Source organism: Grus americana, chromosome 8 (assembly GCF_028858705.1).
Source record: "Grus americana isolate bGruAme1 chromosome 8, bGruAme1.mat, whole genome shotgun sequence".
Taxonomy (NCBI): Eukaryota; Metazoa; Chordata; class Aves; order Gruiformes; family Gruidae; genus Grus; species Grus americana.
In genome coordinates, this window is record NC_072859.1 from 11,128,023 (window position 1) to 11,416,380 (window position 288,358).

Here is a 288,358-nt window from a genome sequence, read left to right on the forward strand (position 1 = left end):
GGGCTGGGCGAGGGGCGCAAGGGAGGAAGGTCGGGTGGCATCAAGGCCTCTCTCTATATCTAAGAAATGGAAATGATCGTTCAATGGAGAAAAACTTCCAATATAATGCAGTATCACTGCATTACTTTAACCTATATACCTGATAAACATGAAAACGCTATTCAGATCAACCCATCAAACAAGAACCTGCACCACCCGAGGAATTTTGATATTGTTAAGTTTTATTTTATAGTACAGTGTTGGGCACTTTATGGTAATGTGGAGTTCACCAAAAACTTCTACTGATGCCACAAACTTGGAAGAAAAACAAAACAAAACACACCACACATCACAGCTCATTTACTACATTTACACAGTGCACTACTGACAGTAGTCTATAAGGTCTGAATTACAGTTCTTGAGATGACTTTGAACAGTAGTCCAGAGGGTGCAAAAGCATGGAGTAAATTCATAGATTTAGTTCTAGTTTTATTAAAGGTCAGTGACTAACTAAATTTTTAAAACTGTTAGACAATGCTGGTCATTTGCGGGGTTTTTTTTAAATCTCTGAAATCATTAAAATGATCAATAAAACCGCAAAGCATCCTGTACTTCATGCCTTTTCTATAAGTATTAAAGGCTCACATCAAGGACATTATTAGGAATGGTTTTCAAAGGTCACTAAAAAAGCATTCTGAAAAAAAAATTAGAAGCATTGAGATATACAATGTTGCTTTGTTCCATGTTGAGGCATTTCTCATGGTATCTGACACAGATCTAAAAATAACAAACACAAATTGTCAGTTGGCTAAACATGTAAGCATTTTAAATTTCCCTTCCTCCTCAAAAAGCATGAAGTAACAAACGTGATGTGCTTGTGCGTAAACTGCACCAAGACTAGCTGTTCCACAGTGCTTTATTTCCTCATTCAAGTATATTAATTTAAAGAAGTTTTCAAGGGAAAACCAAAGGTTAAAAACAAAATGTACATCAATATACAACTTACAAAAAATTAAAAGGATACTGGCAACATTAGTAGATATTTTAAGTAATGACTTCTTATAATTAAGGATGTCACAAACTGAATTCTTAACACATATAGTCATCACCATGAACTCTCACCTCATTGGTGGTACTGAAAAGCAATGCTTAACTCCTCATCTTTTTATCAATAACAAACAAATGATCAAAGATAAACTAAACATCATAAATTCAAATATTTAACCCTACTTCAATTTAACTGGGTTACAGTTTTAAGAATTACCTACAACTACTGGTACACGAACATTGGCCTAGGCCTTATTATTTCCATAGAATGTGACATCCATAATCATTCCAAGTCATTGGAAATATACATTTGCCTCATTAGAATATATTCTTCATGTTTTTATCATACAACCATATTTCAAAGCTACACGTAAATTTACACATTTTTGAAAAATACCATTTCAAAGATCTGCTTGAAAAGCAGATGTGCACTACTAAATTACTTTGAAACAAGGAGAAATATTGCACAAAATTCATTGAAGATTTGAAAGTCAACACATTTCCCTCCCACAACCAAGTAGCTCCCTTATTTGTAACAGAAATAGAATGTCAATTCACGCAGAACCATAACAAACATCAACATACTTGAATTCAAATTATTTTTCAAATGCTAATACTGTTACTGGACTCTAAATACAAATGTTGTTAGTATTGACCTAAGTAATAGCACAAATTAATTTGAGTACCCTTTACTACAGTAAACCTTGGAGAAACTTCCAACTGTGTTACCTGCTTCATACTCCAACCCAGAAGAAAACGGCAACAGCCCTGCCAACTACACGGATGGTGGATGGCCCTCTAGACGAAGGTGGCTGTGGACTCAAGAAGTTGTTTAGCAGCTTCCAGGAAGGACCTATCAAATACTTTCAGCTGGCCACTGACTAAAACTGCAAAACAGACATTACAAAGCAAATCAAGGAAGGTTTTGCACAATAAAAAACATACCATCCCTTTTCCATTCCTTTATTTTCAACCACCCGAAGATCATGAATTCTAGGCCAGCTGTGGTCCATGCCCTTGGGGTGAGGTTGAGGACACATTCTATTCAGCCCAGATTCTGTTAACAGGTAAACAACGCTTGGCAAAGACATAGACATCTAATAGCAGCAAAGAAGTTACTGAAGACAAGTCACATCGCCATTCATACTGGTTTTGCTGGTGCATTTATTTCTACATTCATTCTCCAACAATTTACGACGATACCACGGGAACAGACAGCCTTCACCATCCTGAGCTTTGCAATAAGAAAGCTGCTTGCCTCAGGAGCAATTTTATTAGCCACATTTATTTAGCCTGAAATTTCAGGCTGTTGGGAACATGCTGGCTGGAGTGTCACAGCACCTGGACTAGAGCCTGGAGCCAAGAGAGAAGATACTAACTCCCTTGGAAATAAAGACCACCCTTGGCCTCTCCCTGCACAGTAAGGGAGGTCAGTGGTTATGGGGCTCCTTTCTGCAGGACGGGGTACTACAGTCAGTATTACACAGGGTTACGTTTGCAAAAGGGCCTCATGCTGGCACTTCGATTATGGCATGAAATGTTTCTTCAATTAATTACATGCATAGAGAAAAGATTTTAGATGCTCCTAGCAATTTCATTAGACAGCTGCACCAATGAGAGATTGTTCTGTAGGACTTAGTATGATTGATTGTAGGTGGAGAAATAGAAGCTGTTTTAAAAACCTGGCTTAACTGTTCTTTTGCCTAGACTTTATATCGTTTACAAGAACACAAGATTGCGAACTAGCTCGTTCTAAAACCTGAAAAGACATCTAAAACAGATTTTTGAGATCTACAACACTCCTCTAATAGATTGGGTGGGATTTTCAAAAGCACCCAGCATGCATCTGAAACTCCAGCTGAAGTCTGTGTTACAATGCCTGAGAGGGGACTTCAGCCAGTGCTGAGAGTTTCTGATGACCCCACCCAAACAGCAGCAGCATCACTGAAATGCTAAATGACAATGAAGGGTTCACTCAACAAGTTCCATGACAACTTCTACAACTACATTTTTCCTTCAGAACAAGTCTATTTTTCAGAGCTACGTGATGCCCAAATACGTAGGATGGAAGAGCAAACCACTGCCTACTCTACACAGACTGCCCTCTGCATGCATAGAGGGCGGGTAGGGATCATCTTTGCATCCACAGTACTGTCCTTCCCTGAATATCTTCACTGTTTTCCACAGGTTGCATCTCTATACACATGGATGGGAAGGTTTGACTGCAACATGTTATCCATTCTGCAAATCCCACAGGGGATTAATTCCATAGGCAATATTACTTTTGCCTACATGGCTGGGTTGGAATCACTACAACTGAGCTAGAACATTAATCGATATCCTGAAATCTGGATTTCCTCACACTTATCATCTCTCCAGAGGACTCTCAGGCTCTGCTTCACTACTTCACTGAACAACCCAGGAATCCATTTCTCTTTCAACTGCCCTCACTTTTTTCCTCCCAAACCAGATGAGCGATACGGCTCATTTCAGGGAGACATCTATGCAAAACAAACTCGAAGATATTAAATTCAAGTCCTAGTTTGACTATCTACATCAGAAATTTGTTCCTAATTGTAAGTAACAGATTACAAATCTCAACCGAATAACCTGATATCTCCCTTAAACAGGAGAAATAGGAAGATCCTGGAAAAAGCGATGCCTCTGAAGAAGACTACAGGAGCTCTGACTAAGCAGAATTCAGTTCTCACCAGTAGCTGGTGATGAATGTTGACGATTTTCAAAGACATTAGAAGGATTTCCACAAATAAAAAGCATACAAGTATAAAACTTGTAAAAAGTACTGGAGCTGGACAATTTATCTTCATATAGAACCCAATGTGGTAATAAAAATACTGTATATATAGCCAATAAACAGTTTTATATTATCACAAGGACAGAAAACAACAGTGTTGAACCAGAAGTATCAGTTTGGACTCATCTATTTGGTAATTGGTAATTCTGTTTAAATAAGGCACAAATATTAGCCTTTTTAAAAGATCACTGATAGTAAGTGGAAAAGATTCTGTAATATTACAGACTTAAAAACGTACCTACAGTTAAATTCCACATAGATATAAGACCGAGTTATTTTTGAACACATACAAGGTTCAAAATGAAAACAGACACACTATTTAATAACTGTAAACACCCTACAGGCTTTATAAATAGTAAGGAAAGAATGCAGCATAAGCACAGTAACTAGCATTTTGATGGCAACTGAAATAAAAATAATTCTAAGTTGAATTTTACCTTCCATCTTGTAGCTTAGCTTACGTCTTTTCAGCCTGCATTTTCACTCAATGAAACAGTGAATTACTACCACAATGCATTGATTTTGAAAGATTCCACTATCAAACTTTCAATTTTATGATCTCTATAATAACTATAAGAATATTAGCAGCCTCACACGGCTTCTGTATTTTCCCACAAAGGTGAGAATGGGACAATCTATGTGATAACAGGAGTTCAGTACCTAACTCTCACGTAAAGCCAGTAAGATTTATTCCATCAGAGAGGCATTTCTGAAAACCACTTTCTGGCAGCATTCCTGGACTTGTATGTTGGATGGTTTTGAAAGTAATGATAGCCATAATTTCAGAATTTTTTCTGTTTTTCCCCTTAAGACATGAATACTGTTTATTATCTTTAACACATGTAGAAAATATAACATTATTTTAGATGGCACCATGGACAGAAACACTATGGTGGATGCAGGGGAAAAGGAAAGGTGAATCTTGAAATTCTCATCAACAAAATGCAAGGACGTAAATGAGAACAAGTGAGAAGCGCTACAGGAACACACAGACCTTTGTGTTGCCTGTCTTCTCTCAGACACACTTAGCAGCACTACGTCTGGGTAATGTTTAGTACCAGCAAAGGAGAAGAATGACCTCTACTGAGTCATTAATACCACCTCTAAACAAGTATGCATGAGATTGCCCTGCAGCTTTCTCATCTGAACAGCAGCTGAGTCACCTGGTCTGACACACCTGGAAAGGTTACAGATAAGATTTTAAATAATTTTTATGATACTTTTGATTTTAATAGCATGAAATATTTTGCCAAATAACATTTTTATGTTATAAAAAAATCTACTTCCAGCTTACACACCATGTTGATACACAACAGGAAACCAACGGATAGATAAATACTTTGGGGTACAGACCTCTGGACACACCACCTCTAACTCTGGAATACCAAGATTCTGCAGCAATGCAGAGTGCAGATGCCCTCAGGAATGTTCATGCTCTAATCATACACAGATATTTCTGTACAATTTGTACTTTTAGAACATTTTACCTTCATTGTACTGATTAAAAAAATAATTTTGGAAGCTCATCCTCAATAACAAGTACTGGCCCTGCCCTTCTCATTCTGGAACAAGCCGAAACTTTTGCATGAACAAAACCAAGGTCTCACTCTACTGCATCTCCTTGGTAAAGCATCAAACATTGCCTCTGTAATGATACAGATCCCTTCCCTTAGGTCAGCTGCCTTGTAATACAGCAGCCAGAAAAACCCTTTTCCATTTGTGTTAGCTACAAGGAAAATTCATTTATGAATGTCAATGTGGCAACTGATATTAAACTTTGCTACAAACTACTAAGATATTAAAGCACAATCTGATCCAAATACTGACCTCATGAACCTGCCCACTCAGGCCTATACTGAGACTTAGACTAACCATTTATTCCAAAGAGGGAAAGAAAGAAAGAAAGAAGGTTTCTGACATGAGTTTAGACGAGCAAGAGAGCATTCTTCTCAGGCACAGTTCATTTTATACCCATGTGTTACTTCTGCCAACTGCATCACAAATACTCTTCAAAGTTGACAAATCCAATCTGCTGAAACTTAATTCACGCCTTTCCTATCCTGAGCTATTGTGGTAGACAATGTATGTATGGTAAGGTGTGGTAAGGTGGAGAGGTAGAAAAAGAAAAGAGGAGGAAAAGAAAATTAAAAAAAAAAAAGGAAAGGAAAGAGCTGCTCCATATAGCAGCAAGAATTTTCAGACTTTAAATGTTCAAATATTTTTCAGGAATACTGCCAGAAGGAGGAGAAATGCTTGTTCTAAATACGATATACATCAAGTCCACTTATTCTCCTTCACTGAATTTGGAGAGATATTTTTGGTTGTTCAACTTGGCTAAAATGAGAGTTTGATATATGTATTCTGAAGCTGAATCTGTAATTTTAGTCTTCTAGTGTTCCAAGTAATTTTCAGTCATGATTCTTTAATAATTGAATTACTGTTACTTAGAAATCATATTTAGTTAAATCTACCTTTCAATCTACCTTCAAAAAGGTAGCTACTAAAAATGGAAAGAAAATAATTCAGAAGAGGCACAAATTAGTTTTCAAACACTATTAAACTGTAGAAAATAAAAAATAATAGAAATCTATCAATTCCACTTACACTTTCTTTTCTGAAAAATTTTAGGTGAAATAGTCTACCTAGGGAAACTGGATAATATGTCTTTAAAGTGTCTTAGTTGTAAACAGAAGTCAATAAATGTCACATTATAATTCAGCACTTCATGTACTTTACAGAAGAGAGAAAAGCATGCGAGCTACCTTTTCGAAGTCTGGAAGACAGGGCCACAGTTTCAGTTTGCAGTAAGTTCCAAGTTATATTCACAAGAAATTCCTTAATCTAAAAAAAGTTTCCTTCCCCCCCCCCCCCCTTTGCTGAAGCAATTTCTTGCCACGGAAAATCATTATTGCTGTTTTGTAGATTTGCATTCATCTTCTAAGATAGTTAGACCTCTTCTCAAAAGATTAAGGCAATTATTATTCATTACAAATATTAACGTTTGTACATTTCAGACAAATCAGATTGCTCGGTTCATTTCATGCTTAATGGGATTAATACAGTACCTTCAAAACCCGGCTACCTGTTAGATGATACCTTTCCTGCTGCTTAGAGGAAGCAAATGCTAGGAAGCACCATACACCTGCTGCATTTTTAACACAGAAACTAACTAGTACCTGATTTAAGAGTGCATTCATATATTTAGTTCCATTTTGTGGACCTAACTACAGCCAACAAATGAACTGGGTAAACATAGAAGCGGATGTCCCAATGGCAGAAAATGCATATTTGACTGAAGAAAATTATTTTTGTAACTGAAGAGCTCTCATTCTTTTTTCATCTTTTGGTTATCATGTTATATGGAGTCCTGAGTAGTCTCCCTTTAACTTCTGATGGGAGTCAAGTTTGTCTTCTCATAGTTTTCTTACGTTTTATTTCCACTACTACTGCTGGATAAGCTATCATTGGAAATATTCAAACCATAGTGAAAAGCAGAACTCAGTTTACATAATGACACCACTTCTTGAAGAAGCCCACCCTCTTCCGGAGTTTCCTTTCCTTTCTTCCTGTCTTTCTCCCAAGGGACCAGAATGGATGGATGTTGAGCAAGACTTGCTGGGAGCTGATCTTCTGAGGTATTGCTTAGTGTTTCATTCCACTCTGCATGCTTATAGGAAGAATAGCCTGCTTCGAAACTTTCTAGAGAAGCAAACGGGGCACTTGATCTTACTGGAGATGTGGATGTCATACTAGTGGTGTCCATCTTGTCAGTAATAATGGTTTTGTCACTACTTTCTTCTTCCAGCCTTGAGAGAGATACTCTACGGCCACCAGAAGAAACTTGCTTCCTTGGTGATGGAGGGAGCTGCTTCCCATGGAGGACACTGTCATCCTGACCGAGGTGCCACTCTGCTTGATCATTAGCACTGCTGCAGAGCAGGGTAAGGTTGCTCTCACTAGGTGCGTTTGACTTGTTCTGAAAGAACGAACATGTGTTCATAGTTAACATCACAAGAAACAGTTAACATCACAAGAAACACTGGCACTTTTGAAACAAAAATACTGTTAGGGAATTTGTGTGTTCCTAAATCATGGACCCCTTTGGGGTTCAATGTCACAAAACAACAATCCCAGAAACAATGTAAGAACAAGTGTTTTTACACTTCCTTGCCAGAACACTGTCTCTTATCTCAAGGATCACCTTTTGTACAGAGGAAGGATTTCTGTCTCCTCTGTCCACTCACAGTCTTTGCACAACCAGCTTTGACAGTGAACAAAGACACACTTTGCTGTTTTGTACGCATAATACGGGAAGGAGCTGGACTAAAACTAAAACCAGATGGCATTTCCTCTTTGCTTCAGTAATTAATTATACCAGCTCTCAATATTAAATTTTTTAGCCCAACAAACAAAAAAAGGCATCTTATTAATGTGACCCCTGTGTGACACTCATAATAGAAAATTTTACAAGCTTTTTAAACATTTGCATCAGAATTTGCTGTTCCAGTAATGAATCTTCTACTATGGGATCCCTTTCAGCAAAAGTAAATGTTGGACAGCTGATATGAGCTGGAATTCAAAAACACTAACATTTTTTTGGCTTACACCACAGCAGTGACTTGGTGAGGGTTTTAAAGTTATGGGCAAGCAGTTTGTTTACACTACAGGTCCTGTGCAACTCTACCTAAAAAGGGATCAAGGAGCCCACTTAGAAAGCTCTGGAGTACTATTTTAGCAGTGTTTCAGGTGCAATTACCACATGAATCCCACGACTTAATCAAGATGGAAACACCACCATATCACTATGACTAGTTTAAGGATGCAAGGTCAAAATAGAAATAAATACCCTCTAAACCACGTTAAAAAAGATCAAAATGAGCTCTGGGAATTGAACATCTAAACATAATATTAAACTATTTAAGTAAATTATTATGTTATTCACAGCTCTATATGTGGTTACTGTTACCAAGGGAAAAATACTGTTCTAAGATGACTTGGTAAACTAGACAAAGGTATAACCAGTCTCTTGGCTGGCAAAATACCATCATGCAGTGGCCAACATGGGTGTACTGTTATGTTGCCCTAGGAAGACACACTAGCAATTCTAAGGACTATGCTGCAGTGTCTGAGCTGCATGTCGTTTATTACACAAGTGCAGAATTCCACTGTAAAGGGATTGGAGTTGTTTTTCAAATGAAAGCAGAAGACAACTAACCGCAGTCTTGTACTCAATGTCATCCATCGACCTAAAGAAATCCAGGCTCTTTGCTCCTACGAGCTTTCCTTGATCTGAACTGTGTGTGCTCAGTGTGTCCAAAATCTCCCCAAGCAAGTCCATTTCTCCTTGATGCTGAGGAGTTATTCCAATTTCACCAGAATCATCACTATCGTAAAAGCAAGCAGAAGTTTCTTCACTGTCTTCTGATGATAACCTGAAAACAAAAACTTTTCCATCAGCTAGGAACATAAAAGCCATTTTATTACAGTCACTTCTGAAAGTAAGTAGCAGAATGCATTCCAAGACTTTTGAAAGGGAACATAACACAGAATTGCTTTCTACTCAAGAATTTTCCTAAACATAGATGTATGATATCTATGGGAGATGCAGTTACCATTAGCCGGTTTTCCTGTCTCCTGGCTCTTTCCCAATCACTCTAACTGTTATTTCAAGTCGCCTTTAATATGACTTCCCAAATCTTCCCTCCAAATTTTAGTTTCCAAAACTGGTTCCTCTTTTCCCTTGTCTACACCTTATATTTAGGTCAGTGTTGCTACACTTCTCCAGCTGATCTAGCCACATATTTTGTTCTAGTGGCAAGACTCTCATACTGCAACTCTTCTGTCATACAACCAGAGTTACTACAGTACTGTCTATCTGTGAGGAGAATTGGTGCTTTTGTCTCTTATTTTCTCTTTCATTCATTGCAATACTTTTACCTCTGACCCCTATACTACCGCAGTCTTTCCCTATCTCTGTCTATCCAGAATACTAATACAAAGGGTATTTCCATGGCTCCTTGTTTTGATGATATCCTTTGAACATTTCAGTAGCTCCCTCTTCCCTACTGCATCATGCTTAAGCTGCTTGACTTTGCTTTCAAGGTCCTTCTTGGTTTATAGATATATGTTCATTATCAAAAATCATCTCCTCAATCAAAGAATGCCTCAATGCAGCTTAAGCCTCATGTTATGATTTTCCTTTAATTCACACATAGTAAGACCTTGACATAAAACTCACAAGGCAGTATTTCTCTTTCAGACCCCTCAGAAAACTTTCCATGGTCATGACCACAACATAAGACTTGAAGGATAGATTAGCTGAGGTCACTGCCCACCATGTTGACGAATACTATTTCACTGCTTCTTTGTGTACACAGTTTATCTTTTTATCATGAGTCTGTGAAGTCTGAGGATTATGTTGAGCTCTTCTGGGCACTAAAAATAATGAAAAGATATAATAGCCTGTCCTCTTTTTAAAAGCAGATTTAATCCTAAACTACTTGACATCATCTAGATCAAGAATCAAGCTAGCAGCCTGGACAGGAGAAAAATGTGTCACTTGAACTCAACTCTGCTGAATAACACTAGTTACCCTGTCTCCCATACATACAGATACATCCAAACAGGCTTCTTACTTGCTTGTTCTCTCCATTTCATCATCATCGTCTTCATCCAAGGTAAAATCCTGGTTACTGAGACGCTGGTTGAAACGAGTCTGGAGGATAAACAAAAAATATAGTGTTAATTTTCTATTTTTTCTATTTCAGCATTACTTATTGGGAGTCTAGCTGCCACTTTACTCATTAAGACTTCCTGAGCACTTGATGAGGAAAAACACATATCGATCAAGTCCTCTAAAGGTTGTTATAAGAGGATGTGAAGTCCTCAAGCATCACCAATTAAAGAGTAAGAGAACCATTTTTCTTCATGGCCTATGGAAGGCCTTATTAGTTATGCAAAGCCTGGAGCGCCTTGTTATTTATGCAAAGCCTTGATTAGCACAAGACTGGCTATTGGAGGAAAAGCATCACTCAAGTCTACTGCCTACCCTTTCTTGTAAGTATATCACAAAAAGCACTGTGGTTTACTATTTTCTGATAGAAATATTTGCCAGGTTTTGGTTGATGTGGTCTACTGAGCATGAAGAAAAATGGATTTTTGAAGTAGCAGACACAAAAGAAGTCAGGAGTCTCTTTACATAGCTATATTTATGTTAGAGCGTTAAGAAGAATTTCAGAGTAAGTAGTATGCCAGCTCGAAAACTGTGCACTAAGAATGCCTTTGGGCAAGATAATTTACTGTAAATTACAGTTAACTCAAAGTTAATCTACACTCAGAGCATCCCATGGGGAGCTTGTGTAGAGTAGCTGGTGTGCTGTAAATTCACATACTACCACACTGAGTACTCACTAACCTATTTTATATATATATCACATTATTATTTAGCACACAGAACCAGGCTAAAGATTTCTACTATACTTGAAAAAAAGTCTCTATCTTGACCAGAACATTTAAGTCAGGAATTTTAGTCACTTGTGCTTCACTAATGACTGTCTTCAGGTCTGTGCATCTCTTATATTTGCTTTGTATCAAAAACCTGCAAAGCTTAACTATGCAGGCAATCAATCCACCGAAGAGATTCTGAAACTTGGAAAACTGGCCATAATTTAAAGACATATGGATAGAATTTGTGCAAAGGGAATACAGTGTTAGCTAACTTTAAAGAAAATCATACACAAGTAAAAAGAAGTGCTACTGTCCACATCTCATCATGCAGTTCAGCAAATGCTGAAGCCTACAAGCAGCCCCTGATGAGGAAGAAATATGGCCTTAACTTCAGGGTACAAGGAGCTTGGAAATCTAGTACTGTGAGCATTTCAGTACATCACCTATTACAGATGTTGTCAGTGTTCTACATGTACCAGGACACTCTCTGTAACTTCCCCCCTCTCCTTATTGTCAGGAACGTCTCAATGTATAGACTGACACATTTTTTCTTGTTCAACAAGAGAGGATTTAATTAAAGCAGCAAGTTTTGATAACACTTTCGATAGTTCTTTGTCCACAAAGAGGAAACACATGATTCTGAATGTGCTAAACTAAGTTATAGTTGCTAAAAAATGAGAGAATTAGAGTGTTAAAAACTGTGAAAGAATTGAAACTAAGCTTCAAAATGAACAAAAATTAAAGGACGGAAGGCAGAGAAACAAAGCCAGACTACTGATATTTTTAACTCTTTCCCAGTTTTGTGAGTTCTTTGTGTCATTCCCATCAGTATTGTAATCAATCATATCCCTGCATGTAACTAAAGGGAAGCTTAACCACTCTGCTTTAATTGATATTGCTGATTGGTTATCTTACTGATCACTGCCATAATGACAGTCACTGTTTTCAGTTTAAAAGTTCCTGCTTTAAGTATTGTTCTTCACTGGGACAATTAAAATACTTTATTTCTGTAACACTGGAAATTCACTGCTTCTCCAAGAAAATTCTGACATGACATTCACTGTAATTAAAGCTCTAATCCTGGATCTGACTCTCAGAGGGCAAAACCCTGTCTCTGTCTCCGTTTCTTGGAATTTGCATTAGAATTAGATGCTGCCATCACATTTACTTCTACTAACATAAAGACAAGATTTTGCAGGAAACAAGGTTCTTCAAAAATGTTGAGAAATTTCAGAAAACAAAACCAAACCAGACTCTTGTTTATCTGTAGATGGATTAACTCCATCCATGTAATAAAGTCTCATAAGACAGCACTCACTGATTTGTCAAAATAATAAATAATGTTTCAAAGAGCATAGATGGCAAGTTTAAAAAAAAAAAAAAAGGAAAAAAGAAAGGTTGCGTCTTTGAGAAACAGAAACTGAATAAAATTAATTAGAATCAGTAAACACTACAACCATAGCACTGGCCCCTCAGAGCATCTACTGAAAGCAAGAATAACATCATATAAAAGAGTATAACAAAGCCTGTGTTGATAAACCTAAAAAAAACCCCCAAAACCCAAAAAAAACCCCACCAAAACAACCAAAAACCTTCTAGTTCCTGATGGTGAGATTCTCCCTTTTGAAAAAAATATTTTTGTTATCAATTTAAATGTTTAGGTGTACAAAATTATACAGTAAGACTTTCAAGAACTAAACCAAATAAAATGGGATTAACATACAAAGATAAAAAGCAAAAAGGGAAGAGAAGGAAAATATCTAGCTGTAAATAACAACATTCTCCAGAGTTTACAGCTCTGTGAGCTAGCCATGGAGACAACAAGCAACACATGGTTTTGAATAGGTGACTTTCCTCTAGGAGCTGTAATAAAAACAACTGCAAGGGAGGGGTATGTCCAGACTACTTTGCAAAGAAAGAGAAAGAAAGAAACTCTTAATAAATTCCAAAAGGAGAACCATAAATCTTTTTCAATGCTCCGCTAGGCAAAGTGACATAGTATGTGCACCTGCAAAAGCTGTCAAAGTCATTTAAGAAGTCCTTCCATTACTGACGTACCCTGCTGTTTGCAGTTATTTAAGCTTTTAATTTCTGTCTTTTCTTCATTTTGAAGTGTGTAACCTTTTTTAAACCTTTTTATGAAAAAAGGACAGACTTCTGTTTCCTTCCTGATCAGCATTCTAATAACAACCAGACCATTTAAATTTATTACCACAAGAAATGATATGGTAACACTCCTTTCTTGCTGCACCAGAACTTTATAAAGTCTTAATAGACTGCTGTCATGGGTTTTTCTATAAAATAAAGCATCAAACTTCTTTAAAGTACTCAGTTGTTTTGCTTCTTCCAACTAGTTCTGCTTACATAATAAATCTATTATTTAATATATCTCCGTTATATCAAAACGTGAACAGGGATTCAACTTCTGCTATTTCAAATTTTTCTCATCTTCAGGCACACTGTACTGCGAGAACCCATCTCTCATCTTGCTCAGAATGTCAGTGAGTTCAACATGAACACAAGAAGCTCACGCTCTCCACAAGACACTGCTAAACCATCAAGCCTGTGCATAAAGTATGACGAAGGAACAACTGCAGCCAGTGTGAGGATGTGTGAGGCATGAGGATATACATCCTTTCTGTATACATCATATACATCCTTCTTTGGTTTCTGCCCCACTTCCAAATCTCATTCTGCAAGTGGCCTGCTACCTATGCAATTGAGGTAAATGCTTATCACTGAAACTAGAAAGAGAAGGTGATGACAGCATAAATACAGGTGGAACCAAACAAAGAGAGACAATAGGTCCTTAAAGTGTTCTCTTCTGCTTGCTGGGAGCCTCACAAAATGTACTATTTTGGAATAAAAATGTAGACAAAATACATGAATGCTAAAGGATTTAAATCTAAGATGGTTACATTCTTGATTGGGCATGAAAATCAATCTTTGAAATGTCAGCTTTTTATTTAATGCTAGACCTTTCAGAAGCACAACTTTCTGGAATGACTGCTTATTGATCGATATTAAGGCAGGAAGTTTAACAAGGCTGCTGCTATTAATTGTCCTCAAAGTGAGAAACAAATATCTTTTGATAAATGGCAGCACATATATAATTTCACATTTACTGGCTACTCAATACATCAACACGTATAAAGTTTCAAGAAAAGAAAAATATCTACTACGGTTTACATCTATGAAGTACTGTTTCTTTTTTCTTAAAAATTTAAGGATTATTCATTCAGTACAAGAAAGCAAAATAAACAGAAGTCCACTATTATTTAGGATTTAGTATTTTATTTTACCTATCGTCCTCTACAAACCAATCACAGACATAATTATGGCTTCACCTCCAGTAGGCAAAAGCAAAAGATCTCTCAATCAAACTTTCTAGTTAAGCATGACCCATTGCCTTCCTTTCTGGTTAAAGACTGCAACGTAAAGCAATGGATAATGAAATCACAGGAAAGTACTTCACATTACAATCCACAAGAGCTGAGACTGATGGGGGAAGAGGGAAAGAACAGAGATGAAAAAAGAAGTACAGTTTCTAACCCTCCTCTTCTTCAATGCCCTTCTTTTTCTGGGACACGGTACAAACAACCACAAGCTTAAAGTAGTGCTAGCGATACCAATTAGCTACATGGACACCAGACCAGGATGGATGCAAGCAATAATTCTAGATTAATTTCTATAAATGATCCCTTCAAAAAATTACTTGCGCGCTTTTACTCCCAGGAAGTAACACAAAGTAATGTCTCACAAAAATAATGCTCTGATATAAGAAAAGTTGTCCTGGATATAAACTATATAGATATTATTTAAGATGCTATATTTGCATTTTAAATGTTTTTAAATTATTATTATAACACAGGACTCATGGATAATTTAAAAGCTATTAATAGTAAATAAAATATCCATTCATCCTTCCTAGGATAGAAACCTTCTCTGCTTTAACAGATTCAGACATATAGATGATGCATTTGAAAGAACACGAAGTAGTTGGAAACATCCACAGCTGTATGCCATGAGACAGAACTGTCATCAATTCTGAGATCTTGTTAATTAAAATGATAGGGAAACAGAGATCCACAAAAAAGTAAGTTCCCAGTGACAGAAAGAAATCCTTTTCTGTGACAATAAAGAGCCTGCAAGAGTAGGAAATTCCCAAAAATATTTTTCAGAAATAGTTATGTTTTTCCTCCAGAACAGCAAATAAACTTCCATTTCCTCTGAAGAATGGCGAACCATGTTTCCCTCGGGAAGCCTGCACCACCTCCGGTGCCTCTGAATCAGAGCAAGCCCCCATGCTGCCCACAGTCAGGGATCACCTCCAACAGTCAGATCTCTCTCACTTGTCTCAATGGCACAGAGGCAATTCTTAGCGAAAACGGCCGTTTTCAGCTGACACACTGTGGCACCATGCCACGCATCATTTGAGCTGCAAAGAGTGCACCATCCGAAGGCAGCCTGGCTCCGCTTTAATTGGCAACAAGCAGAAGTGTTAGTCTTTTAAAACAGGACATGGAGATTTTCAGTGCCATTTGCAACAGCTAAAGCGAGCAGCTCTGTTATAAATAAGTATTCTTTATGGAATTTTTTAGTGGATGGTTTTAAGAAACAGATTCACCAGGCAGAATTTCCAGTTACAATAACTAAGAGAAATATCATGTATTTTCCCTTTTTGATGGTTATTAATGCCCTAGGTTTACTCAATGATTACAGGGAAGGGAAATGACAGAACAGAGGGTTGAGGGGGTCACAGTGGAGAGAGGAGCAAGAAGATAAGGGGGAACACATGTCAGAAAAGAAAAACTAATCAGTGTCCATATGCACAAAGGTGGAAAAGGGAATGTGTTTTTGAAGTAACAGGAAAGTCAAGAGACCTGGAAGTAACTTGGGTGCACAGCGTGTGACTTTAGTGAATCAGAACAGCTGTAAACCCAGTTGTTCTGGCTGGAACATGCTACCTATTTGACATGATTCCTAAGCAGGTAAAATAGAGATTACTGGTTAAATTGATCTTTTGGTTAAAATGTGCATCATATCCTTACATCAGCAGAACTTGTAACTTTTTCAAAGGAAAACTTACCCAAAACACTAAAGTTAAAAAGTATGATGGGGATATGAGCCTAAACACAAACATCATATACCTCCAGACTTCAAGATTTAATGGAAACATCAAATGTCACAGAACTTTAGAGCAGCACTGAACTCTGGAGAGTGGAAAAACATATCTGAGGGGAGTTCTGTATGAAGCTTGAAAACTAATCACATTTGCAATGAAAAAAAGATTGTGCCTTAGAAACAAAAATAGGGACTCCAAGCACATTTCTGTCTAAGGCTCCCGACCAGAAGAATTGGCAAGGAGGTGTCCCTCCTTCTGTTTGACATCAGTAAGAGTTTTCTGCTCAACAGTGAAGGTCTTTCTGTACAAGGTGCTGGGGAACAAAGGTAGCACTCAGATTTCGATGCTATTCACTAATTTCAGATATTTTAGAGCCTAAATTAGACAATAAACAGCAGGAGAGAGGCATCATCAGTATACAATCTAGATTCCAGGTGGGCTGACTTGCCCTTTGGTCATGGCCCTCTCTCTCCACTTATTGTGGAAAGAGCCTAGGGTAGCACTGCGGCTAACTTCAGCATTTCAGTAGTGTCTAAAATTAGATGGGTTGAATCTGGGCTTTCACATTCAGAGACGCTGAGATCCCTGCAGGAAAGGCTTTTCCTGTTTCTTCTACTTCTCCCTCCTTTTGCCCCCAGCCAAACTTTATTCTTTAATTGAACTTCTTTATTCATTTTTTTCACTCTTAGGTACAGGATTAGAGAGAGAAAGAAAAGGTTAGGGAACATACAGTACTAGAGCAGAAGTTTTAGACATAAGGTTGTGCTCCCCAAACTTTCAGGCCAGAAGGCAAAAGCACCGTGGATGTTGGGATACAGGTCCCAACTGCTGGCTGACAGTTCTTCCTTGGCTAGGTGGAGCCAAAATGCCACCCGTGAAAGACAGAAGATACACAGCAAATGAAAGCAGAAGATACCACCATTACATTAAGATATCAATAAATTCTCCTGATGAAAAAAGTAATCCAGTTATTTCAATTAACTACTAAGGACAGAAAGGTTCATCCAGTTTTGAAAGTACTTTGTGAAATAGTATTCTTCTTCCAGATCCTTCAGAAAAGAAACCTTGGTAGACATAGCAGTATGGTTTGTTTGTTTGTAGGAGAAAGACCCTCAGAAAGGCTGCCTTTCTGTTCATTAAAAAAACTAAAATGGGTGGCAATAATAGGCAGAAAAAGCATCTGCAAACTTTTTGCTTGTCTAAATGTCTCAGTAGGATAAATCAGAGGTAGATGTGCTGATGACTTTGCCCTGAAAAATGAAGCATTGCACTAAAAGCCCTATGGGTAACAATTCCAGAGTGATTTCCTGACCATTACCCTATCTTTCCATTCTTTTATTTTTAAATTGTAATCCCGGTAATTAGTGGAGAGATTTCTCAAGTGATATTTACTGCAAATCTCAAAGAACAACAAGCAGCCACAAGCTTTACACTGGTTTACGGTGCAGAACGAACGGCAGAAGTCTGCTGCAGAGACTTGCAACAGTCCTTTGCTTAAAACCATGGTGAGAAGAGATCAGGGCAGAGAAGAGGAAAGAGTCCACACTAATAAAAATACTGAAATAAAAAAAGAGCTCTTACAAACTTACACTGCTTCTTGTTTCTTTAAATGTGTTCACTGACTAAATTAAAATCAGTCATTGTTTAGAGGCTCTATCTACTGTCATCTTGGGGGCAGAGGGAGCTTTGAGCAATCTTGTAATTATACCTCTACTTGGTAGTATATATTCCTGAAAATAAATTTATGCATGATACATGAAAGCATCTAAATGTCTAAGTTGCACAAATTCCAGATAATCTTTCAGTTAAAAATAAATAAAGGAAGTGCCACTTGCTTTCAAAGAGGTCCTCTGTTGTAAAAAGCAAGGTTTATACAAGGCAAAGGATACATGTGTGCCTGTACTACTTCGGAAAGGTATCAGAGCCACGAGAGGGCACTCTCGTAATCTACAATTTGAATTTTTGCTGCCTGGCTTTTTCATTTTTAATTAAAAGGAAATCTGACTGTTTTGCAGAATGAAGAGATCTTACTTGACACACCAAGACAAAAGATTTTTCTCCAAATTAAGGGAAGCTAATGATATCTACAATGTTTTCAAATTACATCACATTAGCTAAAGAAATAGAATTTACTAATTGACCAAAGCTTACTTCAAAACTGTATTTTACAGAAATAAAATGTGATTTACCATAAAAACTAGCTGTTACTGTTTATGACATCTGTCAATTTGTAATATTTTAGTCAACGAGAGTAGAAGATACCTCCGGCTATATAACCAGGATGATCTGTGGATGCTAGGTGTAAGATGTGATCTCAAGCACATCACCTGAATCCAGATACAGGTAAAGGCCCTTAATCAGATCTTTTATGTTTCTGAAATTATTGTGGGGTTGTCTGTAGGACTATTTTTTTTTCCTCTTAATGGGGTTCAGTCTCCTTATACAGAATATGTATATTCAGCACTGCATTATCACAAGCATTTCCTCTCCTCTTTTATGTTCCCAGGGGGAAAAAAAAACAAGTCTTCAGAATAGCCCAGTCTCACCACATTTTTCAGGATCAGGTACTGGAAGCCCTTTGTAGCTAATGATTATGTCATTTATTCTACTGGCCATTGTAGGGGTATTGATAAATGGGGCACTCCTGAAGGTAAGGTTATTCTGAACACATCCTCCTGCCTGACACTTGCTATCTTTGTTGAACAGAAGCCGAGTATACCTACTGCAAGCTGAAATACATATAGGCTAGTTAGTAGGATATACTGCAAAAAAAGTGTAAAAGCTACAGTTGCAATATGCTTTTAAAAAAGAATAAAAACCTGTAATTCTCTTCTGTTCAGGAATACTAAGATAAAGTTTAGTCTAACTTGACTTTTATTACCTTATGCAAAAGTGTTTGCAAAACCTTCTTAGACACTGTATTTAAATCCTGCAAAGTCATGGGAAGTAGTTCACTTGGTTTCTTCGATCTATGAACATTTATAGTAGTGCTGTCACACAGGCATTCCTGCTAAATCCACACTTAGAATCCAAATGCCCAAGTTTCCATTATGGCTACAAGGTAGCACATGCCTAAAGGTACAGGTATTACATACATTTTCCATAGAGACAACGGGGCATTACTAGCTTACTAATTATGAAGTGAACTGGTAGTTCTTACTTGGTATTCTGCAAGTCTTCAAGAATGTTTTATTAGGCACTAAATACGTTAGGACTATTGACATCCTGAAGTACTCCATTTTTAATAAGCTACCCTATCACCTGATGTAACAATAAAATTACAAAGATCATATTCATGAAATCAAACAGATTTTTCTGGCATTCTATCCAGGCTCATAATAAATGCGGTCTCTTTTTAATTATATATTAATATGGAACAATTTTATAGACCTCTCACTGCATTTAGGCCTCTGTCTACCCAGAAATCTGCATTACCTGGGAGCATATAATGGAACAGAATTAAAATAGACTATGCAAAAACTGAATGCACAGTAGTCTAGTGCATGCACTGCCGTACCCCCCTCATCAATAGTTAAAGGAACTCAGCAATATTGCTGGCAAAATACTGCAAACAGTGTTGAAAAAATTAATGCAAGCATGAGATTGCTATTTCAAAAATTTCAGTTGGTAATTTCTTATATCTTCTACATACTTAATTAATGTAGGAGATAAAACATACCAGAGTCATATTATTAGATCTAGGCATGAAACAGTTAACAGCAGCGCACATGCCAAGGTTTTAATAAGGCTTAACAATAAAAAGCTTCAATCCTCCACTTTCACTAGATTTTGTTGTTGTGGTTTTCCCTTGCTTAGGGCAATCCATCTGTTAATGTTGACTTGCAATATAGTTAGCTCGTGCACGTATAAAAAGCCTAGAACAGCTAACCTAAGCAAGAGTAAGCTAAAATGAATATTACAGAGATAGAACAATTCATCTTAGGCAAAGATTAATTGTGTGTGTGCGCGCACGCGCGTGCACACAGGCACGTATGAGCGCACTCCTGTTCTTTTTTTTTTAGGAAAGACTTTCAAAATGTAAATTATAGGAGGGCAAGCCAATCACTACAGTTTGCAATAACACATTTAATTATTTATCCTCCGATTAGGTTTTGACAGCTATTTTACATGCTATAATTTGTTTTGATTTACTGTTAATTTTTTTTAAGCCTATTGCCGATCTGGAAAAAAAATATAATAAAACCACTGTGACAGCAGTGATAAAGCTTAGTAAATATTCATTGTTAAAAATGGCTCTGCACTGTGACCAGTGCTGGTATTCTCCCTGGGCCAAACTGGCCTTGTTTTCAATAAAACCAGAGAAGTATCCTTTCCCTTGAGCCCTGTTAGGCTGAGGCTGCAGTTGGAACTGTCATCTTCACACAAAAGCAAAGGGGTTGGGTTTTACAAACGCAAAGCCTAATTGGGAGATCTTCATGGCTGTACCCTTGACATTTATTAAAGACTCATCAACAAAACAGGAAATAACCATACTAATTAGCAGACCCACATACAAACTACTATTTGTTGGGGTAAAAGCACATTCACTTCCTATTGCAAAGGAAACATCCTCCCAGAACCCCAAAATCCTGTTATGAACCAATTATTAAAATGATCTTTTACAGTGAAGGAAACTTGCATATCATACATAATGTTTCAAAGTCAATATGTTTCAAGCATCTCAGGTAACTATTAGTTAGTATTTAACTGTCTCCAAGAAGTGGAGAATGAAAAGCTCAATGCACACATCTAACATGACATAAAATATAACACCAAATTCTTTATATTTACAAGTGTTGAAATGTTTCAGTATGGAAGAGATAGTAATAAAGTGCAGAGGTGTCTGTTTGGAAGCAAGATGACTGTTAAAAGCAATCTCTCCCTTTTGTTTGTTGTTTATTTAGGTTTTGGGAGGATATTCAAATACACCAACACTGCAACTTAATATCTGGTCCTTACTTTAAATATACATCAAAATGCATGACCTGCGCAATAGTACTCTCCTTATACTGCTACAGACACTCAAGGGCACCATTTCAGAAATCTGGATGGAAAGGTTCATCTGCAGGATAAAGAGTTACAGAAAAAACCTGACAACAATAGCAATCTGTGAAATTCACTTCTTTTAAATGGCAGATTCAGTAGCAGATCAAACATAGTATCTCTTATACGCAGGCACTTGTGAATATAAATATATATTTTTATTTGGACATAAAGTCTAAAATCAGCACTTATTCATAAAGAACTTGCATTTATATTATCTTATTCAAAGACTTACCAAGAAGAAAAATAAAAAACAAAAGTAGCAACAGTAGACTTATTTTTTAGAAATATTTTGGTTTGTTTGCTTTTGGGGAGAAGGAAAAAGTGGGAATAACGTGAGTAAGAGGTGAAGGAAACTACGTGAGACCGCAGCTCTTGGCGAGCGATCACCATTTGCTTCTTCCTGCCCACTGGGCTCAAGTGATGTTTGGGACAAGAGCTGAGGAGAAGACACGGGACCTTCTGTTTGCAGCAGGGCAAAACTGCGGGGCTATTAGTCGCAAGCTTCGCTAGTAAACAAACCCTAGCTTTGTACGTGTATATGTACGTGTGTGTATACATACATAAACTTACGTGTGTATATATATCTGCAAACAAAACTATGGACTGACATGCACTCTTAGTTTTGAAAACTAAAAGACGATGGGTAGAAACAGCAACAGTGATATTAAAGGATTTAGCAGTATACAGCTGTACGAACACAAAAACATGCAGAAGTTAAATTGTTCTGTCCAAACACTGGCCTTCAAAAGAAATGTTTAATTGTACCAAGGTACATTATATGCTTTTGCATCCCTAGACTCCTGTACCTAACAGAAGGCAGCACTACCATATCAGTAAATTACTGTAGATTTCTTTAATAAAAGCAGCCTATAAAAATTCACTAACTCTATGGGTACATTTGTGTTATGTATTTACACAGATAGATACAATTGTAGATTTAGCTACACTAATCTGTGAATGTTGGCTTATAATGCATTAAAAGCTTTTTAGTAATTCATATTATCAAATTATTTGGGGGGGGGGAAGTTGCTATATACTAAAATGACAATTATCTGTTACAAACAAATATTTTAAGAACCATTCATGTCACTAACATTAGATCTCTATACTCATACATTTAGAATTGTGTATCTTCTCCCCCAATACTCAGTGGAAAAAAAAAAAAATCTACTGTACACAAGTTCCTGAAAGAATACAGGCACCACAGTTGCCTGTACATAAAAATACACCGAGGGCACATAGTTTAATACTTTATCACTGGCTTTAAGAGATCACAAAAACATGTACAAAGTAAAACTTGCCTAAATAATTAAAGCAGAAAGTCTGTGTATTATTTATAACCCTACTAAAAATAACGACTTAATACCAATGTACAACTTCAACATCATTTATCAATAATCTGCATCAGTTCTATGTTGAATTTCACAAACTTGATATTTATTATGGATAAAAAGTAATTCAACACAAAATTGATTAAATAGATGATTCAGATTTTTATCATTGCAATATCTAAAGTAAAAAACCAAATGTTGTTAGATCAGCTGAAGTTCTATACTTACTTCTTACCTGAGGAAGATATATGCATTAAAAATCCATATATAAACATTCATTACATATATTGAAAATATACAATAACAATAGAATGCAAAAATAAATACCCACACATTAAAATAGGTACATATGCAGGTATTTATTCCTAGAAAAAAAGTGTTACAAAAACGATGTTATCGATATCTTTGAAATAACACTGTCAAAATGAATCCAAAGATACTAAAACACTTGTCAAAGTTGAGACACTACACCTGTTACTTCAAATCAAGACTAGAAAGGATTAGAGAACAAAAGGACAAGGGATTGGCACCGTATTAACTAGCTGACTTATTAATAAAATAATAAATCATAACTGAGCAAGGTTAAAAGCCATATGGCTGCCAAATTGATTTATTAGAAATGCAAAATTAAAGTGCCCCACTACAAGAAACTATAAAAGATAGTTTAACACAGATCTGTGAATAGACCAGAATGTATTTGCTGTGAGAAGTCTTTATCAAAAACAGTATTTAAGAATTAAATCTCAGATCCATACTTAGAAATCTTATGGTTTTTTCCCCTCTCAACAGGGATGAAATACAAATAATATTTTTCCTCCGTTCAAACAGTATAGTAGTATTTCTACAAACATAGCCTTTTAATCACAGTATCCAAACACAGAGAGTAAAACGATCTTAAACAGATTCACTGATGCATTACTATAAGTGGCAAAAAATTTTCCTCATATGCATGTGAATAAGAGCAGAAGTTTCAGGTGTCTTACCTGTGCCAGTCTTCGTTTTTCTGAGTTTGCTCTTTTCTCATTATACAATGTGTTGACTGGAGCAGGCTGTACTGCACCAGCACTGCAAGTTCCATACTCTTCCTCACTCTCCTACACCAAAACAGATTTAAATTCCTTTATTTATAATCATTATCTGCAAACATACCCTCCATATTATGCATGCAGAACGCATTCAAAATTATCTTGCCACAATCTATTACTGTCATGAAAATACCATCTGTAGTAAGAAAATAAAATTTCACTTTTCAGGAAGCTGAATTATCAACATTGTCATTTAAAAGATGAATTGTTCGAATGTCTAGGAAATATTTTTCAAAGTTTTCTTAAAATAGCACAAAATATATCTAAAAAATGGTTCTTTCTCCCTACAGAAAAATCTTAAGTGGAAACAAAATTTTCAATGAGAAAAGCTGCTGCAAAATGCCTAAAACATCTTTTCTGATATTTCTGCAATGTTGCTTTTGCAAAATGAAACTATTTCTGCATTTTTAAACATTGTCATTGTCCACATATCTCATGAAGCCAAACCAGACAACTACACCTTCTGAAATACATTGCACTGAAAGACTCTCCCATCTCAAATTCTCAGCTTGAAGCAAAGGCTTCAATTGTGATATCAAAGCAATCAACTTTATGAAAACATACATCCTGTTAATGTATCTTTGAAGACCTCTGTTGTTCTATGATAAAATATGCAAACAATAAAGAGATTATTCAGTGGATGCATAGAATGACAGATAGTTGCCAGAGGGCTCGTTATGAAAAATGTATTGTTGAACAAAGGGCTAAGCATATTTCAAAAGTCATTAAAAACACAAATCTCATGTGATTTGTAAAGTATAAGCTTCAAACTGATACAGGAAGCAAGGTAAGAAAATGTGTACTACATACCTTGGGTTTTAACTTACTCTTCACTTCTTTTATTCCTTGCCTTGCCTGATTTTTTGCCTAGAAAAATAAAAGGACTTAAGTAGCTCTGCAAGATGCTAGCTATAGTCATGGAACATGCTTTATGATGCTATACTTATTTTACCTTTGTTTTTTTAGACACCTGGTGATATAAAGAAAGACAGTAACCTTTATCACAAATTTCATCTATGCATTGTCAGTATATTTTGTATATTCATGCTTTGTCCGTATATTTAAAGATTTTTTTCAGTACATGCATGCCAATACTGTGAAAACATACATACTCAAAAATTCTCCAATATTGCTAAGGACAGGCTAAAAATGGTCATATACATCACTCCTTTATTTGAAATGGTCCTTTAAATTTGAAAGGGTATTTTAGCAGTAAGGCATGTTGGAAAAATGTTAAGATTTTTCAAGATGACTGCTACAGTGTTCCAGTCTGGCAACTTGCAGGGCAACATCAATCTTAAGAGAAATGAAGGGATTTCATATGCAGATGGAGATTTTGCCCAGTGTTGCTGAACAGCATAGTGCTGCTATTTAGGGGAGCATTCTGTATGTATTAAAATAGGCAGCCAAAGATCACTGTTGCATAGAAAACAGAGCCAAGAATATTCTTCAATAGAGAAATGAATTATCAATAAAGAATACCATGTACTTATGCTAATGTGGTGGGTTGAGCCTGACTGGGGCCAGGTGCCCACCAGAGCCGCTCTCTCACTCCCCTCATTCACTAAACAGGGGAGAAAAGGCATAACGAAATGCTTGCAGGTCGAGATAAGGACAGGGAGAGATCACTCACTAATTGTTGTCACGAGCAAAACAGACCAAACTTAGAGAGGGAATTCATCTAATTTATTACTAGGCAAAACAGAGTAGAGGAATGAGAAAATAAAATCAACTCTTAAAACACTTCCCCCCACCCCTCCCATCTTCCCGGGCTCAACTTCACTCCCGGCTTCAACCTTCCCCCCTCAGCGGCACAGGGGGACGGGGAATGGGGGTTACGGTCAGTTCATCTCACGGTGTTTCTGCCGCTTCCTCATCCTCAGGGGGAGGACTCCTCTCATCGTTCCCCTGCTCCAGCATGGAGTCCCTCTCACGGGGTGCAGACCTTCAGGAGCAAACTGCTCCAGCGTGGGGTCCCCCACGGGGTCACAAGTCCTGCCAGCAAACCTGCCCTGGCGTGGGCTCCCCTCTTCACGGGTCCACCGGTCCGGCCAGGAACTTGCTCCAGCGTGGGCTTCCCACGGGCCGCAGCCTCCTTCAGGTGCCTCCACCTGCTCCGGCGTGGGGTCCTCCACGGGCTGCAGGTGGAATCGCTACACCCCCTCATCCTTCCTCCATGGGCTGCAGGGGGACAGCCTGCTTCACCATGGCCTTCACCACGGGCTGCAGGGGGATCTCTGCTCTGGCGCCTGGAGCTCCTCCTCCCCCTCCATCTGCACTGACCTTGGTGTCTGCAGAGTTTCTTACATCTTCTCACTCCTCTCTCCGGCTGCAAAAGCTCGCTCTCTAAGTGTTTTTCTTCTTCTTAAATATGTTATCACAGAGGCGCTGATTGGCTTGGCCTTGGCCAGCGGCGGGCCCATCTTAGAGCTGGCTGGCATTGGCTCTATCAGACACAGGGGGAGCTTCTAGCAGCTTCTCACAGAAGCCACCCCTGTAGCCCCCCCGCCACCAAAACCCTGCCACGCAAACCCAACACATTCCACCCCTCGCCTCTGTGAATCACATATTTAAGAATTATTAAAACATACATTCAACAGAAAAACTACACACACACTAATCACATCAACAAGGAAAAAGAAAAAAAATTCCCCCCACCAGAATCAAAGCAACACTATCACAACACTAAACAAGATTAGACAATACACACAGAATCCACCTCCCGTCCCTTCACCGCTATTTCACTCTCAATCTACGTTCAGTCAATGTTTTGCTCGTTACCTCTTCCAATTACTGTCCTTATCTCGATTTTCTCGAGCCCCACGTTGGGCGCCAAAAAGACTGTGGTGGGTTGAGCCTGACTGGGGCCAGGTGCCCACCAGAGCCGCTCTCTCACTCCCCTCATTCACTAAACAGGGGAGAAAAGGCATAACGAAATGCTTGCAGGTCGAGATAAGGACAGGGAGAGATCACTCACTAATTGTTGTCACGAGCAAAACAGACCAAACTTAGAGAGGGAATTCATCTAATTTATTACTAGGCAAAACAGAGTAGAGGAATGAGAAAATAAAATCAACTCTTAAAACACTTCCCCCCACCCCTCCCATCTTCCCGGGCTCAACTTCACTCCCGGCTTCAACCTTCCCCCCCTCAGCGGCACAGGGGGACGGGGAATGGGGGTTACGGTCAGTTCATCTCACGGTGTTTCTGCCGCTTCCTCATCCTCAGGGGGAGGACTCCTCTCATCGTTCCCCTGCTCCAGCATGGAGTCCCTCTCACGGGGTGCAGACCTTCAGGAGCAAACTGCTCCAGCGTGGGGTCCCCCACGGGGTCACAAGTCCTGCCAGCAAACCTGCCCTGGCGTGGGCTCCCCTCTTCACGGGTCCACCGGTCCGGCCAGGAACTTGCTCCAGCGTGGGCTTCCCACGGGCCGCAGCCTCCTTCAGGTGCCTCCACCTGCTCCGGCGTGGGGTCCTCCACGGGCTGCAGGTGGAATCGCTACACCCCCTCATCCTTCCTCCATGGGCTGCAGGGGGACAGCCTGCTTCACCATGGCCTTCACCACGGGCTGCAGGGGGATCTCTGCTCTGGCGCCTGGAGCTCCTCCTCCCCCTCCATCTGCACTGACCTTGGTGTCTGCAGAGTTTCTTACATCTTCTCACTCCTCTCTCCGGCTGCAAAAGCTCGCTCTCTAAGTGTTTTTCTTCTTCTTAAATATGTTATCACAGAGGCGCTGATTGGCTTGGCCTTGGCCAGCGGCGGGCCCATCTTAGAGCTGGCTGGCATTGGCTCTATCAGACACAGGGGGAGCTTCTAGCAGCTTCTCACAGAAGCCACCCCTGTAGCCCCCCCGCCACCAAAACCCTGCCACGCAAACCCAACACAGCTAAAAAAAAAAAAATAGAAAAAAAGAAAAAAGAGAAATAAGGAGAGGGAGTAGAAAAAAAAAAGAAGGGAGGGGGGGAAGAAGGGGGACCAAAAACCCTAATAAAAGAAAGGGTATTTTTCTTACATGAATATAGGAAAAAACTACAAAAGTTTTCAAGGTTGTCTTGAAAATAGGACTTGAAAAATATATTTAAGGGCATAAATATTTGGAATCCACCTGTTTTTCTATGTTTTGCTATACATGGAAATTCAGAAAAAGACAATCATTTTCTTGAATTGAGAGGTCAGAGGGTCTTTTTGATCCTTAAATCATACATCTATAAGCTCAATAACAGCACAATGGGGTGCCATGTAGCAGATGCTAACCTGAGAGCCACTTTCAACTTTCCAGATCGTGCTCACAGCATTTGGATGAATTTTGGAGTGCTTTGTTCTAACTCTGAGGGCTGGTACCAAGCCTCAAGACTACCAATCAGTTATCTAGCAATTAAGAAATGCATCTTTTATTTCTTTAGTAGCAGGCTCCATAAAGGGCAACAGAGTAAGAAATTAAATGGGGTATAAACAGGAATAACTTATACACACAGATCCTCACAGAATTTACCAGTGTTTCCTGAACAGAAATTCACTTTGAAGAACCTTTGTTATCAAGGACATAATTATCAAAATTGAAGGCTGGGAGAAGATCATGTAACTAAGCTACTGCAAACTGAAGAATAATAATTTGCAGATAACCTGTTAATGAACCATTTTTTAAATTATAAATTATAAATGAGTTCATGAATACGAAGTATATTTAATTTATTTACCTGTTTCTCTCCATGACTGCTGTGTTTTTCAACTGATGTAAAATTAAAAATTCTGTTTGAAAACTTTACTTAAAATACACTAGCTTAGACTGATGTACTGATTTATTCAGGACTACTTATTATATATCCAACTAGTGAAACATTTGGAAAAGCAAAAAGGAAGCCAAAAGTCTTTTCCCATATATTAAAAATGCAACCTTAAAATACTTCCCACTTCATTTTACACTATGGCTGTTTTTTCATACTGCACAATACTGTGTAATTTCACATGCTTTATTGGTTAGGTAGTCTTTTAAAACAAGATCTATTAAGCTCAAAAGTATAAGTATTAAATCCAGTTAAACATGAGTATTCTAGTGTCATCTTTAAAAGGACTGATGATAGAAAAGACTTGCTGCATACATTACTGATGCTTTACCACATCTTCTCCATAGTGCAGCACTTGGTGCCAAAATGAAATTGCATCCGTGTAAGCCAGGACGCCATTTGTCTAGCATGACAGTAGCTAGTTCTGAATAGAGAAGTTCTCTACATCATGTTAACACTATATACTATGCAACTATATACTATAACACTGTATTTATATTACATATAAATGTAACATTTACAAAATATTTTGCACCCATATTAACTTTGCAATGCCTGTGTTGTGTTACAGGACCTTAGTGTAAATGTGAATTTCTCTTTTCAGAGTCCATATTTTAATAATGTTGTCACCAGGATAGGAAGAGTTTACAGCTGTGTATCAAATATCTAAATGATATTCAAATTAGCTTCTAGCATGTATTATGACTGAAACAAAACCAGCTCACTGATGCTTTGAAAATGCCTGTTGTTACATACAAGCTATCTGGAAGACTCTGAATCAACTCTAAATCCTAGTGCTATAGGAGAAAACAAATGAAGTTAAAAATGTTCTACAGGCTGAAGTGTTTTTCTGCAATACATTTATAAAATGCTTAGGTTTTTAAGTATTCAGGAAGAATGTGAGGTTGTAGGAAGTTGCGGTATTTTGATGTATTATTTATTTGAAAGAGATGATCTTACAAATTTATATGCTGTTTTCACAGCCGGAGTGGCTTTGGTCATTGCTGTGTTGATCAGTGCACCGCCTTTCTGAAATACACAAAAAAACATATTTTAGTAACGTTTAAACACAAGTCAAACCTTAGGACAACAGCAAGGCAAAATAAACAGTGTGCTGTAAAGAAATAACGAACTTCCCTTTAAATCAGTCAGAATAACCACAGCTGTGTTTCCTCCCCAACCTGCTGTCCGCAGCTACACAAGGGTTACAGTACGTCATTATCGTAGCTGACACATTTATCAATGCATTCTAACAGAATGATGTATTTTCATTCTTCAGTCATTGTTACCATTTCAAAATCAATTCAGAAATTATGGCTACTCTTCATGTGTTCCTATCATATTTATTATGCAACTTTAAAATACTTTGACCCAACAGAAAGAATTCTCTCATTTAATCACACAAGAATTCTCTTAATCTAAAATAACATTTTAGTAATCCTGCAGAACAACAAGGTTATACCAAGGGTCTTCTGCTAGCCAAACTGCACAAATCCATATTAACGAAATCGCTATTTACTAGAAGTGACAAACTTCATATCTAATTCACAGTTATGGAACGTATCATGATACAGAAAGCAGTGAAATCCCTGACTATACAGACAGAAAAACCTTGTGCATTTGTTTTGTGTATGGGACTTTTTTTTTTTAAATATTCAAGAAAAAAATCCACAAAATTATTGCATATACCATAAACTTGTTATTTATTATAGAATGTACTTATATTTATTTTCCTTGCAAATGAACAAACTTTAACCATTACATATATGTAAGGAAAAGGACAAAGACTTAAACAACAGGATGGTCAGTATAATTACTTAACCAAGTTTATACCTTCACTGTATGCATCCACTGCTGATAAGATCTTGAATTTCCTGAAATAGAAATGTAAAATGTAACACAATCAAACACACATTCAACATTTTAAATGTTTCAACCCTCCTCACAATCTGCATAAAAAAATTCCCCTAGAGGATTATTCATTAATTTCATTCTTCCCAGATAGACAAGGAATGTAAAGATAGGAATATGTGTACCCTAAGAAAAAACCCTAGGTATCTCTTATTTCCTGTTACATATTTTCTTTGTAAAAGCATATCTTTTCACCACACAGAGTTTTTAATTCCAATTGAGATAGAAAGGGAAATTAAAACTAGGCTAAGGTAAGATTCTGCTAAAAAGTCTAAAAACACCAACTCGAAGGAAAGAATAATATATAATGAAATGCATTCAAGCATAATGATCCCACTGGGCAAACTTTCAAGTACAAAAATGACATGGACTGCAGATGGTACCATCCCAAGGAAGAAGAATGAGAAAAAAGTCTAAGGATTATGGCACAACTATATACTCCTGTGCAGGGAAAATCCTTTTAAATTATTAACTGTATCTGCTTTCTTTCACAAAGGAAAACCTCTAAAAGGCAAGTGAGAGCTACCAGATTCTGTAGGACTACCGCAGACTATTGTGCCACTAAGCTGGCCATGAAGGACAGGGGTAAATCCTACTGAGCACTTGGTGAAGAAATGAATACTATTTCCCAAAGGTGCTTCAGCTGAACACCAAAGATTGGGTCCCCGATCCCTGAGAAAGCTTTAGATGACATCAGTCACTTGAACACTCTGGTACTGGGAGCTGTTACTAATGCCAGACAAGACATTCACGTTGACAAGAACATTGAAGTTTCAAACAGAGAGTTTATCCATTTTGAAAGGACCATACTGATATATCCTTGATGTTATAGACTTTTAACAGGAGTTCTCAAAACTTCTTAAGCTTTGCAATAATCAATTAACCAAGGCCTGGGTGGAATTATTCCATTGGCTAGCGGAAAGCCAAAACATTCTCCTAGAACACGGCTGAGAAATAACTGGATCGTTCTAAAAGGTATTCCCAAGTTTCTCAATGAGGTGAAAAAACTGAGCTGTTTATACTCCTATCAGGCACTTTCACCCATTCCGTTAAATTCTTTACAAGCAATTTTGATGCTGCCAAACTCTCAGGAATGATGGCATAAGTGAAAGCAATGCTTGCTTAGAAAGGAGAGAACCTGATGATCATTATGACCCTATCTCCAGTAAGAACATCAAAGAGCAACCTGAAGCAAAAATGACTCATTTTTTACTACTTCAATCTGGCTCCCTGGAACCATCAGAGAAGGTAGCATGCAAATAACATGTAATAAGGTGAAATTTAACCACTGCTAGTGTGTTAATGAAATTTTGATGAACCATAAGTACTTTCTCTAACGTGACATTTCATAACTTCATATTCTTATCAACAATATTCACATATCATCTGGGTTGTGGTGTCCTCAACAGTGACACTTTCCACATGTGAGCTTTCTCTGTCAGAGCCTACGACTTAAGTGATTACTACAGACAGTAAATGAGATCACAGAAAATCACCACTAACTGTCTTCTAGCTGTGTAGAGAGACTTCAGGGAAAGCAAAAAAAGAAAACAGATAAATACTAATCTACAGAAAAGGCCACGTTAACGCTGCATACCCTCAGCTAGAGTCGAGCCTCCTGAAACTCTAGCAAGGAAATGCTGACTCCTTAAAATAAATTATTATTAGAAGAGAGGTTTTAACTTTTTTAGTTTTCCTTATACTACCACCACTGGTATTAGACCAACTAAAATTACTGCTGAAGTAAAATTCATGTAATTACAAATTACTTTAATGGATATATTCTACAAGTGCTAAGCCAATCAATCATAACTATGTTGTTGTCTTGAAAGTTACATAAAGCTCTTGAGATCTAATACTCCCACAAAATAATACATGTAACAGAAAATAAAATTTTAAGTATAAAGTGCAAACTGTACTGAAGATGGCTGACAAATTTCTTTTCACATATAGTCACAGGAAAATAAAAGTTTTGACCAATTTACTGGAAAAAAATCATAAAAATAATGAAACCTAAGTTCTCCAATTTCCAGTTTAATTTTCTGTGCTGGTTTAGTTATGCTCACATATGTGTAAAAATGAAAATTAAAAGAGAGATTACTGAAAGAAACACTTCCCATTTGATCCAGGAATTTCTAAATTATACTCTGTATAGCTCAGAATATGTTCACCTGTCCTTTTAAGAGCTTATAGCTCACACTAACTTTCTGTGACTTTTCTGAAGGCTGGGTTTCACCTGTTTTTTTAAGACCTTGGGCTCCCTGATAAAGTTGATGGGAGTTAACTCTGCAAAAAGATCATAGTTCTACCCCATTAGCGTCACAAAATGTCACCTTCAATTGCATACATATTGTTAGCCCTGCACTTCATAACGATAATGAGACAGCAGTTATGTAAATACTGAATATGTGCCCTAAGCAATTTGTCCACAACCTGGCAATATACAGCTTGTCTGACTTGAAAAGTAAGCACGCAGCGCAATCTAACTGGGAACTGCTAGTGGAGCTGAGCATTCTCTGCCGAGCAGAGCCAGGTGAGACATGGTTCACAGGCTGCCAGCTTACAGCCGAGAAAGAAGCTTTATCTAGTTTCTGTTGCAGTTTTATTGCAGCCTCCTGAACCCCTCACTGCAGTCAGCGAACAAACTTTGAATACTGACACCACCTATCTGAATAATGGATGCTCAGTGCCTAAAATCTGTTTATAGAGCAGCATAAGTTACCCTAAAAAGGTAGAAAAGACGTAAATCTCTGTATAACTAACCACACTTTAATCAAGAAAAAAATAATTATGTGCTAGATCATAGCACAAGACAGAGGGGGCAGGAAAAGGCAGTGAAAATCTTGAACAAAAGGATTTATGTACTCAGCATAAAAAAAAAGGTATTTTACAGAAGGTGAAGATGGCTCTGCACCACTCAATGATTTCTCTGTGGGGGCCAAATCCTCTCCTCCATAAATAGGCCCATTTAAGGTTAGTCTTGCAAAGGAAGACGGTCTAAAGCTGCCATATGCAACTCGGAAGATTTGCTCAAATCACATAACTCCCATTTACTGAGAAAGCTTCTACACCACTTTAAAGACCATAAAACAGTATTTGTGCTGTGGCACACACATTTTGATCCAATATTTTGAAAGCAAATGTGATACCTCAAATAATAATATAGCTGTAATAGCTGTCTAACAGGAAATCAATCAATAAACCTGTCATATTCAGCAGTCACTCTTCTGTATAGGTTAACTTTGTAAAGCTAGTTAATGTGAAAAGTGTTAAAACAATTGTCAGTGAACGTACCTGAGGGAAACAACACGAGGAATAATATTTTTATTTATGAAAGTAAAGTTTCAACGTTCCTTCTGAGATGATATACAAATGTTAATTTTTTCCCTCTTTTTTAGAGTAATACATTTGATGGAGAAACTATTTCTCTAAAAATTTGGGAAATCACTCTGATTTCCGCACTGCAGAAATAATTAGATGTGAAAAAAGTTAAAAATGTTTATGCAAAACATAACTATCTAGAAAAAGTTCAGCAGCTCAAATTTCAAAATTATTATTAAAATACAGTTTATATATAATGTATCACATTATGTAAACATGCAGTTAAAAATGTAAACAATATAGTGATATTTCATCATATATTGAAATCTAAGTATTATTTTACTGGATTAAATCAATGTATCTTCATTTAATATACTGACATAACTAGATATGTAACAGTGTCTGTCCCAGCAGTGACTTGTTAAAGGCTGAAACCTTTCCCAGAATGAATGGATACAATGACTTCCAAAATTTACAGGACATCCTGACATCATCATCATCGTGCTGAAGAAGCATCATCAGTGAGTACACTCAAATTAATTCTGTACCTCCACAAAAGCCTCCTGCTATGATTTCTTCTTCAAAAACATCAGAGAATCCTCTTCCTGCATTTAATTTTGATAGCCGACCATCAATAAACTGAAAAAAAAAAGTCACAGTTTGTTGGTCCTTCTCTTACTATGCAGTGTTATAGTTTGCAGTGCGTACATTATAATGGAATAAGGATGTTCAAGACCATATACGGCTTACGGATAATATATCACTTTTAGATGGATTTTGCAAAAGCAGTTGCAACTATGAGCAGCAGAGATACCAGAGTATTTTATATATATCAAGTAAATTATATGTATTATGCAAAATTTACAAATAGAGTTGTAAAATTTTATAGTAAATGAAATTACACATCAGTTTGCTCAGAAATATTTTAAATGCTTTTCAAGCTTTTCTTGCTTTTCTAATGGCATAAAAATATATTATTCCCTTACAAATGGTAACTTTGGATTTGCCATCATAAACAAATAAAAATCACTGAGAGGCTCCCTGATGTTCTGTTTTTAAATCATAAGTTTACTTCGTATCACCAACAAAAGAACATAAACAAACCTCCCTATGGTATCCCTTTCTGGGTATGCATCAACGGGTCCAAAGCAGAACTGCTTGTGCACAGAAAGTACCTTTAGAACAACTGGAAACACTTCACCACACCCAGTTCAAAGAGACGATAGGCTACAACATCTACTTGAGGTCCACTGAAAGCGTATGTGTTGTACATGAAAAATGACCCTGTAAGGACAGTATGTGAAGGGGAAATAGTAGCAAAACCATCCACCCAGAAACAGCAGAGGAAGGCTGTGGCTTGGTTTCAGAAATGGTGGTAGCACCAGATTGGATTTGACTGGCAGCGTGCAAACAGGCTCAAAAGAGATTTCACTGAAGCGTATGGGAAGATGATGCGTGAAGTCCCAAACCAAAGTGAGGTACAATGGCAAGGAAGAGCCCTAAAACCCTCTCCACCTGACCGAGCACAGTTCAGGGTTGACACCACAGTATTTTTAAGTTCCAACACATCTGTTTGCCCTTTTTTTAACCACTAACACTTATTTAGGTGCACCTACAGATGCAGATTGCAATAGTTGTCCTTACGCGGAGCTTACAGCTGCATGAGCACATGAATTTCTGGATGCCCCATCCCTGGAAGTGTTTCAGACCAGGTTGCACGAGGCTTTGGGCAACCTGGTCTAGTGGAGGGTGTCCCTGCCCACAGCAGGGGGGTTGGAACTAGATGATCTTTAAGGTCCCTTCCAACCCAAACCATTCTATGATTCTATGATTTGCATCCACATGTAAGTGTACATGGAAAGACAGAAATTATTCAAATACATCAGAAAAAGTCAAAGATAATAAATGATTAAACCTTTCAGAAGGAATTAATACATTCTTTTAAAGAATTAACAGGCTTCAAAGTAGTACAATGAGCACATTCTTAAAGGTTTAAGATTCTTTCAAGAAGCAACCCCTCTCTTCTTGTTTTGAAAAGGCTAACTCAAGTCCGAGAGATAAGAGTGCAAACGCAGTTTTCCAGTTGTACACAGTTCATCTTCTAACAAGAATGGTGAGTTATTCACTGGTACTAAGCAGTACATAGAACTAACCAAAAGTAATTATTTGGCTATATCACATTTTACCACAGATCATCCAAACACTGTCAGTGACAATCTGATGCTTGTCAATGAACAGACTAGTGACATGAAACAAATTACTTTATCAGAGTACAAAAATTCCAGTAGCAAGAATAAGGCAAGCACAAAGATAACCATTTCTTTCTCTTTCTTGTCTAAATTCCTTCCTATTTTTTCATTTTACTTCAAGCTGGCTTTTTCCCAAATAGGTTGGTTCATGGTCAGACCACTATGGGATCACTGGATTATTTCACAGTAAGAAAAAGAGATAAGAGCATCTTTAGCTACTGCTGTGGAAAAAAACCCAAACAAACCCCAACCAAAAAAACCCCACAACACCTCCCCTTGCCCAATCCCCAGCCTTTGAACTGTAAGACGTTATCTCTTTTGAGAAAGTTATGAATTCATTCCATACTATAAACTAACATAAGATGTATGGCCATACTCATCATTTGGTAAAATTCTATCAACAGAAGTCTGAGATACTGACTGATTTTTAGTTTTCAGAGGATCACTCCAACTGAGTATTTAATGTAAATACTGACAAACAGAACTGTTAGCAAAAAGATAGTGGAGACATTATTTAAAGGAAATGATAAGCGTTAGTAGTGGTAGTAGTAGTTATTGCTTTTGAGCAATTTACTGTTAATGGTTGCGCTTCAATTGCTACATGGAAAGAAGAGCACATGGAAGCACACATACACTTTATGGTTTTCTCCTCCCATTTTTCAAACCCACGCTCTCTTGAAAAAACTGGGCCTGCTATTTCAAGAAATGCATTCATTTTGAGATCCAGAGGGCCCTTGGCTGACTATGGCCTTCAATGAAAAACTAGTAATTCCAGTGCTACTCTTGGACTTTAAGCTGACTAAAGAGAGAACTACTATAATCCTTAAATAATTTTGAATTCTAAAACCAAAATATAGACCGTACCCCCTTCGGAAGATCTTGTTGCACACGTGATAAAGGGTGGGGGATGAGAGATGATGTTTGTGAGCTAAACTCAATCATTTATTTAAGCAGGAGTAAAAATTCCAAGTCAATGCACTCAATGTTAAAAAAAAAAAAGCTGGTAGAAGCAAAGAAAACATCATAAATATGATTTCCACACAATAACAGCTTCATAGCTTGCAAGAAGAGAGCTCAACTCATAAAGCTTGTAAATGAAATTTGAAATTACTAGTAATTTTCAAAGACTTATGATTCTTCAAGTCCTAATCCTGCATTCATTATTTATTTTTCTAGTTGCACTTTCTAGCATTTTAGGAACAAATACCAATAAATGTTGCAGATTACTTATACAATTACAGTATTTATCGATAGTCTAGCTAGTCGTAAGAATGAAATAATATTTTCCCTGGACTCTCATCAGAACTATTTGACATGCAAGATGCAACTATTAATTGCTTATGTTTGTAGCTTGCAATAAAGATCAACTACCTTCCATGTTACCCTAATTAAAGGGGAGCCTTTCTAAGGCTCAGAAAAAGCTAACAAATAGATAGCATACATCATAATAATACAAATATCAAAGATGTGGAAAAAAAAACCCAGTGAGAAAAGTATACAGTGTAAGAGAACAAACATTTAATCTGAAGAAACACTGTCATATACAGCATATTTAAGCAGGAAATAAGAATATTTAATATATAAATAATAGTTATTTTCTTTTTAAGAAAACTATTTTTATGTAATTAAATACCCTAATCATTTAAGAATAATGACAACTGGGGTTTTTAAAATTAAATCTATTCAGGATGGAAGACAGCTTTAGAAAACTAAAGCCAGCAAATTGCAGCAAATTGAACTTCACACATCCCTATAGTTGTGATCGATGTATTTATCATAAATTATTTTTACGAATTCCTGGAAAATGTATGTTTTGCATAAACAGTTTGGTGTTTTCTGTTTCAGAACAATACAAACAGTCCTTTCAAATTCCAAAACCGTGAAGTCATCAACCTGATTTAAGAGACATCTCCATAATTTAGTAGTCCAAGAGAATGGTTTGAGGCTAAAAGATAATTTAGGCATGGTCCCTGCCAAAAATATCCTGTCTCAATTTTCAGTAAAGACTACGATGCTGAATTAGGGAACAAAAATTCAAGCGTTAATGAAAAGGAGAGACAGAAATGGACATTATAATACCTGAGGAATAAAACTTGAGTCAAAACCCCCCTAGATTCACCTCTGTTACATGATTCTAAGGAAACTATCACATATATTTGGAAGCAAAATTTTTTTTTAGTCTATCAAGGTAAAGGAAACACAGTTGACATGAAAAATAACAGTACCATTACTTAAAAAACAAAGGTTGTGAGAAGCGCTGGTCTGTCAGTTTGCCCTTAATTTGATGAGGCTTATAAATAGATTTTTGGGGGGGAAAATAGTAAGCGAGTAAATAGAAAGATATAACATATGAGTTATCAAAACACTGTTTCTCACGGATTCTTTGACAATTAATTTTCTAGCTAAGGGAAATGCAATTTATCCATGCCAAAGAAAAGCCTCTTGCATATGCCTTAAAATACTAGTTTAGGTGAAATAAAAGCAGAGTACCTGAACAGTACACCTGAACTTGAGGTTGGATGAGGACTGGCCCCAAAGGGAGATGACAGCTTGTAATGAAAAGTGTCACCGGTCAGGGTATTTAAGAGTAAGTGTTGGGACTGATCTTATTTAGAGGTTAGTTAATGACTTTGGTACAAAAGACTGGTATGTGCCAATACATTTGGGGATATCATTAACAGAAAACACACCAAAATGCAATACAAAGTAAAACCAGATGATGTTGAAGATGAAAATACTCTGAATGAGAGTAACACAAAGAATTCCGCAATTTATTCCAATGGTGATTTCCTGATACTTTGGTGAAAAGATACTATAACTTCCAAAATTAAAAGAGTGGGTAAAATAGAGGAATTAACATGTTTTAATGTAGGAGAAAGGTGGAGAAGATTAAAAACCTACAAAGAAAGAAGGACAGAGGGAGAATTTTATAAAATGACACAAATAAAGCTTACTTGTCAGTTATGGCAAAAAGGAGTGCCTTTAAAGTACCTATTTGCTGCTTGGGCTAGGTGTAAGGCTGCTTCTAACGACCATTTTCTGCTTAAAAGATTTTCCAGAACAGAATAAAATATGGTTTAGTCTTTTTGAACACAAAAAACTTTGAAAACAGCTCATTTGTCAGTAGGAAAAACTGGAGAAGATGCAGCTGGGGCTGAGGATTATCTGAAAAAGTAGGAGTAACCTTCACAACAGAAACTAGAGGAATGAAAAAAAAAAACCCACTACTACTACTATTAAACCACACACATCATCAAAATTGTTACTATTTCCTAGTCCTCTAAAATATATTATTTCCTTTAGTTGAAATAAAATTAAAACAAGCTATAAACAAACTGTAAACTGATTCTGTTTAATTGAACACATATTAAAATGTAATGGGTAAGTACAGAGCCACACTGACAAGCCCATTCATTTCAGTGGAGTTAAACCTTTTCTTTACAGCTGAAGATGTTGCTTTAGTAGCACTAGTGTGAAAACAATTTAGAAAAATTGCTTGTAGGCAGCTTTCTATGAAGAAAGTTTCATGCTAGCTTATCACACTGAGATACGCAAAATGTAAACAACAGTGTTTACTCTGTTACTTCTTTCCATTTCAATAATATGTGCTGGATATCTCAAAAGGTTTCAGATTTCTTATTGGTTTATGGTTTTATTTACATTTTGTTATTGTATAAAATAAAACACAGTAAAATTAAAGGATCCCATCTATGATCAGTATTTCCTTAACTTTTATACAACTGGAAGAAATATATTTTCACAGGACTTCTACAAACTATCATCCTTGCATAAATCTTTACTTTAGACACTAGCCTCTGATTAACACCAAATGTTTTTTGAAAATTAGAAGATTCTGTATATAATGAATTTCCCTTATCTATCATGGTAGTATATCTTCAAAGAAGTCCACCAGATTATTTAAACATGAACTCCCATGCCTCAATCATTCCAGATATTTGCAGGCAAATATATACTTTTACGGGGCGTCTCATTTCATTCAGATTTTCCTTGATTTTCCTAAAAATCTAGTAACGAGTTTCTTAAAACTCTTTTGATGCCATGGGGTCATGTGATGAAAGGGGATAGAGGAGTTACAGAATAAATTCAAAGAAAAAAATTAATTTCAAAGACTGTAATAAAACTATTACTGAGTTGTGCCAGACATTCAACAATTTGTTCTGACTTCAAAATCTGTATTAACAGATCAGCTAGAATATTCTTCAGGCCACCCCTATGGCTTGGGTTTGTAACATTCTCTGCATGCACACTTCAAAAAGCCTAGCAATGAAAACTGCAATTACAGTATGAATCCAGTTTTTAAATAAAACGCTATTGAAGTCCAATTTAAGTAAGCACTATGTTGTTCAGGTTCTTTGGTCATGAGCCAAGACAGCTGAAAATGAAGTCCAACCATCGAGCTGGAAGATCCGAAATTTTTCTTGTTTAGATGAGTTGCTGACTGGCTCTGGAGAGATGCTGCACTGGCTCTGCACCCTGGGGTTCTTTTTTGTTGTTTCCCCACCACCACTCTTTTTAACTACAACTGAAGATTTAAAAATACAATGAAACTAGGACATTCTGTACACAAAGTACTTGTACTTATATTTTATCCCAGAGTTTCATAAGCTGACAGAAAGGAAAATGTATTTAAATATGGATATATTTTAAAAGAAAATCATTAAACATGGGTCATTTACCCTCTCATACCTGTTTAAACAGTTGAAGATTAATGGCGGTTTCCAGAAACTGCTTAGTGGTACTGGAACGATGCTTCACAAAACTATTCTCACAGAAAGTTATAGGCTCTCCCTAAAAAATTTAAACAGAAGTAGTTAGATGATAACTAGAGTTTACAAATAAGCCGATTTACTTAAAATTCTCCACTACAAATTTATTTCTTAATAGTCAAAACATTACAGATTATTCCCTTTCAAGCAATCTCTATAAACATGCATCCAATTAAATAGACATAGACAACAACAAATAAGCCTAAAATCTTCATACACTATTTAAATAGTTCTCAAAATACATGTTGCAATTGAACCCCTGCTTTATGAAGTCAGTTTATAAAATACACATTGCAAGGAAAAAGTGGTTTACAGTTAGTTCATGTTATCTTTACAGAACTCTTCATTAAAAATTCCAAAGAAGTGGTTCAAATTTTGAGGAAGAACAGGTCCACTGCTTCAAAGAACTCAACATGCATTATTGTTCAGGATTACTCTGATTCATTGGCATGCTAAACCAGCAATACTAGTAAACCAAAACTCTGATTCAGCCCAAAAACGTGTATCTGGACCAAACTATTTTTATATTTATTCTACCAAAGCATGGGAAAATTGAAAAATTTAACAAGAAATTATTGAAATACACTTCTATTTTATTTGTACACAAAATAAAAGCTGCAAACTTTTTGCAACATTGTTAGGGAGAAAGTCTGAACAGCTAAGATTAACATTTAATACAATAAAATGTATTTCCCGAACATGGGAAAAGCACATAGCCTATAGTTACCAAAAACCTTGCATGAAAACACTTTGATGATGAAAGAAGATAAACAAGTATTCATTGAAAATGAAGTGTTTCTTGAAAAAATTATTACTGAAAACAGCACTCATTTAAAAATAAAAGATTTCAATAAGATTTTTTTATAAACAATCAAATTGACTCCTATGTTATTCCCTAATTTCATTGAAAATTTGCTATCTTCAGTGTGCACAGACTACTGGACATTTCTGATGTGCATCCTCTCCAATTCTGTTACTCTTGTCAAAACTTTGTGACAAATAGCTGAAGCTGTTTGACTGAACTGGATAAATAATAGGTACATCAAAGTTTGTGTAGTGATCAAGGAACATGAACTGATTTCATCATAAAGCCAACAAGCCCCTCACCCAAGTTTACAAAACAAAAATAATTACCAGGTTAGAAACAATTACCAAAAGTCTCAAAGACAGAAAATTTGGAATCCAACAAGATGCCACACCTAAATCTATCACAGAATATTTCACTACCCAAAAGCTACACGTACAGCGCATAAATCAACAGAATAAAAGACACCTCAGCCATTCAAAAGAAAAAGATCAGAGACAGCTGCTATATTGATCTTCACAATAGCTCCAACTGCTAGCCACTTTAAAGACAAATTTATTCATGCCCGTGATCGCCACAGCTTTCTGCTCCTAACCCTATTTAACTGCACATGCTACTTCATGCATTTGCCTATCATTCTGGCTGACTGTGCAGTTATGTGCTTCCAGAACACCACAAAGCATTTTTCTGAGTTTGGTGGAGCAGCTCTAAACCATTTTCAACTGCTCCTTGCACTTTGTTTTGAAATGGTTCAAGTACGATCCAAGGAAACGTTGCAGTAAAAATGCTGTGATACCATTTTAAAATCATATTCTTATTCTATCAAAAGCTTCCCTCTTTTTAAGTCTCTCTTTTAAGAGGTCTAATCCTACTCAGCAAAGTACTTATGTTCATGTTTAACTTGTTTTTACCTTTTACTTCCTTACCTCTTTATGGAACCTCTGATTTTAGAAAAGAAGTCTCACCAGAAGAGCTGCAGCCTATACATTTACCTACCGTAACCCTTCCCCTTTCACAGGGCAGCTGGAATGCTGTGATACGCAAACCCATCTCAGTACAATATGTAGCACTGTGTTGATCAGGAGAAGCACCCAAGTTACTCCACCTACTACTTATCCTGGGAGATAACTGGCAAACACTGTACACAAGCAGGACATGGCTGGATATGCCAAATAGCTTGAAATGCTTGTGGTACTTTAAATAGCACTGCCTTCCTGACCCACTTTGCATTAGCTATTCTTGAGGTCCTAAAGACTCTTGTCTTAAGAAGATGACCCCAAGCTACTTAGCAAATTCAAAGTGCATCAAAACAAATGGAATAGTCTCCAGTGAGACATGGTGGTACAAGACACAGTGTTCCTGAGGGCAGACTCTCTTCTCAGCTCTATCGTTATCCCCAAAAAAATTCAAGGCAGCAAATTATAAGAACTCCTTATTTATAGATATATTTTGTTGTTGCTGCTGTTACACAAAGAAATGATTTCTGGAAATACAGAGGCTTTGTGGGAGCGTGGAACTGACTAGATGATAGCTCATGACATACTATGAAACATTACATTTAGGACCAAAGAGAGAAAGTAGTATTTTCAAAATATACTATTTAGAAAAATAAAAACTAAGCTATGCCTCCACTGCCACTTTCCCAATTCTCTTGGGAAAGATGAAAGAGAAAAAGGGGAGGTTATCTCCCAGCAGAAGATGAAACAGGCCTGCTCGCTCTCCCTTTCACATCAGCCTGGGAAGTGAGAGCAGTCAGATAGTTTTACCTGATGGCACTTCTCCCGCCCGAGCCATGTAACAGAACACCAGGAAATGGTAGTTCGACGCACATTTTTAGTGCATGGCTGTAATATTTTCCCAAACACTTTCCTTTAATCGCTGGATGCTTTGGATACTTAGTAAGCACTCATGCATTGGTGCATCTGTTCCCTTATCAGTACAGTTCAGAGACAGAATAACCAGAGCTATTCCTTAGCTGAAAATTTATTTAGATCTATAAAGAGTTCACATCCAAAAGCTATCTATGTTATTTGAACCTACTGATAGCAAGGTTGCTTTAAACATCTGAGTAGATTTAAAGCTCCTACCTGTTCAGTACATGAAAATGAGAAAATCCGTTGAAACCTGTAGAAATTCCACACGGAAGTTTTCTCAGGGTATCTGCTGTAACTTTACTGAAATTGCATTAAATAGAACAATTAACTCCTAGCTCTTTTATTTGTTCAAGGCTCTGAACAACAAAACTGTTTTCCAAAAAAAAAAAACCTTTTACAAATTTTCAAGATTATTACTGTAAACACAAAGCCTTTTGAAGTGCTATTTAAAAAATAAATAACTGAATCAATATAAAGAAAAATAGCAGTAGAAGTTTTCATACATAAAGCTTATAACATTCTCATTTCTGCAAATACAATCAGGTACCTTTAGAAACTGAGTTTTGGAGGAATGCTTCACTGATATTTAACTACTAGACCATCAAATGGCCCCTGTCGTATTGATCTACAACGTAGTTTCAAAACAAGTTCGATCAAAACCCAGTGGGGACTCTATACTGAAAAGTAGACAGCTAATACTCAGACCAAACAATCTATGCCCAAACAAGATCTCTGTCCTTTTAACAACAGTTGCTATAGAATTTTCTTCCCCTTTCATAGCTTGCCACACACAGCAGGAATTTCTTACTCTAAGCTACATTCACATTTTAAGTAAGCTATTTATGCAGACCTCAATGGAATGTGAAAACAGTGAGCTAAAACAGCGTGATCATTTTAAAACAAAAAATAATCTAGATTAGGAGGTATGCTTGTGCTTTCTAAAACTAGTTCTATTTAACTTCAACAAGAATTACAAACATTTTAATTCTTTATTTCAGAAAACATTCCTATCTCTCTACCATGAGATGACTCATATCAACTATTTGTACTATTGCTATAATTAATAATGTTTCATATGGTAGCTCTCGCTTCTTACACAAAGACTATAGGGTAGATAGGCATGGGCACAGCTTCTTCAGCTTTGTATAATTCATTAAAAAAATTAAAGCCCATTTTGGTTTTGATATTAAAATTCCTCTTTTTAAAATCAAGGAAGTACGAAGCTGGAATTTCGTCTGCTGTCGTGACATTCAGAGATAAAGGCCAGGGGATAAGTGAGTATGACCTATGATTCTACTCAGGAAGGCATCATTTAAAATTACAAATTCTTGCAAAATTTGCACATTTCTTGCAATCCACCCAAAAAAAGGGTTCAGATGTGCTGATATTTCTTATAGTCACAATTAAACCCTACAACAACTCCTATTAATGCAATATCTATATTCAATAAAGGACTACTACAGTCCTTAAGACAAATTAACCAATATGGTTTTCAACATGTAAAATAAAATTCTTATGGAAATCACAGTACATAGTCATAACAGATATTTCACAGGGAGGGTTCTGGATTTAAACACAAACTATGTTCTAGCATTTCATTACTCTCTGTTTCTGTACTCTGCTGTACTTTTTATGCCAAACTCTTTGGGGAAAGCTGAACAAGTCAATGCTCATTTCAAGAGATACCTGTCCTCAAAAGGTTTCAGTTTGAAACTCAATTATAAGCACTCATTACTTACACATTCTCAAGTAATTCAGGTGCATTCTGAATATTAAAATATCTTTCTTTCCTAACATAACATTTAATTGTATTATTCTGATTTATTGTATATTGAATACAATACCTGCATCTGTTGGAGAGCCAGTGTCACTACTTAAAATAGTGTCAATATTGGCCCAAAGCACTCCAGTTAGCATTCAATTAAAGTGAGGTCTGACAGGTTGTGCTATCTTCAAGCCGGAACTTATCTCGGCACCCCTGGTGTGCTGATGAGACCATGAACTCCTACTGCTGAGCATTCCAGAGCAAGCCATTAGCCTTTGCTCTTCATCTCTTAATTTCTGATGAGTGATGTTAAAATCATCATAATTTAAAACAAAGCTATCCTGGGTTTATTTCTTTTGTTTTAACATCAAGAGCTTTAAGGACTTTTCTCCCAAAAGAGGTGATTTTTTTTCTTTCAACAACTTCATCTTTTGTTAGCTAATTCTTGAAGAAAAGTTTGTTTTTCAAAGGTAGAAATAAGTTACTGTTGCTTATATTCCATAATCTTTTAACAGATGTGTCATAAGAGTATTTGTTTACTTGCAATACATTTGAAATGTATTTGTCTAACCATGATGAATTACCTTTTTTAAAAAATAAAAATATCATTTTTCTTCCTGTGTTTCATTTTTCCTGTATTTCCTCCTGATGTTTGCTGCTTAGGAGCAAACAACTTTTCTGCTTTGCTTATTTTCCTGAGGATGTTAAAATTAATCTTTATCATGGTGAATACTTTATACTCGTTATTTTTCCACTCCTACCTCATTCTCTTATCTACTTCTCCCTCTCTAGACATAGATTGGGAATATTGCCTGTTTAAGAATTCTTTGCATCATACAGTGTTTTATTAACTGACCATACAGTCTATGATTAATGGAAAAAAAATGTACTAGTCTTTGCTTTCATCTGCAAGGTTTGCACAAGTACATGTGTAAGACCCATTCCCTCTAGCCATCACAGATTTGTTAAAAGGTTTGACTGCTTTGCTCTTGTCTGGTATAAGGAAGGATGCCTAAAAATTACCCATGAAGAATGTGTAAAGTATAGCTAGGAAAAAGCAACATTGCACGTACATTGATTGACCAAATGACACAAACTGTAATCTTTTTATCTAACTCCCACTTATGCATGCAATTCTGAAATATGGAACATGCAATATTATTCCATGAATTCCCACATGCTGGACTACCAAAAGAAGAGAGAGGCAACAAAAGCTCCAAGGCTAAGCTGTGACCACCCAAAGTAAACATAATTTGGATTTGTATATGTATTTACATGACGTAAGAAGCACTTACCTCACTCTGATCATTGCAATGCCTCAGCAGGGTTTGATTCTTGTGATCAAAACTGGTTTTGATCAGTGATGTTGCAGATCGCGCGATGGCTCACACTGCAGCTGCTAGCCGGGTGAGCACAACAATGCACCAACCACTTGCCTTTCTATATTCCAAGGCTCCTTATGGCAAAACAGTTTGAATGACCTCATTGCCACTGCTGGAGACCCCCCCAAGAGTCCATGCGCATTCCCCTGTCGTAGAGCATCTTACTCAAATGTATCAAAATGGACTGCAGTCCTCTAGGTAAATGAGACCATATACACAAACATTATAATTCACCATTCCGCTGATGAAATTTTGTTCTGGATTATTTTTCAGTCATTTATCAAATGACAGTGAAGCAATTTTTTCAAACATCCCCGCCTACCAGGCATGAACTGGATTAAACTAAAGCAGAAAAAGAGCTCCAACTAGTCATGGGTATTCAGTATTCAACACCAGACTAAAATAAGAATTACAATAAAGCTATAAATGCACATTGTGTGGATGTCAGGTCCTTAGTACCAACTGTACTCTTTTGCTTTACAGATCCACTCCTATTTTGCAATATCTGCTAATGTAAAGTGTAGCATGTTACAAAAACACTTTTGGCAGTTATATCAATTTGACCAATTTCTTTAATTCCATATTGTGATTAAATCAGAAAATACCAACTATTTCTACTTCTCTTGTAAACTTTTACCAGATCTAGGGGTTTATTATCATTTATTGCACAAAAAAATATGATCACCTTTTTCTATTACTTGTCATATTTCCTGTCTATATTAGAGTAGTCAAATTTTCCATATGGTCTTTTGGAGTCCCATGAACTCCTTTCAAGACCCCTGAAGCTTCCCATTTTCACTTTCACCAATCATTTTTTTTTTTCAATAATTGCTAGACGTTTGTTCAAGACATATTGCTATACCAAGGAGAATCTGTCCTATGCTGAAAACAAACAGTTGCACAGAACGAGTGTTCAGTGTGATGAACAGCGTTTGGAGTGAAGTGTTGGATGAGTACAGACACTATCAAAGCTGTTCTTTACTCAAAGTGAATATTAATGACAGTTGTTTCATGTTTCAAGTTAAAATCATACAGAACACACTGTTGCAAGGAAAACAGTTCTCAAACATATTTTTCAACTTACAAGCAATCAATAACTATCCAAATACATTATTTTATTTTTCATCAGGATATCTGTGATCCTAAAAATTGTACCCCAAAACCTCTCAGTTCTTGATTCTGAAAATATGACAAGCTTAGTTATAGCAAAAGTATTTGAAATCTATATAGAAAATATTCTCATTTATGTATATCCCCTACAAATTTTCCACATAAATACTACTTGTGCTCCTGAAAGAATGTAAATAAAGTTCATAGCTGTGGTTTGGATTTCCTTATTAGATCTAGCACCACAGACACCAAAACAAAGGGTAGTATTTTCTTTGCAATAACAACTCACAAATTTTGAGAATCCTGACAAATGGTCCTAATACAGTAAAATTTGATTTGATTTTTTTGAACTTCCCAATTCACAACGCATTAAACTGAGTTCAAAAGGCACATGTAAAATGAGCTAAACAATCAGGGGACATCTCCTCTTAGTTTCTACTTATCCAGAGCACATTCAGCTTCTAATAATTTTTTTTCTATCACAACAAAAAGTCTGTAAAATGCTAAATTAGTTAAAACTATGTGAACACAGCTCAAAATAACTTGTACACTTTAAAAAAAAATATATATGCTTTGTCTTTGGACAAGTTGATGCCAATCCAAGATAGGCTGCTATTTGCCAGCAGACTTCTGCCTGTTAAGATATTCTGAAATAACGTATCTTAAAAAAAACCCCATAAACCATGAGGCTACAATGGTTTCATAAATATCTTCTCTTATAGGCAATCAGTGGAGTCAAAAAGAAAAAAAAAAGCAAAAGAAAATAACGCAGAAAGACAGACTGCAAAGGTCACTTTGACAAATGTTTGCCAGTTGAAATGATGCGTAGTGCACTACTTCCAATACAGCGCAAATGTAAATATCTCAGATATGCCAAAAGATAAACTGAAATAAAATAAAAATCAGGTACCTGGAGAGCTCATTTCAACGGAGATGCTAACCAGAACGTTAAAGAACTTGTACATTCAGTTCAACAAACTTACCAAAACAAGGGACTGAATGGAGCCTGTTTCTGATCAGAACAGAAGAACATCAACCAGACTGACATCAGTCTGTTTGCATATATCGAATGTACATGAAGACACTTATTGACATAACAGCTCGTACTGCAAGCTGCTATGAGTCGACACGGACCAGTGTCCTCACCTTTAGACTAAGGGACAAATTAGATAACCCCTCCTGAAGCAATGTCAGGTAATGCCACTATGGAATAAATGCAACTATCTGTTTTGTTGAAATTATCTATTTTAACAAAACTAGTGCTGTGTGGAACTCTAGCAATTTTGAAAACAGGTATAGTCATTTCAATATAGTATGCAAACTGACTTTCCATATCATATGAAAACTATAATGACTGCTAAACACAAATACTTGAGCTAAACATTACTTCATTTCTGCATGGGTTACTTTTCATCTCAGTAACAATGGACGTCAGTAACACAGACAGCTAGTGTGTATAACGCTCACGGCAAAAAAGACTACCTGTAAGAGAACCACTTGAGTAGAAGGAAGACTGTGCCATACTGTATTTTAATGTTTCCTCCAGGAAAAGGCCTCATCTGGAATTAATAACTATCCTATCCATTTCCACCAAGGAATACCACATAGTTCCTTACCCAACAACAGAATGCACCGCCCTCCTCGCCACCAAACATCCATCCAGGCACCCACACACCCACTAGTTTTACAAACTTGATGCCTCAAGCAAGGATGAGTTTCTCCTGTCAAATCTCAATATTTATCTGAATCCACCAGACCACCAAACATCATATCCTCAAGATCTGATTTAGCCATTGTCATCTCAATGCATTTTATCAAATGGAACTACTATCAGTAGTTTGCAAGTATCATACAAAAAGAATCTGGACTGACGGATTAAATGAATCTCTAAGTTGTTTCTGATAAATGATTTTATCTGCCATCCTCATAAACCAGAAAGGATGAAAGCCAATAACACATTAATCTACTGAGTACCAGCAAAACACCAGAAATACAAATTCTGAAGTTCTGATGGGATGAAATGGGTTTTCATTTCTCCTAACTTCTCAGTGGAATTAAGATAAGCGTGTAATAGAAGAGATGCATGTTTGACTCATATCTGGCTTCTGTGAGGAAATAAAAAGCTTCTGGCCTCAAGCACAGCAAATTCTCTAGGTCGGTCCAGTGAAAAATGATGGAGTTTGAAAGGCACAGTCTCTTCAGTTCTTCACCACATTAAACCAGGTGAACTGTATGTAAGTAGTTTCATTAATACAATCTGATTTTATACTAAATAAATTATAAAAGTGATACAAATAAGAAAATAGCCGACTTTGGGTAGGTATTTATTTTTCAGTACAACTCACCGTCAGGAGGTGGTAGTGTCTTCTAAATTGCCAGTGTATCCTTAGTGTAGAGTAAGATTTAAAACATTTTCTTTGAAATGTTTCAGACTGGGATAAAACATTCTATATTTCCCTTGCAAAGAATGAGACTGTGCTCTTATAAATTAAGGAAAAAAAGAAGCAGCCTTACTGGTTTATATCTTAGTGCATCTCTGTAGGATCCAAACAGTGCTGCCTGTGCTCGAAGAAAGGCCTTGGCTACTCCGTCACCCGTAGCTGTAGACTGCTTTTTCAGTTTATTTTTCAAGGCCGAGACCTGCACGACAGAGTGGAACAGTTAAATTAACACCTCAGAAATTGGTACAGCGAGGTATGAACCCAATCAGCAGGCAAACCATGGTGTCTACAGGTCAGCCAAAAATTCATCCTCCTCCTTGATAGCTTATCTTTTTAACTGCAAAGAGCACCTGCTGGTCTGTTAATTGAAATGAAAGCAGGGGATGATGGTAGAGTGCTAATGCAAATTGGTTTATGCTCTCTTTTTTTCCCAAGGCCTCTTGACATAAATAAGCTTAATTATTTTACAGTAAACTGCATGCGAGCCACTTTTCTGCAGATTTTTTTTTCCAATCATAACATGCACCTACTAGTTTTGAATGAAGACAGTTGGACATTTTTTGTTTATGTTATGAAGGCTTATTTTTAAGGACTCTTAGTGGTCACTTACTATTCAGTTTTAGGGATTTTTTTTTTTTTTTTTTTAAGTCAAATTAGTCTCTTATGTCATTTCTCATGCACCATGGGAGTAGCTGCTACTACTGTCAAACAGTTGTGGAAGGTTTGTGTAAATTCAGTGATACATTGTCTTTAGAATTGTCGTAGAAGATAAAACATGTGAAAGGAAAAAAAAAAAAACAAAAACCCACCACTTACAAGACACTTGTAGTTTAAAAAAAATAAATCTTATTTAAGTGCTTGACTTGTTTGTTTGTTTGTTTTAAGGAGGTCTGTCTTATTTTACTTGGCAAACAGCAATCACTGATTACATAGAATTGGAAAAAAATGAGAAATATTCACTTAGATGACCCTTACTTGGAAATATTTTGGAGAAAAATCATATAATTATGGAATTATTACAGTATTCTTTAAAGATACGTAGAATTACACCCTGTTATAGTCTATAGTCTAATTTTCAACATGAGGGATATCTGGAAAAGTAAGTCAACTCCAGTTATGTTGAACACGTTTCGACATCCCTTTGTATTGCAATATACCAAATAAAGCAATATTTAAGTCGCTATACAAAGTAACATTCAGAGTAACTCTTTAAACAGAACACTATAAACACAAACTATCACCAAAAGAGCTTTCATTCTTTTAGAAATATATGCAAGAATGAGTATCTTTTTGTTTCTTTATGCAACCAGTCCTGACTACTCTTGTAGATGATGATTGTAATTGAAGTGTCAACCTAATTAACAACTAAACTTTGAATAATGCTAATGAGAACTGAACATGGCATCAGAGAAAAGACCAGCTCTACAGGTGATAAACCTTCACAGTAGTGACATTTTCCAGTGTAAAGTCACAGTTACTGTGATCTGATCAAAGAGAGAGACCCCCATTGGGTCCAATTATAACTATAGTTTTGAAAAAAAAAATTATTGAGTTATGATGTTCATAATCTATGCAGAAAGGCCTTTACAGTATAGGTCTTTTCCCCATAGCTGTGATCTTTTCAATTTATATCCAGGCTCCATAGATCTAGATAAAAGTTTAGAGCCTGATTCATTTAGCCCATGGAAAGCATACACCAAGGCTCATTTACATTTTTCCTTATACCTTAAAAGGAAAAAAAAAAAGAAAGTACAAGTCTGAGTACAAAAACCAGTTAAGCAGTTCAAGGTTGAAAAAAATAAATGCATGTCTTGGTTTTGGTTTGGGTTTTTTGTTTTGGATTTTTTTTTTTTGTTCTGTACTCTATGATGATTTTAAAGTCATTAAACATAAGGTTTATTTAATTCCGGGGGAAATAAATGTGTATATCCTTTGTATAAGGGAAATCTGCCTATCAACGTTAGCTCAGTTTCACTAAAACAAAAGCAGTAACATGAGGTTAAATAAAAGAATAGTCAACCTTAAAATATTGTCTCTGTCATGACGGTCAAAGCATCTTCTAAATATAAAGGAGGGAAAAGGTAGAAAACTCTCTACATGGTTTTAAATCTACATTTTTCTAAATTATACCTTGTGTGTTTGGGGAAATTATGGCAGATGGTGAGACAGGTTAAGAGAAGAAAGGGGGTAGAAATGATGTAGAGCAGAGGAACTATAGGACAAAGTGGGGGATGTGAAAGAAAATGGCATTTTCTGATTTTCTCAGTTCTGGCAGGCCCTATGTACCTTAACATACATTGATAAAAAGGATACTTTAGGCAAAAACATGTTAAAAAGAACAATACAAAGCAACGAATCTCCCGCTTCATTGTAGTATTGATATGTTATTAGTGCAACAATATTAAGAACATCCCAATGGGCTGGCAGTTGGAAAGTGGGTTCTCCAGCACAAAAGTATGTCAGATACACATTTTATGTTGCCATCCTGGAGGGAGTTCTAGCCTCAAAAAGGCTATGCTGGAGTTCAAAGAAAGTTCCTCCAGCTTCTGCTTCTCTCAGGAGGCAATGCCAAAAGGCAGGAAGAGCTCTATTAGATTTTTCTGCAGAAGTACTAGTAGCACAGTGCTCCTAAGAAAAAGCCTGCAGAGATAGTGTGGGCCACAAACCTGATTTCCCAATCATCACAACTGGAGTCCTGGCTGAAGCACTCCTGAAGCACCCTTGAGACCTGCCTAGGTTTCCTTCAAGCTGAGGTCAGCAAACATGCATGCAGAAGGACAGTGCTTTCTCAGGGCTCATCCCACCACCAAGTGACAGCAAACCCAAGCTGTGCATTTGGGTATGCTGCCAGCAAGTTCTCCCAGTTCCACAGTTTAATCAAAGATAGAGCGATAAAGTAGTTACTACAGTCAATACAGTAGGTACAGATAAGAGCCTGGGTGCTTTGAACTACTTAGAAGGACTTGATGCACAGCAGGAGTGGGATTGCTTAAACCCATGAACCTATAACCAAGGAAGTGTGAGACCCCTTTGGGTGACAACATTAATAGCTTTTAAAATTTCAAACAAAATACACAGTTCTGGGAGCAAGAAAAAAAAATACCAAGCAACATCTTTATCAAAATCTTTTACTCAGACATGCTTTAATCCATCTACAGTTAAGATTGCCAAACTTTTTTTCCCCTTCTTTGCATGTCTTAAGCAGAAATAGCCTTTTACAAAGTTTAAAAATAAAGAACTGCAAACAAACAAACCACAGGGGTTAGAACACTGTTAAAATTTATTTCTGGAAGACACCAGTGATTCTTTTCAGAAACAGTATTACTAACTCACACTAGAAGCAAACTGGTTTTATCTTCCCCTAGCAACGGCTTCTCATAGGAAGGTGACTTCACTGAACTGCTAAACACTACCAATGAAGAGCAATCACAGCTTCAGGAAGGTTTAAATCAATAAAATAGTTTTTCAGAGATTTAGAAAGTCACAAGATTGATATGTGATTTTTCTTTCATTTGTAAGAATATCTAAAATGTAGAAACATATTGTGTTGGTCATTAAAAAAAGCCTTATTTTTTAAAATAGTCACTCTGTCCTTTCTAAGATTCCTAAAATATAACTATCTGATCAAAACCAAAGCATGACTAATATCTTTTCAATATCCATGCGAACAGAAGAATAGAACTGCACATAGAGTTAAAAAATAAGGTAATAAAATCATGTAACTATTAATCAAAGCCTTTGCTCCTGCAAAAACTTAAGCAGGCATATAAATTTAAGCACATATAGAAGTATTCAAAACATTTGTCTCCTGAGAAATGCAGAACCATGCACTGGGGTTCCCAGTGACTACTAGATCTCTGAAAAAAAAAGATAGCCAGGTATTTCTCTGGTATCAGTGACAGTTGTTACGCTTTAAACTGTTTTTTGGTGTTCCCCATCAGATCATGTCGCTATAAAACTAAGCCCACTCTCAGCAGTGAGAAAGTGAAAGAAGATGGCAGAGAAGAAAAGACAAAACAAAAACCTTACAATGAAATGGAATCTGATAGGATTTTCAGTACTGTTAATGAAAGGGCTCCTACATATTTGATATTATCTACACACATAGGATTTAGGCACCTCAGATAGCACTCCAGCATTTCATCACAAATACCAGTTTAGATGAAAACAACTACTTAAATGCAAATTTTTTCAAAACTAGTTGTACTTCTCAATCTCATGTTGTAGCTTCTAAAACTATGTCGAGGTTCAACAGAATCTTAACTCTAGGAATTTAGTCAAAATAAATAGTTGCCTCATAACACTGCAAATGCTGCTGACTGCTCTAAGTTTCTAAATATATTAGTAATATTTTTGGCTATTTTCTGATGGGAAAACATAATCAATTATGATATTTAAATTTTCTAAAAAAACTTTTTAGTTGCGCTGTTACATGTTGACCGTTACTTCTATACAATGCCATTAATCATATTTTCAAAAATAATTTGCACTCCCAGTAATGGTTTTATAAAGTAACTGTTTAATTTTCTACGTGACTTACAGCCTACTTCTCAAATCCTACTTTTAGAACAGTAATGTTCATACGCTCAATTTACGGTGTTAAAATCCTGTGACTTTAGGAATCCCAAAACTAAAACTCTAAATATCCGTTTAGATTCTGTACTGCACCATAGTGTGTAGGCAGCACACGCTGCGAAGGCTACACATCTTTCAACAGCTCTGTAGATTTTACAGTTAACAATATTTAACAACCACAGAAGATGCTAAAAAGCTATGAAGCCTATTGCTTTCTGAAGATCATATTTTAAAAAGTTCTGCTTAATTTATGAAGAAGTCAGTAAGACTTGGTTGCTAAACACAACACCCTCAATTCTCCAAGTTGTTTTTGAAAGTCTTCAAATTTGAGCAAAGGACTAGTCTTTTTGTCAGAGTTAACTGCAAGCACGTATTGCAGGATCAGGCCCAACGTTCATAAATTTATGTCTACAGTCTCCACTAATTTATATACATCACAAATGTTCTTTGTCTACTGTCTTACATTATTAAAGTGGTGATCTAAGTATTATTGTATTAGGAAATTTACTCCCACAGGAGTAGCTACTTATTTTCTTTTTTTTTTTTAATTAAAAAATAATAGACAAATTCACAGTGAAATGATGAAATTTAAAAACAAGTGTTCTCGTCAGAAGAGAGGAAAAAGAGGGGGTTTTCCCCCTCTAAGAAAACAAAGGATTCCTGAAAGTCTTGCACTGATTTATTTTTCCAATTTTAAATACCTTAGGAGTAGCGGAACTGCTACTGGCATGGTAGTATTTCTAACAGTCAATAAATCTAAAATATTATGTGTGAATATTGGAATGAAGCCATTAAGAAGATTACAGCACGCAACGCAGCAGAGGGTCCACATGAAAAAAGGACTGGTAATTCAGGACAACTGTGACCACTGACCTTTGCACAGTCAAGACCACTGGTCAGTCTGACAGAATAATAGAGTTCACATGCATAGAAAGTCATCTAGCCTGTAACTATAATTTAAATGCTTAAGTGAATGATTTAAAAATGCCTTTAAATCTCAGTTAATTTATTATACAGTTTATTAGACAATGCCATATAATAATGTTTTTCAATCTTAAATTTATCAGGAAAAATGCACCATCAGGGCATTTTAATAGACATATTACTTATACATGGGTGAACTATTAAATATCTACACATATTTAACATACAGATTAATATATACAGATTAAATATCTACAGAACATCATCAGGCTTATTGATCATGAAAATAATTACTCAATTTCCTTCGGACAAAGAAACAGTTTTAGAAAACTCTTTCAAAATATTGCATTTTTTTTGTTAGGCTGTTAATCAACCTGGAATCCATTTTTAAAAGGGATAGTAAGACTAGAGCTTCTTTTATATTTTCATTTCTTCATTCTATTTTAACACTCTTCAGAGGTACTCATTATATTTTTCATCGGAAGTTTTACTACCTTTGTACGTATGTTTATGAGGTTTATTTATACAGGTTAAAATGCTTCACATATGTATCTTTGACATTTGCTTTAATGTTTTAAGTCTAACTTACCATTTTAACTCTACACTCCTATGTTTTATACTTTTTAACTGAGACATTAGCAGTTGCACTGCCTCTCATGAATACAAAAGAAGGACAAGCATTTTGTCATTTTATGAGTCAAACATGGACATTGTCTGTGCCTTTTGTTTCCAGGTTTTCCAACTATAAACGTATATGTTTTCCATTAAATTCTTTGAATTAAAGTGCTTTGCAGATTAAAGTAGAGGAAGAGATGGGAATATTCAAATTAAAAGCTTCATTATAAAATCCTCAAATTCTGCAAGTATATTTTTCATAAAACATAGCTGTTCTGTTTTGTTCTGTATTAGTTACAGAATGAAATATTTTAAGTCTACTGTGTAGTCTGTACACTTGGATAACCTTCATTAACATTAGTAATAGTAACATGCATATATCCTGGGGGAGAATATACTTCTAAAAGTATGAAGATCTGTATCCCTATTTTCTTCATGCTAGCCTACTCATTTAGAGATCACTTTGATATGCATCTGTAAAACACATGAGAAGTCCCTCTCATTGTACAAATATCCATTTTTACTGTTCGAAGGACCTCCAGCTACAACTCTCGTATCTTATGGAAGATGCCTAATTCTCAATTCTACATCTAGCTATTATGTGACAAGAGGTATGTACTTCCATGACATTATAACCTCAACCTTACTCACTGTATGCAAGGTCAGTTAAAATTACTGATGCACCAGAAAATTACTCTTTTTCCTTAACTTGTTATACTCTTGAGTTATAGAGTACAGTCAAAATTACTGTATATATATATGTATGTGTTTGTGGGTGTATACTTTTTCATACACCAACGTAAAATCACAAAACATCAGAATAATTTTTATATGGTCTTTTACATTTCTGAACTATAGTTGATACTGAGTCAAAAGAAAGACTGACCAGATGATCTATAAGAAGTCTAGATTTTAACATCATTAAAATCAAAAGGAACTGACATTAATATAATAATCAAGAGTTTGACTTCCATTGTATAAAATATATACGAATTACCAACAAAACCAAAAGATGTAGTATGTCACTACAACACCTTACTTTGATTAAGACAGTTTGTTTTTATGATTTACAATTTCAGGAAATGTAGCTCTTTGATTTCAGATTTTGATATAAAATTCTTTGTGCTGACAACCTTTTGTGATAGCTTGAGTATCTATAACTAAATAATCAAAACAGTGGTTTCACAATGATATCCTTTTAGAGCTCTATTGGGAAAAACAAGGTAAGTGAATTTTGTGACTATTTAAAATGATATACAGAATATGTTCCCCTATAGGCAATAAGGAAAAAAAAAGGGGGGGGACGACACACCCCCTCTGCAAGATCAAAGTCGAGAAACAACTGGCACTTAATTTATCATCCTTTACAGACAAAAGACAGTTTTCGTCATTTCAAAAGGATCAGATGTCTTTCATGACAAACTGGGTTTGCAGTTTAATTTACAAATAGAATTCTAAGTAAGCAGTCTTTGCTGTGCCAAAACAAATGACAAACAGTATAGGTTCTCATTCACGCAGCCCTCAGCAGGATAGAAGAGATTAAAAATAAAACTGAAATAATTTAGAGAAAACAAATAAATGTTTCAGAAAGTTGAAGAAGATCAAAGCCTGAATTTTCTGACCCCAACTGTACAAGCATTTCTTATTATATTGACCAGTGCCATCAGATCATTAATTAAAAGGAAAGCGCTGGCAGGTGGCAGGGAAGCTGAAGCCGATAATTGGCCCCCTTCTTCTTTTTGCCTTCAAAAACTCTCTCGTTCTTTTGCAAGACATGCCACTAGGCAGACAGAAATGCCTACTTTGTAATATAATGATTAAGATGAGATGAAGAGACTCTTGCGTTTAAAGCAGCTATGCCTAATGAATGCAGCTAGCTTTATAATTATGATCCTACTTTTACAATAAGGAATATGATGTTCCATTCAACATCTCCTCAACTGTCAAAAAGGTAAAAATCTCAAATATAGGGGTCTGCACTTGGTGCTTTTCACCCCCTTATTTCTTTTTTATAGCAGTTAGCAAAACCAGGCAAAAATAACTACTAGTAATTCAAGCATCTATATAAAGAAAGAAATAATGAAATATCTGTAAGACTCACCACTTCACCAGGTAGGTTGTTCAGGTCATTAAAAGGGGTTTCTAGAGTGTTTGTGTCAACATTTAGCAAAACCACATCCTCCAGTGATCTATTCTTCACTCTCTGTTGAGAGGGAAAAAAAAAATAATGGCAAAGCATTTTACTATGGCATCCTTCTGAAGTATGTTTTTATTATAACATGCTAGATTAGAAACGATGATTTTATAACAGACAATAATGGCAAAGACAAAATTTTGAGCTTTAGATCTAGGATTTGTGAATTAGACACAGGATTCAGAGCAGCTTTTAAAAACACTTCCTCTTCATCAAACAGTATGGTTATATTAATAATCTCTGAAATACAAGCATATTCAAGAAATCATTTCTTGAAAAGCAAAATTTACACAATGCACAGGTAAATATATTGGAACTATACATACCTTATAGCAACGTTTCATTCTCCCATATTTGTCAGAGATAGGATGTCAATCATATAATCAGATGAAAAACAGAGTAAACTAAGTAATTATTTGCAGATTTATGTAAGTCCCAGGCATGTGATATCTACTGGTATTGTAGAAGAATGGATGAACAATCTTTCATCAATGGACTTGACTAGCAGTTAAGTATTAAACAATTTGTTCCTTTCAGGAAAAAAGGATAGAACTCTTTTCCATATGGTCCTACACTAATACATAATGGTGCAGTCCAGGAAATAATTCCAGAAGGAATTGAGCGACTTTTTCAGACCAAGCCTTTCTAATCATTTTCTGATGGAATAAGGAAAAAGATCCTAGTCAAGATACTACGATCAGTGCATGCAGATCGTAAGAACTTGATTTGAGAGAACAGAAGGCCATGCCTAGAGTTTAGAAGTGTACTTGATGAAGGCTCTTTTTTGGAAACACAAAAGTGCTAGTGGCTCAGACTGGGGGAGAACTCACCTCATCAGCTTTGCAAATGTGAATTGATCCTTAGAAACTGCTTTAGCAGAAGTGTAAATCAAATAAAGTTCCCAAATCAATTATCTACTCTGCATGACAATCAGACTACACACGTAGGCTTAATGGTATCATCAAATGGTTATGGAAAGAGGCAAAGCTATTTATGACCCAGCCATTACTTACCACTTAGTTGAGTTCTATTGTTTTGTTTTATATTTAAATCTACCTCTTGTTTTCTGGCAATACTCATTTCTAAATTAATAGTTATGAATGCTGTGGGATGAATGTTAGACTTTCAGAGGGACAGGAATGTAAATTATTTTGGTAATCAGAATGATGCTGAATTCTGATCGATGGTGACTCCAAAATAAATGTTAACTGTTCTTATTATTGGGAAAATCTGTTGCTGAGCCACTAAAAAAGGCAGAAAAAAAAGCTATCATTGAACTATTAAACAGACACAGAAACAAATTATGATGTAGCTCTTACATGTCTCCATAAAACACTTCAAAAACTAAGATTTCAGAGGGACATTGTTTACTTTGTAAACCATCTGAAGCTTAAATTTTCTAAGTCTGTATGTTAACAAACAGGGATTCTTTCTGAAGCATTGCCACTAAAATTATCATTAATGGCACACAGCCCTCATGCTTACCAGTATGCAGAAGCATAAACTTACCTCTATTAAGCTTAAGTGGACGCCAATTAGATAAGGCATTGGTGCACTGAAGAAAAAAAATGGAAAAGACCAAATTAATTTTTTAAGTACTAACTACCACAACATTTGTGGAGGAAAAATATTTAAAATCTTGGCACATACAGTCCCTAGTTAACATTCGTTGTTTAAACCTGTATTAAGTGTACACAGTTGCTACTGGAATTTTTACTAGACAAGGGATTTTTTTTTTTTTTTACTTTTTTTTTAACTTTTTTTTTTTTTTTTTTACTCTGCAGTAAAGATGACCACAAAACAAAGGGTGCTGTTCCTAACTATGGAAGTATGAGCGAGAAGACATGTAAGGCTTCCTAACTGGCTTGTCGTACCTAGTTTCAATAACCAACCATACTGTATGGCAGAATTAACCTAGAGGATCTTCCAAAAGTGGTCTGTCCTTAGAACTACAATGGTTTTAACCACCATTCTGGAGAATATGGTACCAGTTAGCATCACTCCACTGCAATGCAAACATCGTTAATGCCAGTTTTGGTTCTGAATATGCTTCTGAAACCCTCCCTTGGTGGGTATTTGGAAGCTGTATAATATTCTATTTACCTCAAGACAGTAAACTTCTCATTTCCAATTTGGATCAGATAAGGAACTATATTCTTAAAATAAAAAAATAACCACACAAAGCCTCTGGAGCAAGACCACCTGCAGTACACATGCCAGAAACTGAATTAGTCAGGCTAATTTATCATGGTTTCCTATTATCTTCTGTTTCCTCCTCTGGTGAATGTGTTCTGGCAACATCTGACAAAGAATATACTCAGTATCCAGCGCTGAAGGGAAGAAACATCATCCCATCTTATGGGTACTGCAAGATTACTAAAAACACTCACTGCAGAGAAACAAGCGATAGGCTGGTTTACGCAACTCTGCAAAATAGAATACTAAGGTAGCAGAGAGAAAAACAAAATAAAAATAATCTCTGAACAATAAATGGAGGGTAAGATGACTTATACAAAATTACACAGATAGCTGACATACAATAATTTCTCCCATTGTATTAATTCAATTACGGATCAGAGCCACTGGCACTGACTGATTGGCGACTGACTTCGTGAGGCCCCGGGAGAGCTTTCACTGCATCAGTTCACGTGGCCACATCAATTTGGTCCCAACTCTGGGAGCAAAAGTAGCAATTCTCACCTGCCTGCGACTGCAGCCAGTTTTAGAAAAACCTGCACACACTACGGATTAGCCAATTGCTCTCATTAACAATGTCCCACAGGAGAGGATCGATGCAAAAAAAACCAACCAAACAAAAAAAGCCAACCCACCCAACCAAACAAAAACCCACCCAAAACCCAGACTGAGGCCAAAACAAGCTTTCATCATGCTTATACTATCAAAATAAATGTTTGCTGAGACTGCAAACTGTCAGGGCTTAAGGTTTCTAGGCAATGGGTCTTCCGAAAGGGGAAACAGAGACCCTTATGTCCCCACACATCTTTTTCTTATCCCAATATTGAAAAATTTTAGTACCTCCTGACAACTTCCTCCAGGCTAAGGCCTTATGCCTTTGTGAACTCAACGCCAGTTACATGGAATCATAAATGGGTGTCCCTCCAGAGCAGAAAAGCATTTCTATTCAGTGAGGAATCAGAGAGCTTTAAAATACTCTATAATTTTAAGAACGCTTTATACTACAAAACATATTTAACCAAGCCAATGAGGATGACTATGACTGACATTTAACTGAGGATTCTTCTCCTGAATATGCAGCAAAATAGATCCTCAGGTTCATCGCATCAGAGTTATCTTAGCGTTACAAATAATGTGAACTGGAGAAACTACGGTGAAAACAAGCGCTGTATCATGTATGCAATTTATGCACACTTGTTTTCTTGTACACCGACACTGTTCTGGCAGCTGACTTAAAATAGCTGATGATTTGCTCCATTAATAAATCTGTCATTAAAAAGGGTAGTGTGTAGCTCTCTTCTATAGAACAAAGCAACAGCTACATCATTTCAATTTTCAGAAGTTAACAGAATAAAGGTACAAAGCTAATTAGATAAACACATCTTGAAAATGCATGAAATAAGAACTGCAGGTATAGAAAGTCAATTTGATCATTTTCAGCAAAGAATTAATTTTATTACTGCTGGATTCTGAAGCTTTAACAGCAGAGGTTTGTAACATGTACATGAAATTGCTCACTATGATACTATTGGGAGCTGCTATATAGTTTTTCTCTTGCTTATGCATGTTATTACCAAAAATGTTATTAATCTACAGCATCATTGCCTAAAATAATTACTATGCTATGCAAAACATGGAAGTTAATTGGAAAATAATCGTCCCATTCTCACGAAAACAGGCGTGCGTATGTCCCAATTCAGAAGAGACCAAATCTCATAAAAAGACATGTTGCAATTGTAACTTGACTTTTCTAATTGCATTATATTCTTAGCAGAGCATCGGTAGAACAGATGCTTTATCATCCACAGACAAAACTGTCATACATTCTTTTTTCAGTGACTTAGTTTGCCAAGAAATTATACAGAAATTTGATGAAATTAGCTTTCTCCTTTACAAAAAATAATTTTGTTCAAATATAATTACTGTATCATTGCTCAAACCTAATTTTGTAAAAGCTTTTTTGAAAGCCAACCACCTACTGGGCTGAGCTCAACGATATCTTTTTGCTTACTTAAATGTAGAAAACAAGTAGAATCTTAAAAATATTCAGAAAATTCAATTTTTAGAAACAGCTGAAGTTTTGAAGCTAGTGGATTTGAAGTGTGCATTTCTCTCAAAGTATGTTGGATGATTAACATGCAAAGAAAAGTTGCAGGATCACGGCCTATATTCAAACTAGGAGATTTAAAGGTATTTTATCTTTGTTTAAAAATGGTCTTACTCCCTTGGAACGAACAAAGTTATCAAACTGACCATGTCCTACTTCATTTATTTGAATACCATTTCAGAACAACAGTAAGAAAATGAGAGTTCATGGGAGACATCCCAACAAAGTCCAAGTGAAGGAATAATAATGTGGTTTCTAGGTATGAAAATGCATGTGAAGCTAAAAGAAAAACAGGCAGTTTTAATAAAAGAATTTTGCTCTAACAACATGAAAATATAAAAAAGAATTAGAAAATTATTTTATTAATAATTTGCTCAGTCTGGCCTAGCACAAACTTTGACCTTATGAATTCATCAAGGTTTTTTAACTTGATATATTATATACCTATGAGGAAAATATTTATTCACTGTTAATACACCAAAACATGAAGAAAGCTAAGTATTTTATGTGTTTTTATTACACTATTCCAACCTGTCTCACAAAAGAACCATTCAAGCCAGGCATGAGCAGAGAATGTAAATGAACAAAAATCTGAGTTAAAAGGTCTGAATCATAGTTACTGTGGTAAATTGATCAATCGTGCTTTTCCTTTCATGAACTTTGTGTTTCCATTTGAACATCTCTAAAAGAGGGAAACTTTTTTTCTCCCCCCACTCTATTGTACTACTGTGAAAAAGAAAAAAGGATATAAATGAGTTTTACAAGTTTAAGGAACTCCATGCTTCTTTTTAATGAGTAAAAAAAAATTCTCAGGTCATGCCATAATGACCTAGAATCTCCACTATTATCATCATCACAAGCAGCTGTGTACAGCATCTAACATTATTATTTCTGGAAACATTATCTGTGCTTAGGAGGGGAAATAAAAAAATCTTCTGGTATTCAGGATGCACTCTGCAGGGTACAGCTTGAATAAAGGTGTTGATCTACCTCCTGAGAACAGCATTTGTGGATACTGAAGAAATTACAAAGCTTCTGGCGGTAAGCTGAAGTAATACAAAAACTAAACAAATACATCCAAGCTCTACCTCCATCTTGGTGCATTTTATCAAAGCTAGGAAGAAAAACAATTAGGACAGAGTTTCTTCAAAAGAAAACTATCATTAGAGATGAAAGCCTTAGCTATAGTTGGAAGTAAAGGGAGGAGTGGGAGAAGAATATTTGATTTCTTTTTAAAAATGATAAATAATATACATATGAAGTATAGGAATTATCACAGAAAAAGATATACCATTGGCAAATATTGTAAACTTGAGGAAACACTGTCAAAGAGACTTGAGGAAACTTAATGAGAATTTCTTTGAAAACAAGAAGTTCAATAGACTGGATGGAGTTCAATGGAATATCAATATTTATAGGTTCCAGAGGAAAAAAAGGAAAAAAAAAAAAACCAAACCAAAGCCCAACAAACATACAAGCATAATTTATTTCTGTGAAGAAAAACATTAGTAACAGACACATAGAATTATGTTGGTAGGCATCTGACTTGGACTCAGTTTTTATATGTAATAACAATTCCTGATCTCTAAAATGGCTTTAAACAGTTCATTTTTCCATCACAGATCCATAGGATCTAGTTAAAGTGAAAGTCCCCAGGGATGGATACTCCTGGTTTAGGTGCTTTAAGGGAAACTCTCATCTGGTATCTCTGGCACTACCACAAATAAAAGACAGCAGATCACTTCTTAGCCTGAAATCTTAAAACACAGGCATGTGGAAACATCATCCCTTGAAGGATCAGAAGTAACTCAAAAAGTGATTCTTTCTTGTTCAACTTAAAAATTTGCCAAAGCCATGAAGTCTGTCATGTGAACAGAAACAGGTGAGGAGAAGAATTCTTATAATGAAAATTTTGGCAGTACCAAAAGCACTTTTGGGAAGGTGTTGTGTTGGATAGGATCCTGAACCTGTCTGACTAAAATATAAATATTAAATCATTATATAGACCTAAGGGAAACATTGATGCCTACTGTTTGATTCCAGAAAAACTGATCATTTTATTTCTGAATGCTTCTATCAGTATCATTTATCTCAAGTTAAAATAAATGCCAAATAAAAGAAAAACGTAACACAGCCACATTTAAGTACTGAATGCATTCTCTAACAATAAAACAGGAACAGTTATAAACATGATTCTAAATGCTGCATTGATAGTAATCAGCACTGCAATTCAAGGTACCAATTCAAACACGACGGAAAGGCATGCTGAAATATCTCTATTCAGTCATCACTTAAGCATTGACGTAAGTGCTTTCATAAACCGGATCCTGTGTATTTAGTCACATAAGTAATTAATGTTTTCATCAGTTACTTAGAATTACAAGACAGGTAAGAATCTCAGAAATGGGGATAACAGGTTAGCTGTCTTACCAGCAGTAGTCCAGAAGATGTGGAGGAAGCACTGGGATGTAAATGTGTTGCCAATACATTGGATATAACAATGCAGCTGACGCATGAACACAAGCAGTTAACTAAAAATAAAAATACACACACAGAATTGGCAACAAAAAATATGAATAAAAAGAAAATACAAAATCCTAAATTAACTTTTAGACATGCAAGAATCTTAACCTCCACAAAACACCTATTAGAGTTTTTTTTAATTACTTGTAATTGCTTAACACATCCACGAAGAACTCTGATATACATGTACAAGTACATCATTTGCAAGAAGTCAGACTAACAAGTCCATTAAAAGCCCTGCTGAGTTATTTCTTTGAAAAAAAGAAAATAAACATGCACTACTTGACGTTTATCAAATGCGGGTACTGCCATGAAGACACAGAACTCGAGTGCACCCCTGCCGCACTCAGCTCTGCTGAGCGGGAAAGACTCAGGAGTTTTTTGGTCCACATTTCTGCTATTTGGAACAATTAGAACTGATCTGAACCTGCATGAAGCCACAGAAGAGCATTAAACCCAGAAGCAGGATAAATTTCTGTTTGCGTCACTATCTTGATTTCCAAACTACCTTTAAAAAAGTCTGAAATGAATATTCCCTGTGACAGCAAAGCAACTTTATTACAATTTTCCAAAACTCCCTTCCCAAAGCAGAGACTGGCAAGTCTGGCACTGGCGTCACCAGAAAATGAATGACTCCTTGACCAAGAAAGGAGGTGTTACAATCTGCTTACCATTCAAAGCCTGTTTTTCTAAAACAAACAAGCAACCGAGAAAACACCACAAGAAACCACTCAATGCCCACAAAAATAATCTATGAAATTGATTAGAAATGTCATCTAGTTCACTCCTTGAATGAATAAAATAAAATGCAATACCTAAAAAATTCAAATTTGTTCTATCAAATACCGCTTTGCTATCAGGGAGTCACTCAAATTTATTTTGTTATGCAGCCATAGAGTTACAACAGAATAAGAAAACATCAAGACTGTGTTCAAAATGAAGTAGCCTATATCCAGAAAATAAAACATTACAAACCTCATAAAATAAAGAAAAAAAAATTCACAACAAGGTAATGCCCAATATAGAAGACACTAAGTTTATGGAAAAAGACAAGACTGTCCTAATGTTTTATATCACAACAAAATTACTATCTGAGGTTAACTTGATAATAGTGCTGTTTATTAGACATGTACTTTTACGGTAACAAAATGAAGAGCTAAAAATAAACTGTAAATCCTGTCCATAGAGCAAGTGCTAAAACATTATGGATTTTACAGGGGAAAAACCCCCTCTTTGTGGAACAGATCAGCAGTTAATGCTTTCACACCCTGGCTGTCTTGGATATTTAGACTTGTAAATAAAAATTATATTGCAATTTTGTACATGCATTTTTACACTAAAAATGAAAAAAAAAATGATAAGACCATCGCAGCAGAAATCACGGACAATTACAATTTGTGCAGCATAGTTTGCTCAGCACTCAGATTAATATAACACGATTAAATATGGAAAAGAAGAGGGTCTGAAAGCTCCTGAGGGATATCATTAGGGCAAATTGCCAAAGAATGAAACATGAGCCAGTCAGGAGAGTCTGGAAGCTGCAGTAGTACCAAGGGACTTGAATGTTCGACAGTTGGAGCTTCAGTAATGTGTGAACTGCAGGTTAAGGTATCAGGAGACTCTGTTCGCTGACACACAGAATGTCACTATTGACCAGCGAACTGCCCGAGCCTGACAGCTACACCACAGAAAGCCAAGTATATCATAATTCCGTATTTAAACTCTTCATTTCAGATTAACATCTCGTTTCTTAGCTTTACATCAAACCTCTGCAACTGCTCTCATTTTAGACTTATAATAATGGCTATTTTAATAATTACTGTGTTGGTACTAAGAATTAATTGATTTGGGGGAAGAAATAAATGAGTATCTTATCCCTCTTCTACACAGTAGGATTTATGGGTTTTATTTCCATATTATCTCTCTCTCTAGTAACACTAGTAACACTACTGATAGCATAGTCGAGTATCACGTTTTGTGCTATGTTACTCAAAATGAATATGGCATTAGTATGTCCACAGACTATTTATTGTACATAGTATAGAAATTTCAAACTGCAACTACCTATATAAAAATGAGGATTTCATATATTTCAATCACAGACTGAAATAAAGCTGAGCATACAGTTATACAGGATATCCCCCAATGTATACAGCTTCCTCTTCCTCCTCTTAATAGGCATCCTTAAATTATGAATTAACATGACGATACTATTTGCATGAAGAAATATTTTCCTATCTTATGCCTATGTCTGGGTTACATTTTAGTTCTCACTTTAGCAGAAGAAGTGGATAATTCCTTAAAAACATTTGAAGTTTTATTAACTCTTGCTTTACAATCTATATTTTGATGTGGCACTCAGATTGGCATCTATTTAACATTTGTAATTTAAAAAACCTACTAAATTTTAGCATTTCTAGCAGGAAAGGTAAAGATTTGATTACTTACGCATCAAGGTTTTGCTGTACTGTTCCTTGCTTTTCTATTTAATGACATCTTAATGTAACATCTTATTTAAACATTTCCATCTACGCTGCTGCAGTAGGTTTCCAAACATTTTAGTATGGCACAAACATGTTTTATAATTTCCTGTTGTATACAGCCTGTAATACAAGCAGCTATGGGATTGTGCTGCTCTTCAAACTGTGTGACATTTTAATACTGTGCCAACTCTGCCTTTAAGCAAATACCAATAAGGTAATTACGGATTTCATATTAAAAATTGCACACTTTCTGGCAAATTCTCTTTTTGCCTTTTTTACTGCTTAACAGTGACTGCATTTCCCAAATGCATTGGCTATTTAAATAACTTACCTCTTTAACTGACATATTCATCCTTCTAAATAGAATGGGGACTACTGCAAACCTTGGAATAATGCTGCATGTCTTAAGTAAGCAGACAGTTCAAGAGATGTGCAAAGCATTCGGGGACCAGGCAGAGCCCGACTGCTTACATCAGAACACTGAGGTCTATACAGGCAACACTGGATTTGGAGGGGTGTCTGACAGCATCCGCGCTTGGGAGCGGAGCCAGGCACAGCCCCGGCAGGCACCCTGCTGAATGCTGAAGGAGGAGACGGTAAGGCAGAGAGCGCAGCACAAGCTCCTGGGTGCAGAAATGAGCGTCTGTTGCTTGACCAAGTGGTGAGATCTTTTGCGGAAAACAATTCTTCATACTATTTAGGGAAAAAGGCATTTGTATGGAGCCTGTCGGTTGATTGCTATCTATTCCAAAAGGAATTATCAAGATCTACCTTTTTTAAAAAAACTGCAAGAAGTGTCATAGATCAAAAAATCTCTTTTTCAAGACAGGTAGTCATTATCCTAAATTATCTTGAAGTCATCTTCAAGGCTGTGTACAACCTTACCTATTTTGCCAGTGACAACTGGAGATTACATCAACTGCAAACTGTGATCCCCTTTACAGAAAAGGTTATATATATAAGGTGAAAGCATCTGTCTAATAAAATTTGCTATATATTTACGTATACACACAAATATATCATTGTTCAACTTTGCAGTTTGCTAAAAAACCTCCTAAATTATAGCAGAACAATGCTGCAGAATCTAGTTACTGCAAATCTGATAGTTTATTACATGTTTTGAGGCAACAAATGACGAGACATCCTCCTATAGTGCACTGCACTGGAAAAGACCTACCAGCATTGTGTTTCCATCCACAGTAAAATGAGCACGCAGTTTTCAAGTAAAGTTTTTGTCTGTTGAAATCCATTTGTCAATGTTGAACAGAACTTTTAATATTTCTGCTTCCAACAATTTTGAATTTTTTAGACTGTTTTTCTCCATTTCAAAGAATGTCTTCAAATTTAAACAACTTTTATTTCAAACATAAATATAATTATGGTTTTAAAACTGGTTTAAATAATGTGGTTTTAAATTACATAAACATGAGTCAATTGACTTGAACTAGTTAAAAAACAATTTTTAACAGAAAAATGTCAATGTTCAACCCTCTAAATAGACAAATTTAATTTGGAATCCCTAGCATTTGCACTGGACATGAAAAGAAGTTTACTGTCCCATTCTATCAGCAATGAATTTCCTAACATTACTGAGTACAACTGATAGTTTCAGTCTGTTTCTGACCTCTTCCAATAAGACACTGCAGCCAGCATCACCATATAAGCTTTCACCACCCTGCAAGCAAAGTATGTGGTGTTTTCTCCAGAGTTTTGTAGTGATTCTGGTACAAGAATTTTATCTTTGTCTCCTGAAAAAAAAAATAAAAATGCTGGAACTATGTGGCTGGTGATAACCCAGTCTCTCCAAATAGTGGGAGACCATGTTACAAAGTTCGTTAGCAAAATTCGTTAGCAAAATTCGTTATTGGTGACAGGAAATTGATTACTACCAAATCCCTGCAATACTGAAATAACGCACAAATTCTAAAGAACAATGAATTACTTTCTACCTTATGGCAATCAGCAGCCACTTGGGAAGGCTGTTGTTCAAAAATCTACGCACTGCTGAACAGGAACACTCAGGAAAAGTTTTAGTTCAAGACTTGATCAAAGCAGGTTTACCTGCTCCTGGGAACATGAAGAGTGCAGATCCTCCCTACTCTTCCCGTGAATGCAGTAATTCTGATGTGTGTATCTGCTACCCTGACGCTCACTTCCATCAATGAACCTTTCTACTCTGGATTTCAAAGGGACTGGCCCCCCCTTTTTTTATTTTTCTTTTTTTTTCTAATTTTAGTTTTTGCTAAAACACTGCAACATGTCTAGAGCCTTACTACTTCAGCTAGATTTTCTGCAGACTCACATATTATGCTTATTTGATAGCTATTATTCACATCATTTCAATAAGTAACATGAAAATAAGTATTCTGTATCCTGCACAAAACTTACCTGGCAGTTACTTTCTAGCTATATAAATTATTTTCTTCAAAGCCTTTCCTATAACCAAAGGTAGAGAGGCAGAGCATAGGTGGCAAGATTTGCACATACAGCAACGTACAAACTAGAAAGACAGAAACTGATTAGCAGAATCTTGTCAGAAAGCCAAAAACAGCAACAGAAGTTAGACAAAACGCTAAAGTAAAATTAACCTGTGATACTGTACAACCTTTCAAAATCTACTGTAAGCAACTAAAGAACTACTGTGATAAAACCATTTCCTGAAAAACCCTCAAACACTGTCAATCTCTGTCAACACCATGTCCAGAAATGGGTACTGGTGTGCTCTCTCCCTCCTCCCTCACAGTCCCATTGGGCCAAAGAACTGCTTCCCTCCCACTGCCTTGACCACACATATGTTGAAAGATGCCAAAGATTCTGTTTAGTTATCTCATCTACTTATTAATACCTATAGCAATAAATTGTAGCGGATGGGTCACTGTTTTACTACAGTTCTAGTAGCTACCATCAACGTGGACCAACTCTTATAGCTGTTACCCCAATACTCCCAGTTCACAAGGATTAGTGAGAAACCACTATCTGCTTCCTGAAAGCAGAGCAGTCGTACCAGTGAAAAGAAGCTTCTCCTCTGCATTATTACAACTCTTAAGACTACCAGCTGCATTAGAGAGGCACCCATATCTAAATCTTGTTCGATTGGGAATGAGATCAGGCCCCAAACCCATAACAGATACATACCTTCCCATCCATTTCTTAAATGGACGTGAGGGAGAAAGACTGCTGGGGAGTAAAAGTGGGACGGGAGCCCTTGCTTTTGCCAGTTTACAACAGAGCATAAATCCCTTCCCAGCTCTAAAGAAGAGTCAGACTAAATCATAAACTTAGTCCATTCTGCTGGCATTGGTGAGAAGTCAGAAGTCACTGATGAAAAATAATTTAGCCACAAAAGGGAACAGAATATACTGTCCAAGCCACAATATCCAAAGCTACTTCTTATACATTAATTTAGCTCCTGGCTAACCGTTTCCCATCTGCCATCCCCATAATCTTTAAGAAGAAAAAGAGGGAGGACCTTAAATGGGCCATAATGCATTTTCCTCCTGTTGGCAAGATGAGACCCCCAGCTCTCCTCTCTCACAGAAAGCAGAAAGGGGAAGGGAAATGTATTTCCAGTTCACAGACGAAAATTTTAACTTTTTCCATTGTGAAAATTAAATGTGAAAAAGAAAACACTAATATAAAAAAAAAAAAACCAAAAACAACCTTATTGTCTCCTGGGTTTGGGTTCTTTAGGTTTGGTCATTTGGGTTTTTTTACTATTATTCACTTCCTTTTATCATTATTTCTGGGGGAAGGAGAGGGAAGAGAAGTGTTATTCATGAATTTGACAGCACTTCATATACAATCAATTTCATTCTTTTCTTGCAATTCTTGATTCACAAAGCAGCATTATGGCATCATTCTTGTGCATTAGTTTGGAAGGAAGAAGAAAAGACTGCAGACACTGTTTGTTCCTTGCCTATGACTCCAAGTTTGACATGTTTCCCAATAATGGAAGCTGAGCAGAAAATAAAATTGAAGTGGTAGTAGACAGGTGAGCGCTCAACAAGGAATACCACGGGCATACTGTGCCTATACTAAGAACCTACACACACTTTTATAGATAATCAGAGGTATCTATATAACAAAGCAGGTGTGGGTGGCATAGAAAAAGCCATGTAATTTGATTCAGTCACTCAATTTCTTCACCACACAAAGGTTTTTAGTTTTTTTCATAGGTTGAAAATGAAACTTCTGGAAGTTAATCATCAGCTTTTATCCCTAACACGTTACAGATTAGGTTAACTAACAGGTCTCTTCTGATACTCATTTATCCTATAATAAACTAATTATGCTTCTTTATATCATCTGTTCAATAATTTCAGTTTCCTCATATTTCTTCATTTCATCTCTGTACATTCTTGATTTTTTTTATTCTCATTTTGACACTCATTTATTTCCTAACTTCGTTATCTCTTCCTCTCTCACAAAAACACAGAACACCAAACATATACATTTTTTGTCCCTTTTCCTGACCATCTCCCGACTCCCCCTTTCCTCCCACCTTTATTTTATGACCTGTCTCCATGGAAGAAGGGCTACCCTCCCATAAAATAAGGGAGTTCTGCAAACGTTTCTTGCTTCTGAAAGGAGAGTTTCCAGGAAAATAATTTTTATTAACATTTCCTCCCCCAGAGTAACTCCATGGTATGTTCTCCTGCCATACACTAATTAAGAAGCAGCAGGGAACAGCTTCCTGGTGAATAGCTGACAGACAACTTATTTACTGCAAGCAAGAGCAGAGATAACCACCGACTATGTTATAGTTCATCTCTGCATTGGTGAATTTGGGGGGGGGAGGAAGAGTGATAAAGCAGCAGTGACCGTGAAAAGGGGGAAATGTTGCCATAATAGCACATCAGAACAGAAAACTGGTATTACACTGACACCCTTCAGTAACTCGCCTTCACATCTTGCGCTTCACACAACCATTAATGACTTCAGAAGTACTTTTTTTTAGGACATGAGACAGTTCTGGTCAACAGACTACAGACTCTTTCACTTTCAGTTCCCATGCAGCCCAACCACAACGGACTCAGTACTTAAAGGCTTCTCTTAGATTGCATATGCCCACAGCAGCACCTGCACTGGCTCTACACAGTATTTTGTTCCAGCAGTTTTCACTGAATTGCCAAAGATTACATGAATTGGGGGGGGGGGGGGAAAAAACCAAAACAAACCAAAACACCACACACCACCAAACCAAAAAACAACCGACTTTTGTCCCAGATTGTCTTAATCTTGGATTTGTTCTTTTTTTCCTGAAAGTGTGAAGTAGTGAAAAATTTAATTTTGAAATTAATTTGTAGATCTGTCTTTCTGTCTACATGCTTTTCTTTTACAGTGTGGTTTTTTGTTTGTTTGGGTTTTTTTTAAATAAAACCCAGTGATAGAGTCCTTCATGTTTTAACACAGATGGCAGGTAATAGCAGTCTGCAACTTTTCATTTTTTTCCTGCCTCTCATTAAAAGAAAAATAATTTTAATCATTTGCTGACCACACATTTCAATTTCTTTTCACAAATTCTTTCACAATTATTTCTCCTAAAACTATGCTGTGGCAATGGGAAACATTCTAAACTTCAAGACTGGGATTGCTTTCCAGGTGTGGCTGTATATCCTAACTACATTTTGATTCCATATTGACATCCCGCAGCTTCATTGCTAGAAGTGTCCCACTGGGACCTTAACTGCACCCATAACACACACCTCTGCCCCAGTTTATCTTAGACTGCTCACACCTGAACTATTAAAAAAAAAAATTAAACACCACTCCTCATCTACTCCCAGACAAAAGGGTCTAATTGACCTAATATTCCAAAATGAATTCTAATCATGCTTCTGGGAGCTCAGTGAGTATCAGCGGAATATCTGTTCTGCCTTGCAAGTTAATGATAAATTCCCAACCATTTCTTGTTTTCCAAGAACTGAATTAAGCTCTTGCACATTTCTGCCTGCTATGTACTACATCACAGGAATTTGAGATACAAATCAGATCTTAAATCTATAATTTTTTGAATTATTGGACCAGTATTATTTACAATGGATCTTCCATATACTTCATAAATACATTTTTAGATAAAATCGTGACTGCACAACAGTGCATAATTAAAATAAATGAGATGCTATAGTTCATTTAATCAGACCTGGGAGCATCACCCTAGCATAAGGCAATGTGAGGACATCACTAAGCTGTATGACAGCTCCCAATGCCACTATTTTCTCCGACATGGAAGGCCTGTATGGAGCCAATTGTTCCACTGTCTTGGATCCTTAGTTTACACCAGAGAAGCAGCTCCATAAATAGCCAGCTTTGAACTCAGAAACATAAAAATACAGAAGAGGAGTCTTCTGCCTTTCCAGGCTCCACACCAACACGCACTGTGCTCCAAAACCACATCTCAGCGAGCTGGCCTAGTCACAAAACGCTGCTTGGCAGGTTTTTTAACCATATCCATGAACCTCCAACATGTAAACTGCAGAGAGATTGAAGTGAAGTGAGAGAAAGATAACCACCACAGTTGTTTTCTGATTCAGTCAACAATATTACTGCCTTGGGACATATGGACTTTGGAATAAACTCAAGATCTTGGATTTAGAGTCAGATGCAGGAGGAGCAAAGTGATTCACAAAGACATCATGTTTAGAGTAAGGGGTGTTTCACTTTCTCTAGCGGCTGGTATTACGTTCTCCAAGGAGCCTCCATATCTTCCCACTGCCTGAGTGACCACGGACAGTGTGACCATACCTGAACAAGGCTGACGAGGCAAGGAACATGAAGCCACCGCTCAGTCCAACTCACTATAGCAACTGAGGGCAACTGCACAAAGCTGTCTTTGCCTATGGGCAACATTAAAAGTGATTCCACAAATGTATGTGTGTAAATTAACATTCAGTACTCCTTCACTACAACAACAACAACAAATCAAAACAAAAACAAAACAAACAAAAAAACCCTGGTCTCATTTATTGACACCTACGTTTGTTTTTTTCCCCAAAGAAACCTACAGCCAGCACAAAGCAAAACTTTGTAACCACCATGCTTTCAGACACATCACACTTGTATTACCTGAAACAAATACTGGTCAAAATGGAGATAACGTTTAGACATTTGCTTTAAAGTGTAGCATCCCTTCCACCTGCCAATGTAGGCCGCAGAAGCTACACTCTAGTTAGCATATTACTGACAGGATGATGAGAAAGCTCCTGTCAGACACTGGCCAGCCGGGTGTTTGAGACAAAACGCACAGCCCCAGCTGACTAGTTAGGGAAAGACTGGTGAGGTACAATTACAGAGGCATATGACAAGCTTTCATGCTTGAATGACTTGAGAACCGATGACATGGCTTTAAACAGCAATCCTTCCTACCTCCGGTCACAAAACAGCAATAAGTCAACTGATGCACTGTTGTAAAATCATGATTTATTCCTTTGCTTTGAATACATAAGAGTGTGGTATGATGTTCTGGTAGACTACCACAGCAGGTGCACTTGGGGCCGAAACATCTAGGGCCTGCCTCCAGCATGCATAAAATCAATGCTGTAGTTCAGCCTTCCTGGAAAAGCCAGCCCCAGCACTTTAATAATTTATAGAAAGATTGAATTAAAAAATTATTCACACTGAAACACTCGTACAGCTCCATGCAACTAATAAGAATACATGCAGATGTAGTGACGTGTGAGAAAACGGTGCTGCATAAGAACATACAGGGTGACATTTAGGAAAGGTCTTCCTTTTACAGCTCAAGTGAAACAACTAACAGCCACCTCTGTGAATAGATCAATTCCTTCGTTTCATTCATCCTTCCATTTAATCCAAAGCCATATGATTTGTTTCTCTTTCATAGTTTACTGTTCAAAAGCCAGAAATGGTAATTTTTGCTACAAACAGATCTTACAGAGCATAATCCTCAGGCTAGCTGAATCCATCTCACTCTAACACTAAGCCTGAAGCAAGCTGTGAGGTTGGTGATAATCACATTATTAAAGTGGTTGGAAAGTCAAGCTAATAAAAGAATCAACAGTTAGAACAAATAATGACCCAGAAGCTACAACAGAAAGGAGTGGTGGGAAGTTTCCACTTACATCTCGGTAGTAATTGGTAGGGCAAGTAGACAAAGATCTCCACCAAAGGAGTTTTTAAAGAGAGTAAACCCACAGAAAATTAATTTAAAGAAAGATGCAAAGAATACATAACAATTGCAAAAATCAGAAGATGCATATAAAACAAAGCCCGCTTTGCTGAAATAAAATATAAGCTGACAATTGAAACACACCCTCAGGATAAAATGGTACTTCTCTATTTTTCCTTTAAATTAAAAGCTCTACTCAACAGTTTAAAACAGGCAACCTTCTTCTCTGTCTTTTTTCTTCCAAAGTAAACCTTCTTTTTAAATATAGTATCATTTCCCCCCCCTTTTTCTGTAACAGGACTGATCCTTTATTTCAGTATAATGAAAGCATGAAATTTATCGGGCAGAAATGCTAAACAAAGAATCCCTGTACATAAGTAAGTGTAGTTTTCCATTCCTGGCCCCCCACAAGAAGGGAGAGGAGAAAGTGAGCAAGGCCTTGAATTATGCCTTTTTTTATCAGTCACTGCCCCGAGATAGTGAACCGAAACAGAGCTGATAACTCAAAGGTGACATCACAACCCAGTCTTCATGAACTGACATAAACACTTGATATTCAGTTAACCCCAAAGATAAGGCACAACTCCCTTAACAGAAAGTTGTACTTGATAGCCCTATTTTTGAACAAATAATCTTTTCGAGTATCAAGCTGTAATTTAGGAGTATTAAAATACAACCTTTGCAACACCAAGTAACAGTTTGCTGTGTTTTGTACACAATAGTAAAACAGCACAAAGCTAGCAAATGCTAACGTCCAAATGCATTCCATTCACTTATTTGTATTATATTAAGCAATCCAACATTTTAAAGAAGACATATGCCAAAAAAACCCATTTAATCACTCTTGGCAATTCAATTAAATTCTTACAGGAGATACTGAGTAGTGTTTCATTTACTTTTTTAAACTATATAGCTCTGTAAAGAAGCGAGCCTCGTATCAGTCTTATTCTGTTTATGAAAGAAATTAACAGGTAGCAGCTCTCACTGAAGTTCCTGATAATCCAGGTCTATTTCTTCTGTTTATCAGAACTCAGTAGTGCAAGTGAAAATTAACCCAGTCCTCTATCAAAAGCAGATCAGACATGATGTGGCAGTAATTTCATTTAGCTATGACTCAAGTAATGGTAGTAGACTGAAAAAATAACCAGAAGACAGTGAAATTGATGTGCCATCTCTTTTTGGACTTGACCTGCAATCTACTATTTACATTCACAGTTTGGAGACATTCTTCAGGATGTCCAAATGCCACTACAAATGTCTGCTATTCATACCTAGGAGACTCCAGGAGAGTGACTTAAATTATTTTCAATTGAGATGACTATTACTTCATGACAACGTTTGGAATAAACAGCTGAATTTTGAACAAAGTTTAAGTTTCTCACAACCAGCATATTATGTCTGTTGTTCTGTAATGACTTGCAAAGAGTTTGGAATCTGAACATAGAAATAAGATGGTCTAGATCAGCGCAGTGTGATTCTGATACTTCCTCTTCTCTTGTCATATCACAGCAACAGAGATCAACTGAGATGTTCAGCCTAACAAAAACAAGTCTTAAGAGGACCCAAATGGAGGCTGAGAGTACGATTCTAAACCATGTGAAGCAGACGGGCATGTGCCCACCTACAGAATGAACCTTCCACAGGCACAGAGCTGCCATTTTGATTCTTATCTCCTCTCTACTGGAGCAGTAAAAGAGGTTTGACTGGGGCATCATTGGAGCTGAGGCTTTTTTATGGTGTATTTTTTTTTTTTTTCTTTTTAACATAGCAAGCTGGGTCCCAGCTTGGCAAACTGGCAAAAAAAAAAAAAAAAAGATTCCACATTTTTGCTACATCATGTGAACTTCTACTAAGCCAGGTTCTTTGAAAGGGCTTTCCCTTCATATTCTCTTTGCCCATTTGGGTGGTCTTATTACTGTGTTGTAAGACCCAATTCTTTCACTAGCCATTTTGAGAAGGCGGGGCGGGGGGGGAGCGGAAGTGTGATAGAATATGGAAATTTCCTAAGATAAAGTAGTGGTGGTTAAAAACTATATCCTAGACTAGTAATTCAAAGATTGCTTATATTCATTCACTGTTTATTTTTATGGTTTTCAGTTTTTCATGTGGCGTCTGCTTCCATGACCCCATGTTTCCTTTACTCTCCAATCACCATGGACTGACTTTGCTCCATATTCTGCAAACCATCGGTAAAGTGCTGGCTTTGTGCATTCCCCTAACTGCAGCAGGGATCACAGATTCAGGGGCCCAACACTGTGGTGTTTTAAAAACAATAAGAAGTCAGTTATACAATTGCTACTGCTACCTAGAATTGCAAAACCTGCCAGCCTTTCATGGCAATTCTGAATCTTCTCTATCTTCAATTTACTTTTGACTCAAAAGAGTTTAAAGGGGTTTTTTATCCACTATTTATAATCCAAAATTTCCCACTTCTTACATGCACATGTACATATTGGAAATTTGCATCTGCAAGTCTTTGAAAATATTAACTTTTAGTACTATATCCAACCTTGTACCTATATGTTGAAAATAATGGTTCATTTATGTGGTAGGACAACTAGCAGTGTTCATGAACATAAAGTTGGTTTTCCACCATATTAAACAAAAGCAAAGCCAAAAAAAAAAGCATATTACACAAAAGGTTTTATGCAGTACTGTTGAAAAAAAAAAGGTATTTTCAATGACTGTGCTTAACAGGCTAAAGACTCTGCATAACAAATACACTCTATGATGAAAGTTGGTTATAAAGTGACAGTCTTGTACTAATGCAAAATCAATCTTGGGAATATTTTCAAAACATAGGATATTTTAAAAACTCCTAAGATTCTGTGAAGAGTAAAACAAAATAACATCTGAATATTTAGGTATACTTTCAAAATGAAACAAAATATTCTTTTATTAAGCAGCCTAAGCAGGCATAAAGGGAAAAAATATAATGCGGGCAGTAGCCTAAAACCTTTAATAAAAAAAATGCTATTTTGAGTTGTACATTATTATCCATCTGAAGAGCTGCTCCAAATCAGAGCTATTACAGTATGCACTCCCAAACCACTCTAACAAAGATGAATCTACCTATTACCAGGTTAGGATAGCAGCTATTATTACAGACCCTTGATTTCTTTCAAGTAGCTCCAATGGAATAAGCCACAAGTGAATAATAAAGATCTTATAATAGCCCTTAAGAATTCTTTTTAGGTTAGAAGGCACAGAAATGAACTCAGGAGAGTTAAAGAACTCTCATCTCCTGATAAGAAAAATAATTAACCTGACTTAATGTATCTGAGTAGGTCTTATATAAATCAGACTTTTGTACTTCAAGAGCCAGACTAAAACCATATATCAGAAAAGTATGTAGATATTGTCTTATAAGTACACATGGAACATATCTAAAACCACAAAGGTCTGTAGGTCATTTTGTGAAATGTTCAATATATTCTACTTAAAAGGAGATGTGTGAAGTACTTACAGTGCTTAGTTTGCTAGAGGTAATAATGATTCGTCTCTCATGCAACATACTGGCATAAAGTTGCAGCATGTTGTTCACATCCACAGCAACAAAATATTCAGTGAGGTTTCTCTGTTTAAATAAATAAGATGTTAACAATATAGCAACAGTAGTAGCTAAGTGGAACATTTTATATATTACTTACAAAATTTCTTGTTCAATTAGTAAGTGGGGAAAAAACCAACCCAAAACTATGAAAGAAATCCCCTTGCATTAAAATTTGTATGCTTTAAGAATAATTGATTGGGCTTTAAAGCCAATGAAAAACTAACTTTGATGTAAGTAATTAATATTTTGCTCATTTGATTACACTTGTGAATTTAGATTTGCCTTTTTTTTTTTTTTCAAATTTGAAAAACATTTGAAATTTGGTATTATATCAGTAGCACCATCTGCTATTAAGGTAACCATTACTTAGTACCCAGGAACAGATCTTCCACCACTGCAATAACTGTTCTGTCATAGCTACAATAATGTAACTGTGCTATTTTGCCAGGCTCTCCCAAAGTCAACACATTTCATTCTACTTCATGTACAGCAAAACAGCTTGTTGAAAACCACCAAGCTTTTGCTTGAGCTGTATGCACCAGGACATCAGGTGTCCAGCAGCACCAGTAGAAGGTACTGGGTCCTTCCTGCAGCCACTCTTTTCGCCCCTGTGAGAATCCCACTGCAATCCCCACTCTGGGGTATAACGAAAGGCAAAGTCACCGGCACTTCTTATTTATAGTTCAGACAACACAGAAGTGAGGGAGAAACAGAAAAAGGGCGGGGGGGGAACTTAACACCTGAACTTAACAGTATTTCTGCACGGCACAGTGCCAGAGAAACACAAGTTCTGAATAAGCTAAAATAGTTACCAGCAAAAACGCCTAGGAAAACAGCGAATTTTTGTAAACATTAGAGAGTATGTATTAAAATATACTAATACACCCCACAATATACAAAACATTTAATTTCACACATTCATTATCATATCGTAACCAGAACTCTTGCTCATCTCTTCTCAGGAACCAGACACTACTGAATGTTAATGTAGGAGGTCACCAACTATATGCCCCAGCCCGAGGAAGAAATCTGAACAGTAGAACCATTAGTCCATACTGGCTGAGGCCAACACATGGCAGCAAGGCAGCACCCCTGAAAAACCAGCAAGGGCAAGACAAGTCGTAAAGGCTTCAGAGCAGGGTGACCCCCCTGACTGCCAGGACATGGCACCCGGCCACGGCCTCTCCGGCTCAGGGCCCTCCGCAGCCCACTTTACCTCAGACACCCTCTAACACTGTAGTTGAGAATGGTATGCCCATTCTGTGTTGCAAAAGCTGTGGTAAAAAGAGTTTGCAATCTTGCACAGACCAAAATATCTTTGGGACACAGTCACAGTTATTTCTGCATTACATCTGAAAAGTTACTGCTCCTCAAATATGTGAATCTTACAACAAAGAATAAGAAAATTCTGTTTATTGCTAGTTTACTGTAATTACCTCATCTCCTCACTCCCTGCATGTTCTTAACCCTCCATTACTACCATACTATTTTGATTCAGGCTGGAAGGAGGATACTTTTATAAATGTAGTAAAAAATAATTATAGAAAGGCACCTTGAAAACTACTTTTCCTTTCTGCCACAGAATCAGAAAAATAAATCCACAGTGGTACCACTTCCATCAGCCAAAGGCCCAGAGCAAAGCTTCCCCATATTTTCTTCATGTTGAACACATAACTCACCTTCTAACCTCTAAAGCTGTGTTTTACTACAACCTCAAATAATCAGCTAGAACTAGAGAATTCTTTAAAATAGAGAAATTCAACTCATCGGGTGAAAAAGGTGAAAATAAACATTTAAAAACTAAGCCCTGTCCTGCCCAAAGATCCCTTGCAGCAAGGGTCCTCTCTCTTACTCCCCTACCCAGCAACTCTCCGTAGCTGGCTGGGTCACGACACGGGGCCGCCATCTCCTCGGGCCCCCGGCGCAGACTTCCTCCACCACCGCAGATGTACCCGCAGGCCTCCTCTCCTCTCCTCACCAGCCTAGGCTTCCCCGGCTCCATTGCCTTCCCTCACCCGTCCCACCCTGCAGGCCAGGAGCCGCTGCCCACCCAGGACGTCCCCTCCCAGCCGCAGCGCAGCCGACACAGCGCCACAGAGGCTGGAGCACGCCTCTGTCACACCTTCTGCACAAACACCACAGCACCTACCGAGGGCGAGTTCTGCCATGCTGTGTGATTTTGCACTGTGGTGAACTTCTCAACAGCTTAACTTTCAGAAGGAAGTTACCACTTGAAAACGTAAAAAATGCACATCTGTATGTCCATATTCAATTGCAGATTAAAATGCAAGAGCGGAAAGCAGAAAGTTTCAAAGCTCTTTTATTAGATGTTACCCAGCTAAACACATTATAGAAAATGTGATCTGAGATTTCACATTCGCAATCTACCCACAGCGTCATCAAGGATTCAGCATCTACAGAATGCAAGTCTTCATAAAATCACCACCACCACCACTCCTCCTGGTGCACGGTTACCATCCAGATGTAAGCAGGTACAGCATGTTTTCAGAAAGCCTGAAACGATGCCTTCTTACACAAAAAATAACTGCCTATCTTGATAGCTGAATTTGCAGTGTAGCAATGCTGTATTTAAAGGACAGGTATTCAAATAACACGAGGTGCAGAAGTAGACTATATTTTACATAAATAATCCCAATGAATGCAAACAAGCCAAGTAATTATGAACAAAGGGTGGATATAGCAGTGGTCAAAAATGTCCTGTTAATGCTTTAAAATGGGTTAATGATGAATGCAACAGTAACTACTAGCTAAAGGTTGTAATAATAGACATCAATCATATTCTAAAAACAGTCTTGGGAAAAAAACACATCTCCTATTGATAAAAACAGAGTTCAGCCCTACCCACAGAATGAGGTTGATACTTCTCCTAAATATTTAAAAAAGAAACTGCATACTTACACTTTCAGGGATTGTTGGCAATCCAGTTATATCAGGAGTAATGAAATACGAGTGCTAATGAATGGGGAAAAATAATTAACAATTTATGCACACGGAAACCAAAAATTCTTTTTTTAAAAAATCCAGCACTTAGGTTTTCCAACCCCATCTTTGTTTAAGCAAAGAGCCATTTTTCCAATAGCAGTCTTACCACTACTAGACAAAGAATTAAGCAGATCACGACACAAAATGACAAGCTCTGGTTCAGCACAGCACACAAACCAAGGGAACAAAACGCTGGGCTGCAGTTTTGAAATAACATTGAAATTAAGCCAGCTTTAAATGTTGTCACGAGCCCGAGTGTAGCATTGATTAATTTAAGCATTGATTTAAAAATTGCAACAAAACCAAAAAATGTTAAAGGACAAAATGTAAATTTAGAATGGAAAAGGAAAAATCATTCACATGAGAAAATTAATTAGAATAGAAATATTATTACTTCATATACATTCTCTTCTCTTTCCATACATCTTTGAATCAAAAATGTGCTAACAGAAATGCAAGGTCTGACGGCTTAAGATGCTGCAATCCTTTATGAAATACATTAGCAATTTTATGCATCTTAGTTTGAGGCCCTCTAGGATGTAAATATAAAATAGATTAAACTAAAAACAGATGTAATTTAAATTATTCTCATTAATCCAGTGCTTTTAGTAGTTATCAGACATGGATTTAGCTCAGTAATTTTAAGGCATTTTTGCATAGTAGTCTGAATCTTGAAGGACAAAAAAACCCTTAAATGAATACTAAGTAAATGTGATAATTATTGACTTTTTAGCTTTTATTTGTTTTTAATGGAATTTTGACATTTTTTCGTAGATTTCCTTTGGTTTTAAAGTGCATTTTAAAATTATAATTAACACCACAAAGATACAGTTTCTTTTCAATTCAAACTTGAAAAAGATATACCAAAACATAAAGGAAGTCTATAAGATATTAAATGTGTCTTGTGTTACAGCAAAAAAAAAAAATTATTAATACTATTAACTCTGTGTAGGAGACTTATTAAACCAGCTTGATACATTTAATAGAAAATTTTCCCCACAAATTAGGTCATTTGGCAATAGTTAAAAATTTAAGAAAAAAAATTGGCTTAAAAAAGGCATCCCATAAACATCATAGCACTTGCACAGTAAATATCCCAGGTTATTGTTTTGCATCAACAGAGAACAAAAGCTAAGATTTTTTTTTTCTCGAGTCAAGAACAAGAAAATATTCAGATTAATGGAATGCCTACAGAAGGAGGCAGTGAGAATAGAAAATTCTTCAGAAGTACAGTGAGAACAGAAAATTATTTCTCATATGCAATAAGGTCACAGAATATTTATCAAAAGATTTCTGAGTAATGAAGTTACTAACTTAGAGAAGTAATTATTTATAATTAAGAAAGTAATAATATTTCACTCATTAAACAGAAAAGGAAGTCAGAACTATGAGGAGCAAAGACCCATTACTGCAGTCATTAAGAGTCATAAAGCAGCAAAAATAAGGTGGTATGGAGTCCTTGCACATCTTTGTGAACTTCCTTAGGAAGATGTACGGCCTTGGAAGAGATACTAAATTAATAGTTACTGTCCTGTGCAAAGTTTTCTCTAAAAAGGACACTAGCAAATGCAAGTTATCAATTTAAGGGTATGATTTTGGTTGCGGTTCTTACGGAAGGATTATGACACGCACACACATAGCTCTGACATTAAATTGATTTAAACAGAATAGGTACATTAATATTAGACTGCTCTTTTAGGCTAAAGACAGCAGCAGAATTTCCCAAAGGATGGGTATAAATAAGCCTGAAATCAAAAGAGAGATCCTATAGCAAGTAATTATTTCTTTAATTACAATAAGCTTTAGATAGTGCCTTTTAAACTCACCGATACAAGGCAAGGTTGTTTTTTCAAAACTTGCACACTTGCAAAAATCATCTCTTGGTTCTTATGCAAGATGAGAGAAAGATTGAACAATTTTGTTTTTCAACAAAAAGGCCAAAGTTGACTCTAATGCTTGTAATATTCCATGTTTAAAATATTGGCTGAAAATACATTTTATTCTTTGTATTCCTCCCCCATTTGAATTCAGACTTAACTTAGCTAGCTTTTCCAACAACAAGGGAAAAAAAAAAAAAGAAAAACAAAAAAAAATCACTTTTGTTAGCCCTGTATGGGTAAAATAAAAGTGACCCAAATTATATTTAAACTCAGGTTCCACAGAATGAATGGCCACCCCTCACAAATTTCAGCTGCACAACATCTGTTACCGGGACCGCTAGGTGAGAGTAGAACTTGGTTCCTAACTGGACCTGAATTACTGGGAAACCCCATGTATCCAGATGCTGGGTGTAAGTCACGCGTGATTATATACATGCAGTCCTAAGTACCATTGTGATCTGCCACCTAAATCCCACTTCAACGTCCATAAGCCTTACCCTGCAGCGTACCTGGGGAAATGGCGGGGGGCGGGGGGGGGGGATTTTTTAATTCTGCATCATGAAATTTGAACCAGATTCCTCCTGGCACAATGAAAAGCCACCTCATGATGTCATTTCTACAATTATTTTTCAGACTGTAACTTCTTTTTAAATCTATTATACTGATGGTTCCAGTCTAGCTTATTTACAATATACAAGGAGCAAGAAAGGAACATCAATATAAAAGACCAGGCACACAAAGTTAAAGTTGAAAGTGGCCATAAACGTTTCCCTGCTCCCTGCAGCACTGAGCATTACAAAACCGGAGAATGCCTGTAGGTCCAACAAGCGTTCTGATTCAGGCTAACCTATTCCTTCCTGCTCTGCCCCGTCTGAACCTACAATATTTGCTCAACTCCACCTGCAGCTAAGCATTTGGCAAGAGGCCTGCATTTAGATAATCATTGTTCAGCTAAGGGGATTATAAAATTCTTTGATGTAACAAGCTACTGGGAACAAGAGACAACTGAGAGGAAAAAAAAAATCAAAATTCAGATAGTATTGAAATAAAATCAGCAAGCATCAAACTTTATTGCAAGCAATTTGTCATCCCAGTGTTGCCAGCTGTATTCACCACAACATCGATTTTCAGGTTCATCACCACATTCATTCTGAGGCAGGCAAGTTCTATGCAAGATGAACTGCAACAGTGATAGCAACAGGCAGTAACGCTTTGCAAGAAATGCAAGGAAAAATATCTTTACAATTTCTCTATGTCCCTCTGAAACACAGCAGGATTTTTAAAGGACTTTCTAAAGTGTTTTAGGGTTGCCGAATTAGAATTGGTTATAATACTGCAATTAATGATAGCAAAATATTATCTGATATACAGCAGTATTCTTGGCAAAGGTACTATAAATTGAAAAATAACTTGAAAATATTACTCCGACAACAGAAAGAAAAAACAGCAACAGAAATAATTCCGACTGCAGCCTCAAAACCCAGTACGTTATTCTGGTGAAAAAGAACACACAAGACTGGAAGGACTTCCACATACAGTGGATTAGCACTCCTCAAGGGGAAAAAATACTAAGCCTCTATAGCCTAGTGAAAAAAAGCATAGCAAGGAATCTGAAATATGACAAATTAAAATAAAATAAAAGTAGCAATATGTTAAGCAGCAAGGGTGAGTAACTACTGGAACAGAAGTAGTAGACTCTGCATTTCTGTGTGCCTTCATAATAGGGCCAGATGCTTTTCTAGAGTCTGTGCTTACTTTACTCGAAGTATTGGGTTCAATTCTAAAATAATTGAGTTAAAAATAACAGGAAATGACACAAATAAGGTCAAGATAAATAATCTAATGATCTTTCAGTACATGTATAAGGGAAGTCTTTACAAAACCACTTCTTTCTGTGCCCTGCAAACTGTGATAGTTCAATCAAGAAACAGTCATTTGCACACAGTTAGGCATGCAGCAATCCTACAGATGCTGTGAACATGAACAATGCTGGAGACAGCAGAGACTCTGTATTGGCTTTATGTTTCATGCAGGCTCTACAAATGTATTTAAATGTGCGTCCATATGCTATTTCTGTTAAAAACTTCAGGAACTGTAACACCACCTTGCCATACTATCAATGTCCCGTCCTACATCACAAAAAGTCAGAGCACAAAAGCAAGGTAGGACACGTTCTTTCACCTAGAGGTGCTGGAAGTTTCATGGAATGCAGTGCACTTCCACCATCTTTCCTACAGCATTTTTGCATGATCAAGCAAAACTAGGAAGAAGGGGAAGGAATATGAGAAAGAAACGACTTTGCACATATTTTTGTCCAATCCCGCAAGTCTACCTACTCAGACATAAGAGGCAATAAAACAGAGTTACTGTCTCCTGATTCACAGCAGGAGAAACCAAAAGTATCTACATGAAACAGCTGGAAGCACAAAAAAATAGTTCTAGCACTGCCAGATCCCACTGCAGTTTACTTTCTCACCTATAGAGCAAAATTCAAATTTCTGCTTCTTTATGACTATGACTTTAAGAGAACAACATGAGACAGAGACAAACCCTATTCTGCACAGAGGGGAAAAAAAAAAAAAAAAAAGCTGTCCAAGCCAGTTAATGATGGGAAACAACATAAATATACTCTTTATAAAAAGGGGATTTTTTGTTTGTTTGTTTGTTTCAACCTCATCTACTATTTTATTGTCAGTAATAGGGTGAAGAGTTAAACAGAGAATACTTACCACACTTAAACTGACTAAAGCGTTCGCCTTTGGCACAGGATGGCTATACAATGATTTTAACAAATCATTTGAGTCATTTTCCTATAGGGAATATTTTTAAAAGATAGTTAATTATTGTATAAAAACTAATTACCATTTACTACACATCAAAATATATATCGACAAAGATATATGTATTTTTTTAATGAGAAAGACAATTGCAATTCACGGCGAAGTATTTAAATATTAAGTATAAAATTCAGGCCAGCTTTGTATCTCCGAAAATGATTGTACCTGCAAGTTAAGTCAATCTCTTACTCCATAAATGAAACACATTATTTGCAACTGAAAATAGTGTTAACACGTCTAGGTGGTCTATATATCGTTATCTTCCTAAAACTGTTAGCCATGATATTTGCCTATTCAAAGTTTTATTAAATATGCAGCTACATAGCTCATACGCTGTATTTTTAAATGATTCAGAGCACATTAAAAAATTAATAAGGTTTACTAAAAAGTACATGCAGCTACCAGCTTTAACTAGGATCCCTCACCTTGATTTCATTTACTTGGGGAAGAGATGCAGCTGGAGTTTTTGTTTGGTTTAGGATTTTCATTCAGTTTAGGGTTTTTGTTCACAGAGATTAAATTCTTTTTGTTGTCAAAGTAAAACCAAAATTATCAGTGACAAGCCAGGGCCAGCTTTTAAATATATTGTTTGAGTTTGCAGGAAGCTTCTGCCTCTCCCTGCAAGAATGATGGTGTTACTGGATCTCGTACCAGTGAACGAGACTTTGGGTCTAGCTCTTGGTCAGACGAACAGCGCCTGGGCCAGGCAGGGGCACTGTCCTCTAACAGCCGCCTCAGCAACAGCTATGGCACTACGCGATGCAACAAAATACTTCTGTACTCTGCTACAACTTTCTGACCCACCAAAACAGTTTTCTCAGCACACAGGACAACTTATAACCCAGCAGCTTAAGTTGGCTACAGCAGTAGCTGCAACGCCACAACCAGTGATCAGGAAACAAGGATGGCAATCTCTACCCTTTCTGTCAAACACAACCTTAATATTTACTATTACAGTGAAATCTGGGCCAAAACCAAAGTCTCATTATACCATTTATAAGACGTAAATGTATTCCACACTTTATTTAAACACAGCTAACACCAAACTTTCCTACTGCATTTTCTTTTTACATAAAAAAATCATCATTCTCTGTAGTCTATTTACTATAATGCACAATAATTGCTTATTCTATAGTTCATATATTCTTGAAATGGCAGCTTTTGCAGTCTACAGCATATGGCTGACTATTGATGCTTTTTTTTTCTTTTAATTACAATCTAGTACACTAATATAGTTAAAGCAGAAAGGTATAGCTTTAATGTTCTCAGCAAAGACAGATGCCAGTATTTCCTTTCCTGCATAATCCTGGAATATGTCTAATTGCTCATGAATATGCAAACTAAACTATCATGATTCTTCACCAAATGCTGCAAGTAATTTTGTCTTGCTAGTTGAGATGACAGAATTACGAGAGGTAGTTTTTAGTTACTATGAAGGGTGAAACAGTACATCATATTTTATGCAGTTCTGAAAAAAAGTGTTTGTAACTGATAATCAGATACTTCCAGAGATCTACAGTTTACAATCAATACGTCATACAGATCTCCAGTGATGTGACACTTTCCTCACACTTCACCCAGGACTTGTTTATGCTCAGACTGACACTTTATAAAGGTATATTCTCAGCAGCCTTTTGAGACTACTGTGGGATTCAAGTGACAGTGGCAGCTGTATGTTCAGATTCTTTGAATTTCAGTATGATGAACATAAAAACTTACTTCTAAACTCTACTAAAATTTTAAACTTTTAAACGGTATATAATCACTTTACAGCACGTCAAATGGTGACCATTATTTGAAGGAAAATATTTTACACAATCAGAATATTTAAAATTACCTGTTCTTTAGCCAAATAATCTGCCAGGGTATTTAGGAGTTTGTAGTATACCTCAAACCATGGTAGGTAACTAAAACAGGAGGGGAAAAAGCATTTTAATAAAATATCCGTGTGTTTTTTCCAGTGCTTATAAAATACTACTGCGATTAATCTGACTTGCACATATTTATAATACTTCTACAGACAAATAAAATGCATATAAAACCTTTCCGCACAAATTTAATGGTACATCACAGATAGATAGTAGCAAAGATACAATTCTTTGTGTTGGACACCTGCTTGAAGTTCCATTAAGCATGTATTAGCTCATAATACTTCCACTTTTCATTATTTTAAAGGCACCAAAAAAATCATTTTAAACATTGCCAAATGACATTCCCATTATCTTTAATTGTTATGTCTTTCAGTAGTTACGCTGTTTGCAATACTGAGACTCTGTGTCCTGTTGTACCTCGTGGACTGCCAGAACTGCTGCTTCCCTGGAGAATGAAAAACGATTTTACCTGGGCAGACCAGGTACCCCGTGTTTGAGAAGTGGGGCAATGCTATGCAATAACATAGATGTGTAAGAATATCGGTCTCCCTATAAAGTCATTTCTAGAGCTAGAATGAGCTTCTAAAAATATGAGAGCATTCACAAATATTGTAAACACACAGCACATTAAGACATGAATACTTTAATAGACTTTTAACACAAGTCTGCAGCCCATATGCGTGCAACACTCTCAGTGAGTTAAACAGAATCCAAGATAAATAAGACATAACTGAAGAGCATGAGAAAAACTCAAACACAGTGGCATCAGGTCCATTTTTTGTCGTCTATTTACAGAACAGTTACCTTCACTAGTGACATCATCAGTGACCACATGCTACAGAATTTTCCATAATCACTATTTAAGTCTATGCTACAGATGTAGTAAGTCCGGTAAACTAAACAGTACCAGCATAAATTACTCCTTATTTACAAATTACACACCTTCTCATGTCTGTTAGAATTTTATCACAGAGAACATTACTAAAATGGTCCTGATATAGGTTAATGTTAGTTGTTTGAGGTTAAAAGGGGGGTTCGAAGGAAATAAAGCCTGAGGTGTTTTTACTGCATTTCATACCCATACGTAACAATACCACACGCTTTGTTATTCTGTGCAGTGTAAATCCACGGACATACTTTCAATGCATTTCTTAAAAGCTTTAGCGCATGTTACGGACAGACCTTAAAATCTGAAATTTATGTTTTTCAGGAAACACGCAACTGCAACTGTAAAAGCCCAGTATGCAGAACCTAACTGTTTTCCCTGATAGGAAAAGGAAACCTGTTAGGGGAAACCCTGGCTGGCAGAGGAGCCAAGTCTACGTTTGTGCAGTGAGTCCAGTGAAGGGTCATGTTTTCTTTGTAACACCTCTGTTCGCAGTACGCAGCTGGCAAGGCTTTAAAAACAGATCCTAATTCTTAGGGCAAAGAAAGAGAACAGCAGAAATCTGAACATACAGTTACACATTTTCTAGTAATCTTATTTACAAATACTTATAAATGCTTAACTGCTGGTTCTTAGGGAAAAAAAAAAAAACAACCCAAACAAAACTACCACAAAAACACCACACAAAAAACCATGATGCATTTACATTTGCCAAGCCAAAGCGACACAGAGGTAATGATTTCTTTTAGACCTACTGTATTAATGCCTTTATCACACTTTACCATAGATTGCACTGGCTATTAATCAGAACTACATCAACCTCTTAATGCTCACAGACATTTTTAATGCTTGGTATTGTTGACAGTAGTTAAGGTGTGACATTATTGCATTTGCTTTTCAATATATTCTTATATAATCATAAAATTTACTTCATTGCACCTGCGTAAGGCCACTCTGCTTACAGGCGTGAACGCTGCACGCCCTTGTAAAACACCCATCACAACAGCACCTAAAACATCTAATCTTTGAGGTTTCTTCCACCTAGGACTCCTGCTCTATTATCTTTTGAAATCGTGTTAAGCTGGTTTTACACGTCGCTGAAACGCAGCGTAGATAGGCAAACAAATCGTTCACCACAGCGTTCAGAGTACCTGCAAATGTCAGAGCTATCGCACAGTTTTACAGCAGGGACCGGAGCACTGTTCTAGCATTTTGTCCAAGTCAAGGTACGAGGTAGGTATAAATCACATAGCATTTTTATGACACTGGACACGCAAATGGGTTAAATTACCTAAAAGCTTTTCAGTCTCTTGCTATCACCTCTGCATTAGTAGTGTACATCACCACAGCATATTTTGCTGTAGAATACTCTAAAATCTTATCTGATCATTCATTTTTCATAATGCACACTAATGAACAGCATTCTATAAAAATAAAGGTTCCTACTTCAATAAAATATTAACGATATTTCTTTCTTGTATTTATGATCTCAATTTGCCTCTTACTGTGAAAAGAAAAATTAAATGCAATTTTTAAGTCCATGCATAAAAAGGTCAAATTCATTATTTGAAATTAATAAATCCTAACAGAAAGTCAAGGGAGATTTTTCTTTCATATGGCAAGGCATGCTGACCAGAGTACTCATACAAAAATTTCTTCCATTATCAAAATCAGGTTGATGATAACACTTCCATGTCTTCATGTAACAAAACTGCAAAGACAAACATTGCAAAAACAGACTACTTGAACATAGTTTAAAAATGCCAGTTTCCTTTCTGAGCTGAAAGACTGGAAAAGGAATTGCTTTAACCACAGACACAAGGTTAATACAATTTCAACATGCTGCTTAAACCTGAAAAATTAAGGAAATCGAAACAAGTGCTCCATTACGTTATATGGCATGAAACCAAAGGCCACTAAGACCCATCCTGTTTATTTTCCACATAATCTTCAGTTCTTCAAAAGCATGGTTTAATTGCAAAAGCTTTTCTTGATATTTTCAACTATACTGTTCTTACTGCAACAAAATATTACAAAGATCTGTTGGAAAGCAAAAAAGTTCCCTTTATATTTGTATGTATTTGTTAATTGTTATTAATTCAGTGTAATAAAGAATTGTTACGTCTGTTGCTTTCATAAACAATAATGAGCATTTGTGTGTGTGCATATACAATGCATCTCTGCATTCAAAAATAAACATAAACACAGGTTGTGTTTGTTCATAACAAAGACAGCTATCAGGTGGTATTTTCAATTCTCAATTCAAAGAGCAGGTATAAGCTCTTTCTATTTTGTAACATCCTCAAGGCTGTCAAGCAACATTTTTGTCGTCTTATATCACAGGCTAATTTTGCAAGCATGTGTGTGAACAACCCTATTAATTTATTTGGACTACTCTAGTAAATAGATTTATTCATAGATGGACACTCCCATGACATAGGCTTTACATCTTTCTCCAGTACATCGTATTGGAAAAAGCACTATGTCTGACACTTGCATGTGTGATCGCTAAAAACCAGGAACATTACAGGTAAAAGAATCTTCTTAGCTTGTCTTGTTAGCAAATTTTGCAAAATTATTTAATCTTTATTTAGCACAGAAGAACTAATCTGTGTACAGAAAAGTCATCAAGCACACAAATGGCCATCGACATCTGTTAGGCTGGGTGACAATTTTTTTTCAAGCCAGGACAGAAATGCACTGTCTGCAAAAAATAGTTTTGAAATGGCTGAATTTAACAGAGGAGACCTGTAATATATTACTCCTAACTCAAAACTGTCACACTAATATGTACCTTAACAACAGATAAAATCAAAATTAAAGTTCACTACTAGAAAGACCTTACCATCATACTTGTATTCATAAAATTATTTATGAGCCATGTACTTCATAATTAATTAGCTGTCTTACAAAAACGTCAAAAGGTTATCAATGAAGCCCCTTCACAGTAGATAAAAGAGAGGAAAAACAGGACTTTAACTTTCAACTTTAATGTATTTAGAAGCCTAAACTTCAAATAAAAATAATTGAGGTTCTTAAACTACAAAATCATTATTGGTTTCTTGTTTATTTTTCTCTAATTGTACGTATTGTCTTTGCATTCCTCATATAACAATCAAAAACTGTTTGAGAAACAAACATACAAGACAAACATACAACAACCTCCAATAACATACAACAATTCCTCTAAAGTTGCCACAAAACACTTCTCCCACAATAAAGAAAAACATCAAAACATACGCAATATTGTTTTAATAGATACGTATTATTCCCTGGTTGAGAATACAGTGGTCTTTATTTAAAAGTAGAGGCACTGCCTGTCACGAAAGCAAGCGCCCGAGATATTTCATGGTTAATTAAAAACGTACTTAGCATTTTCTTTTAATCCAAATGAGCCACAAGGCAGGAGCTCAGACTTTTATTCAAAGTCATGCATAACCCTTGTTGCCGTAAGTAGACTTCCACCTCACTGGTGCTTCTACTACAGCTCTGATAAAACTTTTACATTCACGAGTCAAAGGTTAAATAAAGGAGAGGAAATGTTTTCTGTCAAATAGTCAGGTAACCACTAACAGTCCTGAACTATCAGCAGGAATCTAACTTCTAGTAATCAAATAAAACTAAGGAAACTGCCTTTCCGTAGCTAAATGTCTAATGTCTAGGGGCTACTTTTCTGTCTGGAAAATTGACACAAAATGTGTAAAATTGAAACATTCTGCTTCTAAGGGATTTGCCTAAAGGAAGAGCGAGAAAGCTTCAAGCGTGGTCTGAACTGAAGAACTACAAAGGCTTACCACATAAACCTGTCTTCCTTATTAGAGCATTTCATTTGGAAACGTAGGTGACAATTTTACAGTCATAAAATTAATGAAATCTAAGACTGAGCATTTTAATGATGCATTTTGCGTTCCTCTGGATACATAAGGTCAAGCTCAGAGTCCATCAACAGTTTCAAGATTTTTAACAAAACAAATTCCAGTCAAATTATTTGCACTTTGTACTAAAACCACTCAGGTAATTCAAACACAATTTCACGTAAACTCAGAAAGTATTATTCCTACTGCAAACAGCGGGGATATTTAGAAACAATATCCAGAAGAATTAAGTCTCCTTCTATTCTTTGAAAGTGAACAGTGAAGTTTCTGCTGTGCCACTTTAAATTTCAACTGGCAAAATTACTTCTTTAATTAAAAACTGAAAAGTAAAACTAGAAGAAAAGATCCCGCATGGTATATGAGCACAACAAGGTATGTGACAATATCCCTACTGTGGTATCCCTCATTCTTACGGGGCTGCAGGAGCTCAACAGTTTGTGGAGAGGGAGGAGGTCACACAGCAGGATTCGCTCAGAAAGTTTCACCGAGCAGCCATGCAGTTTAAAGAAAACAGAACAAAACAAAAACCAAAAACTTGCAAAGGAATCACAGGAAACTTCTGGAGAATAATCCAAGATTTATTTTCTCATCTTACTACGATTTTGCACTTACGGGCACTTTGAATTTGGCGACTGCAGCCAAGCTCTGCATATTCATTTTAGCCAATTTTGTATCACAATTAAGTTCTTCAAACAAAAATGCCTGAAATAGCTACCTTGGGGGATTTGTATTTCACTGTATAAACATACAGAGAACTTGAACAAAACATTCTGATTTGGGAGAAAATTCTTTTTACACAATTCACATACGCGTGTATATAAAATGTTAAAAAATGTAAAACTTATAGCAGAATTTTTAGATGTACAAGTATGTTTTCTGTCTCAAACTATCCAGTTTAAACCAGGACCATGTGGTTGAAAATTCAGAGATGATTTCCTTTAATTAGTGTTTCAGATGAAGAATGAATTAGAGAGAGAAATCCCATAAACTACAAGGCTTTAATCTTAGAAGCAGCTTTAGGTTGTTGGTGTAAAACCTGAGGACAAGCAGCCTTTTCCTCAGTTTTTGGTTAAGAATCCCCTTCAGCAGTTCACATCCTGTCTCTTCAGCTGCCCCGGCACAGGTTAACCTTCCACAAGAGAAAAGCTGCATCCTGTTCCCCACCCATCAGCCCACCCAAATTTCTAGAGTATTTCCTTCTCATCGCTTTGACTGGCTTATTCCCACTCGTCTTTTCAGAGATTGTTACTTAAATTTTAGTTACTTATGACCATTTCATTTAGTTAGTTAATTTTTCTGCATTTGACTGTCTCTAGTTGTTGTTGTTAAAGCCCCAGTCAGCAATCTTAATGTATTACTCGTTTGAGGCGATATACGTGTATGTGCATATGTAGGCGGGCAGTTAGACATGGTATTTATGTGTTTAAATAACAGTCTATGACTGTTGTGTACATTGTCTGTGACAGACAAGGAGTCTGAATTGCTCATACAGCTGAGTCATTATGTGTGTATATACACAAAGCGAAAATAAATTTATACTACTTTGATATATGGAAGAGAGCAAGTGTGAACATGCATACACACTCTTGATATATAAAGACAGCATTCATTTGTTAAGATGTCTTTGATTTTGGTTAAGATCGACAAGCATGTACAAGGGAAAGCCAGATAAAATGCCAAAAGAAATCTGCTAGTGAGTCTTCTTTCACTTGGTCACTTCTAATGAATCTTGGAGCCAGAGCAGAAACACATCAGATGGAAATACTGATGCATTCCTTCTGTCTGAGCTAAACACAACACACACAAACTGGAGAGAAACGGACTACCAAGCTGTAAGTACAATGTTAGTGCTGTTACACATTCAGCTATGCATTGCGAATTTGAAATTGTCACAATAAAAGGAATAAAGGCAATGCTTTGATTATGGTTTGGTGAAAAATTATAGCTTGCCACTTGTCATTGCCCTAGTTATTTTTACCAAGTAACAGACCACTGACTAACCTTTAACTGATGCATGTCTGTGGGGAAACCTTAAAAGAAATACTCAGGTTTACACCAGCTGAGAATTTGCATCCTTTGCTATGCGGCACCACATACAGCATCTAAATGTGTGCACTTGGGTGTGTGTAACTGATTAAGCATTTGTTACTGTAGCCTTAGAAGTCAGCCAGACAATGTTAGCAGTACAAGTAAAAAATTTTGTTTCTAGCTTGATGAGTTGAAAAAATTAACTCCAAGAAAAGAGCTAAAATCATGCACATACGTTCTCTCTCTGGGCCTTAACAAGCTATATCAACAAAAGGTATCACAGAGAAAAGGGTTAAGTATTATACGCTCCAAAATCCTAAGAATTAAATCTTTCCAAAGTATTATTAAAGAAGTATTGTCAGGATCACAGAAAGTCAATTAATTTGCAGAATAAAATCTTTTTCTTTTGCTATTTTCATTATATGGTAGTAATTTTTTTTTTTGGCAATATTTATAGCAAATACTTATTTTTACATTACTTGCCTAAAAACATCCAGTGTACCAGCTCTCAACATTACTTTGGAATCTGTTTAAAAAGCTCACAAAAGTCTTGATGTGATATTTCCAATAACTTTAAGCACTACTCTACAAGTTTCTATATTGTCTGGTCTTTTTTTCCCCTCTGCGTGTTCTTTTACTGATATTCTTTTACAAGTCGATGTTGGGTTTGTTTCCCTAACTCATGTGGTCTGTCCTGCTAATGACACCTTCCATGACTGCCCGACTGTCATGTTGCCCAAATACCCGATATTCTGCTTTTCTCCATAAGCTTCCTAACTTACTCTCCAAAATTGTCCAAGTCACCTCTCTGCTGCCAGTGGGTTTGGCTCTTTGGCAGCACGTGGCTCCTCTTTCACCTCGTGTTTGGGGATTCTCACTTTGAAGGCAATTATACTTCAACCTTGTTCTTCTCATGTGCTGCTCAACTGGATGTTCACATTTCCTCTATGGACATTACAGGCTGCTAGGCTCTTAATTGAAGTGGCAAATTTGTCTTTTAATTAAAGCACTCTGGCTTTTAATTAATTTAATTAAAAGGGGTTTAGGACAGCAAACCAATTGTTTTTTTTCATTACCAAAACAATTATCTTACGGAAGAAGAAAGAAAAGCAGAGGGAGAAACAAAAGTGTTTCACTGAGGTCAATTTCTCCATCATCAATCTCTCTTCTGCACCAAAGCGGCATGCTCTTTATTGAGAATTATCTGGCTCTGGCGTTTCTTATATTAGATATGTTCTGGCCAAAGAACATGGAAGATGATACCCCCAAAAATCATATTTCCAAGGAAAGTAATACAGAATAGTGCACTTTATTGTTAAATTGACTGGATACTCATCAAAGATCTCATTATAAAGTAAAAATATCCACGTCATATTCAAAGTCTCTAAAGCTGCAGTGTACTGTTCTCTGCTTTTAAGCAGAGATTTCATGTTATTTAAATAGAATTATTTAGCCTCACGCAAGAATACCATCACATGGGGCTTAGGGCTACTTTTCACGTGAAAACAATGGTAACACTGTTGTAGAGAAACGATACCCTGATAGAGAAGTATAAGGCATTATCAGAGGATTTGCAAAAGATAATTTTTTCTTGTATTTTTCTTATATTCACTCCTTGACTCAATTTTTCTTATACTATCTTACCTTAGAATACAGAGGCAGACCTTGCCTCCTGACGTCAAACGGCAAAATCCAAACCTTTGCTTACTTTCAATGTCGGTGAGCACGAAGGTAAAATGCTGTCCTACTTGGTTTTGGGACACCCTGAAAAATTAGATAGAGAGCATAAAACCACTAAATCACATAAAACATGAGCATTTAAGTCATTGGTCCCAAGAATTTTCATGCTTAAGCCTCACCATCCTTCTCTCCCTCCCCACCCTCCAGGCTGCCTCCTGCACCCCAGTCCCTCCCCTCGGCACAGAGGAGCCCGGGTCCTTCCTTGGGCCGTGCCTCCGGCTGCCGTGCTCCGCGGGGTCTGGCGCCCGGTCTGAACGCACGGGCCATTCCATAAGGTCTTTTCCGAAGGAAGGCCCAAGCAGAGCCGGTACAAGCCTGCCACAGCTTGTCGGCTTTGTGCACACCTCCACAGTGGGAAATGGTAACCAAAGCAAAGGTTTGAAATTCTGCAAATAATTAATTGTCATAATACAGGCCTGGCTTCAGACAGCCATTGAAGAACTAGGGCGGGGGTTTTCCCTCCAGAATAGCTTCATTGGTTAAACCTGTCGCCTTCCCATGCACTCACACACATCTTCCTCCCTTTTTTGCACCACACATTGCCCAACAAACAACATTTTTGCTATGCTCATTTTCCAATGCAACCTTGTTCGGTTCTGGAAATGCAAAAGCCAGAAAACAATCAAGAACAAACAGCATGAGAGCTAAAGTAATAAGTAATAATATCTGCAAGACTGTATCAAAACATGCACCCACTTAGAATACGTTTACACTAAATTTCCCTGCCTGATGTTCCAACTGCCCTCACCCCCAAAGTCTGCTCAGGCAGCACGCCCTCAGCAGCGCAGGCTGATCCCTTTGGCTCTCAGGTCCCACCTCCCCTCCAGGGTCACCTCTGACTCCTCGTACTCATCTCCAGGTCCCCGTCCCAACCTCCGTTCCTGACCCCCCACTTCCTGCTTGACAGTATGAACCTCTTCCCAACTTGTATTTAAGAAGAAATGTCATCTTCTCTGCCATGACGTGTCTCTTAGCTGCTTTACGCTCTCAAGCCAGGCGCCTTTCTCTCTTGTGCAATTGGTCAGCTTCAGGCAGAGGATCACTGAGTGCACGGGACGGACCCGCTTTTCGGTGTGGCCAAACTTCAGTGATCTTCATAGAAATTGCAAAATATCTTCAGCGTAAGCATTTCAGAACACCACTAAACTGAAGTTCACTCACAGAAATACATATTGCACTTTTCCAAAATGTCCCAGAGAGAACCAGCTTTAGGCAGACCTGGCATTTGCAGCCAGCAGAGGTAACGTGGGGCATAGAATGAATCATAGAGTGGCTTGGATTGGAAGGGACCTTTAAAGATTTAATTAAAGCCAAATGAAAACAAAGCTGTGACAGGGAGTGCATGGAGATTTGAAAACATAAACGGTAGGCATTCTGCCTGTAATTCTATTGTCCTCTGTTCTTTTCACATTCTTACATGATCATCTACAGCTGAATACCTGAGCACCTGCTAGTAAGCGCTATGATTAACATGTGTCATGTGTGGTTACTTCTTAGATGCCCAGCTGAAAATGAATGCCCACAGAAGCTGAGAACCATCACAGATCTCACCGCTTTCCAGTTTAAGAGCACGAAATATTTGTTAATTTATCCCCTGCAATGTGGGTTGAGTTTTTTGTTGTGTTTTCTTTTTTAAATCTCCAAACTAAAATATAAATTTTTTTTCCCTAGGAAAGAAGAAAGTAGATGATCAAAGGGCAAGAGAAGTTACATGGACACATGTACCTTACACAGCTTAACACGTGTGTGACAAAACCTTAAAGATTTGTTACGTGATACCACTACCCAGACTGCAGAGCCTCCCACTCATCTCAATTTGGTCTAGTCCCTCGCGAACACCCAGTGACCAGCTCAAACAAAAGCCTGCGCTGAGCACATATGACATTACAAGATACTTCTTTAGTTCGGTAATTAAACTCAAATCATTAAGACAAGCATCTTCCTCACTTGTCTTCAACAGACTGGAACAACCTCGTGTGCTCTTTAAACACAGTAAATGCTCAACGGCTTTCACTCAGTCCTTCATTTTTCATGTTCTCTGTAGCTAGCACGTTGCCTGTATGCTATGCCTGATACAATAGAGAGCCATCAATAACAATGCGTTACTACTCCCCTGCCAACGATGCAATCTTCTATTTCACATCTTTGCATTTTCCTCTTTATTCCTGAGAGCAGATCACCACTGAAACCTGCAGCATGGTTTCAATATCCCCGCGCACGCTGTGGCCGGGGGCTTACGCAGTAATTCAGCAGTAGCTGGTCGGCCGGTAGCACAGCGACGTCGGCTGCCTCCTGCTCCCACCCCCTCTCTGCTCTGCCTTGTCCTGCCGTGAGGCTTGGAGCTTTCTGCAGCCACAACTGGCTTTTTCTTGCACTACAAAACACCTGGCATGGTTAGGCTGGGGTCTCTGTGCACCGTCTTAACCCAAAGAGATCATTAATAATTCACAAAAAGCAACACAGACACCCATCTACACAGGCGTTGCTTTTAATGTACCGTGTTCATGTATGTCAGGCAAATGACTACCCAGTTACTGCTTGAACACAACCCCTTAGCCCAGAAAACTCACATCAGTGAGGATCTCTTGCTTTCAGTTATTTCCCTCCTCCCTTCCCAAAACCTGAAAATGGCATGGGAAAATTAAAGCATAGGTAAAAATGTCACTACACGAGACCACTTTAAAAGTGAGATCTAAATTCTGGTATTCTCTATTAAAATAGCCCAGCCAAGTTATGACAGTTCAGCGGGAGGCAATTCCAATGCCATCTCACCACCTCCAACTCAACGTCTTCCCTTTGCTCGAGAGGTAACCCCATGTTTCAACAGTCAGTGTAAAAGTGGCCCAGCTTGAAAACTGCTTCCCACAGAGTTTAGAAGGAGATGTAAGCAGTACGTTACAGATTTTCAAACTGAGAAAAACTCCGGGGCTAAAACTGAATCTCCACAAAGAACCCGAAAGTTTGCATGTAGTACCATTTGCTTCAAAGGAACAGCTGACAGCAGCCAGTGACCATCCATCTGGACCACATTTTCTGATCAGAGTTTAAAATACTGAATTAATTCTAGGTTTCTAATTTGAAAACTCCACTTAAGATCTGGGGGCAGCAAGGATGACTGGTTTTTTAATCCTCTTCAGCAGAATTAAAACTGACTATATGTAAGCCTTACAGAAACAAAGAAATGACGACTGGGGATTTCTCTGTATCAATAGATAACCACAATGTAAGAACCAGACACACAGAACATTCGAAAAGTGCTAGCACTGCAGTTTTAACGCATACATTGATGTACCATCATGTGGACAAACGTTGGCTATGTGCCTTGGGGCTCGTGTGTCTCTGTTTCACTGCAGCTCCGAAGTCAAGCCTCCCCTTCCGAGGCAGGCAGCAGCTCCTGGCACTGCCACCGAGCCACAGCAACCATGCCTCTCGAGTCTTCCTTAATGTGAAAATCAACACAAGTAAAACGCGATTACTACGTACCAGAATTCCCTACACAAAATGTCATCCAGACTTTCTATCGAAGCGCAGGATCAACTGGCCAAGCTTAAAAAAAAAAAACCAACTTTCTGCAAAGCACAGCTCTGGTAGGCTATTTGAAGAGAGCACGAGCTACTCCCTTGTGCGGGGAGAGCAGGCACAAATCGTTCCCAACCATCGCTGACCTTCCACTCATTCCTCTGCCTTGCTTTTGACTTACTTTCAACTCCTGCCCTGCATGTTTACATTTAATCTTAGTTTAACAATAATAAATCACTAATAGCAAAGAATGTGTGTAGCTACTTATTAACCCTGCAGACTACAATAGGCTCTTTCAAGGTTATTACAGTTCACTGTAGGAATAAAAGTAGTTTTAAAAATTTTCTAAGGACATATCTACACAATGCAGAAAAGGCTCTTTGGTACCCATGGAGCAGGTAAAGAGTCATTTTAAAGATTTTTGTTTACACTACAGCTCTTGTTCAGGCCTCATTTTAAGGCTGCCTTGAGAGAGCTGATTAAGGCAGGAATTAAATCTCTTCTTTGAATGAAAACCAGTAGGTCTAATCATTAAATTTATCCCTTGCTCTCAATTATTGTTCTTCCAAATTAATCTGTTTAGGATGCAGATGATGTTTGAAATTATTTTTTCTTCACATTTTAGGAATTTTTAAAGGGTTGTGAATTTCAGAGAGATTTTTCAGAGTTCGCTTTCTTCAGTGAGTTTGAAAAAAGTGTAAGAATTTATGCATGAGAATACAGATTTTGATGACTTATTTTTAAAAGAAAACTCAGTTATTGGCATCATTAATTATAAAAGCATCACGTACACGTACTTGACCAATGTAACTGAAGTCTACAGTTCTGATTAAAGCTTTGACAGCTGCTGTCTAAACCTGAAAATTTCAAATGTATTTCATCTCCCAATCTGATGCTGAAAAGCAAACCCTACCAGTCATCCACCCTAATTGTCGCCAGATCAGAGAATAGATTAGAAACCATTGAAAGCAGGAATTTGAAAAACAGATGTTATGGTAGTGGGACAAGCTGATGGAGAGACTGGGTAACCCTAGGTTGGGCCGTCTCCTGCAACTAATTGCTATCCCCAAATCTAAGTTTCAGGGACTGTGTTCTCCACTTCCAAGCCCACACCATGATCCATGACACCACAGCTCACGCTCCCCGCGTGGATGGCTCCTCTGCTCCAACGGAGCTATCTGACTTGAGCTCTGCTTCCCAGCAACCCCAACTCCTTACACATCAGAAAGAAAAAAACAGGAAGAAAACCACAAAAAAAATACGAAAACGTACAAAGCTGCCGCCAAATAAGGAAATTCCCACAAATAAAAAGCATAGTTAGTTTATAATTGGGGTTATGTTTTCAAAACTGAAACATTAAAAGAAACCACAACTAGTTAGTAAAGAGTCTCACTGGGTGTACTGAAGTCGCGGCACAAGCTTGCTCCGTCCAGGGGCCCTGGCCACCGTACCTGGCCCAGGGTCTATCGGAGCACACCGCGGCTCCCTCGGTGTGCCCAGGTTTCATCTCAGACGGGTCCACTTCTGCACACACACGGACACCAAATAACCCACATCCGAAACCAAGAGTTACACTCTTCCACAGTGTACAGTTCATGCCGCAACCTGTCCATACAAAGGCTTCTCTCTTACACATACATTTGATATTACATATGCACATACCATAATACAAAGAGATAACAGGTGGAAAGAACTCAATTGTATAAAACTGCTCCTGCATTTTTGAGTTCACAACCTGTCCCGCAAACTGACTGGAATGACTGATGTGTACAGGAAATGCTACAATTATTTATCTTCACCTGTACAGCTTGAAGTATGTTCTCAATTTATTTTTCATTCTCAACTATTTACTTGGAAGGCAAAAGTTTTTGTGTAAGGTATCCTATAATTGCCTTTCACAAGATCTGCAAATCCAATGATCTCTCCAGCCATTGTTTTGCACTTGTCTTGATCACAGCTGTGTTTCTGCACACGGACTTTTACCAGAAATACCAACAGGAACAGAAGAGTTAAAATGATGTCACTTCTGCCATCATTACTCATTGACCCTAATAGATTATGAATTAAATAATATGCACAGTAATTCCCACACGAGCAATATTCTACTGCTAATGAGAAATCTTCTACAGTATCAGCAGTAGATGAGAGCCACTTCGTACACCCCAAAATACACTTCCTGCGATCGGGCGAGCACAGTAGGGGAAATTAATGAGGCACCTATCATTGTCTCCGTGCTGATCCTACGGACAGCATCCAAAGTGTCTTAGCTAAAAAGCCACGCAGGCTACACATTCGGCAAAAGAAATGCATCCTGAAAGGGAAAAGATAAGGAATGGAAGGAGAGAGGGGAAGTATTCATGGCAGAGATAAATGATTCAAAGCACAGGTAAAATTGAGGGATCGAGCAGTGATGTAGCACAACTTAGAACTGAATTTAAAATGGGGCCAAAAGGAACAAGAGGAGAAGTTGCATGCTCTCTCATCATCATCCAGCTAAGTAACTGATGGATGTGGAGATCAAGGTGTGGGCTCTCTGCAAAGTTATACCTGAGTTTTGGGTTGAGAGTGAAAATACACAAGACCGATGGAGAAAGAGAAGAAAACCATGCAGAATATGCATAAAGGATTCCAGGAACAAAAGAGAGGACAAGGTGGTTTTTCTGATGTATTAGTATTAGTTTAGCAGACACTAAAAGGAAATTAAAATCTCTACATTCTCAAATGTTAAATCCTCCTATTCTGTATGCAAAGAAACAAAGAAAGGAATCCTGTAGCAGAGAAAAGGGAACTTATTCATAAATATCTACAAGCAAACTGTTAGAACGCTATACAATTGTGCCATTTATTAAACCTAAAATCATTTATTCACAAAAAAAAAAGACACAGGTTCTTGGAGCAAAAGCTCAAGAACTTCTCTGATGCAATTAATTTCCTAACTCATTCAAAATAAAATGTAAGCCATAACCAGTAGTAATGAAACTATGTGCTTGCTTTCAATAAAAATTATATATAAAACTCAAAGTTTAAGTCATGGGCAACACATTACACCATTGTGCCTTTTTTGGCTTGACTTTCAGTTTAAATTTAATGGGAGTTAGCCATAGATTTTTAATCACCATTTGCAGTATATACTTTTGACAACTAGAATGAGCAGTGTACAGCTATTTATAACATCTGCATAAAAGATAAAGTAAGTATGTCCGGTGAGATGATGTACGCAGCATCAAATAGTAAGAACCAAATGTGGATCTCTGTCTATGATCACTGTAGCATAGTGAACAAAACAAAATCAAATACATGTTCTCAGTTCATTCACTTTTCAATTCATTCACTAATTAACACAGGTGAGGTGGAGGAAAACAGGTGACAACGATTTACCAGTGTGCTTTAACAGTGCTTTGATTTTCCTATTTCCATAATTTGAAGATATAGATTTCCTACTTTAATGAGTTTTATTTAGCTAGTTAACAGAAAAGACACTCCATTCCCTTCAACTCTGCTGTACAGTAGGAACTCTGAGGCAAGCTATGGAATAGAGTCACATTTTTTTATTCTAGGTATCTTGATCAGCAGCAGCGGTGGAAGTTATCACTTTTGCACTAGTAATTTCTAGCTCTTACTAGGATCAGATAGTGCTTGAAGTGGTTTATGTATGTATAGTACAAATGATACAGGTTGAGAAACTATGGTCTCTGAAGTACAGTATGCTCAATCAATGAAACAGATACTTTGTGTTTCACTTCAATCAAAGCTTTCTGTACAGGAATTGTCATTGAAACTGCTTATAACGTACTTGGGGATATTAGGTGTATGGTCTGTCATGATCCTCTACACAAGAAGAAAATATATGTATTTTTATATATATATATTTTTATATGTACATATAGATAGATAGATATATTCACCAGACAAGTGAAAGGCATATTTATGGCTAGACAAAAACTAAAATGCTTGTCACATCTTAAATATCCACTGTAAAAAAGCCATATAAAAAGGAGCTACAGCAGCGGTTTTCTCACTACTTCTCTTTATCAGTCTAAATTTCAAAACAAAAAATAAAACTGAGAAAGAACACAACTGAACAGTTTTCTTTAAAAAAAAAAGCGGTAATATACGTCTACACTATCGAAAATGCCTGAAGTGAGTAGTAACTGGTACATACACCACAGAGCCAGTGAGTTGTTCACACCAACAGCTTGCCAGTAAACAGCCACCTGCTTTCTTGAATGAGCTGCCAGTATTTCTGTCCTTTTCCCCACAATAGCTCTGCCCCTCCTCCTCCTCGTCCGTGCTCTTTTACTCTCCCACGATGTCTCACTGCTTTTGGTTCTCCCACCAATCCCCTCAAACTCAGCTCCCAGCTACACAGGAAGCCGCGAGCGCGGCGGCTGATTTTAAAGATGCCGCAGTACAGCCTGAGCAGTCAGCTGGCCAGCCCGAGCACGTCGGGTTTGTTCCCCTCAGCAGTCTATCGCAGCTTCCAAGAACCTCTCCTTCCTCTGCCCGACTGCCAATTTTTATGAAATTTGTAGGAATTTTGCACTTTTGAGAGCACTGTTTTACATTTGAGAATAAGGCCAAGGGTCAAAAAGCATGTCTGGGAGGGGGGCACAGGAGGGTATTAACAGACAAACAACAAACGTCCCATAACTTTTTCTTTTTTTCCTTCATTTCCCCCCTGCTTTGGATACTCAGCTGAAATACATACCTACCTATGCTACAAATTCATGTACTCCCACACTTTATCGATTAAGCTTATCCATCTCATACAAGCAACTACGTGTCTTCTGAATGGTTCAACAGAAATAGTTAACGCAAGACGAGTTATTCGAAAATAATTATTTGCTGCCACTGATTATCTTCTTGCCACTGGATGGCAGCAACAGAACCTCACCTTTTTCTGTTATCCTCAAAATTTTATTTCCATTATTCATCTTCATTACCAATTTTAAACAATTCTGTACATATCTTAAGCACATTAAAGACTTTAATGCTTTAAAGCCAACGCTGAAAACCGTATTAGTTAAGTCATTAAAACAGCTTAAAGGACAGTGAGCTTAACCAGTTCAAAACCCAGACAACTTAATTAAATTCAACTATAAAAGATTAAATGAACCTAGTTTACTTCGGAGAAGTTGTGTTTATGAAGATCTTTACTTTGCCAGTGTGTTTTTCTGCAAAGCCTCTCTTCTTTCCTCTATACCCACACCATCTTGTACTCCACAGATAGTGGCTTCTTGCACCCGATAGATGCTTCTCATCTTTGAGTCTCCATCTGATGCCAATGTTGTTCTGAAACCAGCTCAGCTTGCACACTACCTGGGTGTATCTTTCATTAATTATGCAAATCAAGCTTCTAATTCAACCTTGCTGATTTGGACAATATGAGTTTTCCAAACTGAGTACAATTGATTTAATTAATTACCATTAATTGTTTTGAGAAACCTAAATATGTTAATTAATAAAAACATTTTATAAGAACAATTTAAATGACTGGCAGCATTACATGGAAGCCACACTACAACTGATACCAGAAAGGTAAGGGCTAATTAATTATAAATAATGGTCCTGATTCTTCTCTGAGAAAAATCAATTGCATATTCAGTTACTTCCATGCAATTAAAGTCTTAATTTCTTTGAACTCAAACAACATGTTTTCAGTACCGCTCGGTGCGTTTTTTATACCCTGGTGCACCATAACATTTTTTTTTATGATGCTTGCCATTTGAAGGTAACTATGTTATATCCTTATATTAACACAGATGGTGTTTACAATTATAATGGACAAAACTGGGAGCTGGAAGGTAGCTCTATCTTGAAAGAGATATCCCTAAAATTCTGTAAAGGTTGCATTTTGCTGTGATAATTTCCTGCTAGTGATTTCATACGTACTTGAACACAAAGGACGTGTTCTCATCCGCAGGTGCAAGTTTAGGGAGTACAATATGTTTTCCTTTTCTTTAAATCTTTCCTCACAATTATGCTAAGTATCATTTTCTATTAAATATTTTTAAATATACTATAACTGTAACACATACCTTTCAACGTCAAAAGGAAAGCAGAACTTTGGAACACTGTTCAGCACTTCCTGTAAGTACAAGTAAAAGAAATGAAGTTAGGATTCTGAAGGGGCTTTTATCTGTATTCGCTAGCAACTGCCCTACAGCTTGCTTTTAAAAAACTATCGAAAAATACTCGTAACAAATAATAAATTCAGGGAATATATGATTGCAAAAAATACAGCACACGTTCCTGGACTGAAATAATTGATTATTAAAAAGGAATTAAGTTTGTGCTTTGGCAGATTGCAAAGACAATGCCATAGAAGCCCCAGGAGGGAAAGGCCTGGCCTGAAGGGTATTAACACCCTTCACATCCCCGCTGGGATTCCCTTCAACAAGGCCATATGGATTTTACAAGAAGCACCACACCATATGGGTAAGCCACGTCTGCTGCTACTTGTACCACAGACTAGCCACAGGGACTTCTGACAGATCCTGGCTCAAAAATACAAATGTTGTTTCAATTAAAATGCAGGCAGAGAAAAGGGAATGAAGTTGGCAGCAGAATGAATTACAGAGAGGTATAACAACTCTATACATGTTCCATAGTCAAATGCTGAAAATGATGGAAATCGTCTGCTGGTCCAAAGGAGAAACTATACGATTAACCCTTTGGGTTTCACGAGCAAGCCTCGCTATTAGTAAAGGGAAAGGGGTGGAAATCCACCGGATCTACATTCGTACCATAATATGAAAGGATAACGTCACTCTGTCTTGCAGAATTTTATTTAAGAAGCTGTTTAGTAGCAAATAAAATGTGTTAATTAAAATATAAAAATGCTTTCAAGCTAGTCAACATTTTTCTTTTTTAAAAAAGGGAATTACCAAATCAGGTAGCAGCAAACATTAAACAATGACCTTATAAGATGCCAGAAACCCAGGTTTTATTTCCTTGTTCCCAACTGGGAAAACAAACCCTCAGTGAAATGCTTCAGCTAAGAAGAGACAGACAACATCAACGCAGTCGGTCAGCAAAGCTACAGAACTCCCTTTCCGTGGCAGACCTGCCGCTGTAAGCGCGAGTTATCATCCCACACGGCGTGTGTCTTCAGAACAACGCGTACTGATTGCAAATTTCCAGAGCTGCACATGGGGGTTTAAGAACTTGATCTAAGATGTTAGCGCTCTCCAGCCTGAACTCCCTGTTTACTGCACGTTGAACAGTCAGCTCCCATTAGGGGAAGTTATGTATTTAAATTCCTACACACCACAATGACTATTTACTTCAAACATTTGCCTGGCTCAGTGGCTGGTGCAAAAATGAAGAACCCGTGCAAGTTAATCGGCAAGGGACAAACAGTTCAGGAAAAAGAAGCCTCCGAATACAACATGCATATGCTAGTTGCAACACGACGGGCGCCCCAGTAAATCGTCACACAGTATGAAATTGAAAAGTCACTTTTTCTAGAATTCCTAAGTCGTACAAGAGAGTTCAAGAAATCTTTGGAACTTTTACTTTGTCAGGACAGATAAAGGAGGATATGAAAGCCATATACGGTGTTATGAGAAAGGTTATTAACGTTATTATGAACAATAGCCGTATACATAACATTCAAGAAACTGCTCAAGCGCCATCCTGACTGCTGTGAGTGGCCACTGTGGAAGCCTGAGGAACAAAATACAAATAGAGCAAATAAACATTTTCATTTCTGTAGGCAGGAAACAAGCATACATGACGCTGGTAGTAGTAATAATAAACTCTAACAAAAGAAAGCAAGCAGAACAGGCTCGTCAAAACTTTTAACTCAGAATTTTCCTAAACGTTTCCAGATAGGCTCTTACTTCAGGCTCATAAAGCTTGTTTTTCCCGTTCCAGAAAAATAGTATTTTATACTCTATTTAAATTCTCTTTCCAAATCTGCACCTAGTCTCACACTATAGGAAGTGATTTTCTCCTTACTACCAAGGATTTTAATTGCTGCCTGGTGAGCCTAGCACCAGCTCAGAATTGGGTACGGAAATGTATTCATTTATGTTCCCCGTTGTATTCTCTCAGAATAAATTATCACACAAGAAAAAGAAAACAAAAACAAAAAAACCAAAGGTATTAGCTCAATATTTTGACTAAGCAACCTGAAAATTATGGGTATGTTTTGCAGCGTTTTCCAGGCTGAGCTGCAGGACGGTGCTTCCCCCAGCTCCGCTCCGTCCCTCCCCCAGCCAGCACACGTGTGCACAACTTCTGCGGAGCAGCCTCCGCTCGCTTCCCAACTGGCAGGAGCATCCCTCAGGGGACAAGTCTTTAAACCTCCGCACTCTTTAAAATTCAACCAGCCAGCAGGTCTATAGACTGGTGTATAAACAGTATAGACAAAAAAAAAAAAAAAAAAAAAATCCCCTCTCAGCTTATGTCAGTGACAAAGCAGCTCAGCAGTTGACTGCTGCTCCCCTGACAGCGTAAGCCGGGTTTACACAGATCAATAGATGGAAGTCCTACCTAGCTTCCAGGGCTCAGTTTTCTCCCTTAATTACAGGTGCTATTCAGATTTTTAAAATGGAAGAAAACAAGATGCCCCCAAGAAGCTCCTAGACAAATTTAAAATGCAAATGACATTATATACACATTCACATACGCAGTCACTATTAGTGTACAATTACAGCTGGTACTTCCAGTAACCTCTCTATTGAATAAAATTTGAGCTTTGTCTCCAAATAGGTCATAATTTTCAAGGATCCATTACTCAGTCAGGACTTCCTCTTGAGTCAACATACACACTCTCAGAAGATGAATAACGTATTTATTGTCTTTTATTTTTATAGCTTCATAAAAGTATGTGTTTATTTCTGAAGGTGGTACAAGTCTTCAGAAAGCAAAATATCCTTGATTGACTTGTCCCATGATTATTTCCTCCTCTTTTTCTCACAGCATCAGTGCTTTCAGAAATGGTCACTGTGTCATAAAGGAAAGAAATTGTATGCAGAGGGAAAAGGATAATGATGTCGAAAAAAAAACCAAACCCACAAGTAAAAGAGTATCTATTTGATTTCAAACACCAAATAAACAATTAAACCCAATTGTGCATGCAACTGTAGATGTTAAGTTAAAGGATAACTATCTCATTCCTTGTACAAGCTCCATGAGAAAAAAGAAAATCATAAAATATCATGTGAACTACAGTGTGCCGTTTCAGTCTCAAAAAGTTTAAACAAAACTGGAAATGGTATTTAAGAAAATATTTCCTTTATGCCTATAGCACAGCAGCAGCAACTTGCACTCTCACAGGCTCATGGTCCAGTGGTTTTGTTAATTCACTTTCACCAACTGCTCTACACAACTAGAGCCTGGCCTGGCCATGCTCGCTGGCTCTACATTGAGATGATACGACAGAAGCCTAAAAAGAAAGAATTTAAAATAAGCAACAGTTCCTTGCTTATTTTGATACCCATACAGCTAATTCTGTGTATCATCATTTTATAAAGCAATGTAAAAGACGGTAGAAGATGCTTGTGCACTCATACGCACCAGTTTTCTGAAAAAAAGCTCTTGGTAACTCACAATTTTTCCCTTAAGTGAAATTGTTAGTCATTTTGGTTAGATTCAAGATATATGCCATATTCCTTACTAACAAGAAAACAGATTTTTTTTTTTTTTTAATAACATCACAGTCAGTTGATACAAGCGTATGAAACCTTCATGGCTGTTCAGCACCCATTGTAGAGCACAGTGATTTGGGAAGATACTCATTTCTTTTTCCACTTGAACAAGACACAATGTGATCTCACTACAGATGGAAAAAGGTATAGGAGCTGCTTCTACAGGAAAATTATATCAGATTTTATATATATTACAGAATCAGCTTAGTAATGTACCTCTACACAGATATGAGTGGTTTTTTCACTTTAACATGCATTTCAACAGGTTACCTTTTTCTATGTAGATGAGCCCTGATGACTTGCTGAATTGACAGAAATTAAGTTCATCACTTAATACTACTGAAATATTTAAGTATTGAAGCTTAACCTCATTAATTTCTAAGGTTAGAAGGACGTGGAAACTATTCACCCCAGCATTTTTTTTTTCTTATAGTAACATATTCTGCAGTTTGCATTTAAGTGGGGAGGGAAAAGAACCTGATTTTTCCAAGTGCATCCCTATGAAAGAATTGAAAACTTTCCCTGATAGGAAAATTTTAAGGTATCTAAAATGCTGAACCACTTCATAAATAGTAGTTTAGACACTGTTTTTTAAAAGAGAGTCCTGTTACCTTCCAATTATTTCCGTGCTTATCTGCAGCTTAAGACTGTTCCTCAAGCAAGCAGGCGGGTTCTCCCCCAGCTCCATTCTACACATGGAAAGAGCATCTCTGGGCAAGAAAGGGAACAGCCTGACACTGAGACACAGTCACACTGTGTCCCTTCCAGAGACACATCAGGATACCCACGAAAGAATTAGCCTAAATAAAACAGAGAGTAACCAAGATATTTAAGTTATTTAATTACACAATCCAGACTAGGTTAACAAAATCATTCATATGAACTACTTTAATAAAACAGTCTCCTTTTTTTTTTCCTCCCTTGACAAGAAAAGCTACTTGCTATTCTATTTTAGTATTTCATCTAATTATCCTTCAAAACTCTTATTTTCTTCCTGCTAGAACTTTTTCTCCCTACTAACCCCTCGTTAAATGTCTTCTCTGGAAACACCTGACTGCAGATCTCTCTTTTGGTTCTTCTTATCAGTTTTCCCTACTCCACTCTCCACCTCCAACTCCAATGTCCTTGCTTCTTCACTCTTAACACAACTTGCTCTCTGATCTTTCCTTGAAGAGGACTATTTCACCATTCTGTACCATAGTTTTCAGTCACCTGCACCAGTCCAAACATACAAACAAGAGATCCACTTGAGATTTAAGACTGTTGTGATGGGTATTTCTGACTCAAACCACTGACTTCAGTGGGAATATTTAAATGCTTGAAGTTAAGCACAGATTTAGGTTCATTCTTAAATCAAAGCCAGGCTGCTTAGCATCTTGCAGTGTTGAGCCCTTCATCATTATGGCTCAACGAAGGTGAAATTCTAACGCTGTCACATAAAACAGCTGATGAAAACGCAAGCTCTGTCCTTGCCGCTGACTCTTCCTTTTCCTTCCTCTGAAGCCACGCACACCCACAGCAGGGACTCACGCAAAGCCAGCAGCAGTAGTTATATTTCAAAGACTTAGCTCTTACCTCTGCTAAAAATCTCATCATAAAAATTGTAGCTACAATAAAGAAAAGCCCAACTGGTTTGATTAATAAACAATTTTAATCTTAGATTACGTTCACGGAAATCCAAAGGTCTAAAGTATGGAAGTCGTTATCAGGCCTCCGTAACTATTTTTAACCTCTATGTGCCTCTCTCCAAAGTACATAATACAGTGATTATCTAGTAGTTCTGTAAGGTTAAAAAAAAAAAAAATATTATCAGCTGCTTTCTGAACACTTAAAGCAAAGAAGAATACAGAAATTAAATACAAATGGTTTAGGGTGGAGATGCAAAGCTCTTAATAAATAAATTTTTAAAATGTACCTTAGGGTTACAGAACTTCATTGTTGCAAGAATGAAGCACTAAATTACATGGCTTTTTTTTTTACCTTTTTTAAATCTTTTTTAAAAGTCAGAAATCTCCAGTTTAAAATATTTTAGCTATTATTTCCATATTTGTTAAATAAAGTATATATATAATTTAGAATTTTCAAGAGTTCAAGGCTATTTGTGAAGAAGGGACTGGAAAGCAGAAGCATACAACTACGTGATTCTAACAAGCTCTCTGCAACACAAGCGACAGCTTTCTCCAACCTTTATGAATCATTTGAAACAAAAGAGTTTTCCAGACTCAGCAATAAGTCCCACTTTGTACACTGGAAACAAACACGATCAGTAGTTAACTTTCTGCGTTTTTGCCTTTGGATATTTCAAATTTTCCTCTCAGTTTAAAGGTAAAATATGAAGAATTCTCTGAAACTGTTTCAGGGAAATATATTAATATATAATAGCAATTACGAATTGGCTTACTAGTCATATGTATGAGGTAGTCCCACCAACGTCATGTGCACGTAGCACCATTTGCAGCATGACACCACAGTCATGATGTAAAATGGTGGGGGTAACACAACTGGGTAACACAGGAGTTTCAGTGCCGCGTGGGTGGCAAAACACAGACCCGTAGATGTGCCCTCTAAGCTCTACCTGTTGCAATACTTTCATTCCCAGAAGATAAAAAAGAAAATTTGTGCAGTTGCAGCTCCCTCAAAACAGACCTGCTCTTTTCATGTCACAATTTTCAGAGTAACTTATGGGTAGTGCTGTGTTTTCTGACACCTAATTCTATCCTGATACAGCTGACACATAGGAGTTCAAACATCCCTGACAAACATGTAAAAGGGAAGGTGATTCTGGACCATGTGGCAGAAGTTGTCACTAAGGGATTCAAGAAAGATTAACACTCCACTAAGCTGAGCTATGTGCGCATTCCTACAATCGTAGATTGTTTTGACCCACAGAACACAAATTCTGCTCCACTGCTGAGAGCAATTTTTAATCTTCATTTAGCTGGCTCACATGCAAACTACAACTGGAGAGGCCCTGCAGCCTATGACTGACATTGAGAAGAATCACATTGCTCATAACATTTAAACACCAAGACTTTTAGAATAAGGCTTGCTCTCTAAGTGTGACGTTTTCATCTTTCTAAAGCTTACTCAGAGAAATATTTGTTGTCTAAAATGAATGAGGAGCTGAATACCTGCAAATGAGGAGGAGATTGCTTACAGAATTCCAATTAGAGTTAATTTCTCTTGTTCCTGCTCCCTCTCTCTTCTTTACTTGGCCACCTCCCAGTTACATGGTTCAGGGGAGGATGGAAGGACGAAAAGGTTGGTTCACCTACCTGCTCCTGCCAGACAGGCAGCTGAAGATTTTTGGTAGCTTAGTCTAGCTGCTCTGTGCTCTACAGACCCATAAGAGCACAGTTAAAACATGAAGACAGACAAGGTAGCAGGACAGAAAGACTCTAGACAACGGGGTAACAAGAAGATCTTGAGATCTTGGAGAAACAAAATTGCATAAACAAGTAGGTATCATAGGGGTGGCAGCAGAGACCTGAAGGTCAGCTGTATCTGCTGCTGAACTTATAGATGATTATTGCAATATCACTTAGAACAGTGCGTTAAATACCGACAAAAAATAAACAAAAGAAAATTAATGACTAGAACAGTGAGATGATCAGGGTGCAGCACAGTCCGACTGGGGGCACACTACAGGACGCTCTTGCACTGTACAGCAGACTAAGGCTGGAATCCCAGGCAGGCCACATAAGCTTTAGAGCATCTTTCAAAGGCACCTTACAAGGAGAAAAGAACAAATGTAATAAGTAACCCTGAGTTCTTTAAAAGGCATTGTTAATCTCACTATCCTGCAAGACTAACCAACTACAGAGTAGGTTTAAAATTTCCAATATTTTTACTAAGTTATAAAATGTTGAAGTCTCTATTTGTCTAATTGTACCTGAATCTCATCATGTAACCAGTTAAAGATAAAGCATATTTCAGCCACAGTTGTGTCCAGTGTAGCATACAGGGACCCAAAGTTCACTTTAAAACAACAAGCTCAGTTACAAATAGCAGAATAGTTAAAACCATATGAAGTTCAGCACAGATTAATTTACCTGCTTAAAAAGCCCCTCAACCGTCCTGGAACTCATAAGAAAAACATAAAAATTGACAGTGCTCTTCTTCCCAAAGAAAGTTCCCCTTAGACTAAGCGTAGATTGAAATGTTACCATCTACCCCTAGTTCTGGCAAGGCAAACAGAAAAAAACAAGAGAAATAATACTTCACCATACAGCTCTAGCAAGCATATAATATTTGTATCCCATGCACCAAGAAATAGTTTCCCCTTACTTCCCTGACTCATGTCAGGGAGACCAGTATTCCCTAGGCAATATCAGAGAGCTGGGAAAAACAGGAAATAAGCTCTTCTGTCTCCACTCTTGACATTACTATGTGGGCAATATTTAACTTTTAAGATAGTAGACTATTTATTATCTTGGAGAAAGATCATTGCATTTTGTACAAAGAAAAGACACCAGAGTATGACACACAATCTTCTCTCATCATGCAGTAGGGAAAAAGTGACTCTTTACTAATATACACTTGCGATGACAGCATCTCTAATATTAATCTGGGAAGTCAACAGACAAATCGTCTTAAACTAGAGATAAGGTAGATACCACTTTCAAAATCCAAATCTGTAAGTCTTTGCAGACCAGGTTAAAACCTACGTGTCATCCTGTACAGCTAAGAGGGCAGTGATATTTGTTTCGCTCGAGATGTCTTAAGATTTCCCACTGCTTACACCACCAGTTAAGATGCATCTTTGGCAGCAACACTGAGAACCTTCTGCGCATCCTGTTCAGAGGCTGTTTCTCCAGTGCTGAAAAAATAACCGTCATAAAATAAAGCACATATTAAAATTGGTTCTTATTTGTTTTACCTGTTAGTTTTTTCATTCCACCTTGGAATACTCTGACAGCTCAGGACAGAAATGAGGCTATTTGCAACATACCTAACTCTACCTACTCAATATATTGCTTTAAAGTGAAGTTTGCCATCTCAGAAATGTCTGCAAAACAGTATCAAGGAACATCACAAGTAGAGCGTAATTGACATTCAGGTCAAAAGGCTGCTATTGGTAAGATTTTCTTCTTGGTCATCAAGGAAAGAAATATTTAAAAGGAAAACTAACTATAAAAGAATACTACAAATAATAAATAGCTGCATTTCCATAAAAATAAAATATACTGCAATAAGTCAGAAAATTTCAAGCATGACAAACTCTACTCTTGACGACACTTGATACGTCAGACTCATTTCAACTCCAAGTATATTTTGTTCCAAATATACTCTCTTTTTTTTTTCTCCATAAATTCTAACATTTCACTGGAGACTTCAAACCACACATAGTACTAATTATAAAAGAAACAAACAAAAAAAAAGCAAGTGCTATTTTGATGGAAGTAGTCAAGGCACAAGACCCACAACACGCAGCAACCAGGAAACCAGAATGAAAGGTCAGAGACAAGAAAAGGAGAAGATATTTTTTGAGGCAGAAGGGAGAAACCAGCTAAAAGGATTTACTTTATAAATTAGATAATAGTTTCTATCTGCACATGGCACCATGTTGCCAGACATTTGGATGTACAACCAGCAAACATTTTTGACAACTACTGAAGTTCTTTCAAGTCTCCTCTTAGCATCATCAGTAAAAAGTCTGGATTTTTCCATAAAACAGATTTTTGTAGGCTGACAGGTAAAAAAACCAAACAAAAAAAATCCACCTTGTTTGAAATACCCCTTTACACTTTGACTCCCTCAGTTTTCTAGCCATTACGCTTTCACCCAGGCGTATTTCAGAAGCATAAGTAAGCAAGCAAACATTGTGATTAAAATAGTCAAATTGGGAACAGCAGCCTGAGCATGATATACAAAATTCTTCCTTTTTCTGACGTAAATCCTAAGTATAACTAAGTACTACATTGGTTACCTAAAAGACAAGTCCTAAAACAAAGAGTGTCTGTAAATATCAGGATGTCATTCCTTGCCTAGAAAACTTCTAGCGAACAATTGGTCTGCCCAGTAAATACCCCGCAGTGATGTACACGGAAAGGTCAGCACCAGATCTGCAGATGGCTTCTACGCAAGTTGGCCTGCTCAGGCCGGGGAGTGAAACTGTGTCTTATAATGCCAGGTGATGCTCTTCCAGAATCAGAACTTTCCACTGATTCTATGGTACAGCATATGCCATGTTGAAATCTTGATTCCCCTGGCAACCTAGAAACTTAAAAGTAGTTAATAGGTGAAGTATTATACAAGTTAACGAACAACTTGGGTACCATGCCAAGAGAAAATATCTGTAGAAGAGAGTGACCTATGCAGATAAATAAGGTGAGACAGTCCCAAAGCTGAACCCTTGACTGGGCTGGTCCACCTCTAAATGTGCAGTGCTAGGGGGGAGCGTGCCAGCTTGCATGGCTGCATCAGTAGTAGGGGAAGTTGGGGAACCACACTACGTGGTAAAGGGTAGTGAAACCAATTACATGTGTGAGCTGAGTTTCTTGAGCTAGAAGAATCTATAGCCGAAAGAAAAGGAACCGAGAAAGGACATCAGCTTTTAAGGAACCTGCTAGGATTATCATTTCATAATTACAATTATTTGTAATATTTTTATAAAGGAAACAGTTATTTCTTGTTTTACAGGCAGCATAGGTCAAATTCTGAGCCTTGCTATAACATAGCTCAACAAGAATCTCTTGTAGTAACAGTTTTTCAGTACTAAATTCAGATATTATCAACGGTGTTGAAAAATGGAAAAAAAAGAGATAAAACGACTGCAAGACCAAAGAAGGACAGGGAAGAAGCAAGCAAGCAAACTTTTAAAGCACTAACATATGCTTTGTGTTACCAGATGCAGAACAGGTAGCCATCACAAAAAATAAAAAGCAATGGACATACAATTAGATTTCCCAGGGAAATATGCAATGTACATTCACTTTGCCTATGGCTGAGCCTGTCCAGGCCTTCTGGGTCCCTGCTACGGCATCGTTGCTGGAGAATACTCTGCAACAATTTCAGGCTGGTGTTTCTGCATGTGAGCACCCGTAAGCCACTTCAGCACAAAGTCAATCAGCTTAGCTTAGACCTCTGATATAGCATAAACCAACTTTGACCAGCTAAGAGGAGAGGGAGGCAGGTTCCACCAGCAGGCCAGGCAGCAGAAGCAGCTACAGGCGGGAAGATTTTCAGCTGCTTCACTTTGATCCAGAAGAATGAAATTGCCCATGCTCGGGGAAGACACTCACAAATCCAACCCAAGTATTCACTGCACTTACTGAAAGTTAATAAAAATTCTATTCCTACAGCAGGATTTCTCTATAAATTGAAAGAGGTCTTTCCCTCTTCCTGACTTCAGGCTAAAATTCAAGAACTGATGCACTGAGTCTGCACTGGCCCAATATGTCTTCTCTAACAGCGGCCACTAGTACCTAGTGAAGGACAAAGGACAGAGATAAGTATGCACCATACCTTCAGAGACAGGTTATTTCTCAGCTGTGGACCTTTTGTTACTGATTGTACTTTTATTAATGACTGCAGACAAACTCAGCACCTCTGCTTAGGGAAGAAGCAAGTAAAGTGTGCCAGCCAAGTAGTTCACAATGCTTTGAAAACTTCTACAGAAGTGATGAGTACCAGAAATAATTATATTCTGATGGATTAGTGTATTTCCCTTCCTTATCACCTGCCTCGAGCTGCCTCACCTTCATTTATTCCTTGTCCAAGATCCCAAACCATGCAGTCTGGACCCCTCCAGCTGCTGCCTGCTAAGCACCCCCACCTTGTTCTTGCTGCAGGCAAAGTCCTCTGCCTCTCCAGCTCCTGATCTCAGTCTCATCAAGTCTCTTTCTTTGGCACCACAGCGCCGTGGTTCCTTGATTTCAACATGCTTGGATTATGACATTTGACCCCAGACCATTTCCTAGCATAAGTAACATGTAAGAGAAAGCTATTTTATTTAACAAAATATAAACAAATTATCTGAAGTGACACTTCAAACACCTGTAGCAGTAACAGTGAACCAGCATGCCTCAAATGCTCTCCCAGTTCTGCAGAAAACTATCATCCAGAAAGACAGAGCGAGAGCCAAGAGCCAAACACGGGGTTCAGGAATACTACATCCAGTACCAAATATAAAAAGAGGCTGAGCTAGTTAGATCATTCCCCAAAGAGCAGCAGCAGGCTTGAGACACAAGAGCAACGCTGAAAGTAAAACAGAGGCAACATATTGAACACTAAACTGGATGGAGGGTACTAAGCAACTAGTTGAGAAAGTACAAGGTAGCACGGAATAAGGAATTAGGTGACATTAGACTGGAATATTCTGAGGGCAGTTGAGGTCAATCAACAGCGACATCACACATGACAATTTGGCAGTCTTTCTGGAAGACGTTCCAAATGATTGTCATCACTGTTTCAGCCATCAGTTAATTTTTTCTTCTTTGGTTTGGCACCTCGCTGAAGGCTGTAGGAATAAGCCAAATCACTAACAGTTATTTTTGATAGGCTGATACAGAATAAACAGAGAAAAGAACATTTCTACAAAATGTAGTCCCCCAATATCACAGCTGTATGATTAAAAAAATGGCTAACATATGCATACAGTCTATTAAAATGCACATAATTTATTTGACTCAAAATGAAAACATATCTAACAAGTAATTCCATTCATCTGGCCCTTTTTCACCCAGCCTTAAGATATACAAATGCATGCCTTTTCACCAGAACACAGCAGCTGGGAATGAAAAGGAAAGCATTCAAATGATCATTTTCACATCATATTCCATCGTCTTTTCACCAGCTTCTCCCCAGTCTTTCTTTGAGTCCCATTCTGTTACAAGAGAGCTGCTTTTTAGATCAATTCATATTTCCATAATCCACACTGCTGTTTCTCCCTCTCCTCCCCAGGGTGGACTAACCCCTGCATCCAGAACTATGGCTTACAACTGTCATTAAGACCTACAACAATAACAAGATAACAAAAGAGCTGGTAGAGATGAGGCTAGCCAGGACCATATGCTGATCAAGTTCAACACTTTTCACTTAAAAGCTCTATAAAACAAAACTGCCACAACCCTGAAAACAAGCAGACTTGATGTTGCCACCTGTCCTCAAAATTTCAAGAAAGTGTCAAGTTTTCAGCATTGGGCTTTTATGATTTTAAAAATAAAAGTCTCAAAATAAAGATCTATTCTGGCTCTGTTGGGATTAATTAAAAAAAAAAATTGAGAACACATCTTGGAATATTTACATCCCAAATGATGTAAGGGTCTCGGTGATCCTGGGTGTTCCCAGCATGTCTAGGTGGGCAGTTATTTCACGGAATATTTATCAGGACAGACAGATCTTTTCTGTCCACACAGTGCAGTTAGCAGCTATGAACACACCCCTGAAAGTTTTTCTGCCGATCGACTATCAGCTGTGATTTGCATAGACAGACAGCATTGCTGCCTTACACGCACGGTGCTCTTCAATAAAAACAGTGTGTATCTCAAACACAAAGTGTCAGGAAGTCATAGGAAACCGTCTTAACCTGATAAAGCTTACTTGCAATGCACAAAGTTGCCATGGACTCAGCTGGGTTAATTGTCTTCCTCAAAGTTACACAGGCATTCAAGTTCCAAAATATCCTTAAACTAAACAGTAACGTGTAACTTTTAGACAAAAATACTTTTGAAAATTTGTAATCACATTAGATTATATACTAATCAAACTTACTAATACACAAGTAACAAAATCCCAATATCCTGTTTAAGATTTACTGATAAACACAAAAGCACCAAAGCAAGCACCTATCTAGTTAACATAAACATTTGAACCATGTATTTAATGCCTCATCAGAATAAAAGAACAAAGCCATCAAATGCAGAAAGCTGGTGAGACGCATCCCCTAACAGCATGCCTGCAGCCTTGAAAAGAGTGTAAACAGTCTCGTACCTCCCGGGTTCCTGCTGCTCTCTTAGGAGAGCACGGAGGAACACAAAATCCTCCCAACTGGCTTCCACACGTTATTTTGACCCAGACAACAGGCTTTAGCTTGCTTCTTCAGATTATTTTTTTCTTAAATAAAACTTGTGCTATTATTTATATCTTTAAAAAAAGAATATAATCTCTTTCATATTGACCTCATTTATATAATTGCTGCCACGATGCACGCAATTAAATATTCCACCCTGCAGGAAACTGAGCACTTGGGCTCCAATCAGACATCAATTTAAGCCAGGCTTACCTTTCAATAGTTAATACATACATTGATAGTAAAGTGTGAGATTAGCGCTTTGCTGAGGGATGACTAATGTATTAGAACTTCATAGGATTTATCCCTTAAGCAACTGATGTTTACACACATGCACCTGTATCTATGTATTTTTATATATACAAGTATTTGCACATGAATCTGATCCATTTGCATGTATAATATCAGGCTTTAGCAGCTGGGTCACTACAAGACAAGGAGTAACGTTTATTCACAATTCATTGCGACTTCTGCATAATGTGATACATGAAAAATAAAACCCAGATGTTATAAAATATGAGATGTCAATACAAAAGGTGTTACAGTAACATCATAGAAAACAGTAGAGATTCCTCACATGGGATGTCACATCCCTGCTGGTTACTCACCTGCAGGGTTTGGGAAAAGCCTAACAGGAAAAAGCAGATTTAGTCTGCTTGTCTGAGAAACCAGAGAGTGAAAGAAGATCGGACAACACAACTAACAACCCAATGCAGAGTCTCAATTCTTTATTAATCTTCATCAACATCTTCAGTCAACAGCCCCTGTCATATTTCATACCACTAGAGTGGCTTCCGGTAAGCCCATCTCCTGCCATATTAACTATTTGTATCATCTTTCTGGTGCGATGGTTTTGCACCCGCAGGGAAGTGGCAGACTAAAGAAAGAAATTATGGGATTGGAAGGGAGACGAGTAAAAACTGTCCAATGGATCGGTTTTTCTACACACCATATACCCTGGGACTCACTGCAGATGGAAACCACTTCGGGCCAATAAGCAGTCGGACTAAAAAGCAACTGAATTCTTACACAGCTAAAAATAAGATCCAAAATAGTTATAATTACTAACTTTGTAAGAAATGTTAGACTTCACATGCCTCAAAGGTTAAGACAACACAGAAAGCAGCACTGCCTCCGGCAGAGCCACTAACACCTTCAGGCGCTATCGGGACTGTCCTCTTGTCCTCGCTGGTGCCAAGGCCACTCCTTTCCCCGGAATGCTCCAACCCAGCGGAGTTCCTGGAAGCCTGAGTGTCTTTATCTCCAGAGTAGCTACAGTGCTCAGATTAGTCAGAACTTTTCCAATATTATCAAACTCATGTTTATAGCATCAATGTCAGTACAACAGTAAATTGTAAATCCACGATGTTTCAAATGGATTAGTTCTTTTGGCTTTTGGGGTACTTTTTAATAAAAATTTTCTTTAAAATGGTAGCGTGGTTCTTTGTACTTAGAATTCTACCCAGCATGAGTTCATTGTTTAATTGATAGTTTTGAGAGTCACTAAAAAGTTAATTACTTCCACCATCAAAAAAACCCAATAACCCCCTCACAACAAAAACAACTTTCTGAAATGCTCCTGGCAGAGAGGAGTATTCTTAATTTCCTGCCTTGAAGCATTACTTTTTTTCTTTCCCCATTCTGTGTTTTTCATTTTTCCTTCTTATTCTGGCATCTGAAGAATTACCAGATAGAAAATAAGCGGTTTCCCTGCAGTCTTGGCAGATAAGAAAATCAACAATGAATCTTGAAAATTCCTTTCTGGTACCAAAACTGCGCCTTAATATTTCCTTTACTTAATGGACTGCATGTGAGTAAGTGATTATGACAAATCACTAATCTTTTCTTTTTCCTGATCATCTGTATTTGCAAAACAAGATTTTGGAAAGTTGACATTTTGGGGGGGGGGGAAGAGCGCAAAAGAATACGGCCCAGCGGAAAAGCGAATGGCAGGCCAGAAGAATAAGAGAGGGGATTAGGGATGAGTAAGCATTGGGAAGTTCAGGCATATTGAGAGGACGAATGTGACAAAGAGGAGGAATGTATCAAAATGGCTCAGACAAGGTTTTTTTGCATTATGAAAGCAACAAAAACGTGACATGATAAACTGTAGAAAAATTCAGGAAGAGAGGAAAATATTTTGCCCGCTGTTATCACATCACTGTGCAAACAGACAGCCCTTAGATTTTAGGAAAGATGATTCTTTGGGATACATCCAAAAACGAACTCACACATTTTACATTTAAAATAGAAATGACTGGGAAAAAAGAGGGAGAATATTCCTTTCCTTTTTTTTTTCTTTTTTTTCTTTTTTTTTTAATTAATATTCTCCCCACAAACTTTCACTGAAATTAGCCTCGATAGTTTTAGCGAGATCTCATCTTAAAAAAAAAAAATCTGGTAGATATTCAAGTCTCCATTCCAAACGTAGTGAGTTCAACATGCACACACACATGCGCACAGAAGGCTTCTGCTGATTTCACCTGACTGCTTGGCTCAGGGGTTTGCTACCATAGCTGCTATATATTCTGTTCAAATCCAGTGGTTCTACTCAGAAATTTTCCCTTGCGAGGATGAGGATTAAAAGATACTGTTTTCCTTGAACACAGGTAGTTTACCTGAAACACTAGATTCCCTACACTGCTGAGAAACAATGTGCAAGACGTGGGGTTTTCAGAGCCCAAAGGCAGAGAGCTGCCTGAGGACTCTGGGTTTTATAGATGACTATTGCATCTTTGTATGATTCCCCTCCAGTCTTTAGTGGGCTTCATCTTCTAATCATTTTTCTACACCAGCTGTTCTTTGAATAACCTTCGACTTACTGAATAAGCTCCCATTTTTCTTCATACATAATTTCTCTTTTTTTTTCTTTTTTAAGATCAAGTCTTTCTTAGGGAAAAGAAAAAGAACAAGAACAAAACAAACTAGAAAAAAAGAATTTAAATGACAATGAAGATGATCATTCTGCAGCCAGGAAAATTATCTGGATGTCTAGCTAAGAACTTATAACAGCACACTTTGCTCATGTACCATATATCACTATCTTATAAGCTGCACGTGTTTCTGACTGATGCTATTCCCCAACCAGACATCCTACCTTCTATGTTTGTATATTTATTCCTTTCATCATGAATCATCTTATAGATGTCTTTATAGAATCCTGTATTATTGATTTAAAAAAAAAAAAAATCAACAATTTATCAAGATCTACCGTACAAAAATATTTCCAGATCATCCATTGTGGTGATATTACCAATGAAGAATATGTTTGACTCAGTATCAGTCTAAAAAGAGGAGCAAAGAGAGACACTGAGTCAGAGATATTTATTCTACTTACTAGGCTTTTTATGTATTTTTCCTCGTGAAAATAAAAATATCTCATCTAAAAGTTGCTGAAATAATAAAATTCAGTAGTTTCATTAAATTTTAATATTAGTAACTTTAATAAAACAGTCCGGGGAGAGGGGAAAAGACACAGCACACTAATTAATAGCTTTGCTGTCACTACAAACAGTGAAATAATCCATCAGTCCTGTATGTACAAACTTTCTTTTGAGGATTAATTATAGACAGAAACTAGGATTTTCACACTTTCAAAATCAGTAAGTTTAGATCATTGTCTCTTGTAAGGGTCTGAGGACTTTTTTTTTTCCGCAAGTAACTAACTAGAGTCTCTAAAATATTATTAAGTAAATATATAAAATTTTGCATTGTAAAGGATTAAAGGAACGGGACACGCATGGGTTCTGACATTAAAACAACGTACTTCAAATTTTCATTCTGGTGGTTTTTGTTAACACAATTTATAACATCAATGTTTGGCAAAGTTTTGTTGATAAATTTTCCACATTTTCAATCCTACAACAGATAAAATCCCAACACTTCCAACAGAAATAGCTCATAAAATACTCTGTATTAAAAATGTGATACAGAGAATTAGTATGAAACACAGCGCTCTACCACTACTATTGCATATTCCTGTCACAAACGCATTCTAATCACCAAGCCACCAGTTGGGTGAAGACTTCCTCACCGCCATCATTAGCATCTGCCTCTCTACAGCTGAATAGGAGAGCTTTTTTATTATTATTCTAACATAAAAAAAAAGTTCAATCTCATGTTTCCAACCTGGTCTCCAAAGTCCTCCGGGAACTTCCACAGTACCACCGGATCTGTAAATAATTGACAGACAGCATTAATCAGAGGCAAAGGAACAGAGTATTACAGTCAGAGTACATTAATATTAAAGAGAGGGTCAGCTTAGCGTCAAGCTTTGAGGCAAGTGCAAAAACGTATCTAAAAACTAAGGAAGATACTGGATTATTAAAAAGACATTCATATTTATGAAACTATATGTTTATTGTTTTTACACACAGTAGCAGGTTATAATGTACCAAACTATTATCATATTCAGCTCTTTCTTTTTAACCTCCGAGTTCTTCATTTTTCTAAGCACATGATCAATTTTCACATTTTAATTTAATGAAGAAATAAAGTGATACAAAACCTCTTTCTGTCCAAGGGAAGGAAAAAAAAAAAAAATGTAAAATGGTTAAGAAGGAGAAAACAAAGCTCTCTGTGAGGTAGAAAAGTGCAATTTTTGCAATTTTAAAGATAGGACCAATATAACCAGTACTCTCAAGAAAGAGTTTAGAAGAACTAGCACATTTGAATATTCAAAGCCACTTAAAAATCAGCATTTCAATAATATCTTAAAGCTTTCACTAAGCTATTATAAACTGTTAATTACCAAAATAATCAGTGTTACTTAGGCTATATACAAGCCTACAATTAACATTATTTTGAAGGCATCTAACACAACGACCTGAACCATAACCTTTCAACAAAAACCGAATTACGCTCTTCATCCCCCCGAAGCTTTTAATCTCCTGCGATACAAAACCCTCCCGAGGTGCTACTGTTAAACTATCGCAAACACCCACGAAGCTTCACAGGACTTCTATACAACAGATTAGCAGCTGCATTTGTCCACGTGCTAAAAGTGAAATTACCCGTCTTCCTGCAAGGGAGACGCAGGTCGGTGCCCAAGCCCGGGCTAGAGGGAGAGCTCGTGTCCTAGCCATCGTCAGGCAGATCCTCCCGCCACTGGCCACACGGCCAACGACAGCTCTGGGTGCCGGAGGGCAGCAAAGCCAATGGAGACACCCGCCGGTAAGCGCCAGGGACACTGCCGGGCGAGAATTGCAACCTCTTGGCTACTGCGGGAGCTGCTGGGATTCCTGTCTTCTCAGAAGCCAGGATCTGGGAAATGTACTCTGATTTCCACTGCAGTCTCTAATGCTGCACTGTCTCATAAATCAGAAATTTCCTTCTTACAGCTATGTTTTACATCGGAACCGGAGGGTTCTTCACTTTTGGCAAAGTATGGAGGTTCCCACTCTTCTTCATCCTCCACGTATGTTTGCTGCTGCAAATTGAAGCTTTAATGGAAGGGAAACACCTTTGTTGATATTTTCATTCCCAGTTGCTGATTTCAAATCCTACTATGCAGCACGCAGCTGCTGCGCCCGCTGTTGCCACTGGCACACTCAGGAGGAGCTGGAGGCTGAAGCCAGCACTCCTCCTTCAGCCTGGGCCAGCCGTTAAACCAACGGTGGAACATACATTTTGAACATGTTGCAAAATTTGACTTGTCAATCAACTCAACCTAATCTAGACCTAATTTTCATCTAATTCAAATCCAGTTGAGATTTTAGACAAAAACGTGGCCATTTGACTCTTGTTATTGGACAAGCACTTCTTTGCTCCTAAGAACATCCGGGGAGGATTCTGCAGCTATTATTTATGAAAATGTATGTGTTTTGCACAAGGAATCTTCCTCCATCTACCATGGGGTGCAAGAACTTTTGGAGGCAGACGTGAAACAAGAGGTAAGATGCTATGTTTGTAAAAACATGAGAGCCAATACAGTAACTTAAAACAGAGACCCTTTTTTTCCATCTATTTTGTGTCTATTTAAATCACACACACATCTGTGTAATGACCAGATAGAAGAGGAGCTTGAATATCTCAGTGCCTATACTGTAAGGAATCTCTTATTTTTATTCCAATTTAGTATTATGAAAAAAAAAATATAATTACATATCAACAGTCATCTCTGATAAATTCCAGGAGCAGCAAACATGGTAACAGATATCAAATACTCAATGTTAAGTAATGCATAAATTACTCGCTAAAAATGACTGGAAATTGTGCAGAATCCAAAAAATACCTTAAAAGAGCTTGCAAGTCTAAGGCCATACATCCACAAACATTTCAAGTATAAATTTCTCTGCAAACGAGCAATCCCACTGCACTCCCACCACCAGCTACTTGGTGATCCTGAACCATCAGCTCTCTCCTGCTGGTGCAGACTCTTCCATGGCTACACACTGACCCACGTGAGGGAACTGACCAAGATCAAACCGACAGTCTGGAATTTTTCAGGTCAGCATCAACTAGATCAGTTCCCCAAAACCCTTGGGTTTACACCAGAAAAAAAAGGAAGAAAAACCGGGGAATGGGGAGTTGTGGTGAGAAGAAAGTGGGACTGCTTCACCCGGCGGCAATCTGGCCTTAAGCATTTGCTACACCTCATGAAATACAAGCTGGTTACTAGCTGCGTCTCGTTCCATTTCTTATGACCTCTTTCTTGCTCAGAACTTCCCAAGTCTTGTTGTACCATTTATAGTTGTTTCTGTTGCAAAATTCAAGAGTTACTGTCTGCAAAGGGGTGCACGGACCGTCCTGCAGTAAGGCAGGCTGACGGAGCATCGCCAGGGAGTAGCGGACTTGGCAAGCTCACCTCTTCTGGCAATGAAATCGGGAAGATTATTTTGGCAGATGTGAAATGCAGTTACACGAGAAACATTTAGTATATTGAATGCTTTAGCAACACAGTAACAAAAATCACAGGGTTTTTTTGATACTTTGTAAAATGTTTAATAAGCAAACTTCTAATTGGGAAAGCAATGTAATTTCTTTCTTTCTTTCCCTGTTCTCAGTGGCAGTGTAACCACCAGGCTTCAAAAAAGGAAGCAGATCACGATAGTGAAATCTCCAAGCGTAATTTTAAAAGGTCACAATCAGAGGCAAAGTATAATCTACAATCAAGCAAAACTTGGCTCCAGGTAACTTGGGGGTTGGGGTCACAAAACGGGTACCATCTTCACATTGCAGTGACGTGCAAACAGAGCTGACCACTTCACTGGAGCACCCTTTACCTACTGGCAACGAGGTCAGCAGCTCCAATAACTTCTTTTGGTGCCCTGATATGCTAACAGATGTAAAACCTGCAACTACAATTTAGTGTCCTGCTTAGTTTGCTATCTTCTCATAGTACTTTGGTCTCATTTGAAATAATAAAAACAACTCTAAAGTAAACTCCAGTTCACTGAACTACAGGTATAACAGCATTTATTTTCATAGCATGAAAGGATGCTGATATCATGAGAGAATAATTAAATTCATGTGATCTAAACAGGCAGAATAATGCTCCCTCATGAAAACAAAAAAGAGCCAACATTTAAAAAAATATTCCTAACTCGATTCAAGAAAAACATTCAGCGCTACATTCACCAAAAATTACACGCCTCCAAGACTTGTCCAACTGCTTTGAGCTGGGTTTTGCAGTTGTTATTACTGGCTTTTAACCGGTTATTTTAGTAGGTACTTGCCGTACATTTATTAAGTAAGAAAATCTGATGTGACTTGTGCTTCAAAAAGAAAGGTTACTATACTCCTTCTACGCCTTCACTCTCTGAAACCCAACCCTAACACCTATAAAAAGCCTTGGGATTTTATGATAATTATCCAAGTCAGGGACTGGGCTTTTTTCAAAAGCTTATGTTTGTTTCTGCTTTTGGAGCTAGGCTCAGGCAGCATCTGACACATCTTTGTGGCAACTTCTCACAAGTGCTGCAAAGGAAGAAACAAAAGGGTACTGATTTAGAAATAAAAAGAGAAAGTATAATCCAATTCTGCAACTTTATGCACTTTATCTTCACATTTACAAAGACTGAATTTTCTTTTCCCTGAGGATTACTTTCCAGATACCCCATCTGATCTGGCAATGTTAGGTCAATTTTATGCTGATTTTATGGATGAGAGGATGAGAATCACTCAGAAATAGCTGTTGCTATAGCTGGCTGAGGAACCACTGAGCATCTCCTCGTTTTCTTTTTCTAACAGACTTTTTGGGACAAACGCTTTGCGCTAATTCCAAGTAAACATAATAGTAAGAGGAAATTGTTAAGTGCACACATAAAATAGTTTGCGTCTTGCACGTGTAAATAGATATATGCACATACAAGCATCACTTCTTCCTATACCTACTGAACCCAGGACAGACATTTCTTACAGAAGTACATGGGAAAACACGTCCCCCAGGTGTGAATTTCCCACCGCTGTGAGGCTCCAGCTCATGCACACATTGCTAGATACAACCTGTGACATTTGACTTATTTGACTACTTTTGCATCATTTGTGATCATGTAAGTCTGTCTATACATATTTTAAAAGAAAGCTTTTTATAATAAGATCCAGAAAGAACCAGTTAAGACCTTGAGGACCACAACTGGAAGCAGACGCAACTCTTAGTACAAGTCAGAAGAGACAAGCGTGGAAAGGTTTGTTGAGGGAGCAAAACTTAAAGAGTAGAATATACATGATACAAAGAGAAAAGTGAGCCACATGCAGTGCTTAAAAACAAAAGCACTCAAAATGTTGCAATCTAGAGCTGCTCTACAAGAAAAATGCAAGCAAGTATGATACATACTAAGAGAAGAGGAAAACATATGCATATCCTTAAGGTAATTACTCTCCAAAAATCTATTCCCGTAGAGGTAACTTCATAAAGCATTTATAGGTGGGGGGGGAGAGAGAAAGAGATTTAGGAAAGCCACTTCTAACACATTTTAACTTCTGTAACAAATCTAAGAAGATATAAAAGCACTATTTCTCAAGACAGTGTAGATTAAAAAATAAAATGAAAGCCGAGTGGTAACTTTCCCAAAAATTCAGTAGTTAAATATACTCTAAAAATACTCTTCATAATCATTAAGCTTGCAGATTATAAACGTCGCCCAAAAATACAACAGGATAAGCTAATTAGCACACATTCAATTTGGTAATGGAACAGAAATTACAAGCACATGCTGAGAAACATCATCTCAGGTAATTCTCTTGATAGCAACAGAGAATAATTTCAGACAGAAAAACACAGCTAAGGTAGAATGAAACGGATTAATTAAGTAGTCCAATATTCTGTCTGGAGAGGAGGAATCTTCATCCCTGTGGGTTTTACAGAGCAGGATAGACAAAAAGACTGCCAAGCAGAGTTGGTCATGTCTTGGGACAGAGGAATGGACTAGATGACTACTCGGTATCCCTCCAGCAATATTTTCTCCGATGCTGTAAAGATATTCATTGGAAAAAAGCTGTCAGTGCAGAGGGGAAAGAAGAGACTGGGGCCAGGAGTTATGGGGGTGGGGAAGAAACGCAGAGAGGAAAAGGAAGGCAGCAAAGCAAAGCTTATTGCAGACAGTTCTTCTTTCTGTCTGGAAAAAAAAGAAGCTACAGATTGTTTTTCTTACGTGAACACAAGAATGCAATTAATAAAGCTGAAATGATATATCATTATCTCAGGGAACAGCTTTATAAACACACATTTAAGCAATAAGCAGAATTGATTTTGTTAGAATAAGTAGTTTTCAGCAATAAAAAATTAGTTCTCTAAACCAAGTTTATCATACTGCCAGTGTTCAAAGGCAAAAATCTGCTACATAAAATAATTTGACAGAAACCCACAACAGTAATTATAATGATGCTTTTGTATCAATATAGTATTTTATTACTACAACAGTGATTCAAAAACAAAATAAGAGATGAGCCGCAACGTGCAACCCAAATGTTTTCACAGATGAAATCATCTGATGAAAAAACCAGCATTCACATAAAAACATTACTTCTTGGGAAAGAAAAAAAAAAAAAAAAGACTTCTGTATATCATATTAAAATCTGCTTGTTAACAGTTTCATACATGCAGTGCCAGAGGTGCAGTAGGAATGGGAGGCACTGCTGTCAGGAAAATCTGAGCGCGACAGTGGTCTGCAGCTCCAAGGTTTGGGGGATCAAAGTGGAGCACCCGCCAGCAGCTGGAGGAAGTGTACGATGCCGTGGAAAAGGGGGGGAAGAAGGGAGTTATAGTATTTTCCAAGCATCGGTAATCAAAAGAAAGAACAAGGACAAAATACATTGAAGCAACTTCATAAAAAAAGTGAAACTAAGGAACACTAGCTAACTTCTCTGGCACTTAATACCTGCCAGATTAAAGACACTATGCAAATGACGGTGCCACTGTAGAAAATACTTGAAAGTACCCTTTTATGCAAATCATGTCGTTCACATTTTTCTGCTCATCAAAGGTATACCAAAAGAAACTTCTCCAGGGTCATGAAGTCTGTTCTTACTCTAACCGCTCCACAGAAAGCTTATTGCAGAATGCAACCACACTCTTAGTCTTTTCATAAAAGCAAAAGAAAACGTATTTACAAAATCGTACCAAATCTTCCCAATCCAGCACCTTCAACTTCTTTACTCACACCTTACCCACTAACGTGCCTTCCTAAATTGCCACCACAGTTTCAAACAGTGGCTACTTCAGCAAATAGCAAATGAACACAAGGCAAAAAACTGCTGCGCCCAAACAGGTACGTTCCCCTGGAGAGCTGACTGCTTCCAGCCAAAGACCGGTAACACTGAGCGCTTGGCCACTGACAATTTTAAGAGTTAAACACTGACACTTTATAACCATGTCATTTACAGAAAAACGTTAACGAGTTTCAGGAATCACATTTGCCAACTTTTCCTGCTATATATTAATCCAGTGAGATTTTTCTGGGTCTCCAGGTGCTCGCACCGCAACCTCAGCAGCACATTTGAGCAAGGTGCTGAACCTGGACTCGCCTTTCCAAATCAGCCCCAGCGTGGCTGCAATGCAGGAGCCCGCTGCCTCCTGCCCCCTTTCCCTTCCCCACACCGGTGGCCTCTGCCTTGTCTTCAACTGATTGCAAAGCTCGTAGTCCATCTGGAAAAATTCTTTAGGCAGTGAAGGTACCTGACTCTCACTGGCATTGAAGGAGACATTTGGAATGTGTGACTTTTGACATTTTTCCTTTTAATTTTTCTCACACAAAGTAAAATGTGAACTAAATGACAACAGTGTCAAATGACAAACCCTAAATACTGACCTTTAAGAAACGGAAAAAGGAAAAAAAAAACATTTTAGTAGCCTGCGTCAGTTACAGTCACAGTAGCTGTCGCCCATAAGTCTTCGTGGTTGTACATTTGCAAATCAGAAATGTGATTTTTATATCGGTGCCTTTTCAGTCAGGTTCAGAAACATAATTACAAAGACGGACTCCTCACAGGTAAGATCAAAACATCTTTTTCCCACGAGGAAGATTTTCCTAAGGAAACTGCTTTTAACTGTAACTGAACATAGCTGGGCAGGCTTTCAAGTAAGCTGAAAACTGTATCATAGTTTAAAATAATTTCTGTAGGACTTATGCTTGAAAAATGCCCCAAATTACAAGCAACCCAAATTACTCATGGACTTACCAAGTGGCTCAGAATTTAATTGAATCTTTTCACAGACATACAACTTACTAAATGGCTTCAGGATGCCAATGCTCACACCACATTTGTGGCAATTAAGACTTTTGCTTCTGATATATGGGAAAACAAAGAAACAATCCACAATTGTAAGAGTCGCTCGTCTTTAAGAAAAACCACACACACCACATACTTCTCCACTCCACACAAAGACAACTCACATTTGAAGTCAGTGGGTCCAACTCAGTCGCTACTCACAGCATTACAACGTCATGGCAGCTCCACAGCTTTTATATGCAGGTCAGTACTACCCCATTAAAGTACCGACAGCTCACAATCTGTACCGAAATGTGTGAATCTGACGTGCGTACAGCACACTGTAAAGCCACACAATAGATTTACTGATCGCAAAGTTTACCATAGAATTATTTCCAAGTACTTCTACTTTTAACTTATGTGATAACAGTTCCTCAAAGTACTCAGAAAATCAAGGATGTGAAAACAGCACGTAAATATTGAACTCCAACTAATCACGCACAAGGTTCAGCCTACCACACTGTAGAGATGTGGGGCTTTGTCTGACGGCGCTACAGGTTTGGGACCTGACAGTTCCTCTGATTTTTCCCATTTCCTTGCCTGTAATGCACTCAAACTAGGAATTAAGTACTTTCTTCCTCTTATGAGCAAGTAGATGGTTAAAACTCCTAGCCACAACTTGCCATCTCCTTCAGAGCTACAGGTCAATCCCTTTTTGCCCAAGAATTTGTTACCACTGAAGGACGGAGCAGTAAGTCATTTCAGCTAACTAGGGACAGAAAGAAAGGGTCCTTTTGGCTGCAATGCTATTAGTCATGCTTCAGGATAAAACCTTAATCAGGGTGAGAGTTCATTGCACAGATAGTGCACAGATAAAATGAGTATGTTCAGCCTTCATTTGGTCTCTTTGCAAGATAAGCAGGAGTTTCTTTTACCTGCTAAGTCTTTAGAATGAGCTTGTGAAGTGTGGCAACAGTCGTACGCCTTTTTGGAGCTGCAGCGTTATTTTTAATTTTCTTGTTTTTAACTTGTAATTGTGAGTGAATTACAGCTCACAAAAATGAGGATTTAAGAACCAAGGTAGCAAAAGCACAAGCAAATGAGCACCATACATGCCTTAAGTCATTGTTAATGTTTGAGGAAGGTTTACAAAACAAAACACTTCTGAACAGGAGATCCAGCGACAGCAGAAGTTTCAAGGAGACAGGCTGTGCAGTGATCTAATGAAATGAACAATAATGTGTGAAAGAGAATGAACGTAATTGTACATTACAAAAACATAGTTTCAAATTCTCCATCCTGCTTTCATTCTCCCATTACAATGAATGTAATTACAACGTTGTCTGTATGAAATTCAAACTTTTCACATTTTGCTTGCTGGCTGTGGTAGGAAGGGATGGACTTAGAGCAGCACTGACAACCAGGACCTGCTGTTTCCTCCTCCTCAGAACATCTACGGCACCACAACTGAAACACATCTGACTATGAAAGCTTTAACTACATCAGACAACATTTCATAATTTTATATACATACCAATCTGCTACAAATTAAATTAAAACAATCATATACATTCTCCGTTACACAAAGCTCTAAAACCAAAACAATCACCTTGATTAGCTATAGCCCATCTATATAGTTTGCTATATGTGTAAACAGTCCACAGATTTAAAATAATTAAAAAATCTTTTAAAAATATGTATTTTCTAGCCTATTCTGAATCAGTGTTCGTTTTTATCTTGGTTGTTCATGATACATTAAACCAGAATAAAGATGAAGGAGCACTGATCAATAAGCACAAATCTTTTTTTGCCTTTGCTTTCCATCTTATACCAAATCCATTTTAATACCGTTGGGGAGGGGAAATAAACTCATCAGTCACCTGATGGAGTAATTCAAAACTTAACCAAACAGGGCTAATGGGTGAGAATTGAATTGAAAACACCTTGACAAAGAAAGCAATTTCTTTTCTTCGCACTCCTCAGAAGCTGTGGGTGATCACTGTAATCGAACCATCAACAGCGAGGGGCCATCTGTCCCAAGGGCCCTCCACGTGAGCAAGAATCAACAACAAAAAATTTGAGAGGCTGGCCCACATGCATTCAGTCCCGATTTGTCTATGACAGGCAGCATGCAGCTGAAAATCAATGTTTTGACATTTTTCACATACCAATCCTTAAAAGTCAACACCAAACTTCTGATAAGAAGAAAATGCAAGAGTAGGTTAAGAGGTTGCTTACAGAAAGATCAGTGTTATTCCAACAGCTAATAAACCTCTAATCAGCTGAGATTCTCACTCTTATCGTGAAGCACTCACATTTCAGTATCCAATAGCCATGTCTGGGACAAAAAGAGTACATAAAACAACCTTTACACTAGCATTGACGTTACGAGTCCCCTCTAGCAGTAGTCTGAAGACATTCTAGTCGTTCACCAAACCGCTTACACTCAATTCCCAAACCTCGGTAGCTTTTTTCCACAGAAAACAAAGAAAACATTAACAACGGGTCTCCCAGAAGTTTCCGAGCCAGCGACCGCACACAATGCATGCTGAGAGCAAGGGGCTCAGGCTGACCCAGCGGAGGCACCGTGGCTTTGGCACCTGACATCCCAGGGAACAGAGACCCCTCTGACCCCTGCCAAGGACCTCCCAGGACACGAGCACAGGCTCCACGGCACATCTCTCTCCCAGGGATGCTCCCAAACCAGGCACTTCTCCCTGGCCAAGCCTTTCAAAGGGGAACAACGCACACAGCGGAAGGTTAATCCAATTTATTTCTTTGGTGTTTTCCTACTGGAAAATATATTGATCTTTTAGTAAAACAAACTCTGACATAGCTGCACCTTTCTAACTGCTTCAAAGCTCTGAAGAGTCACAAAGTAGTTAGAGAGGGCAGCAAGAAAAAAATTATATTCTTTTTTTGTTCAGTTTCATTAACAGTATTTGTCCTCTCTGCTTTAGCAGAGCTGGAACACAGACCCAGCCAGAAGTGCAACACGCCAGGAATTAAAAAAGACACACTCTGATTTTCAGTCTTGCCAGTTACCTGCTGCATGACCAAGTCAGTCATTCCAGGTTTCCAAATATCATGAGATCTTAGAACAATTAATTATTTTTGATTTAGAAGAACACTTACATGCATAAAAGAAGGACATTTCCAGGCAAGACCAGGGTTAGTTATTTCAAAGTACAGGTCACATGTACACATAAGACAAGTAAAAGCTACTCGAAGGGTTATCTCACAGGTGTTTACAGCTACTCAGGTCAAAATTCCCAATTATTTGCCAGAGTGGGGTCAGTAAAACAGGGGATGTAAACGGCACCCCAATATACGTAAAGGGGCTGTAACCAGAATGGTATTGTGTCTTGCTGCCCTACAGACAGGAGATCTGGGTTCCAGTCTCTGTGGGTTACTAACCCCAAAGCACATTCCATAATCAGGAAAGCCTCCAAGACATTTGTTGATATCGTGTACTTCAGCGATAAAACAGAAGAGCTATGTTTCTCTACTGATTTCTAAAGCACTATTTATTCACAACAGCAAAGTAGGAGGGTGATGTAGATGCATGATTTCAATTTACATCCCATTACAAAGTAACCATGATGTAGTTAGAGTGCAAAACTATTTTATCTTATGAAACCTCAATGCCTGATGCCTGCTTCATCCGGTGGAATCTCAAATAAATCGTGCACAAAATAGTGAGAATTAGTTTAACATTGCGACAACAGCAGACAATATATTTCACCCTAATAGAAAAAGCTAAAGTTCAAAACAACACTCTGCACTCGCATGTCCCACGTGGGCTCAGAACTCAACATATCCCTTGTAAGCTGAGCCTTTCCAGAAGGCAAGGTCAGAAGCGTTCTTCTCCCATTTCAGCAGTCTGCATTCAAACTAGCTGTCCTGGAAGTACAAGAATGTATGTCAGAAGCAGTTACACCAATAAAGGCCCCCAGCAAGGTACACAGCTACGCTGCCGGGTGGGAGCCCAACCCAGGCCCGGCTGCCTCACTGATCAGAAAGCCGGGGTACGTCAGCCGGGCTGCAGGCTCCAGCTGGTCGGATGTCTGGTCACAGAGGCAAAGAAGTGGCCCCGAGAGCGGTTACTGCCTCTCAGGAGAAAGAAGAGAGGAAACAGACCTGCGCGTGCTCGGAAGAGCAACGGGGTGTTTGGGGATGGGCAGATAAGGACAACAGGAAGGAAGACAGTATGACAGAAAGATGGGCCGTCCATGTGTTTGAACTATTTCTGCCTCTTAAGTAATGAAGGTCTTCACTTTACTTTCCAAGAAGCATTACAGCAGAAAGAAGTGAGATGAGAACAGAGAAACCATGAGTAACGCATGTGTATGCACCAGATATACAACAGTCAAAAATATTAGCAACGGAAAAAATGATATTATTATTACTGATGTGAAAGAACAAGGTATGACTTATTAATAAATCAACAGCAGCATAATTTAAGATTACGTCTCATCTAAAAACATCGATTTACCAAATAAATCTGATGCTAATATTTCAGAATGCACCTATAAACCTGCACAACAGTAACAGCCGTCAACACACAGAATGCACAAGAAGCTGAAATATATGACACTGCATGTAATATTACATATTATATTACATTAATCTGTAAAAAATTTTTCATTAAAAGATCCCCTCTCAGCCACTGCCCTTCTCATTGCACAATTTCCCTGTGTTCAGTAGTTGCATGAAAGGACCAGATGCTATTAGGTCTTCTGCGCGTTGGAAGGGCTGTATGATTCTAGCACCCGTTTTGTATCTATTTCTCCAGCTTCTTCCTTGACACAGATTGGGCAAACCTCAGGTTACCAACAAGCCCCACATCACTGACCACTTCTAGTCATTTCACACCTGTGCTCTGTCCTTCCACGTGTTCGCTGTCTCCACCGGTAAGGAACTGCTGCCATGGCTGCACGTTCACCACAGGAAGGCTTAAAAGGATGATCTGAACAATCAGTATGGTTTGGTAACAACTTGGTAACTACCTGGAGCTTTCCTCTTTATTTTTTTCCTTTTGTTTCTGAAAACAAAAGGAAATTCACCTCTAGGAGAAATAGTGGAGCTCTATTATGTATGTGAAACATAGACCAGCAAGGGTGTACAGTTGGAATCGATGCTAAAGGCTAATTTCTGATCAAAACACAAAATTCAAGTCATGACTAGATAAGCCCCAAGAAAATACCATTGTCTCATTGGTCATTTATCAGGAAAACAAAAAAGCTACAAATACTAAGAATTAATCACAGATGCCAACCAGTCTTCATAAGGCATAAAAAAGAATTTTTGGAGGAAGTATTAAAATGGTTTCAGACAAGCAAATTCTTGTGCTAAAATACACCATGCTATAGAAAAAAACCCAATCGTTAACCACGTGCGTGCACTTCTCCTCAAGAACAGTTCGATATGCAGCTAAATAAAAGAGAAATTACTTTGATAACTAATTCCATTTTTTTATTAATGAAGTTAACCATAATCACCTGTGCCAACAATTTCATCACCGATGGGATACGATGTATTTGTAAATTATGTCTATATAAAGTAAGGTATCTCCTTATAGCACCTTTTTAATTAATTGTTTTGATAATTAGCAAGAGAACATACAGGGTACGAAAACACTGCTGCACCTCTCTCAAGCAAGCCTCAGATAACTACTCTCATCTTGAGCCTTCCATCACTCTGATAAACAAGATCAGCATGCTTACCAGAGCAGGGGAAGTCCACTCATTTCTGAAAACTGAGAAGACTAAAAACAGATTGAAAGAATTATGGAGGTGCAAATATCACATCCTAACTTTAATGTCTCAAATGGCTTGTTATTGTGAAAATTCTTCATTCCCATCAAAGGGACTAACCTGCACTAGACAAAACAGGAGGCCTGTGAGCTGAGTTTCTTGTCCACGTATGTTGAAAAACACATTCCCCAAGGGCAAAAACGTCAGTCGTTTGGGTTGAGAACACCATTTTATCCCACCAAATCTGAAAAGCTTAAAAGGTCACAAATCATACAGAACGTTGCCCACTGAAAAAGTTACAAAACTAACCCATTAACAGCAAGGCAAATAGAGTATAATTCGTTTTCACTTAATAGCTACAGGAATCACCTGCACAGGTATGTCCAACAGCACATTCCTAAGTCTTTAATTCAAAATTGATTTTTAAACAACTCTGCAGATTTGACAAGCCCTCCACCAAAACGCTGTACTTTGAAATCAGTAAACTCAAAAGGGTTTCTAAGGATTGTGAAGAGAATGAAGAGTCTTCTCTCTCCTTTGAAGATGTGTCAGATCGTGGAAGTATACTTAGCAATACCTTTCTGAGGAATTTACTCCCATATAATTAAGAAGATGGATGTCTGTATGAAATTGAGAAACAAAGGACTAAGCTCAGCCAAGGTTCAGAGGAAGCATGTCGTCAGAGGTTGTGCTATTTCCAAGCACAAATAAAATCAAGCGTGTACCAAAATATATTTCCCAAAGTGCCGAGAAATCCTGCCACTGGCTGGCTGAGGAATGCTGGTGGTTACTGATCACTTCTCTTAATGCAAGGGGCCTAAAGCTGTCCAGGTCATAAGCAAATGTTTGAAGATGTGACATGTGAAGAGAGTCAACAACAAAGCCTAGCTTTAATCCCTTTGTGTGAAGCAGGAAGAGGAATTTACCTCATATATAACACACATCTATGGCCAGTGAAGTATAAAATTTCCAGAGGTGCACAAGCAAGGCATTATGTCGTCTTTACTTTTTCACATGCTGGGAGAGACTGGGAGGGAGAAGAGTAGCACTTCTCATGGACTGGATGTAGTGAGGCACAAGGAATGGTGGTTGTATGCCAGGCAGGGAGCTTTTACGCACCAAGTGTATTAATCACTGTTGGTATCTTCTGCCAGCCTGAGCCAAGAGTAGCGTAACCAATTAGTCCAAATGGGTGGACCTGAGAATATGGGAGGCTTAACTATTAGTGAACATAACTTCCATCATTTCTAATTGGATTGCAACTAAAGTCCCAGCACTGATAATACCAAAATAAGGTCAGAAGGGGAGACTTCCGTATTCCCTTTGCACAAAGATTGGAAACAGCTCTCCCCTGCTGTTGTACAATAGCACTGACCACCCAAAGACCCGTGGCATCAACTGAGGAGACCCATCTCACTGCCCGCTGAACGCGTGCGAGGACGTTATTACTGTCATGCTTCTTTATAAACTTCAAAAAAACAGTCCAGAAACAGTGGAAACAGTTAAAAGGCCAAATGCTAAATGATGTTAATTCATGCAATGAAAGACTAAAATTAAATAAAAAATAAAAAAGGATCTGCACTGGGCTGGGGAAGAGGAGAGCAGAGTAACTGTACTTTTAAGGGTTGCTGAAAGATTCAATTTTCACTTGGGGATCTCTTTATCAAGCATTTGAGAAGAGAGAGCGATGCAAGCTCCAAATTCTGTAGCAACACACAACTAAGCCAGCACACATCTTCAGACTCACTTGGTCCCATCAGAACCGCTGTAACCACTCCTGACACTCATTTGCTTGACCCATTTTTGATAAACAAAGAATGGGGTACTTGAAGTATTTTTCCCCCCTTGTTCATCCCATTCTTCAGTAGTCTCTTATTTTATGGTCAGAGGTTAAACTGCTGACCTCTCACCTTCAAGGCAAGTTTTTCCCCCCTTCCATAAAAGGTTTTTCACAGCGTGCAGCATTCGGATTAGCCCCTATCCCCTCGAACAAAAGCTATGCCTTTGTACGACTGGTTTGGGCACGGAGTCCGTACATCAGAGGAAGCTGCTCCTACTTACCATTCACAATAACGATATTGTGAGGCCCCTCTAACGCCTCGTCTCTCAGTGTCTAGACTTTCACCCAACCAGCCAGCAAAAAGAAAATCCTGTAAAGCACTCAACTGAAAATTAACTATGGTATCCTGTTGTGAACCTGATGAAGACGTTATTTGAACATACGGTAAAACTTTCCATTGTTTAACATAAAGATAAGAGAAAAACTTTTAGAGCCCTGAGCTTTAAATAGTCATAGGGATCAATTCATTCATGGGTCAGTAAATGCATTTTATTAGCAAGCAGCTATTGCTTATGTGTGTCTTTAAAATAATACACAAATTATTAAATTATATTCAAGTGCCTAGCATTCTGGATATCTACAGAGCTTAACTTCATACTCACTAAGGATACACTAGGGGTAAGGCTCAAGACACAGGAAAAAATGTGTATCTTACTGAATTAATTCAACATATAGCATCAGTATTACCCACTGTCCCAGTTATCTTCAGCAATTAAAATAACAGAAGTATGGCAACAGAAATATTTTATGCTTTGCTGTATGGAACAAGACGTGTAAGTGCTCAGTATCATTTGTCATCAAAAAAAGGAGAACTCTGGGCAAGAAAGGGTATCTATAAAGTCAGAGTGCAAATAAACCATGGGATTTTCCAGGGGGAGGAAGGAGGGCAGGGGGAACAACCCTATGCTGCAATGACTTGTATTTTGTTTATTTGTAACACTTGCACTTCTATAGCATAAATAATACGCAGTGGTAGGAAAGTTTACTGAAGTGGACTAACATTAATAAAAATATATTCTTTCATCTTTAGAAAAACCATCCACAAGCAGGACCAAAAAAACCCCCCAGATCTGAGCAATATTTTAATGTTTGAATAAGCATATGATATATTGTGAGTCACTGAAAAGAATTTATTATTGCTGACAAATAGATGTTTGCATCTTTGCGGAGTTCTTATGGCCTCTCGAGTGTGTATTTTGGAAAGAGCTTCCGTGGCTTTGCTAGGAGAATAAGCCACAGCTGAGGAACTGCATCTCTCACCAATGTCACATTCCCCTTTGAAAAGAGAGCCAGAGTGTCTCAAAATAAGAGGCAAACGGATTGCTGTTTGGCATAGGTTGCTTGATGGCAGGAACATGAGGGTGTTTCCTTGGGTTTTGGGTATTTGTTTGTTTTTTAAAGTGTGTTTTGTGATGAAAGAAAAAAGTGTGAAATCATCTTTGTCATAACAGGGGGGAAAAAACCCAACAACACAACACGTTTATCCCTTACCAGCTACCCCACAGGGCCTGGTCACAGCAGCAGTATGTGAAAAGCAACAGGACTCAAGAGCCTGGAAACAAACACTACCGTAACTGCAACGCCCCAGGCTGGGACTAACAGCACCCCCAATTCTCTTAACAGGTAGAGAAGGTTGGGTTTGTGAAGGAGGCAGAAAACAGGAGATACTCCATGAAGGCAGAGGAGGTTATCAGACACGAGGCACACACCAGCATCTCCCTCCGCCACACAGGACAATCATGCTTAGGAAGCTCAAGTATTTTAATGTTCCTTGTAATGCCCTTTAAAAAAACCAACTCACACAAGATAGCTGCTGTCATACCCAGAGACTGCTAGGTGTTAATATCTTTAGCTATAAAAGTACTGAAGTCAACCTCTGCTGTGTTTTAGGCTCTGTGATCTCTCCTAAGACCGGCCACTGGCCCGCTTACCGCAGAGACATGCGTTGCACGCTGCAGTCAGCGGCAGCAACACCTGCTACACTACAGCAACTGCACAAACAGCCCCCACCTTGTACGGGACTGCTTTCACTCGGAGTTATCGTATATAAACCCCACCACGCTACCACTAATCTCCAGAAGTGATACAAAGAACGAGTAACAAAGAGGCATTCAGTATAATTAAATTGGGAAGGAAAACACCTTCTACACCATGGATCGGATACGCCTTCTGCTCCATGTCCACTGCACTCTGCCTTCTCTGCAGACAAGGTCTTCTCAGTGCAAGATAGCAAGGCATGCTCAACTCCATATAGCAACATTCAATTTACTTTTAAATAGGTTGGCCAAACCATTAACTACAAGAGGGATTTCTCAAATAAGAGCTTAAGGGTATTAAATTCAAAACTATAGAATAACCACTTTTCTCTGAAGCTGAATAGCACTACACAGGAACCTCAGCTTCCCAAAACAACGCAGCTGCCACAAAAGAACAACAGAGGATCTAATACTATAATCCTGCTCATGGTACCAAAGAACTTGCTTGTTTATAGATACTCACTGTGAGTGTGATTCAACAAGATGCACATTTTCACACGTGTAGGCCGGTCTGAGACGATATATGCAAACTGATTTTAGATAGACAAAACATCTGAGAGGGAACAAATCCAGAGCATTAAACTAGGAGTATAATAGAAACAGATTTATTTTCTTATGATTCATTACTATTTTTAGTTCTAAATGAGGTTACTGAGAGGAAAAAAAAAAGTACTAACACGGGAGCTTTAAAAAGCAGAACACTTTGAAATTCTCCCTACAGCTAGAAGTTAAAATCCAAGATTCCTCTTCCTATACCGAAAATACATTTTAGCACCATAGCATCATACCAAACAGGAGAAAAACACTCTGAAAAACTGCTCTACATGAGATCAAATGACCTACTGATTTGGAGCTTTAGAAACAGACATAGAACTCAAAAAGTTGTGGTTTGGGGGTGATGTTTGTTCTTAAGACTCTATATATTTATAATCTTATTATGAGAAAAGAGTGGAAACAATATACAGCAGGTTCTCCCCCATGGGTAAAAGCAATGAAAACACTTGCTTCCAAGCATGGGGAAAAAAAAAGTTGTGATTCATCGCCCTGCTGCTATAGAAAACCGTAACGTGATGACATCTTGGATAGTTCATGCAGTTATGACCACCCTCTGCCCAAAAACCAAAAAGGATTGAGAGAAGAATACAAAAGGATATATCATAGCTATGGAAAAGCACCTACTCATGGCCAGGCTCAACAAATTACACTCTTCAGGTTAAAGAGCCAGCTGAAGGGGAATAAAAGATCACCCATGGTGAAGGTGAAAAAGAAATAAACTACTCCCTATTTCTTGTAATACAAACCCTATAATGCAAATGAATCAACAATAGCGGATTTAAAACAAATAGAAGGAAACTGCACTGCAGCCACAGACAGGACTGCTCCAGGGTGCTGTGGAGGCCAAGGGTAGAAAGGCAACTCAAAACCAAGTGTGCTTGCACAACACAGCCCCACTGTTGGCCACAAGCAAAAATGATACCTTTAACCAACTTCCAAACGCAAGCAGACGATCGTAGGTATGCGCACCAGAGAAAGGAAGCTGGCACAGACCAAGGTGGGCTCAGGCAGGGACACAAGGCACACGGCACCTGCTCCTGCCACCACCAGCTGCCACACATGGGTGGGGGAATGAATTCCTGCAAAGCCTGCTCTTGGTTTTCCTTTTCTGCCTAGAAGGCTAGAATCTGTATTTTGACACATTTGCCATTTTTCTTTCAGTTAGAAATACAAGGATGGAGTTGCACCAGGAACACGACTGCAAGGAGCGGGTCCCGGGGGCAGCCCTCCAAACCCCTTCCGTCAGGCCCATCCCCTCGCATCCGTGCTGAGGAAGGACAGAGCAGTTTTGACACAGGCAAAAGGAGGGCCTGATGCTTTTGGAGACCGCTAGAAATGGGTAATGGTTTCATTTTGGATCCATGCAGGAAAGAAGTTGCATCGAGTGCAGGAAAGGATTCATATTTTAGACGGGGGTCTAAGCAGGCAGCCTTCTTTTCAAAGACTGCACGCTGAGCTCCTTGCAGCAACATCAGACTTATTTTAAGCTGCCAGATCCAGAAAGCAGAGTTTAGCACATCTCAGAAGAAATTTTCTGGATAATCCAGCCAGATTCAGGTGATGCTGGCCGGTATCACCAAAGCACTTAACTGCAACACCTACCATGGCTAACTTCAGCTGGTTTTATTACCCAGTGCTTTAACAGTTATGTGAAAGGGGACACGCGCCTCAACATAGAGATCATGTATGCATTAAACAACAAGGAACGCACAGATAACTCATCTGCAATGAAAAAAACCCAGAATCTTTACTTGTCCTGATGATGAGAAGCAACATCTTTCTTTTGCACACAACTGCTTAAAAGATAAATTTTCAAACACAGAAATCTATTTTAAGAATACATTTCTATTGTTCTTCAAATTAGAGCATCTCCTTAACAAAAACCCTCAGTCACAACTTCCTCCCACATACACTTGCACCCAAAATTAAAACCAAAAATGAGAAGACAGCAAAACAAAGAACCAACTACACTATAAGGGGATACTTCATTAAGCTACTAAGATATTGAAATCTCATTTCTGATGTGCTAAGAAAAATTTCTTTTATAGACAGTTATAAAGCAAGCACACAAAACACGTATTTAAGAATCACCCCACAAGGGTGACTTGGTTGACCTACCTCGTCCTCCTCTTCATCTATATGCTATTGTTTACTATCTTGTTCTTTCTTATACTTAGAGACAAAATTACTTAAATTGGTTTTCATTCCTGATCTACAAGCACATAATCAAATTAACATCTAAACAACTATGCAATGTGCACCATCCTAGAAGCACCACATGCAAGAAAGCTACACACAAATGCACATCTAAAACCCTTCTTAACATTGACAGATACACAAAGAATTACTGCTTTACCATCACTTTTGGGCTCTTTAATCATTTTAATCTCAGTTAGTAAAACTGCTCAAAAAAAATGGTAGTTATAGTTCTACACTCATGAAGGGATAAGTTTTTAAGCTGTGGTACAAGACATGAGTCATTTCAGGTACCACAAAGCCCTGCAGCTAAATTTAAAAAGAAAAAGGTTACTGAATATAATCCTCCAATAATATTTGAAAATCACTAAAGAAAATTTTGACTACAAACTGTTCATTTTTCCCCAAAAAAGGTTCTAATAGAGGGTAAGTGAATACATCACTTATTTGTTTTGAATTTGGAATGAAAATCTCCAGCAGTTTTAAAAAAGAAATGCACTTTAGTGTCTATTTCTTTGCTAAATATACAGGAAGGCCTTGATAACAAAAAGAAAGCATAGCAGTTTCATCCATTTTTATAGTTCTTTAAAATATTGATCTATTTTTAAATCCTTTGTTTTACATAGAAAGCAATACCGATCTGGAATTAACAGAAGCAATTATCAGCTGCTCTGCAATGCTAAAAACACATTACAAATGCGGCAAAAGTTTCAGCCTGACCTAACCAGACCTCATAGCCTACTTCACTACCCTCTGCACATTAACCTAGCTTTTTTGAATAAAAAGAAAGAAATCGAACAAACTCTGTTATCTTAAAATGTAACACTCCAAGAGCAGAGTTCAGCAATATTCTCCCCTCTAAAAACAAAGACAGGAGGGGTGATGCTACACACCAGCACAATCCTAATCCGCTCCCTCTCTTAAATCAATCACTGCTCATTGGATTTTCTTTCCATGTTTCCTAGCTGCTCTCCGTATGCCACGGGGAGCCATTCACCCGTTAACACTCGCAGAAACCTACTAGTTTTGCTTGGCCAGCTTTCTTACACGGGACCAGTTTAGAGAAGCAAAGCAACACTACGACTGTCGTACGAGGTGACAGGAGTCCTTTTCAGCTTCCCCTGCCGCAAAGGGGATCAGAAGAAAGAGGTGCCAAATCACACCTCTTTCTTGGCAAGGCATCCAAGCCCCTAACGGTAAAAACAGAAAGCAGAGCGGGTACCATTCTCACAACCGCTATTCCTAGAAGAGTGACAAGGCAGTAAGTAACTAAGGGTATGTTTGATGAGTAAAATGGCATGTAGTTTTTAAACTATTAATTTTCTGATTTCCCTGGATTATGAGTTTCTTAAAACAACATCATGCAAATGTGTTGTTGCACCGGGCAACATTAAAAATATTTTAACACAGCTTTTGCTAAATTTCCTACTTGAATAGAGCCTAGAACAAATTTCTTTTTGAAGTTACAGGTCAGCAGGAAGTTGCAACTTTCACATAGAGGTGCAGCTGAAGTGCTGTTGCGGTGCAAAGGTAACAATACACAGTCTTGTTTAACCTTTCCAATACTAGATATTGCAGCACTTCAAGGAGGTCACAATCAGAGTCCCCTCATGTTTCATCACGCAATAGCTCATAAAGAGGCTTTTTTTAAAAAAAAAAAAGGTTGTCTACTGCTTAAATGTGTTCAAAAGGTTATACAGTAAATTTTCTCCACTGTCTTACCCACCAAACTCAGATTATTTGAAGTGATACCATTGCTTAACCATAGATTTCAACCCCACTGGCTCCTGCTTGAAGGGGTGTTCATAAATGTTTCTTTAACTACAGCCAAATCCATTGCTGATTAAGGTTTAGTCACCAATGAATACAAACAGGTCATTTTCTGATATTATGAAAATTGTATTAAAAATACTTCAGGGACAGGAAAAGCTAACACTTAGAGAAATTATATAATTTCGCTATAACGCACTTGTATCTTGATTTCCAACAATGAGAACCAGCAGATATATGCCATTTTCTTCATGGCAGTTTCAGAAGCGCTCATCCCCTCACTTCTGCTTCAGTTACACCAACACCATTTCTGTGCAGCCACGCAATAACTAAGACAGCTTTTGCTTTCTGCTAGCTGCCCATGGAAAGATAGGCTGTGGAACAGAAGACAATAACGCTTGTCACTAGCGCCAGAAAACGACTACCGAGAAATGCACTGCACTCAGTATTAGTCATTCATTTCAAACTTGAAGTGTCTAATTCCTGGAAAATGCTATTCAAAGACTTGGCTTTTTTTGCAGAACTTGCCTAATGGATGCTTATTAGCAGTAAAGCTCGTTGATATGGCCCACAGTAATGCATCACCCAGGCTTTCAGCGATGTTATCCCAGCTTTCTTCACTCCCTTCAGGGGTGACTGGTGCTTGCGCTTCCTACTAACATATAGTATGTGTTTTACCTTTGCATAAACCATTTTTTTCCCCAGTTTGGCTGAAACTCAACATCAGCAAAGTCCAACACGAATCTAGGATTATGTCTGGCTCTTACAATGTGGGGGGTGGGGGGGTTCAAACTTTTCCCTTAGTGCTGCTAAGTCAAATGAAAACATAAACCTCACACATGCAAAGGAGGAAGCATGGACAATAACAGGACACTAAAACAAAAAAGAAAAAAAAAATCAGAGCTAGCTCTGTAAACATATCCCAGAGCTGAAAGATTTTGTATCCTATTAATAACTACTGAGCCATCTAGCCACAAGTGAGGAAGGTATTTCATCTATTGTTTATTAAATGCTTTTCTTTGTCGACTTACTACCATTCAAAACCAGACTTGGTTGGTACTCTATATGATATTGTGTTTCATATCACCGTATCTTTGGTGTATGTGATCAGTTTTCTGGGCACAGGAATTTCTAGAGGGGAGGATTGCTATTCATCATACATAAAGCAGATTTTACCCACACACCTGCGCATTCTATCAATGCCCACAACTTCTAACACAGCTACGTATGAAAGAACATTCTTGTTTTACCGCTCACATATTTTATTTGAAGATAATTAAAAATTATAATATAATGCCTGAGAATTTCAGAGTTGAGGAGTCAATTAATATATCTGAACAAACCACTGTTTTCCATTGCTGCTATATAGTAAACAGTTTCTTAAGAACCTCCTATTGAAGTTGAAAACATTGATTTCAAATTAATCTCTCCCAGCCATTGGCATTCAAAGTAGATCTGAGAATAAAATCTGGCGCTCTGCCTAACTCTGCATATTTGCAATACTCACATCATTCCAGGATGTCTAGTTGATCCACTGTAGAGTTAAACAAAATCCTCCAGAAATGCTGGTGAACAAAGTATGAATATGACAGGGTAATTAAACTATTGATTTATATTTCGAATATGGTTTCTTTGGTTTCTAAGATATATTATTTTCTTGTAACAGATCAGTATTGCTCTGTTACAGGAATATTAATTGAAGATAACACACAGCATGCACTATAATTTATTTTTGGTTTATATATATGATATGACTTCTAATATTCCCATGAAATAGATTAATTGACTATATACTGCTGGGACTTAAAAAATAGAGGTTCTGGAACATCAATCAATAGAAAGGCACTTTCTCACTTTCTGTAACATTTAACCATTTCAACATTTATCTCAGATTAGGCCATTTGTATCTGTTTCATGATTTGAATTGTGTTCTGACCCACAAGCACAAAGCTACCATAGTAACTGCTATGCTAATATATACTGTTCTACATATCCAAGGCAACATTAACTAAATACAGGTTTAAAAAAAAAAAGACAAACATCAAAATCCCTTTGGTCTCATTGCATACAAAGCACTTCGAAACATCACTTCGTTTGTAACTATTGTTTATGCTGTTCTGGCACTTTCTGTCCTAGCAAGACTTTTTGTCTTGCTACTACAAGATGAATATTTCAAGATATGCTGACAATTAAAACATACTGGTCATGCTTAGACAAATAATTTCTAGTGTTAAAATACAGAGGAGCAGAACTCCAGTGGCAGAAGTACCCTAGTAGCATATATCAGTATCATATTAAGACATAAGGACGAGTGTACATGATGAGACATGAAGCAAACAATGCACTTTTACCACATCATAAAATCCCATTATGTTTTTAAGACACAATGTGAGCAATTCTGATTTGGTTCCATACACAGCCCAGTTATGTTCCCAGCAGGAATCCAGAAGAACTCCATATACTAAAAGGTATACATTTACTTTGTACAGATTAATTATAAATCCACGTTACAATACAACCATAATGAATGCCTCTGCAACTGTCCCAAGTTGAATTCATTTCAGACTCTCTTTTACTGAAGTCATTAATGATGATGTTAACTGGTGAACGTGCAGATCATTCTGCAATCCCAGGCCACAACTTCCTGAAGTGACCGCATACACAGCCAAATTTTTATCCTGAATATTTCTGTCTCCCTTTAGATGGGCTATTGAGCATTTTAAAACTTGGACAGCATATGAAGTACAGCCACTGTTCACCAGAAAGCCAAAACTTCTACCAGGTACTCCTTTTGCAGAGAACATCTTATAACAAGATATCTCCATTTTCACACAGATTACTACACAGAGTATTTTTCCGTTTACGAGAGTCAAGCAATCACAGAACCAACACCAATCAAAACACCCAGGTAGGAGAAGCCATACAGACAGGTTCTGTGAGAGGAAATGCTGTTACCAAGAGGTTTTCTGGGAAATGCAAAGAAAAGCAGTGTTTCAACGCTAAGCCGCCTTCAGTCCCACGTTAGGAGCATCATTGAACTGAAGCAATTTAGGGCTGGAAGCAAAGTACTTTTTCTCTTTCTAGAGCATCAAAGCATGCTGCAGTTTCAGATCTTTCTCATCTACTTAAAATGCACGAAGCAGATCATATATGAGTGGGCCAAGTTCATGTTCCCCAGCCACTTACAGAGCAAGTGGGCTTTGCCCATCCTCGTGGATTTACCGGCTTCGAGAGCTCTGCTGTCCGCAGCCAACACCAATTCAGCTACCTTTCTATTTCCAACCTTCGTCCTATTTCACTTCCACTGAAAGTTCTGGTAGTTTAATTTATTTTTATTATTGCTTGATCTGGTTTATCCTATCCTGCATCATTTTCCACAATAGTAGGAGCTGAAAGGATTTCTGTTTTGTTCACTGTTGAAAACACAATGCTAATTTCCTCCAAGGATTGCAAGGCCCTACAAGTATTCCCAGCAAAGCAGTTTGCTAGATCTGTCAGCATCCAACAATGTCACACAAAATTCTTTATTTAGAAACAAGATAGTCACCATCACCAGTTGCCAGATAATCTAAAGAAAGCTTTAATTTATTATGGTTTTTATTGCCAGTGAAAAATGTTTTCAGCCAGCTGCTTTAGAGGTGGTGCTCTCAAGCATTTTTTTTTTGCCACACAGTTCCCTAGCACTGATTTCTAACATCACAATCAGAATGCAAAAGAATACATTTCAAATTACTCTTTGTAAAACACAGCATATTACATCAAGACTAAGATAATTCTCTTTTTAAATCACTTATTAATTACTCATGCTAGTTTAATCTGACCTTTTTTTTTCCTGGCTGACACTCGTATAAGCATTTTTAGACTAGACCTTGCAAGATGCTACAGGGCTCTGACACCAAGTAAAAGCAGATGTAAGCATGTACTTACACTGTACAGGACATGCCCATTCCCAGAAACTAAAATGGGTTTACTCAGATGCACCAATTAAAAAAGCCTGATTGAAACTGCAACTGAATGCTTGGAACCTCACCTCCCTCAGTTTCCAGTGTCAGAAAGCGTTACCTGTCCTGGCACACACTCATTCTCATCACAGCTACCTGTGACAGGACAGGAAAAGTTCATTAGTTTCAGCTAAAACAGTCAGCGATTCATCCGCCGCTGGGGAACTAAAGTTCTTTTTTATCTGGCAATATTCTTAGCAGGGAGAAGATACCTAGCATATGAATAACAGCAAAACTCTTCCCTGGACACAAAGTTTTTCAGAATTTCCCGTGTTGTGTCACAATACCGTTTTTTCAGTTTTACTATTTCAGTTCCATTTTTTCCACGTTACTATTTTCGGTTCTATGAATTATTGCATGATACCAATCTAGTATAATTGTGCTCTTTAGCCAGAATTTTGTTTACACAAAAGGAAAATTTAATCTATCTCCAGATGTGCAATGCCTTAAAGTGACCATGGGTGACAGGGATCTAACTGAGTATTTGGGTTTGTTCTTTAAAAACTAAGTTTTACTATGTGAACAGACAACTGGAAAGCACCAAAGGTGTTGAACCTGTTTCCTCAAAAAAAGGACAGGAGTTTAACGTAGCCCTGACACAATTTCAACACTCAGAGTACCCTAGAAGCCCAAGAGCCATCAGGAAGATGGCAGAAGAGAGTAAGGGCACCCCTAGGGTCTTTTTGTTTTGTTTTTTTATTTCTCAGTTTCCTGAACTGGCAACACATTTATTTTAATCAACCCAAAAAACTTGAAGTTAATGCTGGGAGATGAAACAACAGCTACCCTACATTGCATGGCACGAAAATCCCACCAGTTCCTCCTTATCTGACCCGCATGAGAAACACTTCCCGTCAGCTCCCAAAGCAGCCCCACCAGTTGAAGGGCGAGCATACCCACAGAGCAAGCCTGCCAGGTGCCGCCAGAAGCAGGAAGGATGCTTACCTCACGGGCTGCTTTTAGCGGTGCTAGCTGTTGGAAGTAGAACACAAACAAACAGCAAACACAGCTTAAGAGCCAAATGACCCCCAACGGATAGGAAGAGGATGCATGAATGGTCAGCTCTTGCCAGCAAGACGAAGTTACAGTAACTGTTTCCCTCTTGTCACTCTAAAGGCACAGTGGTTTCCCTCCATTACACAAACTCATTACAAACCTCCAGGTAAGTTTACAACTATCACACAATCCCTGTTTTTTTACTTCTATGCTTTTCCTTATTTTGCATTTAAACAGAACATAAACACATTCACTGTAACACAAAACAGTCTTTTACATTTGCTTTTTTATATTGCATCTTGACCCAAGGATGTAAAAATTATCATTGCTCTTCAGTAATGCAACTCCATTCCTGGAAACAGCTGCCTTAAAGTGTTAGGCTTTCCTTTTCCTCAACTTCTCAGGGAAATGATGCTGTGCCTTATAACCATTATCAGCATGGTTTCTCTGCGTCAAGCGCAACTCTCATAACACAGTTAAATTCAACACTTAACATCTATTGTATTTAAATACAAAGACAGATTTTTGCATTTAGCTTGTCCTGTAAAGCAAAAGAACTGCCTCCTCCCAAAAGCAAACATTTGACTCCGTCTACACAATGACATCGTAACTTTACAGTATTTAGATGTGTTCTAAACCAAGTTCAACTGGTACAACAAATAAAACCTTTGATGTGAACAGCATCTAAAGTCAGATGAATAGGAACTTCTTGTTCTGTATTAGAAGATAAGCAGAAGTATCAATCATTCTTTGTGTCATTCCCATTCTGAGTTTAAGGAAAAATGCAATGGTAAACCAGCTATGGCAAAATAACTTGGTTATGACAATTATGCCTCTATGATGATTAAAACTCGGCGTTAACTAAAGGAAGTTTGTAAAATAAGTCCTAAAGGACACACAGAAATGCTAACTAATATGCTATTTTCAGACACGAGTTTGTAATTTTTGCTAGGTTTTAATCTACATTTGAATATGCACTCAAATGTGTAAAGAAACCAGATCCAGATTCAGACTCTAGGAAACATGATCTAAGGGCGTTGTTCAAGCCTTCTTTCTAATTAAGGATTTAATACTTGGATGGTACCCTCCAAATGAGGATTAAGAATTTTGCAAAGGAAGACAGTATGACTGTAAACTGCTGCCTTGGCTTTCCCAGCTCAGGAAGCGCAGATACCACACCCAAAATCTTGTTCGGGCCTTTTTTTCCTCTCACTACTTCTCCTTTTTCTCTTCTCTTTTCCATATAATGTTCACTATTAGTTCTAATCTTTTCTCCTAAACCAGAATCACAAAATATATGAAGTCTTTGTCCACCCAAATTATTCAGTTCTAAGCACAGCGTTACAGTTCCACGATACATGGAAAAATGTCAAAGGCATATATAAGCTGTTAACGTTGTCAGCATTTTAGTGCTTTATCTGTAAGTCACATAGAATCTTCCATCCTAAGTATGTGCCTGTAAATATCACCTTTTTACCTGGATCTTGGAGTTATCACATGTTAGCCTACCACAAAAAATTACAGATTCTTAACACACTACTTGCAAAGCAGTGCTATGCTCAAATCGCTCTTACTACACAACATTATTTTAAGGAATAACGCTTTACTGGGAAAACTTATCTTGGCTTCGGGGGGTTTTAAGCCCTTCATGATCAGTTATATAACTCTTCCCTTTGTAGCCCTGACCATGTTTTATTTTATTTACAAATAGAAGTATCTATCCCAACAGTTATATGATGAGCACGTGCATCTACATATATCTGCATCCCCAGATAATATCACCAGTGGCAAAGGAAAAAGAATTAAAAAGAGTATTTCTGTGAACCAGACAGGAAACCCTACACTTCAGCCTCTTCAAGTCAGTGCTAAAGAGAGTGTCTTACAGCTTTGCAAAAAGCATTTTAAACCTTGAAAGTTTAACCAGTTTTCAAAGCTTTTTAAGCAGATTTTAAATCCTCTGTACATGAAAGACAAGCCATTAAACTATATATGAAGGAGCTAGCACTATAACGTATCTCCTTAAAGAACGCTAAACCTCTGTGTAAGATGGACTGTTCGGTGCGTGGGAGGGCAGAGGCATGCTGACATTAGCTTAGAAAAATATGCAAACTCTTAACACTTCTGAATGCAAGCAATTTAAAAGCCCACAAACTATCCCCCAGGCAGCCATCTCAAATAGTTAAGTACTAAAACGAAACTAAAATTAAATTTGAAAAAAGCACAGGAATGTCAACTTTCATACTGATTGACTACATTACACGATACAGGTTGCTGTTTTCGGCTTACATTTAGTTCTATTAATAAGAGTGTGTTCGCTCCACTGAGTTTTATACAAAATTCTTTTTATAACAAGTTAATATGTGTATTAGCTAACGCGTCAAGTTTTTCCCTTTTAATTTCACCGTCCAAAACCCAATCACACCGCTGAAAGCGGCATATGGCATTACATGAAAAAACAACGCAGTCGGGCAAATGCCTGCAGGGCAGTAATTCATCTCTACCAGCATTGATAGCCCAGCGCCTGCCCCCACTTTACTACAGCTGGAATCTCTGGAGTAGAGCAGAGCCTGCCGCTCCTCCCAGGACTGTCCTCTGGCTGCTGGGGAGTAGGGTCATGCCTCCCCACTGAGGTCTCTTCTCCCTGGTGAAGAATGCAGGGGAGATAGGAGAAAGGGCTTCCTTGGCCTATTTCTCCAGCAGCTCTCACCCTTCCCCCTCCTACACACACATATCTGCACCCACCTCCAAATTACATATACATCCAAGAATCTCTGTAGGTTGGTGAAAAAAAAGTCTGTAGGAAAGGAGGCACTGAAAAGCAGCAACATTTTCCTCTGCATTTTTGCATCTGTGAAGAGAAGCTGAAAGCTGGAGTGACTACCCTCCATTTCTCAGTCTCTGGAGAATGAAGGGAAAAGGTAAAAAGCATCAAAACGCCCATCTTTATCTTAGACGCAAAATCATAGTTGCCTTAATTGTTTTTGTTGTTCATAATTCTCCAACACCCACTTTTTGCTAGTAACAGTCCAAACACACAGAAGACATTGTTCGTAACCTGAGGAGCTTTCCAGTTAAATGAAAGAAATTTTAATATAATGAAAACATTAATTTAGATACAACTGGAGGGCTTCGAGTTACGCAAAAGATTATAACTTATGAAGGACTCACAGGTATGCTTGGTGCTTGTACACAAGAGAGCTTCAACCAAACTCTGGCTTATATCCCCTGGTTTTGTCAAAAAGGACGAAAGTGATGCACAATCTCGGGCACTATCTGCTTTTGCCCTCAAAACATTTACATAATCCTCAACAAAGGAGTCTGAAATATTCTGCTCCTAATCAATCGATAATCCTGCAGAGAAACCAGGCTAGATTAAATGTCCTCTTCCAAGCTTGTTAGGTACCACCATTTGCAAATTTCAACAGGAAAACCAAGAAACCGTTATGGGGAAGTAATGCTAACCTAAATAGTAACATATGAGTTAATGAGTTGGGGTGGGGGGATGTTAAGCTTAATGAAACTTCAGAGGAGTATGGAAAGAAAGCGCCTTTTTTTTTTTTTTCGATATACAAAAACTGCACCTAAGAGTATAATCAGATAGCTCATGTCCTGAAATGGCATTGTACAAACTGAAACCACATCTTTAACTTTTTTGTTGGTGTAAAATAAGTTCTAATATGGTAACACAATATTTGAGACTAAAAATCTACAAATAAATGAGACTTGTAAGAAAGCTTATCTAGTTCATAGCAACACACGGATGCTCTTCATAGTCACCTGAAGAACACAGTCTGCTTTAAAAAGTTAGAGAAACCTAACTTTCTGTAGGCTAGTACTTATTTAGCATCCTTCCTGTTAAAATCAACAGTGAAAAAGGTCAGCAATATATAAAGATTGTATCAAAGGTTTTAATTGCTCTTTAAAAAAAATCCAGCAGACTTCATGTATTACACTGAGAGAATTATCTTTTTAATCAAATTCAAGTGATGCTCTGAGAAAAAAAGTACGGTGGAGGAAAAGAGTTATCTGATCAGCATGTCACACCCACAGGCTCAGACTCTGTGGTTAATAAACAGCTCTCTACAGTGAAGGGAGGAAAAGAAAAAAAAAAAAAAAAAAAAGATGAAATAGTGTTTGCTCTGACCACAATCCTGAAAGCAGCTTTGGAAGACTCTTAATCAAAACCCTACCAAAGCTAGACAGGTTACCCCTGGAGAGAAGTACCAACTGCATTCAAATTTTTTCAGAATTGGGACCTTCCTGGAACTCTGTATCTTATTAGTACCTTACAGATCACCTCATAGAAAGAATTTTCCATTTTTTGCCCTAATTCCTGGACTTAATTCAAATAGTTCTTAACTCCACCAATACACGATTAAACTGATTTTCATCGCTTTTCCTTGAAAATGCAATGAAAAGAAGACCTTTTAAAGAAATCTAATTTAGAGATCATATATCACTAAGATTTATTATCATTCTGGCATAGGCAAGATAAACTACAGGAGTTATTCATGCAATTCAACAGAACCTATTAAACACCTTCTCTGGAAATTACATATCTAGCCCTAGAGCTATAGAAGGCTTCCTAGCATTTAAAGAGGAAGTAAAACAAAGCAATCAAATTTCAAGCCTAGTTCAAACAATTATTCTTTGCTTGAACAGAAAATGAACTGCTATTTCAAAGGGAGTTTCAAGTAAAACTAGAACAGTCAGGACTAAAGCAGTCCTAGACCCATACCACGACATTCAGTGGTTGACTTTCCTGGATCTACCTGCACGCTCCATGGAGTCTTTTTGTTGCTTTTCCTATGTGCTATAATCAAAGAAAATGAAGGTGTAGCAAACAGCACTCTCTTAGCCACACAAACTGATACCAGTCTGAGTCATCTTCTCGGGAAATCGTGGACAGAAGTGCTCAAGACCTGATGTTCACAGAAGTTGTTGTACGTTGCCTTTCTACTGGTAGCTGCGATACTTGGATTGCCTTTTGTGTCTGCAATCCAGTTTTAATAAAAACAATACAGACGTACAGGTTATAGAATGAGTTAAGTTACCAACTCTATCTTTGCTCATTTATCCTAAATCTAAAGTTCAGACATATACGTGTGTATGTACATAGTGTATTATGTTTCTGTATGCATAGATAAATATACACTCTTCACAAAGATTACAGTGGCACTATTATTTTGGACATGTCTTGTGAAAGAGTTCAGAAACATCAACTTTCCAGAAATTCAGTTTACTTTTCAGGATGGAAGGACCTGCATAGAAAAAGGAAAAAAAAAAAGCTGCAGACTGCTTTGGTTAGCCGATTACTAGGCTCAAGCCTATCTCACAGTGCCAGGTGCAGTGTAACTTTGAAGAGACAAGAGAGGGCCAGGAGAAGAGTAAAGTTGCTGTAGGTGCAGCTGTCATACAATCTTGAACCAATAGCTTCATGCAAGACTATACTTTACTGCATAACACGGCACTACTCCTCATACCTAGAAAGGGTGATTCAGCCCAAAGCGCAAAAAACTTGCGTCTTTTTACCCTAGAGCTAAAGAGCAATGCTCGTCCTTAAAATAACACAGCAGTTTTGATAATATTAATATCTGTTGTCAAGTTGGCTTCTGGGTCTGTAAGTGTAAATTTAATACAGAAGGCCAGCTGATGATGGGCACACATTTTTGCTATTTTTTTTGTTCGCTTGTTCATTAAGGAGTGACACAGGAAAGAATTATGAAAATCTGCAACTGCCTGGGAGGCAATGTAAAACCTTTTGCTATAAGGTGCTACTGACACTGCAAGCCAAACTCACAATTAACAAATATTGGGCTGTTAGAATAGCTTAGCACTCATCTCCTAGTTGCTTAGCAAACTCTGGTGAACAGAAGTTACTTCATCTCAAAGTTTGGCAAGAATCAGGTTATGAATTTTCCCAAGAAAAAGCTGTCACACTAACTAGTCACTACATTTCAACACAGGATGTTAATTGATGCTTACCATCCCCACCATGCCGCAAAGGACTGGAAGTTATCACACCGGCTTCAATCTGATTTTGGTCCTAAAGGGTTTTTTTTTTTTCCCTCATCTTCGAAATATATGCCTCAACTGTCTAATTGAATACAGCTGAAATGCAACTTTCAAGGTAAAGTCTTAGGTGTAGTATAAAGTCAAAAGCATCATTTACTCTGAAAACACAGTAAGCAACATTTTCTAAATTGCTTAGGGAACCATATCCTGTTTTGTGTAAGCATTAAGCCCCTCTAATAAATAGAAGGTGGCTTTTTTTAACATAACCGAAGTGAATAATTAACAGAGCTTATCAGTATGTTACAAAAACGTTACCAAAAACGTTAGAGAAAGTTACAAAAATTATACAAAACCGATACAATTCATGCTATTAATTGAATGGCGTGTGCCATTATAACAATATTTACTTAAAGAGTATCCTTTTTTCTCTCCTGGGTTGAAAATGAGAAGAGGGTTAGCAGATCACTGCTCTAGCAATGCTATTGTGCACTGCTGCAGTTCCAAACAGAAAGAGAGCAAGCAGCCCAAAAGGATGATCTACTCAGTCAAGAACACAATATTAAGAAATAAATATTCAAGTATGCAAGCTACTCTTAAATCACTAAAAACAGGTATCTAATGGGGAAAAAAAAATTTGATCCGGCTATAACTGAAGACGCAGTAGCACAACTGAGCCTGTAACCAGTTCAGGAGCTACCTACCACACATGAAGTGATAAATTCATATTAACCTACAGGAAATCTCTTAGATGTTTACATTGAGTAGAAAACAATGCTGGAAATAATTAGTGGAATGATTTAAGAACAGGTTTTATAATACATATAAATCTTGCTGCATTTCATGTATGTATGATCCTTTATAGCTGGAAGAGCCCCTACGACAACGTCAGATCTGAAAAAAATAACATTTCTTGAGAGCTGTGCTATAATTAAGAAGTAACCTGAAATTATTATGCTTTTGGAAAAGTATTTTTAACAGTAAAATTTTTTTCATCATCTCACACTGTTGCAGGCACACAGCATCCTCATAAAAACATCATCTTATTACAGCTACACATGCACTAGGGCTACCCCAATTTTTATTTGGTAGAACAGTTACACGCTGGCACAGGGAAATTAAAATGCAGGAGAATGCACACTGCAGCAAAGCTTGAAAAGAAAAAGCTTAAAGATACATGGGTCACATTAAGGTCTTCCTCTCTCCTAAGTCGGCTTCTCCTGCTGCTCACTCATGCAGGGAGATCATAATTTTGTGGCTGTGATATTTCCACGGCAACACTGGTGACAGTGATGTCACAAATTCAGCCCTGACATAGCTTCAGGATCAAGTACAAGGAGCAGATGGGATGCGAGGGAGAAAGCCTCTATTTAAACACAAATCTCTTTCATAAGAAAGAAAGAGGCATGAGCAAAGAAACAGGTGAATGGATCACGTTTTCAAGTATGATATATTCAAAAGATTATCCTAGCATGAAAATCTATTTAAAGGCAAGACCTACAATACAGGGTAACTGTCAAATTTGTTAGGCCTTATAATAAACCAACCTTGAAAGCTCCCTGTTTAGCATGACAAGCCTTGTGCTCCATTTCTAAAGTGGCAGTGAAGACAATACACTTTTGTCCCTTGTGAATTTCCTTTAAATAACTTTAACATTCAGATATATTAATTTGAAACATCACTGTGCTCATAATACCATATGTAAATATGATGTGAAGCCCCCACTGGAGTGAGTTTATTATCTGAATTAGATACATGAAAGAAATTAAAACAAATCCCAGATGGGTCAGCAAGAACAGCAGGATGGTAACTGGAATATTCGGCCACCCCAATTTGATCGGTAGAAGGGGATTGTACTTTTGTGCTGATCTGCAGACTCATGGAAGAATCAAGACAACCTCCAGGCCAGCTGAAACACCCCTAAACCCCTTGGCCAGTCACACGCCGCGGACTCCAACGCTACCGGTATCAGACCTCCTTGCTGTTGGTCCATGGCATGGCCAAAGGCAGAAACTGAGCCCACGCGAGGTAAAAGGGATGACAGCAAAAAGCAGAATAGAAGAGGGTGCACCCACAATCCAGTCACAAATACAGTCTCCACATTATCTCACGTCACAGTTCAAGGAGATACGCAGATTTCTTAAGGACACTACTCTCCACAGAGGATAACTGATGAACAGCACGAAACGCCTGCTGAGGGAGGTGCGGGAAGCGACCATGACCAGAATTCAGACATAGGCAGTCATTCACAGAGCTGCAGGTAACGAGAAGTGGTTTCGTACGGCAGCAGAGGCAGAAAGATGCAAAACAAAACTCAGAAGTCAAAAGGGAGATAAAAGGAATTAAAAGGATACAGATCCATGTTCTGATCACAGAAGAAAAACACGGTTTTCAAGACTTCAAGATGAAGACCTGAAAGGATTATCAACAGTCTAGCTCTCAGGAGGGAAAGGAAGAAAGGGAGTGAAATCTGCAGGTTGAAGCTGGGCCTAAGCTGAGATGTGAACGGGCCCCCAGGAAGGGATGTCAGCTGGAGGCAGAGACTAAATGCACAATGCAAGGAGGAACAGATCAGAAGTCAAGTAGCTAAGCAGAGTTCACAGGCGTCATCTGTGACTTAGTAAGGTAAAGACTGCAAAAGGGAGAGAACAGAAGGTAAAATGTGCCACGATATAAACCACAACAATGATCCGAGAGTGAGGAAAGCCCACCTGATTCCCCAAACCACAACCGTACCAACAGCAAATCAAAAAAGCAGGCAATAAACCAAAGGATGCTGGCTGGTCACAAAAAAAAAAGTGAAAATACTCAGGACTGCACCAGGACCAAGACGTCATCTCACAACTAAATAAACAATCTTACGAAGAGGAGGGGGGAAAAAAAAAAAAAGAAAGAAAGAAAAAAAGCAGAGGAACATGAGATGTCAATAATGGATAATATATAATACAACCAGTCCAGAAAAGCCTTTTGGGATCATCAGGAAAAGACTTAAAGAACTAAAATTGTTTAGCTTCAACAAAAATGTTTTTTGTAAACATATTAGGAACATACCCGTGATACCACTAACAGAAACATGGGCTGAAATTAGAAAAAATAATAGTTTAAGGCTATAAACTTCTACAAGCTTCTAACCTGTGAGAGTAGTAAACTCTGGAAACAGCATCCATTAGCACAGTAGGATAAGAAATATAGTCAATTTTAAGATGTAGTTTACTGCTTTTACAATTGTGATTAAGACACAGCTGTCACAGGCTAACATGACTACAACACAACCCCAACAAGACTGCTCCTCTCCCTGTATTTTTATAAGGCCAACAACCTCAGATGAGAACATGAACCGAGTTCCCTCAACAGACTTTCTAGAGGTCACTTTAATTTCAGCGCTGGAAATCCTATCTTCCTTTCTACCCAAGAGGATAAAAGCCTCTCTCAGATAACTCTTGCACTACTACTTCTCTTTTACCACGTGTTTTATAGAGACGTGAAACTGATGGCTGATATAAGCTCAAGTCAGCACTCATTGCTGTTTGTATCATGTAACAAACCAAAGCAGCTGCCAAACGTGAGCTATAAAGTCTCTTTCTGTTGCTCAGAAAAGAACTTTCTCCCTATCACACTGATCAAAATTAACATTCCACTGATTGTCAATCAGTCAATTGTTCTGCTAAAATGAAATCTTAAACAAAGTCAACGTTGTAAGACAAGAACTGCGGAAGACGCGTCTCAAGTCCAAGCTTCACAAGTATTTCTCTCAGAACAAAAATATTTTTGTTCAATAACCATAAGTGAAAATATAACAATAAAAACTCATGACAACTATGAATTAACACATTAATAGATTTTAAAAGGCAATAAAATAACCATAGTCGTTTTCTAATACAATCCCAATCCAGCAGCAATTCAAAACATAAGATGACACTAGATCAGGATGCAAACTATTTTCTTTCCACCACTCATTTCTATAAATAAATATCAATAAGCACGACATATTACCTTCATTTTCAGATGCTTGGCATTTTACTTTCAGTACCAAATCAAAGGTACGTTCTGGATTTTCCCTGGAAGAAGCAAACATAATTGATTAATCATATATGTATTTCAGACAGTGTTTCTACTGTGTTATATCTTTTCCATTCTATTTGTACAGAATAAAATTAAAATAAATTAAAATATCATTAAAATAAAATTAGAAATCAGATTAGTTCTAAGGAAGAACCAAAGTCACATTTCCCTGTACAGCCTTAAAAAAAGAATAAGGAAGTTAAGCTAAACTACATGATTTAAGTGATACTGTCACTACTTTATATATCAAATAGCTTTTAAGTCACTCCATCATATTACACCTAACAGTTGGGAAAAAAAATCCTTATCAATCAACGTGAATACATATTAACGGAGTCATGGGCAACCTTTTCTAAAGCTACATTTTATTTCTACTTAATAGGAACAGCCCATCATTAGACTTTCATTTTAATTCCACCAATTTAGCCACTACCCTTCAAATGCACAGGATTACCACCATAAGGCTAAGAATCACTTAGCTTCCTCTTTCACAGGATATTGATTGTGGACATTGACTTTAAAGGCTGAATCTCAGGCATAAGTCAGTGAATGAGAAAACATTAATGCAATAACTAGGGACGGCCACAATCCCAAGCTAGCTGGGAAGATGGAGCCTCCATATCTGCAGCAGCCATCATGGCCAGCTCTGTGTGATGGCCAACGCCTCTTTCACCTCCCTGGTAAATACACACCTGATAATAATCAACTGCATATGCTAATAGCAATTAACATTCTACCTAATCCGAAACTAAATATTTATTAAAGCAGTTCTAAAAGCCATTACTATACCATTCTCCTCTCTCTGCCTACCAAGCATACTGCTATTTATATTAAAAACAAGTGGTATAACCGCACCCATATCAATTATCTATTTAACCACATAAAAGGCTCACACTTGAACTCCCTTCTGGGGTAATACTCCCACTGAAATCAGCTGGAGTTTTAGGCAAATAAAAAAATCCAAGACTTGGTTCCCGGTTTCTAGAATGCTTCAAATAAAGCATGCAGCAAATTAACACACTCTTTTTTCTTTAAAGAAAGTTCTGAATGAAATCCAAAGGCTGAGCTGGGGAAAGTTTCAGCTGTCACAAATTAATTGATTCAGTACGTGCTTTCACTGACCTCAGCACCACCATCAACTGAGACATGCAATTACAGTCTAATTCAGGTTATGGAGACATAACCCACCCTTATCACAATCTTTCCTTGCGTTATATTTCAAAGCATTCAGTTGGAAAAATCCTGTATCTACTGATCCTGTGTACAGGAGATCAAATTCTGCTCTGAGTTACAACAGCCTAAATCCGGGTTATGAGAGATTTACTCTGGTATTAAACTCTGTCCATTGTTCCTCTGGCCTGCAAGCGGGTTCAGAATGAAACTGATAAGGCTTGGCTTCGTTGAGCCACCTAGAAAAGCGAACCACAAAAATCCTTCCTTTAAAAGAAGTGACATCTCCCCATGATGTTATTCCAGCTCAGGCGCTGGGTTTATACTCTCAGGCCACTTTCCCCTGCCATTTCTTCCTAAAACCCAGACCGCACAACGCTGGGTTGGTTTAATGTGGATCGGTTCAAGCGTTACAAACACCGAATGAGTGCTTCTAGCTCAACTTCTAGCGGAATTACTTCAAAGAGCTTTCTTCACGAGGGTAACACTACCTTCCATCTTTCACTATACCACTCTAAATCTGCTTTTGCAGAAAAATGCTTCTAAGTTTATTTTTCACATCCCACTATGCCTAGAAGTGTCAAAAATGTGTCAAACTAATCTGAGAATTGTCAGACTGTCTCTCGTTTCCTTTGCAGCTACCCGGTAGCAGCCTGCTTATTCATCACATATTCCTCAGAGGTTTTCGTCCATTTCTGAACCCCGTGTTTAACATCTTGTTGGTTTCCAACGTCAGCAAGATCAGGCGGCGGCTCCTGACGGGTAGGGCTGGACGGCAGTGCTTCCAAACACCTAAAAATCTCTTCTGCACCTGCCATGCCATAAAGGCAAAAAGAAGGTTTGTAATTGCTGGAGAGATTAATGTCACAAACCGCAGCCCACCAGCTGCTGCAGGTAGCGCTGCCGCCCAGGCCTGAGGGAGCTCTGGCGACCGGGGCAGGGAGCTGGGCCCGCGGGCCGGGGTGGGCGTCTCAGGAGCGGGCTGCCACCATGTCATCGTCCCCTTCCACCGGCCGCAGGCCGGCAGAGCTGACACCGCTCCGCCCGCGCCCTGCCGGGCGCCGCTCCCCGGCACCGACGCCTCTGCCCCGGGCTGGCCGGCGGTTGCGGGAGCGCGTTCCCCGCACAGCTGCGGGAGGGCCGTGTCAGGGCAGGCGCGCTGGGGTCGCCGGCGGACCGGGAGGCGGCGAGAGGCGGGGGAGCGGCCGGCGGCGCTGCAGCCGCCTCCTCCTCCCCCTGCTCCGGGCCAGGGTGGGGGGCGCCGCCTCGCCGCTGTGCGCTCCCCGCTCCCCCCGCACCGCGGGTCCCGCCTCGCCGCGGCCCGACGCGCAGCGCCCGCTCCCGGCCCCGCTGCCTCCCGCCCGCCCCGCTGTCACTCAGCGGCCGCGGCGCGCCCGGCCCCTCGCACGCTCCCGCCGGGTGGGCTCCCCCTCCTCCCCTCCCTCCCTGCCGCCTGGCGGGCCCGGCAGGCCGGGGCGGCTGCGAGGCCTACTCGCTGCCCGCCCGCCGCGGAGCTCCGCTCGGCCCGCCGCGCCTGACAGCCCCGCCGCGGCCCCCGCCCGCGCCAGCCCCGCCGCGGCCCCTCGCCGGTTGTTCCCCCCCCCGCCCCACTCACTTGAACCTGCTGTCCATGGTCACATCGCGGGCCCCCGGCGGCTGTTCCAGCGCCCCTCAGGGAGAAGCGCCCCGCCCGGCAGGGGCGAGGGGGCAGCGGCGGCCGCTCTGCCTGGGGCGGCGGGGGCGGCTCAGCGCTGCGGCGGCGGGCGGCGGCCCATGGCTGCTCCGCTCCCCCGGCTCGGGCCGCGACTGCAGCGGAGCGGCGGCACCGCCTCCTCCCCCCGTCTCTCAGTTCCTGTTGCAGTCGCTCCGGCACCTTCTGGGAACCAGGAAGCTCCGCGGCGGCCCGGGGAGCCGCCGGGGCCGGTGTCACCTGAGCCCGGCGGGGGAGGGCCAGGGGGCGAGCGGGAGGCGGCGGGGACCGCGAGGCCTGCCCCCCTCAGGGACGGCGTGCAGCCCCTGCCCGCCGCGGCAGGTGCGCTGGGCCCGGGGAGCCCCGCCAGGCTGGGCCAGGCCCCCGCCGGCTGCAGCCCCTTCCCGGGGGCCGGCCCGGGCTGGGGCGGAGGCCCCTCGTAGGTGGGGTAGGGCAACGGCGAGGTACGGCGGCGGTCGTGCTTTACCTCACGGACACCTTCACCCGCCGCCAGACGGGCTCCTCGGATGGGTCCGGCGCGTGTGTTACCTTACACATCTTAACATCCCTCTTACGTTCTTTATGCGCAGCAGGAAAGTGGAGCTTTTCATGCTAAAGGTCATAAATGTTAATTTAACCTGCGGTAATCTGTTTAGCTTTTATTTTTATCAAGTGCTAAACAAACAGGCTCCCAAACTGCTTAAGAGGTGGTGCAGCGGGGGAAGTCGCTGGAGTAAACGCGCCGTCCCGTAAACACACATAAAAAGCTTTATACCCTCGAGTGTTTCCAGTGAGTTTGGAAAGGAAGAAAAAATAACACCGTCCTTGAGAGGCTTCCAAGTCTCATTCATCTGAGAGGCACTGAGCAGCCAAATTCCCACCTACACCAAGTTTCCCTCACCACCACAGTATCACTGCAATGAAAAAGTGCATAAAATAGATTCTGCAGTCGTGGGCCAAAGAAAAACGTCATTCTTTTCACTCTTCCTCCAGAAACTAATCATCGTATCAACAGTTAAAAAGAAGAAAAAATATTCAAGCCAATTACATATTGAACACATAAAGCAGCATTAGTGCATTACTGAGGCTGAAAAATCAAATATTCAAAAGTCAGGAAATTACAAATACTAACTTTTCCAAAGCAATATCGTTTTGGCTTCATTACACATCCTACACACCTCACAGGATATAGATTAAATAATAATAAAACATATAGATGCGCGGCAAAAACGACTGAATGTTGCGGCAGAAACCTTAGCTTTGGGATTTTCTTGGGTTTCGAGCGCTTACTTTCCCAGCCTTCATTTTGCAATAATTCTTGGCTATGTTTTACCAGCCAGTATTTGCAACTCCCACTGAAGTAAATGAAATTGTTTTGGGGGTTTGTATCCTTCACACATAACCACACACTTCATACAGCTCAGGGGGTTTTTAGAAAGAAAAAAAAAAAATCACCAAATGTCTGTTTTTGTATACCATGAGAAGTCCTCGAAGGAGGCAGCTGTAACTCGCCTGCTGTGAAACCTAACTGCGATGCCGGCCCCTGCTCCGCGCTCCCGGTGGCAGGAAGAGCGAGGAAGGGACCCTCCTGCAGCCGCCCAGAGCTGCTCGGCTGCGGTACCCCCGGCAGGCTGGCTGCATCCTGCACGCTGGGACGTTGCAGAACCGAAAGGGCAGCGGCAAGTAAAGCCGGGTGCGCAAGAAAGTGCGCGCGGGGAGGGAGACGAACACAATCTTGTCTGTACATCTGTCTTTCTACCTCCCTTCCGCCCTCCATCTCTCCCCCCGGTACGTGCTGTAAAGCACGCAGAATTTGAAACGCACTGCTGAAAAAAAATGGCCAATAATTTAGCAAGATTGAATTTGGATTGGATGATTAGCCAAATATTGAGACGTTTTATTTGTGGGAAAACTCCATCTGAAGTGTACTAGAAAGTGAAAAAAAAAATGCTATGTTTCAGGATTTCACTAAATCCGTATTTTGGATTATACTAAATATTTTATAAGCCTACTGTGAGGTTGTTTCTCTCTTCTCTTAAGCTGCTGATGCTTGCCACTTTTGCAGACGGAAGAGCAGTCTGGCGGCCCATCAGGGTGACCTACTGTGCGATTCCAGCCAGTCTCTTGGACTGGTGTTCGTCTTGGCAGACGTGACCATCAGGTCCCTTGGAATTTATTTTATTGTAATTGGAGAAAAAATAGGTAGGGTTTCTTTCCCAAAGTAAATATGGGCCTTGTCACTAGAGTAAATTGACTGGAGGCAGTGACTAAACCTCGCCTGCCTGGAGGAGCAGGAAGGGTAGAGAAAGTTCACGTTTAAAATAGAGGGCATACGAGAGAAAACCTTGTTGAGAGAGGCTGACATCTCTCAGCGCTATTATTTCAGACTCTGTGAAAACTTAAGCAGACATCTATGCCCAGGTTACGCTTAGTTCATGTTTTCAAGACTGTTTTGCAACCACAGCAACTTTTAATGAAAGACAATGTTTTAGGAAAGGTGCTGGTGTTCAAAACCGCCTCTTGCTGCTGCCTTGCTTTCAGCCCTTCCCTGGGAAAGGGTTGAGGCAGACGGACAAACTGAAAAAAGAAAACCAACAAACTGATAGATATGTAGAGAATGGATTACTATAGTATGTTCTGAAGCGAGGAAAGTCTAATTTGCTTTTCTTTACTCTTTGGTTTTCCTTTCAAAATTAGAATCATGAAGCAAATGATATTTGGCCTTTCCAGAGTCAACTGTTCGACCAGGTAATCCAGAAGACACGAAGCCTTTCTCTTTATGCGTTGCATTACATGAAAATGGCTGAACTCTGCCTAAATCTTCTCTAAAAGGTTAGCGTAGGGACTGATAGAAGAGGATTTGCAGGAGGTGGGGGTGATGACATAGACTTCATAAATATGAGCAACTGAAAAAAACCTAGTAATTTAAAGATGAAGATTCCTACTCAATCTTAATTGTAGTTTGCCCGCAGTGAATACTCATTAGTCATCTTTGTAGCACTGAAATAATGAAAGGAGCCTTAAAACTGACATAGATATTTACAGACACTATTCAGCTCTTACGTGCTGTCAGTAAAAGAGACCTCAATGTAAATTGAATTGGACCTGCAAGGCTCAGTTTTCTCCCAAACTGATTAATGCTTTGCAGCAAGAGGTTGGATGAAAAATACCCAGAAGTCTACTTCATCTAAATCAGATAAGAGGATGGAAGTGCCGTCAAGGCAACTCCATCTCAAGGACTGACACAACAAAACGTGTAGCATACTTTTTAGTTTACAACCAAATTCAATATGGAAACAACAAGAGATGTAGTTGAAAAGCACCAAACAAAATCCAAACCCAAACATCCACATCCTTTCTACTATGGAGCAATCTGCCATTCTCAGCCAAATCAAAACCATGTGGGTTTGGGTCTATAAAAGTGATGCAGAGCAGGGTTAGGATCTCAAAAAGGGATATGAGAAACAGGCAAGAAATGGCCACACATCATGTCGCTTGGAAGCGAGGGAGAGAAGTGCCCTGAGAATCCAATTACTTTTTAAAAGTTGAAACCATTACGTACATGCATTTAGTGATTTTCTTTTGGCAGGGAGAAGGTAAAAGGGACAGAGAGAAGGGAAAAGCACAAAGCCTCTGAAGACAAGAAGTATTCCGTTAAGGATTTAGCATGGGGCAGTTTGAATCCTCCCAAAGCAGGCATGCTTTGTGCGAGGAGATTCTCGGGGAGTGAGTGCAGGAAACAGAATTTACCCTACAAACAAGGGCGACCCTATGAAAAAACAGGGGGTTTAGGAATCACTGACTGAATCCGACTCTGTACAGGTCTAAATCTCCCCCCTCAACTAACTCCAGTAAGGCTTTTTTTTCTTTGCTACCCAGTTCTGAGGTAGAAGAGAGCTCTCATCATCTCCGAAAGCTGGAGTGCACGTATTGTGAATTAAGGGATCTTAAGTATTGCAGAAGTCCTCCTTGGCCAGGTACATTTCATTTAATAGTAAAACATATTACTAATAAAAGTAGTCTTCCTCTTAAATGCTGCTGAAACCCGTAAAGGGATTTCCTTCAGAACATTGTTAGCAGAGCTTGCTGAAAAAGATGTTCTTCCCTGGGAACACCAATGGGTTTGTCAAAAATGGCAAAACTGAAAAAGATGTCATTTCCCATTGTATGGTTACAGCAAAATATATCTTGGAACACGCTCGTCTGATCAGCAATTTATACCTTGTACCAAGAATTACTTCTTCATTCACCGCTGAGTCTGTCTGTACTGAGATCACTTGTAGTCCTCGTTCCTTCAATTAAGTTCCAGTTGTTGTGTGTTATCTCAGCGGCTATCAGTACATGTCCTCACAACGTGATCACCTGGTCAGACCTCACAGGCTTGGAAAGCATCTCTTAGAATGAAATAGCGACCTCACTGAGAGTTTGCTGTTCATTTTAATGGGATTGGAAGTTATTTTTTCATCAACTTCTTGAATCTCAAACATACTCATCCCAAATTGTAAACGAGTGACTATGTAACCTTGCTATGCAAAGTTCTCCAAACCCCCAAATTCACAAACATCAATTTCCCCGTTAAACTTCTTAGCCGTAGTACTGTCAGGAGACGATATTTAAAAGAGAAAATACTTTACTTTTAAGAAACACCAGATACCTGGTCATTTAATAATTCAGCTTCTTTAAAATAATCATTGATGTAAAATAGGTCTCTTTCAAGAAGCCTGTGAAGTTTATTGACTAAATATATATAGTAAATACCTGTCTACAAGTATTCTACACATTTATTGACTCCTTGTGTGATTCATCCAAACATCATCTTTTCATCTTTCAATGTTACTCATTCAAAAAACCAAGGCGAAAAGCTTACGTTTTCCTGCGTAAGAACAGATGATGATTTCAGGACAACATGAACAAAGGTGACACCTTGAAAAGGTACAGACGTGGCCGGGTAGGACTTTGGCGTGAAGTTTCTGCTGTGCTATCACTAAAGTTGGGGGACGCAGCATTCCAGGAGCTGTCACTGTCCCTTCGGCCATGCTATGTGCAAAGGCTAATCTGCCCAAACACGCACGCACAGGTAAACACGCTCATTAATTAATCGGTGAACTCCCAGGGAGAGATCGCTGCTTGGATAGGGATGAGGATTCCCAGGCTTTCCAATCAATGTGTCCTACCAACAGGACTGAGAAAACAGGTCGTCTTAATCAGGTCAGCTTTAATTGCAACTTTCACAAAGAAGCTGGGGGAACTTTCCTGAATATAGTGCAGACTACAGACTTTTGAGAGCTAAGACACTCAAAGATTTAAATGTTTATGACATGGCTGTATTAGCTTAGCATTTGGTTTACTGGTAGTAGTTGCAATTCCTCACAGTCTGATCCGTAATACCTTTTGTTGGTTAGATTTGCACCGCAATCTACAGAAGATGTGAAGTAGGTATCTAGGAAATATTTACGAGCCTTCGCAAGGCTTAACCAGACATTTGCTTTACTTATACAGTCCTAGTGTCTTATCAGTGGTTTGGATGTAACTTGATTTAGAAATTAAAAATATTTCCATGCATACGAACCTCAATTCGTAGACAATTTAGAAAATTATTTGGGTGGATTTCTAGTTTATTCAGACATGACAGCTGGCAGAATCTAACAGTAGAATAAACTACCTTTCAGCTCTGCTGCCCAAATCCAGCCTTCAGCCTGCGAATACCAAGTGCTTTCCAGTGGATGTTGATTATTCATAGGAGTGTTTGGAAACAAGCGGTGGTCTTTGCCCAGCTTCAGTTTAGATGCGAGTCAGACACCTTGCAACTGGCCTCCCTGTTAGGAAGTTCAAAGAAATGAAAGAGTGAAGAAAGAAACTTTTCTCTTCTTTGCATAAAAAAAATCCCTCCAAGAAAGGTTTGAGAAACATTGACGGCAACACGAAGGGGATATACCCAAGTCTTTCCCACAGTTAGTAATTAGTGTGGAGATTTTTTTTCAGCCCAGCAGATAGTTTTCTTACAGATGAATTTTTTAGTGAAGCAGCGGGGTCAGGTGGCATCTTTCAATATGCATGTATTCGGTAGAAGGAAATCACTCATTCAAGTCATTTGCAAGTAAAAGTTTCTTGCCAGATTGAACGCTTTCTTGCTGAATACATTCAGTTCTTCTGTTTAGGCAAGGATATACTCCTCACACTTCTCAAATGTATATTTTTAAATGCTGCAGGTTGTAGGCTACTTGATGAATCTGGTACTCATTAAAACTACCATGGAGCGAGATTTTTTTTTTGCCATATTTAAAAGTCATTTTTTTAAGAAGTGCTATTCAGAGCAGTAAGAAGCTGATTTTTGTTATCAATCAGCCATAAAATTTCATACTGTTGTAATCTTCTGAATGTGGACTTCTTGTGGTGAGGCCAAACGTACATAAAATTAGGAACTGAACTTTCTTAAAATGAGGATGTGTTAAAAGTCTATAAGCTGTTTTGGAAACTGTCTGCTGTGTCTACCAAAAAAATCCCAACCAGTAAATCAAGCAATACTAAATATTAAAAGAACAGCTTCCAGCTGTTTATTTGCCATGGATTAAAGCCCTCTGTATGCACTAGCATCATGATGAAAGAGTATATACTGACAGATGTTTTGTGTAGAAATTAGTTATAAAAAAGCGCCAGTTTCTCAGCTATACAAACAGTATATAATTTACAAATAGCCAATAGAGATGGTGTATTTTTATATTTACTTGCATAAAAAGATTTTTAAAGCACCATACAGTTTTCTCTATCAGAATATCCTGCAGAATATCCCCAACCCACATTCTAATATTGCAGCTGACATAACAGGGAGCCCACAGTGCCAGCCTCCTTGGCCAGACATTTCTCTTCAGGTTTGGTTGTGGGTGCTTTGCTCGTAATGAATTGCATCAGATAATTCAGTAAAGCCAACCTTCCTTCTTAGGAAAAGGCAAATTTCCTCCAATATAAAATTGATTTTTTTTTTTCTATAAAGGAAAAATTCCATCCCTGTGCAATGTATGAATCCTACTGTAGGTACATAGCAAGCTTTTTGAGGAAGACTTCCTACACTTCTGCTGCTGTAACGCTATGTTATGCATTTGGATCACAGGTAAATCACTGAAATATCAAACACATCTTCTGCAGGTTTCTTCATTCAGCGGCGTTAGACAATTGACCCAGTTATCTTTGTGCTAAATAACTACAAGCGGTTCAGGCAGATGGGTTTAGATCCCTATATGTATTTGCCATTGTTGACTGACCACTGGATCAGATACGGAAGGCACTAAACTGATTGAGAGATTCTAAGCACAACAGATGTGAGCGTAATCTCCAGTAATTAACTAATACAGTAAACTGCCATAATTATTGGTATGCTTACTGAAGAAATTGAGTTCATTATCTGGCTAGAATGAGACTGGAAGAAGGAAGTGACAGCTCAAGGAAAGGCAGGCCAGTGGGCTGTCCTGGGGACAGTACAGCCCTACTACAGCCAGGCGCTATACAGCTCATGGCTTTAATTACTGGAGCTAGTCCAGCTGCTGGAGCTGGACTGTGGATCCAGGTTAAGAGCAGAAGAATGGTAGGACACCGTACTATTTGGCATTTGAGAGGACGTGCTTAAGAGAGTTCAGAAAGATGGCAACAGCTACCCTGCGCAGCCACCTCGCCATTTTATTTCAGGGCTTCGCTCCTCGCTGGTGTAAAAGGGAACATAGGGTACTCGGCGGTTCTCAAATGTTGCTCTAAGTCTGCCACAGGATCAGGCTATTTTGTTCTCAGAGTCCCAGGCAAACACAAAAATTAAATCACACTGATATTGCTTATTTTGCACAGAATTCTCCGTCTGTTGCTTTTCTTAATAGTTCCATTAGAAAGTCATTTTGATTCATACTCTATTATTAACAGATGTCAGAGCAGAATAATGCATACACGTTCCTAAGAATTAGAACTTGTGTTCTGACACTGCACGGAAGTACCTCGCTGCCACACGCAATCACACAGGTGAGAAGGGACCTCCAGAGGTCACCTCGTCCAGCTTCCTGCTCAGAGCAGGTCGTGGTAGAGCAGGCTGCTCGGGGCCACATCCAGGTTGGTTCTGAGTATCTCCAAGGGTGGAGGATACTGCAGCCTCCTTGGGTGACCTGCTCGCTCCGGTGTTTGACCACCCTCACAGCAAGAAATAAATTATTGTATCAAGTCAGAATTTCTGATGTTCCAACTCATCTTTACTGCCTCTTGTCCTTCCACCGCGCACGTCTGAGAACAGTCTGGCTCCATCTCCCCTGCGCCCTCCCCTCGGCAGCTGCACAACAGGGAGCTTCCCCCGGTGCCACCTCTCCTTAGGGCTGAACAAGCGCAGTCCTCTCAGCCTCTGCTCCTCCATCACGAGCCCCAGCCACCCAACATCGTGGCAGCCCTCCGCTGGACTTGCTTCAGTATGTCAGCATCTTTCTTGTGATGGGGAGCCCGAAACTGGACAGAGTGAACACACGGAGGGACTAATGACTTCCCTGCAGCAGCTGGCTCTCCTTTAGCTAACAGAGCCTGGAGTGCAGTCAGCCTTTTTTTGCTGCAAGGGCACGTTGCTGACTCACGTCCGGCTCGTCGTCCCCCAGGTCCCCCAGGTTTTGTTCTGCAATACTATTTTCAGGGCAGCAAATCCCCAGCCTGTATTGCATCAGGGCCTGGAGTGAACTGCCCCCTTCGGGATTTTAGTTGGTTCGGGAGCTTAGTTGAGCGAGTTCAAGGTCAGCCTTTTTGCTGATCTGAGCTATTTGTTGGGAAGAAAGCTAGAGGCAGCCTCAGCACGAGCCTGCCTGCTCTCCATCCCTTGGGAGCTGCTTTCAAGCTGAGGCTCTTGTGCTTGGCCTCTGCCTGAGCCACGCTGCAGCTGTGCTGCAGCTGTGTCAGTGCCCAGTCCCGTACCTCCCTGATCCCGAGCTGCTGACTTGATTTCCTGGCTTGACCTTGAACCTGCCTCATCACAACAGGCTTGCTGGGTGGTCACTGGACCGAGTCTGGCACTGGTCACTCTTTCCAGGCATATGCACAAGAAGCCCTTCTTGTTGCCTTTCACATCCTGTGCTAACTTCAACTCAGCTGAGCTTTGGATTTTGCAGTTCCATCCCTGCACGCTCAAGCACTGTCTCTGTATTCCTCCTGGGCGGCCGTCACTGCTTCCTCCTTCGGTGTGCTTCCTTTCTGTGTCTGAACTCGGTCAGGAGCGCCCTCTTCATCCGTGCTGATATTCTGCTACGCTTGCTGTACATTCTGCATATTGCAAGACTACTGTTTTGCTCTAAGGAGGTTGTCCTTGAAGACTGACCTGCTCTTCTGGGCCCCTTCTCCCTCCTGGTCTGTCTTCTGTGGGAACTTGCCAAGTCTCACAGTAACTGCAGCCAAAGCTGCCCTTGACCTTCACCTTTTCAACCAGTTCTTCCTTGTTTGTAAGTAACAGGTCCAGCAGAGCACCTCCCCTAATCAGTTCACTGATTACTCACTTCAAGAAAGTGTCTTCAATACACTCCAGAAACCTCCTGGATTGGTCGTGAATGGCCTTGATACCATTCTCGCAGACATCAGGGTGGCTGAAGTTCTCTATGAATACCAGGGCCCGTGATAAAGAGGCACTCAAATACAACAGAACTAAACAATAATTCAACTTTGTGCATACAACATGTTTAGACCTCAAACACATTATGCAATACCAAAGAAAAACCTCATCATGCACACTATAGCACAGGCAGGAAACACAGCTGGAGCTACGGCAGGACCACAGTCAACAGGACAATGTAGACTGACACATCGAGACTGAGCCTCCAAGACAAGAGCTCAAGACATCAAGCAAGAGAGCATCATTCTACGTCCTGAATTTGGTGTTGACTCTGAAGAAGTAGGAATCACTGCATCCTCATCACCACCACTTCTCGAAGCAGTTAATCTCTGAGTGTTTCTATCCAAATACTGGCATTAGCAACACATGAGAACTGATGGATTATATTGAAATATAATCATCTTGAAATCCTCATTTCCAAGGATCAACAACTTTTTCTGTTGCAATCTCCTGAAAAACAAAGCAAAAATATCATTTAAGGACCTTTTACCCATTAGCATGTAATTGCACTATATCAAATAGTCCGAGGGGATGCTCTTTCTGCTCTGTTAGCTCCTAAGTTTCTTTGATGCCAGCTGTTAAACATGGTATTTTGTTTCCAGGCTTCTATGGCAAAGCATTACCCATGTGAATTTCAAAAAGCGTTGTGAAAGCTATTATCATTCAGGTCTTCACAGCTGGCTCATCTCGTCTGGTATTGATTATTAACATTCAGTTTATATACGTTAATCGGGGCTAGGCCTGATTCCACAGACTACAAACCAGTCAATCTGAAATTTTCCAAGTGAAAATATTTTGGAGAGCTTAAATATTCCTGGTACCAGCATTTACACTTAACATAAATATATGCATTATTGACACAATCAATTGCAATAATTTGTTCCACTTTTCCTATTAAATTACAAAATATTTTGCACAATTTTTTTTTTTCTCAAATAAAGTATAGGAAGCTTGGCAAGTAGGAAGACACAGGGAATAGTTTTACAAAACCATATGTCGTTTTTCTTTTTCACAGGACACATGTCAACCACTAGCAGGCTCAGAAGATCTAACCCATATGAGCTCCTCAAATGTGTTACAAAATACAGGCAAAATCTTGCAAAAGAAATTTCTTTCTTCAATTCATAAGTTTAGGATGACAATTAGGTACAATCCATCACTCAATACAGTTAATTTAAAAAAAAAAAAAAAAGAATTCCTTTATCTGTTTTCCACAGTGAAGCTATAGGGTATTTCCAGGCACTAGTTAAGTGAATAAAACCTGTTTTGAACTGCGGGATCTCTTTAATAATCTCCTAGTTTAGCCTGGAGACATGGTATACTGCGGTTCTGACGTGATGCAACTTATTTTCAGTTTCGTAATCTACAGAGTGCATTAAAATTATGTAAAGTACAACATCATAGAAGTTGTTTTTATAAAGGACATGGTAAGAGGTGGTTGAAATAGTCCAGCTGCAGTGCCCATGAACTTCTCCAAATACTTGTGATTCCCTCTGCTGTTTTTGCGAGACTGCCTCTGTTAAAGGTTATCGGTGACAAACTAAACTTCTCATCATGTGGTCATCAACTTGTAGCAGCAGTAACCCAGAGAAATCATTTGCTGAAGTCATAACATGTTATGCTTTATTCTCAGAGGATTTCTGGCCTGCTGAGGAAGTCAGCCAGTATTTCCAACCCATCTGGGCATTACTCACCAAGTCAGTCGTCTTTGATCACACAGTCATCCACTGCCAGTAAATGTAAAGATATTTATCTGACCTATTTTCTTTTGGACCCATTCAGAAACAGAGAGCAACCTCTCTGTGCTTCTCAAAACAAGTATTTGCAGGCTTTCACTCGCTGCAACAGAAGAATTGGTGCAAACTACCTCTCATGTTCACAACGAATCAGCATCCCTCCAGCCCCTCTGCTGTATTCCACTGCACGTGAAATGCGCGTAACTCGAAATAACCACTAAAGTGTGGTAGTGCAGGGTTCTGCTACTATAGCTACTCCTTTGCTAAACTCACCCTGCAGTTAACAACCACCCGTACTGAGCCCAAGTGAATTAACTAGGGACAAGAAGGGTACTCGGGCAATTCCCTGCCCTATTTCCTAGTAACCATGTTCACAGTTAAGCATCTAAGAGACAGCATTTGCAGAACCAGTTCGTAGAAATATCTGCCAACAGAGAATCTTTTCCTTGATACCATAAACCCAAGATCTACAGCCCCCTCACAGCTTTGGAAGAAGCTATATTGAAAAACATGTGGCCTGCAGACGGACTGCAAAGCAAATAGGGTCCCAAACAACTGGGACGAGCACTGGTTGACCCGCACGGGAATTTCCTCTGTGCTGCTGTGCTGTTCATTTGTTGTCGTCCTCATGTCATATAGGGATTTACCTCTACAGAAACACGATGGAGCTAACAGGCGATTGGGAAAAACACAAAGTGTCCTAAAGGATAACTACTAGTGGTGGGAAATTTCTCAAAGCTCTCTGACAAAAAAGTTGCACTTTCTGTTTTCCATATGAAACAGTATGCTTTTATATGACAAGGAGCAACAACGGCATATACACAGAGGTAGAAAAGTGTCTTCAATGCATTATGATTCATTTACCTTAAAAATGGTTTTCTCTGTCCTTAGCATTTCTTTAGGTTTTACTGCCTATTCATTCGTATCTATGAAATACCTGCAATTTGTAAACCTTCTTTCTCTCTGTAATGTTGATAAATTACCCAGATCATATTAATTAGCATTTTATGTTTCAAAGAACATTTTCTTGATGTTCTCCGCAATCATTTTTTGGGTTAAAAGTTTGCATTACTAAGCCTTTTGTGCAATCTTCACATTCAAAGAAGGAATCTTGAGCTGACTGCATTCAACTCAGCCTTGCCCGTTCTGATATTTTCTCAAATATTGTCAAAATCATTTTCCTTGGCATACTTTTTTCTTCCACATTCCTATGTTGTCAAATTCTTTCTTTTCGCAGGTAGTTCCTTGTCTTCAGTTTCCAGCTCTCTGTGCAGTTCTGCTGCCACTTATTTGTCAGCCCCATCGCCTGTGCTCCTGCCGTCAACTCTCTCCATGATGGACCAAGGCACAGATATCAGATAAAGCCTTGAGCACTGGGATAAAGCAGTATTTTCCCATTAAAAAAAAAATCTTTCATTCAATCTTTCAAAATCTTTAATTCCCTAGTTTATATACAAACTCAAATTTGAGAATAATTGATCTTGAAAACTCTGGCTGAATATACAGCCTGCTGAAACAAGAGCAGGAGAGCTCCCTGCATCCACTCCCACAGCTTGTGTGAATCCATGTGGATCCAGCAGGAGACTGATTCGCTGTGTCAGGGGTAGGGGACTGAAGGAGACCTGCACTACACCCACCCAAACAGAAACACGGGGTCCTCCGCTGTGTCTGAGGGCATTTTCTGGGGAGAGGAGTGTGATGATGCTAAACCAAACGAGAGGAGAACACAAAGGTCTCTCTGTCAAGTTTCCAAGACACAGTTGCCTTCCTCCTTTCTTGGTGTGCAGAATGCTTCCCCTTGGCCTCCTAATGAAGCTGCCAAACACCTGCCCTCTTAATATGTGATGCATCATTTCACTGCACAGACCTTCTGTCCCGTATCAGTTTTTATCCGCTGCATCCTTACAGTCCTGGGGAGTAACTTCCCTCACGAGGCTGCTGTTACGGAAAGCAGGGCCGCCTTTCCCGGTGAATCCAGGAAGGTTTTGCGCTGAGACTTCAGCCTGCAAGAACAAATCTATGATCTTTTCATGGGTGAAGCTCTCTGATTAGATTCTGTCAGCGGGGAAGCGCAGCCCAAGTTCTCGTCCGGGATCATTACTGGTTTGTTTTCCAAGTGTTAGTGTTAAAAGAAAAACCCAAACCTAAGTCAACTGATAAGAATCAGCTGCTTGTAAGAGAATTATATGGAGTAATCCAAACCAAAAAGTTATACCCGGTTACACCGCTTCCGTCTATCGCACCTTCGGGCACAGAAGGGTTGTCCTTTGTGCAGCAACAGGAAGCTCGCTTGGTGCTCATTCAGATGCACTTTGTTACCAAATGACTCAGTGTGGTCTTCGTCTCTCCCAACGCGAGTTTATATTTGGTTTTTTCATAGTTTTTCCACTTTGCATACATTTTTTACATCCATTTGTAAAGTTCAGCGTTATGTTGTTAATGTGTTTCCATTTTTCAGAACAGCCTCATGTTTTTTTAAAATCCACTTAAATCCAAAATAACAGACTGTGCTTAAAGGCAGGGAATACACATGGTGAAGGAGACGGATTATGCCCCAGATCATTAATATCAGTCCATCTTCACAAAAGTCAGGTAATTTACGCCAGCTGATGGTTTGGCTTTGTATTTTAGGCTTCCAATAAGAAATTATGAAAACAATACTAAGAGCTATCTAGAGAGCTATAAAAAAAGCTTTGGAATTATTATTTTAAGATTTCATTTCTGCATTTTTGTATAAAACCCAAATGTTTACTAATCGGGTCAAGGCATGTGTCTATTCGGGAGCCATCACAGTATTGTTGAAGAATTTGGCAAAATTCTCGGATCTACTCTCGTTTACAGGACTTATTGCCAGAATGCTCTGTCATTTTCCAAGAAATGTGTATTTCTTGGACACGTTGTCCCAGCTGGTTTATTGATTTCATGGTTCTCCTTTCCAAATCACTGTTCCAGCTCATTGATGATTCTATCCAGTGCTGGTTACACAAAATGTTGTTGAAAGTCATCTTTACTTTGAAAAGCCATGTGTTGACCAGTATTTTTAGTTGACAGATATACTTAGCCAAGATGACAATCTCCAAATTTTCTACTTCTGTGTTTTTTCCCCGCAGAAGGCAATGAGCTGTTTGCTGCAATAAACTCTTCTGTTTTGCCCATACTTATGGCCACAATCCATGCTCTAAATCACTGTCTACATTATTTTAACATAAATCCCCTTTCAAATACCCTTCTAATTCAATGGCATGCCGTAAATCAAATACACACTATTATAACTGCCTTGAGACTCTACTGGAGCTCTTCGAATATACTCTTTAAAAACACTGACTTTATGGCAAGCTTCAGGGTAGATTTACAGCATGATACACAAAGACTTAGTCACAGGATAAAATTCTGCATGCAGAGAAGCTTAATAGCTTGGTCTTCTCAAACACACAGGTGGTTCACTTTAGAAATATATATAGTCCCACTGAAGTTAATGGAATTATGTGTATGCTGAAGGCTAAGTATATGCATCAGTATTTTCAGGATTATTTCCAGTATTCCCATTTATCTAAATAGCTACACATTTAAAATCTTACCTTTAGCAACTGGCTTAAATTTTTCTCTTCCAAAGCATTTCACGTGCTTTTGGGGTGGCTGGCAGATTCTTGTGGTTGGCAAAACTTGCTAAAAAGAATCCACTAGCCTAGATCATCAAGAGATTGGCTCCAATTAGTCATGCTTATTAAAACTGTTTCTAAGGAGCGGACCTGGGTGATAACAGTCAGACGCAAACAGTCCACAGGGGCAAGTTCAGTTTGCTCTGACAGTTTAGGACGAGGAGGTATGGTACAGGTTTGCAGAGCTTTATTAAGCAAAATGGAACATAGACAAAGGCTACGCCACCGCCTGTCTTCCCCCCAAGAAAAAACACAACAAAATAAAAAGCCTGGATGTGATCTCCATCCCTCGCTCTTGCTCCCCACTGACAGCGAAGGCCACTTTTGCCAGGCAGCCTCGGAGTGCTTCTTTCTCCGCTTCATATGTACGCCCGAGGCTTTAAACCCTTTCTACGCAGCTGATTAGAAAGGATATCAAACTGACAGCCACGATGATGAAGATCAGGAACAGCATGAATAGTAGTCCTCATGGTTTGATGTAAACTAATATATCAGATATTTTCCAAGAGATTTCTACCCCTGCACAGCAGCTCTACTTTCAACCTGCAGCTGGTCTCCGGGCACACACGATCACATGAACAACCGTGATGGGGAACAAAGAGTCTATGCTTCAAACCCCAACTTTCTGATCATCTTGTCAGGAGTAATAGGCTCTGTAAGAGACAGGACATATCAAAAATGCTAAAAAAGTTAAACTGGCTAATATTTGTGCAGCAGTTTTGCTGTACGATAATCCAAGAGAAAATGTCTCAATGTACTTGTCGTCCAAAGGAGTCCCAAAGGAGGAGTCCAGATCGCAATTCACGTCTAGATTGCCTGATTTATGAAGCTCCTCGTCTGCTGAATTCAGCAGCCTACAGAAACTAATCCCAACATGCTACCTTTATGAGAAAGCTAAATATTACTCTCTATTTCCCGGGCAGAGAACTGAAAACTGGAAGATTAAACAATCCACTGCATAGCAATCAGCAAGATATTGGCAACCGCAGACCACGCCAGTGCCGTTTCTGCCCTGGTACTCCAGATCAGCGCTAAGTACTATCGTGAATGATTGCTTATGTTGTCTGAAAAAACAGCTTCTTCCACCTCAACAGAACTTACTTAACAAACCAGCCTTCTGCACTCTTAGTTGTTTAATGGGCTTTTCCACAAGGCCAGTATTACAAAATAGTTAGTTATCAAAGATGGATTTATTCATTTTAAGGCCACCTTGGATCGTACTACAAGATAAATAGTGCTAGCTGGAGGCCTGATCTAACTGCTTCTCTCACATAGTTAACTTCTTGCACGTGCACAAGTGCTTTGCGCTCAGTGAGACAACGCGTTTGACTTACCCACGCGAGCGTATAAAGTCCTGAAATCAGGGCAATCGGCCTCAACTGCTCAACAGCTGTTAAACATCCAAGTTTTTTATATATAAAAGTTTTGCGTAGCTTAAAACGGATGCCTGCCCTTACTGCCATTTGTATAATACAAGAAACCTGAACAGAAAAATAAAGAGAGAAACTTGCTAACGTGTGACTGAACACAGTTATTATACAGATACTCAAACCCAAGGGAACATGTCGCCCTAACCCCAGCCCAGGTACCTACAGCTATTGTTTAAGTAAAGGTGTTTAAGAAAAATATTACAGGGAGGTAGAATTATTTATCAGCAATGTAACAAACTATAAGGAAATGAGCAAGGATAGCATAGTTAAAAGTAGAAAGTTCTGTTTAAAATATGGAAGAAGCATGAGAAGGGAGGTTCTAGAGGCACCGCCCCAATAACCTATTGAAAGCCACTCACTTATTAGAAAGCTGAACACTAACAGGAATTCTATAGTGAACTATTTTAATTTTGTTTATGTGAACCAGTGTTTTCTACCAATAATTTGATAAAGTTATTCCTGAACATGGCAGCCAGCAGATTTCTTTATGAAATAATTATTGAACCAAACAAGGCTATTTTAGACTTTTAGAAATTATGTTATAGGAGAGTTGCACAGGCAAAATAAATTTGAATTAACTAAACTTGAATCAAGCTCCAATTACTTAAATGGAAAAAGAAACAAACGTTGGTCTATAACTATGATTTTAATTTCAAAAGGGCAAACTCAGAGAAACCGAGTGAAGTAAACTCTCCTGAAGAAGTCAAGATTACGAACGCTAAAGAGCCTCAGAATTTCCTTAAATGAGATGTGCTAAAACTATCTGGAACTGTAAGTGGGGAAAACTGTAGGGAAAGGACTTCAGAAGGAGCCAGACAATAACCATTGCCGAAAGCATTTTAGGAGTAAGCACAGAAGCCAATACAAACTTGTAAGGCCAACATAGAAGGCGGGGGGGGTGGGGGGGGTGGGTGTGCGGAATCTCCCACCAGGTGAGATATTTCTAGTGTAAAGCAGCAAGTGGTTCATCTAGTTTAGGAAAACAAAGGCTGTGAGGGCAGTTGATCACAGTTTCCCAACTATCCTTGAAGTTGCTACTACCAAAAGTATACTTACGTTATAATACCAACACCATAAGGAACTGGGCTAAAAAAAATACTCTTCGTGGAGGCTTAAAGAGGAAATAAGCTTTCTTTTCAGAAAAGTTTCGAAACAGCCTATTAATAGGGGCAGAGCGAGCAAAAACCTAACTAGTTTTACAGTAAATTATGAAAGGATAATGACAGTGTAGCTGCTCAGGTCAGGGCAGAAAACAGGGACTGAAAAGGTCATTCCAGACCTACAGCCCACGCTCCTATCTTTAGCCTAGTGCTTTGCCCTATTCTAAATACCCTAATAAGTAAATGCAATTTCTTTTGCTTTATCAAGTTGTACAATACATCTTCAGGGAAAACAATAACCAAGCTCTTGTGCATGTTTTTCCCAGAGCCAGGGACTGGAGCCATGGCATTTGGATGCAAAAATCTTTATTCTTGCCCAGTTTTCTTCTGTGGAGCCAAAGTGTCTGATTCTGCTGGCATCCAGTTTCAGTCCTGATTTCAGTCCAGTGAACCTGGTAACTCTGGACTGTGATCTTTTACACCACAGAATTTCTCGTTGTCTTTGTAGCCAAGTTTATCATCATCACTTCTCACAATAAAGTCATGCTGCTGCCTGTTTCAGATTGTTTCTCACTGTACTTTCTGGCCTTTCTATCCTGAAGTTCACAGAACTGACATGTAAACTGGTTTTCTCCTTTAGTCCTTTCTTTCCCTGATTGTACAAAATTACTCTAAAGAATCACGTCATCTCTTTCAGTCATCTTTGCTTTTGGCAAGTAACATTTCAATATCCATTTCCTGATCCTATTCCTAAACAATCATAAATAGAAAAATGTGAATATAAATATGCCAGCATGAAGTCAATGCCAAATGACTTATGTCCCCGATGTCCTATCTAATACCAATATAATCAACATTTCAAATCCCACAAAAGGATGCATTTGCATTGTCACCACGGGCTCCACGAAGCTGAAACTAGCGTGCCTTCGGCTCTGCGGCACGCCAGCTGACAGAGTGCGGCTTTAGATTTTGGGCTCAAAAAACTAGAAACAAGGACCACATTTCCTAGATGGCACCAAGCTGCAACATAGGCAAACAAATACAAACCTCACGGGGATAAGCATGGCTTATCCCATGGTCTAACAGGAGAACAAGGGACAGGCTCTCCTCGGACTTTGGGAAAAGAAGCGTTGGTTTGCAAGAGCACCAGGGTTTGTAATGACTGAGATGCAGATTTCTGCATCATTTGCTAACTACATGCTCTTAATCTTTAAGTCTTGATCCACTTTCTCTTTTAAAGCGTCCCTGGCTGAGAGAGCACTTCCTTTTGCTACTGGCCAGGGAAAGCAGATTCCAGCATTTGCTTTCTCATCAGATGAAAGGAAAGAGGCGCCCCTAACTAGCATACGCACTTGGTATTTCTCCAGGCCACCAGAAAACAAATTGAAAATTTGCACCAGCGAATTGCTGTTAGTTCATATGGACTGGAGGCATCACCAGCTGGACGGTTTAACGGACACCTTTGGTTTTTACAGTGAAAGACCTTAATTGCACTCAGCAGATTTTTCCACTGGTTTTAAAGATGCGCAGATTTCATCTTTCATTCTCAAGGATTATTATTAAACCAATGCATACATCACAGTCCAGTGTCTTTATATACTGCTTCAATAAGGAATCCCCATCTTGTTTTGAAAAAAGGGTGATTTTCCTGAGCCTTGCCATATTCCCTGCAGCCCACTCACCTTGTGCTGGCACCCGCGTGCCGGTCAGGCAAGGCCCTCCCAAGGGCAGGGAAATTACACCTTTCCTCGCAGTAAATGAATATGCTCATCTGGAAGAAGCTTTAAAAAAGTTTCCTGAGTTAGCTTGCTGCCAATTCAGTGGTCTGAACCAGCCCCACAGCTGGTGAGGCAATTCCAGAGCTGGCAGAGGAGGAGCAGGATCACCTCTGGCCGGGGGCCACTCCAGCGACTCCACCTCTGAAGTGAGGGAGAGTTTTCCAGAGGAGCTAGAAGGGACCATAACTCAGCTGCTGGGAACCGCAGGCTCGAAAGCAACGGCACAGGAGATGGAGATTTCTTTATAAAACATTTGAATTATAATTTCTCTGATGCAGCAGTCGAATTTCTGTTTAAAGATCACCTTGTTTTGTATCCTACTAAAACAGTTTTTAAAGATTAAGAGTCCATTTGGCATGCTCACTTTGAGCAAGAGCTACAGCCATTCTCGTTTCAATGCTCTCAGACCTTTGCTTTCACCACACAGACGCTGAATTACAGTTTCCTAAGCAGAGCGTGCAAGCACAGGGAGACCATCTGCCCGCAAGCAAGCGGGCACACACTGAGGAGAGGAGCAGATACTGGCACAAACATCCCCTTTCAGACCCATATCGGGTCGCTTTAGTCCTCCCCAGGCCAGGCATGGCTTTCTGGAAGCATCAGCCCCTTGGTCAATGAAAAGGGCCACTTGTTCCCAATGCCACGGTGCTGCAGCAGCGCTGGTGCTCGGGGCAGGCACTGAGCAGATGCTCTGGATCGCTGCTTGGTAGCCCAGGCTCTGGGCATTGCTCGCTGCAGCTGCTGCTACGCTGTTCTGTACATACTCAATACACTTAAAATCTGTGCTTGCATCTACCCAGCACGCTAACTCTGAAACAGGGTGAGAATTGAAGTGAACAGAGCAGTAGTTAAGTTGGAAAGGAAGCTGGCCCCATTTCCTCCATCACCAGATCCAAACGTGAGTTTTCCCTGCTCACCTGAGTCACTTCTCTTTAGAGTAAGCCAGAGACAACCCTCACGGCCAGGGCCACCACCACCACGGCTTCAAGCTCCCAGCACTTTCAGAAGCTACACAGCTCCAGCAGTTGCTCCCAAACATCTAGCTTTTGGGGGAAAACCCCTTCTCATCCCCTCACTAGTATCACCATTACACACCACCATCATACAGCACAGCGCCAGTATCTTGTTTCCGGCCTTGGAGGTATGTTCACTTGCTTCGGCATCGCTTTACATACACTAAAACCAAACATGTGCTAACGCAACAACCTGCCCACAGCTTTGCTGTTCTGCATATGCACAATTACTTGCGCTGAATCTCCAAATTAGTCTCCCGAGTCCAGATTAATTCACAAGAAAGGAAGAGCGCTTGTCACAGCTACCAGGGTGGATACAGTGCTCTTCCGGCACGGACCCGTGCCAGGTTCAGTTCAATCCCCAGCTGCAGAGCAATCCATGCTTTCCAAATGAAGGAGGACAAGCTTAGCGGATAACATAGCAAAGCAGAAAATATCTCTATTTCATGAGAGGTTTCGAAGTTTCTCCATTTATTTTTGTTCCACTGCAGAAATGTCGCAGTCGGTTTCCTACATCCCAGATGACTGACCGAACTGCTCAGGATCAGAGCTACCCCGAGGGCAGTTTCTGCATTGTCACCAGGTACCAGAAAACTGTCACGTCAGGCTGTGTGCCACTTCGGATCTTTGGGTCTTGAATGCGTTACACTAACCTCCAACTCCTCTTTCACTGAGGCTGTCGATAAAGGGTGTTCAATACCACTTCACTTGCATTACTGGTCCTATAAAGTGCTTTTTATTTGACACTAAGTACAGTATTTTGGAAAAATCTGAGCTGTTGATTTGCATAGGGATTTCTGTGTAAGTTCTCCGTTCAGATCAGTGTGGTAAGTTCATTCCACTTCTGTATCAGGGCCTGAGCACACCAAGAGGCTGTGCGGCCGTCTCCCCCCGCGGCTGAGGGCTTGGCTGCCGCTGCCCAGGGCTGCCCGTGGTCACTGCCGCTGTTCCACCCGGGGCCGGGCTCGCATGAAAAGCATTGTAACAAACCCCACTCCTTCACTTGGGAAGTTCTGGGTTTGGTTTTTTTTTTTAAGAGTAAAAGTTTTCTGCTAAAAATCTTTGTCATGAGAGTATCTAGCTATAAAAATAAAGTTCAGTTTCCAAAAGTCAAGTAGTGTGTCATATTAAAATTGTTTGAAGCATCCCTGCAACTATTACTTTTTAATGGTACAATATTTAATAAAAATGCTTCGAGGTTGTTGCTATGGAGTACCTAGATCACCTGCAGCTATAGGAATGAGCATCCTGTAATGTATAATGAATGCTGAGGCTCTACTTAGTTTTGCCCAGGGCTTGTTTTGCCTTAAAATGTTGGATTTTGTTTTGGGGTTGCTTGTTTGAGTAACATTTGTTGTAGTTTTAAAGGGCCTAACAATAGTCCAGGGAGAATTCTAGTGCTGGTGTTTTACATTTTTATATAGTAAGTACTAAACTTTCTTGGATAGTTGATCAACTCGTTCAAGACCAGTTTTAGCAGAAAAATCCCCACCGTTTATAACTTTATAGCTGGGACCACTGGTAGGCAGGATAATGGGGAGGTAGACTGATCTGCCCTTCCCCCGGGACACAGGAGAAATGAAAATGTTCCCTGTCCACTCCTAGCTTAGATGAGATGCTAACAAAAAGCAGGGAACCCTATACACTGTCAGGTCTCTATTTCAAAGGAAGCAGAGCACTTACATTTTTATGAATAGTGCTGAGCGCCAAAGGTATTGGCTAAACATACATCATTTCCGTGCAGTTTTATGAATCATTCTGTAGCGTGTATTAATCCCAGATGGTATGGGAACATCACCTTTTAAATGAATACTTGTGTCAGCCTTATTTACTTCTCTTGACCAAAGCAAGCACAGCCCTATAATATCCACCTAGAAGGCACAGCTTCCTGATCTCTCTCACCTCTTGAGGGACAGCCTTCTACCTTACAATTTGAAGTTAGTTTAAATGCTTCAAAAAGTTCAAGAGCTCATCGGTTCCAGGCCTGCAGAACAGATTTTGTCAAGCTCTTAGATATTTGACAATACTAGGTTATTTTCATTGTACAGATGGAGAATGAAAGCACAGGCAAGCATGCAGTGCTGTGTTTTTTCAAGGCACTTGGCTGCCTACGCATACAGGTAATTGCTCAGCTCTTCCAAAAGTACCTCCGAAACGGAGGTGTGGGTACTTTTGAAAGTACTCATTTCCTTGATCATCATCTTGGTGGGAAGATCACCTAGGCTGCTGGGGGTTTTTTACAGCAGCAGAAGTTACCCTACCTTTGATCATTCCTGGGATGAGTCTTCAGTTCAACTCCAGCTGCAACTCTTGAATGCTACTAGTCAAAATATTCCAAATCTTGAAACATTTAATAATGTCAAATAATTACTAGAGACCTTAAAGCTTAGTGTTTACCGAAGAAACTAAACATCTACAGAGGTCCCCAAAAAATAAAAAAGGAGTTTAGCTTCTTGATTCACTTTTTCCAACAGTGGCAACGCTTCTGTGAACACTTTAGTGGGGATTCGAGAAACCTGATACGTCCAACCACAGCACCATTACCTCAGGCTAAAGCAAACCAGAGCCAGTTAATTCTGGATGACTAACTGCTCTGTGAAATCCCAGAGATCAATGACAGAATGGCTTGTGAAAGTCAATGGGATGAGGACTACGAGACAGGCTGTAAATAAGCATGAACTCCCAAAATACAGGATCCTGTGCACTGGTACTTTCCTTGGACATACAAGATCTACTAGCCAACATGTTTAAAAAGTTTTGAATTCCATAGATAAAATAGATGTTCATCCCATGAATGATCCCATTGGCGTTTTCTCCATGTCACATGTAATGACAAAGTTCAAGTTAGCATTTTTAGAGCATCGTTTCTAAGTTATCACGGCCTGGATTTTGTGAGCTGTTTGCTGAACACCAGGCATCTTTACAGCGTGCTACGCTGGGGAACCTGAAAGCTCTTTAGAAAAAACTGACCTGCCTTCACAAAGCTCCAACTCCTGGCATGCAGATGATTTTTCAAAGACAAAGATTTTATTATTTTTTTTTATTTGCCAAATGCATGCAAACCTAGTCTAGGTTAGATTAGTGGCATGGTTTAGTTACCTGCTCAAGCCACAAGACCCCATTGCTGAAATAAAGGCCAAAAAGGGCATTAGAAAACTATCTGAAATCTCCATTTTCTTGTCCGTATCTGAGAAAAGCATACTAAAACTGTTGAATCAGTTTAACATACATTTTTACTGAAATAATACAAAAAACTTACCTTTTTTCCATTAGCTAGCAGTGTATTCTAGTAAATACATTTTTCATTCATGCACAAATCAAACCAATTATTCCGTTATGAAATAAGAAAATATATTTTGACATGTCTTTTGCCATTTAAAATGATCCCATTCTTATGGGATTCGAGCAACTGTCCCTTAAAGCATGCCAGGGGCATGTGAATGATAATGCAAACAGAAGCCAGGTCTGAAAAGACTCACGTACAAAAATTCTCTTGAATTTTTAAACTTTTAAAAGCATGAGCTTATAACTGCAAATGTATATAACTATTTGGTATTAAACCATCAGAAATGAAGAAAAAGCAAAGCCATCTTTCTAATTGAGAGTTATTCTTCACTTTAGAAAAACTATTTAAAGTATATAATACTAAATCATATCATCACATTTTTCTCGTACGGAATGAGATCCACATATGTATTGAGGGGTCATATACAGGATCCACAATCCCCAAACTCAAACCCTATTCCAGGTCCCATCTTGCCTTCTACAGAGAGCTCTTCCAGGTTTGTAAAACAAATTGCAATCTATTACCATTTTCCAAGACTTTCACTCACCCACAAGTGACTGGAGAAAAAAAAAAAAAATCAAGCCAGACAAAGAGCAAGGAGAGCCCATAGCATAGTGTAAAATGTAACAATACAGCAGCAAGCAAGGTAAGAGGAAATATTTACAGACAGGCTGCACTTAATCAGTTGAAAACATTTAATATATACAAATGTTTTCCAGCTGCCTTGAATCCAATGATTCCTGCTAACTGGTTGCATGCGTAATCCTCACAAGGAGCACTTAAGCTATTTCTTGGGCACAGAATTATTTTAACATTCTTATAGTTCATACCCTGTTTACAACCTAGGTACTAGTCAGTGGACATACTACAAAAGATTTTTCCTTTCCTCTGAGTTGCAGGAAAAGGAGAGCGGAGCTGCTGTGCATGAGCTCTGGATACATTTCCGTTTGGGATATTTCTTTGACAGTAAAAGACAAGATGAGAGCACAGACAATCCACAGTACTCCAATGAATTAACATCAGATGACTTTGCACAGTGGCTGTGACAAGCAATAATTTGAATCCACATCATGTAGAAGGCCTAATTCTGTTCAGGCATAAATTGGAGCAACTCCACTGAAGCAAATTCAATTTACTGCAGAGGTAGCACAGGATGCGCACACTGCAGTTCTGGGCATCGCTGCTCCCAGCGAAGGACCCCGTGAAGGTATGGCAATGCACATGGACACACAGGCTCTGTTTTCTGTAGAAAACCTGGAACTATGTGGAAAAATTGCCAACACCTTTATCACAGAAATGGTACCACCCGTGGTGACAAATACCAATGCCACCTCACTCCTCCACCACAGCAACTTCTCTCTGCAAGGACTGCGAGTTACAGCTGTAACCAAAAACTGCCCTGACACCTCTCAGAGCTCCTGTTTTAGGATCGTTTCTTCAGCGTGGCAAAAAAAGCTGCAATGCTTCTCCTCAATTACTCCATGCTGCTGCTGCAGATGGACGTCCCCCTGCAGCAATGCCACCCATGCCAGCCCTGCGTCACAACCCCCCACTGCTCCATTTCCCACCTCTTCCTCAGCCTTCCCCTTCCTAAGCTGGTGCATGGCCAGGACCGATGGCAGGGTTTCTCTATTGCTTTTGGGTCCGTGTTGTTGTGGTTTAACCCCAGCCAGCGACTAAGCACCACACAGCCACTCGCTAACTCCCCTCCCTCAGCGGGAATGGGGAGAGAATTGGAAAGATAAAAGTGAGAAAACTCAAGGGTTGAGATAAGAACAGTTTAATAATTGAAATAAAATAATAATAAATGGTAATGAAAAGGAAAAATAAAGAAAAAGCCCAAGAAAAACAAGTGATGCAAATGAAGAACAATGGCTCAGCACCCACTGACCAATGCCCAGCCAGTCCCCAAGCAGCAGCCACCAGTCCCTAGCCAGCTCCCCCCAGTTTATATACGGACCATGACATCACATGGTATGGAATATCCCTTTGGTCAGTTGGGGTCAGCTGTCCTGGCCATGCCCCCTCCCAGCTTCTTGTGCACCCCCAGCCTCCTCACTGGCAGGTGTGAGCAGCTGAAGAGTCCTTGACTTAGTGTAAGCACTACTTAGCGACAACCAAAACATCAGTGTGTTATCAACACGATTCTCATCCGAAATCCAAAACACAGCACTACACCAGCTACTAGGAACGAAAATTAACTCTGTCCCAGCCAGCACCAGGACAGATGTTTGCAGCCTCCTGAGAATCAGAGGGGGAGTCTGCATGTATCAGCACCTCCATAAGCACACCAGGGAGAAAGGTCCCACGCTCACACAAGCCAAGGTGGGGAGGGTTTGCATATGGACCAGCAGCGCTGCCTCCGTCCTGAATTTCTTTACCATCCTTGCTCGTTCCCTCTGGAGGTGAGTGGCTGGAGACACATGCATTAACTTACCAAATGCAACGGGATACATTTACATTTTGGCAAAAACTTGAAGGCAGTTGTATTGTCACCTACGTCTGCTGTGACTACAAAAAAGTAATTGCATGTATAATTTGCATATGCAAATATTCCCCAGATTTCATTAATCTGTTCCTAAAAATGCTGCCAAGGAAGTGGGAAGTCTGTTTAAGGATATGTTCAAGAGGATAAATTAATTATTTCATAGAGCAATTCTTCCATGTTTATTTACCAGTCTTCCCCTAGCCACTGGTGCACCATTATCAGATTAAATAACATCTAATCAGGCTATCAGATTATTGTATTTTTGTATGAACCAACAAATGCTTAATGGGTTTTATTTTAGAAGCAAAAAGATTCATATTACAGGAGATTAATGCTATGAAAAATATCTATATTAATATCTCTCAGCAATAAGGGATATGAATTAATGGATAGATGACCCAGTTACAAAAATGTGATGGTTTTAAAAAATTCAATATGATGTATTTTTAAACCTCACACTGTTAAGTCTTTGAATATACTTCAATAAAGAAGCCTTCTGTTATGCAAAAATGTTGTACATCCTGGCACAGAAACACGAATTTGATTTTAATTGAAAGAATTCTTGACACCCTCTCACCTAGGAAGCGGGCTTATCTTTCATAATGAAGCTAGCATTCAGAGTCTTGATGGACGATATCCTCTGCTGCCTGCCTGAGTTTGAATCCAGCAGTAAGCAAAGGCACTCTGGCTATGGCCAGAAAGGAAAACTGCTTGCGACCATCACAGCCAATATTCCTTCAGTCTCTGGGCCAGGCTGCTGAGCAGCTGGTGCTGTCCCCAAAAGGAAGAGCTTAGCGGGAATAAAGGGGGTCAGCACTCGCCACCACCTCGGCAGAGCGCTCTGCTCACTTCAGTGTCTTGTGAAGAAAAGTCTTGGGGAAAAGAATATCGTCTGCCTCCGAGTCCCCACACGACCTACAGCTCTACATGCAGTGTCTCTAGTTTCTGTCTTGCTTATCTAAGCAGTTCTATACTCTAAGAACTGAATTGAGCACAAATTTAGTCTTTAGATCATTTTGAGAAGAAAAAGGCCCAAATTACATGTCCTCTAATGAGTACTATCTTCTTTTCTCTTATTCCACAAGTTCTGCTTGCTCACCCAATTATTCCACCCTTCTCTATCCAGCTCCTACCACTCAACTTCAAAGCAGCCAGTTATCGCTTATTTTCTTCATTCCATCACCAACAACTCCAACACCATCCAATAAAACAGTGTTGAATAACTCTCCAGAGCAAGATGTTTCAGACTAGAGGCAATTAGCTCAAGGTTGGACCTCACTATATTATAGCAATAATGCCTCCATAAATGAAGTTGAGGGCATGTCAACTTCAGCATTAAAAAATTAAGCATCCAGGATGAAGAATTTTGGGGAAAGCTTAATAGTAGACAGAAAAAACCCAATTTTTCTGTTCTAAGTTCCCTGTTGTCTTATGCCACCACAGTGAATACTGTCCTACCACATCTCTTTGGTTATTACTCAGCCAAACCTTTCTAAAATATTTAAGTAATCATTCTCTATCTCTATTAAAACAACAGATGGAATTCCCAACCTTCAATTTTATGTCAGGATTTTGCAGCAATTTATTAACAGCTTGAACTCTGTTCTCTTGAGGGTTTAACCTGACAGTTGAACCCAATTACATTACAGTCCTTTGTTCATCAAGGGACATATGTAATATGATATTAAATATGAAACAACTTGTGCCTGAATAATGTAGTCTTTGTGATACAAATTGTTGGAGTATGGAAGTCCAAATTTCAAGCACACAAACTGTTCTTAGTTCTGATCTTATATGACAAAAATTCAAGACTAATTCCACTGCTGTCAGCTGACTTACTAATGTAAAACTAGCATAAATTAGAGCTGAATCATGGTTTGTCTTCCTACTATCGTCAAGCCATTCTAAAGTCCTAGTCATGCAGCTCACAAGGTGGGTTATGACTCCCAGAAATGAGTATACATTTCAATCAGCATACGCCTCCTCCATCTCCTGTCAGTCCCATCAACACAGCCCCGGGGAACCCCTCCACGCACACAGTACCCAGGCTATAATTTCGTGCAGCTCAGATAGTGTTTCAGCATAGCATGGAAGCCTCCCCCACAGAGCGAGAGCTCTTATGCTTTGCTGTGGCAGTTGTATTTACCATTGTATTTTAAAAATCACTCCTTATGAGCTAACTTTGACAGGTTAGCACACTGCTTTTTCCATTACAAATCCTCCTTTCCTACCCTATTTTTTTCCTCCTTGCCTCACGATGCAAGCCATGAATGTTCATTACTGTGCTTCTCCCACAAACTGCTCCTAGTCCTGTGCTTCATGGATGGCATGCCATTCCCGAGTTCATCCATCAGTGCTCCTGCTTCGTACCTGTGTTCCAGACACTTGCACTGCCAAGCTAGATATACATAAAAAAGCAATTAACAAGTGGGACTGATGAACACCTAATAACCAAGCAACCTTATATGCAGAAAGTGTCACCTGCTAAAGAGCTGTTGCTTATTTTGAGATAATTCATATTTTTGTTCTAAGGCTCAAGCATCCAGCTGAAACATTGCTGTTGAGCAGTTCCCTAGTAACGCAGCAGACCAAGTGCCTTGGTTTTTATGTTTTGGTTTTTATGTTAAGCTATCATTACGGTAGCAAAGGAGTGTATTTTGAAACATCTGGCACACTTAAATTGGCAGGCTATCACTATACTTTGCACACAATAGGAGGGACAAGATGGATGGAATCACATCTCCCTGAATGGCAGATCTTGAAATCCCACACCTAAAGTAGGACTGAATCAGTCTATAGTCCACGGAGGAAAAATAATCACTTCAAACCCATAAATAACGTCATTGCAAGAGAGATGTTTTAGAGAGATTAACTGCGCTTGAGAACACCATAACTTGATTATAAACAGAGCAAGTGGCAGCTCAGGTACAGGTGCCTCCAGTGTAGATGTCTAAATATGCAACGAGTGATTCCACACATCATACTCGAGGGGAACAAGCTTGAATATAACCAGTTGCTCTGATGCTTTAAAACACCACTCACCCTGACCACAGTCCTGCTTAAAATCATATTAGTTAATACACTCCTTACATGCCAAGTCTAGAGGTGGCCACAAAGACCAAATCTTCTGCTTTGCCAGATATCAGTCTACTAGAAGAATTGTATTTTTACAGTTTAAAGGCTGCAATGCTCTTTCTATCCCGTGAAGTAGTTTTGCTGCCAGCTCTAACAACTTTAAAACCAAGACTGGATTTTGAAATTATTTCATCAGAGAGCAATAACACTTTCTTTATGGTTCAGTTTACCATGTGTAATCGCCAGTGTTAATCTACACAGAAGTATGCTAAATCCCAGGCCTAAAGAAGTGCTAACCTTGTCCTCCAAGTTTGTTTCCTGGAGCTGAGTAGAACTGAAACACACAGCTGAGTTTTTGAAGGAATTCCAGGAAGTTTTTAATCATTACCTTTCATATAGAAGGGTCTCCATTTCTTTTAACCTTTTATAAGCTAAGTTTGTGGTTTGTATCCTTTAGATTCTTCAAGCTTGTCATAATTTCAAGTACCTTCCTGGTATGAATTTAAAATCCAGTCAAAAAGCTCAATGACTGACTCCATCCCAAACCTCAGTACCGGAGGACTTCAATTGCCTTGTTCCAAGTGCCCCCACGTACCCGAGAGTTCCCTTTGCCCAGGAAGAGAAGGGATTGCGTGGGAAGGTTAGTCCCTTCCAGTTGGATCGCTGACAAACACAACAAACAAGCAAACTAAGCCCAAGGATAGTCTGTTTCGCCTGTCTTTGTTCACCTCTAACACTCACGTATGTTGTACGACAGTCAACTTTCCTTCCCCTTCTACAAAGCATAAGCCCAACAGGGCTTTTTTCCTCACAAAAGATATTTCACCTCTGAAAGTCAGTCAGAGGTTTTTTCCCCTGCAACTCCTCATGCAATCTGAGTTGAACTGAGACTAAGACTACTACTTTAATTATTCTATTGTGCTTTTGGTGTTTAAGCAATCATACTTTACTGCAGAGACAGCTGTAGTTCAAAGGCACATGCGTAGATCTTTGTAGAGTACATATCACTGGCCATGTGTTAAAATAATAATAATTTAAGATTATTAAGAGAAGCACTGGAAGCCCTGCCCAAGGCTGGGGTGTGTAGTCCTCAGTCAGTCCCGTTGTGAATGCATCGCTGTGCCACGTTATGATACAGAAGCAATTGCACCAAGTCTTCAACCAAATCAGTATGAAATTTAGATCTGAAATTAAAGTTCTGCTTTTGTGAAAGAACAAGTATTATATCAACGAGTTCTTAAAATTACCTTCCCATCTTGTTGCACCGAAGCCTACCAAGCCCCTGCCCTCTCCAGCTCCCAGCAGGCGGGGTGATGCTGCTGTAGCCTCTCCTTTCCATCTCCATGGAAGTCTGAGGCTCCTCGCTCACCTGCGGACCCCATCCCACCAGATAACAAGGCTGCTCGCTATACTGGAGGTGACCCGCAGTTTACAGAGGGACAAGCAAACTAGTTAAAAGCTTCCAGCTCTCAAAATGCTCACACATTTCAAGACTTCAGGGAACTGATTGCAGAAGTGCTCTATTAAGCCTTTGCCCCATTCACTGCATAGCAGGAGCCAAAATCTCATAAAATGTGAAGTCTGTCTCACCTCTGCCATACCTGCCTGCGGGGAATGCTAGAGCCCTCACGGGACAGGGGTCAGCAAACTCAGGTCCTCAGTCTCCAGAACTGCATACACATCAGATTTTTTCTACTGGAATTATTTTCCCATGTCATTATGAACGGTGCAATACAGTGACACATTCCACAGTGCAAGTGAGAATGATTTTTTTTTTTACATCATAAATATCTCTAGTTAGCAACACATGAACCAGAGAGCCATAATAAGCCATCCTTCCCTTCTACAAATGTGGACCAGTCACATTATCAAGGAAGACAATGAAGCAGTTCATTGACTAACCTGCTTCAGTCACAGCTAATATTTATGACCATAGATACAATACAGGTCAAACTTCCCACTTGGGAGTAAAATGTACTTACCTTTTACAAACAGGACACAACTAAACACTTGCATAGTCCAAGATTTCTATGAGTTCTGATTCTCACATATTTAAGCTGTGTGCAGAGTCAGGATTATTACAAACTGAGCTTTGGTATGCTGTCTATCGGACTATCATCAACAAACATGAAGTAATTTTGGATATTGTTTTTCAAATGCTCCCAGGGTATTTTAAAAGCACATTCTCTATATAGAAGAAAAAAATAAGACATACCTCACCATTTATGAGTAACCTTGCATTATCAAAACATTAACCACACAACAGCGCTTAGCTACTGAACAGTAATCTGTAGATGAAGAGTCAAGTGGATCTTAAAAAAAAAAGTAGGTGCTTTGTTTTTAATTGACTAGGAAAAAAGAAGTAAAGAGCTATCTTCTTATTAATGCTTATCAGTTTTTTCATTGCAGCATAAGAAATAAAGTGCCATTCTTAATGGATTTTGTTGCACTTGAATAATAAAAAAAGCAGGAAGGCTACATATTGGTTAGCAAGGAGTAGTATTGCATTTATAACTAATCAAACCAGATCTTGAACCTTTCCCTAGAGCCTAAGGTCTCTGTTAAATAGCTACTAACAGGCAGCTGGACTGGTAGGAAAAAAGTCAGACATTGACTTTACGCTTCTTGGGAAAAAACATTCCCTTTGCAGTTAAAGATTTCTTTCCTATGTTGTTGTTATACAATACTATTGCTATACAAAACTACTGAGTTTTCATATACGCAGCAAGAGAGCTCACGATGCATACTACCCTGGAGCACTACCCCAAGGAAAAAAAAGGATCTGTATCAAGCTGGCAGCATTCACATGAAATCCATATTCTACTGGCAAATATTGATCCCTCTGAGCGAGAAGTAAGCGAGTTTCACTGATCCAGTCAGGCAGGTGGCTTATCATCCTGTAGGCAGTGAGGAAAGGGAGGAAAGCTCTCTAGAGACAAGGATCCAGAACATAGACTGAATAGGCCAGAAAGAAAGGATGCTTGACTATCCAAGCTATGAGGTTTTTTTATTATTAATTTTTTTTTTTTTAAACTGTTCTGTAAAGCTCTTGCCAGACATGGGTAGAATTCAGGGAAGAGGCAAATTTCAGACCCCAGACCTCACAAGTTACCTACAGGAGCAAATGGGGAAAGCAGTACCAGCACAGAAATAGCAAAAGGAATCTGCAGACAACAAACAGCTCTTCACACCAACAGTGGCTCCAGCTCCCTGAAGAGAGGGGTAAAACAAACCTCCAAAGCTCTCCTTTCAGTTTGAGTAAATTTTTAAAAAAATCATCAATGAGCCATACTTTCCATTAGTAAGCTATTCCCAGGTGTAAGCAATAAAAAAATCTTAATTAGTTAGTGTTTATAGTAATCAGTTTAGATCACCTGAAGATGCCTGTTTACAGTGCTAAGCCGAGAGGGACAAGCGCTGAACAGAACCTGTGCTCGGCAGCCTGCAGTACACACAGGCGTTTGGCATAGGGCTGAGTAAGGAGACCTACAAGAAAGGCTGCGTGCTTATTTTCCTGGTTTCTAAGGCTTCAAGACTGACGTCCCCCTCTAAAGAGACATGTAAAAAAATTTCAATAATTTCATCATCACCATATCATCATCAAATATCTAATAATGCTCTCAAGGTGACCATTCCTAATTACTCATTATTTTAAAGCACAGAAATATTAGAGGAATGATTATTCAGGAGTAGATGCCTGAATAATGCCCCCCCCCCCCCCACTCAGAGGGGGCCAGCAGCCGCATCCCACGTTGCGGCAGGAATGGCGTGCCATTGCTCCTCCACGTGAGGCACGGCCCCTCGTGCGTCGGCGCAGCTCTGTGCCAGCCACAGCTCATACATAAGAGTTGGCCTGTTTCAAACATCATCCAAGCTTTATTTTCTCCTTCCTAGTGCTAGCAGAGATTAAGAACTTGAATAAGGGCATCAGAGTTACAGGAAGGGGAAAGCAATCTTGTAAGGGAGCTAAACCCCATGAAAAGAGAACTAATTCCCTGCAATCAGTTAGGGCACTCACACATTCAAAGCAGAAAGTTGTCTACAGTGTTGAAGGAACACGCACAGATTGTGCTACTCCATCAAAATCTACCACTGGAGGCAGCAGATGAGAAGGGGTTTTTTGCTGACATTAAACTACCAACCATAGACTTTTGTCTGAGTTTACCAGCTGCTTCTGCATAAATCTCCCAGGAGCCATGAGGCAGTTGTAGGTTGCCATTTCACCTGTTCCAGGAGAAGTCAGCTCTCAGTTCAATCAGTTATTGAAGAAATTAAAATACAGTTATACAATACTTGACTCCCAAACCCTTCCCTCCTGAAGGAAAACCACCAATACACGTACACCCTCTCCTGGGTGCAGCAGGGCAGGTCTCACAGCCAGAGCCCATCCCACCACCCCAGCCAGGGAGCAGAGTGGGCTGGAACCTGTGACCAGGCACATCCAAGGTCAAAGCAGGACATCAGTCGATCAGCGTCCGGACCAGGAAGACCCACAGCCAGACAGGGGAACAGCAGTGATGCTTTGGAAACCACCACACCTACACACAGCTGGGACAGAGCCTGCCAGCCCCCAGGCTGAGCTCAAATAGAGCCCTGGGCAGGGTGTGGATGGGGGCCCAGGTGAGGCTGCTCAGGGCGTTAAGGCTGGTTGGTGCCCTCAGGGACTGGACAATTACTTCTACTCCTTGCAGCTGTCAAACATATTTTATATTGCCTTATTCAGGTTCAGGAGAAAGATGTATATATGCCCCATATATGCGCACACAGAATAAAAACCTCTTGGCACTTTCTCCAGCACATTCCTACTGTTGAAATCAGCTAATCCATCTGCATTTGCTCCTGTAGGAAAGTCTTCACCACCTCGTTCAGTAAGTGCCTTCATCCAAATAATTGGGCACTTCTGCCATATAGTAACGTGAGGTGGTTCGTACTGTTGATTTGGGATAAAACCAACATGGTAGAAATCCCCTTTTTTACTGGAGCTTCCACCAGTACCATCACTCCTTGAACTATGCTACTGATAAAAATATATTTCTCGCTGACCATAGGGTGCAATAGAAGAAACGTAATAAAACATTCAGTCCAGAGGCATGATAGGATACTCCCTCCTCCTGCCCCGCAGGGATTAAAGGGATCCATGGACAAGCGTGTATACAATCTCTGTGGGCACCAGCAGGGTGGCTTCAGCCAACGGACTCTAGCTTACATGGATTACGGCTCTAATATACGCACCACTATGTGGGCTTTCCAGATTGTCAGACATCAGTCGTGACAGAATCCCCTTATACCGCAAACACAAGTGCATCGTTCTTTATTTGCCCATGTATTACATGAATACTGTTTTATGCTGACTGCTACTTCAGGTCACGGATAAAGAGAACAAAAAGTTCAATGCTAGTTTGAAGTAGACTGAATTAGCTTATTTCAGCTTAATTTTTTTATTAGTTTACATTATTAGTTTAATTTCTTTTGCTCTAGGAAAGACTATAAAACCTATGAAGTGCTGTATCTTTTCCTTACTGGAGCTAAAACTATGTGATAACTGTAAGTCTTCTACAAGTGCTCCCAAATATTTAATTTGTGTTTTCATATAAAATCCTAAAAAAAATAATCTTAGAAGATTATGATTTTTTTCCCCTTTTTTTTTTTTTCCTGCAATAGAACACAATCTTCATCCTGCTTGCAGAGGAAAGAGACGCTCTTTCCAAGTGGAGCCCTTTACGTTCCTGTATTCCTCATACCAGCAAAATTGCCAAGTCCATGCAATGCTAATGCTAGTCCTTGCAATGGACTCTCTCTGTATGCGCTAGACAAAAAGCAACGAATCTTAGCAGAAAACACGAGCTAAAGCAAATCAGCCCTTTCACATTAAATGCTACCATATACAGCACTTCAATTAGTTGATATTGACAATAATAATTGTATGTTGGTGATTGCACGTGCAATACAGAACAGCAAATTACTGCGATCACCAACTGTTGAATGAGTGCTTCTGATTCATTAGCTACTCTGATCTAAAAATTATATTTTCATATTAACAGTTAATTCCATAAATGTACATTAATTTAAATTACAAGGGAGATAGGCTTACATAACACAAGAAAAAATAGGGAAAGGGAAAAGGCGCAGCAGTGAGTAATCATGTATTTAATGGCGGTCTCCACATTATGCTCTTTCCTTTTCTTGCTTGCTCGCTGTAAAAATCACAGTGGTTGTTACTGCTAAGGAGAATTTGACACTACAACAATTCCTCAGACCCCTGAGATCTCCCAGATACTGATGAGCATTTCAGTCTGCTCCCCTTTCCCAGTTTCCTTGACCTCAAAATGTGTTGTAGGCACTGGACAGTCTACCTTTCGTGAAGAGGCGTGCAGAAGATTTACATCTGTCTAGTTAGACGACCTGAAATGAGATTCAAGACCCAACTGTCATTTTTGCTAAGATTGCCTTACATCATGGGAAAGTAAAGTAGCATCAGCAGGCATCAGGTTCTCCTAATTGTGTAACTGCTTGGTTTTTCTCTGGCTAAGACTGCAGCGGTGATGTGAGGAACACCAAGAGAGAAACTAGAGTCAGATAGTAGCAGAGATAATCGATCTTAAACAAAGTTAAGGTATACATCAACTGTATGCTCATTAATTACTTTGTCGTTACTGTGCTCAGACATCCCAATGGCACCACACCATGTAGTAGTGCACGTACGAACACAGCTTCTTTACCAAAAGTAGATATGCTCCGTTTAGCATTATAATGCGCTTTTTAATATATTGGCACATAGAAAGTGAAAGGCTATTTTCCTCTCTGGATTTAAAAATACATGTCATTGCTAAGCTCACGGCTGACTGTATTATCTAGCGTAGACAGCTGAGAATGTGAGAAGGTTCACTAAAAAACATTTCACAAAAATTTCTTATTCTCTTCAAAGAAAGGTTCCTCCATACCAAAAAGCCGAGCCTATTAAAAGATGCTCAATAAGATACATTGCATATTCTCCAAATGTCTGTCACAGATGGCTTTCTGTCTGTAACTGTGATTTGAAAAAATACTGATTTATGTTCCACAGAACACAGGAAAAAATACAGAAGGAAATTAGTGCCAGCCACTAGAAAGGAACAGGCTCTACTAAGTAAATTGCAAAGCTGTAGGAAGAGCTCCTATTACTCAGGGCTGAAACTCTCCTAACATCCAGAGGAGAGGGCTGAATGATGTGCAACATGTCAACATGTCCTTATTTAGGGACTGCTGCCTTGGAAGGGCTGCCAAGCAAGGCGAAAGCAATTGGACCACGAGCAAAGTAAGTAAAAATGTTTAGTGCTGTGGCTCACAAGTCACATGGACAGAAAGCCCATAAACAAGCACTAAGCACAGCACAACACTGCACACCTAGTGACCGTGTAACCTGTACCACCAGCACGGGGAAACAACGGCATCCTGGGCTGCCAGCTCAGAGAATGTGCTCAACCTTTCCCGGGACTACTTGCTGCTTTTACACGTGCCAGTTTTCTGGGTCATGTATGGAGGTACCAAGTGGCAAAGCAAGATGTATTTCCACGAACATGCCCTAACAGAGACTATGCAGAGGACACTCTTCTTGGCAAGCGACGCTCATTCCCACTTCTCCCAAAGTGTGCTGTAAAGGTAGCGCGTTCTGCGACAGATCTAATTTTTGAAGATTTAATTCCACACAGTCTCCTGAAAAAAACCCATTATCTCGGAAGACTCAGTAGACTGGAGCAGAAAGTTTACTGTCTGATAGCCTCCAGACACACAACAGCTAACACAACCTGACCTTTTGTATGGGCCCCTTTTCAATGCCCTAAACAATATCTCGTCATGTGCCGCCACCCAAACCTAATGGAAGCTACTGTCATGTGAGAATAAATTTTGGCAACATCTTTCCACTGAAATAGAGTTCAGATTCTTATCGTGACACTCCGCCTTGAGTTCAATCGCTGAACCTGATTTAAAATCCTTGTTACTGAAGCACTGTCCTCCATGTGATTTTTACGAAGGAGCAGCGAAAGCCTGTGGCAGGACATTCTGCCTTCATGTGCTCGGGGCCTCCTGTCTGTCAGGAGCAAAGTCAGCGCTGCTCAGTCGAAACCTGCTCTGTATTTCAAGAATGTCTTTACCAGTTATTCTCTGAAAATAAGCAATTTGCTCACACCTGCAGATATTTCTGGCCAAATGGACCAGGACAGGCTTTACCTGCCAATCTTTTTTTACTCTCTCAAAAAGTAGAGGTTTGGTGGTTTGGAATAAATTAATAAAACTAGCTCCTCATTTTTATTTTTTTTTTTCATTGAAAAATGAGAATTTGTCAAACTGCTACTGAAGTTGAATCCTACGGGGATTATGGAACTGGGACCAACATCTGCAAAAACAAGTCCAGTTTTATTGCATTCAGTTAACTGGAATGTGTAACTCATCCACCTAAAAAATAGGCTGCTCAGCTGGGAAACCAACATATCTCCAGTTTTTGGCATTTTAGTGTATACAGATTTTCTTAAATCATTATTTGTCATTATGGTCAGAACTTCTAAGCTGCATAATCCACCAACTCAATCTGTAAGGACAAAATAAGTAGTTGTCATTCAACACTCCATCTACACTCCCTGTACCAGATGCCTTCTCAATTTTCTCTTCATCGTCCAAACTCAGCTGCAATACCTATACTGAATACCACTTTTTTTCAACTAAATTCCAATAATATGGTATATAAGGTATAGATTTTAAGTTAATTGAGGGCCTGCGTCTCTATGGCTGTTGAGAACTAGATGTGTGCGCTGGAGTTAGGTGCAGGATTTCCAGAGGACTGCTGTGGGGCTGCAGCATCGGTGAGCCAAGTCCCTTCTTCCATTGAGGTACATCAGGATTTACGTCCCTGAGGTCACTGGGTACTTAAAATCAGCACAAGGGAACCTGGACAGTCGTTTAGAAATGAAGATGTAAATGTCAGTTGAACTAAGATTATATCATTGGTTTAGCTGCTGATTTCCTTGATTATTTTTCTAGAGGTCAGTGATAAGGAAATAATTTTATGGGATGTGACCTCTGGTGGAAGGAGTATTTATATGAATTATGAACTAGACTGATGATGCACACATCAAACAAATAAAGACAGTCTTAGGAAGGAAAATAAGCTTCCAGATTAGGAACAATGTTTGCACACATTTTTGGATCCTGCAAAGCACCACACAGAATATTACATGTATTTATAAAAAAAATTAAATGTTTGAAACCAATTTGATGCAGTCACTCAATCCTGAAGAGAATTATTTAGAACTATTCACTGCTGCTGAACAACATGCTTTTCATAAAGTCATAGGTGGAGCCAGTATCTCACTATCTGTAGCTGCCCTACATCTCCCTCGTTTTCAGCTCCTTAGAACCGTGCCACTCGCGATAAATTAAGTTCCTCCTTTCCAGGTTCCTCTTTGCTTTAACGTAAATATTTTGCAAAAATTTAGCCAAGAAAGATATAGCATTTTTTTAATAAGGCTATGAAAAAAATATTTCATTGTGTTCACATTAGTAATTCCAATAACTTTAAGCAACACTTGTCCCCCTCGCTCTGGAGCAGCAATGTATTTGTCAGGGAGACAGTGTGCTAGGAGCTCTCTGTGTTGGGAATGAGACATTTGCCAAATAAGTGAAAACGTATCCCAATTTGGCCAAGTCATAAACTGTAACAAACCACACCTTGCATGCACCCCTAGAACCTCCTATATCTGCTGAATACATGCAGATAAATTCTCAGACGATTGCATTTCAGTAGGAATAGTCAGATTCAGAGTAAAGCGGGATTTTATCTGCAATTTTTCTTCTGGACTGTTCTGAGGTCATCCCAGACTATCTGGGTCTGGAACTGATGACAAGAAGCCCTTTCTTCAGTGCCATCTGCAGCCCTTGCTGGCCTTAGAGCTTGTGGGAGAGGAAAGTGCCTGATATACACGCAGAACCAGCAAGGGTTGGACTCCAGTGGGAGAGAACAGAGAGAAGACTTCAACTGAGGCAACAAACCAACACTCAGCGTGGAGGAGGAATAAAGGGACATCTGATGAGCAGCTGTGTTCCCTGAGGACCATCATGTTTGGGAAGGCAAAAAAAAAAAAAAGAGGGGGGGAGTAAAGAGGTGATCACTACCCTGGAACAGGCAACAGGAGAGGAACCAGAAAGGGAGCTGGGTCACCTTGAGGCCACGACTCGAGAAAAAGGAAAAAGTCCACATAGACAACTAGAAAAGACTGAGCAAAAAAATTGGGAACACAGGCCCGAGTGAAACAGCCCAGCAGCAAGGCTTCAATTCCAGCAAGGCTCCATAGGCCAAGCATCTCAGTTCATGCTCTGGGCTTTTGGAGATACCTGGCTGTGGTGAAAGTGATACAGGGGGGTGAAGACTGAGAAGCCTAGGGCAGGGAAATCAGAAATGCTTCATCCCAGGCATTATGGTTGGGAATGGGACTGAGGGTGAAAGCTTGAGACCGAAGTCCGAAAGGCAGGAGTATGCCTCTGGAGAAACACCATGTGCAACCTGAGATTGGGCTGAAAACCGGCATTGGGCTTGCAGAACAAACAGGTTAAGGAGGTAAGTGCAGGGAAAGAGAAACCATGTAACTGTACAATTTCAAGCAGTATCAAAATATATAGGCACAAAGACAAAAATTACAGTTGCATTGACCCTTATTTCTGGCATACCCCGACTAGGGAGTCCTTGCTAGCGGTGGCTCCAGCAGACGCGTGGCGCTCAGCATCCCAGGGGAGCACAGCTACCTTAGACACCCCCATCCCAAAAAGCACCCAGATACCTAAACATGGACACCAGCCCCCTCACAGAGAAGCCACAGACCGGCCGGGGCCGAGGCTCCGTGACTTTCGACCCGGGCCGCTGCTTCCCTCCGGAGGAGCAAGCGGGCCGGCGGCGGCGGGGCCGGGAAGGGGCGGTGGGGCTGCCCCGTCTGCCCCCGTGTCGGCAGCAGAGCCACCGGCCCTTCCCGGCCGCGCCGCCACGGGAGCCCCGGGCAGCCGGCGCGGCTCGGAGGAGGGGCGGGGGGAGCTGCAGGGTTTGGGGGGGCTTTGGCGCATCCTCCAGCAGAGGAGGGGAGCGGGGGGCGGCGGGGGAGAGGAGAGGGCTGCACTGAGCCCCGCGTTCTCAGAGTCTGGAAATGAGCTGCGGAAGAACAGCGGGTCACACGGGGGAGCCGGGGCCGCCCAGCAAACTTTGCCCGGGGCCTCTTCCCCCGAGCTCGCTGCAGCCCCTCGACCTCCGTTACGAAACGTATCATTCCCAATTACGGGTTTGATGCAATACGTGAACGCATGGTTTGCATTACGGAAGAAATGACCTGATAATCGCCCGGCAGCGGTGTGCAGATGTGATAAGTGACTCTGCTCCCGCGGCGCGCCCGGTGCCGGTGCCGCTCCCCGAGCCCCCGCAGCTCCCCGCGGCCCGGCCCGGCTCTCGGCACCCCCGCGGGGTGTCCTGCGGCTGAGGGGCACCGCACGCCGGTGCGGGGCTGGGGTCCGGCCTTGCTTTGCCGCATCGCCGGGTGCCGGCCGCGCTGCAGGCACGTCCTTGGCAAGGGAAGGGTGACCCCGGCCCGGGCAGCCGGAGCGGAGGGGGGCAGCAGGCGGGGGCCGAAGCCAGCTCTCGCTCCCCGGCGCCTGTACTGCTCTCCTGCTGGAAGCAGTGGCTCGATGGCCCCCGGTTTGCAATTGCAGGGCACCGTGTAGCATGGAGGCTGGAGGGATAAACGTTGTTTTTGATCAAGGAGCAATAAAATATGTCAAATGCTTTCTGATAACTGCGTGAAATGTTTTACAAGTAAAATTGGAGGAGCTAAAATTTGGAAAGGGAAGAGGAAATGGTGAAAAAAAGGGAAAACGTCCAAAGTGAAGGCAGGGTAAATGTTCCGCGATCTCCCGCGGAGCCGCCGCCGCTGGGTCCGCCCGCTCCTCCCGCTCCGGCCAGCCCGGCCGCTCACTCTCCTCCCTGCCCGGGCCGCGGGTGCGGCCGCCGCCGCGGCTGACAGCCCGGTACCGTCCCGCCGCACCGAAACCTCGGGGTGGTTCAGACTCGGAGGGGACGGGTGGGGAACAGTGCAGCTGTGGCGGTGTGAAAACGATAGCTGTAGATACGCCGCATTCACTTCTGTAACTTGTCCCCATCTCTTTATTTGCTAAGTCTCTGTGAATAACAGACTATTATTTCTTTATAAACGCATTTAATCACGCATCACCGAGCAAGCCTGTTTCATTTAAGCAGTTATAAGAGAATAGTATCAATCTCGCTTGCAATATGAAACCTCAAAGAGCTGAAGACTCCTCAGAGCTGAGGTGGTTTGTTTTTGCTTTAAGGCTGGCCAGCAGACCTCTCTGGATCCACTTACTGGTTGTGTGGTGCTCTCCGAAGTTGCTCACTTGCAGAGAGGTAAATGCTGTGGCTCTGCATGCAGACGTGTGAGTATGAACCCTTGCCTTTCGGCACCGGCTTGTATGTTGTCTCCGTGACTTTGTAAAATCATTTATGCTGGGGTAGTAAGAGCTGGCAACCCATCTTATGTGTTTTACTGTGACTTTAAACGAGTCAAGGACGTTTCAAGTCCAGGAAAGGTCGTTGATGGATTTTCTTAAAGTTAAAAGAAAATATTGCAGCATTTCCCATTAGCATTATCTCTTGGAAATAGCATGAAGAGCACTGCACAGGAGTTATTTAATTGACTGTCGTTTTATAGAAGTTCTGTTCCCTTTGGCAAGTCCATTATGCCTAGGAAGAGAACCAGCATGCCAGAAAGTCTGTTTCCAGCAAGCTTTTTTAAAAAAAAAAAACCAAACACACACACAAGATTATAGGACCAAGATGGGGTTTGTCTCCAAGGTAGTTCGGTTTTTCAGCACTGTGTTTAAAACTTTAGGAATTATGTTTTGTAGTGGGGTAGAGAAGTGTCAAACAAAAGATGTGGGATTCGGTGGAAGAGTGGGTGATACTCATGAAGCATCAGGATCTGGTACTCCAGCTAATGAGAAATAGGTTTGTATTTTGTACATCCAAGAACCAGGCCTCCCGTGGGAGCAAACAGCGAAAGTTTTGTTGCATTCAGTGGAGACAAGATCAAGGCCACAACAACCCACTGGCCAAGCTCTTGTTATTCCTCCACTTGGTGCCTGAATCTTCACCTGGGTACCACATCAGGAGTGGTATTCTCACGGTGTATTTAGCTTAAAGATTAACTTAACTTTAAAGCGGTGGAAAGAGTGGGTGATAGCATCTGATAGACAGCTCGGATATGCATGGCTTGGTTCTGGATCCGTTTTTAGCTTTTCCTTTTTAAAGTTTGTGTTGCTGTCTGAGTGGCGGCAGAGCCTTGCTTTTTTGATGAAATCCTTTGGTACTTGTCTAAGGAGACTTGTCAGGAGGCAAAGCTTTGGGGAAATAAAGTTTCAAATGACCAGGACCTATTTACAGGCGACACTGGGAGCCTGGGATCATCTTGTCCTGCCTTCTGCTCCTGGTGCTGTGCAGTACCCTTAGATGAGCTATTTTCGGAGCTCTGGTATGCAGAGCATTTTTGCAGTTACACACAAAATAAAGAAGTTTAAGAACAAAAGATTGTTCTGGACAGTCAAACTGGAATGAGTTGGAAGGATACATTTAGGAAGTGGTTTCTTGGACACTAATTAGGACCATTTGCTTGGGGTTGCCATTATTTTCCTTTTAGTCTGGAGGGCACAATAGATCAAATGATTTATATATCATTAACAATTCTTGTTAACCATAAGCAGGGTTGGTCTTTTCCATACTGATTACTGAGTAATGCAATAACGACTTGTTCTATTTCTTCTGCAGTGTCCATACGAGCAAGTTAACGTGAAAGACCAGTCCAAAAAGACGTGCTTCAACTAATTTTTTTATGTATGAGTATTAACGTCTTTCATTCTGCGAGAGCGGCTGAGACACCGAAGCCCATCAGCTCCTTGTGGCTCCCATTGCTGGAACACTGGCGTTTGCTGTACCTGATCCCGGCTCCCAGTGAATGCGTTTTGATTGTAATAAAACACAAACTGAACCATATGTGCACGTGTGTTTTAGACGCCGCATTATTGATCCCCCTTTCCCTTTCTTTTGCGCTACAAGTAACGGGTTACAATGCCATAATACAATTATTTTCACTTTAAAAGAAACTAAGAAAGCGAGCATATGCAGCCATTAAAATCCTACGATTTTATTTAACGTTACTTTTGTATACACCGTGGTGTCCAAGAATTGTTGATGACTGTGGTACGCCCAGGAGTTTCGGCTGTTGGGAGGGAGGCAGACGCGGGGAGGGACGACGTTGTGTTGTGCTGTGTTGTGTTGTGCTGTGTGCTGTGGTGCTGGGGGCACCGCTGAAGTCGGGCGTTGCTCCTGACCGGCAGAGGCGGGTGCCCGGGGCGGCGGCAGCGCTCCCGCCGCGTACCCGGGGAAATCCGCCCTCTGGGATGAGCCCATCCCCTTCGGCTGCTCCGGGGGATGCTCCGACGTCTTTGTACAATGAGCTCGGGGATGCCTAAGCACCAGCGCGGCATCCGGCCCCGGAGCCCTCCCGAGGGGAGGCAGGGGAAGCCGTCGCCGGGCCGGGCCGGGCCGGGCGGTTCCGCCGCAGGTCTCCGGCCGCGGCCGCCTGCCACCCCGGGCCCGGGAGCTGATCCTGCCGCCTTGGGGCAGGGTCCGAGGAGGCTCCCTGACACACTCATTACCGGATTAAACCCTGGCGCGGAGATGGGGGATGGGAGAAAGAAAGGCTCAACAGAATCGCTTGGGTTCCTGAATAATTTAAATTCTTTGTATTTGATTGAACATCGGTCTGTTTGGTGTCCAAGTTTGTAAAAGCCTTTGAAAGACAAAAGAATTCTGTTTGCAAACATAATATGAAGTGTAAAGCACACTACAGATATTCATGAGCACCCAGGAGGTACTGAGCACTCCGGTACGTTAGAGGCAACCTTGCCAAGAGCTCCTTCATCTTTGTTTCATTAACACGAAAGTCCTCCTTTATTTCCTGCTAAAGTTATTGATATCCGGGCTATTGTATTTATTGTCTCGCACGACTTTTCCTACAGATCTTCATTAAGGTTGAATGGCACTCAGATAATATGTCCTATCACAGTGTCGATGAATTGCTGCGCCCAGAAAATCCTAAAGGAAGCCCGAGCCCGGCGACTATCTCTGAGGTGAAGCTGGTCCCCGCTGCCCGCGGAGCGCTCGGCCAGCGGGGGGACTTGCAGGCGGTGGCCTTGGGGACATCCCGATGCTACACAGCAGCTCCGACATGGACCTGGGGTGGGAGGGTGTGGGGTTACCCGGAGGGGCTGTGGTAAATGGAAAGGCATTTTTTTCATCTGTGTACTTTCAAACGAAGCAGCCAGTTTCATTTAGACGGGAAACTATTGTCAGTCGCTTGGTGTCCCATTTTGATCCTTCCTCAGCTTCGGATGAACGAAATGTCTTGAAACCTATTCCAAAAAGATGCTTGTACATGCTTCCAGATGCTAAGATTTAGATCATTTGAACGTCAGCGCAGCCTTCTGGTAACAAAAAACTTCCAAATGGATTTCGTTTGTGTATTAACATCCGTCAGATGGGAGAGTAGCACAGTTTGGAGCTAGAGCCTGTTTTCATCGTTTGAGCAAGTGGGTCCACATGAACATCTCGTCTGGCAAGCCAATAGGTTGAAGCTACATTGAACAGACTGAGTCCAAATATCTGAAATGACTTGGAATAGCTGTGCTAACAAATAGTGATTTAACGTATGAGGCTATTACTGCTGTTTATATAGCTTCGCGTGTGCATGCAAATAGATGGAGAGGGGGGTCATTGCGGGGAGAGACAGCTATAAATGCATCCAGCGAGCTGTGCACCCCAAAGCTGCGGGCTGAACCCAGCCCCACGGCGAGGTACCTCCAGTGGGTCGCGGTTCCGTGCGCAGGAACCGAGCATCGGTCACTGCCGCTGAACGGCCACCAGCCACCGCTTCCCCCACCGGCGTGGCGGGGTCCTCCTCCCCCGGCTGTCGTACTAGGTGGGGGATTTGTAATGCAAGGTCCGGTTATGCTGCCGCCGCGGCAGTAATAATGAAATAAAGCATAACATTAGTTAGGCACGACGCAGCAGGTGGCTTATTATAAGCATTGCATATTCCTCTGCCTCCTGGTCCCATTAGAAAAAAAAGAAAGCCGGTAATTGGGGATAAAAAATATTTTAGGTGCTTTAGAGAGTAAGCGGAGGAGCGGGGAAGAGCCCGCGGCTGCGGGCCGCCGCCGGCTGCGCCGTCCAGCCGGGCCGGGGCCGGGATCGGCCCAGGCTGAGCCTCTCCGCGCCCAGGGCCCCGGCAGGGCCCCGGCACCCTCCCGCAAAGGCGCAGCAATAACCACCGTGGTGATTATGATAATAATAATAATTCTTATTATTGTACCTTGGCGCAGATGGCGGTGGCTATCTCACAGGGAGATTAAGAAGAGAGCAAGTCCCATGAAGGCACCCCTCTCCCTGCGTGGTCAGTCGCTTCCCAGCGCAGGCACAGACTGACGGGTTCAGCTAATCCTGCCCGCGGGCTGCTCCCGCTTTTTTTCCCGGGATGGCTTTAAACTTCCTGATCGCGAGAGGATTTAATGAAAACCTTATTTTAAAAGTTCTCGCCATCCAGACCATGGGAGCAAGACGGACTTGCATGGCCCCGGAGCCGGCAAAGCAAACTGCGTGCTCAGAGCTCACGGTCACCTGCCCCAAACCCACTGTCCTGCAGGGAGATACCTCGGCTTTTAAGTTCTCCGCCAGCAGAAGTACCCCCCCACCCCACCCGCTCGACACCTCCCCTGGCTGGTTTCTCCAGATGAGCTGCTGTTAGGTGGGATGTGCTCTTTGCTGCACGTCCACGTTCACAGGGACCGCGGAGCCGCGGCGCCCTGGGCTCCGCTCGCCCTGCCCGCGGGAGGGCGGGCGCGGTGCTGCCGCGGGGGCCTCCCCCCGCCGGCCACGATGAAGCCTGGGGCGGGGAGAGCGGTTCCCCCTGCCACCGTGCTGTTACCCGGCTGCTGCCGAGCTCTCTCCACGACGGCAGCGGTTTGCTGGCAGCTCCGGCAGCGCCGAGGCAGAGCGGGACCCGGCCGCCCTGCCCCGGGGCGCACGGCCGGCCCCCCGCCCTTCGGTGCGCACCTTGGCGGGGAGCAGAGCCCTGCCTCCTCCGCACGCCGCCGGGTCTCCGCTCCCTAGGTCTTCCAAGGAAGACCATTAGCATCCTTTGCTTTCTTTTTCTTTCTGGTTTTTTTTTTTGTTTTTTTTTTTTTTTTAAATAGATTACCAAACCGGCCACGTAGGCATAAGGGTCACACGGCTCAGGGGAGAAGAACTGAAACTGTCACAGGAGTTAAGAGAAACAGGCAAACAAAGCCAAAGAGAGAAGTCATCTCGTGCTCCTGCTCCAGAAGCAGCTTCCCGGCCACAGGGTCCCTGCAGTAAGCCCCTTCCTGCCAGAGCCGCTCCGAAACAGCCGGCGAGAGGCGCGGCCGCAGCCCCCTCCGGAGCCCGGCCGGGAGCAGGCTCCTGCCTCGCCGCCGGCTCCGTGTATCCCCCCCACCCCGGGGAGGGAGACTTCCAGTACGAGAAATGACTCCCGACCCTATATTCTTCTATTGTTTTGAGCCGATGGATCAATTGTCATCAGTACTGTCACCTAAGAAACAATGATTCCGATTCATCTTGGCATCTGATTTTATTCTAATGGGTTAAATTGGGTTCACTTTTACAATTATCCCAGGTTTGACTGCGTAGTATTGCATGACAACTCACAGTTTCATCGGGTTTGGCAAAGCGAGGTTGCTCCATGAATCCGTATATCATATCACATCAGATCAGGCTGAAGTTTGCAGTTTAGCGACTCCATTTGAGAGGCTTTTTATGAAAGTGGGAAGGGTTGATGCAGTCCATGGCTGGTTCAGTGCGATTTGGGAAAAAAAAAAAAAGAAAAAACCAACAAAAAAAAAACCTGTGGAGAGATGGCAACAACACGGGGTTTGCTGCTCAGCTGTGAATAAGCACAGAACGAAAAAAACGACATGATGGGGAAACGCTCAGCTCGCTACGATATTTTCAGCAGCCTCTCAGTCCTCGCCTTTTTTTAATTTCCTAATATGTTCTTTGCTTTATTAGTTTTATTTACAACCAGCTCCCCATTAACACCTCACCTGATTACTGAGGAGCTGAGACAGCTAATCAAGAAAATCCAGCAAACCAGCCAAAATTGAGAGGTGGGATTTATTTTTGCTTTCATTCATTCTTCTTTTTTAATTTATTTATTTTATTTTGGAAAATATTTCGAAACAAACAGAAAAGAAAAGGCAGATATAAGTGCATGTTGATGAGAGTTCAGAGGTTAGAAATTCACGTCAGTTCTATATTAGAGGCTATGTAGAGGAGGGGGAGAGAGAGGGAGTAAAAAAAAAAAAAAATCTTTCCACCAAGCAGCTTGTTTATTTTAATTAACATAGGGATCCTCTGCTAGGAACAAGGAACAACCTCCATCTACTGGCTAGATCATTGCGTCTCTTCTCCATCCAAACCCCATCCCTCATCACTCATTAAGCAGGATACAATTTTGGAAGAAGCTTCTAAGGTCTCAAGGTAAGCTCCAGCATGAGTCTTTGCTAGCAATGCAGCTATTTAGACCTCACGGATGTCATTTGCGGGGTGTTTCTTTGGCGGGGTGGGTTTTTTTAAAACAACACAGAATGGTCGTTTCCCCAGGTGTATTCGCAGACAATATTTGGTGCATCTGTGTTTTAATATAGAAAAATAGCAGCCTGGGAAGACTGAACTATTCAGCTCAATAATTATAATAATAATAAAGCTTGTGGGTTTTTTTTCTTTCTTTTTACTTTTTTTTTTAATGGAATAGCTCCTTTCACCTGTCTGTGAATCTAGCCTGTAAGAGAGTCCTTTTCAAAAGCAGCAAAATATGATAATTTCCAATGGCTTAATTACAACCGGGGTGCAAATACAATTACGGTTAATATCAGACAACTAAGAAGCTAACAATGCTGAGGTCCTTGGCGGTGAACAGTTTCATGTTAGACAATAATCTGCCTCTCCTGCTTTCTTCTGGCTGTGTGGTCACTTGTTTGTGGTCAGTCACAGCGCTTGGCTATGGAGATGTGTGTCCGGGATTACTGTGCAAAGTACCTAATTGTTTATTATTTAAATATCTTCTCCTTAAACAAATGAATGCGTGGCTTGATTCACATGTTTTCAGATTACCGGGAGGTACAAGCACGTCGGAGGTTTGGGGGTTTTAATTCGGTGATGTTTACGGTTAAAGATGCCCTGCCCTTGTGTTACTCGCACGGCCAGGCACCGCGCAGCCTGGCTGGGGAAGAGAGGGGCTGGGGGCTGAGCCCCATCACCTTTCCCCATTCCTGTGACATAATAATCCGAAAGTTGGTCTACCGTACATCCGAGAGGACTCGAGGAAGGAAAAAGATGGTGACGGTAAAATATGTCGTTTCTAACACCAAATTGGAATTTTAAAAAATGTCGGGCTTTTTACAATAATGCAATCCATTTACATGCTGGAAGCGACATAAACTACATTTGATGCCACCGCGGAGATGTAACTCTATTCAGATTTTCCTTCTTTGTGTCTAGATTGCTTGTACTAGCCGCGGACTTCACAAAGAGATGAGGTTGATCATTAATAGGACCGTACTCCACCACAAGCTCGCAGAGCAGAAAATAGCGTTAGGATTTAAAAATAGACCTGGCTTTAACCACCCGACTCGCGGGCAACAAGATCGTAATCTTATTGCTGTTATCACTAGGCGCTAAAAAATTCTGGAAATGATTAAACTGGAAGTGTCTTGAAAAGTTCAGGTACCTGACGGCGACGGTGTGAAGTTTTGCTGCCCTTGTGCGGCGGGAGGCGGCTGACCCGGCGCCGTACTGCGGGTAGCGCCCTGCGCCTGCAGCCCGGGACATGCCATGGCCTCGTCTGGGAGAGACTAAATCAAACCATTTCTGCTTAAAGAACTCCCCCTCCTGCCCACCCCCCCGCCCGAATACCCTCCCCCTTTCTTCTAATTATTGTTGGTCAATTATTAATTTGCATGTAGACCTTGTCCTAAATCCTCAGAACTAAACACAAGATCGTTCACGCTGTAATAGGCTTTAGACTGTAGCCCGTGGCCAAGAAGAATAAGGGCTCTATAGCAAAGCGGATCCCAGTGACCGCATGCTGAAATCTGTCCAGGGCACATGCTAATTACGAAGGTGGAAATGGCTCCAGCAGGCGCCCGGAGAGCTCCGGGCCGGGCTGCAGCCGAGGCGCGGGCTGTCTCTGGAGCACTGCCGCCTGGGTTGGGCAGGGGCGACGCGCGGGCAAACGTTTTACCTGTGGAAACCTCAATAGGGATGTATTCCCCCTCATCCTCATTAGCTTGGGGAGCCTGGGTATAACCTTACAGAAAGGAAAAACCCGAGAGCGCCTGTCACTAAAATATTCTGAATATTGCACATCAGATATCATTCCCAAAATGCTGCGGCGGAAGGAGATAAAAGCACCCTGCAATGAAAAAATACGTTCAGAGGCGAAGTGCTAATGCAGATGGATTCGTAAGGGATGAACTGGTAGATTTGGATTTTAGATTCCCTGTTGTGTTCTTTGTGAGCTTTCCTCTCCCCTCCCCAAGCAAACCAGCAGAACTGTGCAGAGACCCTCGTGCTATAATGGCAACCTCTCGCTACCAACCTGCCTTAGAGCAGCGGAGTTTCAATTTGCAGCGAGGAATAAGATCTCAGGAACATTGAAATAGATTTACCTTGATCTCCTACAGGCCTTTTGGAAACGGAGAAGTCACGTTTGATGCTAGCAACGAACTTTTAGTGTCCCTTTAGGTAAAGAGTGGTCTGCCAACATTAGGACGTTAATCAGAAAACGCTTTGGAAATCCCTGGCCTCCTTTACTGGAGCAGCAGTAGCTAGTAGCGTATCCTTAACCGTACCTGATGGAGCAGAAAGAAAGGACCCTCTAATTAATTAAGTGTGCCCAACCGGAGGAGGTTTAGTCATTTCTGAGTTTTGTTATGAGGCTGCCCAATTATTCCTAACGGCGCCGTCGAGCTAAGGTAGAGATGGGAATTTAACAAACAATATTTTTGGTGTCTCTGGCTTGGACCGAAGCTTTGCCACTGCACCTGCAGATAGTATTTCGGTGAAGCCGAGACAGCAATTGTCAGACGAAGCGGGAGGAGAGGGGAGCGGTGCTCGCACCCGGAGCGCCAGAGCCGGGGGCACAGCCCGCTCGGGGGGCGCAGTATCCCCACTTTAGCCGCCCGGAGGGAGCTGGGCCCAGCGCCCCCCCGGGGGCTCCCCCCAAACCCCTCCTCTCCCCGTCCCAGCCGGAGCGATGAGTTTGCCCGTCCTCAGCCCGGCAGGGACACGGTGACGGCGGGCTGGCGGCGGCGGCGCTTCCGAGGGGTCCGCAGGGATGGCCCGGGCCGCGCAGAGGGGCGGGTGGGTTTCGGCGGGTATCTCTGCCTGGCACACGCCGGAGTATCTTTGGCAACACGGGCGCCATGGGAAATGCAGACCATTTCCAAGAGAGCAGACGCAACACGAAACTTAGGCAGGGTGAGTTACCCTGACAAAATATTTGGACGGGAATAAAGGAAAAAAAGCCCAAACCCTGACCGTGCCAGTAGAGTGGAAAGATTATATTGCAACCATTAGAAATGAACTCGTCTCTAGGTGAGATTTTTTTCATCTCTGTCGACAGCAACCACTGCAATTACCCACGCCAGGTAGGCGCACGCCCGTGGCAACTCGCGGGCGCAGGGTGTGCGGGGAGCAAACCCTCCTGCCGTGGGGTTACCCCCTCCCGGAGCGCGGCCACCTCCCTCCCGAGCATCGGCGCTGGCTCCTTCCCTCCCCAGGCGGCTTCGCAGCGCTCCACAAAGCCGCCGGCCCCGCAACGGGTCTGGCCGGCTCGCCCGGGCGGCGCTGCCCCGCGTGGGCTGCCGGCTGCGATCCCGCTCCCCGATGGGATTTGGGGCGAGAGGGAAGTAACTTTGGCCGGAGCAGTCGGGGCGCCGGGGAGGGAGGACGGGAAGGAGGGGGATCCCGAGCAAACAGCTCCCGTATCCCGGATTGAGTCACCTTGTTTATTTTTTCCTGATGGCTTGTTGTGCTAATTGACTTGTTTTCTCCAAGGAAAGCCTATCTCTCCCTCCTCCCTCCCCACACACAGATTTTTTTTTCTTTTTTCTTTTCCAGACCGGGAGTGCTCTGCAGGAGAGTACAGCTTGTGGAGGGATCTACCCGTTTTAAGGGAGATTCCCTTACCCCTTTGAGTCTTGTCGGTTTTATAGCTATTACTCTCTTATTAAAACACACACACACACAACACATTGATTTCCATCCAAAAGGGCTAATTACATTACTTACAGTAAATAGCAGCCCTGCTGTCCAGGGTCTAGCGTGCCAACAGAGAAAAAAAATCCCGGCTTATTTCACTTGATTGACTTCATCTTTGTGTGAAATTGTGTTTTATGAGCTGTATTCTGGCACTCGGAGGAATATAGCAACATTCAATCTGCAAATAACATTAATTTTAGCTACTTAGGGGGAAAGAGAAGGGAGGAAACTGGCTGCCTGAATCTTGGGTTACATGGAAGAGGTGACTCGAGGAGCCCCTGAGGATGTCTCCGGGATGCTTTGGAAAGGAAGTGGGGGCTGGGGTACTTCTTTCAATAGTCGCGCTCGGGTTTGGTGTGGAGCGTCCCCCAGGGAACAGGGAGCGCAGAACTGCCGCCAGGAAGATCCTTCAGTAGGGATGGAGGTGTCAGGAAACAGCCGGCAGCTGTTCCAGGGAAAGGCAAGGAAGAGTGGTGTGAAAAGTAAGTAGGAAAAAAGGAAAAGGAGGGGAGGGAGAGCAGAAAGAGAGAGAGATTAGCCGGAAAGGAATGCATCGCCCAGTCCCCTGCACACAAAGATCGCTCGCAGCCCGCAGCCGGGGAGCGGGCGAGGGGATAGAGCTCCGCGAGGGCATCCCCGGACCGCTCCGCGCCCGCCCGCCCTGTTGGCGGCTAGGGCTGGCCCCGCAGGCTGCCCGCGGAGGGTGCCGGAGGTCCTACTGCGGGCCCGGGAAGGGGTCCCGCGGGGTTGATGCTCTCCGGCGGCAGCAGGGCGAGTAGAGCCCCGGTAAGCGCTCGATCCGCCCGGGACCTGGGCGGGCAACGCCGTGCCCTCCTGCCTCCGAAGCCCCCGCCCGCCGTCCCGCCTAACACCCCCCTCTGCCCCCCTCCGCGGCCGCCCGGGCCCGGGACGCGGGGAGCGGTCTGGCCGCTCCGTCCCGCCTCGGCTGCCCCACAACGGCGCTTCTCCTCCCTCTCCCCTTCCCGCGGCGGTGCCAGCCCGAGGAGCCGCGGAACGGAGCTTCCCCCGGCGCGGAGCGGAGCGGCCCCGGGGGGAGCGGGGCCCCCGGGCCACCCTGCCCCTAGCCAGGCGCCGTCGCCGCTAACTCCCGGGACTCCGTGTTTGGGGGAGGTAATAAACCCCACCCCACCCACAGCCCCGACTGTAATGTTTGTCACTGCTTGCCCATCACTAGGGGATGAGAGGAGTATGACAGGTCTTTGTTGTCTGAATAAAAATCAGTGGCAGCTCAAGGGAGAGAACTCCTCCTACTAAATTATCAAAAATGGGCTGGCTTTAGTCTCTTAACAAATTGGACAGAGCTCCGGAAAGCAGCAGTCCCAAATCCAACCTACAGGCACTGGGAACTTTAAAGCAACCAGGGACTGCTGAAAATAGCACTTCTTTTTGCTTTCTTTGTATTCAAAACTATATCCTTTCCTGACCGATTCTACTGCCCCAGGTCCAAGTCTCTCCAGTCAGGAGCCCCAGCTCTCCAGAACAGTAACAGATCCTTTAGCTCGCTTTTATTATTTTATTTTTTAAATTAATTATTGTTACATTTTCTCCCCCTTGTTTGTTTTCTGCACATCTTCAGGAAGCCCTCGGTGCTTGTGCAAAGAGAAGCTCCTATTGCAACCTCCCGCCCTGCGCTGTGCGCCTCGGTGTAAACATTTTGGATGATCTAAAGACTCTGGGGTCTGTATATGGAAATAGTGGGGTGCAGAGCAGAAGAAAATACTTGTCCTTTCCGTCCCCCAGCCATGCTTTTCCACGGGATCTCCGGAGGCCATATCCAAGGAATCATGGAGGAGATGGAGAGGCGATCCAAGACCGAGTCCCGCCTGGCCAAAGGGGGACAGATGAACGGCCGAGAAACGGTAAGAAAGGAGCTGGCACTCTTTGAAAGGGACTCCCTGCAAGCATGGACCCGCAGCGGGACAGACCCTGGCTTTGGGGAGGAGAAAGACGCTGCTTCCCCCTGCCCCTTCCCTGCCACCCCTTGCTCGTAGAGATCCTTCCGAGGCTCCCTGTAAACCCACCCGTAATGCCGGGTGCTGTGCTGGCCAGGCGCAGTTACACATTTCTCTAATCAGTGTCGTTGCGTGTGCTCTCTGCAGTAACGGGGAAAATATTTTAAATCGTAACAGGGACGGTTTTCCAGTCCTTAACAGCGAAGCAGCTTTCTGGCCCTGCTCGGCTCGCTGCGGCCGCTCTGCCCCGTCCGAGTAGGGCTGCAGCTGGAGTTTCCGAGGTGTACTTTACTTTTTCGCACTCCTGGCACCGCCTAAATTAAACCGCAAACGGCGACCGCTTACTTTTCGTAACCATTTTTGGTCTGAAGTGTGGGATTGATACAAAGAGGCACCGCTCTCTCTGACTGTTATGCCCGCCGACTACTTTGCTTAGCAGTAACATCTCCTCTTTTCTTAGTCAAAGGACCAAAACCTTCATAAATGTACTAACGGATGGCGGAGAAACCGAGTGTCACGCTGTGTTTTGTGCAAAGCGAGATCTCCCTTTCTCCAACTTGTAGGGCTTCCGCCGATCGCGCACAAGGCTCTGCACACAAAGTAACGGCCTGGAAAACTGCTTTAAGGCTTTGAGCCATAGGGTCCTTCCCCTCTTCTCTTAAATAAACTCCCGCTTTGTTATATGAGGATTTGCAATGTAAATTCAACTCGGCTTTTCAATTGCTGAAAAAAAGGGGACGAGGAACAGAACTTCAGATTGGAAAGTGAATGCGGAGTTGCCACTTTAAAACAGTTGCGACTTTAGAACAAGATGTTCGGGATTTTTTTCCCCTGTTACTTTATCAGCAAACGCTGCCCCAAGTTTCACGGCAGAGCTTTTGTCTCCGCCGTCCCTCCGTCTCCCTTTGTCCCGAGCGACACTCCTCGTGGGGAGCAGATTAATGGGAACTTGCAGAAGTTTGCTGATGAAAAGATGCTAGTTTTAGCTGAAACCACCCTTTCTGCCCACGTCCCTGGCCAGGGTGGTGAGCGTTCGCGCTCACTGCTCTTTACACCGTCCACCTGTCTCCTTTCTCTTACTTCTGTTTTGAATGGCCTGGTTTTCTTTAGAGACTGGTTTTGGCCCGGTTTCAGCACGGGTAAAAATTTACCGGAAAATCGGTGCAAGCCTGCACCCTCTGCCATAAACTTTTGGTGCAGAAAACCGATATTTTCCTACTTTAAAATGCCGTTCTTGTGGAGCACTCTAAGATTAAAACGCCAAAGTAACGGGAAAGCTACAAACCTCAGCTTCGGGACCTCAGAAAAGAATGGGCTCTGCTTTTCTTACTGAGGCCTAATCAGTTGCTTTCACATATTGAAATGACATTAGATCGTTAGGAGAGGTTTAATGGGATAAACACGAAAGCTGAATCGCAGTAAATACTTTTCTAGCGGGGATGGTCCCCGTTCCCCCTCAAACTTCCCGCCGGTAGCTGAGAATTTGGTCCGAGAGAGCAGTCCCTTTGTACCAGCCCCAGGCCCTGCGCAGGACCCCGTCCCCAGCCCGGAGTGCCTGCCTGTCTTTCTTTCCCTGTCTCATCCCCTTGTGGTGTGGTTGTTTTGCAGAACATGCCCCCAATGAGCCCCGAGAAGCCTGCTTTGTGTGCTGGTTGTGGAGGGAAGATCTCAGACAGATATTACCTGCTGGCTGTTGACAAACAATGGCACCTCAGGTGTCTTAAGTGCTGTGAATGTAAACTGGCTTTGGAGTCAGAACTCACCTGCTTTGCCAAGGACGGCAGTATTTACTGCAAGGAGGATTACTACAGGTACAGCAATCAGTCCCTATGGGTTCAAAAGCACATCCCCTCACAAGGCATTATGAACCGAAACGCACTTTTCTCCACCTGGGCTTTCAAAGGTAGCTTTTCGCAGTCAGCGGTTCCTTAATCCTGTAAATGTGTCCCCTCCGAAAAGTCTCGCACGTTTAAAAACAACGGATCGACAGGGGACACGCCGACTGAGCGTGTGTGGCGGTACACAAACAGGCGAAGGACAAGACCTCGGGTCTCCCGCTGCTCTGCGGTATTCCTCCGTAAATACCAGCGTAAGACCCAACAAAAGTTCCCCTCTGTCCCTAGCTTGCCGGTTTTTCCGCGGGCCGGGGAGCGCGCCCTGGGGCTGGCGCGGCGGGAGGGGCGGCGAGCCGCGGCGGAGCCCGCGCTTGCAGGAGCCCGCCGCCCCCTGTCCCGCGGAGGGTGGCAGGCGGCCGGGCCCCGGGACCGGGCTCTGTTTATCCGTGCGTTACAGCTTTCCCGGGGTTCAGCTCCCCCCGGCCCTTCTCGTCTTTACACGAATGCCAAGAGAGCCGGGACTGATTTCCCCCCGGTCCGCCTTTCCTGGAGCGCACAGGCAGCCGGAGGGCTTTTGCCAAAGTCCTAAGCGAATAGGTCAGTTGGCAGAAAGTGCAAGGCGTTTACCCTGGGACCCCAGTGCTGGCTCTCCGGTGGTGTTCCCGACAAGCCGGAGCACCGACCCCAGGCGGCCGGGGCGCCACAGCCGGCAGCAAGGGCCGTCCTGGGGCCGGGGAGGGTGCGACCCTGGTGGGGACAGCCTCCTTGCCGAGCTCCGGTGGGCGGCACTGGGGCAAGGCCTGCCTTTCTAGTTGATGCCCACTTTTCTGTTTCCTTCAGAAGGTTCTCCGTGCAGAGATGTGCCCGCTGCCACCTTGGGATCTCAGCCTCTGAAATGGTCATGAGAGCCAGGGAGTCGGTTTATCACCTGAGCTGCTTCACCTGCACCACCTGCAACAAGACTCTGACCACAGGCGATCACTTTGGCATGAAAGACAACCTGGTTTACTGCAGGGCCCACTTCGAGTCCCTTTTGCAAGGAGAATATCCCCCTCAGCTGAGCTACACCGAGCTGGCTGCCAAGAGCGGAGGGCTGGCCCTGCCTTACTTCAACGGCACTGGCACAGTCCAGAAGGGGAGGCCCAGGAAACGAAAGAGCCCTGCCTTGGGAGTGGACATCGTCAACTACAACTCAGGTGGGAAACACACACCGAACCTCCCTCCCGCTCCTCCGAAGAGTGTTCTCGGGCTTCCCCTCAGCTAGGCAGTGCGTGAGTAACTCAGCCAGGCCAAATCTTGCTTAACCATTAGAAAATCAAACAAACAGCCCTCTGAGGGTTGGAGCGTTTGCAGGAAAGCTAACAGCAGCCCTCCTCAGAGGCTGTCTTTGCCTATTAATGTCAAACACCCAAACTTAGCCACTTCCCAGGGTAAAGACAAAAAAAAAAAAAAAGGGAAAAGAAAAAGAAAAAAAATCCCAACCCCAAAACCACAGTGTTCTTTCTCTGTAGGAACCTCAGAGATACTGTTATCATTATTTGTGTTTTATTAGCAAAAAGCACTTCACCAGTTAGACCTCAAATTAGAAGTAACCAAACAGATCAGAAAAAAAATAGAATAAAAGTTATATAGTATATGGCTCCTACAATGCCCATGCAGTATGCATGTAACTTGATATAGATATTAAATTTATAGTAATTAATTCTTCAGGCTGAATAATCCTGTTTTACTGGCACATCAACGATCAAACTGTACAAGAGGCCAACGAATAAATGTTGCTCTCTGTAACTCAGCCCTAACAAATGTAATTAAGGAGAATGGTTTCTGCTCTCGTAACGGTAGGAGAAGAACAAGTGATGCCCCGTGTTAAATTTCTTCCCTAACTCCAGTGCCTAAACACAGTGTTAGGGGCCAGAGCTAAAGGAGATTCAGGCACGATCAAGAAGTTTAAGCGGCGTTTCATTAGATGGAAGGCAAAAGCAGTAAGGGTGAATCCGAATTAACGAACTACCGACTCCAAAAATTATTTTAGCAAAACTTAAGCTCCCCATGGACGGTAACGAGGAAAGAGGGGTGTGGGAAGCAAGGGAGGTGCAAGGTGTTTCCCTACGAAGCAGGGCGCCGTTCCGGCCGGGGTGAGGGGCAGGGGACTCTGGTGTGGGCAGCGGCGGAGCGCTGCGAACCGCTAGCCCCGCCGGGGAGCCGGGAGAGGGGTCAGGACCTCCCCTGCCAACAAACGCAGGCCGATAAAAGTGCACAATTTCGGCTCAGAGCTCTCCCCCCTCCACCCAAGTTCAACCCGTCGCCATTGAGATTCATAAGCAATCCTCCACCGCCCCCCCTTCGCAAACCCCCTCCATCCCTCCCCCGGCACCTCCTCTGGGGCTGCTTGTGAAATGGGCTTTAGCTGGGAACTGGGTAGCTGTGCAAGGCTATTTCATCTCCTCTGATGCGTAGACCTTGGAGCCAGGGTAATCACTGCGCTAATTGTTCCTTGTTAATTGAAGATGACATTGGAATCCCTGGCTACGGAGCGGTTTCCAATCAATTCTGAAAGCTGCTAAAGAAAAGGGAACCTGTAGCGCAGCCAGGATTCATTCAGTCCCGGCTTCGAATGGTGCATTTCCCGTACGCCCGCTCTTCGGTCTGCGCCATCTCCGATCCGCACACCCAAATTCCCCACGTCCCGAAATGGACATATTTCTAGGGACAATTTATCGTTAGAATTAGGACTAGAAATTAGGGAAAGATGAAAAGTTGTCGATATGATAAAACGCCCCTTCATCTTCAGGTCAGGACTCAGGAGAGACATTATTTGCGAACGACATCATAGTTTTCTTGTGCTAGTCTTAAATCTCTCCTTCTTTGCAACAACGGGGCATATAAGAAGTACCACTGACTCCAAATGAGATTAAAAAGCACTATCCATTATGAAAATACAGCTCACTTCACGGAGATCTCACAGAATCCTCCGGGCAACGGAGAGAGAGGAAAAAAACCCCCAACGACCTACAACAAAACAAACCGCTCGAATCTGGTGCTTTGGACTCAGTCTAGATTGCTGAGAAATTTGATCTGTTGTGGCCATGATTATTTTTTTCTAAGTATTATCTAGCAATGTCCAAGGGCTGACACATGGTCTCGAGAAAATACAGTTTGCAGCCAAACTGTGCATCCGGTGCAAACGACTCCAGCCCATTGACCCACTCCGCTCCAGATCCAGGGGGAGGAAAACGAATCTCTAACAGTTACAAAATGAGTTGCAGTAGATGAACTCGCTTCTCGAAAGAAAAAAAAATCTCTAAATAATTGGCAGTCACTTTCCTACACGCATTTTTCGTTCCCTACCCTGTGATTCAGTAACTGCTCTTGCACGTAATCGTTTACAAAGGGCAACCAGTCCGCAGAAAATGAAATGTTGGCTACATGACTGCCGGCTCCAGCGGGAGAAGCGGGGCACGGGTCGGCTCTGGAGCACGAACCCATAACCCGCCCCCAGCCCGCAGGCGGGCCCTGACGGTACGTGCTGCCCTCTCGCACGGCGGGGCAGCCGGCAGCGCAACCGGCCCGACGTGGCCCGGCACCGCGAACCGGCGGAGGCTGCGCGGAGCCAGCGCAGTGAGGCGCGCAGCGGAGCGGTTCTCCTCTCCCGGCCCGGGCTTCCCGGAGCCTCCCGGGCTCGGACAGGAGACCCGCGGGGCACAAGCGCAGCCCTGACCCGTACATCACCTATCTGCGCTAAAGCACACCCGAGCCGGGACACAGCGCTCCGCCTCTGAGCAGACAACTCCTAAGTTAGAGCGAAAGTTTGCTCCTGTCACACACTGTTTGGTGAGAACGACGAATTTAACTTCCCCAGTAAACCAAACCGGTATCCCACCGAAACAGTCATACCCTATGGTGTCCGCATCGATACGGCAAGCCATTATGGAAAACGACTCCGAGTTTTAAAAACAAAACAGTGCGCTAACTCTGATTAAGCTAACAACTTCACCAAGCTGAGCATATAAATATGTGTATTCACAAGCGATCCGGCAGTACCTGGCTCGGATTTGTGTGCACATTTTGTTTCAGGGGAGCTGAGCACAGGGCCAGAATGGAAAATCAGATTCTGCTGCCGGATCTACGACAGTTTTTCTATTCTGTATTTTGTTTAGTAGTTTAATTTCTGTTTCTCAGCTCCTCAGTTTCAGAGTGGAAACACAACAATAAATAACTCAAAATGTTATGAGGTAAAAGCCCTTCCTACTTGCGAGCTGTCTGGAATTAATGTGAAAAATGGAAGAAACTATTCAAAAGTACTTAAAACATTCAAGGCTTTCTCTATATTACCTCTTATATCATAGAATTAATATGTATTTTGAGGGAAACCATGTTGACTTACTGCCCACAGGATATAGAAATGAGATGGTGAAGAAGATTTCCCTAGGAAAATATTTTACACAGCTGTTGCTCAAAGAGCTGTTTACTTTATTTCATTATATATATGTGTGTGTGTGAGAGAGAGAGAGAGAGTATGTGTGTGTGAAAAACTATGAAGAGTTCACTTGAAGAATTCTTGGCAATAAAAAGCAAACTGTTCTAGCTCTTTCCAAAGCAAAATTAAACAACCCCCCCAATCCCACTGAAAAGAAATGAGCAATAATGTCTTGCCTGGTTTTTTGCTTCCCCTTAGTTTTCCAGGCGATAGTGTAAAACTCTGCTCTATGATGTGACCAAACCACATAACGCTGTTTCACCCATGTAAAATAGAGAGCGAGCTAATCATTGTATAAACTAGGATTGTCTGAGGATGCTTGGAGCCCTCTTTCCATTTTCTCTTGAAAATAAAAGCCAAAATGAAGTGGATCACAGAAACCAAGGCAGTAAGCAGGGCAGAGGCGCCTGAGGAAGTTCACATTGCTGCTGTAAACCTGAGCAACCCAAGGAAAACAACACAAACAGCTTGCAACTGTCTGAAGTAAAATCTGAGGACTGAATTCTGGTACTCTGATTTATGTCAGCTCATAAGTTACGGCCCACGTAGTTTGACTGAAGGCAGTGTGATTGCTTGTGAAAACAAGTAGTAAATACAATCCAAATCTGGTCTGAAATTGTTTTTAAGGCAACTTTCAACTCCTGGTATTTTCAGAAGTGTCAGCTTACTTTGTTTGAAAGTGCAGATATTCTTCTTACCAAGACTAGAAGCAAATCTAGCTATAATTAAATATTCACCTGATTTTCTGTCAAAGTGTTGTCTTACCAGCATCTGTTCATGTTGACTTGTCTTATAATTCAAAAGAGAAAACACCTTCAAGGAGCTCTTTATTTTCTTCTGGTTTCAAGTTGCTTTGCCTCTGTTTTTAGCACTGTCAACTTCAGCCTCTCTGTACTGTATGTTTTCCCTCTTTCTCCTTCTCTCTTTTTTTTTTCTGTTTTATTTTTTGAGAAATAGGAATCAACTAGGCCTAGTAAATAATCCAATAACTATTGGAAAGCAGTTCAAAAATTCAAATGAGCAACTAATGAAACTTGGTCTACAGATATTCTGAAACATTTTTAGTTATCTGTTCTTTAATTAATATTCCCTGCTATCATGACAGCATTAATTTTCTCCTGTGTGACGGAGCTATCTTTATAAAATGAGATCCTATAAATTGGTAACCCAACTGTTTAAGCCAAAAAGAAAAATACAGATGTCTGTCTTACTTTTTTTTGCCAATACTGTCATTCCTTTCCCCAACATGAAGTAATGATGCCATGGTCCCTGAACAGCTGCAACTCTTGTGTACAGTTCACACCCATAAAAGTGTAATCTGGAACAAATTCATCTTTCACAGACACTTTGAAAATCCTGAATTGGGGAAAGCAGGGAAACCCTTTTAAAGTTTTGAGCCACTAGTTGGTAGGTTATAGAAATGCCCTAAATCAGTACCAACTATGAGCTACCGCTGATTGGGGTTGAGTTTGAGTGGCTGAATCAAACCTTGATGCAACTGCTTTTTAGACATTTTTTATAGACGAAGGTTTTTGAGCAGTTCATATAAACTCCCAGGCAGAGTCCAAAAGCATTTATTTTATCAGCAAAACCCTCCAGATTTTATGCTTTCTTGATGTACTGTCATAACAAACTTTCCTGATGTACATCTCTTTTTATAGGTGTTTGTGATTTGGGGGAAAAGCTCAGGAACATTCAAAATGCTGGTTTGACCTTTATTCTTCTCTCAAGCTAAGAGTGTTTCAATGAGTGAGATTTCAAAATCTGAATGAGATTTCAAATGACTCTTTGAACGCCCAAAGCAAAACCATCACCACAGGGAAAAGACTTGTTTGAAAATAAATGCCAAAAGAGAGAGAACTTTCTAAGTCTGCCCTTAGTTAGGTACAGACCCGGGGGACATTGCATGTTTTAAGAATAGGAAAAGGTCATCGTCTGGATCTTTTTTGTCTCATTTAATTACCACATCTGTACTTATCCTTGCACCATCTTAGCCCTTCCTTCCTTCCTTGCTTGCTTCCTTCCTTCCAAACAGTACGTGACTCAAGCTTTTTGCCTTGATTGATTTATCCTACACGATGCATGGCCACTAACTCCTTGTTTCATTTTGTTTATTGAACAGGTTGTAATGAGAACGAGGCAGATCACCTGGACAGAGACCAGCAGCCTTATCCCCCATCCCAGAAGACAAAGCGCATGCGCACCTCCTTCAAACACCACCAGCTTCGTACCATGAAGTCCTACTTTGCTATCAACCACAACCCAGATGCCAAGGACCTCAAGCAGCTTGCCCAGAAAACAGGCCTGACCAAGAGAGTTCTGCAGGTAAGAAGCCACATCACAGGCTTGACAGAATTTTCCCCTACCCTTGCCAGTCAATAGCATTTCCCATATGTGTAATGATAGTGATATATGTAGAAATACTTTTGCTAGCTGTGTCCCTAGTGGGTGTGCAGAGGGGTATGATATTGCATGGCAGGGGTGCCAAACATATGCCCTACCACCCCAAGGCAGCCAAATACTAAAATGTGATTTGTAATTAGTTGCATCCTCAACATGAGGAAACTGTCTCCAGAGTCTACCAACCCGGATCCAACCTGGGATCTGCAGTCTCTCTGTGGTGACCTTATTAAGGGTAGAGGTAGCAAATCCACTCATTTTATACACACTGGGTGAAGCCTTTGGGCTCCCCTGAAGTAGTTAATGTGGCCCCTCAGTAAGCAGATGCCCCGATATGTAGGAAGCAAGCTTTGACTGATATGATCCTCCAGGACCAGCTGGCTCCCTCTCTCAATGTCTGTTAGACAACTGTTACCATTAAGGGCCTACATAGTAAAAAGTCACTTCCCTGTGAAGGACAGCCTAGCAAATTACATTAAAAAAATCCCTATACGGTGTGTGCTAGCTCAGTGAAGTTAAAGCGAGGTGTGTACTATATGCAGAGTGCCAAAGAAGGGCAGCGATCAAGATAGAAGGAGAATCTATTAGCGGCAATTCCTCAGCCGTGTTACATGTGACCTAAAACATTTTCAGTGAATCTCACAGAACAGAAAGACTAGCCAACCCATATCAACAATCTGTATGATAGGGATGGTGTAATTACCCCTCCTTCCTTTTCAGTCTTTTAAAATGATCAAGACAAACTTTCAGCCTTGGCAAAAATCTGCTCATTCACACTTCACCTCAATCTTTATCGTATGTCTTGACCCGAAACCTTCCCAACCCAAGCATATACTACATGGCCATCAAGAAAGTTGCTTTCCTTGGGTGAGTGAGCGAGCAGATTTTTCTTAAGACTGCTCTATGAGGTCTGCACACTGGGCTGCAATGTTCCAGTTAGTGCCCATAGCGTTGGGCCTTGTATGCAGGGTCCTGCCTGTGAAAGAGTCAGTACCACCAGTAGCAAGTGAAACTGTAGAGTGACTTAGTCGATTTGCCACACAAAAACAAACATCAAAAAATGACTTAAAAGCAGGAACGAAGACAAAAATAAGCAAAACAAAACAAGCATCGGTAAAGAAATCAATTGGGATTGGTTTGCAGGTTTGGTTTCAAAACGCAAGAGCCAAATTCAGAAGGAACCTTTTGCGGCAGGAGAATGGGGGTGTCGATAAAGCTGATGGCACCTCACTTCCGGCACCGCCCTCAGCAGACAGCGGCGCACTCACTCCACCCGGCACTGCGACCACTTTAACAGACCTGACCAATCCCACTATCACTGTAGTGACATCAGTGACCTCTAACTTGGACAGCCACGAATCCGGAAGCCCCTCACAAACTACCTTAACGAACCTTTTCTAACATTTCCGGTTTTTTTTGGTTTTGTTTTTGTTTTTGTTTTTTTTAATTCTTACTCTTCTTCTTTATTATTATTATAATTATAATTATTTTTATTATTTCAAGCCTTTTTTTTTAAATAACAAACCCACAAAATATTTGGGAAAATAAACAGCTTGATGTGTAGCATCTGCAGCCACTTGGCAAATGAGTTTGAAGTAATATGTTGCTATAATAAATGAACATTTATTGTTGTTAAATTGTACTCAGATTTTTTAAATTCATCAAATAACTGAAGAGAAGGTTATGAATCATTCTAATAAGTGCCTCTTAAAATTGTATGTTACTTATTTCCAGAACCTTGAAAAAAATTATTACTACAAAAAAAAAATTCTTTTCCCTCCTTGATAAGCAGATAAAAATCAGTTTAACTATAGCCAAAAGAATGCTGCTTCAGGATTGTATGTTCACTTACAGCATTTAAGAATCCCAAATTTAATTTTATTTTTATAATGCAACTAAAAGTTTTGTATTATTTATTTTTTAAATGTTGAAAATTAAATACATAATGAATTAAACTAATCATTGAAACAGTCAGACTGCAAGTGCCAGTGCTTTTTTCTAATGCATTAGTCAAGCCTGACCCTCCCTGAGCACTGCGGAGTCTCACTGGGATACCTAAAGGCTCCTCTGCCAGTTCTTCACCCAGATGGGACGGCCTTGGCCACCACTGAAAGCTGTGCCTGGATGCAGGGCTTGGAGAGAGAGACCCAGCGATGAGAGTGCATGTGGGCAAGGGTGGCAGGATCAGGTTGTTGGTCTCCAAATTTGTGCCCTGTACATTAAGGAGACAAGATCTGGAAAACACCCTCCAGAATGAGCTCACTCCCGTAAGGATATTATTAAAGTAATAACAGCAGAATAACAACTCAAGTGAGGAGTCCTACTGATCTGAAATATCGCATAGGGAGGGTTTTTAATTTTTGTCTGTCAAGCAACTCTGATTTGGAATTAAAAAAAAAATTGTGGTTCGCTACACAGTCTTGATACTGTACCATTAAAGCAAGCAGGAGGTTGCCCAGCTACTTTAGTGAGCACAAAAATATTTTCCAAGAAAACGTATGCATGTGTACTGTTAAGATGAATTTTTGATAAATCATACCTTTTTTCAGGGAAAATGGAAATAAGCAAAATATAATTTATTAAGATGTTTAAGAAAAATTATTTCAGTACAATTTATTCATTACTATTTTGAATTTACTTTAGATGTCTCCTGAGATTGTATCAGACACTTTAACACATGAACTTAAAATCTTTAGTTCATTAATGTCTCTAACATATACTTTAACTTTTTAAACTTTGTATAAAAGAAAAAATGTTATCAAAAATTCTTACAATAATGGGAATTGGCAGTGAATAATTTTAAAGCAGATAAACTCAGAAGCCTTGTGGATGCTGATCTGAATACATTTCTTAGTTTACAATAGTGATCCTTCTCTTTTTAATTTTATTTAAGCTAAAAGTCTGAATGGTCTGGGCAGTGGTGAATGTTCATTTGTATCCTTTTATCATAGTTGAACACCAATTAGATTGTGGAGAGTCTCAGAAACAAAAACGAACAAAAACCAGTCAAGATCTGTGTCTTGCTTTTAGTGGATTGTTAAGAATAACTTTGCACATATACCCCACTTTTTAGACACCATCAAATCTCTTTTTTGGTGGTCAAAGTGGCTATTTAATATATTTTAAAGGTGTCCTTTTTGGCTGTATAAATGTGTGGTTACATATTGACAGTTCACTGCCCACATTAAAGTGCATTATTGTAATTTTTGCTCAGGGTTTTTAGAAAATTAGCACAGAAAAGTAGCTTATTTTTAAAAAAAGATGATGGAAGAGATGTTAACACTGTAATAGAAGAAAGGTGTGTTTGCCATTATATATTTAGCAAGTATGGTTATCATCTTCTACGGATATTAAATCTTGACTTTTCCTATTTCTATTACCTTATGGGCATTTACCACTAACCAGACCAAACGACCTTGGTAAGGCTGAGATCTTTATTAATACACTTTTACAGGTAAAAATATTGATACTTATAAATTTTGTTCTTTGACAGAACAATATATGGTACTAGAGATCTACTTTATTAAGTAGACTAATTAAAACTCAGTTCTACTATGTGCCTTATGATATACCTTGGGAGTAAGTTTGTGAAAAATCAGGATATATGTGTTGTTTGTTAAATTAACTGTTTTAAGCCCTTTTGACACCTCACTAGTTTTGTACTGTTTTACCTCTTATTTCTGAAACTCTTTTTATGGTGTATCCTGTTAGAGGGGACAAACATGTCATAGAAAGCAGTTGTGCACTCTTTCAGATATAGTTGATAAATCCAATAATCTTATATATTGAGCTTCGTGTTTATAGTACAGTAAGTGGTCTAGCAAAATTGTCCATGTTTCTTTGTTTATTGATAAATGCATTGTATAGAAACTATTTCCCCTAAATATTTATGGACCAAACAATTGTGATATATCCTATTAAATTTGTGTGAATAAACCATTTTGAATCTAAGGAGTTTTATTTCCCATCAGTTTTTTTTTTTTTAATTTAAAGTCTACATGTACCAGTGCGTCTCTTTGCTTTTACGGCACCTGTGAACAATTGGTATTAAACACAGAAACACGGCCTTTTAAATATTTTAAAATATGGTTCCTTCTTAGGTTTTCAATTTCTTCATATTCAATGTATATGCTACTGCTGGTGCAATTTAGATTTTAGCCTTTTAACCCCCTTTTTTGAACATGCAAAGTAATGCCCCACTGATTTGATATTGAATCCCTGTCTTAGACTTCTAAAAAAGCCAGAAAACTAGCAGCTAAAGGAATTGCATGACAAATATAACCTAAATAATATGATGAAATGAATCAAGATTTAATGCTAGGTATATTGAACACAAAATAGAATTGCAGACCCTGAAAAGCCAGGTTGCTCTGTAGTTTAATAAATTGTCACTATGATTTCTTTCAGGGAGAACAAATCATGGGGCATTACAGCCAAACATCCCGACGTTTGAAAATTCCCTAAAGTATTAAAAGAAGGGGAAAAGTTTGATCGGAAATCCACTGCAGTGAAGACAAAGACAATATTAGGTTATGATAATCATACATTTAAAAATCTATTGAGCCAAAAAATAAAAATTAAAGACTTGATGTCATTTCCTGAATGTTAACAAAACATGTTATTTTATGGTGTCTAATTAACAGAACTGAAGGCTTCAACAAATTGTGTGGTATTAAAAACAAATTTAGAGAAACTATGTATAAAACCAGAGCAACCTGGCAGCAATCTACCCAGCCCATATTCGAAGAAAACTTTTCTTAAAAAAAAAATCACATTTGTCAAGCACAAGTACTTGTAAAATAAAATCTGAGTGCATTCATTCCACTTGCTTGCTAATGTGTGCTAGTCATATCTGTTAAATGGATTTTTGTAAATTCAAAGAGAACTTTTCACTCATTCGAGATCATAGGAATCAAAACCCAGTAATTTTAGTACTATTGTTTCTGAATTCTTTTTTTTTTAAATGAGACAAATCTGCATGCACTTTTCCATCTGTCACATATAGTGTACATTTCTGTATGATGAATTTCTCTTTGATGTTTCTTGTATAATAGCTTTCATTAATAAACATTTTATTTGATGCAAACATAGTTAACTTTATGCAAACACATAGCTAATTGTTCCAACTAATTTAAACTTTTCTTTTGAAAAGAAGCAGTACAGTGCAGTTCCAATATGTTATATATACCTAAAATCACAACGAATGAGGCAGCAATACTGTTGCACAGTGTCAAATTATTTCCTTTGGTGTTAACTTTTTTCATTTTTTAACTTCTTGTATAAAACTGACATGTTTTAAAAAAATTCCCATCAGCATCAACAATAAAACAATCCCCAAATTCTTCATCAATATAAGAAACTATAAGCAGTACAGTATGTAAAATCCTCAATGACTTTTAGAGTACAAGGATATAATTTGTGGATCCCTGAGCTGTTTACATGGTCACTATGCAATGAGCAAGTATGTTACAAAAAGTTGGTCCTAAGATTTCCAGTCCAAATCACAGGTGATTTTTACAAGCCAACAAGCAAGTGTAACAACCAATTCTTAGTAATGAGGTTTTGTAACTGTTAAGCAACTATTTGCAGAAAGATTTTTTAAAATATATTCCTATTTAGCTGTATAGCCAAAGCGTATGTTAAACAAATTAACATATAAAAGACTTGCCAGAAAATCTTTCATTAAGATGACATTTTTATTATATACTAATGAACCCTATGTAAACAATGTAACTTTTATGAATGATGGACATTAAATATTTCACTTACGTGTATCCTCAGCATTTTGCATGTTTTCTTAAACTTTTCTAGTTTCTGAATTCTAAAAAGAAAACCATACAATTATTAACAACATAACACAAAGTTATGTACAGATTACTGCAGCGATCTCTGGAAACCGGTAACCAAGAGTGTTCTAACAACAATAAAAAGGTATCATTTATTGGTGGCAATTATGGGAAGCATTGTTTAAACAACAGCTTTATAGTATGTTGTAAAGTTCTATTGAAACAGGTTAGCGTGGTGGACTTAATTCAAATCAGCTTGATCAGAAATTTAAGTATATTGTGAAATTCTTAAACTGAGCCTTATGTGTATTTATTACTGCGAAAGTAAGTAAATGTAGGAAAGCAATTATTCGTGTTGCAGCCATAATGTGGTTTCCCCCTGTTGTCCATAGGAAAATATTACAAACATTAATTATTCAAATCAGTAAAGAACTTGGTGGTGTTTAGGGCCAAGAAAAAACCTATGTACTATAATTTTTCTTTTGTAAATCACTGCATTCTTTAATAAGTGGGATTCCTTCTCCCCCTGATTTAATACTTACAGACATATTTCTAGTCTAAATTATTGTCTGTGTGCTGCTTTTTTTCACCTGATTTAAATTAGAAAAAAATTAATTAAATACTCCTGGTGAAATACTAGCTCCACTGAAGTCAATGGCAAAATCATCGCTGATTAAAGTAAAACCAGGACAATTCTATTTCTATGTGTCTGATTAGAAACATTAAGGCTTGATTTTTCTTAACAACATTATTCTTTGGAGATAGTCCTGCACATAGTGCTCTGATTGACCTGATAGTTGCATTAGCCAATCCAAATTTTTTGAAAGATAAAGATCTGTCTCCTGCATTAAGAAAGTAAACATGTTGAAAGGGCAGCATTATATGAGCAAGAAAAGAAAGGAATAACTTCAGACAAGATTGGAGAGACTGCAAGACAAATTTCGGTTTTCAGGATTGTTGCAACTGAGAAATGTGTTTGGGGTCTTTCTAGTGGATACATATCCATGTCTAGGTGCAGCATATCTATGCACTCCTGTTCTTGAAAAAGAAGTCCAATTGTGCGGTACTAGAACATCTTACTCAGAATTACTCACCAGAGAAATGGCTTGCAGGATCAGGTCAGGTGACAGAAGGCTGACACCGCAGCCCACTGAAATTGGTGAATATTCTTTCTCCGATTCTGTGGGCTTTGAGCCAGGAGCTGAATGTACACGGAGATTAAATTACTCTCTTGTCTCTAAAGAAAGCATAACCTTCAGAATGAGACAGAATATATAGGACAGCCATGCTGCTCTGTGCTTTGGACTTCATTCTTCAGAGCTGCTAATCCAAGCACCTGGCACATGCATTAAATTGACTTCAAAATATTTCTTCCTCCTTCACCCAAATACAGGACACAAATTATACTACTGGAATTTCCAGAAGCTACTACAGTGTCGGAGACTTTATTCAGTTATTCTGCAATGTTGAACAATTCTTTTGCGCTTCTCACTTGACACAGACTTATCTCGACACATACCTATATACGCACCCTTGTCTTGCCTTCAGATTACCAGTACTTTCATATTTATTTAAGTCATTCAAAGTCATAGGAAGCAACTCTCCATGCTTACACGTTCTAGCAAAGGCAGTTGTCAATTTTTCTTTTTTGTACTCCTCCACAGTAAAACATTTTTCCGGAGTAGGTTTTATGCTATGAATATGTATTTTTGTATGGGTTTTTTTTTTTTTCTTTTCATGGCTTTGGACCAAAAAAAATGTAGTGCTTGAAACATCTAAGTGTACAGAAAAGTGAATCTTCTGCAATCATTGAATTCATGGCTTGCATGTTACTGTAAGAGTATTCCCCTCTACAAATTGATTTTATCATAACAAACTATATCAAATACATTCAATTCTAATTTTAAATAATTTGATTAATATTAGAAATGATAGTTTTTTAGCTGCACTCATTTCTGGCTCAAGTAGGCTTCTGGTTTTGGAAATGGGATTGGAGCAAGCATCCTTTGAAATTTCTGGTATTTGCTACTGCTAGGAGCAGAGAGCAAAGTTTGGTCTAGCTTGATAAAAATCAGTGTTATTTTCCAGTCTGTCCTGTTTTCAAATTGGACTTCAACAGACCATAAAAATACTGTCAATAATTTTTTAATGCTAGAAAACAAAAGTTAGATATGGTTCCCTTTAGCACTTCACTTACACACTTCAATATAGACTTCTGAGTCTGAACAGATGCACAGCATTTTGAATCTGTGAGACTGCTGCATATAGCAAATAATAGGGCAATGAACAAGCTAAGAAATGGTTATCAGACTGCAAATATAAGCAGTCACTGGGAGAGATGTGGTAGTTTTCTATTTCTCATCCTATGAATCCTTATTTCACAATTTTCCTTGAGGAATTTGGGCTTACCTTAGAGTAAAAGATCAAGTAGCTTGCTGTTGACCCATGCATCTTGATCCCACAACTGGGAGGCAATAGAGAACACCTGCAACAAGAATTTTTCAGGAATAATTATCTAGCAAAATGACAAAATGTTGACCAACATCCTAAAAACAGTAAAATAAAATGCAACATCAGGAAAGCTGAGATCACTGATTGCTATTATATCTTAAGATATACAGGCTCATGATTTCTGTTTAATTCATAGAGGATAATTAACTTTACCAAACAAATACATATCCTGTCACAAGGAGCCATGCATGTAAGGTGTGAGTAGGGACAGTAAGATAAATTTAGAAAGTAACCAATCTGGCAGCTTAAAGGTGAATATTTTTCATCTGCGAAGATACTTGGATAATTATTGCTTAGGCTGCAGCCACAACTGTTAGACAATACCTCTAATTTTCTTTTCTGGCTGTCCAACAGGGTATTTTTTGACTTTAAAAAAAAAAGTGGGCTACAGAAAAGAAAGTTAAATGGATACTGTAAAGTGCATGAATGCGATTGTATGCCTTCTGTGTGCCTGTGAGAACATATATATATAAAATACTGCTGCACTGAGGTTCTGAATATCAGTCTTAAAGAAGCTACTGCTTGCTTTCTGCTTTTTTATTTGAAGATGCCTTGCTTCTTGTATATGAAGTTACATAGACAAGCTGTAATGACGTTAGTTGAAGTAATATCCTACCCCATTTTGTCAAAACTTTCTTTAATAATCAAACCCTTGGATGGGCATGTTTTTTGTGAATCTGGCTAGAGCAAATTAAGAAGTTAGAGCTCCTGCTGTTCATTACCAGCTATTAGAAATAGTTTATTTGCCCAGGAGTGCTTTCCACATACAGCAATGTTATAATTGTCCTGAGTGAATCCATTTCTTCTGCTATTTAACTTGTAACAGAGCACTAATATGACACTAAATACATAGTAATCAATGGTTCAAAACACTAATTTTAAACCACTGCTGTTGCTGTGGATGGACTCAAACTGAGAAGCTTTCCAAATCACAATTTACCACTAAAACAGTAGCATTAAAGGACTATATCACTTGGAGTGCACAGATCTTTTATAAATAGCATCCAGATCCCAAAATCTTTTTGCCTCATTGTCTTATAACTCCAACAGATTAAAACTGGAGAACTCAAAAGTATGGCTGTGTCCTTGAACCTATTCAAACTGTGTAAATTCAACATATTTCCAGAATGGACTGTTGAATTCTGGTGAAATCTGAAGCTTTTTGATTAAATTTCTTTGATTTCCTCATTTGGATCCGTCTGAAACATAAAAATAGTATTTTAATGGGCTATTAGACTTCCTGGTCTTTAGCAAAGCTGAAAAATGATGTATAACATCAGTGAAAAAACAATTTTACAGAACTAAGATTCAGTTCAGAACAGTTCTAAAAATGTTTTTTATTTGTTTGTTTTTAGAAAAGTAATAGGGAAAACCATTTTCTGGAAACATGCTCTCCAATAGCTAGTTTCCAAAGGCCTCTCCCTTCAGCCTCTGTAGAATTTTGCTATTAAATTAAATAACATTATGAAAACCTCTTACTTCAAGCAAGCTGAATTCTCCAGTTTCTTTTACTACTTTTTTCAGTATCTTGAACATTTGTGTTTCCTCTGTGTCATTTTTGCCCACATAAAGCCAATCCGCGCAGGATCGCGCAGGCAGACTTATCGCCACAGCGTGCGTTTGTTTGTGAGATCCTACACCAGGTTTAAATCTTAGAACTGAACATACCTTACTCCCAGCTGCTTTCCTCAAGCAACTTTTATTCCTTTTATTAATTCTCGGGCTTACACGGTCTCTGTGGCACCAGCCAGGAGGCCTGTGGGGCCTAGGGCAGTAGCGGGCCCTGGCCAGCCCCGGCGGGGCCCTCATCCCCACGCCCGGGGCACCATTTTGGCCCGGCCCTGAGGCCACATTCCCCTGAGCTGTGGGGTACCTCAGCCTGCCCCCGGGCCTGCCTCCAGCAGTGGCTCAGCTCCGTCCCCTGGCTGCCCATGGACCGTAGGCAAGGTGGGCTTTTAGTAAGAAAAGGAATACTTCATGATTTGGTAATTTTTTTTTGCCTTCACCAGTGGGGTTCTTCTACCCTTCCTCCTAGCACAGAGTTAAGGATGCCTGTTGAAGTTGCTTAGAACATAAAAGGTGAAACAAGACCCTGGCCTGGGAGGTCGCAGTCGCTCTTTGTGCTGCTTGCAGCAGCCGCGCTCTCCCCGGCCTCGTGCTGGGCCAGCCACAGGCAGGCTGGGCCTGTACCCTGCGGCACTCGTCTGCGTCGGCCGGGCAGAGGTGGCGGCTGCCACAGGGCCCACGGGCACCTTCCCGCCCTGCGCAGCCCACCCTCCGGCAGCCCCAAACCGCCTTTGGGAGGGGAAGGCCTGGGAGCCTCGGGTGGAGGAAGGCACGAAACCTCTGCCCCAGCACTCGGGGCCAGTGTCCTCTGTCCTCAGAGCTGTTAGGTGAAAAGAAAAATACTTTTATGTGTACTGAGCCTGACTCATGATGGCATGCTGCAGGAATTCCATAAGGCTGCTAGCCTCACACCGTCCCTTGCAATACTATTGCTAATGGGCAGCAGAACCCCGATAAGAAAAACGAATTTAAGCCCCTCTTTCTACTTCCAACTTGCATCCATATGCTGTGATCCTGGTTGTGGAAACATTTACGCATGTCTTTAACTTCCTTATCCTGTGTGATACCACTGAAATGTATTTAAATGGAATTATTTGCAGTACTGAACTTAACTGGAGGCATAAACCAATAAAACTAGAGTTTAGTGTATAATTTATACCAACTCTGTTTCCTTCGAAAAGACTGTAAAGATTTTCAGGTATGTTAGTAGAGTGCTAGTGAAATATCCCTATTGCTGCTGAATTTTGCCTTGTTTTTTGTCAGTTGCTTATATTTGCTTAGGAATTAGCGTTAGAACGAATGGAAGCAGTTGGATTAATGGTCAAGAGTACAAATGGTCAAAGGATGAAACTATAATTTGAATATTTTGTAAATATGTCACTGCCATATATGAAATACATTCTGCACATATGTTATTATTTTACTAACTGGCATGGAATGAAAAGGCCTACTTTTGGTATTTCAGGTTACAACAGATGTTATTTCTTCTATGCTTCCAAATTATGATACTTAATATTCAGCACAACTTTAAAGTAGCTATATGAGAGACAGAGATAGCGATAAAGCATGCCCAGATTTTGGTTAATGCTGCCAACGTATAAATACAAAGCACCGGGGTTTTTAGTTTGTGTCTGAGCCATGAAGAGGATAAGAAAAAAACCAGCCTGGGCCGCTTTTAGAACGCTGTGGAAAAAAATTGTTTCAAACTCAAGCCAATATTCCTAGGTTTGTTTGATCCTGATTTCCTTGCTTACAAGTGAAAGCGGTTTCATGCTCCTTCCCTTTAGGTAAAAACATTCAGGCAACCCAAAGCCTGAGAAGGAAAGGGAAGCAGAGTCCAACAACGCTTTCACAATCATGCTAACAGTGTTTAAAACCCAGTTCCACCCTCCGCATGCAGTTCCACATGGTCACCTCAGCAGTATAATAGTTTGCCCAGAGCATAAATCCCCTTGTGTGGTGACTGTCAATTGACTCTGACTGTAAAATGCAGTGAGAGCAAAAGCAGTGGTGGGAACACATGCCGGTATCCGCATCGCTGCTCCCCTGCTCGGCGCTGATGCTGACATGTGTCAGAACGGAGGCTGCCATTTCCTGTCTGGCTAATGGGGGAGTATGTCCTAGGGTGGTTCTTCACCTGTAGTGCTAATGGCAGTCCTGTTCAGAGAGGTTTCTTTTCAGTTCCTCCAGAAGCCTGATGTTATTCTCCCTCCCAAGTAACACTGTTTGGGTAACTGACCAGTTACTAATGTCAGAAGGCAGAATATTGGCATGGACATATACAATATCATTTTGTAATCTTCTGTCTGCACTGTGCCACATACAGGCGAAATCCAGAATGTATGGTTTGAATCCTCTGCAGACTTAGTCTGACCCTAATCCAAGGTAAACTTTGATCCTCTATTATTTAATATCAAAATGGAGAATAGCAATAGGAGACTGAAATGTCTTCCCCAGAAATAATTGCTATATGCTGTATGTTTAAATTCAAATGATGGTATGTAATGAACTGAAGAGTTCATAGGCTCAGCTCCTTAGAAGATAGTGTTGTCCAGTGTACAAATTCCTTTGCGGTGAATGTCAGTTAACCGTGACCTTGCACATACCAGTGCCACTCCTGTCTTTAATCAAGTTAGGCAATTATTACACTTGAGCAACTTGCAAGACAAGCAGGCCTATAGACTCCAAACTGCAGAGTCTCCATGATCCTCATTCATGTGCCCCGATTTTGCACTACATCTTGTTTGAAAGGGAAATGGGATCATAGGTGAGTGTTTACCATTACACACACAGAGCAAATAATTGGAATTAATCAACATTATTTGCAGCAACCCTCAAGTTCAGCAGCCTGTCAAAGGGAGCGCAACAGGCGTTAACCAGGTGTCTGTGTATTGCCCTGAAGAGCAAGGCATGGTGGCAGTACTTCCGCTGACCTGGGGAACCCTTCCCTGCAGGTTTCTGTGCTACGCCTGCAGTACACGTATTATCATTAGTGTGGCATTAGTGAAAGTGAAGTCCCATATACAGCACTGGGAAATAGGAATACAAAGTTTCTTAAAAATGCTTAGTACGATGACAAATGTAACACATACATGAAATGATTATTATACTATTATATGATTTGTTCTCTGTGCACTGATATTGCTCTATTGTTTTCCAATGGACTTACTTACATGACTGGAATACTCACCGTGTAGACTCTGCAGTAAATAAGAGTAGTAGGCTGGTACACAGGTACGACATACGTACTCTATCTAATAGCATCTTCTTTCCTCACAGATATTCTGCTGCAGCTCTGAATCTCGAAAAACTTTTTCTTATTTTACCTTTGCCTGTAATTGTATCACTTCAGTGAAGTTTTGCCCAAATTCACACTGGAATTGTGAACAGGATCAAAGTCTGCGGTGTAATTAAACCCATCCCACTCACAAGAATTCAATCTCTTTTCCGAAAGCTACTTCATATATATATAAAATGAGTTTGCTAGTGTCATCTGTTTCCCATTATCTATGCTTTGAGACCTATATATGAGGAAACATTAAGTAAAACATCTTTATTAGACACTTTTAAACTGCATAAGAAAATTGAGAAAGTATTCAACAAGTAGGGCAGTAGGTTAAGTGAACTAGCTGTACCCAAGGCAGCATTTGCACCCTAGATCATATGGTGTGACAGTGAGGCTGCACAATTTCAGATTTCCCGGCAATGACTGCATCCAGCTGTGTAGTAATACGTTAAACTTTGACTTCGTAGCCAAAGACGACAGATTCATTCCAGAGCCTAAACAGTGGGCCCTGTGACTGTCAGCTATTCTCTCTGAACGATTGCTTTCTCCAGAAGTCTTTCTGAAGACACCGTTGATCACTGTATCTACAAAATGACGGTGTAAATGTGTGACAGTATTCTTGGAAAATGCTATTGCATGCTTGGAATTAAAACAGTAGTGTTGGCATCGTATGTCGCCTGAACTGTTAAACCCATTTTTCATCCTAGTTCTACAATTTGGGCTTTCTGGATTTAGTGAATCTTAACGCTGCTCACATTCTTATGTAGTTGCTTGATGATGCGGGTGTTTGGAGCAACCATAAAGGCTTCATGCTTCGTACGGGTGCCTTGCAGTCCTGTAAATGTGGTTCAATGCAAATTTTTCTGTCCTCTACTAGGAGGATTTCTCATTTAAAATGCCAGTAGAATTTCTGGATGTAGCAAAAAGACTGTAGCTTTATGTACCCTAATTTTCAGAAATATTTATCTTCTATTGGCATAGGAAAAAAGTCCAACTGGCCGAAGTCTGGCCAAATTGCAAGAGGCCAAAGTGTAAGAAAATGCAACATCATAGTGGGGAATGTAGGCAATTAGAATAATGCACCTTAATCAGAATAATGCACCTTAATCTAAACTTATTATTAATCAATTGGAAAAATCACAGCTTCATGTGACATGGTAGAACTTTATCTGATTATCAGCAACAACATATTTGCAAGTAAGAATTATGATTTAAAAAGACTTTTTAACAGTAGTAAAACTGTTTTAACAAATGTGCTATCACACTGGCAAGCAAGCTACTGCTCCCTGTGGTTTTGTACTTTATACATCCTCCTCTACAATATGGCCAAAGGCCTTTCTTCTTAATAAAACAAATTGTGTTTGGAACTAATTTCTGGCTGATTAGTATCTCCAGAGTTCTCCATTCAGTCAGTGGCTACCTCTGAGGAAGTGTCAGCAGTGCCACATATTTTCTTTCTTTCTCTGTTCTGTTTTCGTCCAACTGTACATACCAAAGAGCAATAACAAAACTATCACCAACTTAAGTGATTCAGGGTTGAATTAATTCTGTTTCAAAGGGTCTAATCCTGTTAAGTACCAGATACATTTCTGTGGGAGCCAAAGCTACTTAATAATCTTTTTTTTTTTTTCTTTTCAAAAGCAGGATAGGAAATATATTAAATTTTATCTAATATCTGGCCAGCATTTTATTTTCATAAAAACTTTGCTTTATGACTTTTAGTTTTTTTGGGGGATCAAAATAAGATGGTGTCTGTCTTCTGTTTTTAAATGAAAATTTGATAGGGAATTTGATTTTAGAGGAAAATAGAGCTTCCATCTTTGTTAGTCTTTAGGCAGTAGCATAATACTACTACTACTAATTGTGGTGGCATAGGAAAGCTTTAATAGCAGTCATTTCTTATAACTGAAGGAGTACATCTGAGCACACAACTACCCTTCATTTGCACCTCTTTAGTAATTTCAGTGCCTGCAGGTCAGCGTATTTTGCATTGCTCCATTAGAAATGATGGACCCATATTGAAGACAATGATCTGCAGCTTTACAAAAAAATACAAAAAAATCAGTTCTTTATCAGCCTCCTGTAAACAGGCAACACAGCACAGTTGACTCGAAGGAAAAAAAATCTCTCCCATTTCTTCATCCATGAGAACTAAGGCCTCTCTGCCACTAGAGGGTGAGACAACTACAAACCAAATACTTCAGTCTTAGTCACTCCTGTAGAGGGTACAAACACAAGTTAACGTGCAGACAGGACCTTGGTTATTCATACCTTGGACAGAAAGATGCACGCCATGGGCACAGCAAGTGCTCATATGCTTAAAGCCAGAGCTGCAAAGAAATATGGGAAGAATCTGTGATAATGAACAACAGTGGAACAAAACTCACCATATAGACAATAGATTTTTGTGCCTTGGGAGACATAGTTACAAAAATTAACTTCTGATCTTGATTCAAGTACTGAATCAAACTGTTCTGCTTCAAGAAAGAACTACTTCTGACTTAAAATGTCTCCCTTTTAATCAAAAATCTGAAAAAAAGGTCTAGCTTCCTACTTGCCTTTGTTCTACACCATCTATACTGAAGATTTTCTTAGTTGCTTTTGTGTAGTTCTTTGACTTTTTTAGCATTTCTTTCCTTTTACTATGAGACGGTCTGATGCAGTTGCCCTGCGTATCTTTCAAAACTGTGAATTGTTTCGTGTAGTTTAGTATGGCTGTGCACCTTGTCCCGGCAGAAAGCACTAATTCCTGCTAACGTGTCCAGTGTTTCTTGACTAAACATTTTACAAATAAGTCATGTTTTGATGCAGAGTCTCTTAGAAGATCCTTTTCTCTGAAGACTTCCCTAACTCACAAAGAAAATATGCCAGTCACTTTTCAATTTATAAAAGCTACTCTTAATTCAGAGATTTAACAAATCAATATGCTGTTTCTTCAGGAACAATATTTCCTGATTTAAAACAAAAATCAAGTCCTACAGGGTACTGTAACATCAAGTAATTTTTTTTCTTTTTTGTTCTTACAAAGCTCTCTGAGGAATTTTGTCTTTAAATAAGTTTTGACAGTGCCTGCTGCCTTGTTTCTCTGTTGGTGCTTCAACGATCTGAAGGTCCAAATTCAACTTCCCTTTTTTCCTGAAGAAAGACTTTGATATTGAGTTTTTAAAAAATATCACAAAGGACATATATGGGGTCAGGAGGAACAAAACCATGTGTCACTAAGTGGTAGTAAAAGAAGGCAAAAGAGAAGAAAATATTAAGTATTGTAGAAGAAAACACTAAGTATCATAGACAGTTCTAAAGTATTGCCTGGGAGACCTTAGTAACTTATTCAACTTAAATGAAAGACAATTGTGCCAAGAATTAGAGTGAAATTTTGAGATTCTAGCCTAGTTAGAAAAGGGCAGCATACATCTTTGTTTAGGGAATTACAATTTCATGCTACAGAACGATTGGAATTTTGTTGGAAGCTTTCTGTGTTTATCAACAGCATTTACATTTTAGGGAAATTAAGTGTAGCATTTGAAGTTACATGTAGGATTTTGCATTTTCTGGCCTGAAAACTTTTCATGCCCAGGCTTAGCTGCATGCTCAGATTTTGTTGGCTGCGTACTAAAAGCATAGTACCAGTCCTTATTGAACCTTGTTGAGATAAATAGCGTTTAAGAACATATTAAGCTAATGTTAAATAAAAACTCACTCTGATACTTATGGTTCTTGTAGAATATTTGCGTAACTTCAGAGAAGCTATAGAATGATTTTCCCCTTTTTAAAAAAGGTGTTATTATAGCAGTGAATGCTTGTTATTCTTTATTTTTTGAAGATTTTAACTGAAAGGAAACAAATTATGACATTCCCTTGTGGTGACATTAAAAATCCCTGGCCCCTTTCTATGACCTCTTTTCTTTTAGTGTCCTAAATACCATAGAAGTAATAGAGCGTTTACAGTTGGAGGCAATGATTGCTTTCTTCATTTCAGAAGAAGAGATTTTGAACTCTATCAGATAATTTTAACCCTCAAACCTAGCCAAAAGCTTTACTGGGAGGTACAAATGAAATCACACAGAACAATCAGTTAGAATATTGTTTTGCTACTCTGAACATCACGTGAAAAGTATGAAGTGCTAAAAGTGTTTTTTTATTACAACACTAGCATCTTTAGCACAGTTCCTTATTCTACATAGTCTTTAGCATCTTTCTGCTTTGTGATTTCTATAGGATTTGCAGGTACCCAAACACTTTGCAAGAATACATCCCAAACCATTTGATTTCTGGACAATAGAACATAGGTGTTATAGTTGGGAAAACTGGAAATCTGTCCAGCTGTTACCTCTTTCCGTTACAGCAGCAACACTAGATGTTAGCTGCCTACTAGTTTCTAAGCCACACCTGAGGCCATATTAAATGACTAAACTTACTATTAAATTCAATCACATTCACTATCATTCTCAAACTCCTGTTAGCAGAAAGGCCCTTTCAGCTGAGATGCAAGACCTGTGATTTATTTTAAAGAAAAACTTGAGATAAAAAGCCTGATCCTTGTTTCAGTTTCCAAGGCATTGCTGCTATCTCTCCCTAGAAACAAAATGCGAGAGGCTGAAAAAACACATCTGTATGACACCTGAAAATGGTGTTAAGGGAGGGTTGGTGCTGTTTAACTCGATTAATAGAAAAACAATAGTAAAATTCCTAGAAATGCCCATGTTTGCTGAAGGACCTATGCAAGAGAGAAGAGAATTGAGGCATGGTTTGTTCTCTTCCCATGATCTAATTTGGGTATTTGTGGTCCACTGTTGCACTGCTCACATGCACCTGCTCATACCTGAACAGACTTGTTCCATTGCTGTAATGGAACTGTTCTCATCCAGGGCAAGTGATGGAGGGCTCTGAGGTTATGGTAAAGGGAATGATCTCCCCAAGCCCAGGCCTGACTCTGAACACTCATCTTTTCACCACGGTATGGTTGACAGAACCAGCTTCTGCATTTTTTCCAGCTTCCTTAAGACTAGTAACTAAATTAAAGTTGTTCATATGTTTTCTTGCAGCACTTTTGAAGGCTAGCTAAGAGAGAAAACAACCATTTAAGTACCATTTTCCTTTCACTCAATGTCCTCCACCACGCAGAGCAGCTCCTCAGGCTCTCTTGCAACAGAAGCGCTTATTGCTTTGGTGCCGCTTCATTGCTCTGGGATTTGGGAACTTTTCTCACCCTGTTTGAGCTCCTTCTCTTCTCTCTGTATGGCTTGTCCACCAGCTTTAGCTGATCTGACTTTCCTTCCCACAGAAACATGAATGGGAATGGTAGATAGCAGCACAGTGGTTATTTGTTGCTTGTTTCAAATGTGGCTGCCAGATAAAAGCTGAAAATGCTATTTTGCAAACGGCACCTCCAGATAGGCTATTACAGGACTGAGCAAACAACCAGAAAAAGCCCTACCATCCATTTTCTGAGACCTTGAAAATAAAGGTAATTTTATTATACTCATACGTTTTAGAGTTTGACAGTATTTTTAGGCCTGAAGAACTTGGTGATGAACATTTGAATTCATCATTCTAACAGTTTTCAATTTTCCAAGTAAATTATTTGTTTTAAAGATTGAACATGCCACATGCTAATAGCATCTAACCAGCAGCTATGAAATGTGTAAGGAATCAGGGGAGATATAGAGAAATCTCAGTAAGTAAAAGATAATGGCTGGGACAGCAAAGCACAAAGAGGAAAAACAGACAAGATGGTGTCATATATTTTTGGATCATGTTATAACATCACAAAGATCATGCCTGTCATATAAACTCAATCTGAAAAGGTGTTTTAGTCAGACTTTTTGATTTATGGAAGTGCCAGAAGGAAATAGATGATAAGACAATGGACCAAATTCTGACCATGGTTGTACATGATGAGTTGATAACAGGAAGTTTAAAATCTGTTTTTACTCATTTGTAAAAGAAAGTCCAACACACAGTTCCATTTTTTTGTCGGTTCCATTCTATTTTCTTTTCCTAGCCAGATCCAGCTCCAGGCAGAAGAAAGGTTTAAATAAGTTAGTTTAGTAGGAGGAAAGCTGCTGGAGTGAAACCCTCCTACTATGAATCTGACACGTTTATCTGCTTTTGTGGGAAAGGCATTATTTTTACATTTAAAAAAAACCCATCAAATTATTGACTATGAAATTTCTAGACAAATACACTCAATGCTCCAAATGCACCCCCTTTATATTGTACATTAAGACAAAATACAATGGCTTAGTATGTTTTTTGAAATATACGTGTAAGGAGCTGGTCTTATACTGCACTGTACCTTGAAGAACCACGTACTGTGCAAGCCAAACTCAAACTTTAAAAACTGTTACTATTACAGACTCAAGTTTTATTTCTACTTTTTGATCATTTTGGGGAAAAAATCCTAAAATCCTTCATTATGTTGTAAGACAGTGCAGTGTAAGTAGAAAGTGTATTCCTACAATACAGGCTAAAAGAACAAGTCATACTAGCTTTGACACATGATGTATGTTGAATGGCTGAGGTCTATTGTTACAGAATATATGGAATCTGAAGGTGTCTGCACCAAGGTTATTGACATTCATAATAACATGCAGCATCAAAATGTTAATATAACTAATGAAACTATATATTGAACACTGTATACCCTATTATATACTTTACATAACCCATTCAATTCAAAATAATAACTGCACTATTTAAGTATTTCTCAGTTTTTGCTGGAAACACACTATACCTAATTAGGACACCATGGAGGAAACATTATTGTTCACTAATGATATATTGCTGGTGCATTTGGATAAGTCTTGTACTCTCATTGCATATTAATGAAGATAAGATATAAAACATTTAGGAATATGGATAAGCAGGCTGTAAATACCAGATACGTAGGCATAATAGAAACATTGAGGGGACACAGAGGCTAGAACAAACCTCCATCTACAGGTGAAGCAGTACTGATCAACTTAAAAGAAACGTTTGTCCATGTATTGAGATAATTCTGCGAAACTTTCCATATGTGCATTATCTATAGGTGAAATTAGGCTCAGATCTTGCAAAGAAAATTGAATTCTATTGCCAACTATTAATATTGGCTATTTACTTATAGATGTCTTCATATCAACCTGAAATTCACTTGCTAATAAATGGGAGAAACATAAATCCAGTATCCAGTGGCGGTGCTGGGGGCTTGCAAAAGTAACAACTGATCCAAAGGTGCTTACTGACGCCTGTTACTGGGAGCTGAATCTTCCCATTTAGACATTCAGTGTGTATTTCTTGCCTTTGCATTTAACTATAGAGGTTTTCATGTCTGCTATGGCTTAATCCTAAAGAACTATAAAATGTGAATATTACTTACAATGCACTATTGTTTGAAAAAAAAAGTAATAATACCTGAAAGTAACACAGCACTTCCATACTGTGGTCTCTCTGAAGGCACTTCTTAACAGGTAGCTTGAGCTTGCAATTAATTAACTAACAAGGAGCAGAACCTGTGAATACTGTTTTTCCTCTGAATTTTCTTGTGACCTGCAATGAAGTACAAATGCCATTCCAAACTTATGGAGCGTTTCTTTCCTGCACTGGATTGCAACCGATGTGCTGTGGCTGCCTTTCCCACCAAAGAGGCTTCTACTCATCAACCCATTTTTACAACATTTACATATTATTGACAAGATTAAAGAGTCTACTTTTCTCCAAAAGTTACTAGGAGAGGGCAGACAGATGACATAAATCTTGCTTCCTTAGAGAACCTGTCCCAGACATTAAAATTCTATTAATCCTTTGTGATTCCTAATGGGTTTTGTAACAACAAACTCTGGCAGGTTCTTTACTCATGAGGGCAGACCCTATTACCCACTCAGGGAAGAAAAACTGCTAGCCCATTATTTTGGTTATTAACTATCACTGTTTAGTAAACGCTCCAAGCACTGCAGGGAAATCAAGAGATGCAATCCCAGCCCCAAGGACTTTCCATACTCCGGTACCGCACTTTGGTGTTCAGTGTTTGGTACCAGCCAGACGGATGTAAAGGGCGGTAGCTTACTCCAGCTGTTCTACAACAGATGGTACTAGATTTTTCTGCAATTTAGCCCTTGGAGTTTCCAAATGGCTAAGGCCAACTCTTGCCTTTATATGATGATAGCATGATCTATTTTTCCCTAAAAAGCAATAACCTGTATACGTCTCGTGCAGGGAAGGTAGCAAGGAGTGGGAGGGAGGGAGGGAAAAGGAATGAAGGGTGGCAGAACACTGCCGGCTGTGGCATGACAAAGGGGGAAAGGAGCCAAACCTTCACATGGTAGCCACGTCTGTCACCGCAGAAGCAAACTGAGTTGTTTGACCAGGGTAATGCCAGAGACCAACTCTGAAAAGACTGGTTTTTTGATACTGTAATGTGTAACCAAATTGATCGTTATTTTAAATGAGATGCCTATTGCAGTGTATTGAGAAGAAAAGATTGTTCCTAAAGTCTTTGAAGTGTTGTTCTGTGCAAATCTTGGCAAAAGTTTCATCTGTGTAGAAGTATTACACGAATGCCTTTCTACGGTTCAGAAAAACTTTCAGGTAAATGTGTTCAAGCTTCTTGAAGGAAGGTATCTGCACATACGCTGATTCAGTGCACAGCACTACGTATGTGCAGATAAGCTACAAAACGTACTCTTTCTTTATGCTGCGTAGAGATGAAGAATTATAAATAAAAACTATTGGCAGATCAAGAGATCTGGGATCAGTATATTCTTTTCCATAACTACAAATAGGAAAACCTAAACATAACAAGGATAAAATAGTAACTCAATTAGTTGACTTCATTTTCATCTATGATTCATGCCATTTGGTAACACTCTTCTACCAAATATAGGCATATCTCAATTCTGTGTTTTGGAGGAAATGTGAACTGAGACAAATCTGTCATTTAAGTAACATTGAATGTTTTGACGCAGTCAACATCTGGCAATTAAAGGTGGCAAAAATTAAAGATTTTTTTAGAGCAGAATAGTTTCATAATAGTGAAAATGGAGATAAGATTTTTTTGTGCAGTGACTTTCAGGCCTCTGAATGGTTAGACAAAGAAAAGTATCATGGAGATGGTGATAGGCTTCCCTTGTATCAAATCTTTCTAATGAATGAAGAAGCACAAAAGATTTAATTTAGATTATAAGAAGTGAAATATGTCAGAATAATAGTGTATTACTGGCAGCTTTCTGCAGTGGCCTACTGACGTCAAAGTGAATGATTGAGGTATCATACCAGATTTTAGAAACGAATGAAGGATAATACCAACAAATGGCAGTTAGGAATGGTTAATTTAAAAAAAATAAAGGTAAGAAGGAGCAAACTGATATAGCATAAAAATGTATGAAAACCAAGAAAAGAAATCTTCAGGTAGTCTTAGTGGATCTGCTATTTAATAATTGGAAATAAGTTTGGTTAGGACTGCTTTCCTGTGTTAGGTGTCCTGGAATCCTTTTTTGGGAGGTGTAGACAGAGGTCATGGAAGTCATAACTGAATAGAGCAAAATGGGAAGGAATAGTAGTAGAGCAATCACCACTTTTAACTGCTGCAAAGTGTGCCCTGAATCTGTCAGCAGGATTTCTGTTTTTGTTTTTCAGAAGAAAAAGTATAGCAAAACAGATCAAACCTAACATTTTTTGTCTGGGTCCCCATCATTCACTAGAGGAAATGACAAACAGATTTTATGTGATTTTTATGGCTATCCCTTCCCCCTTCCCCTCAATTCTGTTTTATTCATTAATTGCAATTCTCAGTTTTTGTTCCAAGCTTCTTAAACCGGATTATCACCTTTTCATTCCAATATTCTCTCCTAGTTGCCTATAGTTATCACTACCCTTTTATAAGGGTTGATTTCATAACCTTTTGATCTGCTTTAGTACTTCACTACCCGTACTTTATAACACAACCATAATTATTTTTCCTTATGAAGAAATTCAGGTTTGTTTTCAAGCTCCTGAAAATTTTTAATTTAAATGGCCTAAACGTTCATTGAACTCTATTTACAGCCCATCTTACAAACACTCAGTTAGCCGTAGTTAAACCCAAGGTATTTTCAAGTTTCAAAATTCGATAAAGGTTTATACAGGGGCAGTGACTCGTACAAGGTTGTGAATAGAAATTTCAAAGAAGGGGAACATTTAAATAAAGAATCCCAGTTAAAAAAAAAAATCTAAACAATTTTGCAATTTAGAGCACTAAAAAAAAAAAAGAAAAAAGAAAAAAGAAACAAAAATAATCTATAAAGATATTAGGGCACTAGGAGCAAGACTGTGAGACACTTTAAAAAAAAGTCATGTCCTGTTGTGGGTTGAAATGGCTGAGACGTGAGCATACACTGTCAGCATGGCACTGTTACTTGCTTCTTGGCCATTCCACCATGTGGAAGTTCAGTATAATTGAGAGGGAATGTGACTTCATTAAAGATGCTGTTTCTCAGCAACCACACTATTTATTTCCTTTGTTAAGCTAAAAATCCATTTTAACTTAAATGATCCAGGCACTATAGTTGTTCATGCTTCACTCTTCCACTGGGTTTTGGCCTTAATAATGTCGTAGCCTAAATATTCCCAACGTTTTGGAGTAAGCCTTCTCCTTCTTTCTCCTTGCCCTTCTTCTTTCTTTTCCCCATGCTGCAGATGGCTGTCTTGTGATTTGGCTTTTTTAGACTGAAAAAAAGACAGTTTACAATGGTACTGCATAGATTAAAGATCTTCAGTAAATCAGATGAATGTGCTCATTATGCCACCATTGTTCCTGCCATATTAACATGGGTTTTACGGTGAACTCTCACTAGAGGAATTAATGAACAGAAACTTTTATTTTTAAGATTTAACTATTACGTATGAATGATGCTTAGTCTTAGGACTAAAATTTAGTTTAAAAGATTGGTGCTCATGTTTCAATATAATATTGGCATGATTAAGCCATATCATAGGTTGAACACTAAACTTTGAACATGACATAGCACAACTAAATCCTCACATCAATACTTGTCGATCATAGTATACAGTTTTTTAAGAAAAATACCACTGTAATCCATGGACGACAGAGAAACATTTGTCCAAAGAGAGACTACACCAGCAACTCCAGGAAATGACTTTCAAAATATAATTATTCCCAAAGGGAATAGACACATTCGTTGGTACCTTATGCTTTATAAAGCCATGGGAGTTAACCATCAGATAATAGGTGCATTACCTGTCATGGCTTATTGCTTAATTATTATGTCTATTTAATATGAATGGGAATTATACACAAACAATATTAAGTCTTAAGTGCCCTTGAACTTGTGAGACAAAATTGTATCTTCAGATCTCTGGTAAGAGTCTGGTCAGACTACCTGGTTACTAGCTGGTGACTAAGTTACTGGGACATGTCTTTAGTAATAGATATGTTTATATTTGGTTTTCCCTTTGCACTTTCTTGTGCTGCTGGATTTTGATCTCAATGTTCCCTTAGAGTAGGTCTTTGTTTCTGAAATATTTCCTAAAAATGAGGGTTGCAATACATTGTTTACTAGTCTAATTTTTTGCCTTAATTCATGCGGTGTGTTGTCATTCAGGTTGTGAATAAAAATAAAGGCAACTTGTTTCCTGGACCTACTTTTCCGTGCGAAATAATAAAGGCAAACAAAAAAGGAAAGGCAAATTGTCCTGAAAGAAACAACATCTGAATACTAATTTTTCAGAACAGTGGTACTAACTGCAAGAATAGAAAAGAAAAATAGGAGTACTTTCTGGAGTTTTTAAAAAAGAGTTGCCTGGAAGATTTTTGGAAGTGAAAATTAAATTTGGCAGAAAATATGTAAGGCTCAGCTACCTGCTAAAACTTGTCAACCCTTAATTTTACATCTGTTGCTGATCACACTGCAAGACTTGATAATATGTTTATGATCATGTCACTGCAATGGAAGAGGCAATGTTAAATTGTCATGTCTAGTCAAGTAGGGGGCTTGGTCTTTCATGTATATTTGATGACAAACAATCCCACTGACGCATGGCTGGTGCACTGCAGTAGTACCCTTCCAGGAAGGACTTGTGTTTAGTTTTGTTATTCTTTGCTGCCTCAGGCATAAGCATCTATGATTTCTCAAGATATTTTAAACAAAGTAGCATTACAGTTATACAGACTTCTAACAAAAGAGTAGTTTCATCTGTAATCCTGGTTTTCTCTTAAGGGTTATCATTTTGCATTTTGTTTAGCGACTGAATAAGAGAAGCCTTGCCATTAACTGCCAGGTACTGGCAAATAATTACTCAGTGCTCAGGTTAAGTCAAGATTTTGTGCATTATAAAATTATTTAACAATTAGGTTTCAAAGTAGCATAGGATCCATGCTGCTATCCTGAGGTTCCTTCCTCTTGCAAGGAAAAACTTACTCAATTTCATTTAAAGTGTACATTTATATTACCTTGGTAACTGTTGATCCCATTGCCACCACGTGCTACCGCACTGCAGTAACGAAACCTGAAAAGACTCCTCAAATTTAAATACATTAAATATGAAAATTCAAGATGAAACTTTAATAAAAGTCTTTGAATATTTATTTGTTAAATTGTTTTGCACCCTGAAGAAAACCCAAATGTATGCACACATTTTGGTTGCATACAATAGGCCATTGTTTGTCAGCTGCCCTTACTGAGCTATGCATATTCATGCTATATCTCCCAGCAGTTTAATATATGCTCATTCCATTAGCTCCCCAAAGATCTGCCTTGATTCTGTCTCAAGGGTTTCACTTGTAGCAGCAGGTTGGGAGCTGGAAAACTTTATACTATGAAGATTTTTCTGCTGTATATATTACAATTGTAAATATACTTTTACACCATTTTTGGTGGTGAAGAAGTATTTGTCATATCTGTAGCTGTATTTTTGAATGACTTGCTAAATTATTTCTGAGGTCTTTTCTACCGTTTAATGAAGGGGGTTTTATCCATTTAAAAACAAGAACCACCTGATTAAAAAAATATATATATATAGCTGAACTGCTGAACAGATGAATTAACACAGTTAAATATTCTTTTGGAGAGTCACCAGAAATGCTTTAGAGTCTTCCAAGATTTTGTTTCTTAGCTTGCTAGCAAATTTTCAATCTTCAGAAGGCATGTGGAGTTGTCATTAAATTCTACTGTGAAAATGTTTGTATAGAAATTGCTTTTGGAAAGTGAGAGCTGCACAAATAACAGTGATGGTAGTTCCCTTTGGCTCCAAGTGATGACGATTCTTGAGTTAGAGTTGCGGCTTTGCTAAAGTATTTGCATGATAATTGTCCTGAATTCACTGTCACAGGAATAGCATGTAAGTGCAAGTAAAGTACACCTTTGCATACCACTTGGCACTGATAACACAGCTCAGAAGCAAACTCTCAAAGCCTGAGTGTCATCTGCATATTCCTTGTTTGTCATTTGCTTCCCCAGGGGAGTTTCCAGGAAAAGGCAGTCAAATATTTGTGTGGAAGTGTGGTTAGATACAGAGCTAATCTTTCTGATAAAGCCATTTATGCAGCCTTTCACGCCTTCTGCAGCCTAGTCCTGTCCCAGGGCTCCAGGGAAATGTCTCAGATTTGCTGTCCACTATCACTTGCTTTTGGAAACAGGGTACTTTGTCCTAGTGGCTCTGTGCTTGTCTTGGAGCTAAATGCAGCCTTTCTCCCCTTTTATCTTCCCATCCTTTGCCTTGGATCCTCTGACACCTAACCTGAGAGCTCTGATTTCCCAGCCTTCTGGGAAAGCCCTTCCCTTTCTTTCCTTTGTGGAAAAATGATTCAACAGCTGTATCTGAAAGTTTTGAGGATGTGCTGTGGCAGACCTTGGTTTCCTCCCAGGGCACCACAAGGCCTGAGCAGGCAATTAGCCAGCTATGCTTCTCTGCCCCTCTCCTGACAGCCCAGAGATGCTCTAACTTCCCACGGCCTTGTTTGTGGGGAAGGGAAACAGCTATTTGGTGTGGTGCAGGCCAGGCTGAGCCAATTGCTCGAGTCTTGAGAGCATGTGTGTTTAAAAGTGAGCGTGAATATTTCACAGTAAAATATGAAAAGCCTACTTTGTGGTCTTTTAAAAATATTTCTGGCACAGCAAAACAAGTAAGATGGGAGACAGGCTTTTTGTATGGGATTACTTGGTGCTAGCATTTTCTCCTTGCCAAGTTTTTGGTTAAGTTGGAAAGTGTATTTCCTTGATTATGATGAGGCGAGACACTCTTTAAATAGAAAACAAATTTTATCGCCATCTGCAGAGCAATCTGATGAATTAAATGAGGAGTTACGAAAATCTTCTGTTGGCCCTTTTTGAATAAGCAGGTTCATATGGATTTTCTAAATCCAGAACTGGATTTTTAAATATGCCTCCCTCAAAATTTATCACAAAGTCGTTTGTTGCACAGTGACAGTCTTGGTCAGATTATATATTCCTTTTTGATGCTTTGTCCTAATTTGAGATATATACATATACACACACAGAATATTTTAAATAAGATTTTAAAAATACCAATGTGAGCTTACGTTTACAGGAGGAGTCCTTATCTGCCAGCCTTCTGTTCCGTGTCAATTATGGTAAATGGCAGTATCACAGAGCAACATATAGCAGCCCATTTTGACCACACAGTCCATACTATGTGAACTTCTGTAATGAATGTGCAGTAGCAAAGTTATGAATCTCAACCCTACAGTTTACTGGCCTAAATTGTGCTACCATCAGAAGTGATGGGAAGATTGTAGCAAAGTACCAGAAAACCAGACTGGTGTAGGCTAAGGCCCTGCCAGCACCCTGAAGAGCTGTGTTCAGTCTGCTCAGCTATGGTCTGCTGCATGGTCCTGGGCAAACTGTTTAGCCCGTCCATGTCTCAGTTACTTGCCTATAAAATGGCAGGGGAGACAATGTCAGTTTTGTCTTCTGTTTGGTCTGCTGATGTAGAAGAAAATCCCTTTTCTAACGCACATGGTACCCAGCACGATGAAGTCCTCATCTCTTTTCTAGACATATTATAACATGAATAAGATAAAATTATTCTGCTGGGTTGCTGTGAGATTTAAAACTCATATATCTGGACTAGTCATTTATTTTGAACAGTTTGAGACACTTTAGGTGTTGGCATTCATATAGCAGCAATCAAATATAGCAAAAATCACACTTTATCACCAGAAACCCTGTGTCTTACTCAGGTTTAACAAGTAACTTCACGAATTAAAACAAGAGCTTAGGTATGCCAGCAGCTATAAACATCTGTTTAAACATGTTAGGGATTATTAGGGCAGTACCTCAGCCTTGTTAACTTGAAGTGTGAGCCAGGTTTGCAGTCCAAAGCAAGCATAAGAACTGTGATGTAGCAAAAAGAAGGGAAAAACTTCGTTCTTGTGGAGTGAAGATTAATTGGACATATACAATAAGTACACACAAGCCTTTAAACTTTCATTCAAATCTAGTCCAGCCATAAAAACACAGCTGTTCAAGCTAACAAAGCATTATAGGTCTAGACCTGCAAATGAGCACATGAATGGTATTAGAAATTAAAACCTGCAGTAAAAGTCTTAGGGCACAGTTTGTTACATCTGTACACAGTCAGGTCCCATTGAAAATAATGCCAAGTTCAGAGTCAGACTTTGGTGTTCATTATAAATGCATTCCAAAATTGTATGATTGAACAACAATCAGGCTTGGGTTCTCAAACTTCCAGTATAATGCTGTGGGATTAGGGGAAGCTGAGAGACGGCCAGTGAGAAGGGTTAGTTTCTCATGCAGAAAGATACCCGTAAGTGTTCTTTCTTTCTTTCTTTTCAGAAAAGATGAAGACAACATATCTATTTCATCCTAGTTCTTCTCCAGGACATTTTTGTGCCTTAACCATAATTGAAATAACTTTGCCAAAGCCTCTACTTCATCAGAGCAAAGTCTCATGACTGGTGGTGTTATCCTTCTGAAAGTGGTAGGTGTCCTTCCTTTTAAATCTTGTTCTGCCTGGCCGCCTTGATTTTGTGCTTTCTAAGCTCCTTCCGTTACCCAGGGAATCTGTCCTTCAAGAACCGCTGCCGTGCAGATGCCGTGCAGATCCATCTTCTCCCTCTTTCATCTCCATACCTGTTTCCCTCCATCCAAACTAAAGCTTTAGTTATTCTGACATGATCTTATGGTGGTTTGGATTTTAGTTCATACGTAAGACGCCTGAAACAAAACTCTTAGTGTTTTCATTGTGTTGTTCCTTTCCTCCTTTTTAATCATTGTGAACAAAATTAACCTTTGTCTGTTATTTATGCAGTAATCATTTTATCACCATTTCTTTGTGATCCCCACATCTAGGTGATAGTCAAATCTTGCATAATTTTTCATAACTAATTGAGTTTTCTCTTTTTCTATTCATTCACACAACTGGAACTTATAATTAAATTACTTAATTGCGTCAATATCCCTTTCAGTTCTGTCTTGTTTATGTCTGCTCAACGTGCTGTTAAATGTTTTTCATTCTCATTTTGTTCACATGGCTCAATTCTTTAAATCCATCTAACTTCATTTTTTCCCCTCACACCATATGTAAACTGCTTCCTTAACTTTCACGTTCTGTCACTGATCAATCTTTGGATAGTTCTCAATTTCAAATGAGATCATGAAATTACTTTCTATGAAAAAGCAGCCTGTAAATTACAGCCTAATATTGCTTATAAATAAATATATGTCCTTCTGTTTTCTAGGAGATTGTTATTCAGAGTCATGTTGTAGGGAACCTGGGTGTTTGCTGCACTGTGGTCTTCTAACAGGGTGGGTAGAATAATGTGAAGAATAGACGAGACAATCAAAACAGAGGTGTGAGAACGGATTATTAGAATACCTTGCAGTGAAAAACTGTTTGATTTTAAGAAATGGAAAGAAAATGGTACAAGCAAGCATTTCACACTTCTTTGTGTATATTGTGAGGATGAAGGAGCACAACAACCAGCCACTTAAAAATGCCAGAAATCTACCATCCGTATCTGGAAGTGCCAGGGGAAAGAAAAAAGACAAGTCACTGTCATAGAAATATGCTTAAGCAGTTTGCCAAGAAGTAAATTTTGCTGCGGAGTCTTTAAATGATTCAGTGTATCCTCTGGTTTGAGAGAATTACATTTTATCTTTTTCATGTGTCAAGTTATCTATTCAATTTCTTAAATGCATCCTTTTACATATTAGGAAAAAAATCAACTTCCTTAAGTGCTGGAAGAATGAACAGCTTACAGAATTGTCTGTTTTCTAGGTACATTGATTGGGAGGATGAGTATTTGAAAGGACTGGTATTGGGAAGAGTTTTAGCAGTAATTGCCACTTTAAAAATGAAATTAGTGAATATAGAAACTGTCCTCAACTGTAATTCTTCATTGTAAACTTCTGTTTATGCCTTTTTGTTTTGGAAGAATGTAAGGCAGTTCATGAAAACTGTATCTATCAACAGTCGTTTGGTGGAAGGTACGTGGAAGCTGTCGAAGGATCTAAATCCTATTTGATCTCCTTTGCAACTCAGTCTATGTATTCCTCACTGCACTCCTGAACAGGCTAATTGTCCACAAAAGACTACTTTGCCTTTCTTGTTCCTTTTGAAAAATTAATATTCACATTTGAAAACAAAACCAGACTTATTCTGATGTTGCAAATGGCATTCCTACAAAGGGTATTCACATCTCCTAAAACAGTGGTTCCAACTTGATGGTTTTTCTAGCTGGAGTCAGTATGATAAATATATGACAACTGTGGGAGAATGCGGCCAATTTTCCTCAGAAAGACTGACTGGCATATCTGAACAGTTGCTCAAATAAGACAACAACCAAAATCTAGATAAAACTTTGTGCTTTCAATTCTTGAAATGTGTGTATTTGGAAAAAAAAAAACCCACCCAAGCCAACCACAACAAAAAATCCCACCACAATCTGGGTGTAAACAATGCAAATCTCATTTACCTTCAAGAACTCAGATACTAAGAATAGCATTGAGTCTTACAAATTGGTAAAGTGGTTATTCTAATACAACCCTCAGAAAACTGAAAGTGTGGTTACTCTCTACATCATAGTAGAATTGGGCCAGAAAATAAAGAAACAAGTATCTGAATTATATTTCAACATCAGAAAAGTGATGCGTTGTCATTTGCTGAATTTAGTAGATGCTGAGAACCCCTCTCTACCTACACCATGCCTGAACAATGAGATTTGTTTGATTTGTGCCCATAAATTCAAGATAAAAGATGAGTTTGGCTCTCTTAGAAAAACAAAGCAAAAAATGTAGTTCAACATTATTCAATGAAGGTATTAAAGGCAAACAGAAAAATGGCAAAAACAGTGCTGCTCAGAGTGATGCATTTGACAATTCTGATTTTGACAGATTGAGTTAATGTTTTTCTTTTTTTTTCTAGTACTTAATTCACTTCTTGCTTTGTCTTGAAATTTAATAATCTAAGCATGTTTAAAAATTTAATGACAGATTTTTTATAGGAAAATTTAAATTCAGGAAAGCAATGACAAGTGCTCTAGTACAAAAATAACACACCTAATTTCAACACCTAAAGTCAATGCAATGTCTAATGTACAAATTAGAAGGTGTTTGGTAGAATAATTCTTTGATATTGTTTTTGGTCATAGTGATATAAAGTTTTGTAAAATTGTTAAAGTATGAAATTGAAAACACCCATAACTGCTGATAAATTTTAACAGGAATACCACAAAATTTTTCAGTATTAGCCAACAATTTTAGGAAAGTGCTGAATCCTATCAATCCTATCCATTACTAAAAGTGGCAGATCCTGCGTTCTGACAACCCCACATGCGTGTTCAGACACCAGCTAGCATATCCAAACAATCATTTTTGTGCCCTTGGACTCCTTTCTTCCTCAAACCTCTCCTTTACTGTGATATCTACAATAAATTTGCCAGTTTGGAGTCTGCTGATGCAGTGGTATCACACACTATCTTGTGGATCAATAATCTGTACTTTTTCTTCCAAGCATCTGTGCCACTCTCTTAGAATATTTTTTTGAATGCACAGCGAGGACCATTTCTGGTTTGTACGGTCCCTTGCACAGTGGTCCACAGCAAGTACTTGTAGTTGCTATGGTAACATAATAGCTATTGAAGAACATTGCAGACTAAAAAGCATGATTTAGAAAACATGTCGTAACAATATAATGTAGGTTTCCTTTCCTAGGGAGCACTCTTCTGTTTTTTGCTTCTGGTAGCCACCAACCTGCTTACGTAGTAATCATGAATTCATCCTTGGATTTCAAATAGGACGGCACAGGTTGGTGCTGACTGGGTGAATTAAGAGCTAATTCATGAAAAATAAGGAAAGCGAGCCTTTTGTGGCAGCACGTAGCATGGTACTGAACCTGTTGAAATGGACAGCGGTGGCTGTTGAGTGAAATGGTGCAACAGGTTTGTAAAGGAATCCTGAGTTTCATAATTCTCATGTTAAGGGGGAAAAGGAGAGACTTGCATGGAAGGAACCAGAGCCACGGTGAAGCAAGAAAGGAATAAAAGTAGGAAAATCCTCTTTGTATCAACAAATGTGCATTTTTTTCTTTGCTTTTATCATACAGGGAAGCTTTTCCCCTCTGCCCCCCTGCAGATTGTTTCCTTATTTCGCCCTTTGCTGTGGCCTGCTCAGGAACTCATCTTCCATGTTGGCAAATGAGTTTCATATGTTGTTGCCTACCTTCACAATTTCTGCCCTTGTACAGTTAAACTACTAAGCATATTTTCATTGTCAAACTCGGAATAGAGGCAGGCTACTGACATATATTCCCATATGCTATGGTGCTGGGAGGAAGATACTTCATAGAGAAGACTTTAAAATGAATATAATGAGGAAGATGCAGAGGAAAATATGGTGCATATTTACATTGCGACTCCAACAACAAAGAAAAAATGAAAACAAAACAGAAAGCGTGTTGCAATATGTCACCCTAAAGGATATCTTTAAGTTGAAATATTAAAAGCATTCTCAGTAACAGCAGACTATGCCAGTTTAAAACAAAGCCCAAATTTGTCATACCTCAATGGCTCAGAGTGGTGTATTCAAAGCAATTCCAAACTATTCAAATGTATTCTAAACCTGCGGTCTGCTTTTGTTTTTTTCCTTTTTCCTAACTTTTCCCCCTCCTCCCTCTTCCCATGCCTCACATTATCTGGGTTCCAATATACGATGTTGATCTCTCTGAAGTGTGCCCAGTCAGGGGATACAGAAAAAATGTTATGCCTATTTTTCATGTATTTCTTTTACGATTAAAAAATTACTTTTATCTCTATGGAAGGCTCAGGATTTAATCAAATATGTGGATAAATAAATATACCCTCCTAGATACAAAATATTCTATTGCTTTGCTTTAAAATCATAATTTAAAAGATGCATAATAGCTATGATTTGTTTGCATTATAGCACCTTGAAACCGACGTGGGGCCCTCGCTGTGCTAAACAGTTTATGAACGCATACAATTAAAACTTGGAATGCTTAGAGCTCGGAGTTTTACTGTTGACTGCAACACATCAAAGATTTCACCTGTGACGAAAAGCATTCCCTGCCCCCAAAAACCTTACACCCCTAATGAGCAAGAGAGATTCACAAGGGGAGGAGAGGCAGGCAGAGCGGTTCGTGGCTATGAAGCAGATCAGCTGCAGAGCAGAGAACGAGTCCTTCTGTCTCCTGTCACAGCGCAGTGCCCTGGGCGTGCTGCCTCGACACATAATTAACCACTAAATCTTGCCAGCGCCCTTTGAGAAACCGGGTAAATTAGCCTGCATTAAATACTTTGCTGATTCCAATGCTGATCCAGCTTGCTTAAACCTTGCTCGAGTATCTCTGTGCTGCATTCCAGCCTGCCTGTATTCCTGCTTCTGGGACTCCATGGGGAGTTGCCTGTATTTTGAAAAATGATTCCTGGAAGGAAGGCTTGATTTGGACCAGGGGGGTATAGCGTTCCTTTCCCAAAGAAGGGAATGGGAGAAAATAAAGGTGACTGTTTACCTAAGTCATGGCGAAGAGTGTGGACGGTGCCGTCGATCACGAAGACGTGTAGGGATCTGCGGGGACAGGACTACCCTCTACTGCAGGGGGACTCTCATGGGCAGCGGGAGCTGTTACAAACTTCTGTTGGGCCATCTGCCCAGGCATCCCAAAGCAGGAGAAATGCCATGGAAGAAAAAGGTACAGCACGTAATCTAAAGATGGATCCTAACTGCCTCCAAGCTTGTTTTTTACTGCATTGAAACCTATAAAAGTTACCACAGGAAACTGCTTCTGGAGTTGATATCCTTTTGCTTTTCATTACAGAATTCTCAGAATTACAGTCTTGGCAACCAACAAATATAGGAGATTTTTCCCTTGAAGTTATTTTCATGTTAAAAGTGCAAATACAAGAGAAGACAAATGAAACTGGAAAAAAAATGGGCCAAATTAATCTTTGGTGTCACTGTGCTAGCTGCAGTCTGGGCTAGACTACATTTTAGCCTCTTCAATCCCTTTGGAAATAGCCGGTCAGGATATGAAGCGACTGTTCCGGTAGGGCTGGGACGCTCTGTAAGGCTACTCTGACTTAAAACATTGCTATGTGTTGGCCCTGAAAGTGTCTGTGCCTGCTCTTAGCAAAGTAGTTTGACTTCAGTTTTCTCTCTTTCTTTGGAAGAGATGCTCCTTGAATTTCCTATTTCCTATAGGCTAAGAGGATGCTCACGGACAAGCACTGTAGCTCAGCTGACACAAGAGTGGCTAAACCCTGGAAAGCTGATCCTGGGTCTCTTTTGAACACTCCTTAACATAACATTTTTCTTGATCTAGTCTCATTAACCCCTAATCTTTGCATGCTTTCAGCTGAACTTTCACACTAACTTAAATACTTTTAATTTCTTAAAAAACACAGTTCGACTGGCTAAAATGTCTTTACTGTCCTGTAGAACTGCAAATGTGCTGCCGTAGACCACAGAATGTAATTTTATATTTGTATCCATATAAGTGCCCAAAGTATCTAGGATGTGGTACAACTCAATAAAATAAGTAAAATAAAATGGGATATTGGAGCCATATGAACATCGTAGCTGAGGAATATTGCAGAGAAGTAGTCTCACATAGAATATATTATTTGGAGGCAAAAATTAATTTACCCAAAATGTAAACTCAATAGCTTGATTGATGATCACTGCTGACTGCTTTTAGGAACTAGAGTTGTGGTGTGGTACCTTGCTAATTTAAGCCACTCTCAATTTCGCTCAATGAAATCAAATTGCTTCCGCAGAAATGAAACTTTTATTTCTTTGAATACTATATTTTTGTTTTTATTATAGTGCTTATAACACTGTATGGATACATGATAGCCAGAAACAATATGTTGGATTAACTGCCAGCAAGATGGCATTCAATTTCCAATTTAGAACCATTTAATGTATGTGAAGATTAGTGCAATATTATGATTATTGTCAACAGTGACAATAATTTCAGTATTCAATTACAGTTGAATTGTAGATACCCAATTAAAAACATACATTCAGATCCCTTCCTATGTGATGTAAATGCAATATTTTAAATAAGCAAAATCCTAAATTGTTTCCTAACAGAGAATAATGTGTCTCTATACTTGAGTGATCCATGCATGGATTAATCCACTGTAGGTAGTCTGGAATAACACATTGTAGACAAGCCCTCGGTTCTAAGAAAGCATAAATGTGCAATTTTCCTAACATTTAGCTTGAGCTATTTAATGCTTGGTATGCAAAATGAGAAGAGGAAACAAAGACTAAATGGAGTGAAATTCAGTCCTGCTCAGCTTCAGTAAGAGGGTATGACTTGTGTACCACCTATCTCCTGCAGAAATCCTCAAAAAGTGATGAACTGAAATGTCAGATATAATTACTTTTATATAAACTTTCATGCAAGATTTAATTACCGTATTTTGTGCATGCTCATGTACTGTGTGCAAATCCGTAGGCTATTTTATCTGTTGGCTTGATCTAGAGGAATAATATAAACAAGTTATTTTATTTTTTTTAAAAGCCTTACTGGTAGTGTTACAATTTGCTTCACATTTCTTAACTCTTCTACATGCCTGCAAAAAAGTAAAAATACTCTTTGATTTAACAATGACATATTAGAAACCGAAGCATGTGAAACATACTGGTGTTTTGCAAAAATAATTCTCCTGAAAGTTACTCCATGCTTATGCTGTCGTCAGTGCTAGGAAATTATACTTCGTCTATGCAAATTCTACAGTGAGGTTTTATTTTCTTTCTTCTGTGCATTTTGCACTCATTTTCATATATCTGTCATCAGAGCATTAAAAAATCATAAAAAAGCTTGGTGTTATAAAAGTCCTGACAGCACATTTTCAGCTTGCTTTATTTTTTTCTTGTTCAATTCACGATCAATGTTTGGAAACATCAAAGTCTGTAGAAGAAGGTACTTTTTTTTTTTATCTAGACCTTTTATTTAGCATGTTCTAACAACTATTTGATAGCGACCTCCCTTCCCCCCGCCCCCACCGCAAACCCAAAAGGTACGTCGAGTTCCTTCGTAGAGTTTCCAAAGACCACCATGTGATTGGGTTGCTGTCTCCAAGGTTCCTCCCAACCGTACAAACTCCACTTTGGAAGGCACTTCCCAGGTCATCGTCCAAGCACTACAGCATATACTGATATTAATGTAATGACTGAGCTCCACATTAAAAGCAATTAGGCTTTTTTTTTGCCTTCTTGTTTCAGTGGGAACCTGTTGCAGGCTGTCATGTGTCTCGTTCAGCAGAGAGGCCACAGGGTTAACTCTGCATTAGCCTTTCCTCCGGCTTACAGTCAGGCCACAGCTGAAATGTTTATAGGCCGTAGGTACAGTGCCTCTCAAACACCTGTGCTGGCTGTGCGCATACATTAGTCTCTGTTCTAGAGAATGACTGAGAAGCTTTTTTAGAGGACAAATAGAATTTGCATCAAGTATCTGATTTGATAAGGATATAATGAAATTAAGAATTTAAACTCCTTTATTGACTTGCCTAATCTGAGGCTACTCGGGCAACCCCATCCCACTAATCAGGTGGGTAAAGAAGACACGAACCTTGCTCCTGCCTCTCCTGCTGTCTCTCCTGCCATTTCATGTGAATTACCAGAGGTAGCAACATGTCTTCTGCGTGGCTTATCAATTGCTGTTCTTGCTGGGCAAACGTACAGGCAGGAAACGAGTCCCTGAAAGTCCTGTATTAGTGGGGGCAACCTTTTACTATTAGCAACGGCAGGATACAACGAGGACTTCTGCGACTGAGAGAAGCAACCCAGCGTGGCCTTGGGTACATCGTCAGGGCTCATTTTTAACACCTGGACAAGATGCTTTTCAGGATGCTATTCTCTAGCCCCATAAGTCTTTCTAATTTGATGTTATTTGATGTGAATCGTGTGTAAGTAATGTTAATTATGCAATAGGTTTTGAAGAATATGTTTTGATTGTACAGTGGAAATGTCAGTCCCATTAACAATCATTATTACCTGTCAGAAAGTAGAAGAAGCTTTGAATGAATGCTAATTTTTTTTCATCGTATCTGTGCAGATGCATACCAATGTTTCCTACGCATTTTGTTTATTTGTATCCTGACCGCTAAAACAATCTTTTTCTCTCTCCAAGTTTTCTCTGCTTGGACTGAGTTCAGAAAAGAGCGCACGAGGCTCTAACTGCAGGCCTTCTGTGAGTCAGCTTCTATTGAACGTGTTGTTGAAACAAAGGTTTCAGTTTTCAGAAAGTGGTTCATCTGCTGAAGTGTTTCCAAACCTCGCTCCCAGCGGTCTCTGGAATTTATTAAGGCAGTGGCAAGGGTTCAAGAGGATTTGAGTGGGGGTTTGGAGGCAGCAGTCCAAAAGGAAGAAACTTGTTCTGTTTGCTTTGTTATATAGGTTCAGCTAGCTGATTTAATAACTACTTCTGACCATAGACCCTCTCAATATTTTTATGTCTTTAGTATCATCCTCTCAATTCAGTGAATTTTCTGTGAACTTCTATGAATTCTGCCGTATGTGGCGAGGAAAGCGTATGACTATGAAGGGCCGTTTTTATTGACTCTAAGGTGACTGGTATGGGGCTCAAACAAACCACTTTTCATTCCAGTTCTGTTGCTGGCCTGCTAAACTAAACTGGGGGAGTCTTTCCCCTTTTCCCTGTCTCTTTTTTTTTTTTTTAACTGAAGACAAAAGTTATGATACTCTGATAAAATAATACGCATCTAATAATGCTAGTAGCCTCTCTCTTAATCTGGTTCAATGTGAATGTATCTTCCCTGAAATAGGGTGACAAGAAATTGCTTGAAATATTCCACCTGAGGTTGTATTAGCTTTGTAAAATGTTACTGTTAGAACCTCTGAACATACAGCTCCTAACGTGTCCTCTCATTGCCTTAAATGTCTTTGTAGTACATCCCATTTTGTTGGGTCATTGTCATTCTGTAGTCAAGAGGCAGATGGATGTCCTTCTCCTCCTCAGATTTTTCCAAGAACAAAGTTCCAACTCATACCAGAAGATTTTGTTATTCCTGAGGTTTATCACCTTCCATTCAACACCACTGAGGTTTATCCCCTTTTTATTAAGCATGTGCAGAATTTCAACAGAAAAAAAAGTTATAACATATGTTCTTATGAGGAATACAAGCAGCCAACAGAAGTTTGCATGAAAGAGAAACCTAGAAGAGCATTAGAGGGAACAAAAAATATTTTCTGTATTCCACACTTCTATAAAACTGTGTTATTAAAGGCTTTATACACGGTCTTTTTCACTGACAATCAGGACCTAGTCAGGATTATCAGATTTTCAGTCCAAAATCATGTCCTCCTTTCATTCTGTTCTTGCAGAAGACCCAAAAGCTGAACATGAGGCTGGTTCTTCCACACTGCCAATGTTGCTGTTGAATTACCTGCATACCTTAGCTTTTGCAAAATGTAGTACAGGGAAACTGGGTGTCTTCTGTTTAGTTTATTAGTTAAATAAAAAATCCTACCAATATGTTTCCCTACATACGACCTGTTTTCAGTAGGAATGAAGAGGCAGGTAGATTTTCATAATGCAATCTGGCCACAGTTAGAAATGAGCGATATGGAAATGAACAGGTATAGAAAAGATTCAAACAGCAATAATGCTAATTCCAAGTCAGGTTTTTATAAGAAAAAATGATTTAACAAGTGCAATTTTTCCCCCCTGAATTTATAGCTACTTGTTTTCACTTGTGTGAAATATCGAGAATGGGAAAGTCTTTTCTGGGCAAATTAATGTACCTTGTTTGATTTCTTTGGAGTTCTGTTCTCTGATGTTTGTTTAATTAAGGATCGGTCCATATATTTAAAGTCATATTTTAGTAATTTAATAGGCTATAGTAATTGTCTCTGGTGACCTACCTTTGTGGAATATTTAATTGTCAGCCTTTAGGAAATCAGATAGAATAAGGAGTTAAAGAACAACGACATCCTTTGAACACTGATGTCATTAGTGAACAGCAGGGGATAGTGTACCTGTACAGATTTCATTTGGCAGCTTGTCTGTAATTGAAATTACTTTTTACTAGGAAAAAAGCGGCAAGTCAGCAGCAACAGGAGTAGGAAAATCATTGTTGGTTCATTCTGATTTAATGTGAATTGGATATTCTGGAGCAAAGTTTCCATTCGTACATATTTTCTTATATTTTTTTCAGGGAGAGCAGTCCAGGAAGCCTCCAAATTAAATTTCAGCTGTAGTGTCATGCCAGATGAAGCAGTAGTTTGTGGAAGTATCTGGAACAAAAACTATATATTCAATTTTTCTCTCACAAAGGAAACCTCACCAGAGATTCCTGTTTTCCATTGCATAAGGCATGATTAAAGGAACAAATCAGAGAGATGGGGGAGATTGGCTAGAAAAAAGAAACATAAGGCGCTAGGGTAGGAACGTTGAATACGTTTGTCCATCCACAGGGATGAAGTTTATAGAACAAAGAATGGTACATTTCTAGATATTTAATAGGAATATTTAATAACAGTATGTATGTTTACATCTTTGTCTGCATGGTCTAAAAATAAGTATTTGATTTTTAATAAGGTTGTATGTGTAGGTTTATCCAATAAGACCGCAGATGTAGCAGCATTACGCTACATTAAACCTATCATTAGTAAATAATAGGAGGCACTTAACTCGCAGGCTCAGCTTGCAGATAGTAACATATCACCCAGTTTCAGTGCATCCAGTTTCAGTGTTATCGTTAAATTCCACTCTATCAGATGACCAAAACTGTGTACGAACTGGATGTATGAATTACACGTACCTGAGCACTGTTTTCATAACACACTCGGTTACCTCATCACCTTGCTGTAGGTATTTCAATACATGGAAAATATATGGTACAATGTTCAGTTTTAAAACAGGCTTTGGGCTGCTTTCAGATCTTGTAGTAACCCTAATATATCAGTGCTTAACAGAAGTCCTTGTAGGAACATTTGCTCTGCGAACTCTGAAAATTAATTTTATAGTATGTAACAGTATGTAACCATATAATCAGCTATATAGGAAGCTACAAAAATAATATAAACGTACACTCTAAAAGAATATAAGGCATTAATCTTAAAATATCTCCAAATTTACAGATTCTGAGAATGAAATGGCTCACAAGAAGCTTTGAACTAATATCAAGAGTATTTTTGAGTACACTAGGTATAAGATACTTGCAGAAGAGTGATTAGCACCGTTCCTCAGTGAGACTCCACACAACAGGTGAAATAGCTCCCACACATTAGCCTCGAGAGGCTCTGCAGGTTAGAGCAGATGAGAAGTTATTATAAAGATTTCAGTGTTCAAGATATGAAATGGAGAGCAAAGATTTGTTTACAAGTCTAAAAGGTTTGTTTTCTAAACAATAAAGCACTGCCTTATGCAGGCGATGCTATGCTAATTCAAGAGTACGGAACTACAAGAGCATAAACATATTAATAATATTAATTAATAAGAAAATATTAATAAGCATAAGCATTACAATTGCATAAACTTCAGATCTGAAAAATGACTGATGGAAGATGTCTGCTAAATACCAAGTAAACACTATTTGTTCCACTGCTAGAATATTATTTCAGGCAATTGCAAAATAATAAGTAATTAGAACAGAAAGCATGATGTTATGTGGAAATTAAGCCTTTGAAGGGAAATCCTGGTCATAGAGAAATGAATGAAAATTTCCATTAGCTTTAATGAGCCAAGATTTTGCTTTTGAAATTTAAAGTTTTGTTTTCAGTATTCCTTGACCTGATACAACACTTCTACTGTATTTATTTCTGATACGCTAATTACAATTATACATAAAATATTTTATATAAATGTATATACAGACACATACATGTGTGTATATGACACACACAAATGTACAAATATATATATACGCACAGAGGCACACACAGATGCATACATATAATGAACTGGAAACCTGTATTGTTTTGGAAGGTACATAAATCCTGTGCCCAAATGAAACACATGAATAGACTAGTCCCATGAAAACCAGATCCTTGACGCCAGGAATGGTTTTACGTACCCATACATCGGAGCTCCTCTGTGGGCAAAATCAGGTGTGTGTGATCAATATTACTCTTTTTAAAGTAAATCTGGATTTATAACAACAGTGGATCTGCAACAGAGAGATGTTCAGAACTCCAGTGTAATTCTCAAAGTGCAGTGCTTCTTGCTACGTTCATTCCAGAACGTAAGTACGTTCACAAGAAAGGTCAAGAAAAGGTTTACTGTTGAAGCTGAGGGTGTCACTGCCTTTTTAGTACCTCTTATCAAAAAGTTATGCACAGCAAAACTGTGCAGCTTGCCTTTTGATGTTTCGTCTGATAAAAACTGTTGTGAACACATCTTGAAAGAGATCATAAAATAATGCCCTTACATTGGCCTTTTAATTAACTATTAATACTGACTCCACTGTTTTACAGTTCAATAACGCAGTTTTTCAGTGGATGGTGTCGTAGGCCGATTGCCAGCTATTGCAGCGTATTCAGACAAGCATCCTCCACCCAAGAGTCTGGTGAAGGGAACGAGAGAAATCTCATTTCAAGTTCTCATTTAACAGTATATGGACTATGAAAAAAAGATGAAATAGGCAGAGAAGGAAGACATGCAAATTTTAAAGCAGGCATTGCTGTTACACACAAACTAGTTTTGTTTTTTTCAGTGTACATTCTGTGACAAATCAGAACCTGTTGAATACAGGCGCTCCATTGTTTCCTAAATGCTACCTCCTTGAATAAGATCCTGCATTCCCTTAATCAGAACAACTGAGAAGAGGCAACATTTTTGCTTGAGCTACTCTGTGAGCATGATACAGTGGGGTTAATTTACATTTCACAAAATAAAAGGAGTTACGATAACTGCAGAAACGAAAAGGGAAGCTCCTTGCCTGCCTCTGTGTCTCAGTGGCTGTAGGGCACTCTCCTTCACGCTCTGCTTTGTAATGACAGTCAAGCAAGCAGCCACAAGCAACCAAATAAAAAACGTGTTTCGATTTTTCCGCAGGGAAAAAGGAGTTAAGTAGTTTCCCCATGCTATAAGAACTGGAAGACTCCAAAAGAGGGGGGTGAATTCCATGCTCCAAGACCGGTGCTACGCAAAACTTTGCAAGAAGTTATGTAAGTTAGAGCTCTGCGACACAAAAGTTAACGTCAGATTAATTGCGAATGAATAATTTGAAATGTTTCCTTGTCTTTTCTAGAGTGCTTGAATATTCCCAAATAAATAATGAGTTTTGGAAGGTATTTGTCTCCCCAAGAGAGACAAGTTTCTGTAAACTTGACTTTAAGAAGTATTGCTGCAGGCAGCGAATTCTATACAAGCAAACAAAGCCCAGGAGATAGGTTGCCTTCTGGCAGACTATTAGAAAACATTTTTTTAGCAACTTGCTACATTCTTCAAAATAATAACAACTATTATTTTTAAATGGAAATGGTTTTTGTTTGAAGCAGTATTTTAAAAAGCCTTGGGATCAGAACACACCAGAGTAAGTCTTATTGCTAGTCCTACTGGATGTGAATGCAGTATGGCTCAAATGTACAAGAACATAACCAGCCACAGCTGTTTCCACACCGTCTGAGCTTGAAAGGTTTTTTTATTTTGTTTTTTTTGTGTGTGTGGGATAGATTCTGTGAACTCTCAGCCCAACTTTGGTTCTGAGGGCCTCGGAGACTGCAGAGCTTTTCTCTGCTTCAGACCAGTTCCTTCGATGGCCCTTTACTAGAGGCTCTGCAAGCGCATATGGAGACAAGTCTTCCAAACTCCGTGGAAGACAAATGGTGCTTTATCGCAGCATTCTCCTACGCTGTTAACTTGAAAAGTCAACTGGATGCAACACTTCTGCTAGGAGAATCCAATTAGAATAGTACAATGCTTACCTCTCAGAAGAGGAGCTTGAAATATATTATATGAAAACTCCTGTGTTATGAGTGGAACTAATTCCGCCATAGAGCTGAGAGAAAGTCTGGCCCCAGAAAAGGGCTGGCTGTGGTGAAGCGAGAGGTGTTATGCTACACATGCTGTCCTGCTAGCTGACAGTCCGCTCACAACTCACAGTGGTCTACGCGAGTTTGTCATTTTCAGATAATGAGAAGGAACTTGTAGATCTAGTTTCTTTTAAAAATGCTAGAATAAGCTTGGAACAGTAATTTGAAATGTATTCTGAACACTGTGACCTGTAGATTTTTAAAAATTTTATTATTGTAATAACTGTCTACATTTGTGAACTGGACATCTGATCTCTAAAAATATATTTCCCCCACTCTACAAAATCAGTTATGCACTTGCCACTGAACAGCTGCCTAGTTCCAACACTCAACAGAGTATAGAGTGAGGAGTGTGCATCTGACGTGTAACATAGAAGATCTACAGGCAAAATTAAGGTTTCCTCATGTAAATTAAAAAAAATAGATTATGGCATGAAATCTAACAGTACCTATTTACAAGCACATTAAGAAATGACTTGGCAGACTGTTAACTTCAGCCATTAAAATAATTATTCAATGTGAGAGAAACATGTAACAATTATATTTAACACTGGTTTGTCAGAACTTTCTCATTTATTCATTTCAATGACAATGCCTTTAAGAATAATATGATAGAGGAGTATCTTACCATGAAATACAGCAAGTGACAGCTTTACTTTAACCAGAGATTTCTGTTTTCTTTAGATGACAACATACCTGTTGTCAATTGTAGTGACTTAAAAATTCGTACACTTTGATCCTGTACTCTTGGGATAGGGAGTACAGCAACTTCAGGACTGAGTTCTAGACATCTTTTGTAAATCTATTTTGGGATTAGTTATAAGGAGAAACTTTCAGAAATTCAATAGAAGTTTTTGATGTGAAGTCCTGAAATCTTGTTTTGGGGAAAGTTTCTATTGTATGGCCAAAGCAACGACAATGCTCAGCTACGGGGATTTAAGAACCGTCTCGCTACAAAGTAATAGCAAAAGGATGGGCCAAATAACATCTTAGACATGACACAAGCACTACGTATTTATTTTAGATGCAGCAAAGAATGCAAATGAGTTTGCTAACAATTGGTATTCTAAAGTTTTCTATTTAGATGAAGCTTTCCCATTATGTCTCATTATTTCAGTCAGCATTTATGTTTTTGTGCCTCTTTCTTTTTTTTAGGAGATATTCTACCAAAAATAAATAATTAAACCACAGATGAACTGTCAAAAGGGAACATTCATATTTTAACGCAACATTAACATTTTGGTAATTAACATGGCAGTTAATGCTTTTAGCAGATGTAACAACATTAGACTTGTAAATTTTAATTAAAGTTAATGGTTCACGATAGCTGTAGGGATCAGGCATCCTCTCTGGATACTGAAAACATGTCTAATGTGATTAGAAATACTAATTGAAGAAAAAAGGACTGCAATAGTAATGACTGTACTTCTTTATCCTACTAAATTATTACAAACCTGCAGCAACTTTTAAAATACATTTGCAGAAGGAAGCTTGAAGAGTCAAATTCTCCCCTTGAAAATTAAAAAGGGTCAAAAGAACAGTGCAGACATTTTCTGTGTGTTAAAAGAGGGAAAATCATTAATCGAAAGCCACAGCTCCTTCCTTATCCTCCTGAGACCATATTCCCAAGAAATACTATGAAGTTATTTGGTTACATTTCACATCCCTTTTGGATTTAATTAGGAACTAATGTGTTAGTTTTAATTCCCTCAGAGGCTTTGAATTCCAATAGCAGGCAGAGAAACAGGACTGGCACTGGGAACTATGACTCAAGTGGACATTTCTCAGTTTTAGTGCAAGTTAAGAGATTGGCGGTGAGTCCTTTTCATGGCTTGCTGATACATGAAACATTTTAATAAGCACAGGGAAAGGATTAGTTTTACTAAGGGTAATTACAAGCTGCTACCCACCTATAAAATGCACTCCCATTTTATTGTAAAATGCCAACAATATTTATTTCACTTGTTCTTTGGGTTTTTTTTCTTCTCTAAAGCTGGCTCCAAAGTCTGCTGAAGTCAGTAGAAAAATTCTGCAGTCGTTATTATAGCAAAATTGCCACCAAAAATCATGTTCTTTCTACTGGGAGTTCCAGCTAATAAAGATTAAACACTGGAAATTAAGTTTGCTTTTTTTTTGACTGACAATAGTTATTTTTACTATAAATGCAGTTATTCCCCGCTAGTGCCGTTAGCTCTGTTTCTGTCAACACCTTTCCAACATCATCATAAATTATTATTCATTTGCACTGCAGCCCAAGCATAGGCTCCGTTCTACCAGGCAAAGTGCAAAGACCTGGTGAGAGACAATTCTTGTTTGGAAGAGTTGCACTCTAACCAGTTCTGACACAGGCTAGGAGAAAGGATGCTGGGAGAACAAATGCTGCTTTATCTTCACTTTATTTCTAGCCGAAAGGCTGGAACAAGAGATCAGGAAATTTGGTCATGCTTATATGGAAAGACTGAATAAAGCCATCTGAAGGAAATTTATCGAGTAACACTGGAATTCAGAACATTTGCAAAGACTTGTATTAATCTCTGGGCGAAGAGCCTACGTGCAACGTTTCTGTCTTGTGTCGGCACTAAATGTAAACACGAAATGGTGTTTAACTAATCATGAATTTCAGGCTGCCTTTCTACAAAGGTGTACGTTTTGTTGAATTCAGGTAAGAAGATCTGAATTGTGCATTTTGAATTGCTGTCCAATTGTATCACCCAGTATGACACAGTGGATAACGTAATACCTTTGAATGTGCACCTTCACGAGGTCTGTGGCTTCATGATTTAGTTGTGTGCTAAATAGCCAAGAAATGCTTTTATCTCATCTGTCACTTTCCATTGGAAATCCCAATATATTTTACAAAATTTCTTCTAAATTTTACCTGTGTTCCTATGTAAAAATAATAAGTTGCCTCCGTGGATTCCTCGGGGATTCAAGCTGCGAGTACAACAGTGTGGATGTCTGATGTATCCAAGGATTTAGTCAGGTGGCGGGGGGGGGAAATAAAAGTTACGGTTAAGGTTTTGGTGAATTTTTTAAACATTACTTCTTCATTTCCTAGATACCACTGAATCTAATGTGATTCTGCATATGGATCCATAAACATGGATATTTATTGTACTTGACTAAAAACATAACAGTTGTGGATTTTCTTTAATAATTTACTGCAATTTCATTTTCTAGCTTTATAGTAATGACTCAGCCATAACACAATTTCTGGCAGCTATGACTTACTGAAAGAAAGGACAAATTGACTGAATTTTCTCTTTTTTTTTTTTTTTTTGGTTAAAATTCCCAGATCCAACAGCTAAGGCCTAGGTTGTCAGCTACGTAAGTCAGCATGACTCCACTGAAGTCAGCGCAGCTATGCTGACTTACACTAGGTAAGAGTCTGGACCACAGTGACACCAAATATACAGTTTATAGGTTTTATTGGCAAGTACATGTTTATAGACTTGAAGGCAGTTTCTAAGCCTGTGTCGTATCGTAAACACTACTGCCTTGGACAAACAGACATAACAATTATTTGGAAGCTGAAATGCTTACCTGCTTCTGTAAGACTTTCTTTTATATGAATAAGTTTCTGTTCTTCTGTGAAAGAACCTCATGTATGAAGGGTTATTGCCAGACACAAGTTAGATAATTTCTATCATTGGGAAAAATGTACTAGTAGACATATTCTGGCATTCAGAGCAGGGTAATCAATTAACTTACAAGGTGGAAAATTAAAAATACATAAAGGGAATAGTTCCCAGTCACTGATTAGAGGTTCACTGTCACAGCCTTCATGAAGTGAAGAAATTTGTGGGGTTCAAAATGGACTGGACCTTTAGATAGACATAAAGGATGACTGGGGCGGGGGGGGAAGAAATTCGAGAAGAACAATAGCTTGGTGCATAAGGGTTTATGATAAATATTTGTTAAATATGAACAACTGAGGTAAGATGTAATACAGACAAGTATGTCTGTTTCTGGGCTCTTGAACAGAGTCATTGCTATCGTGTGTAACTCAAGCGAGGTACCAATATCTCTAAACTGAATTTGAACTTGCTAGCCGGGTAATCTTTTACTGAAGTTTCTAAGATGAGGGAGCGTAGCCCTGCCCTCAAGGAACATGGGGAATGCTAGGAATATTTTGGGACATACTGAGGGAAGATGTGGATGGGCCAGGGCGTTACAAAACCCGAAGCCTGCTCATCTGGCTGCAATGGAGTGGGGCTCTGGATGGGCAGAACAGCCTCTCCTGTACCGAGATAAGCCTGTGGTCAGCTACCCTGCACCGAACTTTCGTTTTCTTTATTACTGGTGCCCAAGCTTGGCTGGGCTTATTATGATAACTACAGTAAACATACAAATATTTCCTTCCTACAGTTAAATGAAAATTGATAACACATGGAAATAACAGTGTGATAGAGCAAAGGAAAATGTTGGAAAAGAGAAACATATTTCAGAGTGATTACATATATAGCACAACATTTTAGAAAAAAGTATTGCACTGAGGACAGTTGTTTTAAATCACAATTTTTAAGAACAAAATTAAATCTTAAGACCCTAGTTGTCCATCAGGCATTGCCTTGCCAACCAAACCATTCAGGTGGAGAAACAGATGCATGGTTTCAGGCTGCTAATCGTACAAAAGTTACACAGCCAGCGCCATGGCAGGAGCACGGACTGCCCACGCTGCTGCTGCAGCAAAACTGCCGGCTAAGCGATAGAGCAAAACTGTCCGTGGCTCCTTGGGAAGGGCACTGCCGCATCCAGGGCTCGTGGCGAGAGATCATCCCGAGTCCTGCCAGGAAAGGCAGTGCCCAGGAAAACACAACACCCTCCTGTGCGGCCGAGCGCTCTTCTGCGGGCGTATCTGTTACAGAAACCAGCCACCGCTCTGGGGTGTCACTTTGCTGCCCATTGTGCCAAATCCTGAACGCAGCTCCACAAGTCGCAAAAGTTCTAAGTCATAATTATTACCCGTAATAATTTCTGTCCAAACAGTGCCTTTTAGGCTTCCTGCCAGGCCTCACTATGCTCACCAGTGCCTACTGGTGAAAATCCTCTTTTAACCTTTCTTGTTTGACTCTCCTATACCTGTCCCATATTTTGTGTTATTTCTGTGATCTTTGGCTGGATGACTGTCTTTTAGAATTTATTTTGGCAGTTTTCAATCTGGAAGTAGATTATAATTTTCCATTTACTCTCACTTTTGGTGTCCAGACACTGTTTTTCATAAATGGCAAAAGTTCCTCCTGCGTGTGATAAAAAATTATGGAGGAATCAGGAGACAGTACATTGTATTGATAATGTTTTTGGGACCCTAAGTGAAAGAAGGACAAAAATTCTTCTGTTTCAAAACATTGAATTAAAAATTTAGAAAAATCAGCTTTTTGAACAATTATTGGTGGTGATTTAAAACAGACACAGTTACTTACTTGCTTACTGACAGCATTGTATTAATTATTTCTTAGTGAAATTTTGCCATGGTTTTAGGTCCCGTAAGTGCAATATTCCTCACACTTTTCTATGCAGCTGCACCCTCCTGCACAGCAATACTGCTGAGGGTTCGGGGCTCTCTCATGTCACTTGAAACTGAGCTGCCAGCCTTCTGGTTTAGAAGCCCTGTTTTAAATAGACAATTGCACGGTCAATCTCTACAATGTTTAAAAGTGTCAATACTTACATGAAAAAGAATACCTCCATTTGCATTAGAACACAGTTCATCTCTCTAAGATAATGAACAAAATCACCTCTGGAAAAAAAGGATAAAGCACTCTCATTTCTCAGTATTTGTTGTCTGAACACTAAAAAGATTTGAAGCTGGTGGTCATACCTGTAACTTTTTAATATATGATTTAAATGGTTATTGATGGTCTTTTCTGTGAAATTTTTGAACCCACTCATCCTTTTCACCTGCACAGTTTAAGTAGGCACCCTGTACAAAAGTCTTTCATCTGTTTCACTGGAAACTTCTACCTGCTAATTTCATTTTATGCCACCCAATTCTTACATTATTGGAGATAAGGAATAATTGTTCTTTTATCAATATGAATCAATAAAACAATAACAATCACAATTATCTTCTCTACACCTTTCATTAGCTGACATATCCATCTTCTGTCTCCTTTCAGTCATCTCAGTCATCTTATGTTTAAGCTGAAGCTTTCAATGCTTTTTTCCTCTTATAGAGGTTTTTGCTTACCATTAATTTTCCTTTTCATCCCTCCCACGTTTTCCAATTCTAGGTCTTTATTATTATTCTGCGTAATTTTGTACCACAGGCAAACTTGGTCATCTCTTGTATTATTTATAGTGAGTATGTAATACTCAGTATCGTGAGTATGTAAACAGGAATGGACCCAGCACACATCGCTGTGAGATTCTAGGAGAAACCTCCCTCCACTGTGGAGATGGATTATTTATTCCTACCTTTTTTCCTACCTGAAACCAGTTATTAGCTAAGTACTGATCCTTTCCTCTTATTGTAAGGTTGCTTAATTTCTGTAAGAAGCTTTAGTAAAGATTTTGCCAACAAGATTTTCTAAAATACAAGAATCTTGTATCATCTAAGCTCACTCTTTCCACATATCTTTCCAAAAACTCTCACAGGTTTGTGTGGTACAAAGGGTTCCCCTGTTGGAATCTCTCATAATATTTAAGCAAAAAACCCCCATTTTTTCTAGTCTTATCTTTGTTGAATCCTTCTGTCTTTAAATCATGATCATTTACTGGCCCTGCAAAGTCTACGACAGCACGCTTCCTGCTTCTGATGTGTTTGGAAGAGGTTTTACAATAAAGTTTTATACCATTACCAACATTTTCCTTCAAATGCTTTTGGCCTGCCTTTTACAGTTTTACATTTAGCTTGCCAGAGGTTTTGCTGTTTTCTGTTTTCCTCATCTGAACGTAATTTTTTTTAGGACTGCCTTTTTGCTTACAATACTATGCTTTATTCTTATGTCTTTTGGAGGTCCTCTTACCGCTTTGATAGATGACAGATACTTACTCAGAAATTCTCATACAGGTCATTTCCCCCTTTGGCTATTCCTTTTAATTTACTTTTAACAAACTTCCTTGATTTTATGCAGTCCCCTTTTCAGCATTCACTGTTGCTATGGTAAATCTATTTGGCCTTTTCACTTCTACAAGTGTGTTGAATTTGAATATATTATGATCAAAATTCTGAAACGGTTCTTTGATATGGAAGTTCTGAAGAAGGTCTGGTGCCCTGCTTGGTCCACATCAGGAGTTCTCCAAGCTCCTCTGATGAATTGCTCCACTTAATGATTTATGTTGTGTAAAAGCTTAAGTTCTGTGTAAGAACCTATGATAATATTTATCCAGTCCAGACATAACTGATGTCTCTATTCCTGCCTTCACAGCCTTTCCGATTTCCCCTACCATGTCACAGGCAGCTATCCTAGCCTTTTTACTGTTACTAACGAAGAACCAGCATAGAGGGACACTCAAAACCTGAATTTCAGGCTTCAAGGATTTAAAGCAGAGCAGTTGCTCCTTTTGATTAATTTCCTGTAGTTTATTGATTTGAAGAACCTAAAGAATTGTTAACCAGTGAGTTGTTATGTTATGCTCCTACCTCTGTGACCCCAAAGACATGTATTCCCATGCTCCACTGTCCTAGCAAGCTCTTCTGCCTAAAAGTTTTAAAGTTTTGAAATCTGTATTTTCCCTGAGTCTGAAGTTTATTCTGTTAATGAACATCTCAAGTATCTAGATGTACGGAGGCCTGGATAATAGTGGAGCGCAAGTTAGGAATCATCTAGGGAGAAGATCTAAACATTTGAGTTCCCGGTTGACTTTTACATTGTTACCTAGCAGTCTCCAGCTGCTCTTAAGTCCAGTAGCTTAGTCCTGGCAAAGGACACCAGTTTTTAGTTCAGTGACAATCCAAGCATAACACTGCCATTCCAAATAATATGCTTTGTCATCATTTGGTATTTTTGATATCCTTGACCCCCGACCATATTTATAAGTTATATATATTCACAGACTGCAATGATCAGAAAAAGACTGGTGGAGCTTTCTTAAATTAATATTGATATGTAAATAGATTTATAATAGCAAGGCTAGTGAAGTGCAGCATTGGTTGACAAATAGTGAGGTCCTTAGTCCTTCTGCCTCTGGCCTGTTTGATTCTAGGTGTAGAGCATCTGCTGGCAATGCCTTCAGAAGTTGGTAAGACTTAGGGAAGAAGCCACGTTCTCCCTCCCAGATCCTTAATTCCAGCATGTCTTTGTCCATTTTCTCTAATCCTTTGCTAGCTGGTTAGGCAGTGTCCCCTCCAGCCTCCAAGAGAAGCATTTGCCAGAGATAAGCCTGCTCCTTAACAATCCCGAAGGCTACAGGATCTTCTGGAGCCTCTTCTGCCTTTCTGATTCTGTCTGTTGTAAAGGGACATTACAGTGAATGCTAGATGAATTTATTAAACTAAAAATGTGCATTAAAAAGCAAAGAAAAAACATCCTTCTATAAATAAACATTCATGCAGCACGGGTTTCAAAACAATCTTCCATGGTACATGGAAGATTTGTCACTTTGCAAATTAAAAATTAATGGGCGAACTGGCCATGATGATAGACTAATGAACTGAAGCAGCTTCTTCACTTTTAAGTTTTCTGATTCTCAGGCACCAAAAAGGAAATGGAAGCAACCATCCTCTAAAAAGGGAAGGTTCGAATAAGGGAAAAAGAAGATGCTGCAGCAATTAGTAACGTCAGGCTAAAGTAGCTGTTGGATTCAGGCAGCTAAACAGAGAAGTCAAAATCCTATGGAAATGTAGTAATGGCAGCTACAGTGAAATAGCAGCATGGAGAAAATCAAGGGAAAAAAAAGTAAGTGCAGCGAGTATAAAATAGGATGAAAGACAAAAAAGCCCATACAGTCAGATTAAGCAAAGGAAAACAGTGAGAAACCTACTGGAAACAAAGGCAGGTAAGCTCTGGGTTATTCTCTTTTAATGCATGAGCACAGAGAAAGCTTCAAATGCTACCTAGGTCTCCTCTGGTGATTGCAAACTGCTCATTTTCCATCTGAGAGAATCTAGAAAAGAGCAATAGCTCGATATTATAGTAGTAATTGCCTTTACTTGCAAAAAAATGATACCTCATAAGACTCGATATTTTGTGGTCAGCTACACACCAAATATCAATCCCTCCTTTCTCCATCAGAGGCTTTGCACATACATGACTGTCTTGCACAACTGAATTTCCGGTTGAGACTAAAGGGACTTTTGGAGATAGAAAGCATTCAGTGGAATTGCTGATGGTAATTCTTTTGAGTAACTTTTTAACATTACATGGCAGATCTATCAAGTTTTCACTCTTAGGTATGTGGGGAAACCTGAAGTATCGCACTTTTTACAAGAAAACAATCCAGGGAATTCTTGTTCAAGAAACTGCTTTTGCAACATAGCTTATCCATGAAAAAAAAAACAACAAACCCAACCTCTTAATCATGATTCCAATTTATTCTTTTGGCCTGTACTTTTTGAAGAAATATAAAATGCACTTCAAAAGGGAAGATTATAGGGTATACCTGATTCCACAGGCAGAGCGTCACCTTGTCACTGTACTTGGCTAGTGACATCAAATAACCCAATGCTATAATAAAGAGGAAATGTGCAGAATGGTTAATAAATGTGTTAACATCAGAGAAATGAGAGCCAGCAAAAAATAATTTCCTTGCAAACTTCGTTAGACTTTGTATACACTGCAGGTTTCTCAAAGCTGTAAAGTTTGCCTCAAAAGCAGACAGTATTACTTTGTACACAGACAGGTGAATAGACTTTTCCCAGACACACTGGCCCATTTCCTATTTATTCTGCAAGAGACTTAAACCAAGTATAACTTTACCCGTTACAAGCAAAAAACCAACCTAACCCTTATGAGAACTGAAATGAGACTTTGCTTTGGAAAAAATAAAGTATGTCTGATTCAAGATAGTTTTAAATTTCTGTTTTCTCACTGGAATGCCAGAGATCTGTCTTTTACAGAGGTTTTCCACACCTGAGGAAGAAGCCATTTGATCACAATAATCCATAAAACTTACTGGGGAAATTGCGGTCAGCTTTCATACTTTTTCCCCATCTTTGGTTATTAAGATCTCTTTCCTGTGAAGTCAATTGCTTTTCCTCATCCTGAAACAGGCTAAGCTTTCAGGAACCTGAAAAACAGTAGTATTCTGGAATTCAGTGGGTTTTACCTACTTAACCCCAGTGCTGCTGCAAAAGTAGAAGCTGGTGGGACAGGACTCATGGCGAGTCTGGTCTGTTTTGTTCCTGTCACTTTCATTTCTCCAAGCACAGCGAAGGAGTTTGAGTCACTTCCAGCTGACATACTCAGTCAATACCTAGTATCTTGCAGATTGTCACGATTTGTGTACAAAATGAAAAGTACGTTGTTTGACGTACAGTGTTTTCCCAAGCAGCCTGGGCCAAAGCCTCAGCCCCGTGCTGTTCCCTGCACTGCAGAAGAGCCAGCCCCTGGTTCCCAGAGGCCCGAGCTCGTTTTTCTCCTGCTCCTGTTCGCTTCTGGTTTCGCCAGGAGAGCGCGGCGCTTTCCCTAACCGCTGTGTCGCTGCGGTGCCAGTGCCGATGAAGGCCTCGTTGTGCTTGCGAGTATAAACACCACCAGATGAATGGTCCCTGTCTCAGAACATTTACAAGCCAAGTAATTTTCAAACGAGCTGCGAATTCCCCCGCACCCACCGAGGCGGAGGCAGCCTCCGCCGCGCCCTGCCGCCGCGGGCACGCTGCCTCGATTAGCCGGTTGCCAGCCGAGCCCTCGGCGGAGCGCAGGCGTTGCGGGCCAGAGCCGTGCCCGCCAGCCCCGGGGACCCCGCGGGACGAGGCCGCCCGGCAGCGCGGGGCGGAGCGCGGCGGGGTCCCGGCTGCTCAGCGCCGGACGGAAACTTCTGCCGGCGCCGCGTTCCCTCCGGCGGCTCGGGCAAGCAGCTGGGCGCGGGCCCGGCGGGGACGAGCCGCTGCCGCCACTGGACCCCTCGTCTCCGGCCGGGAGGGGGGCGGCGGTGCGAGGCGGAGCCCGGCGGCCGCCCCGCCTCCCTCCTCGGGGATGCCGGGATGTTTACGGGCCCGGCAGGAGCGGCAGGGGGTGGAGAGGAGGTGGGGGCCGCTGCGGGTGGCCGAGCCGCCCGCCAGGAGCCCCGCTAGGCGCCCGCGGACAGCTCTGGCCCGGCCCCGGGCCTGAGAAGCCGTGGAGGAGAGGAGGCCGGTTCCGGGCCCCCGCGCCAGGAGAAGGCGGAGCCAGGCTTCCCGGTGAGCGGGGCGGTGGCACGGCCGCCGGGCGGGCGGCGCGGGGCCGGGGCCGTAAGAGGGGGTCCCGGCGGCTGTGCCAGCTCTGCTGGCGGCGCTCCCCCCGCCGCTCTGCGCGGGCGGCTGCCGGGGGTCCCGCCTCCCGTCTCCTCCCGTTGGTCGCCGGGGCTCTCGCTCGCAGCGCCATTGGGCGCGGCAGCTGCCGCTCCGCCCGCTGCCGGGGTAGGGAGCGGTGTGGGTATGGGAGCGAGAAACTTTCTGCGCCGCGCTGAGGGGTGGGATGGCCGCGGCGGCGGCGCGGCGGTGCCTGCGCTTCGCGCGTGGGTCTCGCCATCTGCCCGGCGCCCCGCGGCATGAAGGGCAGAGCGGGCCGCTGCGGCGGCGCCGGGGCGTTGTGGTGGTGGTCGGGGAAGCGGCTCCCCTGAGGGCTGCTGTGGCCTTTCGGCCGGCGGCGGCTGGCCCCGGTGCGGAGCACTGCTGGTCTCGAGAGACAGGCGGGCGAGGACCTTGCCTGGCGGCGGCCAGGCTCGGGCATCTCAGGGCGCCTCAGGCTGCCTGCGGCCTGGCCGCCGGGCCGCTCGCCGCGGCCCCTCGTGCCTCTGCCCCTGGCTGGGCTCTTCAGGTTAATAACGCAAGCGGAGCTTCTTTCCGTGACGTTTTCGGTCGTTTCCAGCTGGTTTTCTCCAGGCTTCTCTGTCTTCCTCTCACCTGAGAGGCTGGTGTCGGGCGGATGCTCCCCGGAGCAGCCGAGAGGGGACAGCCCCGTCTGGAGGGTTTCACACAGCACTGAGAAAAAATAGCGTCGTCACTGGGAGCCACGGCCCGGTGGCAGCGGGTCGAGAGAGCCCCGTCCCAGGCGGGAGCCGTCTGCCTCTGCCCCTCTCCCTCCCGCCCTGGCAGCCGCCTCCTGCTGAGGGGAGCTGCTGTGGCACCGGCCGGGGCAGGCGGGAGGGCAGAGGGGGGTGCCTGGCCGTGAGGGCCCCTCTTGCAGGTGCCAGCCTTTCCTTGTCTCTGCCCTTACCAGCCGGCCGTGGCTGCTGGGTTTGCCTTCCCTCACCGGCTGGTGAGGCTCCCAGATGGCAGCACCAGTAGCTGTAGGAGGCTGTGAGGAGCTGAGGCCTAGTGAGAAGCGCTGGAAGTGAGGCACTGCCCATCTGTTGGGGTGTCTTCTTTTTCTTGCCCCCCGCCCTCATCCCACTTCTCTATTTAGATTATGTAGCACCCGATCCTGGTTGTACTAGCACTGGCCCTGAATTCTATTTTGTGTCCATTGAACTATACCTGCTTGGCTTTAGGATTCAGAAGTTCAGAATATTGTTCTCTGGGGGAGGAATGTAGCTTTGTTTTGCTCTGCATTTCATGAGGAGCATCACTTCTTGAATGGTAAAACTGCTTAGGATGTTAAACCTACTTCTGGTAAAAGATGATGAGGTGTGTATGTGTTAAATCACACAAATATTTCAATACTGATACTGGAAAAAACTGTTTCTTAAATTTTCTTACTACTTGCACCAACTGAATGGTAAACTTTTCGTTTGTCACCTTTGAGGTGATAGCACTTTTCTCAGATTGCAATGGCAGCATCACTTCTCAGAAAAGGTCACGTATGCATAGTAATTTTGCTGAATGTACTGGATATATTTCCTGTATAAAGTTGTATTACAAGCTTGAGCTGCAGAAATTACAGTGAATGATATGTTAAGCTAAGGTAGACACTTTGGATGATTAGATGTCAAGTGGATATTTGTGGCTCCGCTAAATCAGGAAGAATGAATTTTAAAAATATTTTACTTGAAGGCTATGTAGGAGACAATTCAGTGTTGCAGTGCTGTAGAAATGTCTGGTTTTGAAATTTTGGGTTTGGGCTGTCTTGAGAGGGATAAAATGCAGTAGAAAACAGTCATTAGTTCACGGGCTGTGAAAAACTTAGGCAGAGGAAGGAAAACTTTGTGTTGTGGAAAGAGGGAAACTTACAAGCAATGTCCAATAGTTTAAGAACTTAAAGCCCTCTGGGTTTGTTTGTTTGGGTTTTTTACCTTTTTGATACTGGAAGAAACAATTTATTAGGAACACTTGTTTAATTTCAAAACATGAAGATGATATAAATATCTGATGTTTGGGTGGATGACTTCTCAAAGCACACTTAGAGACTTTCACTGTGAGAGTAGAGATACTACCTTTATCATAGATATCTTGTATTCAACATACCACTTAGTCATTGGAGTAAAAAAAATAATTTTGGGAGAGATTAAGGAATTCTAGCCAACAAATCTTTTTTTGATTGTCTTATCACAGGGTCTACAAGAATTAGACAAGTAGAATCTCATCCCCACCAAAGAAACTTGTTTCCAAAGAAGAGAAAAGAATCTAACATTTTGGAGTTTGTTTAAAGGCCTGTGAGCTTATGAGAAACACAAATGAAAAATAGAATATAAGAAGTCAGTTCCTCATTTTACTGTGACCTGTGGTATCTTGTGAATTGTAAGATAGAGCCATGTAGCCCACCCATACCTTTCTTTTTTGTGCAGCAGAGTTGAGCTCAGTTGCACAAAACATAGCCAGTCCAGTATATTTGTCCACAGAGACAATTTGGTGAGGCAATTTGTTCATGCATGCAAAAAACTCCCATTTAATAAACTTAGTACAATATCCTGCATTTACACTAGCCCTAAGTTCAGTTGTATTGCCATCGATGCCTTGTTGCCTTCTGAAGTTTGACATTATTCCAAACATCTGTGCTGAGTGGATGAGTTCATGTTACCTTGAAAAGTTTCCTGGAAAAAGTCAAACTGCAATAACTTCTCTATCTCCAAGGGAATTTTTTTGATTATTTGGGACTTATCCAAAAATCCCTTCTGACTCCCAAGGAGTAGTGCTTAGGAATGATGTGGAGGGGGGGTATTATCTTATGCAGTTTAATACTAGGGATAGTCATAGAAGTTAACTGACTAATTTCCAGAAAATTTGTTTGGTTTAGCGATGATCCATGTGCTTTGCAGTGGAGATGAAAATAACTGACCAAAATACCAAAGTGGTGATAAAGGCAGCCTTTAGAACACTGATTTGCAGTATTTATCACCATTTGATGCCCCTGGCCACGTGGGAAGGAACTCAGCCCTAAAGCGAAGTACAACATCACTACCTATTTTCTTCTTTACTAAGTATTAAAAGGATTCTTCCTGTCAGGTTAGTTAAAGCTGAAGAGAAGCAATGCTATTAAAATTAGTTTTTTCTCTGGTGAAGATAATCCTGTGTGTTTGTCTCTGGCATGTGAAACATAACTGTGATTCAGTCATCATTTCTGTAGCTAGAAAATACACAGTATATTTCAAGCGCCATTATTACCTGCTGGGCAAACAGAACGCATGCTTATGTAAGGAGATTTGTTATAAAATTTTAAGCAAGGCATTAAAAAGAGGAATCTGTAAGAACATACTATGTGCAATCACGTTAAAACCCGATTGCGTGCAGTTAATCTTGTGATATTAGTGACTTCTCGCTGTTGATTATAGGTGACAAAGTAAATAGGCTATTTGCATCATCTGGCATTTGGGAGTTTGCATTCAAGCCTCTTTGCTTTAATCTGCTTGGAATGATTTATAACAAAGTTATTGCTGTCTTATTTAATAGCTAGATCTGTGTTGGACCAGATTAACTGCTTTACAATGTCATAAAACTACATGCGAAGCTTGTAGATTAGATCCTTGCTGAAATCTTTGGGAGAGGTTTGAGCTGGTTGCTGTGAAGTGTTGATGAACTGATCTTTTTCAGTTAATTTTAATCTTCAGTTGTCAGTGTATAAAGTTTACAAAATTACTGATTCCTTGAAAGCTGGCAGGCAAAAATATCACAGGTGAACTTCAAGTTAATTCTAAAATAAGTAAAAACTTGTGGTGGGAAAATTCATAGCATTCTGTCCTGTAGAGGCCCTTCTTCTGTACCCTTTTTGTCCTCATCTGAGAGCAGATCCAAAAAAGGAGTTGTCTTTGCAGCAGTGAACTTCCAGTACTTGCCCTGACTGAAATTCAGAACTATGTGTTAGGTACGTGGGCTGCTTGTGAAGTTCATGGAGATAAGTAGGACTTCAGAAGAGCAGCAGTGGCAAGCAGCCTGCAAACAGAGCACTTAATGTACAGCTAGTCATTGAGGGTACTCCAAAACCAGGAATGGATCTTGTGTGTTTTAGCCAGTGGTGGTTTAATGTAAAACATAGAATCACCTGTGAACTTGAGTGTTGGGCAGCTTCTGTGCTGGCTGCTTTGCGTCTGGACCCAGGGATCCTGGATTACTTGCTACTGTCATGCATGGTTTCAGGATTCAAAGGAAGTGCTAGTCAGAGGATCATGGAAAGCCTGTTAAATATGGCTGGTGTTTCTTTTCTGATTCTGGATAGTGCTTCGCTCATTTTCTCATCTTTGGGGTAGCACAGATTTTAAACTATATACTGCAGATATATTTTTTTTTCAGCTTGCGAATGTGCATCTAACACCTGCAGTATGATATCACAAGGTGCTGTCTTGTACTGGTGTCTAAGCTATTTAGACATTTCTTTAAGGATTATGTGGAATTTATTGTTAAATGTGTTCTACTTCACCTGTAGCAATGTGGATGTTATCAGCCATGGTTGCGGCACAGTTCTATGCACCAGCCTTCCAAACTGGGTGTTTTCCCCTATACCTAGCAGTAACTGGTTTATCTGACAATGCTTCCAGCCTTTTAATTTGTTCTGCATCTTTTTTAGCTCTTGTGTGAAGCTCAGCTGTTTACACTTTTAGAAAATATTTTCAGCATCTCTTTATGAATAATTTATTTTTACAGGTGCATTTAAAACCATCCCTTTGTTAGGGAAAGGTCTGCTCCCTCTCTGTGTACTGGAGTTGCAAGGTTTTGGGGTTGTAAGGGTTTCCAAACTATGTCTTAGCTTCCTTTCTCTGAAAATCTTTGTGGGTTTTTTTTTTTTTGCAATTTGACTTGTTACCCTGGTTTATTCTTCTGCCATTAATTTTGTTTCCTATTTCTACTTTCCCCTGCAGTATTTTGTTGACAAAACTCTTGGCTTAGTGTTGAATAAATTGCCTTCTCTCTATGCTGGCACTCACCTTCCTGTTATAGCTATTTTGAGTTTAAGTACTTGTTAGCATCCCTACCTAAGGATGAAGTAAAATGAGATGTGGTGAGCTAATGTACTAGCACAGTGTTGCCAGAAGGGAGGAGATGTGTTTCTTCTGCAGTTCCCTTCCTAGGTCTGCCATCTTTGAACTTCCCCTACTTACTTTTTCTCTGGCACTCAGCAGACTCCCATATGCATCAATTCAGCTCACTGCTTGCAGAATACTAACCCAGCTGCATTAGAGAATTAAATCAGTGCAGCAAAAGGTCCAAAGAGTTCAAGATGTCTACACAGGATCATGTGGCAGAGAAAGGGAAATAAAGCAAGACTTTTGATGTCACTGAGCTGTTAGATTGGCTTGTATAATTTCATGTTAGAGATGTAATTGGACAGTAGATTTAACTGTTTGAAGTTAGGGCTGCACTACCCCCAGCTATGCCTTCCACTCTGTCTTGTGCCATCACAGTTCTGTCCTTGTCTCTGCAATGGAACGATTCAGGGAACTGAACGGGGGGAAACAAGTGACTTTTTGTCAAGGTGAGTTTTCATCTAGTTTCAGTTACCTTACCAGGAGTCTGGGTAGCCCCAGGAACCCCCCCTGGAAGCAAGAGGGTCTGGAAGGCACGACTGAAGGCAGCAGCATCATGTAATTAATTCGTGCTGTCTTAGAACCACATCCTTACAGAGGCAGTAGCAGAACGGAGTGGGATGTGGGCTGAGGATTTGCATTCTTAATAGTATCATGGTTACATATGATACTTCATTCCCTGCAAAACTTTTCTCTGTGACATGATCATGATCTATGTCCTTTATAACTGGCTATTCAGTAGTGAAGAAATGTGTTACCACATTTCTTTCCAGGTGTATAGAAGTCAAATGAAAACGTAGAAGCCTTCTGCCCAAGCAGTTTCAGTTCCTGTTTCTTCTCCAGTTGGTATGAAGTAACAGACAAACAGTTGAAAAAAGGGCAAGCCAGTGCATGTACAGCCCTTTGGGAGCACCTTGTAAGATAAGCAGTCTCCTTGAGTGACGTAATTGAAATGGAGAGGGAGAAGTAAATAAAATATAACTTCTTAAGTTGTGCAAATGAATGAAGAGGAAGGGAGATGGACTTCTGAAGCAGGAGAGCTTGGACTTGCATCTTCTAGTCAGACAGCACTGACAGCAAATTCTTAGTAGTTGGGGAGTGACAGTGACTGGTATGTGTGTTTTCAGGGTTGGAATCAAAATATGCCTGATAAATGGGGATGAATGGGTGAGAAAATTTCATACGAACTCTTAGTGTATTTCCTTTTTTGTAAGTAGATTTTATTTTTCTGTAGTTACTTCTGTTCTTGCTAAAACCAACTCTTAACCCAGCTTAACTATGTGTGGTTTTGGGCTTCTTTCACTGGACT

At 39.7% G+C, this 288,358-nt stretch overlaps 3 protein-coding genes across 8 annotated transcripts in view; 2 read left to right on the plus strand and 1 right to left on the minus strand.

The window, feature by feature from the left end:
• Positions 1–209: 209 nt before the first annotated feature.
• Positions 210–164,975, minus strand: DENND1B (DENN domain containing 1B). Of its 3 annotated transcripts, XM_054833716.1 has the most exons (23): positions 164,567–164,975; positions 161,713–161,777; positions 125,037–125,080; positions 107,279–107,328; positions 97,626–97,745; positions 89,159–89,228; positions 87,214–87,294; positions 84,431–84,490; positions 82,521–82,574; positions 79,515–79,625; positions 65,345–65,445; positions 60,121–60,166; positions 58,519–58,620; positions 50,377–50,502; positions 40,847–40,948; positions 34,439–34,529; positions 30,492–30,532; positions 29,619–29,687; positions 24,685–24,741; positions 23,773–23,883; positions 10,477–10,556; positions 9,057–9,273; positions 211–7,817 (listed from the first exon to the last, which is right to left on the minus strand). In XM_054833716.1, the coding sequence occupies exons 1-23, from the start codon at positions 164,581–164,583 to the stop codon at positions 7,266–7,268; spliced, it is 2,367 nt and encodes a 788-aa protein (XP_054689691.1). In that variant the 5' UTR covers positions 164,584–164,975; the 3' UTR covers positions 211–7,265. The 3 variants fall into 3 exon arrangements, with proteins under 3 accessions (XP_054689692.1, XP_054689691.1, XP_054689693.1); XM_054833717.1 differs by lacking the exon at positions 164,567–164,975 and having other exon boundaries at positions 210–7,817; positions 161,713–161,794; XM_054833718.1 differs by lacking the exon at positions 84,431–84,490.
• A 46,879-nt stretch (positions 164,976–211,854) lies between these two features.
• On the plus strand, positions 211,855–232,716 carry LHX9 (LIM homeobox 9). 3 transcript variants are annotated; one of them, XM_054833643.1, is made up of 7 exons: positions 211,855–212,101; positions 212,342–212,474; positions 217,855–218,137; positions 219,839–220,041; positions 220,906–221,261; positions 226,665–226,867; positions 231,350–232,716. In XM_054833643.1, the coding sequence occupies exons 3-7, from the start codon at positions 217,964–217,966 to the stop codon at positions 231,404–231,406; spliced, it is 993 nt and encodes a 330-aa protein (XP_054689618.1). In that variant the 5' UTR covers positions 211,855–212,101; positions 212,342–212,474; positions 217,855–217,963; the 3' UTR covers positions 231,407–232,716. The 3 variants fall into 3 exon arrangements, with proteins under 3 accessions (XP_054689618.1, XP_054689616.1, XP_054689617.1); XM_054833641.1 differs by lacking the exon at positions 231,350–232,716 and adding an exon at positions 228,086–228,343; XM_054833642.1 differs by lacking the exon at positions 231,350–232,716 and adding an exon at positions 228,086–228,343 and having other exon boundaries at positions 218,019–218,137.
• Positions 232,717–281,058: 48,342 nt separating this feature from the next.
• Positions 281,059–288,358, plus strand: part of NEK7 (NIMA related kinase 7) — a 77,570-nt gene continuing 70,270 nt past the window's right edge. Inside the window, exon 1 of one of the 2 annotated variants that reach the window (XM_054833625.1) lies at positions 281,059–281,854. The gene's annotated coding sequence lies outside the window, so the exon portion shown is untranslated. The remainder of the gene's footprint in view (positions 281,855–288,358) is intronic. The other variant, XM_054833623.1, reaches the window with a different exon arrangement.

Excerpts from the sequence above, each read along its gene's own strand:
- DENND1B (XM_054833717.1), bottom strand. The coding sequence starts at position 161,794 with ATGTTTGCTTCTTCCAGGGAAAATCCAGAACGTACCTTTGATTTGGTA. Across the intron at positions 107,329-125,036 it reads CGGAGGACTTTGGAGACCAG|GAAGTGCTGAACAGTGTTCC; the intron begins GTTGGAAACATG and ends TTGTACTTACAG. Across the intron at positions 50,503-58,518 it reads ACAACCTACCTGGTGAAGTG|GTCTCGGCCTTGAAAAATAA; the intron begins GTGAGTCTTACA and ends TCTGTCGTGCAG.
- LHX9 (XM_054833641.1), top strand. The coding sequence starts at position 217,964 with ATGGAAATAGTGGGGTGCAGAGCAGAAGAAAATACTTGTCCTTTCCGT. Across the intron at positions 218,138-219,838 it reads AGATGAACGGCCGAGAAACG|AACATGCCCCCAATGAGCCC; the intron begins GTAAGAAAGGAG and ends GTTGTTTTGCAG. Across the intron at positions 221,262-226,664 it reads CATCGTCAACTACAACTCAG|GTTGTAATGAGAACGAGGCA; the intron begins GTGGGAAACACA and ends TTTATTGAACAG.